The sequence below is a fragment of the Sphaerodactylus townsendi genome, linkage group LG03, assembly GCF_021028975.2.
Source record: "Sphaerodactylus townsendi isolate TG3544 linkage group LG03, MPM_Stown_v2.3, whole genome shotgun sequence".
Taxonomy (NCBI): Eukaryota; Metazoa; Chordata; class Lepidosauria; order Squamata; family Sphaerodactylidae; genus Sphaerodactylus; species Sphaerodactylus townsendi.
Genome location: NC_059427.1, coordinates 42,149,475 through 42,437,832, shown reverse-complemented (window position 1 = coordinate 42,437,832; position 288,358 = coordinate 42,149,475). Strand labels below are relative to the sequence as shown.

Here is a 288,358-nt window from a genome sequence, read left to right as displayed (position 1 = left end):
GTTTCCTTACCATAAACATAGATGATTTTTTGTTGTTTAGAGCCCTCATTGGTGCAGAAGCAATAAACTCCAGTATGTTCAGTTGCTAGTATTTGGATATCACAGCAAACTGGAATTTGATTCAAGATTTCTGAAATTATGTAGTCCCTGGTCTATGGTTGCACACACCATCTGGGAATAGTACAGTAGGTAGCTTCTCAAACAGGTGATGAAAAGCTAAAATTATAAGTGCTTCTCAATTACATTTAAATTGCACTGGATAAGAATACACCTCCTTTCTGGGAAAGAGCTTAGGTTGTGGGCATGGAGTACAAAATGTCAAACTAAAATTTAATAAAATATCAGTTACCTACTCTGCCTCTTTTTAACCCCATCCCCCACATCCACCAAAAATATTCTATATTTGTATTGATCCAACTGTATTATATATAAACACAAGCCAAGGCAAAATTTGGCTTAATGAGTTTCTTTGCAGCTGTTCTAGTGCAGCTTCCAAGCTGCTGAAGAAATAGGAACAGATAAAGAATTTAAAGAAGCCATTGTGAGTGTGCGCATACACGCAATAAAATATTTTTCTTTCTCCTTATTTCCTCAGTCTGTCACATACAGGCACTGAGAATGAAAGGAGAACAGTGTGGCATGGATAGCAATAGCACTGGGAGTCATTTGGTATCTGAGGCCAGGCTTCGAAAGAGACAGAGAAAGAAGCAGAAATTTCACAGGGGCGGGGGGTGGGGGGAGGAGAGGTAACTTGGCCGAACAGCAGTGGCGTAGTGGCTAAGAGCAGTGGCTAAGAGCAGGTGCACTCTGATCTGGAGGAACTGGGTTTGATTCCCAGCTCTGCCACTTGAGTTGTGGAGGCTTATCTGAGGAATTCAGATTAGCCTGTACACTCCCACACACGCCAGCTGGGTGACCTTGGGCTAGTCACAGTTCTTCTGAGCTCGCTCAGCCCCACCTACCTCACAGGGTGTTTGTTGTGAGGGGGGAAGGGCAAGGAGATTGTAAGCCCCTTTGAGACTCCTACAGGAGAGAAAGGGGGGATATAAATCCAAACTCCTCCTCCTCCTCCTCCTCCTCCTCCTCCTCCTCTTCTTCTTCTTCTTCTTCTTCTTCTTTTTCTTCTTCTTCTTCTTCTTCTGTGTGGGACAGATATGAAGGAGGGAGAAACAAGTCCCAAGAAACTGAGAGGCAACCCTAAAATTATTGCTGACTGCTAATGTTTAAGTTTAAGTTGTGAGTAAGGCTAGTGGCTTAGATCTCCAATTAAACAATGACCACAGCTTGGATGAGCCTCTCATTTACAGTTGCCAACTTCAGGTTGGGAAATTCCTGAAGATATGGAGGTGGAGCATGAAGAGAGTGGCAATTGGGGAAGAGTTTGGGGAAGATGGAATTCAGCAAGGATGTGATATCATAGGGTCTACACTCCAAAGCTGCCATTTTCTCCTGGGAAGCCAATGTCTATAGTCTACCAATCAGTCATAATTCCAGGAGAACTTCAGTTTTCATCTGGAGGTTGGCAACCCCACTTTTCACCTTACTCCCCCCCCAAGGCTGTTATAAGGATGTTACTATAATGAACAAGGGAGGGGGGGAGGAAGCAAGTGGGGGGGTGATAAAGTTTATTGGGGAATAAAGGTTTGCAGGGTGGAAGAGAAGAAGAAGAGTTGGTGCTTGGACCCCACAGTCTTTAAGCAGTCTCAAAATGGCTTACAATCACCTTCCCTTCCCTCCCCACAACAGACACTGAGTGAGGTAGTGAGGCTGAGAGAGCTGTGAGAGAACGATGACTAGCCCAAAATCACCCAGCAGGCTTCATTTGTACCTGTGGGGGATCAAATCCAGTTCTCCAGATTAGAGTCCACCACTCTTAACCACTACACCATGCAATCCCTCATTTGTAGCATTTGGCATCGAAAATTTAGCTGCCTCCTTCCATCATGGCACACTGTAATATACCCTGTAGCTTCTTCAGCAGTGGGTGGGTCGTTGGGTGGTTTCTCAGTGATTCCAGACACGTGCAAGTTGGCCATCTCAAATAGCAACAGCCAAGGTAAGAATATAATCAACACCCATCTCCACTACCCAGCAAATATCCGCCCCATGGATTATTGCATTCAAGGCTATATTATGTAATCTTGCTCCCACATTTGCTTTCTGTACAGCTTTATTTGTCTCTTAAAAGAAAGTCTCCATTTATTTTCTACAATTCCAGGAGTTTGCTTGGGGAGCCCTATTTATGGGCTGAAATGCCACTGAAAGAGTTATTGCCATGTTATTCAGCTTTCTGTGCCAAGCCTGCATGGGGTTTGGGTTTCTACTGAAAGGGTGCCAGGCCACGTCTGCTTCCAGGAACCAGCAGCCGTATTTAGCCTCAGGCTGCACATGAAAGACTGCAGTCGGAAACGTGACATTATGTCAACATTTAAGGCAGGTCAGAGCTGGGTGAGACCATGAAAACAAGCCAGGGGAGGGGAACTCAACACACCCTGTCTGAACAGTCCAAGTGCGGAGGCAGTGTGCAAAGTACCCCCTCCGTCACAAGCTGATAACTCCAGCTGCACAGAGGCTCTTTGATGATTCCCCTCCCCCTCCTTCTAACGTGATAGTTTGCTTTTCAGCCAGGACAGAGTCTGCTCACATGCCTAAGAGCGTTTTGGGTGAACACCGCTTCAAAGCTAAGGAAGAAGAACATACAGGAATGGGGAGGCAATCTAGCATACACATTTGCATAGCAAGTTATATAACAGAGTATGCTTATGTACGACTTCCCATGGGAAGAAAACAGATCACCCTGCAAATAACATTCATGCCTAATATCCTCAGACTCTGGTGTGGAAAGATGGTTTCTCCTACAGATTAAAAAAATGTAAAGGGTCCTTTGTCAGTCTGTTTTTCATTCTGAATTAGCACCTTCCCATATCTCACCAACGCTGACTGCACCTATGCATGCCAGAGCATTTTCAGCTTCTTTGAATGTGGATTAGTTAGCACCCAGCTCATTTCAACTTCCCTTTTGTTCATATAATCTGGGTAGCAACAGTGGATTTTTTCCATGCTTTTAATTCATGTTTATGAGATTGCTGTCATGTGCCTGTTAATCTGTATTTTTTATTGTGGAGTGAATGTCCTTAGATTGTTCTCACAATCGCTAATGCATAATAGAATTGCCTACTTCACCCTTTCAAAAATCTGGGAAACAATGAAAACCATCTGTCCTTTTATCACTGTTTTACCTCCCTGATTGCAGGAGCAAATGACATATTGTGTTAAGGCACCACAACTAGCAAGCTATGCTCAGCTTGTGCAGGCCTGCTTTAGTTTATTGAATAAGATGGAGATCACCATCACCACAACTACAAGTTCTGTTGCTTCTGGGATGCAGTTGCTTGGGACAGAACAGCATTTCCATTTGTGGAAAGGAAGTATCTGTCTATACTTCCCCCTACTCACCCACACAGACTCTTACTTTACCATTCGTGCTGTTCCTGAAGGTCTAAAACCCAGGAAATCAGTGATCTGGCACAGGAGGAGGAAACAGAAAAGTCCCATTCTGTAAAGGGAGCTGTTGATGCACCTAAGGAAAATGGTGTATACATTTTCAATTCCATATAATGCTACATCAAAGCTAGGAGTATGCAGAGGCAGAAAAACCTGGCTGTGAAGGGTTAATTCCTCATAGAACCTGTGTATGAGTGACATGCTGGAAGTGGGTGGAATTTAGAACTTAGTCAGAGCTGTTGACAGGATTATTGGTTGGTTGGAATTCTTAGAACCAGAGGGTTCAGGCACATTTAGTCTCTGTATAGACCTGTGGTGTTGGCTAAGAAAAGGTTTTTTGGGGGGAAAGACCCTACGATAGCGAAAGAGGGAAATAAACTTCTAGGGAAAGAATTCCTAGGCCAGGTTCTAAAAACAGAGCTAGTTCCTCTGAACTGTGTGTGTAGAACAGAGGGAGCTGGCTGTGCAGGAAAGATGGTGTTAGGCAGGGACCAGTCTCTAGCCAGGGCGGGAATTTAAATTTTGTGTGGGAGAAGAATTCTCACCCCTAGTTCTGAGTTGGATTTGCTTCAAGAGCTCTGAAGTGACTGTACAGTTTTGGGGGAAGTCTCAAGGGGAAAAGAGAATTGGGTGAATACTCCATTCCTTCTAGATTTTGGACATCAGAGTTTACACATGAACTTCTGAGTGCAAGTGTGAGTCAAAGCTGTATAACAAAGCTGTCTATCTTGTTTCAAAGACTTTGCAATTCTATAGCAAACTGAAATCTTGTCAAACAGCCAAATGCCATCGGAGCTTTACTACTACGAACATCTTATTTTTCCTTCTCACCACATTTCCCCCTGTCCTTATCCCATTTCCCTGACATTCTAATGTTTTATGGCTGAGCTTTTAAAAGCTTCTAGTGTGATAATCTCTGATATCAAACACAGTAGAGAGAAGGGGGGGATCACCTCAGTTCCTCAAGCTCCTTCAGTTATATATTTACGTTAGTGAGGTATATGGTAGGACAACTGATTAACCTCCCCCCCCGCCAAGAAGGTTATATATAGTAAAGCTGACCCGACAAATGATCAGTTGACGTGAATTACAGAAGAATTCGGGAACACTTCTCCCTATGGTCACAGGGGAAGTGGGTGCTACCCCAGAGTAACATCAGTGTATGGTTAGACCTTTATCTTGGAGTGTCATAAACTCCTGCTGTTTATATCCCTTGTCAGATTGCCAGGCCACAGCTGGCAACGCCAGGGAGAAATGGGGGTGGCGGTATGGGGCCTGGTACCCCAACATCACATCTGGTTAAGAATGGAAGCAGTGTCTTTAGCTGCTCTAGTACTTACAAAATGCTCAAATGTCTACCATGTCACTTCCACTTTTTACTTTACGGTTTTACTTTACAGCCGCTTTGCAGGCTGACCATGTGTAGCTGTCTATTCCATTTTTATCTCATTCTTATTCCAATGAGCTCAGAGCCAAGAACACAGGCTCCCCCATCCTCTGTGGGTTAGGTCAGGCTAAGAGGTATTGACTGGCCCAAGGTCAACTGGTGAACACCATGGCAAATGGAAGATCCAAATCTGAGTGTCTGAGTTCCTAAAGCCAATACATGACATTAATATCTATTAAGTGAACTAGTTACAAGCTTCTACTTGCTTGCAAAATTTATAAAAATGTCAAAATATGTTCCCAGTTCTGCAAGTTGCTGCTTGATTTCATTTTAGTAGCTTTTAAACAGCAGAGTTTCTGGGCAGAACAAGAGCTGGTGAAAGGCAAGATTAATTGTACAAAATAGTTAATTTGAAGCTAAACATTTTTAAACATTGTGCAGCTTTTTCGTTTTTAATTCATTGGAAGGTTTTATTTGTCATAAGCTCTATCAGGCAGACCAAGAATGCCTACATGGTCATCTGGATGACTGATTGGTTACGTCACCTTGTACACATGCATACACACATAACCTCCAACCACCATATTTGTCTTATCACAAACTTGTATGCCTTTGCAGTTTCAGCAGCAACTGCTCATGAAGTTTTCTGAACAGTGGCCAACAGACTCAGCACTTTCAAGGGGGAATTAAACAATATGGGAACTTCAAGCCAAGAGGTATCTGGAGCAACTAGCCAGAATCCCTTCATTCAGAGAGGTGTACACCAGCTACACCCAGACAGCACGTTGGAGCACGCACCAAAGCCTGAGGGAGAAAGCAAAAGTGACCTGGAAAATATGCCTGGTTATCCCCTCAACCGGTGCCATCTTGATCAGACCAACCCCAACCCTGCCGCTATTTAAATCAGAAACTGTTTTCTTTTGTTGACTTCCAGGAAAGTGCTATGTAAATTAAAAAAAATAGCAGCAAGCGCAAGGCTTAACATACTGAAATGTGTACAAAGTTTTTTATAAGGAGGCCATGAGGAGTTTCTCTTTCTCAAACCATGCTATAGAATCTTAGAATATTGTCAGAAAGACTCAGTGGTCCACTCCAGTGATCTTTCCTGTCTCTCTGGGTGTCTAGGGGAAAAGGAATTTGCTTGCTTTGCTAAGAAGCTGGGAATAGGAACTGGCATGGAATTAGACATGTGACAGGAGTAATAGCAGAGGTGGGACCCAGCAGGTTCTCACAGGTTCCAGAGAGTAGGTTACTAATTATTTGTGTGTGCCGAGAGGGGGTTACTAATTGGTGATTTTGCCACGTGATTTTTGCCTTAGTTACGCCCCTCCTCTCAGCAGTAGCGCACAGAACTTGAAGCAGTCTAGCAGGAGGTGCACCGGCTTGCGTGGCAGCCTGCGCCTGCATGCATTCGTTCCCCGCCCAAGGACTGGCGCAGCGGCTGCGTCCTTGCCACAGCCCCGCCCAGGAATGCCCCGCCCCCAGAATGCCCACCCTCACCCCTGTCGTGCCCCGCCCAGCCCCATTGGCGCTACACCACAGTTTGAATCCCATCACCATGGGTACCGGTTACTAAAATTTTTGGTTTCCACCACTGGCCTGTAAGCTGAAGCTGTTCTACCAGGCCTATGGTTGAGGCAGCAACAATGAACTGTCTGGGCCTCCCCCACCATCCTTCAACCATCAATTATTTTAACACTGTTATTGTCATCTTTGACCATGGGAACCTGTTACTAAAATTTTTGGATCCCACCACTGAGTAATAGTGTGGGAGGGGGGAGGTAATTGGCAATGGAAAATAGTGTGGACTTAGTATAAATCTTTGGAGAAGTATAGGGAACTGTGGAGAAGCATAGGGAACTGTATACTTTGGAGAAGTATAGGGAACTGTGACCAATGGGCCTTTCCCCGCTTACCTTCTGATGCGTGCTACTCGGGCCAAGTAGCGCTGAGCCCCACTACAGGGGCAGCGACAATGCAGCCGCCCTGATGCTGCTGCTGTCGCGCCCCCTCAGCGCGCGCCATTCCTGGTGCTGGAGAAATGACGCGCGCAGTGAGTAGCGCGCAGCGACGGTGGTAGAGGGAAAAGTGGGGAAAGCCCCAATGTCTTATTAATTGACAACACTAGCATGGATTATTTATATAGGGTACTTCAAGAGTTTGAAAACATTCAGTAATGTTACAACAGCCCTCAAAGGCAGACTAGAATAATTTCCAAATCAATAGGCTGAAGGAATACTGAGTACAGAGGTGAGGCTGAGGTGAGACTTGACTGAGATATTTCACAACTCACATTCTTGAGTACTCTGCTACCTCAATCTTTAACAGATCTAACATTTCTCTCCATAACTTTCTTCATAGGATTCTTGAACATAAAAAAATAGTGGGGATGTCTCTTCTCTGTGAAGGTTTTAACTAAAATACTTTGACTGAGATAGCCTCCTGGGGAAAACCCCACAGGGGTAGGTGCACAGGAAGGAGCATTCCGTGAGGAAACCCCTTTCACAAAGATTCCCACAATATTTTATTGCTGTAACAGTAATGATGGAAAAGGTTGGCCCAAGGCCGAGCTTTTGTGACACATGGCAGTTTTTTCCTACTCATGTGGCCTCAGTCTTTCATTACTGAGGGCCTTATTAAGAATACTGTAAGTTTTAGTTGCATGAAGTCAATGTGTCTAATTCTCAGTGTGCCCCATCTGTGGAGACTGGGCCCATGTGAAGACTACATCCATGAAGGATCTGCTGCAAACCTGAGAAAAACCCTAGATTTGCAGAAAAATCTGAAACTTTTTTTAAAAAAAGCTTTGACGGCTTAATTCCCTCCAAAACAGAAATAGTGTCTGTAACTTTAAGAAGGCTACTGTTAGGCAACCACCACAATATCACCTGCTTTTGAGTTGTAGTTTCTCTTGACAAAAGGTGGAGGGAGAGCACAGGGCCTTTTCCAGTGCTATTTTGAATTTTGAGGAAGGACTCATCACACAGCTTTCATGATTGTCAAGACTGATTGTCTGGTCTTGTCATGAGTCTTCAGGTGGGAGTAGAAGGTCTGGTATCTGGGGAGCAGTCACTGTTTAGTATGCTTACTTTTGTTTTCTTTTACCTGTAATGCTTCGGCTATGCCTACTTGTTATGGAATGACATTCATAAGAACATCAGTGTGTGTTATCTGTGAGGATGTACAGCTGTACCAGCTAGAGAGTAAAAAAAAGATGGATGGAGGAAGTAGCTATGGGGCCGGCCAGGCCACGCCTGGGAAAAGGCCCTCCCTGGATAAAGTCAAGAAAAAAGGAGCTCTGGTCTGTGGCCAGCCTGACATGATGGCCAGGACCTTAAAGCAGCAGAGACCAGGGTGTCCACTAAGGAGGCTACCAATGAGGAGGATTTGGGTTCCCACAATGCAAATGGGTCAGACTAGCAGCAGGAACCATTCTGTTTTTTCCCAGGGAAAGGGTTCCAATGAAAGAAAGGGAAGGAAGCTGAAGACAGGAGGGCAGATAAAGGTACACTGGTTATCCTTGTGCCTACAGCAGGGGCGGGGATGAGGCCTCCCACAGAGCCCCACTTAATTGTGGGGTTCCTCAGGGGGCCTTGCTTTCCCCGCTCTTATTTAACATCTACATGCGGCCCCTCGCTCAGCTGGTGCGGAGTTTTGGGCTGGTCTGTATCTGTGCGGATGACACAGCTCATTCTATTGTGGAGAGGAGGCGACCTGCCTGCAGCTCTACGCTGTCTGGAGTGATTTGCTGGTTGGTTGGACAGAGTAGATTGAAAAGCAACGAGAGCGGAGGTCCTTTGGCTGGGCAGGAGAGACAGAGGAATTTCAGCCTTAAATCTGGAGAGTCATGTTGGCCCCAACATCTCTGGCTTGCAGCCTGGGGATCCCGCCCTGGACTCTTCATTATCTATGGAGAACCAGGTGGCCCATATTACCAAGTTAGCGTTCTTCCACTCGCCAGGCAGGCTGGCTCCCTATCTCTCTCCCAGTCCGGCCACTGTGATCCATCACGGCGGTCACCTCAGGCTTGATTATTGTAGCTTCGCTCTGGCAGACGCTTCCCTTCTGCATTTGGAGATCCGGGCTGAGGCTGGTCAGGAGAAATGCAGTGAGCCGCGGCTTCTACCCAGGTGGTAGTTGTTAGATCATATCACCTGTGCTGTGCGTCTGCACTGGCTTCGGTGGAGTTCGGATGCGTTTTCAAGGTGCTGGTTTTAACCTTTAAAGGCCTTCACCGCAGCGACGCCTGGGGCCCACATACCTGCGGGACGCATCACCCCTTATGTCCCACGCCGTGCATGCTTTCGGCAGCAGCTTGAATCTACTGAAGTGACCCCTGGTCACTGCAATGATCACGGTGACCTCAGCGGGCCAGAACGCTGCGACTCTGGCCCGCTTAATGGAATGCCTTACCTCGGTATCGCGGGCCCTCTTGGGGACCTTAATGAGTTCAGGGCTGCAAGGCAGACTTTTCACGGGCTTTTCGGGGAGGCCGACCGTGGATCTCTTACCCTATAGAGCACTGGAATTAAAATCAAAACTGAGACTGCGTTCCCGTCTATTAAAGCTGGGCCTGTCTTACTTATAAATTCCATCCAGGCCTACTTACTCCCTCCTTTTCTTCTTTTAATGGCCTTGTTGGGGAGGCGTACATAATATTGAGTAATTTATGAACTGGGTTGCTTAACCTATAGTTCTGTAGTAAACTGCTGCTTAGTTCTTAGGTTTTAATGATTTTAGTATTTTATGTTGTTGATTGCTGTCTATGTAACAGCCATGTTGGAAGCCGCCTTGAGCCCTTCGGGGATAGGCGGCCTATAAGTTTAATAAAATAAAAATAAAAAAATAAAATATCTGCCAGAGGGACATGGGGTAACCGTGCCATTTATCCTGTCACGTGGGGGGTACAAAATGTCCCCCACCAACCGAAGCCTTCCGCAGGCCGGCCAAGCACCTCTAGGCTCAGTCCCACACGACAAGCCGAAGACGAGGCAGCAGGACCACTGCCAGTGGAGGTTGAGGGTGGCAACAGCAGCCAGTGGGGTGCGGCAAGCTGAGGACCTGTCGGCTGCTGCCAATCCCCCACCGCCCCCGCTCAAGTGGGCTGCTGGGTGGAACACGGGGGCACGGGGGCAGGAGTGGGGGGGCGCCCAGAGCAGGTGTTGCCCCCAGGCATCATTTCCCCTGATACGCCTCTGGCCTACAGATCACTGGATCCAACCCTTTTGTGGTGCTTTGTTTTGATCTGCTGTAAAATAATGATAAGGTGTTAGGGATAGGGAATAGAGAATTTATCTAAACTTCTTTTATATGGTTTGCCTTGATACTGTCAATGAGTTGCATCCTGCCAACAAAATAAAAAGAAATAAGACTAAGCACGTCAAGTGTTGTATGGAGATCATGCTTTCCAGGCAAAAATATCTTGCTCAGAGTCCCTCAGTTACATGTGAGGTGAGCTTTTGATCCATCACAAGCACAGTACAATGTTAATCAGCTTTACATCTGCACATGTATCTCTCTGTAGAAAAAAAAATTGTAATCAGGAAGAATAAACATGTCTTTTAAAGGGTTCCCTGTTGCAGCCCTTTTTAAAACACATGGGGTATTTTTTTTTACCCCAATATGTTACATTAGCTGCAGTTAAAAAATGACCCCAGTGGCAAAAAAAACTACTTTTCAGCTACTGTTTTCTTCCTTCAGTTGCTTTTTTGTTTACAGAAAATAAAGGGTAAGTGGCTGTATTATGGGGGCATTCATTACTACTATACAGGTGACTGAGTCTGAAGAGGAAAAGGTTATTGAGTACTTTTTCCCTATATTTTACCACCTCCTCCTGGTATATCCGGGGCAGCTAATTCAGCCCGAGGTTATTTCCAAGGTTAGTTAAATATGTGACCTTTTAAACTTGGAGATAGTGGCAGCAATAGCAAATAAGTGACAGGGGTGATAGCAATGAATGGGTCTACTTGTAAAACAAAGTGTGAGTATGCAAACAGGCACACCCAAATTCATTTGGATGTATCCAAATGGCTCTCCCAAAAAACCAGATCCTTGCTGGTAAACTGGATGTTTGAACAGAGCTAATCAAGGATGTACTTTTAGGCCAAGTGAATGTTTTGACCACAACAGGAAAGTCCATTGAAATTGCTCCACCTGGCAAATTTGGCCTTTTCTCTGCAGCATCTCATATTATGAACTGAGAGTTTTAATCTGTGCCACTTGAGCAGTGATGTTGTCAGGGCCAGGTTTCAGGGTGGATCCAGGGCCCCAGGATTCAACTGAAAGGCCTCAATCAAGCGGCACTTTTGCATTTTGTATACACTACCATCTAAAGCAGTGGTTCTCAAGAAAAGGTGACCCCTTTCACAGGGGTCACCTAAGACCATCGGTAACCACATATAATTACAGTTATGAAGTAGCAACAAAAATAATGTTATGGTTGGGGGTCACCACAACATGAAGAACTGTATTAAAGGCAGTGGTGGGATCCAAAATTTTTAGTAACAGGTTCCCATGGTGGTGGGATTCAAACTGGCGTAGCGCCAATGGGGCTGGGTGGGGCATGATGGGGGCATGGCTGGGGATTCTGGGGGGGCATTCCTGGGAGGGGCTGTGGCAAGGACGCAACCGCTGTGCCAGTCCTTCGGCGGGAAACGAATGCACGCAGGCGCAGGCTGCCACGCACGCCGGTGCACCTCCTGCTAGACTGCTTCAAGTTCTGCGCGCTACTGCTGAGAGGAGGGGCATAACTAAGGCAAAAATCACGTGGCAAAATCACCAATTAGTAACCCCCTCTCGGCACACACAAATAATTAGTAACCTACTCTCGGGAACCTATGAGAACCTGCTGGATCCCACCTCTGATTAAAGGGTTGGAGCATTAGGAAGGTTGAGAACCGCTGATCTAAAGAGAGCCAGCGTGATATAGTGGTTAAGAGAGGTGGACTCTAATCTGGAGAACTGGACTTGATTCCCCATTCCTCCATGTGAGCAGCAGACTTATCTGGTGAACTGGATTTGTTTCCCCATTCTTGCACGTGAAGCCAGCTGGGTGACCTTGCACTAGTCACAATTCCTTAGAACTCTCTCAGCTCATCTACCTCACAAGGTGCCTGTTGTGGCAAGATGAAAGGAAGGAGTCTGTAAGGCACCTTGAAAGCCAACTATCAGTAAGACCGTTGAGGGCAGGGTCTGAAATTACTTAATGCACTGCAATGGAAACCCCCAATCCTTCCTGTGATTTTCAGTCATCTGATCTGCACAGTCAGTCATTGTTCATCAAACACTGACAGCTACCATGTAGAACAATTTAAAACCAATCAACAAATTAAAACACAATCAACAATTGATCATAGTGCATACTGCATCAGATCCTCTGAAGATGCCAGCCACAGATGCAGGCGAAACGTCAGGAGAGAATGCTGCTAGAACACGGCCATACAGCCCGGAAACCAGACAGCACCCCAGTGATTCCGGCCGTGAAAGCCTTCGACAATAAATGTAAAACCAGCTTTTGCATGGTAGCCAAAACTTGTACTCCTGCCGTCAAAATAACCATTTGAAGAAAACACATCGACATTGGCTCAGTTTTAAGAAGTGTTTTTAGACACTAATAATTGAGGAACTGTGACTATTGGTATCATGGCCTACGCAGAGTAATGCGCACGTCAAGCAAGCCTATAACATAAAACCATACAAATGCTGCATTTTAATTTGATCCACCGGCATGGCACTCAATTCTGTGCAACCCTTGAAGGACTTCAAAAGAAGTCAGTGGGAAACATGATCCTATAAAATGGATTTGAGGACTGTTTTGTGGCTGGCTAGACTCGCTGAAGCTAAGTAGTATCCTTGATTGGCAACAAGGCGGGGGAATTCCACTCTACCAGACTGAAGAGTTTTCTCCCTTATGAATTTTAACAGCAACAAAAGAGCTTTTATCGCTCCTGTGCCAACACAGATTCATAAGATGAAGTTCGAGTGGCTCTCTGCCTTGTCCTACATATACCCCATAAAAGGGAACAGTGCCAGCTCAAGATAGTGCTGGGAACAAGTACCTTTTGCTAATGCAAGGGCCCCACATCCCATGTTATTGACCGCTGATTAGTAGGACCTTTAATGGCAATAAAGCAGCTTCAGTTCAAGAATATCACCCTTAGTTTGAATTCTGAATCAGGTTAGCTTTCGTTTCTGGATGCGGGCAGGGATATATTATTGTGATCAGGCAATCCCTCAGACACAGAGAAGCAATACTCAGGTTCCACAGGAAAAGAATTTATTAAGTATTTTTAAAACAACTACTTAACATTTACTCTGATAAAAATATTTACAATATCCCCATCTTCAGGAAGGTTCCAAAAATATAAACGCTCTACCTCTCCCCAGAGAAAAACAAAACAGCATCTTTAGAAAGAAAGAAAAAACAAATACATTCATATTTTCTACTTTCTTTGTACTGAAGCAGTTTTACAAATAATAGACTTCTGAAACATTGTATTTTACATATCCATATATTTTTCTATGTACACATATTCATAACAGATTTTACAAATAAAGGCAACGACTGTGTACAAAAATGTTTTGAAACAAACAATAAAATAAATGGTCAGACACAATCAACAATTGAGCATAGTGCATTTTAGCAATTGGTGCAATAGTGTAAAAAAAAGTTCATAGGACAGACACTCTATGAATTTCTCAAAACTAGCAAGATGTCACCACCATTCGTTGTTGATTATTACTATATTTTAAATAGCCAAATCAAATGGAATACTCATCAGTGCAGAATGTATGCAGTGCTGGGGGAGATGTTTGGACTCAGCCAGATGACAGCTCTGTCATCTGGTGCTGCACTCCACAATCCTGAGCACAGGAAATGTCTTGTGGAAAGGTGGGCATCTCTCCCACAGTGAAATCCCCACAGCAAATAGGGCAGTCCAGATGTGACAACTGCATAGCACACGCTGACCTCGGTCAATTTGTGTGGATCTGCGGGGGGACACAGCTGTGGGTAGCAGCAGTTGCCGGCAGGGATGGGAAACAAAAAAAAACCCACCTGCCCTCTCCAATGAAAGCCCCTGGCCAGCTCTGACATTGCCACCTGGGTAAGAAACAGGCTTTTGCTTCGCCAATAACGTCTTGCTTATTCACTTCCGTGATCTTTAACCCTTTGGGCGGCAGCTTCCACGGCAGAATCCCTCCACCATCCTGCTTCCAAATTCCATCTATTCGTGTTTGTTCTAAAGTGCTTAATTGCAAACCAAGAATGAGGTTTGGAGTGAGAAATTTTTGTTCTCCTCTCGTACCTGCTAGCTTTCTGAGCAACAGCAAAGAAGCAGGGACAGAGGGTTAGGGATTGCTCAGGAAGGGCTGGGTTGGCCTTTCAAACACTCATGGGCCCCCCACAAGCTGCCTGGGCTTGCCAAGGTGCTGGCACCAACTATGCCAGAAACATCTGGGTAAGCCCTTAATCTCGACAATGGTAACATTTCTGATCGGCTTCTCTTAGAGTCGTTTGGGCAGGTATCTGGGAGAAAGTCAACTGCCCTGTTATAGACACAAAACTCTGTTATGTAACCGCCAGACTTGGCTTTCTTTAAATACAATAATACAGGGAACAAAATCAGAGTTGACTGATAACATTATTCTAATATTTTTGCAAACAGGATTGGATCTGTGGAATGAGCAGCGGGTGGTAGGCATTCCCATTTTTAAAATATCAATTGTATGCCAGTATATGTTAAGCAGACCTAGATCGTGCCCAAACCTGCACCTTTAATCATTCTCTGTGCCTACTACAGACTAGTTCCTGTCCAGCAGCTGCAAGAGCCCACATCTACTGTGAGAAGCAAAGATCCATGAAACATCCCCACCCCAGACCAGCACAACCAAACAACTCAAGTAAAATTGATCTGAACTTTTACTTTAAGAAATCCATTCATTCATTTTGCAATCTATGAAAAATTCCAGGCAGCACTGGGGGTATATTTAGCAGAAACGGAGTGAGGCGCCCATCTCAAAATCTCCCTGAAATCACTTGCTGTGCTCTATCAGCCACTGACTGCTACTAGCAGGATTAATACCAATGCTTCAGTTGCCATATATACACGTGTGTGTTTATATGCATGTGTTCATGTTAGAGACTGTCAATATTGGCAGAAGCAGAATAGGGAGGCCAGCTCTTGGCTTTCGGCCAAGGGTCCTCACAAGCAGTACCATGCTATTTTTAAAAAAATTAACAGACCCTAAATCTGCCTAATGTTTTACTTCTCTTTCACAGCTTTGAAATTTAATCTCAGCTAGTTAAAAGTCAGCTGTTGATCTGCAGATGGCAAAAAATAAAAAGCATTTCAAAACATTTAATTGCAACCCCACCCCTGTTTTTTTTGTATATTAATTTGAGAATATCTCGGAGGTCTTTCCTAAACTTCCTGAGCAGTCAAAGCAAGGGAGGATTTGGTTTCCTACATGAACACAATCAATGACCTCCCTGTCTCCTCTGTCTCAATTCAGCCAGTTTAGAAAAAAACTGGAAATAAGCTCAAACTCAGCAATGACAACAAAAATCTCAACAGAGAGCCCATGCCCATATCTACTCTTTGGTTTCCAAATTCAAAGGAGACATCTGACTCAGGGCATGAAGCAGAGCAGTAGAGTCCATGGGGGAATGAGATGGTACTGGAGAAGGGAGCCGCTGAGACATCAGTAAAGGAGAAGAAATTTTATCAGGGTTTATTAACCCCGAAAGAGCTGCAGTGGACGCTGGGAGGCTTGGATACAAGACAGGCACAGAGGCCGGATACCAACACTTCTCCAACATAGGCAGGTATGCTGTTGCTGAGGGTGGGATCAAATAGAAAGGCAGGCACAGAGGAGGCTGATGAGGGTGCGGGCCCAAAAAACTGCTTGGGGAGCCGAGGACATCACTACTAAAATGGCCATCATCATCTGACGTTTCCATTCTGGTCCTTTTGGCAGGGGGGTCCTCATTTTCTTTCTTGATAGAACTGAGTCTTTCTTGCACAGAGTATTTGAGCTCAGTGTCCTTCTTAAAATATTGCGGGTCAGCTTTGGAGTCGTTTTTTTCCAGCTCTCCCCCGTACCCACTGTCCGTGTCTGTGTCACTGCCACTCTGTTCTCCGCTGGAATGAGCAAAAGTCCTCTGAATCACAGGCACACAGTTTCTCCCATGTGCCTCAGCTGCTTTGGTCAAGGGGCCAGAATTTTCCTTCAAGTCCATCAGTTTAGGAACTGCTTCTCCAGATTTTCTGCTTGCTCTGCTCTGAAGAACTTCAGAGGCTACTCTTTGTAGGTGGCTAATAAGATGGGAAGATTTCAAATCCTTGCTAGTCTCGTGTTTTGCCACATATTGCAGCACTTCTTTGGCACACATCTGGAAACCAGATCGAAACAACTCCTGGCTAGATTCAAGGCTCCTTGGTGGCAGCTCATCTGAGGGGGGGGGGGAAGCAGAAACAAAGTTCAAAGCTTTGTATTAGAACACTGATAAACAACAACAACCACTACTACACCATTCTATAAAATGTTATAACGCCACATGTTTCTGTTCCAACATTTGAACAGATGATTAACAGGCTAACAAGCTAGAATTCCAGCTGCAGCAAAGTCAACAGGGAACCTACTGCAGTGAAATTTCATCTTCAGACTAATAAGAGCATTTATAAATCCCACAAATAAAAGTCAGAGAACTAAAATTGGGTTTTATGATGGAAGTCTTTAGCGAAATGTGTGGCTGTAGGGTGAAAACAAATGTTACATGGAAGAGGCATTGGTTTTTATATCGCACTTCCCCCTACTTTAAGGAGTCTCAAAGTGGCTTATTAACTCCTTTCCCTTCCTCTCCTCTCCCTGCAATTGATATCTTGTGAAGTAGGTAGTGCTGAGAGAGTGCTGAGAGAACTGTGACTAACCTAAGGTCAACCAGCAAGCTACATGTATGGGAGTAGTGAATCAAACCAGTTTTCCAGCTTAAGAATCTGCCACCCGTAACCACTACACTACATTATACAACATTATTTGGTTCTTTCTAGAACTGCATTCCACTGAGAAAGTGTCTGAACAAAGTTGACTTAGTCACTGGCAATGGAGTTTTCTTCCAGAAAGTCTGTGAAATAACTAAACATGTTTTATTATCTACTGCTATCCTGTTTCCTTTCTTTTAGCAGTGAGATTTAGAGGCTGTGGTATGTTTTAATCTTTTTAAACTTTAAAAATATCCCATATTCCTCTTATTGTTATGCATTGTGAGCCATCCTGAATGCTGCTTTTGGAAGCCCAAATATAAATACTGAAAATAAACAAATCCTAGGATTTGTAAGCTTTGGCTTCAGTGGAAATCATGGTCACTGAGTTACAGTTTAAACCCACAATCTTCAGTCCACTAAATTCAACGAAACTGAATCAACTTAATTGCAAAGAGGCTAATCTAAGGACTACGTTACACCCGCCTGGCCCAGTCCTCCGCACCAAAGCTATGACGTCTACAGGAGTTCATTATTAAAAGGATCCACCCAACCATATGGAAATACTTCAAGCCTTTACTAGATTTCCTGGTGTTGGCTGGCAACAATATGGAGATTCACGATAGTTCTGATTCATACAATGAACTATTCTAGATCTTACAGTCAAGTGTTACGTGCCGTCGCTTTGCAGAAAACAGATTACTCTTTCTAAGTTAGAGGCACTGGGCAAAAGTGTAAGGAGGGGACATGGCTTAGCAAAGGTTGGAAATACTAGTCGAACGGTATGCTGAAGAAGCAGATTCTAAGTAGGACTTTGAAGGAGGAGAGAAAAGTGTCTTGCTGGTTAGAGCGGAGGGAGGCTATTCCAGGCTTCAACGCTGCCGAACACCATGTTGGGAAAAGTTGTCCCTGCCAAAAAGTCCTCCTCCTAACCCGAAAGTGATACTGGCGATTTGGCAGTCTAAACTTTTAAAACCTAATTCAATTTCAAATGAAGTTTTAGTTTTGAACAAAAGAGAGAAGACTTGCATGAAAACTGAGTTTTCTGTGCCTTCCTTCTACAAAACCAGAGGGGAGGAAGATTCAGAGGTCCCCCATCCTGAGGTAGTTCTACTATAACAAACAGGACTTCTCCAGTGTAGGTGGTCCTCCAAAGAGAGGTCCGTCATTCAAAGGATTCATTCCAGAAACAAGATTCACTGCAGCTGCCAAGACCCTTTCAGGCTCACAGAATGATTTCAGGACTCACCAGCATCTAAACCTTTCTGCAGAGCAATGATTTGCTGTTGCTGTTGTTCAATGCGACTGGTTAGTGTTTTCACATGCTTCAAGGTAAGTTCAAGAACAACGGCCTTTTCCAAGTGACCTAAAGTCTGGGGGAGGAAAAAAGACCATAGGTAAATGGTTGAGTCAGTCTCGGTGTGTGAAAACAGGATTAATAACAATGGCTTTGAATACTGGGAGGAGGAATGCAGATAGGAACAGTGTTAAAAATGGCAAAACTGGTTTTTAACTCGTGAGAATTATACATTTTAGAAAAGCTTCACTGAAATTAATATAAAAGGCTATCATTTCATCCTTTTGGATAATTAAAATGGAGTTAAGGTGGACAAGTTTTCATTTCTCTCTTCAGCTGCTCTGCTACTATTCTAACTTTAAAATAAAATCCAAACACAAGTGTATGTGTGGGGAGGGGAGGGGAAAGTTACAAGAAGTCCAGAAAGGTGAAGCAAGCAAAATGAATTTCCCAAATAAAAATTTGGATGGTTCAGGCTCTGTGCTTAAAACAGTTCATCTCATGCATGCAGATGTTATTGTTTTTAAGACCAGGTTGCACAAAACCATAGAGAGGAGTATTTGCATGAGCCAGAAGTCTAAAAGGGATATGAAGCTACAACAGCCAATTAAAAATATGTCTTTGCCCCTGGTGGTCGCAGGGTATCATCTGCTCCAGTTCATGCATGTAAGTTGTTGAGAAATTTGTCACCTTGGAAACGAAGCTAAGTACTAGCAGGAGGCTAAGTGGCAAACCTATCCTCAGCCACAACCCCTTCCACGTTGATGTGCAGTGCTCTTAAGAAGCCTCTAGGTGGCACTTTTACATGCACAAAAACCCATTAAACCTAACAGGCTCCCCAAAAGGAAGAAGAGTTTGGACTGTGGCCAGCTTTTCACTTACTGTAAGTTTGAGATGTTCTGGTAAAAGATCTTTCAGCTGGGCAATGCACTCATTAATCCTATCACGTCTTTTCTTTTCTATGAGCCTGTGGGGCAACTTGTAGGTCTCCTGCAAGTCAAAAGGGGGGAAAAACACAAATTATATTATTCTGGACGGTAAGTGACTTATTTGCATTACCTAGATGAACTTACACCAAAAAAAACTGTACTTGTAAAAGGAGGAATTAAAAAAAATCACTACAGACCTAAAGTTTTCTATAAGCAGATTTAATCACCCCAAAAAGCATTTTGTGCAAAGTATAAAGGAATATTTTAAGGTATGTGTGTAACAATATCTTAAGGAATATAGGGAACAAAAATAAATCTATCATGGTTATACTTCTAAAAACTCGTGGAACATTGTCTTTTCATCTTCAAAAGATATTCCTCCTCCCAAAGTACATTAACAGAAAGGAGACCCTTTAAAATAAATAAATAAATCCCAGTCTAATTTCGCAGATATATTTTGCAGGATAACTTGGGTCTATGAACAAAATCCCCAGTGTGCATTTAGACTCCCTTAACGTTAAAGGAAAAAATTATTAGCCAAGGATGCAAAGAATTAAATGTGCACATATTCATTTACCTTACTGTCGTCGCTTCTCTTCAACCCTCTTCTGGGCTTATAAACTTGATACATGTGGGCAAAATCCAACCTGTAGATGAATGTTAAAAACCACTGATTATTAATCAGGAACGTGTAAGATGACAACCGGCCTTTTCTTTCAAACTTCCTAAAACAGTAACGCCCTGTTACCCCAACCTACTTTGATAAATTTGAAGAAAAAAAATAATAATGCCCTGTGCACGCTCGGATCGCCTTACCCGGGCATTTCGTTGCTCTCCAGGGTGGGCAGCTTGCCCAGGCAAGGTGGAGGCGGCTGGGCACTGGTGATCCTTTCCATCAAATCTGCCCTTTCCCGGCTTCCTTTTTTGAACCCAAGCGCTCTCCTGGGGTTAAGGCTGGCTGGCTGGCCGCAGCCCCTTGCTCTCAGCGCCGAAGCCAGCTAGAGACACGATGCCCTTTTCCAGCTGGTGGGCACCAGGAACGCCCCTGGCTCAAGCAGAGTCGCCGGGAAGCGTGCCTGTCTCCCGAGGGGGGACAAAGGAGACTTAGATCGTCCTGCTGCTGCTGCTGCTATGGCTCATGTCCTTCCACGTTGCAGCGCTGGGGAGAACGGAGAAGCAATGGCAAGGGCTGCAGGCTGGGTTAAATGCGAGCGAGTGGGTGGACTGGAGCGACGTGTTCTACCCTGTGACTCCGGGCACGTCTGACTGCTACCGGAGGGAGGGACAAGACCTGCCCTCCCCCACCCCCCCACATCACATGAGTCTCACGTGTCGGACAACGCTGCAGCCTCTCCCCACCTCCCGCCGCTCCTGGCCGCCCAAGCAGGCGAGGCAACGCCAAGCTAAGCCGGGGCGGGCACGGAGGGGTGTCCCTCTCCTTGCGGCCGTGCGTAAAAGCCTTGCAGGGCACATGGCAGAGAGGAAGCAGGTGGGCACAGGAGAGGAGGCGAGCGCTCAGGCCCGCTGCTAACGTGAGAAAGGGAGGGAGGGAGGGCAGGCTGCAGCCTTGACCCCAGGCGCTCCAGACAGGCGGGTTAGTCATCGCCGGAATCAAGGCGCTCCTAGCCCTGCCTGGATGGAGTGAGGGAGACGCAGCAGGAAGTCCCCGGGTCGAATCCCGGCCCGGGGCTGACCTCGTCTGGAGGCACCGCTGCTGCCCATCCCTCGCAGTGCGGGGGCGACCGCGTCGGCTGATTTCCTTGCGGGTGGGCACTGGGCAGGCTGGCGAAATAACCGACGTGAAGAGCTTGGCACATTTTTAAAGATCCGGTGCGTGGTCAGGAACGTGTTTCTTCGTTGTCAGGGCATTAAAAGACGTGTTTGTCGAGTGCGTGTTTATCCCGCCCTTCAGCCCAGGAGGTCAGGAGGACTCCCGTCATTATCCCCCTCCCAGGAGGACCCCTGACACATCCCTCCTCCTTGTTTACCATTCACAACAACCTTGCGAGGTAGAGTAGGCTGAGAAAGAACAGCTGTTCCAAAGTTGTCCAATATGTTTGATGACGTGGAAATACAAACCAAGTCGTCTCTGATAGGGTTGCCAACTCTAGTTTGGGAAATTCCTGGAGGGTTTTGGGGGTGGGGGGAGTGTCTTCAGAAGATGGTGTTTGGGGCAAGGAGGAAGCCCAGTGGGGACATGATGTTGCTCTAAGGCTTCAGTTTCTCACAGACCCTGAGGTATGCCACAGTATCTTTCTGTCAAATTGACTTTTCCTTCAGGGGAACCGATCTGTGTAGTGTGGGAAGAAGGTATAATGCCAGGAGAATTTCAGGTTGTACCTGAAGTATTGTTGAAGGCTTTCTTGGCCGGAATCAACTGGCTGTTGTGAATTTCTCGGGCTGTGAGGTCCAGACTATGGCCACATGGCCCAGACAACCCACAACAGCCAGTTGTACCTGAAAGTTGGCAACCCTTGTCTGGTCCTACTCCACCATAGGCTCTTCCTCCAAGATGCAGCTTCCAAAAATCAGGGTAGCCTGAAGCTCTGCATACATACATGAAGCTGTCTTCTGCTGAGTCCATCAAGATCACTCCTACCATTTACTCTGACCACCAGGAAGTCTCCAGCATACAGAGGTCTTTCGCATCACCTCCTATCTGATCCTTGCAACTGAAAATCTTGGGAACTGGACTGGGAGCTTCCACATACAAAGTAGATGTTTTGCCACCCAACCATGGATCCACCCCTGGTCCTCAATCACAATTGTATTTGTGGGCCAGGCTGCATTCTGCACATGTTCTATACACCCTAGTGCTGAGTCTTACCATTGTAAATGCACAGCCCTGACTTAAACTTTAAGAAGTTGCTCCCCACTGTGTTTTTCAAGGGTGTGTGTTCTTTAGGAATGCAAAATTCCCCAGCCCCACTATGGCCTTTTAATTGCATCTGTAATGGTGGCTGCTAACTTTGGGAGCTGGGGTTGACACCTATGTATCATATTTGAACATGGCTAGACACAATCCTTTGTTTCTTCCTAATATAGATACAAAAGGAAGGCAGCATGGTATAGCCTGATCTTATCAGATTTTCAAAGCTAAGCAGAGTCAGTACTTGGAAGGGAGACCTCCAAGGAAGACTGCAGAGGAAGGCAATGGCAAACTATCTCTGCTTGATCATTTTCCTTGAAAACCCTACTAGGGGTACGACTTGATTGGCACTTTATACTCACAAAATATATAGAGATACATAGCCCATTCTTGGACTATGTATCTGTATATATTTTGTAGAATAGATGTGTTTCTCTGGTGGACTATTGGGAAAAAAAGCAAGATATTAATGTTGAGAGTCCCTGCAGAGAAGTTCTGGCTAGATTTAAGAGACTTGTTAGTCCATTCCTGGTAAAAATTTCAAAATATGCATGCTTACATCTCTAACCAACCACTTTTCCTTTTATCACTACTTTACTGATAGACCTACTTCAGAGAGTCCCTTGCCCCTATAGGATTCATACATCTTTAATGGTAGCCACTTTGAACAGGAAACTGCGTGGGGGAATGTTCTCAATATTGAAATAAATACATGGGTGTTAAATTCCGCCTAGGAAAATCTAGTAATGTTTTTGAGCATCCCAAGGGAGCATATATTTAACTGAAGATGGTTTCCAAAATGGTAATTGCTTTAGCCTTGGACAAAAACTTGGCGACAATATCTTTTTTTTGTCAAAGGCAACATGCTTGGGTTTCTTATGAGTAGGTATAGGCTACTGTCACTGAGAAATGAGAAAAAGATCCTTGTAAAGAAAAAGCAATTGCAAAATTCAGGCAAAAGAGAAATTGTTACTATGCAAAATTCAGGCAAAAGAGAAATTATTACTATGTTACTAAGCAGAATCAAAAATAAATAAGTACAAACGTACTTATTCCATGTTCAACTGGACCAGTCAGAGGTGTTCATTTTGAATTTAATACCACTGACACTGTGCCTTTTTATCGGTCATATCCTGAGATGCAGAATTCAGTCTGGGAAGAAGATGGGTTGAAAATGTTATTGGTAACCATTTGTGGGACTTAGAATACAAATGTGTTAGTCGCCAGAGGACACTGGCTTATTTTTTGCTGCACATTAGTCTACTGGCTTTATCTCTCAGTTTCACTCTCCCACTTAAATAGTGATCTACCTTTCAGGCTACTCTGAAGGAGATTAAGTGTGTGTATCCACAGTACAGTAATTGATTGATAGAAACATAAAATGATAAGTGATAGCAATGATTGTAACTTCCAGAAGTGGTTCTAGCGGCGAGAGATGACCATGGAAGGGCCTCTGAAGTCCTTTATCTGAGAATCAGCGATAATGTTAATGTCCCTCTAATTTACCTTTCTCAAGAAAGCGTTTTTTATATTAATTGGTGCTAGTCTTCCTGAAGTTGTAAACATGAGCAGGTGACCCAGGCTGAGGAACAGTAGAGGCAGATCTTGCTGCCTGTGTGTCCCTGACTGTATCTGGTTAATTTAGTCATAATGAATGGAGCAGTTCTGGGTGGAGACAAAGCCATTAATAAAATGCACTGCAGAAAATCTGTTCGTCTTTGGCATGCTTTCTCTTGAAACTTCCTACAAGCAATGGGCCAAGAAAATTTCTGGGACAGGTGGACCCTAAGTAGGTAAACTTTGTACCCCCCACCCAAAGAGGCTTCCTCCCAGCTGTGGTGTTGGTTGAACTCCAGCAAGCAAGATGTGCTGCATCTGTTCTCCATGTGTTTGGCCCTCATGCAAAATTTGTGCATTGAGCCTCAGTCTAATAGCACGGAGCTTCATAACATCCTGCCTGGGGCTTCGTCCAGTATACTGGGCATAGTCTTTTTATTGCACACAGTGGGGATGCGGAACTTTGAGTTTGCAAGCCAAGCCAGGCCATGTCTTTCTTTCCATCTGGCTCCTAGCAACTCCGCAAGATGAGATTTGTGTTTGAAATCTGCATGGTTCTCTGTAGTCTTGCTGGGCATCAGGATGTGTGGCAAAGTGAGGAAGGTTCACTGCATTCCAAACAAATGGGAGTTCATCAAGCCCAGCCTTTGTATGATCTCTGTGAAAGAGCTTTACCATAAGGCTTAAGCACGAGATACTGGCAACAGCAAAAGCTGGGGATCAAAAGTCTGCATAGTGTGTATCCGTGGCACAACAGGCTGCCCTTTTCAGTGACCTGAATATATATATGGCATTTGGGAAAGAAGAAAAGAAACCAAGGGTGCACAGGCTGTGTTATTTACATGGTGGGGCGGGGGGGGGGGGGTGAGAAGATCCTACTAGAGGGAAAAGACCCAGGCACAGAAATGAAGAAGTTGGCATAAAGTGCTGGTAGTTTTTAGAACTTTGTAAGTTCCCTGTGTATTTTTACCCTGTGAATGTGTATAAGAATTTCAATTAGCAAACTATTTTGTCTTCCAGGAACCTATGGCAAATTTTGCCCCATGTTAAACAAGGTGAGGCCTGATCAGTATGTTTACCAGATAAGATAACAGAACTTTAGCACAGAATTTGACCAAAATTTTTCCTGTCTCCTGAACAGGGTCAATCTGATTGGCAGCAAGTCAGCAAATACAGTGTTGTAGATGGAACGGCTGATAGAGGAGATGGTGGGGAACTAATATCCAAGATCAGAGAACTATCGTGAAACAAAAAAACCAAAAATAATATTTTGTTTGGGCCAACCAAAATACTCCAAAATAGCATGCAGGCAAAAGCTCCATTTTTATGATATCTGGGTCGGCTGCAATAAAACGTGTTTTGTGACCTTTCTTTTTGGATTTTTCTGTGGACCAATGCACTGCACCATATTAAAGCTGCTTGAAATCCTGAGTTCCTAGCTAAAGCCACATTTGTCTCCATCACCTTCGTGGAGGAATCCTCCTTAAATGAATACAAACTGCACGGCTGGTAGAGCCACTCTAAGATGACGTATAGTAGAACATAGTTTCTAATGTGACATATAGTATAACATTTACTATAAGCGTGGCTGCACCGGCAGATTATAATTGGCTTACTTTACTCCTACTGCTATAGGGTTCACACCTGGCCAGTGTTCGTTGTGTGCTGAATTAATACTTGATGCCACAATTAGGCCAACATTACATATGCATTTTAAAGCTTATTGCTTGGGAATCTTCCCACAGTTCACGAGGTTTGCTGTTGTGGTTTAAATGTCGTCATACCTTGCTCCAGCCAGTACAGCAGGAGGCATTCCTACACCTTCCTATCGCAACTGATGAACCATCGTGCTCTGCAATTATACTGGGATGAAATCCCATTGTATAGTGCTCTAGACTGTTTTTCGGCATTACCTGCTAACCCAGCTCTAACAGTGCAAGGTAAACTGCCTTGTATACAAGGAAAATAGTCTTGTCAGTTTCTTTCTACAGGGCCATGTAAGTTGCTTGTTTTTAATTAAAATGTTGTTACATGCTCCAGTGCTCATATATGACCTTTTAAAGAAGCAATTTCTCTGTTTGGATAGGCAGATCTGTTCCTGGGAAGCAAAGGGGGGACCCAAAGCCTGGAGTTGAAAGGGGAAATGAAACCCCCAAATTGGGAGGACAGACTGGCACGGAACTCCCTCCCTTTGCAAGGAATGAATGAAAAATGGGAAAGAGCACTCCAAGCCAGGAGAGACTGAGGGCTGCAAGGGGTCTCGACGCTGGAGCTGGCAAAACCTGCCTTGGAGGGAAGTTTTGGTGCTTTGGGGGGGCAGGGACTGAGAAAGCGCCTCATTTCTCACTTGCCGTCGAGCAAAGTTTAGCTGGAGAGTTCGCTGACGTTTATTCTAATGGTCTTTTGTTGTCCTCCCTCTCCCAGTGCACCGCACACCTGCCTTTATTGGTACATCTGCCACCAAACAAACCAGCATGCCTTCCTTGCAAAAGCCCTCTCTGATGTTAGTATATCAAGAGATCAATCTCTCGATATTAGCACTTAGAGAAACAGGAAGGAGCCAGCAGCATGGCATGGGGGCGGGTGAGAAGGCATGCAAACTGGCTGCCTGTGGGCAAAGAGAAGATTTCTGGGGCAAAGCTGTACTCACTGGCAGATCTCCCCATTCTGGCAGGCCTTTTCCACACAGCAAATGTACAGAAGGTTGCAGCCGGGATAAATGAATCCAGTTTAGCACCAAGCTGTTCGCATAGCTGGCCGTCCTGCTATCAGCGAGCTAATTGGCCAGGGCACGCATCTTTGCACAGAGGCCCATATTATTATTTTTATTTGCCTCCCATTGATGCGTGGCTGCATAGGCATGCATGAGTGAACCCCCACAGCCATGCTGCCTGACATCACGACCCTTTGCGCCTGCGTGGCTATGCAGATGGGTACCAGGAAATGTTTTTTTTTTAAAAAAAAAAGGAACATGCAGTGGAGAAAAAACCTTCCTACTTGGCTGTTCGCTCAGAAGTGGTTGCAACCCGGGATTTTAAAAAAGAATCACAGATTCTTGAATACCCAATTTTGAGGGAAACAACATGGGGCAGATGCATGTTAGGGGTGGGAACCGTGCGAAGTTCCCGCCCACAACGGGTTTTTTACCATTGTTATTCCAGGTTTATTGACCAGTGCGGAAAGGGCCACAGCGAAGCAAAATTAAATTTATGCTAGAAGTGGTGTCGCTGTGGGGAGAATGAAAACTGAAAGCAGGGCTAGAAGAAATATGTCCATATAAGAAATCTTGCGGCAACAGACATTCATCCCCACCTTGCAGCAGACACGTTGTGCATAATCAGTATTTCTGACGTTTCATTAGAGATGGTAATCTACATGGGTGCCTGCTCTTCTCAAGAAGGCCAAGCAGCACTACAGGGCATAGTGGTGAAGTTGCAGGACTTTAGTCCCCTTTTGCCCCTCCTTAGTTTTATACATGCAGGGAAATTAGGTGGAGCAATCAATTAGGTGGAGCAATCGACATTTCAGACAGGGTGAAGTATCATGGGGCGGATCACATTTTGGGATGCTCCTGTGTTAAAAGCTTCCTGCAAACAGGAAACCAAGATAGCAAACAACTTTTAATGCAAGAAGCATTCAGTCTGCGTGCAGTCTGAATAGGTACAGCCCATTCTGATACCTTAGAGCTTAAATGTGTCTGAGCTATGAAGGGAAGAGCATGTTTGGTTTCAGAATTAGAGCTCTCTATTCCATAGTATCTTTTCTTGATCCCCTTGTCTTTTTCATTTTATTACCAAACCAGAAACTATTACTAAACTGACTAGAACTATTCTGTAGTGCCAGAAAGGTCTGGTCTCGTTTTCATTTTTGTATCCACTGAATTTTGTATGTGGTTCCTGGATGTGGTTATCTTGACTAATGAAACTCAGAATTCTCAAAACTCGGCATATAGCAAAGTTGCTGGAGTGAAATCCACTGGTAAGTGACAGTGTGGCAGCACAATTTTTTTTACAAAAAATTCTAATTAATAGTGAATTAGTGTAGCAAAACTAAAAAAATTGTGCTGTGATAGGGCTGAACTAATATCTAACCATGTTCTAAAATCATCTGAGGACACATGGTTACAGGAATCCACTGTGTCTCAAGTATGCTCGTTGGGGACCTCTCGTGAGTTTTTGTGAGAAAGGCAGATTCAGTAGCCACCTCGAGACGTTAGAATTCCAGCTCTCAGGAGTTATATCATAGGCCTGGCTTCCTGTCAACCAAAGACTTAAAAAATTGGTCTAAGGATCTTATTCTTGGATATATCTTTCTTGCTTTCAAGATCTCATGTTTTAGAAGTGACTATAATTATATTTGTTGTTCTGATCCAATTTGAACATGTTTTTATGGAATATTTTAAAATGTTCTAAATAATGAAGAAAACCAAATCAGGTGGCGTGTATGCCACACATTTCAGCCAGACTGAAATGGGACTGATCGAAATGGTCTGGTTTCCAGTCAGGAAACGGGACGCTATAGTTATGGCTTTTGAATTGCTTTCCCCATTCACAGAAGAGTAGCCTAAAAGAGCACAGTATATTTTTATAATCAGGTTACAATTGACTTAGGGCGACCCTGAAGGGTTTTCAAGGTAAGAGACGTCCAAAGGTGGCTTGCCATTGTCTGCTTCCATGCCACACCCCTAGTATTCTTGGAGGTCTGTCATCCAAATACTTGCCAGGGTCGAGGCTGAGTATGTATGACTGGCCCAAAGTCACCCAGCAAGTTTCCATGGCAGAGTGGGGATTCGAACCTGGGTTTCCTAGATCCTACTTTAACCATTACACCCCGCTGGCTCTCCAGCACAGTAATAGTACCAGACAATTATGAGCCTTGTGGTATGACTGAGACCCAAACCAGAGGTACAGTGGGAGTTCCATGTTAAAAGTTTCCAGCAATTTTAAAACATAATTTTCAGGTACAAGAGGGCATAGTTTGGGGTTGGGAGGGTCAATTTACACTTCTCTCCTTGCTGTTTTCCTAATCTGGAAAGCCCAGCGGGGAACTCTCAGAGCATATCAGGTATAGCATTGGTATAGCATTGTTGAGGGGTGGGCCTACCATTAGCAACAAACAGCCCTAATATATATGTCTGTAATGTTCTGCTTCAAAGATGCTACAGATTCCTGAAAGATCAAGTGGAAATATGTTTTAAAGTATAAGAACAGCTTAAAAAAAAAACTTCAAACTTGTCATTTTAATTTAAATCTGTTGGAATATCCAAGCTGTTATTAGAAATACCAAAGAAAACAATACAATTCTGGAATTGTTTGGTCATAAATATTTCTGTTTCAAGTCTTTGATTCTGCCTTTGAGTAAGAGGCTTCAGAATTATTAATGGGCTGCCAGAGTCACATAACATGGCTTGTTTTAATGAACTCCCAAGTATATTACTGTTTAGAATTCCATTTAATTCCACCATGATCTGCCCCTGATATGAGGTGCACACAAACATATCCCTCTAAATCAAGCAAACAAGCTGTTCATATGCATTTATTTATTTAGCAATTCTCAGTTGGTCTACTCAGAAATAAAATTCACTTTATTCAATGAGTTTACTTTCAGAAAAGCATTATTATGGTTGCAGCCTGTATCAACATACGTGGTGAAGTCTTCCAGCTACTGCTTATTAGAGAAGTCGGAGTTGGTTTTTAAATACTGCTTTTCTCAATCTTTAAGGAATCTCAAAATGGCTCATAACTGCCTTCTTTTCCCCATCTCACAATGTGAGGTGGGTAAAACCAAGAGAGTTCTGAGAGGACTGCGACTAGCCTAAGATCATCCAGCAGACTTCATGTGGAGGAGTGAGGAAACAAATCCACTTCACCAGATTAGAGTCTGCTGCTTTTAATCACTATGATGGCTCTGCCTCTGTCAGTTTTTAAATTTACAAAGTTTATAACAGCCCAATCCAAAGGAGGGGGAAATGGATTTATGTAGCCAGTGCAGTGTTGGGCCAGCGTGTTTGCCCACCCCGGTGGCATAGTGGCACTTACACTGGTGAGAGGGCAAATTAGGAAGTGGGTGGGCTCCACACAGTTTGTTTTTTTATTTAAATTTGGTGGCACTCAACTTGGAAATGCCTCCTAAAGAGCTGCAGTGGCCTAAACCTGGCTGCCAGTGCAGCTGGGGGTGGACTAGGGGCATTCCTGGTGGTGAAGCCTACTTTAGTTAGCTTCCACTGTTCTTTCAGGCCGGGAGCACACTTGGCATAACTCTCAGAGTTGCGCCACCCAAAAGCGTGGCATAACTCTGTGTTGTCCTATGGAGGCTGCCAGGATTGTGTTTGTTTGTTTTTGCTGCCGCACCATGCTATCTGGAAGCCCTCAGGAGGTGGTGCAGCAGTGATGTAACCCCCAGCCACATCTGGATTGGACCATTAGAAATATTGTAACCATCCATCGCAACAGACTTATGAATCAGATTATTATTTCCATATTCAATGTGATTGTGAAAGTAAGATTGTGAAAATGATTTCGTGTGAGTTCATGGTAGAGGTCTGAGCTGAAGTGAGGTTTCCTAGAGCCAAAGTCAGCTTTTCAGCCACAGGTTCACAATATCCAAACCTCAGAGCAGTAGTTCTGGGAGTAAGGTTAACATAATGCAAATATATTAGCCATCACAGATGTTCAAGATTTATGAGCCTTGGTCCAGTTCTGTTTCCGTGCAGCAGCTATTGAGTCTGGATGACAGTGTTCATCCATATTCATCAAAAGATGTATGAAGCCATTTCACTGTGTTCCTCAAGGCAACACCCTCTCTTTCATAAGTATTTACTATAGATGTAAATTTACTATAGATTTCTGCATTTACTATAGATTTCTGAGTGCGGATCTGCCTTTCTTGTAAGATGAAGGCATCTAAATAACACTTATGCGCACATATTATTATCATTAATATGTCCTGTGACACCTAAAATAGGTTTTACAATGTTACTTGTGGAACGGATTGATTCAGGAAGTTGTATCCAGAAACCAGTGGGGAAATATTTCCGTCTCTCATGACGCTCTGTTGTTGACTTGAAAGTCCCAGTTCTTTAGCATAAGCAACTCAATGGGAGGGTCCAGAAGGAAATTGCTGAATGAGAATTTATTGAGAAATCTCACTCCATTACAAAGGATATATATATATATATATATTTAAACATTTCTCATTCACTACAGGCATTCATTAGGTTAGTTAAAAGAAAGGAGACTGCGTTATCACCTAACTGAAAAAATCACAGCTTTAATAATTTTGATTTGTACAAAGAAATGTCACAGCCTGTACCTCTTGTATTCCATGGCCTTCGTATCTGTGCCTACCAGCTAAGGATACACTACATACATCTAATGAAATGGCCTCTAGTCCATGAAACCTTAAGCCACAATAAACTTGCTAGTCTTGAAGGAGCTACAATACTTCTTGTCATTTCTGCAGTGGTCTAACATGGCTACTACTCAATAATTAGTTTTAGAAGTGAAAGTAGTTTTCCATGTATAGCACAGTAGTTTTCCTTGTTAGATAAATACAAGTTCGAAGCCTTGCTACGCACTAGGTCTAGCTGTACAGTTCTCTGGATTATAGCCAAGACCTTTATTTCCAGATAGTTTGGCTGTGGGTTAATTCACACTACTCACTCACATGAAGGAGTGTTCCTTATCATTCCCAGACATTTCCTAATATTAATCTAATATGTTTAGACTGACTCCTCACCTGATTGACAACTGAATTCTCAGTTAGAGAAAAACAAATCTATTTCCTGGAGCTGTTTGCATCTTAGAGACAATCAGCTTATTCCTTAAGTGGGCAGAAAGCTGGAAAACTGTCAGAAATAATTTCTTACAATTTCAACAAATTTCTTAATGTGCCTACCATGGGACTGGATCCAGTGAAACTCTATCCCCACTCCCCATCCCCCATCCCCCACCCCCCACGCACTCCAAGCCTATCAGATGACACTGAGATGCTGCCCCTGTGAGTTGTGGTCTATAGTGGGTCTATAGTTGGAAGTGGAGGGATATTGTCAGATCTTGAAAGTTAAGCAAGGTTGGTACTTGGAAGAGAGATCATCAAGGAAGACTTTGCAGTTGAAAACCATGGCAAACTGCGTCAGCTGCAACTTGATAGCACTTAACGCACACACATAGTGGGAAGTAATTTTTGAAAATTGCCCCTTTCCATCACCAGAAGTAGAATATGAGATTAGGGTCTAGACACTGTTAGGATTTACAGTTGACCTTAAGTGAGTATTTCAATGTGTTTGAAGAGAATTAAAGCCCATGATAGTATGTACTTCATTAAGTACCATCAACCCTTTTAAAGGATGGCCTTAAAGCCACCATGGGAATTGCAATGTTCAGTCATGTGGGTAGCCTGCAGCTTGGAGGGAGGGGTGCCATGAAAGGAAAGGGGAGCGAGGGAGGGGAGGGGAGGGAATGAGGGGTGGCATGCAAGGGAGGGGAGGGAGGGAGCCTGGCATGAGGACATGGCCCACCCACCCTAATGGAGGGAGGGAGGGATGGAACGCAAGGGAAGGGGAGGGAGGGGAGGGAGTGAAGGGTGGCATGCACGGGAGGGGGAGGGGGTTGGCCATCATCCCCCAAGCATATTGAGGTTGGCCATCATCCCCCATGCAAGTGACCCTTTGGACCTACTATGCAGGAAAGGCACAAACTGCAAAAGTCATTCATGCATCCATTCATCATTGCATTCATAATGGAACAGTACACCTGAATTAGTTTCCACATATACTATGTTCAGAGGGGAGCCACACCTCCATGATGAACATACTATATTTAAGACAAGTTTGGGAACATGTTGGTTGCATTCACACAATACTTTTTGGATGCACACTTAAAGCAACATAAAAGTATGAAGGGGTCCTTCCTGTGTTGCTCCACACATCATGCACTGCTATAATACTCTTCTTTCTTTAGAAAAAAAGAGTTCATTTTAAAATCTGTGATGGGTTTTAACCTTCCAGATTTTATCCACTTTTTTCTGCATATTTCGATACCATACAGATTTTGCAAGTCTCACCATCATTTTTTAATTGAGAAAATTTAATGCCCTTGTGCAATAACACATCCCTAGGCTCTGGAGCTTTGAGAAAAGTCCAAGCTATTATATGTCACACAACTCATGATAAAAATGGTGAGAATTGGCAACACTCCGTTCTGGCCATTCAAAAGACTCTTTTAGAGTGTTTATGAGTAATACGATAGGGACGTCGTGTTCAACACCATCTTGGTTTCAGACTCCATTAGTAGGTAAAGATTTTATATTCAGTGGCTGAAGCAAAAGTGACTGTATTCTTCTAAGGTTGTGTGTGATGATGGTAAGGGTGGGTGATGCCTCCTAAACATTTCTTCTCATATATTGGGATGTGAGTTCCCTACATTCACAAAGAGGGCATTAATTTAAAAATTATGAGTGGTGTAGGTAGTGTGGAAGCTTGACAACTATGGCAGTGATAACAGCAAAATCTATTTTAAAACACACACACACACACACACAATATAGGAGCTTTGTTATAAAGCTAATTCTCCATCTTGGTCCCATTTTCAATAGTTTCATTTCAGAAGGCTGGCATCAGAGGCTTTAGAGCGACCATGCCAAATAGCAGTTCAGGTTATCCAGGGTAGAAGGAGTGATACCTAAGTAGGCAGCTCTTTTAGCACATGTTAGATCTATTCTAGGGACCTAATTGAAGTGCAGGAGTAAGAGTTTTAAGATGAGGATCTAGTTCATTCTGATGTAACATGTATTTTTGTCTTTATAATGTAGCACTGAAAATGTGGCCAGCTCAGTTGCTGGCCTTTGTCCAGTTGGTGCAACATTCTGTTCTCAGGACAGGCAGGTCTGAGACATTTGTGAGTGCAGAAACAGGAACACTAAGGAGTCCAGAGAGGCAAAATGTATTGTTGTTATTATTTTGTTTAATATCACAGCTGTCAGTTCTTCAGCTGGTTGTTGGCCTTCCATAACAATTCAAGCCTCTCTCAGAGGCCTAGGATGTTGTAGTGTATCAGCAAAGTATTTGTGCGGATTCCAGCAGGACTGCCTTCTGAATCTGACATGTTGATTTTGTTGATTTGAAGTTGTTTCAAGTGCCATTCTAGCATTTTCAGAATGGTGCCCACTGCCCAGGGTGCTGAGTATCTCTGGGACGACCTCAGCTGGTTTCTGCCATAGTCACTGAATCTCAATCCTCAAATCATTATATTTAGTCACACACACACACACACACACACACACACACACACGCACGTGTTATTTTATCAACCCTGCTGTCATCAGGGATTGCTATGTCAATAGTGGTCTCTTTCTTGTCCTCGATCACTGTGATGTCCCACAAGATCTTGACCTTCTCGTTTTCTGTGACTTTCTGTGGAAAATGTTCCCACCAGTTTTTAGCTGTCCTAACGTTATAATTCCTGCACCACCACCACCACCATCATCATCATCATCATCATCATCATCATCATCATCATCATCATCATCATCATCATCATCATCATCATCATCATCATCATCATCTCAATAAGACCGTACTAGTCTAATCACCAAGAACAGAGAGCTCTGCTGAAAATTAAAGCTTATAACAGCTCATTGTTTCCTTGGTGCCAGCGGTATATAGAACAGCAGTGGATATCAGTGGCATTCTTTGCAGAAACAAGCCTCTGTGTGGATCACCTTTTCAGTTGCCACAAAAGGTGGAAAAGCCAGCGTTCTCTACCTGGGAAGTGTCACATGGTTTCTGTCTGCTGTGGCCTGGCTTGACTATTACCAGTCTAACAAGGTTGCTGATACACTCATGGTTTCATCCCGAGACACTTTGGTCTTGCCCAGGGGTAGGGAACCTGCGGCTCTCCAGATGTTCAGAAACTACAATTCCCATCAGCCCCTACCAGCATGGCCAATTGGCCATGCTGACAGAGGCTGATGGGAATTGTAGTTCCTGAACATCTGGAGAGCCGCAGGTTCCCTACCCCTGGTCTTGCCTGTATCCAGCAGTTGTATGGGGAAAACAGATTGTTTGGGATGTAAACACCATCAGTCCATCAACTGTTGTCTCCATCAGTTATCTCCAGCAAGTATCAGTGAACAGACAATGGAGGGAGTGAATTGGTAACATCACAGGGGAGACCTCTGGTCCCCTGGACTGCCTACCTGATACACAGACTATGTGACGTGATGCTGGATTACATGTGGGTTTTTCCACATTGAGTCCTTATTAGCTTTAGGTAGTGAGTTAGGGTACTATTATTATATATGTGTTACTGAGCTGTATTAGGTTCAGCCGGAGTAGACTGTTAGGCTTAACTAGTGATAGCGTATTGTATTCTTTGTGTTTTTAGATTATTCATTAGATTAAGCTTCTATGCTAGCGCAGCTTTAGATCGTTTATGTATATTGTATATTGTGAACTAGCTTGTGCTGATGTTATTATATTTTTGCTATGCAATGTTATGTTGATGATGGTTTGATTATTGATATTTGTTACTTGAAATACTGTTTGATATTGCTGTTATATGTTATGTTATTGATATATATTTTGCTGTGCACCACCCTGAGCCTTTCGGGGGAGGGCGGTATACAAATTAAAGTTCCATTACATTCCATGACACCAGTGATACTATTTTGGCTTCTGATGCAATTTGTGCCTATAGACCTCAATCGAGCAGCACAGGAAGAACTCACAGGAAATCCACTGCCTTGTTGCTCCCAAACTTCCAAAGATACTGCTTCTTCTTTGAGAGAGAACGGATGCAGGGGGTCCCTGTCTCCTCACAACAGCTGGCTGGTGCTGCCAGAACAGACAGTGACATTCATCTATTTGGTGGGAGAGATCCTGTTCTGCTTTTTCAACCATGGGTAAGTGCACTTACTATGTCAGAAAAGTGGAATGACAAGTATCTCACCACACAGGTGACGTTGCGCTGGTTTAGGAAATGCTGATCAACAGTGAGCTGAGAGCACTGTGAAGACAGAGTCTTACCAGCTCCTCAGTATGTGCAGGATCATGGTCTTAACTCTGCCTATTCTTATAAATGTAGGCATGTCTATATAGGAAGAAAATTAACTGTCGTTTATAACCTTTGCTGACTTGCTTCACAGGTTTTGGCTGCTGTAACTTATGCTTCCAGCAGAGCCAGAAGAACTCCTTATACCAAGTTTCAGGGGGTCATGTTATTCTTGTCTCTACCCCTGCAGTACTTTAAAGGTCCAGGGACAGAAAAGCATGTGGCATCCAGGTGAAGTGCAGAAAGCACTTCAGGGGAGGGAGGTTATTGATACAGGGCACTCACCTCAAATGGACAGATGTGGGTGAAATCTAAGAGGAGCAGCAATGGGAGCTACTGTGATACAGTGAAGCAAATGGGGCTGGCTGTCAAGAGACCTGAACTAGGACAAATGGCAGAGTATCCTATGACCAGCTTATACTACAAGAAAGAAATATTAAGTAAGGTGGATTTTCTCCCCTGCAATAATAATTCTTCTAGACTGTGATTAAAGAGTGGGATATGAAAAACAACAACTCTTCTTCTTCTTCTTCTACTACTACTACTACTACTACTAGATAGTTTAATTACTCAGGTTTTATTTTTATCTACCATTCTTTATTTGTTTGAATCGGGGTGGCTATTCCTCTCCAGCATGGTGTAGCGGTTAAGAGCGACGGATTCTCATCTGGAAAACCAGGTTGGATCCCCCACTCCTTTACAAGAGTAACAGACTCTAATCTGGAGAACTAGGTTTGATTCCCCCATCTTCCACATGAAGCCTGTTGGATGATTTTGGGCCAGCCGCAGTCCTCAAGCAGAAATTAGTAATGGGCTCCCCACAGCTGATCTTAGGGAAAATGACCTGCTGGTTCATGACAGCAGAATAGGCCAGTTAGGTAAGCGTAGCCAGACACAGTAATCCTGAGATGGGGCTGAAAAACCTGTAGCTCATGGGAGGAATCACAGGTGCTCAGGGGGCAGGCCTGCAGGGAGAAAAGGAATTGCCCTAAGAAAAGATGGGAAGTTATGCTGAGGAAAGTACTGAAGAGAGGAGGTCTCTACAGCCTGAGGCCAGAGCAGCCACATATTTCCTGCCTCCCTAAAGTAAACTGGAAAGAAAAATGGCAGAGGAGGAACACACAGGCTCATTTGGATTTAAACCAGGCTCGTGCTCAAAAAAGATTGCCAGCAGGATTCTGCAATCTTGTATCCTTGCCTCATCCTTTTCCATGGACCCATTAACCTGCAAGGTAAGCCTTCCACTGGGGATGCCCGTAATTAAACCACAACAAAACTATACCGGCAAAGGGAGTTAAAGCCTGCTGCCTCTTGCACCTTACCTCATTGTACTCCACAGCATTTTTCTACCACTGAAGCTCCAGTATCAGAAGTTAGCCAGTCTTCAAGCCCTGGGTATGAGGCTCAGGGAAGGACAGGGTGCTTTATTTTTCCCTACCTGTCACAGCCTGCTTGCTAGTTAGTACAAGCAAATTGGTTGCCTCTTGTAATGTATTGTATTGATTGTGAGGTACTGTATTGTTTTAAGAGTCTGCAGCTGTTGCACTGGAATTGGTAATCAGTAGGTGTGTTATATTGAGCACAGCTGCAGAGTGATTTTAGGCTATGTGTGAGTAGCAGCTTTGAAATAAAGCACCATGTTTTGTTCCTCCGACTCCTGATTCTTTGAGACATAACATATTGGCGACGAGGATAAACTTATGACGAGTCTAGCAAGTTTTTGTGAAGCAAGGACTGTGAGTAAATTATGGCTTTTCAAGGGCAGCTGGAACAGTTTAATTTGGAGTTTCCTTTGAAGTGGCAGAGTTATGAGGCCCGATTGGAATTTTATCTTCTGGCAAATGGCATAACAGACCCAGAAAGGAAAAGAGCCGTGTTTTTGAGCCTCTGTGGTGAAGGGGTGTTTGACCTCGCCTCAGCATTGATACCGCCAAGAGACTTATCAGCAACACCGCTTGTAGAGATACTGACTGCATTAAGGAACCATTTCATTCCCCAACCGTCAGAAATAGCTAGACGGAGTGTTTTTTATAAACGTGATCAGGAGGGGACTGAAAGCATTGCAGATTATGTTGCAGTCTTACGGTGGTTGGCACAACAATGTAATTTCTCCAATTTGGAAGAAATGTTAAGGGATCGTCTGGTCTGTGGCCTGAGAGAGGCACCATTGCAAAAGTTGCTGCTGGCAAAGACAGACTTGACTTTTCAAACGGCATACCAAGAAGCCTTGAATTTTGAACTTGCTGCAGCCTCTACTCGGGAGGTGCGACAAGCCAGGAGCCCACAGAGATTGCAAACAGCTGGCAGTGGGACTGTAGACCCGGGTAATGGTGAAATTCAGAGACTGCAGCATGGTGCAATGAAGATGGGCAGACCACCACAACAGAGGGGAGGATGTTAACAGAGAAATGTATGAGTTGTGGTGGGCCCCAAGGAGAAAGAAAGATTAATAAATTTAAAGAGGCACAATGTTTCTGTTGTAAACGTTGGGGGCATATTGGGAGAGAGTGAAGAGAAAAAAGGCATCAGGAACCAGGAAGACATGTTACCGGCACATCTACGACACACTCTGTGGATGCACCGTGCTGTCCCCATGTAGCTGGCTTGGCTGGCCAACCACCACATGAGCAGTGTGATGGTGTTTACGCAGCTGATGTAATTAACCATGTGCAACCCGAGATCCAGCGTAAGTTGACGGTGACTGTGAAGATCCAGGATGTCCCTTGTGATGGAAGTGGATTCTGGGTCAGCATTCTCCATCGTTTCATGGGACACTTATAAAACATTTTGCCCACAGGATGATTTGGACATTCAATCTTGTGACTTACCACTTACGGATTATCAAGGACATAGAGTACCTGTGGTTGGCATGTGTAATGTCCATGTGAAATATCATATGTTTGATGGATGTTTAGAAATTGTTAATAGTGGAAGGAAGGCGGACGAGCCTATTGGGGTTGGACTGGTTTGGGAGGTTGGGAATTGTAATTACTGGAATTCATGAGGTTAGCAAGTTGACATGGGAGGTGCTAGTGGGAGAATTTAAGAGTGTGTTTGTTGAGGGACTGGGGCAGTATAAGGGTCCACCTATATCATTGCATCTTGATCCTTTAGTACCCCAACACGCCTAAAATCACGGCGTATTCCATTTGCTTTAAGCTCTAAAGAGTGGATGCAGAACTAGATCGGTTATTGGAACAGGGAATATTGGAGCCAGTGGTAAATGCAAAATGGGAAACTCCAATTGTGACCCCCCTGAAGGCCAATGGGGATGTGCGCATTTGTGCTGATTATAAGTGCACAATTAACAAGGCATTGCAGAAACATCCATACCCAGTGCCAGTTGTCAGTCAGTTGTTAGCAACATTGGCAGGGGGAAAGGTTTTTGCAAAATTAGATCTAGCGCAGGCATACCAACAGCTGGAAGTGGATGATGCCACTGCAGAAGCCCAGACGATAGTGACTCACAGGGGGGCATTCAGGAGTAAAGCTGCTGCAATTTGGAGTGAGCGTAGCTCCTAGGATATTCCAGAGCTTGATGGAAGAAATATTAAGAAACTTGCCGAGTCATACCATATTTTGACGATGTCTTGATAGTGGGCGCAGCTGAGGAGGAACTGATGACATGGGTACGGAAAGTACTGCAGTGCTTCTCAGATGTAGGGTTGCTGCGTTAAAGCGCGAAAAAAGCGTGTTTGGAGTAGCGCAAGTAGAGTTTTTTGGGATACATGGTAGATGCAAGGGGAATCCACCCGACATCAGCAAAGGTGAGGGCCATCCAGGATGCCCCAGCACCACAGTCAAAGCAAGAGTTACAGGCATTTTTGGGATTGCTAAATTTTTACCATTCATTCTTAAAGCATAAGGCCACAATGAGGGACCACTGCACCGTTTATTAGATAAACGGGCAGTGTGGCAGTGGACAAGTCAGCATGAGAAGGCATTCCGAGATGTCAAACGATTGTTGTCATCAGAAAGTGTATTGGTTCATTTTGATGAGAGGAAGCCATTAATTTTGACGTGCGATGCCTCCCAGTATGGAGTTGGAGCAGTGTTGAGCCAGCAATTGGAGGATATCTTGCGGGAAGCTCCAATTCGTATTATTCTAGGACGTTGTCTACAACAGAGCGTAATTACGCGCAAATTGATAAGGAGGCATTGGCAATAGTGGCTGGGGTTAAGAAGTTTCATGATTACGTGTATGGGCGACCATTTATGATTGTTACAGACCATAAGCCGCTGTTGGGATTATTTTCCTCAGAGCGCCAGACACCACAGATATTGTCCCCTAGAATGCTGCGGTGGGCAATGTTCCTGAATGCATATGATTATGTCTTGCAGCACCAGTCGGGAAAGAAAATTGGTCATGTAGATGCGTTGAGTCGCTTGCCAGTACAAAGGGAGGAGGAAGATCATTCCCCACTTTTGGAGGTTTTGATGTTGGAATCGTTATCAGAGCCTCCAGTGCAAGCGGCAGAAATAGCAGAAAGGTCAGCTAAGGACCCAGTGCTTGCCCGAGTTTTGAATTGGGCATGGAAGGGTTGGCCATTGGGTAAGTTAGAGGAAAAATTCAGACCATTTGGAATGAGGCAGCACGAGATATCTGTCCACAAGGGGTGCTTACTGTGGGGAAATAGAGTAGTGATCCCAGCAGCTTTAAGGATTAGGGTGCTGGAGGCCTTACATGTAGGGCACACTGGGATAGTGAGAATGAAGGCATTGGCCCGTAGTTATGTGTGGTGGCCAAAGATGGATAGTGAAATAGAAGGATGGGTGGCCAGGTGGAGGGAGTGGCAGATAGCGCGACGTGCCCCACCGGAGGCCGCTAGCTATCAATGGGCGTCCGCAAGAAGACCGTGGGCAAGGGTACATATTGATTTTGCAGGGCCTTTCCAAGGCCAGGTGTTTCTCATCGTAGTGGACTCATATTCCAAATGGCTAGAAGTAGTGCCAGTAATGTCAATGACATCACAAACAGTTATTAGGGCACTGGCGTGAAGTTATTTGCAACCCATGGCCTCCCGGATACGGTGGTATCGGATAATGGGACAGCGTTTGTATCCAAGGAGTTTAGAGTATTCCTGGCCAATGGTGTTATTCGCCAGGTTACCTCGGCCCCTTTTCATCCGGCTCACGAATGGGCAGGCAGAAAGGATGGCGCTGCGCATAAACGGCGATGCATTGCAGTGAATAGTAGAGGGGATTGGCACAATCGTCAGGTTGGCTGCTAATTTTTTGCATTAACACAGCACATAACTTACCGTGGCACAGCCAATACGGGAGGAGTCCCGCTTGGAGTTGCTAATGAATCGAAACTTACAACGTTAGTTGGACCCGAAGATGCATCCCGATTCCAGCGTTGATGAAGATCAGGTGTTGAGAAGCACCTCGGACATTTGATAAATGGGATGTGATACCAGGGTGTATGTCCGAGAATTATGGAGCAGGGTCCATGTTGGGTCCCAGCAGTTTGTGAGTGCAGCCACGACAGGGCCCTTGGCTATCTTCATAGGGTGGGAAACTGAAGAGGGGCGGGTGATCCGCATGACATGTTACGCTGGACTCAAGTAAGGGAAGAGAGTGCCAGGTCCAAACAGTAGATCAGGAACCCCCAGGTCCCTCGAATCCTAGGGCGTTAAGGGGGGGGGGGCAGATGGAGCTGCAGGATGAGGGAAGCAGTAAATCAGTCCAATTGTCCCAGAGGAACCTGGGGCGCAGTAGGAGCACAGAATGGAGATGCAGGATAAGGAAACAGCAAAGGGTCCAATTGTTTTGCAGAACCAGGAACAAACACAGACTTGTAGTGGGAGCCAGGAGCCGGGAGGGGGCTGAGACTATCTCAAAGGAAAGAGAATCCCACCAGATTATTACAGGAGTTAGGGGAAGGGGTGTAAATGTATTGTATTGATTAGCGAGGGTACTTGTATTGTTTTAAGAGTCTGCAGCTGTTGCACTGAAATTGGTAATCAGTAGGTGTGTTATATTGAGCACAGCTGCAGAGTGATTTTAGGCTATGTGTGAGTAGCAGCTTTGAAATAAAGCACCATGTTTTGTTCCTCCGACTCCTGATTCTTTGAGACATAACATTCTTTGAGACTGTTTTCCTGTTGTCCTCTACTGGGCAGGTATGCTGCTTTTTCCTGGTGAAGGTGTAAATGCCTGGATGTCTCCATCTATTCCAATCTTTCATCTGGGTTGCTTGCTTGCCAGTGGATATAAGCAAAGCTTTGGCCTCTCTTAGCAAGTGAGGCCCCAGGTAACAATGTGGCTGGTGTAAAAATCCTATGATCTCTTTCTTTTTGTGGTAATGTATTTTATTAAAATGTTTATCAGTCCCTGGTTTGTATTAGGATGAGAGACCTCCAAGGAATACCAAGGTTGCTATGCAAAGAAAGGCAATGGCAAGCCTCTACTAATAGTCTCTTGCCTTGAAAACCCTTCAAGCTCACCATAAGTTTGCTGTGACTTGATAGCCCTTTACACAAACACACATACACACAACAAACCTTAAGTGGGACACCTAGTAGAAGGCAGGGAAGAAAGAGCAATCTTCACATATTTGGTTCAAAAAAGAACTTAGAGGCAGGCTCCAACATGGCTCCCTCACAATGGTATTAGACCTCTTGCACTAAAGCACCGCTTCACTGAAGCATCTGATAGATTTCACTTCATACCAGAAGTCACAGCTTGAATTTCTACCAAGCGTCAAAATGATGTGTTCCTTTTATAAGGAATCAATGTGGCATATCGTCATTTTTATAAATTATCATTTGACTCTGGAAATGAATGGAATGTGTTCCATTGCTGAAGCCATATGGTGTCTGGGTTTTTGTTTTTTCATCTGAGTCAGCACTTTGTGGTCCCCACCCAGACGTGGTTTTGAGAAACAAGCATTATACTCTTCCCACTGATCCCCAAAGGGTGGACGGATGTGTGCCCTTTTGACTTTGGCTGTAGTCCAGCCTAAATTTATTCCAGTAGAGTCCAAGAATGATGGGAAAATGGTACTGAAAATAATTTTGTCTTTCATTTTTGTCCTTTAGATATCTGAACCTTATAGAGCAGAATTCCTCTTTGGACCAACTTTGCCTTTGTTCTGTACACCCCACTGGTAAATCAGCAGGGCAGCTGTTCCTGCTGCTTATCCTGTTCCTGCTGCAGCTGTTCCTGCTGCTTATCAGTGGCAAAAAGTAAGCAGAGCACATGTCAGTTCATGAAGATGATAACTGCTTAAAAGAAGAGCCTCAGAAAATGGTAAGAACTTACATTATATTCTTTTCAACATAAAGATGTCAGGAGATTTGAGAATTCATCCACCATTTCCTTGATCATCTTTGTTCTAGAATGCTCCATTTGGGTCCCAGTGCCTTGGGAACAGAACTAGGCAGGCACCAGGACCCAAACGGAGCATTCGGGGGATGAATTATCAAATCTCCTGACATCTTTGTGTAGAAGAAGCAGCAGCAGCAGCAGCAGCAGCAGCAGCATAGGAGTTTGGATTTCTACCCTACTTTTCTCAACCGTAAGGCGTCTCAAAGCACCTTATAAAGCACCCTCCCTCTCGCCACAACAGAGGAGGTAGGGCTGAGAGAGTTCAAAGAGAACTGTGGCTAGTTCAAGGTCACCCAGCAAGCTGAATGCATAGGAGCAGGAAACAAATCCAGTTCACCAGGTAAGAGTTTGCCGCTCACGTGGAGGAGAGGGGAATCAAACCCAGATCTCCAGATTAGAGTCTGCCACTCTTAACCACTACATTTTGCTGGCTCACCACACTGTCATCAGAATCTTTTGAATACAACTTTTTAAAAAAAGTTTCATAGCTATGAAACTGCCAATATTAAGCCAGTATGCATGTCGGGATCTAGTTTCCTGCCTCATTAAAACAACTTTTTAACTGTTCTGATATGGCTATGCCCAAGTTATTATCTGTAGGCAGATGATGTTGCTAAAGATATGCAAGGATTGGGTCATATCACTCCAAAGGGGATGCTGCTTGGGAACCGTATCTGTGCTGCTTTGTGTTACATGAAAGATGGAGAAAATAACATTTGAGTACTGACATAATGGGACTTGGTAAATACCGGATGCCAGGCTGCCATGGTGTCTAGAATTTCTATCATGTAATGTTTTGACATCCTGACACCTGTTGTCCACTCTGCCACCACACTCTGCAGATGTGATCAGAGAGTACTGGCTAAGTTATATTCTGCCCCTAAAATGAGAATGAGGTGGAGCTTTCCGAAATTATGTAAGAATAAGACAGGCACAGTGAACAGCTGACATCATTACAGTTTTCATATCTAGTCTGGCCATGCTGGCAGGGACTGATGGGAATTGTAGTCCATAACATCTGGAGTGCCAAAGATTCGCCACCATGGTCTTATGATATGACATTAAGTGGGCAGCAAGCACTAATGTGGCTGAAATTAAGGCAGCAGTGGTCGATAAGACCACCATAGCACTAATGATACTTAGCATTCACAAAGTATTTTAGAGTGGTAAAAGGGTGTAAAACATATTATCTGCAATCCTTGGGTTGGATCTTTTTTTCACTCAGTCTGACTGAATTGTTTCCTACTATATTTTCTAACCTGCATGGCTTTTGTTCATGCAGATCCCACAAGCCCCACATAGTTTTTTAACGGTCAAATGAGATCTAACCCTTTATAATGATTGTGCTATGTAGATGAATATTGTCATCCCCAAATTTCAGGTGGAAGTTAAAGTAGCAGACTCCTGACAAAAATTGAATAAAGAAGAACTCTATGACTTGTAGCTCTCAGTATTATGCTACACCAGATTAGAAGTGCCTTAATATGAATCTATTCTCTACATCAGGGTTCCTCAACATGGCACCCTCCAGTACTTTCCCTAGTGCTTGCTGAACTTTTCAGAGAGTGGACGGGTCCTTTGTTATTGGCTGCCCTCATTCAAATGAAAGGGCTTTCCACAGATGCAATCACAGTAATGCCTACTATAGAATCAGGAGGGCCTGCCAGCATCTAAGTTTGTAGTTCCATTTCCACTTCATGTTTTCCTTCTTTTTATTCCCCCTTCTCTTTCCCCCTTCCTTTCCCCAGGCTTTCCTTCATTTCTTTTTATTGCCCTTTTATGATTCATTGGCATTGTGAGGAAGGATGTGTTTTCTTTAGCCCTACCTTCTGTTCGGCCATTTTGGATCTGGGTCAACCACTTATGGCGTCCATTTTGGGGAGGCATTCACCATCCCCTTCTAAAAATTCAAAAAGTGCCTGCAGGCCCAAAAAGGTTTTGGGCTCCTGTTTCAGATCCAAAGCCTTCTTTCTCCGTCCCCTAACATCTTTGGTATTAAGTGCTAAACTTCACCCATTTTTAAGGCTTACATTTTCTGTTTTTTTCTTTCCAAATCCCAAGCTTCATTGATAGTTTATAGCATACGTCTTTGCCAATTTGCAGTTATGTAACACTGTCATCATTTGGATGATATAATCCTTTTTATAAGATTCAGGAGGGCAAAAATTAACAGTAGTCATACTGTGCTATCAGACTGTAGATTTGGCAGACAAGGTTGTTTTTCAGCCTTGCAGTGCCAATTTCTGCAGAATCCAAACAATTAGCTACTATGATCATTCAAATCTAATCATGGGGTTTGGGGACTTTTTTCCTTCTTTCAAAAAAAAAACAGGTATATGACTCACTATCACGTGTTGAGTTATCCAGGCAACAAAAGTCTGTTTTTTCCCCTCTTTTCTTTTTCTTCTTCTTTGCCCACTTTTGGTAAAATTAAGAATGAAAGCTGCAAGAAATGAAAGACTATCAGGACCATTGAAAGCAGAGTTATGCAGTGCCCACCAAAATCATTGAGTCTAGAAGGGTATAACTGTACATAGGATGGTATCATCAATATTCTAAAATATTATAAGGGTGTGCACCTCTTTGAACCCTGTTAAATTCTTTTTGTATCAAAGTGTGGTCATTGAAATGCTTTACAAGAGCCCAAGCAGTGAACAAAATCGGGCAAATGACAATTCAGTTTATTTCAATATAAAACCAGATACATTGGTTAAAACTCAGAAAAATGCAACGCAGCATTAGGATCAAAGAATGAGTTTGATGTTACAATCCAGCCTTATTAACCATCTGGTTGTGTATGATACTTGCTGTCAAGCAAAATTTGGGCAAATGACAACTGTAATTGCAGATTGCAGAATTTCTTCTGACAGCCGAAAAGAGGACTTGGTTGTGCTAGCCAAACATTCTTGGTTTGTAATCTTAATCTGATCAGTGCAAAGTTATTTAAGAGGTCATATGGAACCTTTCAAAGGGCATGAGTTCCTAACAGTATTGTTTATGTGGGCTGGCTCTACATTTGTTGGATTCTAAATGTGTGTTTATTGTTTTTAAAAATTCTAAATATCTTCCTTGAATCCCAACGATGACATATAAATATTTTTAAATTAATAAAGAGTGCATATGTAGAAGAACATTCTTCATGTGACCTGCACTGAGCTTTACAAAGATTAGAGACAAGTTTTACAAATGCAGTAAATAACTCAGAAAAAGGTAGTCTATAAAGAACATCTGCCTGCATTCAGTTTTTTACTTTGCTGGTGCAAGAGTGCAAAAAAGGAAAAGAAAATGGAATGGGAATTTTGGCAGGAACAGTCAGTGAATTAATTTGTTCAGGTGATATAGTCAAGTCTAAGATGGTGTTCACATCATTGTACATTTCCTTCAGTGAACCCAGCAAGGCGTGCAGTCCATCCCACTAGCTGTCTGTCAGGGGGATGCATATCTGAATAAACAAAATGCATTCTTGAAACTATGTAATCACTAGATATAACTAATCAATGCCTCTTTGATATATGTGACCAGCCTGCTGAATGTTACCACTTCCATCTGTGCATTCTTTCCTTGACCTATGCTTTATGGCTTTGCATGCTTTGTAGTAAACTAGGCATCCCCTGCATCTCCTGTCCTATGAGAAAAGAGTTACAACTGTTATCTTCTTTGCTATCTGTTGCTGACCTTGGGGTGGTCTCAGTTCCAGAGGCTGCCTCTGGGAAGTTGGGAGGGGGGATTTCTTAGGGGATATATGGGTCTGTAAATGCCAGTTTCTTTAGAATTGACTTTGCCAAGTATGGTGCTTTGATACTTCATCAGTAAACACTGCTGACTGATACTTCAGAGTCCATTTATTGGCTTAAGGTTCTGAGATCTACACTGCCCGCATCTCTTTAGTTGCTATCCCACTATCAAATGGTCCCTTGACCATTTGTTTGCACTGTATTCTTCTCATTAGCTTTTATGTGGCCTTACAAAGACTTCACAGAGATGAACAACTGCTCATAGATGCTTGAAAAAATCACATACAATATCACAGAAGATCTTCATCATTCACATAGATACATGTGCCTCAGCTGTATTTCACATTGCTATATCTAATAACAAAATGGCTGATCTTCATGTCAACCATGAAAGCAGTAAAACAAAACTGCCCACAGACCAGGTATGAGCTTTTACTTGGGGAACATCCCAGGTATGCAGAAAAACATATCTTTATACATTAAAGAAAAAATGAATATCCTAATGAGATATGCTCCTGGAGAGCAGACTGTTGCGAGCTGTTGAGCCATTTAAAGAGGGGAAAGAAGTAAAATTAGCCTGCTCAATGTTTTAGAGCTTAAAGAATCCTAAAGGAGAATTGGGGCTGGGGGGGGGAGGGGTTTTTGAAGGATTACCAAATTGTCCCAATTCCCGTTATTTCATACTAAACTTAATTTTCAGTCTGAGGTGATAGCTATAGAAAAACACAAGAATAATGTTTTCTGACAATTTGGCCAGTTGCGAGGTCATTCCGGATGTCTGAGGGATTACAGTTTCTTCAACAGTGATCTCTCTGAAAAGCCTTTGGACTGTTTCAGCCCAGAAGAAATTTTGAGTTTGCTTTATTGCTATTTATTTTCTCTTTCAAAACAAAACAACCATGTAGTCTCTTCACATAAAGCACAAAAACAGCATTTCCTGTTCCATGTGAGTTCTGCTACCATAGTTTTCTTTTATTATTTAACCTGTGACCTGCTTCTCCAACCCATGAGAAGTTCAGGTGATACCTAGTGGTAGCCAAGTTTCATTTCCTTTGGATAAGATAGCACTGAAGATTTAGGGCATTTTGGGGTCAAATGGAAACAAAGAGGAACTCCTACAGGCAGCTGATCTATTAAGCCACACGAGAGAGAGGAAGAGGGGCTTCATCTTTGATCTGTCACTTCATACCCTGTTTGCTCTACTTCTCTGTCACTTGTAAACTCCAGACTGCCCTTTTTCCAGGCCCACAGATATACACATGTGCACTAAACTCTGCCCCGTCTTCTCAGTTGGAGGTGTGTCTGATTTTCTCGACTCTTAATAGGTAAACCTGTCAAAACACATAAGCTCTCCACATATTATGAAACAATCTCTTAACATGGGCTCTCCTTCATTATATCTCACAGGCTCTAAATAATATTTCACACAGTTCATGTTCAATTAGCAATGTCTTCCATGGTTCCTTCGTTTGTAGGAGCACAATCAAGTCTATATTGGCTATCTACTGTACTGTGAGCAGTGTGTGGATTATTTCTTCAGACTGACATAATGAAAAACTCATGGTTGTATTACTTATGATGATATACATAGCAATATGCAGCAGTATTACCATGTTCAAGTATTTTAAAATGCTTTTTCCTATCCCATTTTTTGTCAGATTTTTGATTTTGTCATAATTTTTAAAGAAAAGAACTGAAAAGGAAGATGGAGGAAAACTGCAGCACAGTAGAGTTGATTAGAAAACACTACAGGTTCTCTCTCATTAGAGTGCAGAATATATAATCATGACTTGAGGAAGCAATATGGATTTCCCTCAGGGTCCCACAGTGCCTACAAACCTATTCATCTATGTGTTTGCAACAGGCCTTGAATACTGTACTGTTGAAAAGGTCCTAAACTCCAGTTCTCCCTGCTCAGAGCTGCTTTGAGAAAGACTATTGGGTTGAGATGGGCTGCTTCAGCTGTTCACCCTTCTCAAACATAATGGACAGAACACAAGGGGACTGAATTGAAGAAAGCAGAAAGATGTTTTGTGAAAACTGGCAAGTCCCAGACTCATCAGCCTTCCTTCATAGAAAAGGTACTCCAATCCCTTAATCGCATAGGTTGACCTTTTCTGTGCCTTTTCCAGCTTGGCAATGTCTTTTTTGAGATGTGGTGACTAGAACTAGACTAGAATACACAAAATATTCTAAACTAGCAGGCCCGGCCACTTCGCTGTGGCTTGGGGGCGGGGGTTGGGATGGAGGAGGAAGGGGAGAGCCATACCAGGTTTTTCCCGCGGCTTGGCTGGGGACGCTGCTCCCTGGTCTCCCAGGGTCCAGCAGCAGGGGGTTTGTCGGCGTGAATGCGCATGCTATGGCAAAGGAGGGCAAGCCACGCCCCCCAGAATGGTGGCCCCTCATTGGCCCAGCAGAGGTCTGGGGAAATGGGCAGTTTACGGGGCTCAGGTGTGACCTGGGACCCCGGCGAAGGGCGCATTACCTGCTCGCCACGGGAAGGGATGTCGCGTGAAAATTTGGGGGCGATCCATCCAGCCGTTTCCGCGTTAGACCGTCACCAACAAATGGACGGTTAGCTTTTTATATATATAGATGAGGCCACACCACAGATCTACACAGGGTCATTATAACACTGGCTGTTTTATTTTCAGTCCTTTTCATAACAATCCCTAGCACAGAGTTTGGCTTTTTGCTGTTGCAGCACCCTGGGTCAACACTTCCACTAAGCAATCCACTAAGAATCAAAGGTCCTTTTTCCCCTCAGTTCAGACCCCCGTTAGAACTGGATCTCTGTTGCACAGTGAGCTAGTCCTATGTACTGCCCAAACTGTGTCTGCTCTGGGTAGCAAGATCTGCCCTCCTTACTACAATACTACACAGCAAGAAAAGTAACGCACATATGTGCAGAATGTTCATCCAGTCAGGAAGCTATTTGGAGGGAAATGAACATTTTTTGTCAACTGAGCTCAGGTAAGAAGCAAGACGTCACAATTCTGGTACAGGAGGGGTATTAGTCAAGTGTGGGTTGTAGGTTTGTTTTGTAAGGACAGATTCATCTTTCTCTGAATACAGAACAACAAAATCTTATTTCTTAACCTCTACAAAATACATGGAACACCAAGAAAAGAGTTCCTCCTTCTGGCCTCTGTGGCATTTCTAGAAAGCTGCTGAATCACGTCCCTATGGCTCACACAGAAACCAATGTATGGAAATAGCTGGGTATCCCATTTAGATTCAGTAATATTTTTAAAGATTTAGTGATACACCCCAGAAAGGTAGAATTCAATGACATCTGAACCCACTGGAAAAGGGGGCAGATGTGAAGATGATGCAATTCAACAAGGACAAGTGCCAAGTTCTACAGCTGGGTAACAAAAATGAGAGGCATGCTTACTGTTGGGGGATACATTTCTGGGTAATACTGTGTGTGAATAGATCCAAGGGTATGGGTGGACTGTAACTGGTACATGAGCAGTCAGTGTGGTGCAGCGACAAAAAAGACTAATGCAATCTTGGGGTGTTTCAACAGGGGCATAACATCCAAATCACAAGATGTCATAGTCCCACTGTAGAATGCATTGGTTGGACTGCAGCTGGAGTATTGAGTGCAGTTCTGGAGGCCTCACTTCAAAAAGTATTTGGGCAGAAGCAGAGGTATGAAGAGGAAAGTGACAAGGATGATCACAGGCCTGGAGGCGAAGCCCTGTGAAGAAAAGCTGAGAACTTGGGAAAGTTTAATGGGGAGAAGAGGAGGTTAAGGGACATAATTGCTCTCTTTAAGGATTTGAGGGCTGTCACTTAGAGGAGGACCTGTTCCTGTTGGCAGCAGAAAATGGGATTCACAATAATGGGTTTAAATTATGGGTGGAAAGGTTTTGGCTGGACATCAGGATTTTTTTTCCAGTAGAAATAGTTCAATAGTAGAATTGGTTGCCTAGGGAGGAGGTGAGCTCATAAGAACATAAGAACATAAGAACAAGCCAGCTGGATCAGACCAAAGTCCATCTAGTCCAGCTCTCTGCTACTCGCAGTGGCCCACCAGGTGCCTTTGGGAGCTCACATGCAGGATGTGAAAGCAATGGCCTTCTGCGGCTGTTGCTCCCGATCACCTGGTCTGTTAAGGCATTTGCAATCTCAGATCAAGGAGGATCAAGATTGGTAGCCATAAATCGACTTCTCCTCCATAAAATCTGTCCAAGCCCTTTTAAAGCTATCCAGGTTAGGTGGCCCTCACCACCTCCCCTGTGGCAGCATATTCCAAACACCAATCACATCCGTTATGCATTGAAGAAGTGTTTCTTTTATTAGTCCCTAATAATTCTTCCCCAGGCATTTTGGTAACAATGAATGCCCCCCCTGGTTCTAGTATTGTGAGGAAAGAGAGAAAAATTTCTCTCTGTCAGCATTTTCTAACCCCATGTGCATGAATTTTGCTTAGACTTCAATCCATATCCCCCCCTCAGCCAGTACCTCCCTCCTCCAAACTAAAGAGTCCCAAACGCTGCAGCCTCTCCCTCATAGAGGAAGGTGCTCCAGTCCCTCAATGAGAAATCATCCTTGTTGCCCTTCTCTGCACCTCTTTTTTCTATCCTCCTCAAGTATCCCTTTTTTTTGAGATCGCTGCGACCAGGAACTGGACACAGTACTCCAAGTGCGGTCGCACCACTTCTTTATATAAGGGCATGACAATCTTTGCAGATTTTATTCTCAATTCCCTTTCCTAATGATCCCCAGCATAGAAGTTTGCCTTTTTTTACAGCTGCCATGCATTGAGGTTGAAGCATTCCCCTGGAACTATATCAACTAAGGCAGCCCTAAATCCCTTTCCTGGTCTGTGACTGATAGCACTGGACCCCTGCTTAGCTGATGTTAATGTGAAGTTTGGATTTTTTTGCCCCCTATAGTGCATCACTTTACATTTTGCTACATTGAACTGCATTTGCCATTTCTGAGCCCACTCACCTAATTTATCAAGGTCCGCTTTGGAGGCTCTTTCATGAGAAATCCTTTGTGGTTCCTCACCCACCCTACCATAATTTAGTAGGCCTCCATCTGCCAGAAAATCTTGGCCACCACGCTACCCACCCCTACTTCCAGGTCATTTATGAATAGGTTAAAGAGCACTGGTCCCAAAACGGATCCTTGGGGGACACCAGCTCCCTCCTCTCTGGCAGTTTTCAAGAAGTGGCTGGATGAAAACCTGTCAGAGATGCTCTAGGCTGATCCTGCATTGAACAGGGGGTTGGACTAGAGGGCCTGTGTGGTCCCTTCCATCTCTAATTCTCTGATCTATGATATTTGACACTACTATACTACTATAACTTCTGTTAAATATCAATCCCCCAACACACACACACTTTAAACCTTTTCTTATAGCGTTGATTCTGTCTCAGTACAATAGTGGACTGGTTACAGGTACTGCAATAGTACAACTACCTACAGCAGCTGATTGGTCATTTCAACCTGGGCTACAAGATGATGTTACACAGGGGACCATAATAAGCTCTCTGTCCAGATCCCTCTTCCCAGTATATTACCCAGTATATTACCCAGTATATATATTGTAACCCAAATAGACCAGAACTGAGCACAGCTAACCTGCTGAAACACTGGGGCTGATATACACAGAAACACTGTGCTGCTCTCACTCAGACATAAACAGAGTGTAGTATTTTGAAAACTGAAACAACATATTTGAAATATCTTTCTGAAAATACATTTTATAGATACATCTCATGAAACTGGGACATGGATTTCCTAAACAGATTTGTGTTTGGTGAAATCTTAATGTAATAAAGGGGGGAAGAGGGATCTGTACCATCAAGTATCATCCATCTCTGGTGAATGATACTTGGTGACAAAGGTCAGCATTGCAAAATGGGTACAGCGGCCTCAGAAAAAGACAAATGTAAACAACTCAGGGAAGGGCTTTATCTTGACATTTCCCATGTCTGGGTGATGGCTGTTGGACTGGCTTCTAAGGGTAGAAAAGGTCATAAGGGAGAAGCAGGCACATCTAGGGATAAATTTCCAGGACTATCAAGAGGTAGGGAGTATGGGTTACCTTCTTGGGTAATAGAGGCAAGCAAACCATGTGATATTTTCCGATGTTGTTTGGATTGGGTCTGAATAATATAAGGGAGTTCAGAGGAAATCTTTGGCTGAGGGGCCACAGGGAATCAGCAGCTTTGCTAATTTTGCAGTGGGCCACAAAATCCTTTTGATGGCCCGCAGTCAGTGCATAAGACAGACTGTAACTGAAGGTCTAAGGGTGAGATCTGATCTCCTGGGGAGTTTCCCACTTGGCAGCACAGAGGATCAAATAGTGCATGGAGTTAGCAGGATAAAAGTAGTAGGAAAGTAGTTACTGACCAGGTGGATAGGGTCCTCTTGGCAATCTATGTTGTGCTGGGGAACTGTTTTGCAGACCTACTGTCATATGTTTGTGTTAAAAGTTTGTTTCAGCTAAAATGAATCAATCATTTTCATTTTTACATTCCACCATGCAAAATATCAGTGGGGGCAGAAGGTTTGGGAGTTTTTATTATTGTGAGAGGATATGTCATGTTTGCAATAGATACCATGTTGAAATGTGTCTGCCGGAACTATGGAGGAGGTTTGTTTTTATTTAGCTTGATCTTGTACCACAGAACCTCCTCCAGATTTCCAGTGCATCCCATGTTACAGCAGATGTCCTGCTGCTGAGTCAAGGGAGCCCTTTCACTTCTTGCTTCTCACTTAGTTATGCAGGCACATCTGCTGCTGTGACGTACTCCTTGCAGAATGCATCTCCAATCGTTTTGATGGTTTGAAGAAGCTCATACATTGGTGAGGATGCTGAAAAAGGCCTGGTGGAGATCCCAGCTCTTTGCCCTCACTCCTTAGAGCATCCCCCCAGAGCTATGATCTGAACTGGAGAAGTTAAACAGCATTATCATGCCAATTCACACAACCAGTGGTTCTGCCAAATTTTCAACAAGTGAACATCCTTAGGCTTGTGACTGCCCACAATAGGAGCCAGTATGGGGTAGTGGGTAGAGTGTCAGACCAGGTTTTTAAAGACGTAGGTTTGAATTCCCTCTTGTGCCATGGTAGTTTGATGGGCAACATTGGTACTGTCACATATTCTCAGCCTAACCTACTTGACAGAGAAGTTGAGGAGGATAAAATGCAGGAGAAGAGAAAGCTGCTTTGGATCCCCACTGGGGAGCAAGACAGGAGATACAGTTTTCTGTTCCACATCGCTGGGATGTGGCACCCTCCCCCCACAATCTGGAAATCCACATAAAAAGTTTGGCCCCTCCCTTTGTACCAGAGAATAAGTCTGAATTTTTTTATTTTAAAAAAGAAATTGCATATATTGATATTATACAATACTATAGATACATTTTAGGCATTTCTGAGTTTCGACGCTTTTTCTGTGTTGTCTGATGGTCTTTTTGTGTCAGTTGCGGCTTCCGCAAAACTCCAACAAATTCCCATTTAATTTCTGATGCCAACCCACGATATATCAAAACCACAACGGGGAAAGTCACAATGTGGAAGGGATAACTGTAAATGAAAATAAATAAATAAATTTGGGTGAAGAAGAGAAGCAGAGATTTTCAACAGGAGGTGTTTCACACATATTTAACAGGTTCACAATACTATCCAAAATTATAATTTCAAAGACCAAACATGCAACTTGAAGTTAGGTGTAAAAGTAAATTGGGGCATCGTTCTGGACTTGGATATTTTTACTTCATCAAAATTGCATACTTTTATTCCCCTTCCATTGTCTAAATTGAGCAAATGGGCATGTTAAGATGAGTTAGGACAGTTACTTGGGTTGAGATTTATAAGATCACAGTGCAAGAATTTGGATGGCAATGACCAATAGTCATCTAGAGAGCTGCCACAATTGCTAGAATCACAATTGCTAGCGATTGTTCCAGGTGTGCATCAATCTCAGTGACCCAACACTGAATTTAAATGACAGGGCAAGAGTGAGCTTGAGGACGATACTCAAGTGCAGGAAATTTCATAACAACACTACATGTGTTAAAAAAAGTCTGAGACCCTAGAAAATTGTTAATAGTCAAAGACAACAGTACTATATCAGATAGAATGATGAAACATTTGGCTGAGTAGTACAAGACAGCCTAACATATTATATTCACGGTGCACATTCCTGACAAATAAATGTGTGTATTTATTGGCCCCAAGCCCTGCCACTTAAATCATGTATTTACCTTATGTTTATTAATACCATAGTTGTAAAAGTCAGCAGTTGCAATAACAAATAGTTCAGGGCAGAATAGTTTTAATGTAGCTTATAGCATATAGGGCTTTTTCAGCCCTGGCCCGGGTCTGGTGGAACAGACTTTCTGAGGAGACGAGGGCCCTGCATGACTTAATGCAGTTCCGCAGGGCCTGTAAGCTGAAGCTGTTCTACCAGGCCTATGGTTGAGGCAGCAACAATGAATCGTCTGGGCCTCCCCCACCATCCTTCAACCATCAATCATTTTAACACTATTATTGTCATCTTTGACTTACTATTACCAATAAGTCATTTAGGTCGCCTTGGAGAGGTGGTTTTAAAGTTGTGCTGGTTTGGAATTAGTCGCCACTGGGTAATATTGTATTATATTTATTATTGGATGTTTATATGCTTTTATTGTATTTATTGGATGCTTATATGTTTTTCCTGTTTATATGATGTATGCTGCCCCAAGCCCAGAAGCCACACATTTCTGTCCCTCATGTCAGAATGGCCAGGAGTGTTAAGGCATGATGGGTTAATTACTTTGGTTCAGATTCATAAGACTAGGGAGACATCACGGCTCAGTAGTAGAGTGTCTGCTCGGCATGCAGAAGGTCTCAGGTTCAATTTCTGGCATCTCCAGTTGAAACAACATGGTGGCAGGTGATGTGAAAGAGAGTTGCTGCCAGTGTTATAAGTCAATATGACCTTGATGCACTTATGATTCAGCACAAGGCAGCTTCATCAGTTCAATGATTGCAGCACAAATGCTTCCAAGTTACTTAACGCAAAGTGAGTAAACTTACACTAGTGAATACCCACGTAGTGGGTATACTCACTTACACTAGTGAATACCCACGTAGGCCAGTTTATTTGCACAAGTGGTCTCTGAATCATTACCCCTAGACTGCCATTTCATTTGTCAATGTAGACAATAGGTCTTCTATTTCAGCATCATACAAGCGGTAGGAATGAAGCCATACACAAGATAGGTCAGGTACATATGAGAGCATTATGCTTTATATTGCTAATGTCCTGCCACCAGGATACTCCCTTTGAACATTTGCATTCACACAACTGAGAAAAGTTTCGAGGTACATCTAATGAAAGGAAGTGACTCAGAGGCTTGTGTGGAGGGAGAGACTACCAGACAGGGCAGCAGGAGCTAAAGGCCAAACCCTTTGCCTTGCTGTGGCGACTCATGACAGGATGAGAAAGGAAGGAGGTGAAAATTAGGGTAATGGAGTAAGCAAGAGGAGTGGATGATTTGATGCACCTAATTTACTTGCCCCATTTATACCTCATGACATCTTATCGCCATAGCATCAGCAAATGGAGCAATACAATCACACTAATGCTCTTGCCAAATTTATTGGTTATGTCATGGCTATCTTCCCATCCTCTTAGGGATCTTCAGGCAGTCCCAGAGTTTCACAACAGTGCTAACAAGTAGGTAAGATTATGGCATGATGATTTCACTCAGTCATCTTTATATGTGATTGGGAATTTAAACCTGAACTTCTCTCATTCATACCCAGTTGTAAAACTGAAAGAGAGTGCTTCCTAAGTCAGGTTATATCCTTCTATTGAAGCAACTGCTGTCCTGTGATTGCATTTAGGATGACACTGAAAGACAAGTATCCCTGAGGAACAGTTTTAGTACTCCTGCAAAACAGCAAGGAAAATACAAAATAAAAACAAAACAACCCTCCCAACTATATTTATCAAAATAATAACTGTCCAATCAGTTTACACACAAGGACACAGCACTTTGAAACAGCAAGTGCTATAACCCCATTTTGGAGGGCTCCAGATGTGAACCCATGTTGGAAACATTTTCCTCTTGCCTGGAAAAACACTTGATTGAACACCAAATTACCACAAGCCTTAGGTCCTCAAGTAAGCATAACTGCTTCGTTCACACAACTCAGCAAATGTATGTTCATGCACATAAAAAATACACATGTATACACACATGGAAAAGTGTTAGTTCCAACACTACTCATCTGGAGCCCATGAGTCTCTGCTGGCTGCTTCATGGCCACGCAGCCAAGTGCCCCTTGCAAGAGACCCCAGACCTCTATTGGGCGGCTTCTTTATTTCTCTACCAGCCACGACCCCCACCCAGCCTGCCCTGAAAGGTAGTGAATCACCATAGCATCAGCAAATGGAGCAATACCCATTCACACAACTGAGCAATACACATTCACCCCTCCCCATATTCCACCCTTCTCAGGCTCCACCCCCAAATCTCCCTTCCTGCACACAGCAGTGGCACTCCATTCAAGCAAATGGACTGGTGGGTGGCCAAAGAAGACATGCCCCACCTGGCAGGCCCGGGAGGGAGACGGGCAGGCCCAAGAGTCAGAGATCACCACTGCGGCATCACAAGACACTTCTGCCAGCGCCTGGCATGCCAGACCCCAGGGATGCAGCAGAGGGTTGCAGCAAGAGAGTGCCACTGCCAAGGGAACACAATGAATGGAAGCTCCACTTCGGCCTTACCCCAACGCCCCAGCATCCTGCTGTGAACTGCAGGCATCTCCTTTTCCTCCCTGCAGAGCCCAGGGCCTTCCTCTGCCTTCCCCCGTCCACTCCCTCTCAAACAGGAAAATGGCGCAAAGATCTGGACCAACTTAGCTCCCGTTGCATCACATTTGCATCTTGTTCCCCCCCCCTCGCAGGCACCTCCATTGTTGCTAAGATACCAAAACTGACCTTTTCTCAGTTTTAGATTGTTTTGCTTGTTTGTTTTTACTAAATTGTTTCGAGAAACAATATACCAAGGAGGAGGGGCATGAAGGCAATTTTTCACGCCCCCCCCCCCCCATGACTAAATGGCCTCCGTCCGGGGACATTTAACCCCATATGTCCCCCTGGGTGGTACACTCCTGCAGTCTAGCCTCTAAATTACCCTAGCTATTCACAGCATTTTGAGGAATTACAGTGTTTCCCAAGCATTAAAAAAAGAAACACAAAACATATTCAAGGTTCAAAGCAAAACCAAGAAATTAATCTTTAAATTCTGAAAGAGATAAAACCATCATTATGTCTGCATATTTCATTTTAATTCTGTTTTGCATGCCATTAAGTTATACCAGGCAAATTATTGCTATGTGAATTGCTAATGAGTTGAACCTATCTCCTCATACTGGATACTTCAAAAATGTTCATTCTTGGATGTTCTGATTTGCAGAGTTATGGTTAGAAAATCAAACTGCACATTATGGGCAAAAAAGGATGTTTAATATATTAGAGCCAGATGCTCCTTTCATGCAAAGCAGAATTGAGAGGGAGTGATTTGTAATGAAGAAGTGGGGGGAAGGGAGTGTTTAACTCCTCCCTTGCTTGCCTCTTCCTCATTCCACAGCGTGCGCGCGCACACACACACACACACACACACACACAGCAAAGCAATAGCTACCTGTGTTTTGTTACATTCATCTGCATATAATTTTTAATATGGTACTCTCTCATTTGGGTAATGAACGTGATAGAGTTAAAGCCCTTAGAGCCAAGGTAGTTTATTTACAAACACTATGAGAAAATATCTAACTTCGTGTAAGGCAGGTCGTCTCTGCTGAATCCCAGTTTGTTGCCATTCCTATAACAAGAAAGCAAGAGAAATTTGCTTCCAAATAAAGCTTATTTTACACATGCAGTTGAGGTTATGGTTATTTTGTTTGTTCTCTCGTTTCTGAGATTTTAGGACAGGTACTGTAAAGACATTTGTAAACATTTTCAGTGCAATCACGAGAATAAGGAATTGGTAGAAATCTCCAGTCTTTGTCTTTCAAAGGTCAATGACAGCTCTGAAGGACCCCAGTTCAGACCAAGGTTAAACTTTTCCACTCATGTACCATTCTGCTAATTGAAAATGCCTCTTCTTTGCGCTCCTGCTAGTGTAGTAATGCACTGCTGACCCAGCAGCACCGTGGTAGAACGTTGGGACTGTAGTAGACTCTCTACGACCTTGCACAGATGCACCGCGCCCCACTCCTCATCCCCATGAGTCACGGGTCCTTGAACTGCACAAAGCTCAGTACATGAGGGACAGTGGTCTTGCCCCAGGTGAGGGATTAGGCTCAGGCAGCTACGCTCCCTCTCCCATACGTATGCCAGATGAGATCATACATCACGCGGTAGTCTCCCGACCCTCCCGCTCTCCGGAACTCCCAGATTCCCTCCCTCCCACCGCCCCAATGGGATGATGGCACCGCAATAAAGGTGCAGGGGAACCCGTCAGGCCAGAAGACTTCGCTGGGAATACGGACCTCCGGTCTCCCGCTGCTTTAAGCTGATCTCCACCAGATGTTTATCTCAGGCGTCTAAAATCCTACCGTTCTAACTACAGCTGACCTGGAGTGGAGTGCGAGCTACAAGCTGGTGCAGGAAACCAGGGAGTCCTCGAGACCTCCACCCTGCTCACCGTGCGCCTGGGAGGGCCACGCGATACTGAGGGATCCGGCTGGATGCGAGAGCATCCAGGGACCACCATTTTAGAGGTATACATGTCCCTCCTGGATCAGGCAGCATCCAGAGACTCACAGCGTCCCTAGGACACCTCTCGTCCAGTGGAACACAGGGTGGAGTATAGGGAGCTTACAAAGCAGCAAGGGCTTATGAGCAAAACGCGTTGTGAACTAGAAGCGTTAAGAAATGCAGCCAGGAGTCCAGTAAAGAGAAGGAGCTCGCATAGGTGGATTCCGAGAGATTGAAGCTCGAGTGTCCAGCGGGTACCCAGAGGGGACAGTAGATCTTAAGGACTGGGAAGAAACATGGGCGCCTCTTAGCGCTGCAGAGCCTGCGTAGCGCCCGATATACAGCTACTACTGTGATGGAGACAATGTTTGTATCAGCCCATCTGGATCCTACAGACCTATGGCTCCTTGCTGTAGGCAGCCATCCTCCTTCGATCTTTCACCTTCGATTTCAACCCAGATTTTCTCTATCCACTAAATTGGGCGCCTGTCCTCCTTCTACGCCCCTGGCTCCTTCACCCCAGATTCAGAGCTCTCAGGCGGCTCGGCCGCCTGCCTCCCCTCCATGCCTTCATTTCCAGAAGCCACTGCACCTCCGTCAGTAGCCCGTAGTAAAGCGTGAGGTTTCAAACTCTACATAGAGCGTTAGCCAGCCCGATCACAGAAGAACCAATGAGAGCGATGCCGAGATTCTTGCATTTGTACCCACGTCCACTTCCTGCAGATACTATAGGGGAAGATTGCGTCATTAGTGGATTCGAGTCGCCCATCCCTTTAAGCTATAACATCCTCACTGAGCTCGCATGAAACAGTCACGGGACGTAGAGTCCACTAGCCCCTCATCGGTAGAGGCATGCCAGGAGAACCATTGCAAGGAACACCCTAATGAAATGGTTTCAGGCGACTGGAAGACCACCTTCATTATGCTCCTGGGCCCTGCACAATTTGCTGGTCTGGGAGAGTAAGTTCCCGCCAGCGGTGCCCCGGCAAGGGCAACCACCTCCGTGGCCTAGGCGCTGCCTTGACATCACGGCTAAAACCGATGCTTTTTTGCCAACCCCAGTTGATCAGATTATCGCAGGGGCCACCCTTGCGATTGTATCTGGAATGCATATAAAGACGTTGTGGAAGGTCCCCAGCGCTGGCCAGCCAACCAGAGTTTCTCACTCCATCCGGCCGAAACCCAGGGACCCTATGCCCACGGTTTGTGGTGGGAGGGAGGCTCCAGGAGGCGCTCAAGAGGCAGAGTATAGATAAGCGAGGCCCAAAAGCTTGAAGGCTCCTCGGCGCATCGCCATAGAAACGCAGCCTCCCGCGGAGTACTGCGCCAGGCGATCACAGGCCTGGGCAAAAATCCCGAACTGGCCGACATGCTTAAGGGCTTTGCCAGGACATGGTCCTCCATACCACCAAGCTAGCCTCCCTGCGCGCGGCACTCTCCCGGGAGGCGGCACTCAGAGTTTATAACACTGCTTTAACTGCTTCACGGCAGACCGGACGCTGGCAGAGGGGTGTAGGCAGCCCGGTGGGGGGGCCTGGCCCGATGGAGGAGGTCCCTCCCCAGGAAGGAGAGGCACCCTGAGACCCGGTGCCGCGTTGCCAGAAGGCTGCACTGGAGAAGCGGCTGCCCGCCGGAGGCTCCCGCCCAGGCGTCTCTCCCAGCCAGGACTGGAGGGAGAGTACTGGAAACCAGACCCAAGCGCCGAGGCCTGCCAAACCCTGCCCCTTCTCGTGGCATCTGGCACCATGCACCCGGCCCATCTCGCTAGAAGTTCCCCCGAGGAGTTCTTGTGGCAGCTAGCCTGCAGTATGGCCAGGCCCCATCCCCTACGGGACAGGGTGGGCTGGATGCTGCCAAAGGCCTCTGCCGCTAGACAGGGACTGTTCCCTTCGTCCCAGAGTGGTGCGACTCCACTTTAAGGACCATCCATCACCAGAGTCTGGACAGAGCATCCACAGAGGTTGCCTGCGGGAGCCAGCTGCATCAGCTGATTCTCTTACTTATCGCTGCCATGCCCGACCCAATAAAGGCCAGGCTACAGAGCCCCAGCAGCCAACATGCGGCGCAGCCACCACCGATGCTTGGTGGGGCATGCTCGGGAGCTCCGCCCATACCTGGGCTTCGCCATGGGGATGTAAGTTCAAGGGGCCTGAGTGGACTTTGAGCTGATGTTACCGTCATCAAGAGCAGCCGAGTGGCCCGACCGATCAGCCGACCGAGGCTTCGCCAGCATCCCTGGGGGTGGGAGACAAACCGGCGAGGCCGGGCATCCGCCCAGCTCACAGTCCAACAGCCCAGGGACTCGGCGGCTGGCTCACAGTCCGCCCTTCGTCTTAGACATCCCGCGTCAATCTCTGGGAAGGGACCTCCTTGGAGTCAAGGTCAAAGCGGCTTTGGTCTGGGATGCGGTGAGCCATCACAGATCGGTAATCTAACTGTGACTTCAGGAAGTTCACTCTCTATCTCCATTAAAGAGCTGTTTCCCTCCCCTCCTTTTCTCTTTCTGGCTGCGGTGGTAGTAAGTGGGAGGAGACCCGGGTGGCTGACTGGCCCTCCCTGGGTCAAAATCTGGGCCCGTCCATCCAGATACCGCCTTTATCAGGACAGGCCCCAGTTTAAAGGGGCGCTGCCGCCATTATACCCCTAATGCACCCAAACCCGTTTGGGTTGTAGCTGCCAGTATGGCAACTTTATCAATTACCATGTTAAAAAAAGGCCAGGCAATGGCTTTCCTTATAGGAAGAGAGAGAAGCCGGTCACCGGTGACAATTCCCAAAGATAATTCGGTCAAAATTTTTAGCACCATCCAGCTTCCTGCATTAGCCACCAAGGTCCGCGGTAAAGTACAACTCCCTTGCAAAGAGAACCCCCCCCTCCTTTTCCTTTGTAATGTCGAGGAATTTTTACTCTAATTGCCCTGATTGCTTCATTCCCCGGATCATACATCCCCAAAGGCGCCTCCAAAAGCCTCCCCTTTGTGTTGCTGGTCAAAGGCGTACATGCCCACAATCCCCCAGGTTCCCGCCTACTCCACTCCCCCCCCTCCAAGGCTCGGTTCGCCTTGGCCAGCACCCTGATAGCTGGCTCACAAAATGAGGAATTCCCACCAGGGTGCAGCCTACCTCCTGCCCTCCCTGTCAAACAACTAAAGAGAGAGTGTAGGAAATTTGGCCCCAGGATTACATTAAAAGCAACCTTCTGCTTGGGCTGCAAAGAGCAAAGCCTTCTTCCTTCTTATACTAAAATTCTAAACACTAAACTTCGATCCCAATCTCCCGCCATCCGGCTCTAAAACCCCAGGCCACAAGTGGGATGACCATTACGTAACCTGGGAAAGGGGTGTGGCTGTCCCTCTTCCCACCACCACAGGCCCCTGTGGACTCCGACTCACCATGGCAGGCCACAGCCCATGGAATGGCCTTGGAGCTCCAACCCCATCCCGAGGATGGAGCGCGCATCTCTCTAGGAGGATCCCATGGCCAGCGATCTCCAGCAGGAGCTAGCCCGTCGTAGCTTAAAGAACCAGAGGCCGGCCACAGGGGAGGCGTCAAGGCTGACCACCAGCCAAGCCCTAAGAGCTGCTGCATGGCAAAGACCACCCGAGATTGCAGAGAACCTCTGTGCCGCTCTCGCCTTGCAGTCATTGCCGCCAACTCAGCGGCCACCATCCCTTTTGCCCTGCTCTACTGCGCTCCTTGCCGATGGCGATAAAGCCTGCCTCAGCAGGCTTTCACCAGACCAGCATCACAGGAGCAGTTTGCTGCGCTGCCAGCGATCATCCCAGCCTCACCACGCTGGGCGAGGTACCTACAGGAGTGGGGACGCCTGCTAGGCTCCTGCCTGCTCCCGTCTGCAAAGCCGGAGACTTCCTGGCGAGGTCTAGGCTAAAGCCCCTTCATAAGATACCACCTCATCCATCAGGTACTCTGTGGCCGCCGACTGGGGACCTGCTCGTCCAAACCCTCCCGGCTCTCTCCTTGTCCGCCCAAAACTGAACCGCTAGCCCGCGAATCAACACCTGCGCCCGCGCATCACCCGGTAGCGGACCAAAGCGAGGAACCGACCAGGGCCCATTCCTTCGGCTCGGACCAGTTGGAACTGCACACGGAGGACATTTCCCCATGTTGAAGCATCCTGCTCCCCAGGGGCTGGTTCTGGACCTGTATGGGGAGAGAGCGTTAATTACATTTCCAGCCGACTCTCTGCGAGGAACTCTTTTATTTGCCTCCAATTAAGCCTCCGCATCGTTCTACCCCAGGCTCCACCCGGGAGCCCGACGGCCTTCGCCATGCCGCTCCAGCTCTCTGCCTTCCGACCCTCACCTGCTCCGAGATGACCGTTGCGCCCTCTCCAAAAGCCGGAGTTGATCTCCCTCGCCCAGCTTCCCTGGTTAAGGAGTCCCTACGGACTCGCTGCCCTGATGATCACTAAGACTATTGGCCAGCGGCCTGGCCTGTGCCCTATGCAGAAGTCCATCAGCTCCCACACCTCCACGCTCTGGGCGCCCTGGCCTCCAGGAGCAGCAGGAACTTCGTCAAAGCGACCCTAGACAATCGTGCAGCTATTGATTACTTGTTGTTGTTACACCCATCAAGGTTGCCCAGGAATGTACGCATAATGTGTATTTATTTTAATCTTTCCTGCAATGGGTCCCAGTTGGATTCACATGAAAGTCTCGTGAGCTGCAAGAAGTTGTATCCTAATCTGAAATTATATGATGTGTTTGCCCCATTGGTGATTGGCCCTCTGGAGCTGGCTGCGGAGGAGGATGGTTGAGTGCTATTGTACAGCTCTGCATTGGATTTTAATTAGTATGCCTCATTACTTCGGATCTTGTTTACGTTTCAATATGCGTATCTAATGTTGCCTATAAGCGTGTAAGAAGCCCTCGAATTTCCCATACCCCGCAGCCAAGTTCTAATGTTACACAAGCAGCAGCTTCGAGTCAACCCGACTAGTGGCCGGAGGAGACAAAGCGTCCCACTAAATCGCCCCTTAGGCGTTTATTTGGCCCCCTTTTCCTAAGGAAATGTAAAAAAGGAGGAGATGTGGTAATGCACTGCTGACCCAGCAGCACCGTGGTAGAAACGTTGGGGCCAATGGACCTCACCGGCCTTGCTGGTCGCGCTGCTTTCCCCACTCCTCATCCCCATGAGAGTCCGCGGGGTCATGAACTGCCTTACAAGCTCAATCACCGGGCGCAGGGACAATGGTCTTGCCCCAGGTGAGGAGATTCAGAGCTCCAGGCGCTTACGGCTCCTCTCCGCCGCGTAGCCAGATAGAGATCATGCATCACATGATGATCCTCCCGACCTCCCACAGCTCTCCACGGAACTCCCCGGTCCTCCCTCCCACGCCCCAATAGGATAACAATAAAGGTGCAGGGGAAGCACGGCCAGAGCCGGAAGACTTCGCTAGGAACCTGGACCTCCGGTCTCCGGCTGCTGGCCGATCTCCACCAGGATATGTTATCTCAGCGGCGTCTACCGTCTACGTTCTTACAGCTGACCTGCGTGTTTAGAGTCCCGACTACAAGCTGGTGCGGAAACCCAGGGAATCCTCGAGACCTCCACCCTGCTCACGATACCACCACCAGCCTGGGAAGGGCAGCGATACCCAAAGTCCGGCTGGATCCCGGCGCATCCAGGGACCACCATTTCGATATCGCCTGTCATCTGGGTCCCGGCGCATCCAGGGGATTTCGCAGCGTCCTAGGACACTCTCTCGTCAGGCCGGAACACCCGGTGGCGAGTATGGGGAGCTTGCAAAAGCGGGGCTTGCCAGCAAACGCGTTGGCGAACTGAAAGCGTTAGCGAAATCACGGCAGGAGTCCCGTAAAGAAGGGAGCTCTGCGCCAGAATTGGTTGAGAGATTGAAGCTCGAGTGTCCATGGTACCCAGAGGGGGACATTGAATCTTAAGGACTGGGAGAAACATCAGGCACCTCTTAGCACAGAGCCTCGTAGCGCCCGATGTGGCTGCTACTGGCGATGGAGACAATGTTTTTTTTATGCGCCCATCAGCCTGCAGACCTATGGCTCCCTTGCTGTGGAAGCCCTTCCTCCTTCGATCTTTCACCTTCAATTTTTTTGACCCACAGGAATTTTCACCATCCACTAAATTGGGCCTTCTGTCCTCCCTTCTGCCGCCCCTCGGCTCCTTCACCCCAGATTCAAACTCTCCGGCACTCGACGCCCTCCCCTGCTCCGCCTTCATTTTTCGAAGCTTCACTGCACCTCCGTCAGCGCGTAATGCGTGAGGTTTCAAAACTCTCGCCAGAGCATTATTAGCCACGATCTGCAGAAGAAGAAACCCTGGCCGGAGGCGATGCCGAATTCTTGCATTGTGCCCGTCCACTTCACAGATACTGAGGGGAAGGTGAAATCCTTGGTGGGTTATTCGAGGAATTCACAGCCCTTTAAGCTATAACATCCTCACTGAGCTCCGCCAAAGCAATCTTGGGGACGGTAATTAGAGTCCACTAGCCCCTACATTGGTAGAGGCATGCCTGGAGGCCATTGCAAGGAACCACCTAATGAAATGGTTCCCGGGCGGCTGGAAGACCACCTTTAGGTATGCTCCTGAGCCCTGCACAATTTGTGGTCTGGGGAAAGTGAGTTCCGTAGCAGTGCTTCAACCGACCTTCACCTCCGGCCGGCGCCTACACCCGCCCAGCGCGGCTTCACGGCCCGATGCTTTTTGCCAGCCCCCAACGATCAGATTGTCCTGCCTGGGGGCCACCCTTGCGATTGGCCTCTGGATAAGCGCTATAAGGCATTTGTTAAAGATCTAGCGCCCGGCCAGCCAGCCCAGAGTTTCTCACTCCCATCCAGCCAAGGAAACCCCAGAGGCCTATGCAGGAGTTTGTGAACCAGGCTCAGGAGGCGCTCAAGAGGCAGGTAGATGGCCGAGGAGGCCCAAAGCTTGAGGCTCCTCATGGCCTCGCCAAAGAGAGCTGCAGCCTCCGCACCTGCAGTGCCGCAGAGGCGATCCACGGGCCTGGGCAAAAATCCCGAACTGGCCGACATGCTTAAGGCTTGCCAGGACATCGAGGTCCTCCAGCCCACCAAGCTAGCCTCCTCGCCCAGCCTCTCCACCGGCCGGAGGCAGCCTCAAGTTTATAACACTGCTTTAACTTTCGCGGCAGACCCGGACACTTCCGAAGGGAGTGTAGGCAGCCAGTGCTGGGGGGCCTAGCGATGGAGGAGGTCCCTCCCCAGGAAGGAGAGGCCACCTAAGACCGGTGCCGCGTTGCCAGAAAGGCTTCCACTGGAGAAGCGACTGCCCGTCAGGAAACTCCGCCAGGCGTCTCCCCAGCCCGAGACCAAGGGAGGGAGAGTACTAGAGCAGACCCCAGCGTAAAGGCCCTGCCAAAACCACCCCCCTTCACCGTGGCATCTCGCTGGCATGCACCCAGCCCATCTCCTTTAGAGTTTCCCCACGAGGGTTCTTGTGGCCCCAACCCTGCGGCAGTGGCCAGGCCCATCCCCTACGGGACAATTGGGCTGGAGTGCTGCCAAAGGCCTCTGCAGCTGAACGAGGACTGTTCATGCCGTCCCGGAGTGGTGCGACTCCCGCGCCTTTCAGGACCCATCCATCTCCAGAGTCTGGACAAAGCATCCCACAGGAGTTGCCTGCGGGAGCCAGCTGCATCAGCTGATTCTCTTGCCCCATCGCTGCCGGCTGCGACCCAATAAAGGCCTCTGAGCCCCAGCAGCCAGCATGGCGCAGCCTACACCACCGTCGCAGCGGTGGAGGCGCCTATCGGGAGCTCCGTATACCTGGAGCGCTCGCCATGGGGATGTAAGTTCAAAGGCCTGAGTGGACACGGCTGATGTTACCGTCATCAGAGCAGCCGAGTGGCCCGACCAGTAGCTTGACCGAGCTTCGCCAGCACATCTGGGGGGGTGGGGAGACAAACCCTTGAGGCCAGAACATCCATGCCAGCTCCGCGGTCAACAACCCAGAGACTCGGCGGCAGCTCACAGTCCGCCCATCGTCTTAGACATCCCGCATGTCAATCTCTGGGAAGGGACCTCATTGGAGTCAAGGTCAAAGCGACTTTGGTCTGGGATGGGTAAAGGCCATCACAGATCGTGATCCCAACTGTGACTTCAGGAAGTTCACTCTCTATCTCCGTGTGTTAAAGAAACTGTTTCCCTCCCCTCCCTTTTCTCTTTCTGTTTTACCGACCAGTAAGTGAAGGGAGGGCCAATTAACGACTGGCCCTCCCTGGATTAAAAATCTAGGCCGAATCCTGATACGCAGCACTGTCCAGGACGGGGCCCAGTTTAAAGGGCTGCCGCCATTATGCCCCTAATGCACCCAAACCCGTTTAAGGTTGTGGCTTATAGCGCTTAGCAACTATCAGTTACCATGTTAAAAAAAGGCCAAGGCTTAGCGGCTTCGCCCTTATAGGAAGGCGGAGACAAGTGACGGTAACAATTCCCAAAGATAGTCGGTCAAAATTTTTTACTTACCATCCAGCTTCCTGCATTATGCACCAAGGTCCGCAGTAGAGTGCAACTCCCTTACAAAGAACCCCCCCCCTCCTTTTCCTTTGTGTGTGCAGGAATTTGCCTCTAATTACCTGATTGCTTCATTCCCCGGATCGCCCATCCCCAAAAGAAGCCTCCAAAGCCTCCCCTTTGTGTTTGCTGATTAAAGCATGCATACCCACAATCCCCCAGGACCGCCTGCTCCTCCCCCTCAAAGGCTCGGACCCACCGTAAGCCTTGGCACCCTGATGTCAGCTCTGGAAGCCCGAATTCCCACCAGGGTGCAGCCTACCTCCCTGCCCTCCCTGTCAAACAACTAAAGAAAGAGAGGAGTGTAAGAAGTGACCCAGGAGGATTGCATTAAAGCAACCTTCACAGGCTTTGCCAAGAACAAAGCCTTCTTCCTTCTTATACTAGAATTCTAAACACTAAGCCTTCGATCCCAATAATCTCCGCCATCCGCTCTAAAAGAGCCTTCGAGCCTGGCGGGACCCAGTACGTAACCCTGGGAAAGGGGGTGTGTTTCAGTCCCTCTTCCACCACAGGCCCCTGTGAGGACTCCGACTCACCATGACAGGCCAACCCATGGAATGGCATGCCGGAGAAACCAACCCCATCCCGGAGATGGAGCAGCATCTCTCCTAGAGGATCAGCCAGCGATCTCAACAGGCCTAGCCCGTCGTAGCCCAAAGACCCGAATGACCCGGGGAGGCGTCCAGGCTGACCACCAACCAAGCCCTAAGAGCTGCTGCGCCATGGAGCCACCCGAGACGTCCCGAGAACCTCTGTGCCGCTCTCCCTTGCAATCATTACCGCCAACTCGGCGACCCACCATCCCCTTTGCCACCTGCTCTACTGCGCTCCTTGCCGATGGCGATCGGCCACCCTGGCTTGAGCTTTCACCAGACCAGCATCTGGGAGCAGTTTGCTGCGGCTGCCTAGCGTCTCATCCTTCTGCCTGGGCCAGATACCTGCAAGGAGTGCGGACGCCTGCCTTTAAGCTCCTGCCTGCCTGCTCCCGTCTGCAGCCGGAGGCTTCCCTAGCGGAGTCTGGGCTAAGCCCTCATGAATGCCCTCAATCCATCCAGGTACTCTATGGCGTGACTGGGGACCTGTCGTCCAAACCACCCGGCCCGGCGCTCTACTCCCTGTCCGCCAAAACTATGCAGCTAACCACGAATCTAACGCACCTAAGCCCGCATCACCCGGTAGCGGACCAATGCCAGGAACCGACCAGGGCCCATTCATCGGCTCGGACCAATTTAGACTGCACACACACCCGGAGGACATTTCCCCATGTTGGGAAACATCCTGCTCCCCAGGGCTGGTTCTGGACCTGTGGGGAGAAGAGCGTTTAATTACATTCCCGCCGACTGACTCTGCGAGGAACTCTTTGTTGCCTCGGATCGCCTCACCATCGTTCTACCCCAGGCTCCACCCGGGAGCCGGACGCCCGCCCGCCCGCGCTCGGCTCTGCCGCGCTTCGACCCTCTCCTGTCGGGCCGGCGGTACAGCCCTCTCCTCAAGCCGGAGTTCGTCTCCCAGCTTCCCTAATTAAGGAGTCCCCGGTTCCGCTTCTTTTACAATGCACTAAGACTATTGGCCCGGCTGGCCTGTGCCCTATGCGAAGTCCATCAACTCCACCTCCACGCTCTGGGCCTGGCCTCGAGGAGCAACAGGAACCACCGTCCAGCGACCCTAGACAATCGTGCAGCTATTATTGATTACTTGTTGTTGTTACACCACCAAGGTTGTGAGAATGTACGCATGGCGTATGTGTTGTTTTAATCTTTCCTGATAATTCCCAGTTGATTCACATGAGAGAGAGAGAATTAAGTGAGCTGCAAAGGATTATACATCTAATCTATGAAGTATGATGTTTTGCCCATTGGTGGTCCGGCCCTCTGGAGCTACAGCTGCGGGAGGAGGATGGATTGAGTGCTATTGTACAGCTCTGCATTGGTTTAGTTAGTATGCCTCATTACTCCGGATCTTGTTTACGTTCAATGCATGTCTAATGTTGCCTGTAGCGTGTGTAAGAAGCCCTCGAATTTCCCTTACCCCGCAGTAAGTTCTAATGTTACACAAACAGCAGCTTGGTCCAGCTTAGGCCAGGAAGCGGAGACAAAGCGTCCTTTAAATCGCAGCCCTTAAGCGTTTATTTGCCTTTACTAAAATCGCCAAAAAAAGGAGGAGATGTAGTATTAATGCACTGCTGACCCAGCAGCAGCACCGTGTCCAGTAGAAGCGTTGGAGCAGCCAATGGACCCCTCGGCCTTGCTGGTCGCTTCCGCCACCCCCTCCTCATCATGAGTCCGCAGGTCATGAACTGTCTGGCTCAATCCACCGGTGCAGGGACAATGGTCTTGCCCCAGGTGAGGAGATTAGAGCTCCAGGCGGCCTACGCTCCTCTCCATGCCGTAGCCAGATGAGATCATGCATCACGCGGTAGTCTCCCGACCTCCAGCTCTCCACGGAACTCCCCGGTCCTCCCTCCCACCGCCCCAATACAGGATAACAATAAAGGTGCAGGGGAACACCGGCAGGCCAGGGAGACTTCGCTAGGAACCACCGGACCTCCAGGTCTCCAGCTGCTGGCCGATCTCCACCAGATGTTTATCTCACGGCGTCTAAATCTCTGCGTTCTTCACAGCTGACCTGCGGTGTAAGAGTGTCGACTACATGCTAGAAGTAAAAATAGGGAGGGAGTTTGGGGTCCTTTGCAGTGTCCTTACTCTGGCACACTGGTGAAGGAAGGGGCCAGGGGGATATGCTTACTTGATAGGATTGCCAGTGTCCATGTGAGGCCTGGAGATCTCCCAGAGTTTATCTCCACTTTGCAGAGATCAGTTCCACTTGGCTGCTTTGGGAAGTGGTGGACATTATGGCATTATCCTTTACTGGGGTCCCTCCCCTCCCTATATCCCAGCCTTTCCAGGCTCCACCCCCAAATCTCCCAGATCCAAACTCTTCCAATCCAAAATTGGTAAATTCTCCCAATCCAAAGTTGGTAAACCACTTTGCAGGGGTGCCTATTTGCTGCAGTTTTGTTGCTGGCACTCAATCCATCATAAAACACACAGCCAATAGCTGCCACCACCTAAAAATGTAAGACTCTTATATGCAGAGGTATACTGGCAGAAAATGGCACCCAGGGGCAAGACCTGATTTTTCTGCCCCCGCCCCACCCCACTCAGAGAGGTTGCTGCTGCCCCCCCCTCCCCCGTGGTTGCTGTCACCTCCTCCCACACACACACGGTTGTTGCTGCTGCCAGCACCCAGCAGTTCTCTCCATGAAGGCAGCAGCAACTGCAGCCACTGGCAGGCCCACAGCAGGCCTGAAGCCGGCAAGCATGGCCTCAGCATGGAGGAAGCCATCAGGTGCTGTGCCACAGGAGAGGCTGGATGCAAGGACTGGGGCTGTGCTCCCCGGCTTCGGGCCCGCCGTGGGCCTGCCGGCAGCTGCAGTTGCTGCTACCGTTTGCCCCCACGTGACTGGAAGGCCTGCGCCCGGGGACATGTGACCACACATGGCCCTCTAGCAGTTACACTTCTTCTTATATATCTTTTAGAATAGAATAGAATAGAATAGAATAGAATAGAATCTTTATTGGCCAAGTGTGATTGGACACACAAGGAATTTGTCTCCGGTGCATATGCTCTCAGTGTACATAAAAGAAAATACATTTGTCAAGAATCATAAGGTACAGCACTTAATGATTGTCATATAGGTCTAGTAAGCAATCAGGAAACAATCAATAGTAATAAAAACATAAAATGTAAAATCATAAGAAAAATAAAATGAAATGTATCAGCACAGGCTATAGTCATACAGTCTATAATTGGGAGGGAGATGGGTAATAGGAATGATGACAGAAAAAGTAGTGCAGTAATTATATAATAAATATATAATAAAATAGTTTGACGGCATTATCAAAGGGAATTATTTGTTTAACAGAGTTGATGGCATTAGGGAGAAAAAACTGTTCTTATGTCCTAGTTGTCTTGGTGTGCAGTGCTCTGTAGCGACGTTTAGAGGGTAAGAGTTGAAACAGTTTATGTCCAGGATGCGAGGGGTCAGTAAATATTTTTCACAGCCCTTTTTTTGACCCACCGTGCAGTATACAGGTCCTCAATGGAAGGTAGGGATTAGCAGCAATTGTTTTTTTCTGCAGTTCTGATTATTCTCTGAAGTCTGTGTGCGATCTTGTTGGGTTGCAGAACCAAACCACACAGTTATAGAGGTGCAGATGACAGACTCAATGATTCCTCTGTAGAACTGTATCAGCAGCTCCTTGGGAAGTTTTGGAAGGCTTCCTAAGAGTTGGCGCAGAAAGAACATTCTTTGTTGTGCTTTTTTTTTAATGACATTTTTGATATTAGGTGACCATTTTTAGGTCATGAGCTATGATGGAGCCTAGAAATTTAAAGGTCTCTACTGTTGATACTGTGTTGTCTAGTATTGTGAGAGGAGGTAGGATGGGAGGGTTTCTCCTGAAATCTACCACCAGTTCTACGGGTTTAAGTATGTTCAGTTCTAGATTGTTCCAGTGGCACCACGAGGCTAGTTGTTCAACCTCCCGTCTGTATGCGTTTTCATCGTTGTCTCTCGAATGGGACCAATCACTGTTGTATCATCTGCAAAATTTCAGTATTTTAACAGATGGATCATTTGAGATCACAGTCATTGGTATACAGAGAGAAGAGAAGTAATTGAAAGTACACAGCAGCCAGGGGCCCCTGTGCTCATTTACAGGTGTCTGAGTGTAATTTTCCTAGCTTCACCTGCTGTTTCCTATCTATTTAGGAAGCTTGCTGATCCACGCGATACTGAAATATGCTCAGTGTACTGCTAGCTGATTTAGTTTGGTTAGAAGAAGAATGTCGGTCTGATAGTGATTGAATGCTGAACTAAAAGTCCAACAAAAGAAGGACCCTTGCATAAGGTCTTTGGCGATTCAAGATGCTGTAGGATATAGTGCAAAGCCATATTAACAGCATCATCTGTCGATCTATTTGCTTTCGGTATGCACAATTGCAAGGGAGGTCCAACGAGTGGATCATTGATGGTTTCAAATGGTACATCACTAGCCTTTCAAAAGTTTTCATAACTACAGATGTTAGAGCAACGCTGGTCTGTAGTCGTTCCAGTTCCTTGATGGAAGGCTTCTTCGAGCACCTGGAAGGACGATAGTGGAGTGTTTGAAGCAGGAAGGAACATAGCACATCTCTAGTGATTTGTTAAAGATTTGGGTGAAGATGGGGGCCAATTGGACAGCACAGACTTTTAGGCAAGAAGGTGTTATCTTGTCTGGGCCCTGTGAATTGCTTTTCCAGGCTTCTGTCTGTGAAATAGATCTTGCACTTCCTTTTCTGAGATCACCAGGGGTTGTAAACCCAATGAAATGGGTTCAGTTATAGGAAGTTTGGCTATTGTTGGTGCATCTGAGATAGAGGTTGTGGAGAAAGGTGACTGTAGATTGTTTTCAAACCTACAGTAGAACACGTTCAGGTCGTCTGCCAATTGCTGATTTCCTTCAGCTTGGGAAGGTGGTTTACTGTAACCGGTGATATTTTTGAGAGTTTTCCACATGTTTGCTGTTTCGTTTGGTGAAAACTTTAAGTGGGCTACTGCATTACAATTTAGCCAGTTTCCAATCAATAATTATCTAAACCGGGGATGTTGAATTCATTTGTTACAAGGGCCAGTTATGACCAAAATGTGACTTGAACAGGCCAGGCCAGGCTTGGACCGGGGAGCAGTGACTGCCTTAGCTGGCCCCAGAACGGCACTGGGTTGGGGGTTGCCTGGACTGGTGACTGCTATGAGACAGCTTAACAGGCTCAGGAGGCAATCCCCCTTGTTCCTGATCTAGCCTGGCAAGCTCAGCTCACCAGGCCAGATCAGGAGTAAGGGAGGGGTTGCCTCAGCAGGCTTGTATGCCCGATAAGTCCCTTCAAGGGGCCAGGGCCAGCCCCCAGGCCTCATATTTCACACCCCTGATCTAAACTGTTAGGTTACATAACCTCTAGATACTTGGCCAAAAAACCAAACCAATAATGTGGGGTAAAAAAAGAATACATGAAATAATCTCAGAACAGACCACACTTTCTTACAGACCACACTTTAATTAGTTTATTAAGAAAACACAACAATAAAATGTTTCCAGTCAAGAAAACTGAATGATCAAAATTGTTCTAGCTTCTAATACTTGTCCTAGCTAATACAATAAGCAGAAAGATCATATCTTACAAAGCTGCAACAAGTAACATAGCAAAAGGTATTAGAAGTTAGATATCAGAATCTGTCTGTGACATTTCAATAAATATAGTGTGGAATCCAGGGAGGTCATTCCAGGAAGGTCATTTCATAACGGGGGCCACAGTGGAGAAGGCATGTGTATGGGAAGCCGTTGATTTTATTTGTAAATAGGCATCTGCAGAAGACCTTCCTCAGATGAGTAAAGCTGCTGGGGGAGAGGTGGTCTCACAAATATGAGTATCCAAGGTCATGAAGGGCTTTATATGTAATTGCCAGTACTTTAAATTGAGCCTTGTAACTGATGGGCAGCTTGGGGAGTGACTGTAGAATATAAACAATATTCATACTCCATCTACTTCCCAATCTACTTCCCAAGCTGCAAGGTTCTGCACCAACTGGAGTTTCTGAATTGATTCTGAGGAAGATCAACGTACAGTGCATTACAGTCATCTAGTCTAGGTGTCACTGTGGCATGGATCCAGGTGGCCAGATCTGCTGTATCAAGATAAAAGACCATTTTAAGGGCTTGGTTGAGTTGGGAGAATGCCTTTTCTTGCACCTGCGCTAACTTGTCCCTCCAGCAATAACCCTGGGTCAAGTATAATCCATGGCTCTTAACTGGGTCAGTTGACCCCATCAAAAATGGGGAGAACAATGTCTGTCAAGATCTCCCCCTTCCCAACCAACACTATTTTGTCTTTTCAGGGTTTAGTTTCAATGTGTTTGTTACCGCGCTGGCTGGGTAACTTTTATCTCCCCAGGTCCGCCAGCTCTCAGCAGCACAGAGGAACAGAAACAGGACCCAACACAGCAAGAATATTGAAAATAAAAATGAGTTTATTGAGATGCTGACCTACGTGTCAGCACCTCCACACCACGGGAACTGCAGCTGCCTAGCAGCTTTACAACAACTTTTATACACAGTCTCCTGCCCGGGAATCTGGGAGGGTACAGGACAACCTACAATCATTCATTTACATAGGAACCAATTAGAGTCCAGAATTTTGTGGCAGAGACGGGGCGAGGTGATGACGTAGGCACAGGCGGGAAAAAACACAAAAGAATCCTATGGGTGCTTAGGGCCAGGAAACGAAACCTAATGACAACAGCACCCTTATCTGCCTGCTGGTGGGATTAAGGCAGATGGAGGCGCTCCTTCTGGGGTCTCTTTTGTCAAACGTCCATTCATGGTTTTTTGCAAATGAAAGGGACATGCCCAGGTGCACAGGGGTGGATTCCTGCCTTGAGCAAAGGAGGTTCCATGCAGATACAAATACAAAATACAACAGTAATTCCTACATTCTACCTAATGCAACTTGTTCCTATCTAACTTATAAAGAAATAAAACATAATTTCACCTTTATTAACAGCAAGATCAGAAATGGAATAATTCATTTGCCATAACAGCCAGTGAATGATTTAGAACCTCTACCACATCACCAAAAGACTTTGAGAGCCCCATCCAAAGGGGGAGGCAAAAGGCCTTGTGGAACTGGCACTTACCCTGGCGGAGGGGCACAACTGCCAGTATGCAGCCACCTCTGGCCTTCCCTAGCCCTAGAACATGGCATGGGATGCTGTATTAGCATCCCAGTGCCCCAGGAGGGGTTAACATTCACTGGTTTATGCAGGTGGCATGGAATTTGGACTTATGTGACCTTTCGGGTCTGAAGATCAACTGAAATTCCAAGATATATCCAGACTTCACCTGGAGGTTGGCAACACGTTCCAGCCTAACCCGCCTCACAGAGTTGTTGTCAGTATAAAATATCGTAGAGGAACATGATGTAAATTGCTTTGAGTCTTCATTGGAAGAAAAAGTGGAGTGGAACTGAATTTTTTTTAAAAAAGCAGAGAGGGATTTAATTTCTAAGCCTAGGAACAATTACTGTTGTTACTCCAGTAACTAAAGCTGCTTCCACACAGAAACAGTTCCCCATTGTGCACTTGTTGCCGTGAATGCAACAGGCATTCACAGCTGCAGTGGAATGCAGGGGGTGGGGAGGGAGAGATTCTCCCTGTTTTGTTTGGTACTCCCTCATGCCTACCAGTCACCCCTCTCCATGTCACCAGCTGATTTTTCCCAGGGTTTTGTGGTGGTTTTAACCTGCATTAGCTGGATCAGTACTGTGATATGGCAAATACCAGGCTTTGAAAAAGTATGGGAGAAAGACCTCATAGGTGGGAGTGGGACATGGCAAGCATGAGGAGAAGCTGAGATAAAAAGGTGCCAGTGTGGGTGGGGAGGCCCGAAAATCCACATGTTCCTGTTCACAGAGTGACTGAACCTGCTTTAATTAGAAACAGCCAAAGCGAGCTATAAACAAATGCCTGTTTCACCTATGGAGAGCACCTATGGAGAAACAACATTCTGTTTTGTACTTCAACTGTTTGGACTTCAACTTTATATTTCTTGTATGTGATAAGTAATAATCTAACTGTTTGATTATATAATCTATTATGTTCTAATCTGGGTGGATTATACAAGACATGTCTCACCCCATGTTAATACTGACATTCTTTAGTCACGTTTCTGAGGAAGAAGGAATAATCCTTTCCTAGAAACTGGGAAAGGATGAAGATGGCATAGTTACATCTGGAAACCCGGACCAATCTCTAAGTTAAAGTGACTATTCTTCTGACTTACTGAATCCCTATTATTTAATAAACCAGTAAGTAGTAAAGGACTACCTAGAGGTGGTATTCAGTCGGTTCGGACCGGTTCACTAGAACTGGTAGCAAAAAATTTTGCTAGTTCGCCGAACTGGTAATCCCACTACTGCTTTCAAAGGGCACAGCAAAGAGTCCCTGCAGCGTCTGTCCTTAGAAGGGCAGAGGCAGGTGGAAGCCAGGCCCATTATGGGCACTAATGTCATAACGCTGTCGCAGCATTATGATGTCAGGAGGAAGGGTGGTCAGAAACCTTTAAGGCTTCAACCCGATCCTTGGCTTGGCCCCTCCTTTGAAGCAGACTGACCAGGAGTTCTTCTGGTAAGTAAGTTTTCTGTTGCCACCTGTGGGGAGGAAGCCCCAGCCTGCCTCCAGCCAAGGGCCTTCCTTGGCCTTTGGGCTGGCGGGTGGCCAGGCATGAGCCAACAGGGGGCTGGTTGGGGTTTCCTCCCCACGACGCAGAGGCCGCCCAGCTGGCTGGGGCCAAGACAAGGACTCCTGTGCAGCACAGGAGTCCTCACCTTGTTCCTCAGCCACTTGGCCGGCCTCAATGGGAAGGAAGCCCCAACCACGCCCCCCATGGAGGCTGGCACCCAGCCACCCACCGGCCCAAAAGGCCAAGACCCTTGGCTGGGGGCTGGCTGTGGCTTCCTCCCTGTGGTGCAGAGGCCACCCAACTGGCTGGGGGATGAGGCGAGGACTCCTGTGCTGCAGCCAGCTGGGCAGCCTCCAAGCGGGGAAGAAGCCCCAGCCAGTCCCCACCCAAGGGCCTTGGCCTTTGGGCCTGCAGGCAGCCAGGTGCAAGTCTCCAGGGGATGGATGGGGCTTCCTCCCTCCCCATGGAGGTTGCTCAGGCCTCCCAGCCACTGCCCTAGCCTCAGAAGACCACTGCAGCACGACCGGGAGGCCTGGGCAACCTCAAGCAGGGCTGTACGCCTGGGTTGGAGGCTGGAGCCCTACTGCAGGTTGCCCAGGCCTCCCAGCCATGCCATGGTGGCTTTCTCGGGCTAAGGCAGGGGTTGGGAGGACTGGGCAACCTCCAGCAGGGCTCCAGCCTCCAGCTTAGGCGCGGTTCCTTTGGACCAAGCTGCAGCCTCCGCTTTCCCTCGCCTCCCCCTGGCCCAACATGGAAAGGAGGGCACAGCAGCCAGATAAGTGGGCAGCAGAGGGGGGCATGCGGCGGGGGGGGGGGAGGAGTGAACTGGGTGTTTAAAAATTAGAATCCCAACACTGAGACTACAGACTCTAATCTGAAGAAGAAAGTTCACTTCCCCATCCTCCACCTGAAGCTTGCTGGGTGACCTTGGCCCAACCACAGTTCTCTCAGAACTCTCTCAGCTGAGCCAGAGGCAGGCAATGGCAAACACCTCTTTTTGTCTCTTGCCTTGAAACCCTATGGGGTCACCATAAGTCATCTGTGATTTGATGGTGCTTTCCACTATCACCACCATTTAACCTAGTTCACTAGATGATTTCAGGTATGCTGGATAAAAGGGAGGGGATTTCAAAAAAAACCAAGGAGGTCAAACTGACCAAAAAACATTATTCTATAACATATGCTTATTTGATATTCAAATTGTTTTCAGGGTTGATACAAAAAGACTTGATGTGATTCAACCAAAATGAAGAACATTTTCATTGCCTTCAATGGGAGAGAGTGAAACATGAAAAACCAGTGGATTGTATCCCACTGCTAGTGGTGTAGTCGACCCACGCGGTCAGCGTAAGAACGAGACGAGACGCGGAGATAACATCTGGTGGAGATCGCCAGCAGCGGGAGACCGGAGGTCCGTGTTCCTAGCGAATCTCCCGTCTGCCGGTTCCTGGCACCTTTTATTGTTATCCCTATTGCATGAAGTGTAGGAGGGAGGGAGGACCCGGGAGTTCGGGGAGGCGGGAGGAGAGTCGGGGAAGATCATCATGTGATGCATGATCTCGTATCTGGCTTCACGATCGCGGAGAGGAAGCGTCGCAGCGTCTGAGCCTAATCCTCACCTGGGGGCAAGACCATTGTCCCTGCGCCCGGTGATTGAGCCAGACAGTTCATGACCCGTGACTCCTTAGAGTATGAGAAGTGGGGAATTAACGTCACGACCGGCAAGGCCGCAGGGAGTCGTTAAGCGTCCCAGCGTTTCTACTACGGCTTTTCTGCTGGAGTGCATTGCAGATGCACTACTACATCTCCTCCTTTTTTTACATTTTAGAAAGCGGGGGGCAGCAGCAGCGTAAGAGGCGATTTAAAGGGGCCAGCTTGTCTCCTCCGCCCGTTTAGTCAAGAGATTGACCAAGCTGCTTGTGTAACGATGGGAGAACTTGGATTTAGCGGGGTAAAGAAGGAAATTCGAGGGGCTTCTTACACACCGTTACAGGCAATATTAGACATTGAGCAGAGAAACAAGATCCGATAATAAGGCACACAATTAAACCAAGTGCAGAGCTGTACAGCAGCACTCAACCATCCTCCCGGCAGCCAGCTCCAGAGGGCCGACCACCAATGGGGCAAAACATCATACTTCAGATTGGATACAACTTCTTGCAGCTCACGCACTTTCATGTGAATCAACTGGGAATTATCAGAAAGATTAAAACAACACATATTATGTACATTCTCACGAAAACCTTGGTGGTGTAACAACAACAAGTAATCAATAAGCTGACACGATTGTCTAGGAATTAAACGGCTTGGCGAGTTCCTGCTGCTTTCGGGAGGCCAGGGCATCCAGGAGGCCCGGTGAAATTAGAAGTTGATGGACCCATGAGGGGCACAGGCCCAGCGGCCAATAGTCTTAGCATTGTAGGAAGGCGAGTCGGGGGACTCTCTCCCACTTTACTTAGGAAGTTCGCAGGGAGAGCGAACTCCAGCTTGGAGAGAGGCGACAGCGTCAGCTCCCGACAGGAGGGTCGAGAGAGCAGAAGCTGGCGGGCTGTGGCCAGCGTCGGAGCTCCGGGGTGGGAGCCTGGGGTAGGACAATAGTGAGGCGACTGAGAGCAGCAAAAGAGTTCGGCAGAGTGCGGGCCGGGGAATGTAGTTAAGCGTCCTCTCCCGCGGAGTCCAGGAGAACCAGCCCTGGGGAGCAGGATGTTTCGAATTTCAGGGGGAATGTCCTCCATGTGTGTGCAGTTCCAACTGGCAGAGGCAGCAGATAGGCCGACTGAGTTGGTTCCCGTTCGGCTCTTGCCCGGTGATCGCAGGCGCCAGGTGTTGGGCTTCGTGGTGCGCGAGCAGTCTTGAGTGACAAGGAAGCCAGCGGGAGGTTTTGGACCAGGTCCCCAGATTCCGAGTGATGGCGCTCATGCCGTATCTGATGGATGAGGCATTCCAGGAAGGGGCTCCAGCCCAGACTCCCGCTATGGGGAAGTCTCGGGTGCTTGCAGGCGGAGCGGGGAGCAGAGCAGGAGCCCAGCAGGCTCCGACTCCCACAAATCAGGCTGGCCCAGAGCAGAAAGATGGGGCAGTTGGCAGCGGCAGCAAACTGCTCCCAGATGTTGGTCTGAGTGAAAGCTTCGCCCAGAGGGTAGCCCGATGCATGTCATCGGCAGGAGGCAACAAGAGCAGGCAAAGGATGAGGTGAGTACGCTGAGTTGGTGCGTGATGATGCATAAAGGCGGCACAGAGGTTCTCAGGGTGTCACCGGGGTGGTCTTGCTGGCGCCCAGCAGCGCTGGGAGCCTGGCTGGTGGTAAGCCTTGGCGTCTCCCAAGGTCATTCCCGGGTCTTTGGCGTTGGCGGCTGGCAAGCGTTCCTGTTTGGGATAAGCTGGGGCGGGGATCCTCTAGAGATCACGTTCCCATCTCGGGATGGGGTTGGTTTTCCTCACTGAAGCGCCATTCCATGGGTTCAGGCCCTGTCATGGCCGAATGTCGAGGAGTCCGCACGGGAACCTGTAGGAAGAGGGACTGAAACACACACCCCTTTCCCAGGATTCTGGCGGGGGGGGCGGGTCCCGCTCCAGGCTCAGTTCGTAGGGCGGATGGCGGGGAGATTGGGATAGAAGTTAGTGTTTAGATTTAAATATGGAAGGGAAGAAACTTGTTTTTGCAGCCTGTGAAGGTTGCTTTTAATGCAACCCTCACTGGGGGGGCCGCCTACACTCCTCTTTGCTTTAGATTGTTTGACAGGGAGGGCAGGAGGTAGAAGCGACCCTGGGTGGAAATGGCTAATGAAGGCGTCATCAAGTCTTGATCAAGGTGCGTCAAAGGCGAGGGAGTCCTTGCCCGAGGGAGAGGAGCAGGCGAGGTCCTGGGGGGGGGATTGTGGGTATGCATGCTTAATCAGCAACACAAAGGGGGCTTTGGAAAAGCACCTTTTGGGGGGATGGAGTGCATCCGAGGGGATGAAGCAATCCGGCGAGTTAGGGGCAAAATTCCTACGCTTTACACAAAGGAAAAAGGAAGGGGGGGGTTCTTTGCAAGGGGAGTTGCACTTGCTTACGTGACCTTGGTGGCTAATGCAGGAAGCTGGATGGTGCTAAATTTTGTGATCCGAGATTATCCGGGGAGGGTTGCAGCCGCCCGAGACCGCTCCTTAAGAGGGGCGGCCCGGTGGCGTGGCAAACACCACCCACCCAAATCTTGAGGAAGGATCTGTGTTTTGCAGCAACCCCTTGTAGGTATTAGAGGGGCATAATGGGCGTGCAGCCTTTTTTTTAAACTAGGGCCTGTCCTGACAGATGCCACGCCCGGTATCCAGAGACGAGCCCAGATTTTTAATCCAGGGAGGGGCCAGTCAATGATTGGCCCTCCACCTTGCTACTGGTCAGCGAAAAACAGAAGAGGAAGAAGAGGGAGGAGAGGAAACAGATTTAAACTTGCGTCCGCGCCAATGTGGCAGTGTAAGAAGGCTCCAGATGAATGGACCGAGAAGGAAAAAGGTTCTCAAGGAGAGAGTTTGAAGAAAAGTTTGAAGAGTTTAAACTAAGATGGAAGCTGACTTGAAGCAGGTCCCATCCGGTATCCTGAGAACCTTGCAACACGAGAGCTGTGTCCCCCGTTTGAAAAGGCGGATGCTGTAATTGAAGAAACCTTTCAAGGCATTTAGCACACATAATCAGAAGGAGAGAAAGAACTTTTAATTGAGAAGCACAAGAGCATGAAAACTGCGAAGCAATGGAAGAAATCCCCTATAGGGAAGAAACTTTAGAAGGGGGTCCTCTTAGAAAGGGGCAAGACATACAGAACATACACTTAGGCATACCAGAGCACATATATAAAGTAGCTTGAGGAGGATTACAACTCTGAGTTACAACTCTGATTTGAGATCTTGCTCTCTCCTGAGAGGAGTGCCCAGCTGTGGGGTTTTGCCACTGCACAAGAGACTTGTGAGGAGGCTTAGGGGCCTTGCACAGGCGCCAGAGGCTATGAGATTTGGTTTTGAACCTTACAAGCTGGAGAGGGGCAAGGGGGCTTCGCTCTTCCACCTTGAAGGACTTTTGGCTTAAAGGCCATTGTGTGGAGCATCTTTAAAACCTTTCCATGGCCTCCATTTGTCCTGTGGATTGGCTATGGGGGGCATTCTGAGAAGAGTTCAAAAGCAGCAGATCCTCTTGCCCCGTCAAGCATTTCTTTCTATTTGCAATTCAGTGACTGTAGTGGACTCTGCAGAGATTTTTGAAGGAAATGCGTGCCATTCTGGGAGGCACTGGGGCGGAGGCATGGTGACTTTGGAAGTAGAAGGGAGGGCTAGCAGAGCAGGAAGTATAGGCGTTAGGAGGGGAGGCGAGCAGCAGATTTAAGATTGCAGTAGCTGGGAACTTCCCAGATTAGACTCAAGTGAGGAGCATGCCTTGCAAGAGGCAGGGGTGTTCAGAGTGAACTTGGCAGTTTCTGCTGGATGTTTGTGTCCACTTACTTGGATGTGGATGGCCTTCCACGAAGTGGTGCATAATTACGATGACCCCTGGGATGAATGAAACAACCCCTGTAAAAGCAGTGGGCCCAGGCTTTGGCAACTGAGGGCTCCAGCCTAGCCATGGTCTCTGTGGGGGATGGGATCACTATACTGAGCTGGAGGCAGCAGAAGATCTCCATAGGGGAGCTCAGGGGGGGAAGAAAGGAAGAGGAGTTTGAGGAGTCACTTTGGGATGCTTGGTTCCCCGGAGGCACACAGGGGATGAATACCAGGTAGCTGAGGCCTCCCCCAAGCGCAGAGCGTTAGGGAAGCGCCCGGCCCCTAGAGCTGGAACTCCTGGGGTGGTCTTAGCCCTCTGGGAGAAGACCCTCCTCCCGTCAGGAGTTAGTAAGGCCCCCCGCCCGGGCAGCCTACACAATTCCCTCCGAGGAGAATGTCCTGGCTTGCATAATGGTAGAAACACTGCGTCTACGGGGAGGCTGCCATGCCCCATGGCTGGAGAAGCAGCGACTAGTCTGAAAGGCTGGCTTGATGGGCGAAAGACCCGAATATCCTGTGCAAGCTTTGAGCATGTCGAGCCAGCTCAGGGGTTCCTTCCCTAGAAGCCTGTTGATAAGCACTGCAGCTGCACTCATGAGGAAGGCGTTCTCACTTGGCAAGGCGCAGCAGGAGTTCGCCCTGGAGCCTCCCTAAGATTTATCTCAACCTGCCTCTTGAGGGAGCCTCCCTGGAGCCTGTTACACTGGCTTCGGCACTGGGGCTCTTGGGAGTTTTGCTGGATGGTGGAGAAAGCTCTGGGTTGGCTGGCGGCATTGTTAGGGGACTTTGATAAATGCCTTATAGAGGCGCACTCAGAGGCGACCCGTGAGGGTGGCCTCAGGCAGGAACAATCTGATCGTTTAGGGTTGGCGAAAACGTGAGAGCAAATAAAAGCTGTAAAAGCTGGCTGTGAAGAGCGCCGCCTGAAGCTGGCTGCCCTGCTAAAAGGCATTGCTGGCGGAACTTCGCCTTCCCAGATCCTACCAAACTGTGCAGGGCTCAGGGAGCATCACGGAAGGTGGTCCTCAGTCGAGTCGGGAACCATTAGAGTGGCTCCTCGCGACCGCCTGAGCAGCATGCTTCTCACATAGAGGTGGTGGTGACTCCCGCGTCCCGCGCCGCTTCTGGCGGGCTCGGTGAGGATATTATAGCTCAGGGGAAGCGATTGCACCGACAACCCGCCCTTGAACTATGCCATCACTCCCCACGGTATCTGTAGAGTGGGCCAGGGGCACAATCTGCAAGAATCACCGGCATGCGTCTTCCGTCCAAGGAGTTTCTGCTTTCTGCACAGGATGTCCGTGGCTAATGCGTTCTGCTGCGAGAGTTTGCTGGGAAACCAGCGCCACCATTATTCTGATAAGCGTATTGGAGGGATGCTGTGTAGCCGGAAAATGAAGCCCGGCGGGAGCAGGGGAGGCGGCCGAGCAGCGGAGGATTTGAACTAAATGAAAGAGCGAGGGGCAGAAGGAGGAACAGAAGCGTCAATTTAGTGGATAGAGAAAATTCGGGGGTTAAGTGAAGAAGGTGAAGGTGAAGACGTCGAAGGAGGCGGCCTACAGCAAAGGGAGCCATAGGTCTGCGGAAGGCTGATGGCGACAAAACATTGTCTCCGCGTCAGTAGCGAAGTGACATGTCGGTAGCGCCGAGGAAATACTGTCGCGAAGAAGTTAAGCTTCCGATGTTTTCCCAGTCCTTAAGATTCCAATGTCCCCCCCCCTCTACCAGGTACCCACGGACACTGAGCTTCCAGTCCTCCTCAACCCAATTTGCGCGCAGCTCCCTTCTCTTCACGAGGGTTCCTGCATTTCGTTAGAGCTTGGCTTTTCGAAGTTAAAGTCAGCGTGCTTGTCATAGCCATAAGCCCTGCTTTACAAGCTCCCATACTCACCCGGTGTTCCGTCCGGACGAGAGAGAAGTGTCCTAGGGCCAGCGTGTCTCACAAAATCGCCCGATAAGATCCAGAGGACAAGCGATACGGCAAGCTTGGTGGTCCCTGGATCTTTGCCCGATCCAGCGGACTTCGGTTATCAGCGGTGACCCTTCCCCGAAGCGGCGGTGAGCAGGGTGGAGGTTCGAGGAAGTTCCGGGTTTCGGCACCAGCTTGTAGGTCGACCCGCAGCGGTCGAAGCGGCAGTAAAGAAGCGGAGGCAGACTGGCGGAGATAACATCTAGTGGAGATGCGCCATGCAGCCGGGAGACCCGGAGGTCCGTGTTCCTAGCCCGAATCTCCGTCCTGCAGAGTTCCTGGCACCTTTTATTGTTATTATCCCTATTCCGGTGAAGGAGGGAGGACGGAAGTTCGGGGAGGCGGGAGGAGTCGGGGAGATCATCATGTGATGCATGATCTCGTATCTGGCTTCACGATCTCGCGGAGCGGAGAGGGCGTCACAGCGTCCTGAGCCTAATCCTCACCTGGGGGGCAGACCATTGTCCCTGCGCCCGGTGATTAGCTGAGCCAGTTTCACAGTTCATGACCCGTGACTCATGGGGAGGGGGGATGGCAAGGAGTGGGGAGTCGCGATCGACCGACCCGGCAAGGCCGCAGAGTCGTTGGCACGTCCCACAGCGTTCTACTACGGCACTGCTGGGTCGGCAGTGCACTACTACAAGTGGAAAAGGAAAAAAAGTCCCCTCTCTGACCGCACTGGTCTGATTCTGGGGATAGCTTAATAGAGCCATGTAAGCGAAAGTCATAATATGGAACAGGGGCTATGAAGTAAAAATGAGAACTGAAGGCAAGATTGGGCGGAATTCGGGGAGGGTGGGGTCTGGCTAGATCCCTACTCTCAATAGACCTAAGTGCTTTGGCTAGCTTGTGCCCATTGCTTTATTGTTGTCATTTAGAATTTCTGTAGTACTTTTTCAATGTTCAAAGTGTTTATAATTCTCATCTCATTTGTCCTTTGAATTCACTAAAACTAAAACAAAAGACTCAAAATATTTATGCTCAAAGCTATGACTACCACATCCCGACACAAACTGTTGGGCAACATGCAGTTGCACCCCCCAGATTTTCCCATGGCGAGAGGTAAAGGTTTGTGTCCCGTTAGTTTCCTGATAACCCCAGATCAGGAAAACATGTTTCCTTCTGGTCAGCTATTCCACTGAATAAGGTTGAATGGCATTGCCTTCCTCTTCAGATCCTAACTTGACCAATTTGCTTGAGGCAGCTGGAAATGGTTGCTCTGCAGAAATACTCTCTGTGGCAGCCTGTTCTTTATTGCAGAATCCTATGATTTAAACATCTGCCTACTGAGGACTATGCATCTAAGTGGGTACCCCATGAAAGCTTATGCTTGATAACATCTTGTTAGGTTGGAAGGTGGCACTTAATTTTTGTTGTAACAGACTAGTACAGTTACTCCTTTGGAATTACAGTCTTGTTGCATGGGGGGATGGGGGGGAGCAGAGCTAATGGCTGAATTATGGTGTCTAATGGTATGGTCCCTGCTAGATTCAATTTTATTTCAAACTATGAAAAACATGGTAATAATTTGAATTTGTTTCTCTTCTCAGAGAAGTAGCATAGAGCTACCAGTTTTGCACTGTTACCAGGTCTACATGCATAATATGGTGAATGTTAGTTGATTCTTGAAGAAGTCTGTTATTGAGATGCCATTGTTAATTTCTGCTGAGGTAATAATGATTGCTGTTGAATATGTGATGCTCAGTGCTTGGATGAGGTGAATGTGTGAAATAAACATGTACTTTTATTCTTTTTAACTGCATTTCTTTGGAACATGTGTATTACAAGTGCAGACTTTTCACAGTATTTTACCAGTACTCCTTCTGTCCTCCAAATCCCACAGCAGCGCAACTAGCTTGGCAGTGCTTTAAAACCTGAGCACCATGCTAAAAGAAAGTACTAGAAAAAGTACTGACAAACAAAAAGAAAGGAATCACAAGACCGGAGTCAAACATATCATGGGACCAGTAGCTTAATAAGCATGCAAACCCAAGTTGGATGTAGCGGTGAATGTGCCTACAGCAACATTGTGGTATAAATACATGACTCCAATACCAGCAAAGCAAAAACTGTAGTTTAATGAGAGTATTTAAAAGACTACCTGGTTCGTTCAACACCCTATAAAATTATGGACATCTTAATTCTAAAGCACTAGTTCGAAAGTTCAATCCTACCTCTGCCGAGCCAAGTCAAGCTTCCCGGAATGTGACCAGTGCCTTGATTTCAACACTGATTGTGTGTGGGCCCTGTAGATCATATGATAAGGCTTAAAGTCCTAGCCCCAGGGAAATAAGGGCTGAATGGCTGTTTCTTCCTACCAAACCATAGCTCTTAGAAAGTCATTGACACAGCTCATTGCGGTAGAGGTTAACAAGGACTGCAATTTGCAGAATTTCATACTAGCGCTGTAAACCAGGGCCATTTGTTTTCTCCACAGCATAGTGAGTTTCAGTGATGGATAGGGAGAGCACTGCGATGATATGAGGAAAAGAAATATATTGTGTTTAAAATGAGGGCAAAACTTTTTAGAATTTACATACACCAGACTTGGTGCAAGAAAGCTGACTTTATTGTATGGTTGGATTCCCCCAACAGGCTGACTTCTTGTTTTAAATGGAATTTAACCATTCCATCCAATGGTAAACTTAGTGGACCAGTGGCTGACTAGAATTCAGGACCAATCACAGATAATGATAGAATTTACACAAACTTATGTATCGGGGTGCTGTGTGGCTTCCCGGCTGTATGGCCATGTTCTAGCAGCATTTTCTCCTGACGTTTCACCTGCATCTGTGGCTGGCATCTTCAGAGGATCTGATAGTAGGACAGGAAAGCAAGTGGAGTATATATATCTGTGAGTAAAGGTCAATAGGTAAGGGCATCTGAATAGAAGTGGCCTGGCAAATGAGTAACAATGAAGTGTAACATGTGAGTAACAATGGAGATAGCAAGGTCAATAGGTGAGGGCATCTGAATAGAAGTAGTCTGGCCTTTGTTCCCTTTGATTGTTTTTTGTCTATAGTCATCCTGTGTCTGTGTGGAGCTGATTAGTCACTGTTGTGACTCTAGTGTTTTTCAAAACGCAGCCAAGTTCTGTTCATTTTCATGGTTTCTTCCTTTCTGTTGAAATTGTCCATGTGCTTGTGGATTTCAATGGCTTCTCTGTGTTGAGTGATGTAGTGGTTGTCAGAGTGGTCCAGAATTTCTGTTTTCAAATAATATTCTGTGTCCAGGTTGGTTTATCATGTGTTCTGCTATTGCTGATTTTTCTGGCTGAATAGTCTGCAGTGCCTTTCTTGTTCTTTGATTCATGTCTGAGCACTGCATTTGGTGGTTCCGATGTAGACTTGTCCACAGCTACATGATACACATGATAAACCAACCTGGACACAGAATATTATTTGAAAACACAGAAATTCTGGACCACTCCGATGGAAGGGGCATTAGTATGACAAGATACAGAGCCCAGAACAGCCAATGCAGATATGAATAGGTGTGGATGTCAATGGTTGAGCACTAGGGAAAGGAATCAGCATTAATCTCTACCTATGTATGCCACCCCTCCCTCCCTCCCCTCCCTTGCATGTCACCCCTCCCTCCCCACCCCCGCCCTCCGTTAGAGTGGGTGGGCCAGGTCCAGATGCCGGCCCCTCCTCCCTTGCATGCCACCCCTCCTACGCCTTAGAACTCAATGTAACCCTAACCCGAATCTGAGCCCCTGCCCCAGCCTTTTTGGTTCATTACAATTCAAGGGCATATGTAAACGTGGCATTTTGGGCTACTGTTATGCTGGGGGAGGGGGGAAGCTATGCCCCACACACACTGACAAGAATACCTCAGGGTGGTACAATGCACCACTCAAAAGGATCTTTGCACACCACTCGCACATTCCACTCATCATTAAAATGTTCGTAGAAATACAGCACTATTTAAAAATAATCTTAAAGGATCTCAGAGCATTCTACGAACAGTGGGAACTCAATCCTCTCAGGATCCCACGTCATCTAACTCTGTCACAAAAGTATTGCTTCTCTTCTGGATGGCTCTGAAACTATTCAGAACAGAGGAAACATCTCTTCTCCCACACCTGCACATGTGTTGCCTGAAAGTGAGCCTTAAATTCCCTCCCTCTGGCTTTCTGAAGAAGTTATTAAGGAATACGTCTAACAATGGAACAGGAAATTCATTTTTTATGCCACATAAATGGACATGGAAAAATAATTGCCTGGTAATGTTGAGATGACAAATAAAGTTTTTGGATCATCAGAAAGAAATGCATTTTTAGATAACGGAATTGTGATAGGTTTTCCGCCACCATGATGAAAAGATATAAACTCTGGATTTGCCACAAATTGGGACAACAGAAAGGTACACATTCAATCCATAAACGTCCATCTTTTTGTCTTTAGTATCTCTTTTAGCTAGAGTCTGACAAAGAATATGGAGCTGGGTAGTCTGACCCATTTGCTGTGAATTAACAGTAAAACACTGCTGATAGAACTTATCTCTTTAGCACTAATTGCCTGTTCACTGAATTAATTAGTGTTAATTTTATAACTAATACACACATAGAACCAATTCCAGTGAGGAGATTATCAAAATGCCCCATTAGGAAACTATCTTGCCTGCTGAGACAGCAATGATGATTTATCAGAAAGTTTTCAGGATAAAAAGATAATTCTCCAAAATCATATTATACTTTGCCAAAAACAAAGGTTGCAACAGTGATGAGTTTTATCATTGGAAAGGGTCTGAAATGCTGTATGAAGCCAGCTAAATGACTGTACAAGAACCGTCAGATTTGGAAGCTAGAAGAAACTATTCAGTGTTGGTAAATCAACCTTTAGATTGATATCTTCATATTTATATCTTACCTTTCCACTTTATTTACTTATTTACTTACTTCATTTATACCTTCCTTTCTCCGCAGTGGGGACCCAAAGTGTCATACAATGTTCTCCCAACCTCCGTCATATATTGACAACAATCTTGCGAGGTAAACTAGGCTGAGGCCGCTTGTTGTGGGTTTTCCGGGCTGTGTGGCCATGGTCTGGTAGATCTTGTTCGTAACGTTTCACCTGTATCTGGCAACTTCAGAGGTGTATCACACAGAGAAGTCTATTACACACTGTGTCCTAGCAGGTTTGCTTTCTTGATCAGGAGTGTCTCAATTTTCTGGGTCTGTTGGAACATTTCCTCCCCATAGAGGTATTCAGTGTATTGTTGAAGGCTTTCACGGCCTGATTCAACTGGTTGTTGTGGGAGGGCGGGCTAGAAGTTTAATTATAAATAAATAAATAAATGTATGCATGTGCCACTTACCCCGTGGCTGTTTGGTTTTGTTAGGTCTCGAACCTTAAGCCAATAAACTGACTCTGTATGGTTGATCAGTAGCGTTTATTGAGGAGCATCAGAGCACCCAAGCTTGGCAAAGCCAGTTCTGCCCAACGTGGCTTTTGCCACCTTTGTTATCCCCTGCAAGTCCCCCTCCCAGATTCCTAAGAATTTGTGAAAAACAGTCCCCAGAGCTGAGGCACCCCAAGGTCGCCACGAGATAGTAAGAGAAAGTCACCTGGCTTCCTGCCCCCACAAGATAATGAATATGACTCATTTTCATGGGATCAGGGTGTCAGGGGAAAGCCTAATTATCTACAAAGCGTGTGAAGCCAAAGAACACCCCAGATGGCAGTGGTAATATATAGCACATTAGTTATATATCTCTTTCTTTTAGCAGCATTTGATTTGTAGCATTAGGCAATTACAATGAGGTAGGAATGCATCTCAATCACCTAGATTCAATTCCCCTGACAGATTTGCAGTTGGACTTTTGTTTGTTTACACAGGGATTGGCCACTAGTGAAGTGTCCCCAGCCAAGGCAAACTGCCATTTTGCCCAGGCTCGACTCCCCTCCCCACGTCCTTGTTTCTAGGCAACCTCAATTTCTTGTCATTTTCTTGTCACTTCAGTAATAGACATTCAGCAGGGGGGGGGGGGGTCCTTCTGATCCTTCTGAAATGGTGACCTGAGCAGTGAAAGGACCTGCTGTGGTTTGGGTGGGGGGAGGTAGGGAGGAGCAAGAAAACCTAGAGAAAGAGAAATGCATGCTGATCTCCTTCACTTTCCCTGCAACAGGAGAGAAAAGTTGCAATTTCAGAGCTTTCAAAAACTACAGGGGTTCTCTGATCTGGAGGTGGGGTGACTACCAAAGAGAGGAAAATGTGTGTATAATCAAGAATCAAACTTGAAGGAAGCATATATCAATGCAAAGGAGACCACAAATGCATAGAAAATTCAGTTCTACTCATTTCAAACTTAATGCCTCTTTTCCATTACAGAAACTAACTGTAGTTGTAATTGTAGCCTATCATACTCAAAAAAAATCCTCTGGGCCAAGTTTGTACATGTGCGGTGGACTAGAGTCTTCCAAAACAAATAATCAGCTTCTTTAGGGGTAAAAAAATGCAATACATCCAATCAATTGTGACTAAATTTGGTCAGGGATATTTCTGGCCCAGACTCTTCTCCTAAAATGGCATCCAAGTCAGAGTAAGTACCAACGACTTTGTCTACCAAGCACTCAACAAATACATCAGGGCAAGCTGTAGTTCTTTCATTTCACTTGATGGGAATTGTGAGGGAGAAGCAGGTTGCTAAAGCCCTCACTGGAAAAGATCCACCGGACAGCACTACGCAGATGTGATGATAGTGGAGAAGAATGAATACTTATTCTAGGAAAGGAACCCTTTTAGGGCCTGTTAACTTTTTTGGTAAGATCTGTAAAACCTTGGTTATGAAAATAAATCAGACACTCAATCAGGTCAAGCGGTAATTCCCCCAAGAAAACAAATTACGTAAACAATTTATCACTTCAAAGCACTTGCAAAGAAGGTTCCAAGAGCGCAAAGCTGTGCTGAAGGACCCTGAAGTGATTTGGTCGGATGTGCTCTTCAGGGCAACCGAGGATGTTTTAAGCATACCCATCTGCATTCATTTCTGATGGCCCCTTTCACAAAGAAGCTTAATTGGAATTAAAATTCCTTTAGGTGATTTCTCTTTCCTCCTTTGCTCCTCACATTTTCCTGCCTGCATCAGCTCTCCTTTTGAAGCTAAAAATCTGCTCTCTTGGAGAGCAAGGTTAAAAAAAATGTAATGAATGTTTCCCGGATACCCTGAAGCTACCACCATGCATTTGCTTATTAGTCAAGTGACTTTTCCTTTCATTAGTTACAATCGTTCTATGAGCAAGCTCATGTGGGGGGAGGCGTTCTTGACAGGGTTTTTATATTTCCAGACAGATGCATCTTTCATGAGGGATGCACATATTCGCGGAGGTTTTCTTTACCTACTCTTCTTTGTCCCTGGCTTTGACCTGTTCTTGGCTTCATTTCTCTCTCTCTTTCTCTCTCTTCCCGCCCCCCGCCCCCCATGTTACCTCTTGCTAACTGAATAAAATCCTGCCACTAACCTTTAAGGGCTTCAGTCTCGATTTTGTTCCGGTTAACCTTCTGTTTCTCCAGCTAATTCTGAAGCCAGGAGGAGGTGTGACTCCCACGTTACAAGTCTAGTTGTGCTGCTGACTCATGCTCTGCGCTCCAGCAACCATATGCCTTTTAATGGGGAGGTTTATACAACACAGCAGCATGAGGTCTCCAGAGCACAGACTCTTACAGGAGCTGTGAGGTTTCTGCTTGTTCTCCCCGTTAATTGAGTCTGGTGATGATGCAGTTCAGCGCAGCCGATGCAGGTGGTTATGTAAGCCTGCACGACAGTCCAAAAATATACATTCAGGCAATTCACCTGCGTGCTTTAGTAGGCCAGGAAGAGGAGCTATCAAGCTGATAGCAGCATTATGGATGCCTTTCTCCTCACAGCCAGCTGGAATTACAGATTCCAGGGCAGTATGGAGATCTTTCCAGAAGATGGTTAGAGAAAGTAAGGGGAAGATTCCTTAGCAATGTCTTGGGAGCTAGTCATCATGAGTCATCCTATCAGAAGGACAGCTCGGAATCTCTAATGAGCTGATCCATAGACAAAGCCTCGTAACAATACATAGCGACAAGTTTGAATGATCTCAAATGAGACTAGCCATGATAATTAAATGTAACTACACATAAAGAAGCAGTATATCTTAAAAAGTGGTAGTAAATAATTTTTAAAAAATCATTACTTGGTTCCCTGCTGGAGAGCAATGAGAGACTCTGACTGGCAGAAACTCCAGCAATGACCTCTAATGGGACCAACTCAAGCTCAAGAGATAACCAGTGGAGAGATTTAAAAAAAAAACTTTTGCTCCAGCATATTTGAATTTTTAAAAAGAGTTCTTGGAGATGGGAGAACTGAAGATGGGAGAACTGAAAATCTGATTTGAAATGTATTTATTTGCTTCATTTATACCCTGGTTTTCTTCTTACAACATTTTCTCTTTCTTTATTTTACCCTCACAACAATCCTGCGAGGTAGTTTAGGCCCAAAATCACCCAGCAGAGCCTTCTAGGTGAGTGTGGATTTGAACCTGGGTCTCCGATATCCTGGTCTAATCACTACACCACACTGGGTCACACCCTTACACTATGCCAGCAGTGAGACTGAGTCAGTATCGTCCAAACCAGAGATAAATCCTTCTTGAGACCACTGAAGTTCAGAAGGGTGTAACTTTGCTAAGGATAACAGTGTAAAATATTTCCCCTTTGCATATAGGAATAGTGTGGTCCTGTGAAAATACAGGCCAAAATACACACAAGGACACTTAACCGTAACCCAATGGCTCTTGCAGAATCTGGAAAAAAAATCAGAAAGGAGACAACTGAGTGGAGAAATGACTGGAGTGGAATGAGCAAGGGGAAAGGAGCAATTAACCCATTCCCTGCCTGCCATTCCCCCCTCCAAATTGTCTCTCAAACAAATTTGTCACTCTACACCCCACATCCAGCAGGGTTTCAAATGTCAGTTTGCTTACCCTAAGTTCACAAGAGGCTATGTTGAACAGTGTTCCATGTGAACTAGCTATGAATCCCAGAATGTCTCAGAGGGTTCTGCAATGTATAGAGTGTACACAAGAGTCACACAGGACTTTCTTGAGAAACAAGTCATTGCAGAATATTCCTTGAAGCTAGAGAATAAGAAAGCTGCTTCCCTCGAAAACTGGCCATGAGCGCCCAGTTCTGGTCTGATCTCATCTCACAGGCAACTGTGAAATGAATAAATATAGCTTGAAAATCAATTTTTATTTCAGTAAACAGGATGGTTATTCACATGTTACAAAAGGGACATTATTTAAATTCAAATGTCTTGAATTTCCAGATAAGATGATATAACCAGTAAACAAAAGTAAGACTTCTGCTATATTATCTTTTACCAATTTCAAATTGGCCCTGTGCATTTTGCAGGTAAATGTCTATATGCTTTAAGATGTTTGCAATCTGTCAGGGAAGCATTAAGTAAGAATTACAGACTTAAAAAAAATGACTCTCCAGTGATACTGAGTCACCAAAGGTGAGAATTCTCAGGAAAGCAAACCGAAATATTAACCTGAGGCCCACTGAAATGTTCCTCATGGCACCTTTCCCGAAAGGAGACGAAGCCAAACAGCTGCTGATATGGAAACCAACTGTTTGAACTGCAATGCACTTACATATGTTAATCGCGTCAAGTGACTGACTCCTTGCAAACGTGATGCAGGAAATGACTAAACGTTTAGTGCTTGTTATTTAGCAGTATTCCTGGAGACACGTAGGTGGTGTGGACAACATGGTATGTGCATTAAAGTGCAATTTAGGTCAATGATTCTTGAAAGGTCCAGTCTATCTTTCTTGTAAGCAGCAGACAAAGTACAAAGATCATCTTGGAGAAGGCATATTTTCCACAGCCTAGACTAGTTCATGTCAGAACAAACCAAAAACACGGGGACTAACACATGATAAGAAATCTTCCTTCATTTTGTAAAACACTGAGCTTAAAACATACTGCGTTCTATCACAGAAACTGTGTCTACAGAGCACACAGAAATGCAAGGCAAATGTTTTCACCAGGCTGTATTTGTAAAAAAAAAAAGTTAGAATGTGGAAATAAAGGTACAATAAATCTGGAAATAAGGGAACAACTGAAGTGTTATCTAGTCTGACCCTTTTAAATGTCTGGCATACCTAAAAGAGCATCTTATACATAGAGTCATGCAGCTCAAGGGTTATCATGTGCTGTTCTTGGATGCCCTGGATCAGATGGCATTTGTACTCACAGAAGCTTTTCAGCTGTAGCCAGTATAGGAGAGAAGTTCCCTTTGAGTCTGCCTTTCTATGGGCTTTAGTGCTTGATATTATGTATGCAAAATCTCTCCCCTCAGTGCCTCTTCTCTTCAAGAGACTGCTGCTATTCCACATGCATTTTTGAAAAATGGAGGAGGAAGAATATCCAATTGGGATTCTGATGGGGAGCCAACATTCTGCCACAGAGCAAGTGTGCAAGCTGAAATAAGCATGCAAGCTGAAATAAGGGGGAAGGGGGGAGAGAGATTTGTCCCTCCCTGCCCTACCCAAGTGTCACTCCTATAAAGAAAACAAAGCTCACCAAATTTTTAACCTGCACTTATGTTTGGACAGCCCGCTTGCTATAAACATAGTTCTATACAGGCTGAAATTGAACAGTCAGCTGTGTATTTGTATAAACCAGCCCTTTCTGTCAACACTGGATACAGCATTTCAATGGCAATATCCCTTTCGCAAGTCTTTACCTCTGAACGTTATCTCGCCTCTCAGTGGTAACGTACTGACATTTCCCCGATTCATGTTTTTATTAACAAAAATTAAAATAATACATGGTAAGCTTTTTAAAATAAGTATTTATGGTGGAGAAACCAAGGAAAGCAGTTGTATCGTGTCAATTTCCTTGCCAAGAGTTTGAGCTGGGAAACTGGCATGGTACTAGTCACCAGTGGGCAGGAGCTACTTGTCCTTCATCAAGTGTCATGCTAAAGCGGAAGAACCCAGAGAGAAGAAATTATTTTGTTCAACTGCAAGCCTGCTTTTCCCTGATCTGGACAGCCCCATGGCTAGCCTGATCTTGTCAGATCTCAGAATCCACGCAGGGTCAACCCTGGCAAGTATTTGGATGGGAGACCAGGTCGTGATGCAGAGACAAGCAATGGCAAACCCCACCAACACCCCCAAAATCAGATGTGACTTGATGGCAAAACAAACAAACCTGCTTTAAAAACAACCCATAGAGTCCATGGATGGCAGTATTTGTGCTGCTTAGCCAAGAAAAAGGACATATTCCTTTTGGGGAATACAGACTGGTTTAGCTGCCCTACAAACATGCCTTTAAGTTTGACTCCTTGGCTGTCAACAGGGCTTTCCAATATTCTTATGGTCTGACCACATATCTGCCTTTCTTATAACCTTATTGTGTCTTGAGGCCGTGACTATGATTCCCAGCTTGCCCTCGCTCAACTGTGACCTAGCAGTTATGACTGCTCTTCTTTCGAAATCACTAGTTCCAAGTCAGAGGCTAACCATTTCCAGAGTGTTTAAAGAAATACTCTGAGGCCTTTTATGCATGCACGACTTATCCCGCAAGTGTTTGCTTCACAGTTGGGCTTCTTGCTTTTTTTCCCCCTTTTGTACAGGGATTCTCCTGAGAAGTGTTCCTAGCCAAGTTAGTCTACCATTTTGCCTGTGTGCTGCTTTCTTGTTGCTGTACAACCTCTATTTAGGGAAGTCACCTGTCCCCCCCTTTTTTGCAGACTTTGGTCTAGCATTAGTTCGCGAGAGTGTGTAAATTTCTGCATGATTTTTTTTAAAAAAAATTGAAGGCCCTTCTGATCCTTCTGAAATGGTGGTCTGAAGAGAGGGAGGAACTGCTGCAGTATGGGCAGAGGAAGGCAGAGAGAAGTGAGAAAACCCAAAGAAAGCTAGATGCAGGCTGATCTCTTTTGCTGTCACCAGAGGTGGAGGGGAAACTGCTCCTGGGGCGCCATGCACCCCTGCCACGGCATCGCCTGCCCCTGCCCCGGAACATCCCAGCCATGCCCCCTCAACAGCCTGGCCACACCTCCGCTGCTGCTCCGCCCAGGGCATTGCCTCCCCACCCCGTGGCCGCTACACTACTGGCTGTCACTACAAAAGGAGAGGAAAAGTCCCTCTTTCAGAGCCATCAGAAACCACAGGGATTCTCGGATCTGAACGGGAGTGACTTCTGCAGAGGGGAAAACACTATGTAATTGAGAATGAAACCTAAAGGGAATGTCCACTCAACGCGAAGGAGACCACAAGTGCGTAAATGGCCTGTGGCTATCAAGACCGTTTCACAATTTGTTTTCGCAAAAGCACATTTTTCCAGACCACTGCACCAGCATTTTCTACTTTACGTCAGAAAGACAAAATCAGTCACTTAATTCAAAGTCTGACTATGGGAATCATTACCCTCAAATATACACTGTAAAAAAATCCCATCAGTTATTGATTTTGACCCCTATTAACTTTGGGGTGCAATTTTTTTTAAAGCAAACATGAAAGTAAAATGCTTTCCCTCTGTTTCCTAAGGTCTGTTGTTAATTTCAGTCTCACAGCAGCATCCCAAATGTAATTATTGACAACATGATACGAAACTTGAGACTTGCTTTCATTGTCTTTCTTCTTCATCTTGTGGTGTTAGCTACAGAGACACATTATGACTGGACTGAAGGAACACGCCTTTCCCACAATGCAAAGTTCTAGCCCTTTACTGTATTTCCAGCCAAGTCCTATTCTGCATAAATGCCAGACATGCTGACTTTTTTTTGCCTAACTCTGATGCACAAAGGAATTAACTAGCAGTTCTAGAATGTCTCAGTTTAATCCCACTGATTGCCACTCACATCCAAACTACACAAGATGGTGTAGATCTAATTCACCCTGTTCTTTAAATGTCTTTGAAAGTAGCAGCCATGGGAGGTGGGGATTTGGATCAAGACCATGATGTGGGTGGGTGGGGAGATTTAGCCCCTCCACAGCACCCTTTTCCCAGCGGAAATCAGTCCCCCTGGAGGTACCATTTGCTTTAGTGGGAAAACCATGTGCAACCCATAAGAATTTATACATTTATGCTAATCCATCCTATTGGCTCAGAGTGTTTTGACTTATCTGAATTAATAGGCCAGGGTGTCAGAAAGGTGTTCTGCAACATATTCCAACTAGTGGGAGAGGAAGGAAGAAGCAGATCTCATTTGACGTAATTACATTTATGAGCAACTTCTTTTCAGTAGGAGAGTGCATGACTTACTTCCTAAAGCAGGAGGAGTGAGCCCTTTCATCACAGATGACCCAAGAAAATGAAGGAAGGCTCATTCTTGATCACTTACATTTTCTGCTCCTCACAGTGTCTTGACCCAGTTTCTTGCAGTTAAATAAATACTCTTTCACTTGTTCCAGAGCCACTGTAGCACTTTCTGACTCATAGTGCACTCTCTTGATTTTCACATTCTTTACACTACATTCATGTATTTAAGAGTATCATTATCACAAACATTAAGTATAAACTCTACCAATAACCCAAGGCCATCACATCAGTTACATGGCCTTGAAGGCTGTTTTGGTGTTCTTCTCAGCTGCTTTTCCCCTAGATGATGAAGAAATCATCAGTACTTGAAGACGTTACACATGTGTTCTGCCTTGCAGTGAGTTTACCTTTCCTTCGCTGTAGACTTTCCTTTAGACATTGTTTTTGCTCTTTCCAAAGCCACCATGAGGCAGAGCAGAGAAGGTTTCCAAATGCTGGCAAAACATAACTTTCCTTGTTGCTTCACTTTTCCCTGTATAGCAAAACAGATAAACAGGAAGCATAATTCTTTATCCAGGTTTTGTTGATCCTTCCTGCCTTCCACAGCTCAATTTTTTCCTACTGTTCTGGCCACCATTTCTGAATGATTAGAAGGACTCTGTGTGTGTGTGTGTGCGCGCGCGCGCTTATTGCTGCAGATCTAAACTGAAACTAGGCTATTGAGCTATTGTATGCCAATAAAAAGGTCTAGTTATGGTAAGTAAAACATGCATTACATCTTTGCTGAAACACAAAAAACATCTTTCAGAAAAGGCTGATCCAGTGTTCATACTTCATATTGATTCATATTTTGCCTGTGTAACCAAAACATTACAAAAGTAATTGGTCATAAACTTATTTCATTGTAATATTCTAGAAATCTAATAATCTAAGTGGAATCACACTCCCGCAATAGGGAAAAGTCATCACAGTAGTGTAGGTGCAGAATAATGAAAGATTGCATAAGATAATAGCAATCATTTATTGGAGTCATATTTTAGCAAGAGGCAAAAAGATCAAACCTTATTGGCTGCTTTTTGTCCCATGATGGCTTGACCTAGAATCCCATTTTAGTGTCTCCATCCCTCAAACTTTTTTGCTAGGACTTTCCATGAATTCATCAGTCACCTGCAGTGGATTACACTTTTGAATATAATCAGCATCTTAAGGGGTCTTACTGGCATACTTGCTTTAGAGCAGTATTTGTTTTAATTTATCCTGAAACAATAACTTCAAGAGAATACTCTGTGTCTGCATGTGTGATATTGTGAAAAAACTGTTCCAGCTTGGATCAAAAAAAGCATGTTCTCTAAAGATTATATCCAGTGATGGGATTCAAATAATTAACAACCGTTTCTGGTGGTGGGATTCAAATAATTTAACAACTGATTGTTTACAAGCACCATTTTAACAGTTGGTTCTGTCGAAGTGGCGCAAACCTGCTGAATCCCACCACTTACAGACAGATCTCTAATAAACTTTGATGGATCAATTCTCAATTAGTTATGACTCTAACATGTTTTCTCACTTGCACAATCTGTCTTTCTCCATCTCCCTCCCCATCTCACACTAACACACAATAAGACATCTATTCACATCTAAGTTCAGCAAATCCATTTATCCAGCCACAAACTGACCTCTGATCATGCTGTTTGAACAGCAGTTGCGCTCAACAAAACATCAGCTGATGATCCCCAGAACGTTCCAATACATAAAGTTGAAAACAGATTGGGATGAAGTCAGGCTTCCTCCCAGTCTTTTAAACTAAATGTACCATCAGTGGCCTAAGACATTTCTCTCCCCCAAAGTGGCTGCTCTGCTTTATCTGGTAGATAGTGACAAGGATACTCTGCAATGTTGTCCTTTAATTCTTGTGCTGTGTGAAACTGCATAGAATCCTAGAGTCAAATCTGGATGCACCTTTCTAATTTTGTAATACTTCCTTAACCTCAGCAAAAATATCACTGAGGCTACTTATATAATCAAGCTACTCTGCCCCTTTGTTGCCCAGTGGAACACTGAGGGGAGAGAATTTTGACTCTGAAGAAGTATGTCCTGTGTGGTATGTGTGTTTCATCAACATACAACCCCCTTCCCAACTATTTTCAGTGCAGCTATCTAGAACCAGTTTGGAGCCCTCCCTTAACCAATTATTTCTATTAGTAAATAATATTTTGGAAATTAACACAGATATGTTGTGATTCCTTAAAAACTAACATTTACACCAGAATAAAATTTAACCTGTAAGGTGCCATTAGACTTCTGTTTTCTCTTAGTGTAACTACCGGTAATTAAAACATAAGCCCTGTGAAGCAGAGAGGTAAGCTGCAGTAGTGCAGTCAAAGCTCTGCTCACAACCTGAGTTTGATCCTAACAGAAGTTGGTTTCAGTAAGCTGGCTTGAGGATGACTTGTCTGTAAAATAAGTACGCAGCTTGCTGGGTAAGGTGCAGACAAACAGGGAAAGCAATGGAAAACCACCCCATAAAAATGGTCTGCCTAGTAAACATGTGATGTCATCCCATTGGTCAGTAATGACCTAATACTTGCACAGGGGACTACCTTTACCTTAATTAACACATAGAATTGCCAACCTCCAGGTGGGCCTGGAGATCTTCCAGAATTATACCTGATCTTAAGGTAGAGGCGTATGATGGGAAAATGACCTTTGCTTTTATAAGCACGGGAGCGGGGCTCCATCCCTCAAGGTGAAGTCATGCTCCCAAAGCCTGGCCCCTATGGTTATAAAAGCAAAGGAGCCGAGGACGGAGCCTCAGTTGCTCCTGCTCTTTCCAGAGGGGAGGGCAGAAGGGACTGCCAGAGAGGGCGAGGCTTGGAGGGCGGTGTCCTCTGGTTTCCTTGTCCCCAGCCACATCAATAATGTCATGGGCGGGGCCAAGGGCACCCAAAGACAATGAGGCAGTAAGACTTCCTGCTGCCTTGCCGTCTTCCTGGTCAAATGGGGGGGGGGCGATTTTGCACCCTCACGTGACCAAATTAGTGGCGCCCGGGGACAGAGGGTACCCCTGTCTCTAGGGCCATACGCCACTATCTTAAGGTAACAGAGATCAGTTCCCCTTTAGAAAAATGGCAGCTTTGGAGAGTGGACTCTGTAGCATTATACCCCACCAAGGTCCCGCCCTTCCCCAAACCTCACTTTCAAGGGTCCATCCCCAATCTCCAACAATTTCCCAACCCAGAGCTGACAAACCTACCCTTCTAGAACACTTTTTTTGGAAAGACGGACCTATCCCAAACTCTGGTTCAATCAGATAGGCACCAAAATAATGGCGACATCCGAATGCTTCCAAATATTGCAGTTTATTATTACATTTCATTTTAGATTGTTTTAGGGAATTAAAGAATGGGGTCTATTTGGTTTGGGTGTTGATTAGTTATGGTTTATAATTGCAATAGAGTTCCCTCCCTTTCTATGAAATCTGGATTTTTAAAAAGCAAATACTGCTAACAGTAAATAATGTATATGTTAGTAGAGAGTGTGGTGTATTGGTTAAGGTGTCAGAATAGGACCTGGGAAACCCAGGTTCAAATCCACACTCACACCATGGAAGCTTGCTGGTTGACCTTGGGCCTGTCACACAATCTCAGCTCTGATCCTGGGTAGTATTTGAATGGAGAAATTGAAGGGATGCTATGGTGGCAGGCAATGGCTAACCACCCCTGAAGGTCTGTTGTCTTGAAATCCCTATGGCTGGGGTATCAAACTCATTTGTTATGATGACTGGATATGTAAATGTGACTCGGCTAGGCCAGGCCCTTGGGGTGGGGGGCGGCTGCTTCAGATGGCCCCAGACCAACAGTGGAAAGGTGCCTGGACTGGTAAGTCTGCAGCGGGGTGGAGTGGCTGCCTTGACCGGGCTTATCAGGCCCACAATCCAGCAGGCTCCCCGTGCCAGATCGGGAGGAAGGGGAATTGCCTTAGCTTGCTCAAGGGTCTGATAAGTCCCCTAAAGGGGCCAGAGGCACCCCTCAGTCCATACATTTGACATTCCTGCCCTTGGGGTCACCATGAGTCAGCTGGGCCTTCAGCAAAAAAATAAATTGGATAGAATTGCACATTATCGCAACCAACATACTCCCCAGCCTATGTTTTCTGATCTAACACAAATGCAAGGTATTTGTAGTATAAAAGGATCCCAAACAGGACTAAAATTTTCCTCATGAATCCCATCTCCTTGGAGATTTAACAAAGTGGTTGAGTTGGCAGAGGGAAAGAGCAGGGATGCAGAGGAGTAGAGGTTAATGATACCCCTCCCTTAAGCTTTTTTTTTTATCTTGAAGCCCAAATGGAACCCAAGAGTGAAACTCCTGAAAGGGAACATGGGTGGGATTAATCACACCTACCTAAACATCTTAAATCTCTCCTGCAAAACTCTTACTCTTCTAATTTGAGAGGCAGGCAAACATGGGATTGGACCTAATGTTTGCTAACTCCATCTTTGGTGTCTCCCGACCCCAATTACATTCCCAGTGTCATGTCTAAAAAGTTGTTGGTATGTTACTCCTCTGCAAGTACCTTTGTTTAGAGAAGATCAATACTTTTGGGAGTCTAGAGATCATTACAAATAATAGAAACAAAAGAACTGCAAAATCCAATCAGATTATAGTGGCTAAAGGATAAAAGAATCCAATTTGCTTTATTTACATCCCATTGAGTGGAAGTAGAGAAGTGTTGATTCTTAAGAGTGGAAACCTAATTTTAGTCAGGTCTACTCTGAGGTAAGTGTGTGTGAGTCAGAAATGATTCTGTGATGTTACATAAGCCACTGCATGTGCTGCATTTCCCAAGCCCACAATACTAGAGGGGAAGGTGGTGTTCTAGCTTCCTCCTTTTATTCCTGTATCCTGGTACTTCCATTTCAAGAAAGACCCCTCATGCCTTTCAAATGCACTTTACAAACGTAATTAAAAATAGCAGTAGGCTGGTTATATAATGTGATTAATTGCAGCATTAGAGTGCAGAAAAAAGCCATAGGCTGCAAAGTCATACGTGGGAGTGAGTGAGGAAAGGGTGAAATGCACGACTTATCTGTTTCATTATATACATTTCACGGGCATTGATTTATTTCTTGCATAATTTAATTAGCATAAGGAGACATTAGATCAGTCTGTCTATCACCAAACAAGCACCAGAAACATGATCAAGAGATAGGAAAATAAACCAGCAGAATCCAAATGTTATGCAGGTCCTTTATGAACGTCAGTAACAACATAACCAGCCTCTTATCACGTGAATTGCCAGCCTGCCTGATTTAAAAGGGGATCTGTATTTCTTGCCTAATAGACTGAATTCATAGTTCTAGTGAACAGGAAGACTTGCTATTGACTTTTACCTTCTGGGATTTTTTTCAGTTCTACTATCTGAAATTCTGGGATTTTTTTATTTCTGCAAGGTATTATTACAGAACTGAAAAGCCAGTCATTCATCCCCCCCTTTCCTAACTGTCACAAAACTGTCTGAGGATTAAAAACTACAGTGGGGTATATCATTCTGATGTCTCAGATGTAAAAATGTCTGTGGGCATTGTAACCATTTCTTTTCTCCGTAGCACATTCATGTTTGTAAGATGTTGGCATGCTTTTCTAAGGTAGCTTCTTCCAATGCAGTACCAGTGCTAACTGGGACTGTTGGGTCCCTGCAAAATCCTTGAATGATGCACAGTATTAGTGCAGTGCTATGTTATGGCTTTCATTGGAAGAAATTGATGTGCCCAAATTATAAACAATTATTTGCCAAGCAGCAGCCCATGGCATTAGACAATGAAAGACTAAAGCTGATCATAACAAACTCAAGGACAAATGTGCAGAGATCATTAAAGACTCCTTGCTTCAGCAGCTGCTGTTCATATGTTTTGCAGTTTCATATAGTGTTTATTCAGTTTGTAGAGTTTATTGAGATATATACACTGTACTATTTTTCTCTTCTATATGCAGCAAGGGTTATAGTTTAATTACAAGATGTCAGAAGAAAAGGAAGATGTCCTTGGGATAAACACTGCCTGTTATTAGATAAATACAGAGGTGGGGACAAGCAAAAAAAGGCTATCATGAAAGTGATGAATTACAGAGAACAAGGAACAGATAACAGTTCAAAAGGATGCAACTTTTTAAATTTATTGGGTTGTAATTACTCTTCCTGAGTTACTTTTTGCAGGTATGTCATTTCAGCTCTCAGCTGCATGTTGTTAGTTGTTAGTTAATTTTCAGGCATGAACATTTCTAACAACTTTCTCAATATTTTCACACAGGCATATATATTATTCTGGATAATATATTTATTCACTCACTCCCTCTCTCTCTTATGCGCATACATGATGCCTAGGGTGCGTTTTACTGTATTGATTTCTTATCAGCTACCCTGAGGTATTGAAATTAGGGCCGTTTACGAAGCAGAATTGCAACCTTCTAAATTCATTGAAATGTATAACTCTTTTTAGAATTACTCTTTTTAGAATTACACTATTAGAAATCTACGCAAATAAATTATAACATCTTAATGACTAAGAGGCCTGTCAAGGATATGTAGTATTTTTTCCTAGGGTCACGTGGGTTGGATGTGAAATTCAGAAACCAATACTTTGGTAAGTGTTGCTTATTTACAATTATTTTAAAGGCTTGCTGCTGTTCTTCTAAATCCCTCTCACCCAAACTCACCAACTGCTTTCCTCAGTTAGCTGCCAGTCTGTTAAGAGAATTTCAGGGGGAAGAAGGTATGTTACATAAACTGGTATATGATCGAAAATGCTAGGGCAGATACCAGTTCTCCTGCAAAATATGGATTTTTCAGTTGCATCATCAAACCAGATCAGTTGTAATCATTAAGTATATAAACTGCTTTCAATTTCGACTATTTTCATGTTCTTAGAGAAAAAGCAAACACTATAGATGTATATTTTGAATATTTAACTGAATAAAATATATATTTCAAAATGTGTGATTATCAAAAGGATCAAAACACATCTTTATCTCTAGTATATTTTATGCCTGCCTTCCTCCAAGGACGTCAGTATGACATATGTGGTTCTTTCTACATTTTATCCTGACAAAAACCAAGTGAGATAGGTTAGGCTCAGATTATAGCCCTTGGCAGATGCTGTGTTCCCACAAACTGGGAACCTGACTACTGCTGCACATAGGAGGAGTGTCCATTTTTTAATACATGAGGAGAATCCCTGTGTTGATTAATTATCACATGGATTCACTCCAGAGGTACCTGGACACTGGCGTAATGCCCATTGGGCAAGGTGGGCAGCTGCCCAGGGCATCACCTTGTGGGGGGCATCAAAATGCTGGGTTCATTTTTGGGTATTTTAGTGGTTTTCCATTTTGGCCTGCAGGGGGCGCAGTTTTTAGGCTAGCAGCACCCAAATTTCAGCGTATCATCAGGAGACTGTCCTTATGCTACCCCCCAAGTTTGGTGAGGTTTGGTTCAGGAAGTCCAAAGTTATGGACTCCCAAAGGGGGTGCCCCTATCCCCCATTGTTTCCAATGGGAGCTAATAGGAGATGAGGGCTACAGTTTTGAGGGTCCATAACTTTGGCCCCCTGAACCAAACTGCACCAAACCTGGGGGGTATCATTAGGGAAGTCTCCTGATGAGACCCTGAAAGCTTTGAGACTGTGCCTTCAAAAATGTGCCCCCCCAGCCTGCAACCCCCATGGACAGCAATGCAGAAAACTCAATGCAGAACAAAGATTCTTGGGCAAATTTCGGGATGTTCTTGCAGGGAGGGCATTCTTGGACGTATCAGCACCAAAATTTCAGGGTATCATCTGGAGACTGTCATGATGGCAACCCCAAGGTTTGGTGCAGTTTAGTTCAGAGGGTCCAAAGTTATGGACCCTCAAAAGGGTAGCCCCCATCTCCTTAGCAAAGAATGTGGGAATTCTGCACTGGCCCTGGGACCCAAACGGTACTGGTCTCTATGGTGGACGAACTCCAGCTCCACTTGGATAGAGGAGGTTCGGCACTGCTGGTTTTGTTAGATCCACAATGTTCAATGTAGTGGATCCACCGCCTCACCGATATCAGGGTTTGGGGGTCAGCCTTAGGTTGGCTGACCTTGTTTCTCCAAGACTGGGGACAGCAGGTAGCATTGGGGGGAGAGAACTCCCAGCGTCGCTCCATAGTATGTGGGGTGAAACAGGGGGCAATCCTTTCCCCTATGCTATTTAACATCTACATGCAACCCCTTGCAAGTTTGGGCTGGAGGTTTGGGCTGCGGTGTCACCAATATGCGGATGATACCCAGCTCTGTTCATGATGGAGGGTAGCCCATCTGTGGTCCCTGGAGCTCTCCAGCAGTGTTTGGAGGCTGTGGCTGGTTGGTTGAGAGCGAGCCGGTTGAAGTTAAATCCTACAAAGACAGAGGTGCTCTGGATGGGTTGCGAGGAGCGACTGGTGAATTTTTGCCTGTCTACTCTAGACAGTGAGGCATTGCTTTTGGCCTTGTCGGTCAAAAGCCTGGGAGTCATCCTGGACCTGGCATTGTCGCTCGAGGCTCAGGTTGCCCAAACGGCCCTGGTAGCATTCCATTATCTGCGGCAGGCACAGTAACTGGCCCCATACCTCTCCCATACAGACTTACCCAGTTATCCATGCAACAGTCACCTCCAGATTTGACTATTGTAACTCGCTGTACTCTGGGCTGCCTTTGACCATGGTCCAGAAGCTAAAACTCATTCAACATTCAGCAGAGAGATTCCTTACGGGGATGTCTAGTCGGGACTGGATTACTCCAGTCCTGTATCATCTCCATTGGCTGCCCATCGAGTTCTGGGTAATGTTCAAGGTTCTGGTTTTAACCTTTAAGGCTATAAGTGGTCTTGGGCCTGCATATTTGAGGGACCATGTCTCCTCATATTGCCCCACAAGGACCCTTTGTTCTTCAGAGGAGAACCTATTAGAGGTCCCTGGCCCAAAACACATCAGGCTGGCCTCTACTAGGGCCAGGGCCTTTATGGTCCTGGCCCCCCTCTGGTGGAACAGGCTTCCTAGAGCAGGGGTCTTCAAACTATGGCCCTCCAGATGTTCATAGACTACAATTCCCATGAGCCCTACCACTTGGCCATGCTGGCAGGGGCTGATGGGAATTGTAGTCCATGAACATCTGGAGGGCCATAGTTTGAAGACCCCTGTCCTAGAGAGATCAGGGCCCTGAGGGACTTGTAGAGTTTCTGCAGAACCTCGACCTGTTCTGCCAGGCATTTGGCCAGCTGGGCTGAGTGTGATTCCATCATCCCGGCCTCCGGTGAGCTCGGGGGTGGTGGGGGGGGTGGTGGTGGTGGTGGTGGTGGTGGTGATGTTTGCTATCTGAATCTTATTCTGGTTTTATTTAATATATTGTATTGTTATAGGTTTTAATACTGTTATTATTATATAATTATATTACTTTGAATGCCACCCTGAGCCCTTTGGGAAAGGGCAGCTAATAAATCCAATGAATGAATGAATGAATGAATGAATGAATGAATGAATGAATGAATGAATGAATGAATGAATGAATGAATGAATGAATACCACAACTGTGCACATTATCTGAAAGTAATGCCTGTGTAGGTCTTCTACAACTTGCCAAGGACACCCAGCAAGCTGGGGATCTGACTCTCGCACTCTCAAATCTGAATCCAATATTCTGACAGTTATATCACATCAGCTCATCTACTGTTTCTGTCTGTTTCATTTGTAATCCCAGAATGCAGTCTTCGAATACAAATGTTAAAATAGAAAGTATTGTTGTAGGTCCCCCCCCCTTTAGCTTTTCCTTACTCAAACCAAGTGTTTTATCACAAGGGAGACACACAAATGCTGAGAAAAGTGCAAGCTAACTATAAATAACACACATTTTGCAGTTAATGCCAGCCACTATGTGGCTATTAATCTTACTGTCAAGTGGTCATTATACAACCTGAAATTCAGACCATGTCTCCAATTACCTCCTTCAGCAGGGGTAATGTCCCTTAGAAAACCTTCCATAAATATCTGCTGGAGAGAAAACACACACATGCATTCACCCGTATTGATATTTGTTTTTGTCCCCATTCTTTCCCTAAAAATTTATTCTTTCCCTAAAAATTATTCTTTTCCTAAAAATTTAACACATGTCAGGAGTACTTTGATTGTGTATTCCTGCATGGCAAGGGATTGGACTTGATGGTCCTTGTGGATTCTTCCAACTCTATGATTCTATGCATTTTACAATAAATTAAAGCCAATTGCTTGTTTTTTACAGAAAGTCTCGTGAGTGTTCCTTGGGTGGCACCTACAGATTTAGGTACAGATAGCCTATATCTATGCTACAGAAGCAGGTCTCATCACTCCAAGATCTTTCCCACAACTCTCAGATATGACCCAAGATTCTGAGGACTGTAGTCTCCAGGTGACTATAGATGCCAGAAATGTAGCAATTGCCAGTTTTTAAAAGAATCCCTTCCTGAGAAATGAAGAGGTCTTGCTTAGTAGTTGCCCTAAAGTTCACAAGCAGAACATAAAAGTTAAGACCAAGACCTATTGTTTTGTTCCCAGCATTAATTACTCAGTAATACTAACCATGGCAATAATAATTCCATTTATACTGTTAGACCCATCCTCTATAAATCCATGGAAGCTGTTTTCAAAGCCATGTAAACCAGTAGCCATATTCAAGCTTCTGATGATTTCTCACAAAAGAGGGGACAGCTGGCTTTGAGCACATCACCCGCTATCTTTCTGCTCAGTTTACCTAACAGGAAATCCTCATAAGACTACTTTGTAAGCTAAATGCTGCTAAGGAAATTAATACCATGAAGCCCTGTGTTCTGGATGTGAGTGAAATGTGGACGTGCGCAGCAATATACTAGAGGATTTTACATACGTGATTAAGGCAGAATTAAAGTAGTACACAGGATACCAGGTACATGTAAAGCATTTTCATGTAGAAAAATTTACAGGAAGTCTTGTTGCCACATTTTGGGACAATTCAAAACAACTGAAAAAATTTATTTGTACCGACTAAAATGATGTGTATGAGTAAACTGTTAAATAAATGTTGCATATGAGTAAACAGTTAAAATAAAATTGTCACCACCACAATCTGACTACAACGCACAGCTTCCTCTTGTATTTTTAAAAAACTTTTTAGCTTTTAACATCAGCACACAATCCAATCAACACAGGATACTGTCTTTTGTAACAGTATCTATCCCCTTATATCCCATGCTGCCTTCTTTATAAATAAAAAAATTCTCATTTAAATTTGATTGATATAACTTTTTGATAAATTTTTTTAACTTTTTAATATATTAGTGTACTGGGGTGTTTTGTCTTGTTTATGTATTAGGGTACTATTTTAAACATTAAGTCGCCATCTGATTATTTTGGTCTTATTTCTAGTTGTTAATGCATTATTATTGTTATTATTGGTTATTCTATTATATTGTACTGTTTTATCATGTTGTTAGCCGCCCTGAGCCCTTCGGGCATATGGCGGGGTATAAATTAAAATTGAAATGTTGCACGCCACCTTGAGCCCGGCATTGTCGGGGCAGGATGGGATATCGAATAAATACATAAAGGAATTGTGTTAGCTGGATTCAAAATATCAAGCCCTGGAGGACTTTTTAGACTGACTCTGGCGAAGGTTCTGGATGACACCCAAAGGTTGTTTTTTAAAAGTTTTTAAAGTGTTCCAAGACTCTTCTGTAATAACGCCAAAGGGTTGCTTCGTTTGCTGCACCACCAGAGCCTAGCACCTAAAGACTCTCAAAATCGTATCCCTCCATCATTGTATTCCTGCACTTTGTGATAGCTGAAAGCGTGGCTTCTAATCAGGAACAAAAATGCATTTCTCTTTAGCGTGTCTCAAAACTTCCTTTCTTTTAACTGGGCTCCCTGCTCTTTCGCCTGTTTTGAGGGTTTGAGCGCAGGTTCTGATTCTCCTCGTGCAGAGAAACCTTGCACTTGTTCTCTGCCAGGGAGACAGACGGGGCGGGAAAACGCGCGCGAGAGCGCGTGAGAAGAGCTAATAATCCACCTTCCCTCCCGCCCAACTTCCTCCTGCCAGCCTGCCCGTCCCTTTCTCGCCGCTCTGCCTCTGGCCAGCCAGCATGAGGAGCCACGTGGAGGGGCACGTGCTCGGGGCGCGGCCTCGGCTCTTCTCCCCCTCGGCTCTTCTCCCCCTCCCACTTGGCCTGACCCGAGGCGGAGAACGCCTGGCTGCCTCGTGTTCTTCCTCGTTCTGTCCCCGTCCGGGGCTTCCGAAAAGGGCGGGGAAGGGAGAGGCTTTAGGCTTGCTGAGGGCCAAACAGCTCGGTACGCGGAAAACCCGCCAATGAACTCCTTTCCGCTGGCTTTAAATAACAATGAAATCCAGCCCGGTGTTTGTGTGTGGAGCAGGCAACCAAAATCTTTCCAAGCAACTTGTGTGTGTTAACCATTGCATTTCGCTATACTGGAACCAAATCCAAGCAACGTGCGTGTGTTAACCATTTTATTTCACTATGCTTCCTCGTTCGAAAGCATTACGTGTTGCAAATGCTACAGTGTTGCGATGCCCGTAGGGCGCCGGTGCATTTTTGGTGCCACCGATTTAACACAGGCTACCCCCTGGAAACGCTGCATTGCCTTCCTGCCTCTCCACGTTTTCCACACCCGTGAACCAGAAAGGCGGCTACGATGATAGCATCGAAGCGGGGTTGAGGAGAAAATGTGCAGGAGACGCTCGTGCGGAGTGTGCCACCTGCCGCTGCGGACCCGCAGTAACGCGGAGGGGGGTTAATCAGCCTGCGAAAGTTTCCCGTGTGACGCGTGTGCTGGTTCAGGCGCCGCGGGGCGCTTCAACAAACGCGGGGCTCAGTCGTGTCGCGAACGGCTTTACTCCTATTTCTGGCCGCCTGCCACGCGAGCAAAGACATTCGCGACACGACTGAGACCCGCGTTTGTTGCAGGGCCTGAGCAAATACGCGCGTCGTCAAAGGCTCCCGCCCGGAAGCTTTCCATGCCTGCCTCGCTCTCGGCTTTCCCTCCTTCCCTCCCCCACGGGTCTGTCTGTCCGCCCTCTCGGCTCCGTGCCTCAGTTCTGACGCAGGTTGTGGCGTCTCTTTCTCCGCCTCTCTCTAGAGCGCATCCTGGCTCTTCTTCCAGTGTCTCCTTTGCGCCTCCCTTCCCGCCCACGGTCGGCTTGGCTCTTTCTCGCCTTGTCATCCGTTCCAGGGGAATTTTCCGAGCCAGAAAGCAAACAACAACAATAATAAAAAGCCCACACAAGGAAGAGAATGCAGGTTTTTTTTCCCCACTCCCATTCCCAGCCGCAGGGAAGGCAACGTCAGCCCTGGCACAGGAAGTAGAGATCTCAGATTTTCAGTCGGCTTAGGCCAGATCTGGAGTGGGAAGATTGGAAGCGAAGAGCCCTTCCTTGGAAAGCTGCGGAAAACATATTCAGAACCAGCCGGCGTTATATGACAAAAGGATGTAATAGGCTATGCAGGACCCGGGTTCATTTCCTTGCTTTGCCATGGGTGGGTGATCTCGGGCTGGTCAGCCTCACAGGGGCGAGAGCCATGTGCACTTCCCTCAGTATTGTTGTAGGGAGGATAGAACAATAATACGCTAGATAAAAGTACGATCAGAGCCAAGTACCTAGCCCCCTTGTTGACAGACCACGTTGAGGCAAGCGATGCACAAAAAACTGTATTTCTCCTTAATAATGAGAACACTGCATGTTGGAGGCCGTAGCAAAATTTCTGTGTATTGTTATTTCAATACGATCTTAACCACTCCTTCTTACCAGTATTATTGTTCTGTTGCTTCTTATGCCAATAAAGGTTATGAAATGAAAGATAAAAGGACAAGATAAAAAGACACTAGTCGAAGCATTGAAGGCCGGGAAGAGGAATTGCTTACATTTTGTTCAAGAGCCTTGCAGGTTCCCTGAATCTTTCAAAGCTGGTCATATGCAATCATTTGTGTAACAAAGTACTTCTAGTGCCTTTTCTATAAGCTGTCTAGATCACGTCTTTTTTAAAAAGAGCTATTCACAAGTACAATGAAGTAGCTCAGTAGAGATAGCCTAGAAGACAGCTGAGATTAATCTGCCTGTAGTGGGGCTTGTCCTATTAGCAGCCCCCATTGTTTTGTGTTCAGATATTACACAGATTTAAATTTAAAAAAAAAAGGCTGGGACAAGGGGATGGAACAGTGGCAAGTGTTTGCCGGAAACTAGCCTTGCTGTTTGTCGTGTAGGCTTTTTAATGGCTAGAATTGTATGGTAGAGAGCACTCGCTCACTAAAGAAGACTTAAGATACACCTAAAAACTATATTTATAAAGAAGTGTTCTGCTCATAATTACCAGAGAAGTTCAACTTGGAGGCAGTTGCTAGCTTATCTCCCAATATTACATAGGAAGGCATGGGCATTTTGTATTTTCAGATGCAGTTTGACCCTAACAGTTCTTAGCCCTTGGCATTACAATTTTGCATGATTGGTGTGTCAAAATCATGTGATGGATATACAGAGAAGTAGCCTTGAAGGGCGGGGCACATTCCCTGAGGAAAGGAATTTCCAGAGTTAAAGCACAAGGTTGTTGTTTTTCCCTTTGAAGTGCGATAGGGGTTGGCATTTAGCACTCACTGCGAAAGGCATGCAGGAGATCCTTGTTTCCCCCCACTTCTGTCAGTTCCCTTTTGTTCTTTTGCTCTGGTTTCATTATCTCCCCATTTTCAGGCTCCATTCCTTTGCTTCTGCCCCATTTACCACTGCTTATATCCTTGTTAGTCTTACACAAAATTAATATTTAAGGCATGAGGGCTTTTATGGTACATAGTGTTTCCTGGATATTTGTAAAATAGCTTCTAATATTTCACACAAGACAGTATGTAGAAATCTTGGCCTCCATTTGGGGATTGGCATTCCCTACCATATCCCTGAAAACTCTACTTTGGATAGATTATTCTATTCTATTCTTTCTATTCTTACTATTTCTCTTTTAGGAATATTATTATTCCTGAAAGACTGAATATTTTTGGTATTTGTGAAAACCTGTTGAACCAGTGGTTTCCAGGATATCCTGCTGTGTGAAATTTTTTTGTGATGCAGGATAACTGTTCCCAGTGGCTGCCATGTGGAGCCATTGCCCGGCCTTGCTCTCCCGCCTACTACGCCTCTGGCCTGCCGCAGCCAGGAGGACATTTTGCCTGGTAATCCTGGACATGTGTAATTTTTTCTTTTTTGTTTGTTTATTTGTTTGGAGGGATGTGTCTGCATGGCTACATTGTCACGATATGAGAATTGCAGTTGCTTGGAGGGCTGGTCTGTCTCCCATTACAAAGCAATGGGTAGACCTGTCCTCTGTTGCTGTGATTCTACTCTTACTTTCAACCATGGGTAGACCAGCCCTCGGAGCGGCTGCGATTCTTGTATTGTGACATCGTAGGTACACAGTGACCTCCCTCAAATCAAAACAAGACAAGAAAGAAAGAAAAAATGACACTTGCCTGGGATCACTAGGCAAAGCAAACTTTATATAGAACATATATAGATCATTAATAAATATCTATTGATTTTGGTGAGTTAAATATAACATTTTTATTCACAAATCAACTCTGAAGAAGTCTTTGTGTCAGGAGGAAAGGTTTAGATTTGTTTGGCATAAGGAAACAAGCTGATAATGTGTACTTAAACTGAAAAGGAACCAGTGCTAGTATTTAATATCAAAACTGCCACAGGGCAGCCTTAAACTGAGTTCTGGGGAAACTCATGAGTTGGAAAGCATCCGGTTCAGAATGACTCATCTCTTAGCAATGGTGGTGTAAATATTTCAGGTCTTCAAAGGAGACAGGGTTCAGCTTGGCAATGAGCAAACAGAAACAAACAACAGCTGTTTAAAGAGATGAAATAATAGTGGTAAGAACTGAGCACACAGAAAGGGGCATTTAGACAGGAATATAGTGTGTTTCTGCTAATACTAGAATCCTGAGGACTAGAATGAGAAAATTGGAATATGAAAGACATGAATCATAGTAGTGTAGACACCTGAGAACTCTGGTTATCCTATATTTTTGGAGAATGACTTGGAAGCCACATTGCGTCATCACTGGGGAGAAATGTGGGGTAAAAATAAACAAATATACAAAGTTCATGGAAGAGCAGACTGGAGAACGTGTTGTTCTCTTTGTTAAAGAGGATATAGAATTTAACAGACTGAACCAGCTGAAAAGAACAAACTCTATAGAACCATTATGGTTGGAAATACCAGATACAAAGTAACCTGAAACTATTATGCACTGTTCCTCGACAAAACTCTGAGAAGACATGAGGGGGAATACAAAAATCAGGAGAAAGGAGAAAATGTTATCATAGTGAGGAAAGGTGGCACAGGGTTTGCAGAGGAAGTCAATGGAAAACCACGTATTCTTCTCACTTACCTTGACAGCCCCATGTTGGGGTTGCTATAAATTGGTTGCAACTCAATGGCACATATATACATGTGCACCCTCATCTTCATCGTACGTTCAGATATAACATTTCTAGCTAACATAACTGTAGGAATAGAATTCCTGGCTTAATGCTGAATGGTATGCAGAAACTGATCTAAGTACTCAGGACTACGGACTACCAAAATCAACATGTATGTAACTGAGGACAGACAGTCTGTACCAGGGGTCTGCAACCTGCGGCTCTGGAGCCGCATGCGGCTCTTTCATCCTTGCACTGTGGCTCTGTGTGGCTTGGGTTCTCTCAACCTCCTTCGGAGAGTCACCCTAAGGGTTAATGGGAAAGAGTCCCCATTCCTAGAGAGGCACAGCCTGCTACAGCTATCCCAAGCCACTTCTGGCTTCCCTATCCCAGCTGCCTGGTTGGCTGATGACAGTGATGGCAGGGCAGGTGCGGAGCACCGCTGGTGGATCCTCTTGAACAGGTGAGCGGCAAAGGGCGGGAAATGGGAGGGAGTTGCAGGAGCGCAGATTTTCAGTGCAATCCTAACCTTAGTCTGCCGCCCCCCCCCCCTTGAATGTGGGGTCAGGGGTTGACCCTGCTTTGGATGGCCTCATTTCCCTCTCCCACAGGTCCTTCTTGGGGGCGGGATCACATGGGGGACTCCCACAGTGCCACCTTGGGTTGCAGACTGCCCAACAGCCCCACTGAGCTCCAAGGGCTTTCCTGGCGGATGGCAGCCTGGCTGAGTCCAGGTGAGAAATACGATGTCAGGTTTTAAAGGAGTTATTACCTGCAGCACTGCAAGGTTGCACTCGTCAGGGCTGTTTGATGGGGAGGCAGGGTGGGTGGGAATTGTTTGCTTCTGCATTGCCAAGGAGGGCAGGAGCGCATGGGGAAAGCCTTGCACATGGATCTTGGAAGGTTTACTTCAGAGTAAGCCAGTGGAGGGTAAGCTTGTACAAGGGAGGAAGGCCAGGATCATCCTCAGCCATGGTTGCCAACTCCTGGCGGGCAAATCCCAGGACATTTGGGGGTAGATTCTCAGAAGCTGTGGCTTTTGGGACCAGGGCGGGGGCCATGCTCAGTGAGGAATATGGCTGTCGAGTCCACCATCCATGGCAGACATTTTCTCGGGGGGGGGGGAGTTCATCCCCCTCTGGAAGTTGACATGCCCATTAAAGGCACCAATTTTGATCCACCATCCAAGTGGAATTGAGGGGGTTCTTGGGGGGGGGGCATAATCAGTGTCTTTCAACACAAGAAAAGAGAAATGTGTGAAACGGGGTTTCTATTGTTGGTCATTTGAATCATGTACAAAACAACAGGCTTTTTACCCCCCCCCCCCTTTGGCTTTGATGGGTAAAAATGGGCCCCAAAGAAGGGAACTTCTCCCTGCATGAGAATATATACAGTGTTATCTTCATTTTAGATGTCAAAAAGTATTTGCGGCTCCAAGTGTTTTCTTTTCCATGGAAAATGGGTGCAAATGGCTCTTTGGGTGTTAAAGGTTGCCGACCCCTGGTCTATACAAAGGCACTCAGAATCAGAACAAGAAACATCTGAAAAACTAGGACATTTAAGAGGCAGTTGATAGAATCATGAGAGTTGTCTCTCTTGAGATGCTTGGTATCTATTTTAAAGCATAATTTCACAGATGAAATATATTACACAGATTAGGAAGGTCAGAAATGTGTTTGAGAAGATGCTAACATAATTAGGGGGCTCAATTAGGGCAGCTATAAAAGCAAGAAGGTTTGCTTTGAAGAAGCAGGTCTTGCCAAAATGACTATTAAAGTGACCACAAACGCTGACAGAACTAAGTTCATTAGACAGGGCCATAAAAAAAAACTGAGCATGCCTTTAAATACTAGGGTAAACATTTTCATTTTTTAAAATCTTTAAATAGATCTGAAATAGGAAACCGGAGTGGAGGAGGCTTAATCATTAGATAACAAAAGGTGTGAAACAATTACTGACAGAAGAAACAAGGCTGCAAAAGTAAAATGAGTTCTTTGCATCAGTCTTCACCATAAGAGAAGTTTTACTTTCTGCATGTCTTGCCACCAAGACAGTTTACCATTATTGCAACCTACCTGTACAGTAAAAGATGTTATGAGCAGATCTGTAGATGCGCTAAAATGTATCTTCTTCAAGTTTTCCTGTGACCAGTCAAGTATTGTTAAAGGAATGTTACCGCCAAGTTCTGCAAAATAATTTCTCTTACTGTGAAGTATCCCACTCTCGGCAGCACCCGTGGAAATCTGGGCAAGACCCGACACGGCTCGGATAAATAAAGGTGGTTTATTGTGATGCTGACCTAAGTGTCAGCACCTCCGTTCTGCACAACAACTGCGCTGCCTAGCAGCCTTACAACCCCTTAAGTACACTTTCTCCCGTCGGGAGCCCGGGAGAATCAAAGACAGCCCACCACCATTCATTAACAGAATTCACAACAACCAATCGTTCATTTGCTACATGCAGGAACCAATCAGAGTCCGATGTAAGTATCCCCTTCTTGAGTGCCGCTACCAGAGTATTAGGTGATGACGCATATCCGCTGGCGTAGAAAATAATAAGGGTTTCCCTAGGTGTCCGGGGTCAGGAAGCAGAGGGTGATGACGAGAGCTTCCTTATCTGCCTGCTGACGGTATTAGGCAGGGCGAGGCGCTTCGACTGAGGTCTTCTTTTTGTCCAAGTGTATCAGGAACCTTTACACGTGAATAGGATGTGCCCAGGTGGAGCGGAGATGGCTCTCTGCCTTGGGCTAAGGAGGTTCCATACAGTCACAAATACAAAGAAACTTACAAATCTTATTTTACTATCTAATACAGGTAATTTCTATCTAGCTAGCACAGAGAACAGGACAGTCTTTAAAACTTAATTCGAACACAGTCCAGAAGTGGAGGAATTTCACTTCTGGCTCCGCTATCAGGAATATGGGGGACAGAGCATTCACAGGGGTATTTCCTTGGCTTTGGAACTCTGGTGAGGGAAGATAGCCTTATTCCTACTGGTGTTTAGATGCACAGTTAAAGCTGGCTTTTATGCAGGTATTTGGCAATATCTGTTTTTTTTTAATGTCCCTTTGTTTTTGTTTTGTTCTTTTTTTGAACTCCCTGTGACCTTTTTGAGATGGTTATATTAATGTTGAAGGCAGCAGGAAAACAGGAAGACCCAACATGAGATGGACTGACTGTGTAAAGGAAGTCGCAGTCCCCAATTTGCATGACCTGTGCAAGGCTGTTAATGAAAGGACATTTTGGAGAACATTGATTCATAGGGTCGCCATGAGTCGGAAGCAACTTGATGGCACTTAGCCCACACACGTTAATATTGATTTAGTTTTGAGTAAGACATCTTTGACCAAAAATCAAGGGAGAATTTTTTTAAGAAGAAGAGTTTGGATGTATTGCCCGCTTTTCTCTCCTGTGAGGAGTCTCAAGGTGGCTTACAAACTCCTTTCCCTCCCTCTTCCCGCTACAGGCATCTTGTGAGGTATGGGGGGGGGGAGAGATTTCTGAGAGAACTGTGACTAGCCCAAGGTCACCCAGCAGGCTTCATGTGTAGGAGCAGGGAAACAAATTCAGTTCACCAGATAAGAGTTCGCTGCTCATGTGGAGGAGTGGGGAATCACACCTGGTTCTCCAGATTAGAGTCCACTGCTCTTAACTGCTATGCCACACATAAGTGAGATCAAACAGATTCATAGATTAAAGGATATCATGGCTATTAGTCATGTTAGCTGAATGAAACCTCCATCTTCTGAGGCAGTCTGCCTCTGAAGCTCAGGGACCGGCTATGACCTGGTCCATTCAGGTACTGTCTGTCATGGGCTTCCTGGAAGCATCTCGCTTGTCAACATTCTAATAAAGGGCTGAGCTAACTGGGCTCAGTTGGCTTGCCTGAAGTTTGTGTGAGCCCAGGGCTCTGGTGCTAAAAAGCTTCTAGTTGAGATTTTTATATTTGCCAAAATTTGTCAAAAATAAATACGTGAAGATCCCAACTTGCTATGAGTTCCCAATCTTGCTTGAATGAAATTATTGTTCCCATTTCTCATTATCTCTTCCTCTCTTTCCAGTGTGGTTATAACTGGTCAAATGGTAACACCGTTATGCATCAATCAAATGAATTTAAAAGTTGTATCATTGTGCAATAACCTAGTGCTGCTGCACCCTCCCAGCAATGTCACAGAGTTAGACCAACAAAAGAAGTGGTTTAGCCATAGGCACCTATGTAGTCTGGCACAAATAACCCCTTTATCAGTCACCATGCCCCTATTGCCCTTAGGCCCATAGGAAGCTGACAAGCACTGTAGCCAGCACCTATTGGCCCCCAGTCCTTCACCATGGCCAATATAAACTCCAGTCTGTGCAGCAGGGACTAAGTTAGTTGGCCCCATGACTTAGCAGCTTGTAACGCAGTGGCAGCAAACACACAAGAAATGGGTGCACAATACGGGAGCACAATTCACAGACAGGGCAGACGAGGGGAGGCAGCTGCAGAGAGCCAACAAACCTCTGCAGACCTGATTTTTCCAAAAGTGTGTGCCACTTAAAAAATTATTATCATTATTTATTCCATTTCTATGCCACCCTTCCCCTCACATAGCCTCTGAACCAAACCTTTTACCCGGAAATGCCACGGATTGAACTTGAGGCTTTTTGCATACCTAGCAGATGCTTTACCACTGACCTACAGCCTCTACCCAGTGTAGGACGAAACACTCCATAAGGGTTACAAACATCAGAAGCAGAGCAATTTCAAAGGTGGTATGGTAATATTTTATTCTGTGCATTTCTAAAATCATATACACCACAGAAGAGTAACTAGTAGTTACACTGAGAAAACAGAATCAAAACGTTCGTTAAAATGTTGAATTACAAGGTTAGTAGAATTTGTTCTTTTTTCCCTCAGGGCTTTTTTTTTGGCATAAAATCTGTTTATAAAGCTGTCTAGCAGTTACAAAATGAGGACTATTTCGCACACTCAGAAATCAAGGACATTATTTCACTATGATGAAGTCAGTTATAAGTGGTCCTCACTGAGAAACCAAGCAATCCCACTCAGCACAATAGTTTGGACCTGTAGTGTTGCCCCAGTGGATGCACAGCCTCCTGAACTGTCTAACCTCACAACCCCACACAGCTCCAGTTTTGTAATGACTGTCTGAAGTGTCTTGAGTAAACTTTGTCTTTTAATTGGGCACATTTACCCTTTGTACAATCATGTTAATGGCTCACAATGGTTCTGGTTTTGAAACTACTCATTTTTCACAGGGAAAATTCCAAAGATGATCTAACATGTAACCCTAGTAGAATGGAAAAAGGCTGTACAAAACATGGTTAAAAGCACACTAAGGATGATGATCATAGGGTACCCATCAAGGCAGCTGTGCATAGTATAGCCAGTTCAACAGGTAGAGCTTGATTACCAGACAACTGGCAAGACATGGGAGGGGGAGGGGGTACTTACTGAGGTGGGATGACAGTTAGACCAGATGAGCATCTGCAGATATTGAAAAGAATTATCAGGAGTTTGCCTGCCATTAGCGGGCGCCTAATAAGGGATTGTATCACTCCAGGCTTGTGAAGTCTACACTGATTTTCACTTTCCTTCTGAGCTCAATTCAAGGTGCTGGTATTGACCTTCAATGTCCTATACAGCTTGGGGCCAAAATACCTGAAGGATTGCCTTCTACCATATGTATCTACTCACCCTCTCTGTTCATCTTCAGATGCCCTGCTCTGGGTGCCCCCACCTTTTGAGGCTGGACAGGTGGCAACCCAAAAAGCACCTTCTTGGTCAAGGTGCCAACACTTTGGAACTCCCTCCCCAGAGCCCAGATCTTTCTCCCTCTTATCAAAATCTTCTGCTAGTGGGTGAAGATTTGTTTGGGGTGCCCCCAGAGATTGTTACTGGCCCTACTCTTCAGATGTGTTGTTTAAATATTCTAACAGTAAAGCCCGTTGTACAAACAAATACAACGGACTCTAGAAAAATGTTGGTGGGTTAATGGTACCCACTGAGGGGATCAACCCCTCCTGCTTTTCCTCTCCCCTTGGCCACATGTCACCAGCTTCCTCCTCCTCCTGTTCCCAGATGCCTGCTCCTCTTCCAAGAAAACTGTATCACCACTCAACCGTTAATGGTGCCGTTGAGGCTGCCAGCAATCATGATGACCCTCCCAAGCGGAACAGCCAACCCCTGCGCCTGCCATGCGGAACAGCCAACCCCTGCCTCTTCAGGCAACTTCAGATGGTACAGTGACTGTAATTATTAAGCAGTGGGTGAGAAGGACGAGCATGAGAGACAGCTAGTAACCACCACATTCCACTGTTTTGTTTGTGCTGTTTTTAACCTGGTCTGTGTAAGCCCTCCCCCTAAGCTCTCTCTGTGTGATGATTGGCTGGGAGTGAGTCAAAGCCCCAATGGCTAGCCTTTTGTATAATAGGATACCTTTGTTTAATGCTGTTTTAAATGTTTCATGTTCACCTCCAAAAAACCCTGTTTGGCTAATGGCAAACTCAGTCCTCAATTACTGTATACAGAAAGATCCAGTAGACATAGATGGAATGTTGGATTGTTAAGCTTGAAGAAGTTCTCTAGCTAACAGACCATTTATGTGAGGCATCTGCTGATCTGACCAGCCAGTAGAAATTCATACATTTAACAAATCCTTATTTAATGCACATAATTGCCAAGTAAATTGTGTGCAGTTGGGACTGGCATACACAACTTGCTGTAGTATACTCCATCCTGAACCCTTTGGGGGTAGGGCGGTATATAAAACTCAATAATAAATAAATTAAATAAAGAAATAAATAGCAGGTGGTTACAGAAAAACTTACAGAGCTAGAAAAGGCTCTACAGATTTGCCTGCAGTGCAGGTCCTCAGCCTGGTGCTGCAATCTTAACTGCAGTTCTTTAAAACTAGATTAATGTTAAATTAAGGGGATTTATTTCCAAATGGAGGCATCCATTATTGGGATGGAAAATCATGAAGTCTTTTTCTAGTTATATAATTAAGGCTTAATTCCAACTCCTGCCAGCTTTGATCACCAGCAACAACTACCAGGATTCATGGTTGCTTTTACTCTAATATATCATTTTTAGTTTAATTTTATTTCACATTTTAGTTCTTCACCAGCCCCCAGCCCCCCCCCCCCCCAAATATTTGCAGGTGTGCTGTACAGGATATTATACTGCCCCTGAAGGGAAAATCAGCTACTCGGATAAGCCAAAAGGAGTTCTGCTCCAGTATCCAGTCACCTTCGAGAAGGGGAATGAGATGTTGGATGAACTCAGGAGAAGAGAGGAAGTAAAGTTCAGACTCAAGGAGAGAGAAAAGATAGCTCTGGTCTGGCTCAGGAAAAAGAGCAGACAGAATCTGCCTGGTTGTGTGGTAGAAAGATTTAGCTCTGTCTCTGGAAGAGATGAGAGTGCTTGATTGTTAGGCCTCTATCTGGTGATGAGCAGACCTTGTGCATTTTAGTGTGACTCTGGAGGAAGGGAAGGCTGGTGTGGGTGGAATCCTCAGCATAAGAAAGGATCCAACCTAGTGGCTAGTCAATAAAAGTCTTGTGGTGCCTGAAAGCACTATAGAAACCTCTAATTATTCTCTGAAGTCATAATCGGTTAAATTTTTTGTGCCTCAGCTAGGTTTCTACTTTCTCCACCTGGAGACCTGTGCTGCTGGTTTGCTCCTTTGAAACCAACCTGTAAAATAAATATTTTTTCTTGCTGATGTATTAATCCAGCCTCAGTGATTATTAATTCAACCTCCTTGTGCACCACAAAACTCACCCAAACTCACTCAGTACCTATAGAATACCTGGAAACTCAGGGCAAGGTTTATAGTTCAAAATGAACCTACATTCCAATAATAATCCTAGGAGGCTGTTTACATCCCTTCAGTAGGAAAGAAAAGGCTTGCCATAACAGGTTTTCAGTAAACTTGCATTTCTTTTCCATTTTTTTTAAAAAAAGAATAAGCTGGCTGATTTGTGAGTTGTTCTGCCCACCTGTAACATTATCCAACAAGTTCTTGAGGTGGATGCTGCAAAGAAATAGTGGTGGAGGGAAGTTTAGAATATCTTTGTGTAAGGAATACAGACACAAAAGGAACAGCATTTAGTAAAAGATCAGTGAGGCAGCAGTACAGGAAGACAAACCACTGGAAACTGTCTGTATCAATTATATAAGATGCTTATACTTCTTTAATTTGGTGCATGGTTTTTGTGTGACAAAACTAGAACATGAACCAAAAAACAGGATGTTGGATTTATTGAACCTCGTCTGAGATGCAAGGAATAATTAGACTGCTTCTGCGTACCCACTGGCACTTCCCCCCTTCCTATTCCTTGCTGGAAATCTCCTCCTGAAAGCTGGATAGCCTTTCAGTGCAGCAACAGCTCAGGCAGCTGCAGTACAAAGCAAAAACTGGAGCGATCTCACATCTGAATAACAAGACAACAGCTATCCTAGACCATTTATGCCTGCACTACTTACCCCGTGGCTGAGAAGCAGTCTATTCTCTAACGTTGATTCGCAGCAGGTTTTCCCTGTTTGTACCACCCTTTCACCCCTGTGTTTTGTTTGTTTCTCTGTTGAGCCAATCTGCCATTTTGCCTGCCCACCTCTTTGCTGTTGCCATGCAACCTCCATTTTGGGAGATTGCCTGCCACCTTTTTTAGGGGAGGGGGCATCTGTTGTCTATCAACGGTTTGCAGAAACGGCTTGATTCACCAGCCAGGGCAAGGATGCAGTTCCTCTGCTGCCTGCCATGCCAAGCAATACAAAAGCATAAAGTATTGCAGGATACCTAAGTTCCTCAACTGTAAAATTAGTGTGCAAGGGAGGGAGCCTGTTACCAAAACAGCCTCTGAAACAGCCTTCACAACCATTTTCAAGGCACTCCCCAATAGGGATCATTCTGCTTTCCTTCACATGGCACCGTAGGGGAGGGCGGGCGGGAGGAAAGAGGTGGTGGCAGCTGGGGAGGGGGATAGAGACAAGAAGGCTGGCAAGAGCTTTCTTAGTGAACCCAACCTTGTCAATTTCAGCAGGTTAATCGCTCCCTCAATACACTTTAAATAAAAAAAAGACAAAAGAAAAAGAATCTTCCCAAACTTTCTGATCATGCTGACATGGTCCTGAAATGGTGAGCAGTGGAGTGAGAGGAACCACTGTGGTGTGGGCGGGGGAAGGCCGGACTGAAAAACTCCAGGAAAATTTTATGCATACAGATCTCCTTCAATATCCCTGTGAAGGGAAAAAATGAAGTCGTGTTTACAGAGCATTCAGAAAACATGGGGACTCACAGTTCTGAAAGCGGGGTCAGTGTCCAAGAGGGGGAAATGTGCGTGTGAACGAAAATCCCAAAGGGAATGTGTGCTGAAAGTGAAGGACGCTGCACATGCATAAATGGCCCTACTGTTCCACTCAATAAAGCTTTCCTCTAGGCTAAGCAGCATTTCTCAGCTAAACTGTTCTTCCCCTGATGGAAGAGGCACTGAGTTGAAGCTCTGCTTTTTAGGCGGAAGGAAGGATTTAGACTTTGCTGAGTAGAGTTGCATGATACAAGCCAACTGGCCTCATATGAACATCTGAAACTGGCTTGCGCCGAATCAAGAGTATAGTGTTTAGACAGAGGGAAGTAATTGTACCACTCTACTCTGCATTGGTCAGACCTCACCTAAAGTACTGTGTTCAGTTCTGGGCACCACAATTTAAGGATACTGACAAGCTGGAACATGTCCAGAGGAGGGCAACCAAAATGGTAAAAGGTCTGGAATCCATGCCCTACAAAGAGAGACTTAGGGAGCTGGGGATGTTTAGTGTGGAGAAGCGAAGGTTAAGGGGGGACATTATAGCTATGTTTAAATATCTGAAGGGATGTCATGTCGAAGAGGGAGTAAGCTTTTTTTCTGCTGCCTCAGAGACTAGGACATGTAATGTAATTTAATGTAATGTAATGGATTCAAGGTTCAGGAAAAGAGATTCCCCCTAAACATTAGGAAGAACTGTCTGACTGTCAGGGCTGTTTGACAGTGGAATTCACTGTCTCAGAGAGTGGTGGAGTCTCCTTCTTTGGAGGTTTTTAAACAGAGGCTGGATGTCAGGAGTACTTTGTGTGTTCCTGCATGGCAAGGGGTTAGACTTGATGGCCCTTGTGGTCTCTTCCAACTCTATGATTCTATGAAACCTTGGGTCCATCCATTCCAGTACCATCTACTGTAATTTGCAAGGATTCTCCAAAGTCTCAAGTCTTCTCTAGCCCTGATATCTGAGATATTTCAGCTGGAGATACCAGGGATAGAATTTGGCCCAACATACACTTAAAACCTGTTGAGTGGAGTGAGAAATGCACGTCTTTCATCTGTCTTGTTTACATCTGAATTATAGCACTTCGCAAATCTTCTCATCCTGAAGATGAACACACAAAGCTACCGTAATACAGATTCAGGCTACTGATCTACCAAGGTCATCATTGTCCGGAATTTTTTGTGCTTCACCGAGTATCTGATCCTTTTAACTGAAGATTCCAGGTATTGAAGCTGGAACCTCTTGCATGCAAAGCAGATATATTGCCGCCAAAGTATTCTATCCCCATCTCCAAAGATCATATTTAGCAAAACCATGTGGGAATATGACAGCGTTTGGGCTGAACATTTTATTATGATACAGGTTGCCATACACTCTGTGGTGAACAAAGACATCGTGGAGCAAGGGAAGAAGCCCTAAGACTAAGCCAACATTCAGAAGAACAAGTGAAGGGAAACCCACTCACTTTTAGCACTCCCTCACCTTGTTCTCTTAGTGAAGGTTAATACAGATCTGTACAACAAAAGCAGTGGTTTATGGGAACATGGACTGAGAGGAATTAAAATGAAGAAACAGCATCACTTTAAATGAGAGTTTAATATCTGCATTATTCAGCCTAATTTAATCATAATAATTCATCTTTTTGCATTTTTGCCTGCTATGTGCCGGAGATCTATTCATGTCAGAGGCTTGAAATATTATGGTAATTTGAACTGTAAGCTCAGTCCCTGTACACAGCCAAGCCCTTTGAAAGCCATTACATTTGCATTAAACTCTTCTCTTTGCAGCCGGTTGATTGAACTTTGGGCCACTTATGCTTAGTGTGCAAAGTTTGTCGCTTGGGAGGTTGGGGTATGCGGTTCAAAGTGTTAACTGATGGGAAGATATTTCTTAGCATAGATTTTCCTTGCCTCATTCAGACATGACATGCAGATTTCCCTTTTGATACATGATAAGTCATTTTGAAAAGCATCCACCCACAAAAGCCACAGACATGATGTTTTACTCAAACCTTTACCCACTGTTTTGCGATGCAAAACTGGTGGAGTTTTTGGTACTTTCTGTATAAAGCAAAAGTATTTTATGGGGGTTTTCCAGCATCTGAGATACATGCTTTAAAAAAAAAAACCAAATCAGCTGGGATTAGTGGAGGTGGAGAGAGACATTATGTTGCTCTGGGTATGCTTGATAATCTACTTAAAACGCTCAACCTGAAAGAAAGGGCATGAACTGGATTTGAACCGGGATTCCATGCTGGCTTCTGGAGCCATTAGAGCTCTGGCTGATTAAGGGCCGAAGTTTAATTTATTCAGAAGATGCCCCACAAGAAAGATACCCCCAGCTGTGTTTGTATGGACTGTCAAATCATATCTGATGTATGGTGATTCCATAGGGTTTTCAAGGCAAGAGACGTTCAGAGATGGTTCGCCATTGCCTGCCTCCTACATAGACTGAGAGAGTTCTGAGATAACTGTGATTGGCCCAAGGCCCCCCTGCAGGCTTCATGTCAGGAGTGGGGAATCGAACCTGGTTCTCCAAATCAGAGTCCGCTGCTCTTAACCATTATGCCAGGCTGGCTCCTACCACAAGCTTTGGGGAGGGGGGCGCTTTTTAAAGTCAGTGGCTACTTTAGAGGGGCTTGGGCACTGATGCTGCATTTGCTAGTGGATGGTATGTCATTTTGACCAGTAGAGACCCTTGATTCAGAATCATCAATAGGTTGCTGGGAGGAATGTTTAATTAGTATGTTGAATTCTCAAGCTTCCCTTTCTTTGCTTCATGCATTTGAGCGCAAGCACAAATAGCTCCACTTTCTGTGGTGATCGGAGGAAATGCCCTGGAAAGAGGAAATCGGACTGTTTTGAGAAGGGCAGGGCCCCTTTACTGATGGAGTCAAATGATAGCAAGCCAGTAAGGTGTTTCACAAAAGCACACTAATGTTTTCAATCACAGATGTATAGTGAAGATGATTAATGAATGTTTTTATATTGAGAAGTGTGCCATTCTCCCTTTTAGGGAGGGGGCTGTCTTTATTGCTTCTTGTGTAAGGCTCGGTAGCTTAAAAAAGAAGTGAAGAGGTACTGGTAACAGTATATTACATTGATGAAAATACTTGAAAATATTACCTGTCGTATTGTCCACTTCATGCAGTTGTCAAATCGTGGAAGCCTTGTTCAGTGTAGAATCTGGCAGTTTTAGGCAGTCGTAAGTCGTGAACCTGATCATAACATTTTTAAAACTCACCCTGTATTCTCTGTACTTTCAGTCAAAACATCCGAAAGCAACAGCATTTCAATGCTGGGTAGGTGAACTGGTGCTGGAAGCATTTTTTTTTTTTATTAATCATTCCTCAGTACAGATTTTTGTTTAAGAAATATTTTGGGAGATATTTTCAATCTTCAATCCTATTGGTTTACAAATTCTCCTGTCATCTTTGCAAAAAACAAATGAGAGCCACCTTTCCCTTCACATACTTTGGCACAGTGCACTTTTCTCACGTCTGCTTTCTGCTTTGGACACAGCTTCACACTCTCCCTTATTATTTAGTCTGTTAAAGATAGAATATCCAAAGGACCTGTTGTGCAGGGGAGGGAATGAAGTAATGTTTAATAATGCCTAATTTATTCATAATCCCTCCTACATTCATCAGTGAAGTAGCAACCCAAGAGAAAGCCTTTTTGAGTGTGGCACTAAAACTATGGAACTCTGTTCCCAGAGACACTGTCCCTCTGTTGCCATTGTCCACCAACGGGTGAAGCCTTTGTGATCCTTCAGTGATGCTTCTTCCTGCCCTAGGTTTTGCTAGTTTTATGTTTTTGTATGTGTGTTTTTGCTGAGTTTTATTTTTTTTCATTATGTGCTTATTCTTTTAATGGTTTTGAAGGCATGTGTTTTTAATCTGTTAACAGCCTTGGTGGCACCGATGAGGACAGATAGGCAGGGTATACATTTTGTAAGTAAATGAATAACTGTTATAACATTATCATGATATATTGCCATTTTAAAAGCTATCTGGTGGTGACTGATGCGGCTGCTGTGGAGGAGTGGTCCGTAAATGCAAGGAAATCTGGCCTGAAGAAGTCCTGTACTGTCAGCCCCAGCAGTAATGGGGAAACCACACAGTTGTATCGCTATGTGGAAAACACCTTAATCTATACTTCCTGCCTTAAAAGGCATCCTGTGCCCAAGTTTTAATGTGATGAGCACAGTTCTGCACTCTTAGCTTTTTTGCTGACTATTGGGACTTTTCCAGAGGTGTCATGCTGCTTGAAAGATCATTTGCCATTTCCTCTTACCAGGTTCCAAATATGACAACGGCACCGGAGAGATGATCTAAACCACTGTGTTCAGAAGATTGAGATCTCTAAATAAGTTTCCTCTGTTCAGAAACCCAAATGAAAGCTCAAACATTCTACAGAGAAACTGTCAGAAAAGTCATAATATAGCTCCACGTAACAATTCACCTTGTCAATCAGAATTAATTGTCCTACGCACACGAACAGAACTGTCAATCAAGGCTCCATTATGCAATTAGAAATCCATCAAAACTGCTATACTGAGAATACAGACTTTAAATCCATACCCTCTTGTCCTTTTCTAATCCTTCTTGGCGAGAGAAAAAAATGTGAGCCTCTAATAGCAGGAGTTTTCATGGAATGGCAAACTATCCTTTCTAATGCTCTTTTTTGGGTTCCCAATCAGTACGCCATTTACTAATCTCAGCAAGTGGGCAGATTTAATTCTTTATTTGTTTCACACTTCAGAAGCACCAAGCACGGTCCATTGGGCAAGCGTGGGCAGCTGCTGCTCCAGGGCATCACCTTGTGGGGGGCATCAAAATGCTGGGTTCGTTTTTGGGTATTTTAGTGGTTTTCCATTTTTGGCCTGCAGGGGGCGCAGTTTTTAGGCTAGCGGCACCAAAATTTCAGCGTATCATCAAGAGACTGTTCTTATGCTACCCCCCAAGTTTGGTGAGGTTTGGTTCAGGGAGTCCAAAGTTATGGACTCCCAAAGGGGGTGCCCCTATCCCCCATTGTTTCCAATGGGAGCTAATAGGAGATGGGGGCTACAGTTTCTTGAGGGTAACCAGCGAATTTTGGCCCCCTTGAACCAAACTGCACCAAACTTGGGGGGTATCATTAGGGCAGTCTCCTGATGGTATGCTGAAGTTCTGGTGCTGATATGTCTAAAAATGCACCCCCTGCAGGTACCAATGTCCTGGTGCAAAAAAAAAATTGGTCGTGGTGGAGTGGCCGCCCATGTGGCATCCAACTCAGGTTTTGCCCAGGGCTACAGTTTGCCCGGGGCTGCCTCGTTACGCCCCTGTTTACCCATGCTTCACTGTATGTGTTCGAAAAGACAATATTTAGAATTGAACAACCACTTGCTGAAGTACCAGAATTCATGCACAACTGTCCATTATTCAAAACTGCGAGCAATGTACAAAAAATGGCTAGCAGTCGGTAGGGCTGAATAATTGTAATACTTTACTCAGTCACTAATATGAAAAGAGTCTACAAGTGGGCCTATTAGACAACTAATGCCTGTGGAGTTTTGATTACCAGTGCACAACCCCCCACCTTTGTAGTCTCTACAACAACTGTCCATTTGCATCAGAAAATGGAAAAGGATGTGTTTTGTTGTTGTTGGGGCGACAACATAGAATCAATCATGTTAGTCATATAAAAACTTTTTTATCTGTTTAAAATCTATTATTCCGATTACAGATATTAATACGGTGTTTAATTCAAGAATTTACAATGGCAGTATTTACAATTACCATTTTAGAAGAATAATTCTTGATCTTCCCAGAGAGGAGAAAACACCTTTTCTAAAATGGTGGCTACTGCTACTAGTGAGTCTTTAAAGAACTGTCTGAAATAAATGCCCAATTTATTAATGTCAAGACCTTTACCCTGTTCAGGATAAAGATAACAGGAGATTTGTGAATTCGTCTGTTATTTCCTGGACTGTCTTTGTTCTAAAATGCTCTGCTTGGGTCCTAGTGCCTTGGGGACAGAACCAGGTAGGTGCTAGGACCAGGTAGAAAGATGTGCATTCTAGAACAAAGATGGTCCAGGAAATGGCAGCCGAACTCACAAATCTCCTGTTATCTTTATCCTAAATGGTATAGTCAGTAGATCAGGATATATGGTACTGATCCATCTGGGTTCTGTGGATCCGATTAACAAAGGAAATTCATAACCACACGGAGTTTATCTAATTTCAATACAAAGGCAAATTTTTCATTTTATTTTCTACTTAGTAAATGAAAGTAATGTCAGGGCCTTTCCCCACTTACCTTAAGCCCCGCGCTACTTGAGGAGAGTAGCGCGGAGTCCCCCGGCACTCCCCACGAGAGGGGCGGCGACAGCGCAACCGCCCTGACGCTGCCGCTGTCACGCCCCCTCCGCGCGCAGCATCCTTGGTGCTCTTGCAAAGGGCGCCTTTTGATGACCCCGTGCAGAGCGCGGGGTCGTGGGGACGCTCGGGAGCGTGCCTGGGATGCCACGTGCTGAAAGCAGCGCACGGCATAGGGGAGATCAGGGTGAGTGGGGAAATGCCCTCAGTCACCTAAATCTTGATTCTAAACAGAAGTGTCTGCTTTCAAGGCTAACTAATTTCAGACTTGTTTCTTTTTGAAACTGAAAAATACCCCATAATTTTGTATTCTTTGCTAATGCAGTATATGACAGAAAGACTGGGAAGGTGGGATGCCATATTAGACTATTTATTCCACTTGCCATTTATGGAAAATGAGTTGAACTGTACAATCGAAACAAAAGACTTTGCCGATTTGTAGTGGAAAAGAGGGTGAGCTGGAATGCTGTAATATTTGGTACACATTGAAAACATCCATGCATACCAAAAGGCACTTCATCTTGTCCTCCTCCCAGTTAGCTTGGCTAGGGCTGGATGGGCCCATTCCACTGGTCCAGCAGCAAGATGACCTTGAGCAGCCCCAGCACAGGCTGCTCAGCAACATGAACTCAGTCAAGCAGCCAGAAGCAACGTCAATAGGAACAGGCCCTCCACCACTGCTTTCATACTGCCCGGGCCAGGCTAAATGGTCCTGCAGAGTAGCCAGTGCTGTTGGAACCTGGTGCAGTTTGCTCCTGAAAGCTAGTTAACGGTCTTCCTGGGTATTGGCCTATCAGGAACTTTTCTGGGGAGTCCAAGAACCAGTCATCCCTGGCAATGTTCAGCACGATACAGAATTTTCAGTAGCATTTATCTTCTCATTTGTTATCCAGGGCATCAGTAATATTTCAGGGGGAAAAAAACGTACTAATTGAAAAGCAAAACATACCATGGAATGAACAATGTCATATGGAATGTTTTGTTTGTTAGCTGTCCAGGAAAGACTGGTTGTGATGTACAGTCTATTGAATATGAAGCTGGAAGTTCAGAGTTAATATCCTCAAATGATGGGGTGACATGAATGGATGCAAAAGGCAAGTCCAAAGCTGCTCAATGCTTATATTAGGAACATGGAACACGAGAAGAATGAATCAAGGTAAGCTTGAAGTTGTAAAACAAGAGATGGAACACTTAAACATTTCAATCCTGGGAATGAGAGAACTGAATTAGGACATTTTCTGTCAGAAAGTTACAAAGTGTTTTACTCAGGGAGGGACAAAACAGAAGAAACAGAGTTGCTTTAATAGTGAGACAAGAATTTAGCACAGGCAGCCAGGAGTTCTAATGCAAAGTCTGATCAGATAATATCAGTCAGACTTCAGGGAAAGCCTATCAACATCACCATCATTCAAGTTTACGCCTCAACTACAGATGCTGATGAGGAAGAAATTGAAAGCTTTTATGCAAATGTTCAGGAAGAAATTGATCATACACCTAAGCAAGATGTGCTGATTATCATAGGAACTGGGATTCAAAAATAGGAAACAAAGCACAATAAATATTGTTGACAGGTTTGTGCCAGGAGCACAAAATGAAGCAGGAGAGTGACTCATAGAATTTTGTGAGGGCAACAATTTGTTCATTGCAAACACATTTCAGGCAGCCAATAGACGACTGCATACATGGACATCACCACACAGCCAGTATAGAAATTAAATAGATTACATAATTGGAACCAGAAAATGGAAAAGCTGCATTCACTCTGGTAACACAAGCCCAGGAACCGACTGTAGTGCAGACCATGAATTGTCAGTATCTAAAATTAGACTAAAGCTGAAGAAAAACAGCAGAACATTCATAGCACCAAAGTACAATCTAAGGAACATTTCTGAAGGGTTTAAAGATGTGAATGCACAAAGAAGATTCCTGTAGTCAAAAGGAATGAAAAACCTTGATGGATGACTGAGCAAACTTTTAAAATTGCTAAAGACAGATGAGAAGCAAAAGTAAAAGGCATTACAGAAAACAAAATAAAGTTCAAATGCATACTTTAAAGCAATTTCACATTAATAATAATAAGTAAAAGAGAAGTATTATAATAACCAGTGTAAAGAAATTAAAGTGAACAAAAGAGATCTGTTCTACAAGAGATCTGTTCTATAAGACCTAAGAAATCAAAAGGAAAGAACAATGTGGAAACATTAACTGAACAGGGTAAAATAAAGAAAAGGTGGGACTAATTAACTGAAGAACTCTACAGAAGAAACTAAAGGATGAGAGAGTCCTTCCAAGAAGAATCTTCTGAAGAAGAATCTACAGTTTTAGAAAGTGAAGTGAAAGCTGCACTGAAATCAATTGCGAGAAACAAATCACCAGGAGCAGATATCTTATCAATAGAGCTTCTCTAAGCCACAGAAATAGAATCCATCAAAATCTTGACAAGAATATGCCAACAAATATGGAAAACAAAACAATGGTTCACAGATTGGAAATGGTCAATTTACATTCCCAAAAAAGTAGATGTCAAAGACTGTAGCAATCCATTAGACCATTGCACTCACCTTCGCTTAGCAAAGATGCCTAAGGTTACCATATGTGGTAAAAACTGTTACCATATGTAGAACAAGAAACGCCAGATATTTAAGCTGGATTCAGAAAAGGAAGAGGCAATAGACACTGCAAATTCTCCTGGGTTACTGGAGCATATGAAATAATTTCAGAAAAAAATAGCATGTGTTTCATAGATTACAGCAAAAATTTTGACTGTGCGAATCAAGAAAGGCTATGGCTGATTTTAAAGGAGGGTGTGCCACATCATCTGATTGTTTTGATGAGCAATCTGGACAAGAAGCTGCTGTTAGGACAGAATATGGAGAAACAGAATGGTTTCCAATTGGAAAAGATGTTAGACAAGGAAATATTGTATTTCCCCATCGCTTTAATCTGTATGCAGAACATATCATGAGGAAAGCTGGTTTCGATTTAGATGGAGGTGGAATTAAAATGGGAGGGGGGGGCAGTTTGAGATATGTCAATAAACTGGCAGAAAATAGCAAAGACTTGAAATGACTACTGTTACACGTTAAAGGAGAAAGTGCTAAAAAAGGACTACAGCTGTGCATCAAGAACACAAAAGTAATGACTACTGGAGAATGTTGAAAGCTGACAGAAAGAAGATTCCTTTAAAATGTGGTATTGGGAGAGAGTGTCACAGATACTGTAGAACCCCCAAAACCACATAAGAGGGTTCTAGATCAAATCAAATCTGAACTGTTCCTAGAAGCCTAAAAAAACTAAACTGAGGCTGTTGTACTTTGATCACATAATGAAAAGCCAAAAATTACTGGAAACGACGGTAAGGTTGAAAGCAGCAAGAAAAGAGGAAGAGATGGATTGACTCAATAAAAGAAGCCGTGGCCCTCAGTTTGCAAGACTTGTGCAAGGCTGTTAATGAGAGGACGTTTTGGAGGACATTGATTCATTGGGTCACCATGAGTCAGAAGTGACTTAATGGCACTAGACATTCACACACAATCCATGCTTGTTTTCTTCTGTTCCTTTTCACAGTGAAAGAACTCTAAATTTGGCTTGTGTTATCTTTAATACATAAACTTAATAATAAGAAACTCAAATAAGGAAGGAAATCAGTGTAAGTTTAACTTGATTCTTTAACCTTTCAATTAAATTAAAGCGAGTTGCAGAAGAGGAACGTAGCTGTTTTTGTTGAGTAAAACGGCAACTAACGTAAGAAACTGAAAGCATGAAACATCTGCCTTTTCAAATCGGTAACACTTAGTGGCTTAAAAGAAAGTGCATTCCCCCTATCCGTACGGAAGATGCTGCGCTGAGCATTTAAGCAACATTTCTGCAACTGGCACATACAGCTCATGTTTTTACTGCTTTATGGGAAGATACACCTTCTCCTTCCTCTTTGGCTACCAACCTTGCAATGGCAGCAGAAGCTGAATGGATAAAGGATTGGCACTGTATGCCTCTTTCATGATTTCCTGTTACTCAGTATTGTTGTGATTTACATGATTATGTTAAATGTGGGGGAAGGGTCTGTATGTTTGTTTCTCCATCAAACTGCAGCCAACTCATGGTGACCCCATAGGATTTTAAAGGCAGGAGACATTCAGAGGCAGTTTTCTATTGCCTGCTTTGGTGCAGCCACCCTGGTATTCCTAAATCCGCCCTGCTTAGCTTCCACAACTGGGCTAGCCTGGGCTATTCACATGAGGGCCTGTATGAGGTAGAGGGACACCAATAGTGATCCCATGGAGGTGCAGTGGGATGTCTTAGGGCAGTGGTGGCGAACCTTTGGCACTCCAGATGTTAGGGACTACAATTCCCATCAGCCCCTTCCAGCATGGCCAATTGCCCATGCTGGCAGGGGCTGATGGGAATTGTAGTCCCTAACATCTGGAGTGCCAAAGGTTTGCCACCAGGTCTTAGGGTCACTATCATTTATATCAATGCATCATTGCTAAAGGTAGAGCTTTAAACCTGTCTTATGATCCTGGTGACCCCAGTATTAGAAGTCACTCTAAAATGTATGCCAGATGATAGCCCATTCACTTTGAATTGTGCCTTTAGGTCTCTGGCTATCCCAGCTGCACAGTATGGTTTACAGCATGACGGGAGTGCAAAACCTCAAAAAAAAAAAAAACTCATTTCCCTTCCTCCCCTATTTCATCTTTCCCTTTCCTGACAGTCCCCACAGCCTCTTCCCTTTGTTCCTTTTCTCTCCCAACGGTCAGCCTTCCTTTATCTGCTCCACTGTCTTCAATCCTCCCCCCTCCCCGCAGCAGCCTCTACCTAGGAAAACTGTGGTTCAGTTGCGTGGTGCCAACCAATGAGCCAGACCTATTTTGTATACTGGAGAACCCTCAGGGGCTAGTGGGGGGGGGGGGCACCTCACTTTCCCCATATCCCCCTCAGCACTATTTCCTCTTTTCCTCCCTCTGGCAATCCCCATATCCTCTCCCCTTACCCTGCCTCATCCTGTTCTTCTGAACCATTCACCAACCTACCTTTCAACTGCCTCCCATCTTTGGCTATATTTTTATTTACTTCGTTTTTATCCTACCTTTCTCCACAGAGGGAACCAAAGCAACTTGCATTGTTTTCCTCTCCTCCTTTTTATTTGCACCATATCTCTGTGAGGTAGATTAGGCTGAAAGTATGACTGGTCCAAAGTCACCCAGTGAGCTTACTCAACAAGAAGGGAGTTTGAACCTGGGTCTCCTAGAATCTTCTAGGAAGTTCTAACTGCTGTGCTTCTCTGGCTTTCATAGGGTGGTTGCTGTTGAACAGTGGCAAGCAGCCAGGCTTAGATGAGTCATGCCAATGGGGTGATATCAAGTTATTTACAAGCATAAGATTGCCAACCTCTAGGAGGATCTCTCAGAATCTCAGCTGATCTTCAGATGACAGAGATCTGTTCCCCTGAATAAAATGGTTGATCTGGAGGATGGCATTATATTTATCCGAGGTTGATCTGGAGGATGGCATTATATTTATCCGAGGTCTTTCCCCTCCCTCCCCAAACCCTGTTCTCCTCAAGACTCTACCATAAAATCTTCAGGAATTTCACAAACTAACAACCCGAGCCAAGCCTGGCCACAATGAGTTCTCCCTCAAAGCTAAAATAGGTTTAAAAAGGGCCCTGCCCTCTGCCCCTTTTAATTTAAAGAATTCAAGAAATTTTGAAATTTTGCTTAGTATTAGGCCATTGAATCTGTTGCTTAAAGCAATAGATGATCAATTAATCATTTTGGGTTTTTTAAACATCCCAATAATAATAATAAAAAGATTTCACATTTCTCTACAAACCCAAGGCTCTTTTCAGGTTTGTAGAAAGAAATGACTTTCCTGTTCACTGCTCTAATCCTCAGAGCTGATTGAGACATAGGGATTCTGCAAGAAAATGATGCAAGTGGTCAAGGTATTCCCTCTGCTTTTGCTTCCTTGCTTCTCCCCCACCCCTTTTCACATTTTTGTATCACTCTGTTCTGTTCTCCCTCCTCCAATATCTGTGTTTTTCTTCTTATCTGCCCCCAAACCCTTGATGTCACTTTTTCTTTTTGTATCCCCAATACCTCCTGAAGCATACACACACACACTCTCTCTCTCTTCTAATGCTCTGTATCACACACACACTTGCAGAGATATGTCATCTGTGTCATCCAACCCTCCCTCCCTCCCTCTCAACAATGTGCCACACCTCACGCATTCACACACACTTGCTCTGAACACTGCAACCCCCGCCCCCCCCGCTCTGTCTTTGAACTACATGCTCACTCTTGGTGCACCTCACTCAAGCTCTCTCTCTCTGATGAATCTTCCCTCTCCCCACTTTTAAAATAGATCTTTCTGCAGACTTAGGGGGTCTCCCAGGTCTACAAAGCATCTGTTGTGAGCCCTATCTACACATTTAAGCATCTGCAGGCGGGGGCATATGTGGGAATTATCTATATAGATAAAAATTAACTTGCCATAAATAAAAATTAAGTGCTGTTTTGATGCCCTAATGCTGGGGAAGGCATTTGATGACAATGTTGTGTACTTGGTCGGCTGCACTGCATTAAACGTTAAGGACTGCTGGAGTAGACAGTAGATTACTACAAAGAAAAATCAGATTACCAGCACTGAAGCACTATATATTATTACATTATCATTTATTTAAATATCTATGTATTTATGCATTTACAAACTTTAATAAGCACTTTCTCTTAATTCTGCTTTTTTTAAAAAAGCAGAGAATTAGCTTCTGTAAAATGAGGATCATGTACAAAACTAGGTGCCAGATATATATATAATATATATTTATACATATATGTATATAAAAACATTTCATTTCATATTTTTAGCTGTCTGGAACAACAGAAACTAAGGTGATCAAGATGGAAGAAAAATTAAACATGATCCAAATCCAGTGGCTCTTTTGCAAGTATTACAAAATTAGTGCTGAACTAGAAGTCCTAAAAGGGACGGTTCATACTTCAATAAGTGTGGTGAATGGCTATGGGGAATACTCTTCTGTACAAAAAACACACACCATCCCCCTAAACGCACAAGAGTAAAGTGTACACAGATACAGTCTGAGGTGGTAGAACCTGCAAGCTCTTCTGAGTTTTTATAAACTGATATGGCACAAAACCCCTGTGGAAGATCTGCTAGCAATGCAGAACTGTTCTTCTGCACAAAGAGAAAAAGTCCCCTTTGAGAATTCTGATTTCTTCCTGAAAAAGAATGCGTAAGCTTCTTCCACAGCCTACCTGGGACTTAAATGGAACAGTTGACTAAGCCAACTCAAAACAGATCATAACCAGAACATTTAGGAACTTTTTTTTATTGTTTAAGAAATATAATTTGGAGGACCGGGGGGTGAGGGGTGGAGGCAGAAAGAAGAGGCACAACTGCTACTATCTACAAGATATGTCAACCTCTTAGACTCTGCAGGTTACAAAAATGCCCTGGAAAACAAACCCTTCCTCGGAACACAGTTTGGCAGCAGCCTTGCTCGGCTGTCATTTGATGCCGTTTAAAAGACGACACCCGATTCAAAGATTTGCACTCCCTTTAGGACACGCAGGAGTACATTACACATATATGTGACTGCATATTTCATATTGCACAACTGTATAAAAACCCATAAATACTAGTTATCTGAAGCTTTTAAATACAAAATACAGATCACATACTATTTTAGTCAATAATTCTCTTCAAGTGCAAGTCAGATCCGCCCAATACTTCTTCCTACAAAAAGGCATTTTTTTGGCACAAATGTAGCCCCACTCCCAGAATGTGCCAATATACATAAACCCATTCTTTCCCATGGTAATCCTATACATACAGTATAAAACCCATGGTTATTTACACAATGAGCTACACATACACAGAAGCAGCTTTAAGGGTTGAATCTCAACTCTTGTTGTGAAGGGATGGGGGGAACTAACTACCCATCCGATTTATGCTGGTTGCTGTGGGTTCACATTGATGGAAGGAGGATGTCCTAGGAGGCCAATTCGTTGCTTTTGCTTCCTCTGTTCTGTCATCTGGAAAATTGAAAGGTTTACTTAGCAGTATAAGCATTTCCTGTACATCAGACCACAGAATAAGCCATTGCTGTTATATTGTGGTCACTGTTCATTCTGAGTGCAATTTTCAATAGAGCAAACTCTTGTTGGCTATCCCAAACACAGATAAAAATGTACTTAGCTCTGAATCTGGAAAATCCAAAGGGAATGGGAAGGAACCGAGTCCCCCAGTGTCAAGTTTAGCCTTTAGCTCTCCACAAAATAAACAAGCTGTGTGGTAAACTGGAGGTGGCCCTAAGCAAATAACTAACCACCAAACCAAATGAGATCCATACATGGATCTCCCAAACATCTTTTTATTAGTAAACTAAGTTGTGTCTTTGGGCATTCATATCAGGTTCACAAAATGGGGGAGGGGGGGAGTTATTGGCACTGTTTTCCAGACCAGAAATGGTCTGCTAGAACTGCTTTTTTATTGGTTGAGGAAAATACAAGGGAAAACTTTCCCTCTACCTTACAAAACAGTAGCTTTGGACCAGGTCAGAGAGAAGGAACCTAAAGCCAGTCTCCTTAACCTCCCCAATGGTGTCGACAGATACCATAATGTATTTAAATACACGCAATATAAACTGTATAAATGTATCAGAGTGCAGTAGTGATTGATGATAAACTCATTACCAACACCAAATGCTGATTTATTAGATACATTTCCTATTTGATTGTCAAAGGTCAGACAGCATGCTACTAATGTCAGGCAATGTGAGCCTGTTTTTTTGGGTGGGGGAGGGGGGGGGCTCAGTGCTGTAGGGTCCTGAAGCTGTTTGTCCCTTTGCTCCCCCTGCCCTTGCTCCAGGAAACTATTTTTGATCAGGGAAATTGTACAGGGTCCCACCCCAATAGCCCAGTAAACATTTTGGGAGGTCCATTCACAGTTCTCCCAGCATCTTGTCAAGACCAACAAAAGGCACAGTTGGGGTCTAAAGTCTAGCTAAGTGCGAGATCACTTTTCACGGTGTTCTCCGTGTTAAAGATTCCGTGACACAACAGTAAAAAGCAACGGCAACCCTCTTGCCACAAGTGCCTCTCATAGCAAAGTCCTTCAGTTTCCTACAAGGTCGAAAATTCCGTTAGTCCTTTCTCTGATTAGACAACTTCCTCTGGGGCTTCTAATGACAGTAAAGTTCTGTGCCCAGTATTTTGGAACAGCCCCTTATATGTTTAAAATGAATAAACCGGAATAAATCATAACATAGAATTCAACATGTTCAACGTTTTGTGAACTCGGCACACTCTGGAGGTCAAAAGGTTCGCTCCTTTCCCTCTTGCCGGGAACAGTGTACATCGTGAGCTGTTCTGGCAGTAACTTTTGCACCAAGTTTAAGAATATTATTTATAAATGCGCCATGGTTTCCCAAGTGTTTTAAAGTAAGGAAATAAACTGAGTTAGCTTCACATATTCTAACACTAAACATGGAAAAGTCGTAGGCCTCCATCAAAGCTTGCCATGGTGAAATGGTGTTCTCCTTTACCATCACATTTAGATCTCTTTCCATGTGTGTGAGTTCAGTTGTTGATACCCGAACCCCCTAACAAAACAACTACTTTTGGTTAAATGAATTCCAAGTAGTCACGTTTTAAATAATTCCCTGGGAATGTTTGCATTACTTGTCTCAGTCCAATGCTGCTTTCAAGTGAATGTGCTGAATTTCAGCATTAAGGGCCACTTTAATCCCTGAAAACCTATTTCAACAAACAATTCTGAAAGCAAAATTTGACCCTCGCTTGATTCAGACCCATCTCTCAGTCAAGTGCTCTGATGAGCAATTGGCATGTTGGTTCGCTCACATAAGTGGTGCATATTGCCACTTGACAGTACTTAGGGGAAATTCCAAAGAATTTTCTCACATTAATTAATCTTGTTTCCTTCTCCTTCTTTTGCAGCAAAGAAGACCTGTCAATCTTCTTTCTCATATTCAGAAGGGCAGCACAATATTGGAAGGCTTGGTCAGTAAAAAAATGGAATGATTTCAGCTGAAATGCTTTTTTAGGTAAAGACTCCTGAAGCAGAGAAGGGGGGGGGCAGTGATCTCTCACTGAGTGTTTAACAGATTCCATTCTGGATGGTTTAAGTCACGTGTCTACCAATACTGGCTACTAATCAAAAGGAGGGCAGAGAGGTGTTTTGTAGTTAACAAAAGAGAAGAAAAGGAGCAATTTGCGTCTTAAGAGATCTGAGAAGGGCAGTATTTTTGTTCTTTTACAGTATTGTTTTAAGGAAATAATTTTTAAAAACTCCTTAATGGTATTAATGGGTCTACAAGGGAGGCCCCATTGCAAGACTTGTAACACTAGAAGAACAGAACAAATCAAGAGGAAGCATCTGAACTCTGCATGGGTGCAGTTTGGTAAGTGCTACAAATAATATTTACCAAAAAAAGGAGGAGTTAGGCCTTCTCAGAAAAAAAAGAAACAGACATTGATTATTTGCATTTGTCCACTGACTGAGGTGAAGCAAAAGAAAGAAAGAAAGAAAGAAAGAAAGAAAGAAAGAAAGAAAGAAAGAAAGAAAGAAAGAAAGAAAGAAAGAAAGAAAGAAAGAAAGAAAGAAAGAAAGAAAGAAAGAAAGAAAGAAAGAAAGAAAGAAAGAACGAACCAACGAACCAACGAACCAACCATTTGGAAGCAGACCACAATACAAATAATTCTTGGTGGGCCAGTTTACACAAGCCTAGTGTATGGTAACCTCAAGCATGCTTACACAGGTGTTTGGTCTCCTACCTAGACAACTAATGGCATCAACACCAAGAATATTATCAGTGCTGAAGACCCTTGCGGTACCATATCAGATGAGGGGACAGAGCCTATTCTGAGCTGACATATGGACAAACCTGACATGGGAAATCTGAAGCCTCTGCAGAAGAAGTGATGGTAGACCACCACTGCAACCTTAACAATAGACCCTGTCTAGATCAGATGCTTTGAACAGACACAGATCCAATCACCTGCCCATTATGTCTCACAGGAAGTTATACTTCTGCACATTTAGAAAGGCAGCAAGGGAATCCATGATTTTCCAAAATTTGTGAACATTCCCAGCTATTCATAAACACATGTGCACAGTAGCTTGGATCCACTGAAAAGCTTCCATGGAGGGAAGAATTTCTGCCTGACATGTGCAACTTTTTCACCCTTCCTTGTTATAGCTCCAATTGCTTCCCCCCAGTGCTATTTCTAGTAGGGGATGTACAACATTTTAGGAGGGCATTTTGGGCTGCAGTGGGATGTGAGAAAGCCATTCTCTGCAGAAAGAAACCTTTCCATCCCCAGAAATGCTCTAGTGGATCCAAGCCACATTCTGCAATAACAATATTATGAATGTTCCTTACCTGATCTTTGAGCTCAGACAGCTGACTAGAAAGATTGGTTACCAGCTTCATAGTAGATTCAAGCTTTTCTTGCAAATTTCTAAGTTCATTCTGTTCTCCTTCAGCATCACTACTCACAAGTGACATGGCACGCATCCGGGGGAACCAATCCAGATTTCTTTCCTGAAATTCAGATATGAGATCAAGGCCAGACAGGGTCAGACTGATGCTGTGATGACCATATGCACCTCTGACTTTTGAATGTAGGTCCCAAACGCAGTTCTGCTCAAACATTTGAGTTTCACATTATTGTTGGGACTGCTGAGCTAACTATAACTTGTAAGTCATAAAACAAAGCTACTGTAACATTCCTTTACAGGAGGTAATTGCAATCCTGCCTCATGCTCAACAGCATCCTCTGCTTTTGACTTCCTGGCAGTAGGGCCCAATGTTAATTCTGCCACACACCCCTGCCCCCTGCACAAATCCACAAATATATTCAGATTTCTTTTTAAATCTACCATCCTGGAACAATAGAAGAAGAAGAGTTTGGATTTATATCCCCCCTTTCTCTCCTGTAGGAGACTCAAAGGGGCTTACAATCTCCTTGCCCTTTCCCCCTCACAACAAACACCCTGTGAGGTAGGTGGGGCTGAGAGAGCTCCGAAAAGCTGTGACTTGCCCAAGGTCACCCAGCTGGTGTGTGTGGGAGTGCACAGGCTAATCTGAATTCCCCAGATAAACCTCCACAGCTCAGGTGGCAGAGTGGGGAATCAAACCCGGTTCCTCCAGATTAGAATACACCTACTCTTAACCACTACATCACTGCTGCTGGTTGTCATAGTCAATGTCAACGTATTTACTGTGGACAAAAATGTAGATTATTATAGTATATTGTAACCTCAGTTTGCATTAGAGATTTGCATTCCAAGAGCTTAATCAAGTTTACCTCCCAATTTAAGTAAGAAGGCTGAACCTAAAACATGGTAAGATTACTGTTGCAACAGCCACGTATTCTAATGCCCCTTCAAAGCATTCAACGAAAATAATTACACTTTCAAGATAAACTTTGGATTGTTTACTCATTTGGTAGCTTCAGCGATTCCATCCCAAGTGAGATGGAAGAGTGGATATAAGAGTCACATGTCCCCTCCCACACCATTTGTCTCTCCACAGGGTAATCTCTGAACTGTAAGATGACACCTATAACCAAGTGCGTAATTTCTCCGGCCAAGTACGACAGAATCCACTAGAAAGGCAGGTTCTGTTTTGCAAGGTTAGAGGGAACCAGGCTCAGATAATTGTGGGGTTTCCAACTGGACTATTAATTTTGCTCCATAGGAAGATATCTCAGCCCAAGGCCCATTCTCAGGGTTGGCATTTATACAATTTAGCGGGCCCAGTAATGAGTCTGACTAGAAAATCCAGCCCTAGATGTTATTCTGGCCCCATATTTTGAAACAAAGCTATCTGCTGACATGTAAAACTGTCTGTAAACATAACTTTAAATGTTGATGCATATAGTTAAGAGTTGCAGAGGGAAAGTACAGTGACTGAAAGAAAACCCATAGAAAAGTGTGGGAGAAGAAAGAAGAGAGGGGAAGGGAGAACAGATTTCAGTTTCTTAATTCACTGAAGGCTAAAGCTAGTACCATGAGCAATTCAATGCTGCTATTCAGTTTCTCTCTTCTCCTGCATTGGGACATATTCTTTCAAGTTCAAAGAACAGTTTGAGGAAGTGGAATTAAGAAAATCTGGGTGTGACCAGAGACTGCACGCTTAATGCCACCTGCACTGGAACAACATAAATCATGAGATCTATTTCAACATAATCTGACAATAGGAAAAGCTCTATCCACTTCTACTCGGCTAGTGATCCACAGAATTGTAACCATTTTGAAACTGTTTTTACTGAAACTGTTTTTACTGGTTTTTACGCTTGAGAAACTAGGGGTTTATTACTGTGTGATATCCAAAGTCCATCTGGAGCCCTGCTTAAGGGCCCAACTACAGTTTAAACCAACCAACCAACCGCCACAGTGCCATGTCTCTGCGGTAACATCTGGGGAAAGAAATGCCTAATAATGACATCAGTATTTGATCAACATTTCCCCAGCTTCTTAAAGCTAAACTGACTAGAAGTTAAGAACCACTGAACATGATATCACATCACTGTGGAGGGTTGTGTCAGTACGCCTCTTATCTAGGCCCTTTGGGTTGTGAGAATAAGTTCCGATTCTCACTTCTTTAGGTAACCGATTCTGAGATGGTATTGGCAATTCTGGCTTCAAGTCCCATATTTCCTAAGGCTCCTTTGGACTTTGTCAACAGCCAAGCAAACTTGGGTATGCAGTATGTTTCTAGAATGTACTGAATGTTTATGTAACACTATTAGCATTCACTATGGGCTTTTTTAGCTTATGGAATCATAAGCTAAAAAAGCACATGTTCTCTGACCAACGGGAACCTTCAATGTGAACTACCCTCTTTTCAGTAGCTGCATATTTTAATACAAATGAGCTCCATCAAAGGAGACAGCACTGTAAGCTTTCTGTAACCATAGTTTCCATATTCAGTTTGAAAATCTAACTTTTGCTCTAGAGCTGGCACTCTATTATAAGGAGAAGAGGAAACTGGAATTTCACTAACCAGTGCCTGAACTAATAAATAGTAATACAACCAATAAATGTTAACACAGATGGTGTAGTGCAACTATTCTGCATTCTAAAGAAAAGTGCTAGCAATACTATCCACTCAAAGTCACTGGGCTTCCTTTCTATGAATGGTGTTTGCTTTCAAACTAGATTTTTTAAAGCAGTAGAACACTTTTATCAGCTGTATTCTGCGCAACAAGGCTCTTTCAAAAGAGTACCAAAGCACACAACAAAAGTGAAGCTTGTTTGGCTACAAACCACTTTGGCTCGCCCCAGAGATTGTGCAAATGTTCTACCTATGGATTGAATGCCCCTATAACTGCTGTACTTGCACACTCTTTGAACAGAAGATGGTTAAGTGGTAGCCACTCTTAACCCTTTCTATAACTTAGAACTGTATTTATACATTTAATTTTATCGCAATTTCACCTTTCATCCCTCTGCCCTGGGACTACTGGCTGGAGGTAAGCAGTGGAGACAAGGAGCATGGATAGGAGCTTGTAACCAGCTCCCCCCCCCCCCCGACTCTTAGAATAGAGTTCAGTGATGATCTCTGGCTGCTGATTGCAACTGGTTACAAACCCAAGACAAAGAGGCATTTCTCTGATCAGGATGCATCAGATTGGGCCTCCACAAACAAGTTATAATGCTTGATGAAGATGGAGGGTTGCAATCACATACGCTCAGCACAGTTCTAGAACAGGTATGCCCTGCTGAAGGTTGTGGACACCGGCACTGCATGAGTTGTGTGGGTTGTAGTAGGAAGTAATTTGTGTGCAAGCTCACAGCAGAGGGTAATCATGCCTGTGACCCAGTGGCTGAGGAGACGCGCTGTGGCTCCTATTTGCATCTCTGTAGCACACAAATGAACCCAAGTGTATTGAACACAGCAGTTTGGGTTCTGTGGAATCCAAGAGCTTTGTGGACATCTAGGAAGCGTAGCTGTACTTTCATCATCTATTGAAGAACCAGAACAGAAATTCTTAGATGAAGTGGAATTTAGAGATGACCTTAAGTAGAAGGGATTATTTCTTGAAGGGTGGCTTCAGAAAGGAGATAAGGAGGACTCATTAAAGGGTGTAGGCCTATCTTGCCAAAGATATGGCTACTAGAATAGTATCTATATCCACTAAAGAACATTATCATTTTTTTTGGCCAAAGTAATATACATGTCAAGTAATGTTCCACTTCACATAAACCCAGAGAGATAGACATACAGAATAATCTCACAACAATATCATACCTTGTTCCTCCGGTTATAAGAAACTTTCAATATTTTCCAAGTAGTATTACAACCAGGTATGTATTTAGCCCTGCTCACAAGTTATAGCCAACACATGCACAATTCGTGAACAGTGTACACTTGATTGTTCTTTATATACATGTCAAGTAATTCTCATGGTATATTCAGTGCATGTACAGCTAAACATTTATCCCAGTACTGGCTCTGCAATTTCATCTTCAAAATGAACATACCTTGGCTCTTTCTTACTAATGCATAACAAGCCTGCACATGGACACAGGTTTTACATGCGTCCACTGTAACTTGTGAACAGGGCGCCTATGAACTTAGAAATAATAAAAATTGAAAGCTATGCTTTGTGAGGAAAAAAAAATTGTTCAGAGGAATGGAACTCATCTGTATTGTTGCAGGAAATATGGAGGAAAAAAATCTATACTTTGGCCATATAATTTGATATGTAGTAAGAACGCCCTTGTACCTTGGGTGTAGCTGTTCTGGGTCATAACCAAGTAAGCAACAAAACCCCTAGATTAGTAATAGCAATCCACTGACGCACCAAGAGAACATTAATGGGGAAAAAATCATGACAGAGCTGCTTCTCAGGTGCCTCAACCTGCTTCTTACCTTCATCCCACAACATATCCAATTTGGAAGCATTCTATTCCAGACTAAATGAAGAAACGAGTGGCAGATAAATATAAACTTGGCCCTTCAGGTATCTGGCCTTGCAAGCAACAGACATTCAGTTGCTGCAGCTTTTCTACACCCCTTCAGTGAGCTACAACCGTAAGCCTTTATTTTTGGTTCGTTTCCCTGACTCCACGGTCACACCTCTTTCTTCCTGGTGTCCCACATACCAATCTCCTTATGCACTGTCTGCTACAGCCCTCCTACAAGCCGGGTTATGCCGTCAGCTCCCTCTTCCCGTCACGGCAGCAACTTCCTCTCTTTAAACAGACCAACTGAATTCAAGCCACTGACGGATGCTGGCTAACCACAAGGGTTGTGTTTCTGGCTAGCTTGCTTCTAGGTAAAGTTGGAAAAGTCCCTTTCAAGTAACTATCATCAGAATCTCAGACATGGGGGTGGAGCTGGCCAGAGGCTTAAAAGTGTCCAGGATTGGTAATTATTTTTTAAAAAGGAAGTTGTTCTGTGTGGGGGAAACTGTAATTCATTCTGAGAACCACTTACAGTTCCCTTCGTCCATAGAGTTTTTGTTCTGGGGGCCTTTCCAGATGATTAAAAGGCCTGGGATGTTCTCTTTAATTTTTCACCCACGCAAGCAGCGATGCAGAACAACATCACAATATTCCACCCCAATTTGTGATTGAGAGAAAAGAAAGCAAGGATGGTTGCTCTTCTGCTCTCATTATTTTTTAAAACAAAGAAGAGGAACCCTGTACCACTGTAGAGGCAGCATACATATTCTTCAAGGAACTAAAAGAAAAAGGGTGGGGTTTTTTGGAATTTTCCTAAGATAGTTGAGAATTGCTATGGAGGGAGAAACTGTCACTTTGCTCACATGCTGGATGTTTAAAAAAACCCTCTACAAACACTGCAAAAAACTAAAATGAAAAGGAACTGTAGAGTTTCCTAACCTGTGCCAGAATGCTGAGGGCTACTGATGTTGCTAAGGATGTCATGAGTCATATGTAATAGGTGCCAAAGCCAGCTGACCCACATCTTACACAGCATAATAACGTCAGTGGGCATACTAGTAGAGGAAGGGAAATTCAGGTTTTTTGCCACTAAAAAAAGTTGGGGTGCTGGGAAAGGACAATACTCCTATTTGGAAGAAAGTTATCTGATTCCTCAATAGCAAATGAATAACTGGTCTTAAGCATTTAAAACTTGGTCAGTTGGAAGAAGCTCTTCTTGGATGAATATCCAGATCCAGAGGCACCTCACTTCAATTTTTGTTCTTCAGACATCATGCACGAGGCACTCCCCATAAAGAAAACTGATGCGGTAAAGAAGGCCACTCATAACTTAGACAGCAAGTAAGCTGAAGTAGCCTGAGGTACCACCTACTGTTGTGACTATGATAGAGCACGGGAAGTGATTTGAGGGTGCAGTTATGAGAATAAACATTGGTGTTATATATTATATATATATATATATATATATATAATATATAACATGGGGGGGGGGGGGGGGGGGGGGGGGGGTGGGGGGGGGGGGGGGTGGGGGGGGGGAGGGTTGGGGGGGGGGGGAGGCGGGGGGGGGGGGGGGGGGGGGGGGGGGGGGGGGGGGGGGGGGGGGGGGGGGGGGGGGGGGGGGTGGGGGGGGGGGGGGGTGGGGGGGGGGGGGGGTGGGGGGGGGGGGGGGTGGGGGGGGGGGGGGGTGGGGGGGGGGGGGGGTGGGGGGGGGGGGGGGTGGGGGGGGGGGGGGGTGGGGGGGGGGGGGGGTGGGGGGGGGGGGGGGTGGGGGGGGGGGGGGGTGGGGGGGGGGGGGGGTGGGGGGGGGGGGGGGTGGGGGGGGGGGGGGGTGGGGGGGGGGGGGGGTGGGGGGGGGGGGGGGTGGGGGGGGGGGGGGGTGGGGGGGGGGGGGGGTGGGGGGGGGGGGGGGTGGGGGGGGGGGGGGGTGGGGGGGGGGGGGGGTGGGGGGGGGGGGGGGTGGGGGGGGGGGGGGGTGGGGGGGGGGGGGGGTGGGGGGGGGGGGGGGTGGGGGGGGGGGGGGGTGGGGGGGGGGGGGGGTGGGGGGGGGGGGGGGTGGGGGGGGGGGGGGGTGGGGGGGGGGGGGGGTGGGGGGGGGGGGGGGTGGGGGGGGGGGGGGGTGGGGGGGGGGGGGGGTGGGGGGGGGGGGGGGTGGGGGGGGGGGGGGGTGGGGGGGGGGGGGGGTGGGGGGGGGGGGGGGTGGGGGGGGGGGGGGGTGGGGGGGGGGGGGGGTGGGGGGGGGGGGGGGTGGGGGGGGGGGGGGGTGGGGGGGGGGGGGGGTGGGGGGGGGGGGGGGTGGGGGGGGGGGGGGGTGGGGGGGGGGGGGGGTGGGGGGGGGGGGGGGTGGGGGGGGGGGGGGGTGGGGGGGGGGGGGGGTGGGGGGGGGGGGGGGTGGGGGGGGGGGGGGGTGGGGGGGGGGGGGGGTGGGGGGGGGGGGGGGTGGGGGGGGGGGGGGGTGGGGGGGGGGGGGGGTGGGGGGGGGGGGGGGTGGGGGGGGGGGGGGGTGGGGGGGGGGGGGGGTGGGGGGGGGGGGGGGTGGGGGGGGGGGGGGGTGGGGGGGGGGGGGGGTGGGGGGGGGGGGGGGTGGGGGGGGGGGGGGGTGGGGGGGGGGGGGGGTGGGGGGGGGGGGGGGTGGGGGGGGGGGGGGGTGGGGGGGGGGGGGGGTGGGGGGGGGGGGGGGTGGGGGGGGGGGGGGGTGGGGGGGGGGGGGGGTGGGGGGGGGGGGGGGTGGGGGGGGGGGGGGGTGGGGGGGGGGGGGGGTGGGGGGGGGGGGGGGTGGGGGGGGGGGGGGGTGGGGGGGGGGGGGGGTGGGGGGGGGGGGGGGTGGGGGGGGGGGGGGGTGGGGGGGGGGGGGGGTGGGGGGGGGGGGGGGTGGGGGGGGGGGGGGGTGGGGGGGGGGGGGGGTGGGGGGGGGGGGGGGTGGGGGGGGGGGGGGGTGGGGGGGGGGGGGGGTGGGGGGGGGGGGGGGTGGGGGGGGGGGGGGGTGGGGGGGGGGGGGGGTGGGGGGGGGGGGGGGTGGGGGGGGGGGGGGGTGGGGGGGGGGGGGGGTGGGGGGGGGGGGGGGTGGGGGGGGGGGGGGGTGGGGGGGGGGGGGGGTGGGGGGGGGGGGGGGTGGGGGGGGGGGGGGGTGGGGGGGGGGGGGGGTGGGGGGGGGGGGGGGTGGGGGGGGGGGGGGGTGGGGGGGGGGGGGGGTGGGGGGGGGGGGGGGTGGGGGGGGGGGGGGGTGGGGGGGGGGGGGGGTGGGGGGGGGGGGGGGTGGGGGGGGGGGGGGGTGGGGGGGGGGGGGGGTGGGGGGGGGGGGGGGTGGGGGGGGGGGGGGGTGGGGGGGGGGGGGGGTGGGGGGGGGGGGGGGTGGGGGGGGGGGGGGGTGGGGGGGGGGGGGGGTGGGGGGGGGGGGGGGTGGGGGGGGGGGGGGGTGGGGGGGGGGGGGGGTGGGGGGGGGGGGGGGTGGGGGGGGGGGGGGGTGGGGGGGGGGGGGGGTGGGGGGGGGGGGGGGTGGGGGGGGGGGGGGGTGGGGGGGGGGGGGGGTGGGGGGGGGGGGGGGTGGGGGGGGGGGGGGGTGGGGGGGGGGGGGGGTGGGGGGGGGGGGGGGTGGGGGGGGGGGGGGGTGGGGGGGGGGGGGGGTGGGGGGGGGGGGGGGTGGGGGGGGGGGGGGGTGGGGGGGGGGGGGGGTGGGGGGGGGGGGGGGTGGGGGGGGGGGGGGGTGGGGGGGGGGGGGGGTGGGGGGGGGGGGGGGTGGGGGGGGGGGGGGGTGGGGGGGGGGGGGGGTGGGGGGGGGGGGGGGTGGGGGGGGGGGGGGGTGGGGGGGGGGGGGGGTGGGGGGGGGGGGGGGTGGGGGGGGGGGGGGGTGGGGGGGGGGGGGGGTGGGGGGGGGGGGGGGTGGGGGGGGGGGGGGGTGGGGGGGGGGGGGGGTGGGGGGGGGGGGGGGTGGGGGGGGGGGGGGGTGGGGGGGGGGGGGGGTGGGGGGGGGGGGGGGTGGGGGGGGGGGGGGGTGGGGGGGGGGGGGGGTGGGGGGGGGGGGGGGTGGGGGGGGGGGGGGGTGGGGGGGGGGGGGGGTGGGGGGGGGGGGGGGTGGGGGGGGGGGGGGGTGGGGGGGGGGGGGGGTGGGGGGGGGGGGGGGTGGGGGGGGGGGGGGGTGGGGGGGGGGGGGGGTGGGGGGGGGGGGGGGTGGGGGGGGGGGGGGGTGGGGGGGGGGGGGGGTGGGGGGGGGGGGGGGTGGGGGGGGGGGGGGGTGGGGGGGGGGGGGGGTGGGGGGGGGGGGGGGTGGGGGGGGGGGGGGGTGGGGGGGGGGGGGGGTGGGGGGGGGGGGGGGTGGGGGGGGGGGGGGGTGGGGGGGGGGGGGGGTGGGGGGGGGGGGGGGTGGGGGGGGGGGGGGGTGGGGGGGGGGGGGGGTGGGGGGGGGGGGGGGTGGGGGGGGGGGGGGGTGGGGGGGGGGGGGGGTGGGGGGGGGGGGGGGTGGGGGGGGGGGGGGGTGGGGGGGGGGGGGGGTGGGGGGGGGGGGGGGTGGGGGGGGGGGGGGGTGGGGGGGGGGGGGGGTGGGGGGGGGGGGGGGTGGGGGGGGGGGGGGGTGGGGGGGGGGGGGGGTGGGGGGGGGGGGGGGTGGGGGGGGGGGGGGGTGGGGGGGGGGGGGGGTGGGGGGGGGGGGGGGTGGGGGGGGGGGGGGGTGGGGGGGGGGGGGGGTGGGGGGGGGGGGGGGTGGGGGGGGGGGGGGGTGGGGGGGGGGGGGGGTGGGGGGGGGGGGGGGTGGGGGGGGGGGGGGGTGGGGGGGGGGGGGGGTGGGGGGGGGGGGGGGTGGGGGGGGGGGGGGGTGGGGGGGGGGGGGGGTGGGGGGGGGGGGGGGTGGGGGGGGGGGGGGGTGGGGGGGGGGGGGGGTGGGGGGGGGGGGGGGTGGGGGGGGGGGGGGGTGGGGGGGGGGGGGGGTGGGGGGGGGGGGGGGTGGGGGGGGGGGGGGGTGGGGGGGGGGGGGGGTGGGGGGGGGGGGGGGTGGGGGGGGGGGGGGGTGGGGGGGGGGGGGGGTGGGGGGGGGGGGGGGTGGGGGGGGGGGGGGGTGGGGGGGGGGGGGGGTGGGGGGGGGGGGGGGTGGGGGGGGGGGGGGGTGGGGGGGGGGGGGGGTGGGGGGGGGGGGGGGTGGGGGGGGGGGGGGGTGGGGGGGGGGGGGGGTGGGGGGGGGGGGGGGTGGGGGGGGGGGGGGGTGGGGGGGGGGGGGGGTGGGGGGGGGGGGGGGTGGGGGGGGGGGGGGGTGGGGGGGGGGGGGGGTGGGGGGGGGGGGGGGTGGGGGGGGGGGGGGGTGGGGGGGGGGGGGGGTGGGGGGGGGGGGGGGTGGGGGGGGGGGGGGGTGGGGGGGGGGGGGGGTGGGGGGGGGGGGGGGTGGGGGGGGGGGGGGGTGGGGGGGGGGGGGGGTGGGGGGGGGGGGGGGTGGGGGGGGGGGGGGGTGGGGGGGGGGGGGGGTGGGGGGGGGGGGGGGTGGGGGGGGGGGGGGGTGGGGGGGGGGGGGGGTGGGGGGGGGGGGGGGTGGGGGGGGGGGGGGGTGGGGGGGGGGGGGGGTGGGGGGGGGGGGGGGTGGGGGGGGGGGGGGGTGGGGGGGGGGGGGGGTGGGGGGGGGGGGGGGTGGGGGGGGGGGGGGGTGGGGGGGGGGGGGGGTGGGGGGGGGGGGGGGTGGGGGGGGGGGGGGGTGGGGGGGGGGGGGGGTGGGGGGGGGGGGGGGTGGGGGGGGGGGGGGGTGGGGGGGGGGGGGGGTGGGGGGGGGGGGGGGTGGGGGGGGGGGGGGGTGGGGGGGGGGGGGGGTGGGGGGGGGGGGGGGTGGGGGGGGGGGGGGGTGGGGGGGGGGGGGGGTGGGGGGGGGGGGGGGTGGGGGGGGGGGGGGGTGGGGGGGGGGGGGGGTGGGGGGGGGGGGGGGTGGGGGGGGGGGGGGGTGGGGGGGGGGGGGGGTGGGGGGGGGGGGGGGTGGGGGGGGGGGGGGGTGGGGGGGGGGGGGGGTGGGGGGGGGGGGGGGTGGGGGGGGGGGGGGGTGGGGGGGGGGGGGGGTGGGGGGGGGGGGGGGTGGGGGGGGGGGGGGGTGGGGGGGGGGGGGGGTGGGGGGGGGGGGGGGTGGGGGGGGGGGGGGGTGGGGGGGGGGGGGGGTGGGGGGGGGGGGGGGTGGGGGGGGGGGGGGGTGGGGGGGGGGGGGGGTGGGGGGGGGGGGGGGTGGGGGGGGGGGGGGGTGGGGGGGGGGGGGGGTGGGGGGGGGGGGGGGTGGGGGGGGGGGGGGGTGGGGGGGGGGGGGGGTGGGGGGGGGGGGGGGTGGGGGGGGGGGGGGGTGGGGGGGGGGGGGGGTGGGGGGGGGGGGGGGTGGGGGGGGGGGGGGGTGGGGGGTGGATGGGAGGTGGAGAGGTGGGGGGGGGGGGGGGGGGGGGGGGTGGGGGGGTGGAGGGGAGGGGGGGGGGGGGGGGGGGGGGGGGGGGGGGGGGGGGGGGGGGGGGGGGGGGGGGGGGGGGGGGGGGGGGGGGGGACAGGGCGGGAAACGGCAAGTCTCAGAAGGTCGCGGCGCTTCCTCATGGGTTGGCGCACGGGTGGCTGCCTCCCCCGTCCCGGATCACAAAGGTGACCATCTGGTCACCTTACACTAGACACAATCTTGCCATTCATTCTGGGGGAACTTGCCCAGGAGAAAAACTCTGCAGATTGCACTTCAATCGACAAAATGGCCACTACTTCTTTTAGCTCCTATGCAGCAATAATTTTGCAGCTATTCTGGGCAGAGGCGTAGCTGGGCCAGAGTGCACCCAGTGCGCACACTGTGTTTTCTGCCTCCCCCTCCGTGCGGTACCCTGCCCCTCCACCCCCCCCCCACCTTAGTTCAGCCTGGAAAAACGGCCTGTTCCCTTCAGGCTGAAAATGGCCTGGTGGGAACTACACTTCCCATTAGACCCTGGGACTCGCAAGGTCTCTTGGGAAGTGTAGTTCCCATCAGGTTGTTTTCAGCCTGAAGAGAACAGGCCGCTTCTCCAGCCTGCACTGTTTCACTAAGGTAAATGTGGGGAGAGGGGGCGCTGCAGGGGGGATTTTCTGCCTCCCCAGTTGCGCACCCAGTGCAACCCCCCCCCATCCCCCCATATCTCCGCCTCTGATTCTGGGTAGTGTGCAAATTCAATACATCATGTAGACATCGTGACATTGACATCCTTGCTTTCAACATTTATTTTTTAAAGTTAGCCCTCATTAATTCTTGCTAAGTCCAAGTTTTTATAATTGTCAAGGCAATTTACACCAAACCTACATGCTCTAGCTCTTTTCAGTGCCCATCAGCTACTGTGGCACATGGCTGCTAAAGGGCACTGTTATAAAGAGAGTTTTTCATCCACTCGGATCCAAAATAAGGAGAACAGGCAGTTCACAAAATGATTGTGGGAACTTCCTAGTGCACACAATAGCAAAGTCCAGGTATTTGATCATCCCTATAGTGCAACCAATCACCTTTTCCCCTAAGACTATCCCTGGGGCAATCTTTCTGTTTTCGGTCCAGCTGTTGCTAAAAATGTTATTTATTTTTAAAACATTTTATGCTGTTTTCTCAGATGAAAGCTCACGAGGCAGATACGAGGGTAGGCTCCACGAGGCCATGAAGACAACAATGTTCTTCTCACACAAATCTGCCAATCACAAGGGAAATTACCCAACTCACAATGAACCTCCTGAAGCCCAGTGATTAAGGCTCCTTCCGCACATGCAGAATAATGCACTTTCAATCCACTTTCAATGCAATTTGCAGCTGGATTTTACTGTGCAAAATAGCAAAATCCACTTGCAAACAATTGTGAAAGTGGATTGAAAGTGCATTATTCCGCATGTGCAGACAGGGCCTAAAAAGCTTTTAAGCATTCTCTTGGCTTCTTGAAAGCTATGACCATGAGGCTGCAATTCTCACTTGAAACATTGCTGTAGAATATTGGAAATCTATCCCCTGAATGACTGTGGACTTTCAGAGATTGGAACATAACAGAAAATGACTTCATGCTTCCTGTTTCATCATTTCTCCATATCATCTGAAAAGGAGCTTTCACATTTCATCGGAAGGTCAGATTTAAAAGCTCCCTCTACATTTTGAGCATTTGTATCTCACTGCAAAGTTTACATGTTCTGGAGGAGCAAGGAGAACAGGAAGTGCTAGCCCAAGCTTCCTGTTATGTCTACACCTCTAATCATCTGAGGTAACTCTCATCACCTGACAAAGTAGGCTGAGGATCACAAAAACCTGTGACACAATAAAAATGGTAGCATTTAAAGTGCTCCAAGATTTGATCATTATGGCTGCAGCATAGCTATCCCTCTGGAATTATTCTTCAAAAAGATCATCTACTAGACATCTTAAGGCACAGGTGTCAAACTTGCGGCCCTCCAGATGTTCATGAACTACAATTCCCATCAGCCCTTGCCAGTATAGCCAATGCTCATGTTGGGAGGGACTGATGGGAATTGTAGTTCATGAACATCTGGAGGGCTGCAAGTTTGACACCCCTGCCTTAAGGGAATGTGCCTCTTAGGAAAGCATAACTTCTTTCACATAGTTTCCATGCAATATTTTACAGATGTTGTAGGCGTGAGCCATGTTAACATCTGCAAAATCAGCCTTCCATCTGTCTGGGGAAGAAGCCAGGTTTTTACAACTTCAACTTGAATTACACCCGAGACTGGCCTGAATTTGTACAGAGCCCACAATGAAACAGGAGAAGCCTACAGATGGGAAGTAATGATCATACTAGAGAGCCAGCGTAGCATAGCGTAGTGCTTAAGACCAGGTGGACTCTAATCTGGAGAACCAGGCTTGATTCCCCATGCCTCTACATGAGTGGCAGACTCTTATCTGGTGAACCAGATATGTTTTCCCACTCCAACACATGAAGTCTGCTGGGTGACCTTGGGCTAGTCACAGTTTTTCAGAACTCTCTCAGCCCCACAAGGTGTTGTGGGGACAGGGAGGGAAAGGAGTTTGTAAGTCCCGTTGAGTCTCCTTATAGGAGAGAAAATCCAAACTCTTCTTCTCCTTCTAAACCATCCTCACCACTTTTTGATATGGTTCATACTCCATGAATCTGTTCTAAATTGTAGAACTTCTGTAATTTTAATTCACACTGTAGAACAATGAGGTGGCAATAAGGGGTAGAGGTACGAGGTGAATTCCTTCCAAGTCTGAGCTGATGTAAGTGCTATATAGAATGTGGTTGCATGAAAGTCAGTGGCATCTAATGGCTGCCACCTGGGATATGAGTGCTCACAGCACATGTTTTGATAGTTTTATTATTATAATTGCTTTTATAAAGTTTCTAGAGATTAAGTGGTTCCCTACCACACCATTCAAGCGGAAACTGTTCCTGTAACCCTTTATACAAACCAGCCAAGCTACTCTGCCAATCAAAGTACAATCTTACAACTGTTTCTGTTCCACTTCTCTAAAATTGGATAAGACACCTAGTTCGCTTGTTTTTAAATAGTAGACAACACAGCCTGCCCACAATAAATCCATACCATTTTTATTTTGTCTCTTCCTGCTCAGCAGAGAGCAATGAGTTATGACACTGGCCTTTTTCAGACTGGCCTGTTTGTTCATCTGGAATGTTTCCAGAACATTTTCGCTCACCCCTTTACCATAATGTTTGTCCACATGCACCTCCTCCAAACATTTCATTGCCACTGAGGGTTTGTAAAAATGTTTTTGCTTATTTGTTGAAAAGATTCTTCATGAATTCATTGTTCTGTAGCTCTGTTTAATTGATACTTCATTGATTCCACCAAACAACAAGACCACATAAAATGACAAAAATAAAGAAGCAAGAGGGAAAGGAGTGAGGTCAAGGATGCGAACAAATGGTATCAAGGGGAAAGTTGGGCAATGGCACAGAGCCATGGAAAGCAGCAGCGTGAAAAATAAAACATTTTAATTATGATCACACTGTGAGGGAAGCCAGCTTGGAAAGGTTTCATCTAAATATATCGTTGTAAAGGTGTTTTCAGAAACCACAGAGAAAAAGCTGCTTGGAAACGTTTTCAGAACCAAACAGGGACAAGCTTGTGCAGAACTCCCTAAAGGAAACATTTTATGAACATCTGAAAATGTTGTAAGTATCTCGTGTGGAAAAGGCCATTGTCTTTGAATCTGAGAAATATTCATGCAAAGAATAACAGTGGTTTTGTGTGTGTGTGTGTGTGTGTGTGCATTCATTAATCAGTTGGCTAAATCACATAATTTATCCCATTTTTTTCCTTTGAAAGCTTGTGGGATGCTCCCAGTAATTTCCCCATGGAGCCCTGATCCACACATCTGTTTAGTTTTTACAAATGCTACAGCATAGCCAGATCACTCAGCTAGGGAAGCCCTGCAAGGGGCATCATCTGATTCAGTCCAAGGCAAAAATGTTTCAAAGTCCTATTTCTGCCTCAAGATTCATGTTTTTGACAGATACCACAAAAGATTACAGCAGGCAAAATCTCAGACCCAGTTGTTTTGGCTAGAAAGACACTGCTGCATCTCAAAAAAGGGTCTGATGCATGCTACAGACACAGAATATCAACATTCCACTGCCAACACAGAAGGAATTAAATCCCAATCCCAACACAGTGAATTTCTCAAGCATTAGTCATTCAAGTGCGCTGTGGAAGCATGTATTAAAGTGCCAGAGGGTGCCTGCAGAGAGCAGCAGCAATGTGTCCACTAGCTCACTTCATTAATCCTCTGTCAGGTGACTGCTCACAAGATTTCTTTAAGCTCTCCTTACTTAGGAAGCGGGCCAAAACTAGGACATGGAGCTTCAATGACCCCAAACTAACACTATGCTACTAACAAGCTACCTCAGTGGGATTTATATTCCCTAAAAGTTAATCCATATTGTACCTTAAAAGGCACCTTGCCTTTTTACACAAAGTGGAGGCCAATACACAAAGTGTTCAGATGAACTTGCCTCCAAGGAAAAGAAAAAAGATTGCTGTTCTCTCAATCCCACAGTCCACCAATTGGGGTTTAAAAACAATCAAATGGATGTTCACCTCACTTGACAACACCCAGTGGCTTTTAAACAGAACTACAAAAGAGGAATTTTTAAAAATTGACCATAAATTGCTGAATAAAATTCATATAAAGATACTGACAGCTCTACTGAGCTGAATAGTATGAAGAAGAAGAAGAAGAAGAAGAAGAAGAGGAGGAGGAGGAGGAGGAGGAGGAGTAGTTTGGATTTATATCCCCCCTTTCTCTCCTTTAGGAGACTCAAAGGGGCTTACAATCTCCTTGCCCTTCCCCCCTCACAACAAACACCCTGTGAGGTGGGTGGGGCTGAGAGAGCTCCAAAAAGCTGTGACTAACCCAAGGTCACCCAGCTGGCATGTGTAGGAGTGCACAGGCTAATCTGAATTCCCCAGATAAGCCTCCACAGCTCAAGCAGCAGAGCTGGGATGCTTGTTTATCTCATTAAACACTGTTTCAGAATCTCCCTTCTATGAGGAAGTTAGCCTCAGAACAAAAGGTAGCAGCTTTCCCATTTACCCTGTGCATTTAACATTATTCAAATTTATTAGAGCCTTAATAACCATAAATGAAAAGATCTAGACAGCACTCAACCTTGATCACTGCAACAAATCCCAGAACCAACGGAAGAATTCTGTTAGCCAAATAATTTATCTTCAGATCAGCTAATTATCCAAAATGGATTCAATGCTAGCAAACACACTAATCAGATATCAGCCAGGATTATCTTTTCTAATCATAATCCAATCTGCACCACACCCCATTCAGAAAGGTAGCAGTTATAATTATACAGCCCATGAAATATTTCAGCCCGTGAGAGGAGGGGCTGCACAGAAGTCAAATAAATAAATAATCAGCATCAGCATCATCTAGGTAGTAGGATGATGAAGGAGAAAATGACTCAGTAGATAATCTAAATGACAGCCATTTTGCCCACCCAGGACAGTTATATTTCCAACTAATATGGTGGTTCTGACTGGTGTTTCAATGCACAGAATTTCAGCTTCTTGCCAATCATCACATTCTTTCATCACCTCTAAGAAGATATATTGTTGAAGGCTTTCACGGCTGGATTCAACTGGTTTTCTGATGGTTTTATATACCCCACTAAACTTTCCCTTCTTACTAGACACAGTGTGAAATAGACTTTTCTTTGTGATACACTTCTGAAGACGCCAGCCACAGATGCAGGCGAAATGTTAGGAACAAGATCTACCAGACTATGGCCAGAAAATCCACCACAACCAGTCTAAGAAGATAGTCTGACTCTATATAAACACAGGTCTTCTTTCCATGAGCTATTCCACAAGCCACAGGATATGTAAGTGCTATTTAGGCAGGGGATGGGCTTCGATGCTGGAAACAAGGAAACTGGCCTCTCCTTCCCCCAGGACAGGTAGCTGGCCTCCTTTGCTTCTTAAATGGTAGAGTCTACGGCTCACCCCTTCCCAATGCATTATAGGTAAATAGTGTGTGCTTTACACCCGCTGGCAAACACACAGGATGGTTGGGGGGAATGACAGATACACAGATGCTTTGCTGTGTTTGCACTATGAAAAGTAGAGAGCACAGTGGAAACCGTCTACATACATTGGCTGGCAGGCTGAAGGGAAATAAAGTAGGTGGGGGGAAATTAAAAGCAGCAGTCTGGGCTTTACCACATGCCACCCATCAAGAGGTAGCCCACTTGACAGACTCTCTCTCTCTGTGTGTGTGTGTGTGTGTGTGTGTGTGTGGTGTGGTGTGGTGTGGTGTGGTGTGGTGTGGTGTGGTGTGGTGTGGTGTGGTGTGGTGTGGGGGAGAATACAGGCAGCAGCTTTGTCTTTCTCCCAACAGGAAGCACATGAACTAGACATATCAAACTTCTGGGATCAGAAAGAAGGTCAGGAAAAAGTACTGAAAGTACCAGAAAAGCAGTAGGTTTAGCTGCTTTCTCTCTCTTATTAAATAGTCATCTACAGGCCAGCTTGAAGATTTTGAGAAAGTAGGAAGAAGCTCTGCTCATCCTTCCTTTGACCCTGCTGTGGAAGTCAACATTTTAAAACTGTGCATAGAAGAGAATGTTTGCCTTATCTCTTTGAAATTTGGCAGGGAAGATTTCTTCAGTAAATGTACAGCTTTTGAGAATTTTATCCCCGTTTGGGGTTGGAAGGTTGTTGTTGTTGTTATTTAGTTATTTAGGCTGAGAGCAGCTCCACAAGCAATTTCAGACAATAAAAACGCATCGTATTACAGTATTAGTTCCTTGGCACCCAAACCAATAGTAGCAGTAAGAGAAGGGTATAGGAAGGGTGCAAAAGCAATAACAAAAAGTGGGGAAAGGGAAGGAAGGGGAAGGGAGGAGGGGAGAGAAGGGGAAAGCTGAGAGAGGCCAGCTAAGGTGAAAGAGATGCAGAAAGATGAGAGGACCAGCTAAGATGGATACTGGTGCTGCCCTCAGCCATAGGCCTGGAGGAACACCTCTTTTTTACAAGGCCTGTGGAAGTGAAGGAAGTGTGCCTGGGCTTGGATCTCACTTGAGATAGTCTTCCACCAGGCCAGAGTCAGAGACATAAAAGGCTTTGGCTCTGGTTGAGAACAGCAGGACATTTTTCGGGCCAGGGACCCCCAATAAGTCATCGTTCTCTGAGCATAACGTTCTTTGAGGGGGTATATTAAGAAAGGTGATTCCTGAGGAAATGACTATCAGGCTGATTTCTTAATAGCTTCTAATTCAGTTATAACTACTCGGATTCAGGTTGTCAGTGACATAAGGCTCTGTTCCACAGAAAGATTGAAGTGAAAGCAGTTTGCTTGGTGAGCGGACAGTTATAGCTCCTGCACACACATTGGTGCCATTTTTCTGCTGCAGCTGTGATTGCTCCCCATCATCAGGGCTTTGTCAACCTTTAAAAAAAATAGATGGCAATTGATGGGTCGCTATAGTGTTGGCTACAATGATAGTTCAATTACCAATCTTAAAACTGTTGCAAGGTATCAATTACAGATTGGAAACAACAACAACAACCTGAACGTCCTCCTGGCGGTAAGGAGGGAGGACAGGCTGATGGGGTGTGTGTGTGTGTGTGTGCAAGAGAGAGAGAGAGAGAGAGAGAGAGAGAGAGAGAGAGAGAGAAGGTGGAACGTTGGTGCAAGGAAATAGGGAAAATACTGCTGGACCAACACTGCTGTGCAGATGCTCCACTGCCGTAATTACAGCTCCAAAGAGAGTCAGCACGATCTGTAAACAAGCCAGCTCCCCTCTCCCATTTTCTCACTTTTAAATAGTGTTAAAAAAAGTTCCTTGGGAGAGACAATGCATTATCTCCTTTAAAATGGGGGTGGTGGTGGGGGGGGGGGCGGGGGGAGACAGACTACCCATCTCTTTTCTAGAATGCACACAGTTCTCTTTGTAGAATATTTACTACTCTCCCAAGCTTGGAGTGCAAAATGCTGGTTTTCATCAGGGTAGGATTAAAAAGGCAGACAACAGCCATTACACTGGGATAGGTTATCTCAAAATGATAATTGGTTGGGAAGCTTGAGAGGGTACCATGGGAAGGGAAAATATTATCATCTGGATATGCCTTGGAAGATATTTTCCAGCTGTTTTCTACCATTTGATGCCTTATTCATGTTTAATGAAGGATGAAAGGAAACCATGTAGACATGTCTAATGTACTGGAATTGCATTTCTTATTTAGGGAGTGCAGGAGTGTGCGTTCTTATGCAACTGTGCAAAATTGAGCTTGCAATTGATTAATCAAAATCAAAGCCATCTGCAATAACAACATTTCAGAAAGAGTATTCCAGACTTACCTTTATCATTTCTGCCACATAACTTTCAGGGCCTGTATATTCAGTGGAGTCTTTTACTTTCACTAAGACAATAAAGAACAAATAGTGCCACATGTTGTGCTCTTCTTTAATGTGCTCTTCGAAAGTGACTGTCTTGTTATCAAATTTGTCTCTTTCCAGACCTAACAGGAAAACACAAACAAATTGTCACTATTAGATTTAAAAAAAACAGAAATCTGCTACTTCATGAGGTAAAATACAATTAAAGCACTGTGGTGGTGAAAGTACTGTCAAGTTGCAAATGACCTATGGCCGTGGTGGCAAACCTATGGCACTCCAGATGGACTACAATTCCCATCAGCCCCTGCCAGCATGGCCAATTGGCCCTCCCCTTCCCTTGCATGCCACCCTCCCCCTCCCTCCCTCCCTTGCATGCCACCCCTCCCCCTTCATCTCCTCCCTCCCTTGCATGCCACCCCTCCCCCTCTCTCCCTTCCCTTCCATGCCACCAATTGGCCATGCTGTCAGGGGCTGATGGGAATTGTAGTCCATGAACATCTGGAGTGCCACAGGTTCGCCACTCATAGGGTTTTCAAGGCAAGAGATGTACAGATATGGTTTGCTATTGACTGCCTCTGCATTGCAACCCTAGATTTCCTTGGTGACCTTCCATCTAAGTCGTCCACCCTGTTCAGCTTCTGAGATTTGACAAGATCATCCGAACTTGGGCCATCCAGATCAAGCACTATTAAAACACAGAAGTGCATGGGGTTCTGAATGCACGTGTTACAACTCATCTCTGGTCCCTTGGGTCCAAGTCTTCCAGGGGCTACAACTTGCACTGACCCACCATTCATCCACTAGAAGCCAAGTATTTAAGGAATACAGTTGCCCTTCCTGTACTTCAAAGTATCATTTCTTTTTAAGGCAACCCTTTTCAGAGACTGGCTCATTAGTTTTTCTGGACCCTCTCCATATGCTTCCACTTGGCTGTTGATCTAAGTTTCTAAAGCATCGTGTTTCTGATCATTCATTTTGAAAAAGTTGCATTTTTTAAAATGCTGTCAACTGCATGGGGGTGGGATACGTAGATCAGGCAACAGAACTTGTTTTCAGCCAAGTAGCACTGGGTACTGCAGAAAGAAAAGATCTCACCTGAGACTGACTAAGACATGAACATACATATGACCACAAAACATAGAGAATGCAGGTCCGCAGTAGGTGCACTGCTAAAGGTAAGGCTGTCTTGAATATATCTCAGCTTTCAGACATTTTTGTTATACGTCATCAAGACGCTGAAACCAAGAACCAAAATAATCATCCAGTCGGAGGTATCAGTCCTGACTTTGCTGTATTCCAGTGCCATCTTTCATTTCTGAATATGAATTTTGAGCACTGAATCAGAAGAGGAGCAAGTTTTACAGCATTTGCTCTTGTGCTTACCACAAATAAAGCAAGTTGTTTTTAATATTTCTTCTTTCTTCTGTTTCTCACTTCTGAGGTCAGCAAAGGTGTCAATGATAACACCAAAAATCAGGTTGAGGACAATAATGATCACCATGAAGAAGAAGAGAAGGTCGTAGATCACTCTTGCAGCAAAAAGGGGTTCCTGAAATAAAAATAATTTTCAAACACTAATTTACTGAACTAATTTACTGAACACTGAACTAATTTACAGTCAAGCAGGATGTGATGGAAGGAAAAAAGTAATGATAAGTGATGGTATGTTAAGTAAAGAAGGAAAGAAGCAGTGATATAAAGAAATGCAATCAGCTATACATGTGCATGTATCCTGGAAGGTGGACAACAAGGCAAGTCTCTCTTTTTAAGAAGACTTTATTTCCCACCCATGGCTTCACAAACATTGTCAATTACTACTGCAAAAGTGTTATATAAAAAACAACACCACTGTAGTCCTCTTAGTGCTGGTATTAATCTGCTATGGGCATAATAGAGCTTTTGTATGATCAATAGGTATTCACCAGTCAGAGAAATTAAACCAATGGGAAACTGCTGGTATTCATGGGTCATAGAAAAGTAACCTAATAGGAAGGTAAAACAATAGTAAGAGCTTGCACAGGCTTAATTACCTCTTCACTGTCAACTTCTGTATCTCAAGAAAACTATTTTTAAGAATAGTTTTATTTTCTGCCTTTCCAAGTGGTTTTGCTAAACCTAAATTTGACATGTCCATACTGTCTACAGAACTAGGATCTAATCAATTAGCAGAAGCAATGATATATACAAAGTTGGTTCTACATAATGTCAGAACCTGGTTTGGATTACATGAAGCTCAAATTGCTGCTTCCTCTCCTCTCCTCTCCTCCCCTTCTCACCTCACTTATTCACATCCTCTTTAGCACACATCATCACTTACTGTCACAGTCAAGCTAGTAAAAGGTAGCTTGTACTGCCCTCCCAAACAGGATTGTTTCAGAGTGTGGTTCACAACCCTGGTTTGAAGGGCGAGTCCAAATCACAGTTTGCTGATTCAGATGTAACTACAGACTATAATTTGTGCTAAAGTGAAAGCTACTAATTGATTTGCATTGTGCAACATGAGGAAGAAAGGGAGGATAAAATGGATCAAAGGCCTCTTCCGCACACGCAAAATAATGCATTTTCAAACCACTTTCACAACTGTTTGCAAGTGGATTTTGCTATTCCGCACAGCTTCCAACAGCACTGAAAGCAGTTTGAAAGTGCATTATTCTGCATGTGCGGAATGAGCCAAAGTTAATTCATGTAGTACCATGGAACCAGATTTGGCCACAAACTACACCCATTTGGATCAAACCGCATTGGTTTCCTTTTTCTTTTTTGTTTTGAGTCACAGCCAGATGGTTTGGTGAATGATACTTCAAGATAAGGCATTTTTAATGGAGGCAGCAACAATGTGGAATTCTCTCCCTTGGGAAGCTACTAGCTCCCACTTTCATTGCTCTCAGGAATATTTCAAAGACACATTTGTTTCATTGACCTACACTTATGGCTGACTTTTTTTAAATGTTTTTTTAAATGTTGCTTCCTCCAGATGTTACGCATGATTTCATTCTATGTATTATATTACATTGAAATGTATGATTTCTTACAGTGTTGTAAGCTACCTTGGGGATACGTTGCCTTGAAAAGAAGGAGATGCACTATACAAACTACTTGTCTAAATGAGCCACAGACACATTAACACTTCTACTACTTTAAATAAATTCAACCTCAGAAAACTCTTTGTGCTCGACACAGTACAGTGATGCAGAAGCCTCTTCCCATTGGAAAAAATGTTGGCTCCTTCTTAGAGATTTAACCGTACTTGGTTCTCTTCCCAAATAATGATTTACCTCCTTGGATGGTTTCCTGAGCACGTCTCCTACTCCGCCCCCACTCCGCAGGCCATGACTAAGCACAGTAACAATGCACATCAGCAATGTCTCACATGTGTGCTCTTTATCCTCTTCCTCGGCTTCTGCAGAAATCAGCTCTATTAAATACAGCAAATTAGGACACTGTGGTGAGCCCTGAAAATCGGTCTCATTTAGCTACATTCCGATATTCCCTCTGTGCTTGAACTTGCATAGCTACCCCAAGTGAGCACTCCAGACACTATACCAGGCTTCTTTCCCCTTCTAACTCTACTCTTTTGATACAGAGTCATGCTGTTATGTCATATTGTGAAAGAAAACAAATTTCCCTATACCCTGGGAATATGAAAAGAGCTCTTCTGTCACATGTCATAACAGTAAAACCACCATATTTTGTGCTGTGAAGAGACCAGAACAAGGAGAATTACAGGTATGTATTTCACATGGAAGAACTATTTGTTCATATGCCAATTTCTTCGGTTCTACAGCAAGTGTAATAGTTAAAATGCACCCTTTCAAATCTTAGAATCATTTAAAGTATTACAAAATGCAAACACATATCATTATTATTGCATATTATAGTTTATTTAAAACATTTCAATGCTATTTTCATCAAAATACCATCCGGTACACACATTTGTATCTAGTTCTTCATAGTAACGTAGAATGTAGATAACAAAAATGTAATTAAGGAGGCAGGGACAGACAGGAGGGATTTTTCTACAATCCTGAGAGAAGAATCACATGTTGTCAGAACAACATCAAATGTAAAAACAAACTAACAAAGAACAAACAAACAAGGGACTAGCAAAAAAAATCTAAACATTATAAAAGGAACGTTTTGTTTGAGGAAAGTATGCCAGTGAGAGACTCCATTGTGATTTCTTGATGACTCTCGGGGAGAAGGATGCTAGACAAGCCATAATCATCACTGCTGAGGATCCCAGATTCAGAGAACATGGGGGAAAGGGTGGAGGGACAGAATGGAGAGCATGACAGACTAAAAAAGGGAGGAAGAAGAGAAGGGAAGTTTGGAAGGGGGGGAAGCAAAAAAGGTAAAAAGGGAGTGCTGAATATGGGGGGTGGGGAGGAATATAAAAAATGAATGGGTGAGGTAGGGAGTGTTGGAAGAAAGGGACTTTACTCTGTTTCCTGCCTCAACCTATAGAGGGTTTTTTTACTAGATAGCCAGTGACAAGAAAGGGACCTAGGAATTTGTCACCTTTACTCTATCATGCTGATCCTGTCCTTTGAAGTAGACTGATACTCTTAGGGACTTCCTGCCTTGCTTCCGCCTTCTTCTCAGAACTCTCGATCTTACTTTCACCATGCCTAGGGAGAGGATGTGTCTCCTGCGCATCCGTCTCCATCCAGCTAGAATAGAATAGTTAGTGAACCTATCTCTCCACCTTTCTATCCAGAATGGAGTTCACTAATAAATACTCTTTTTAATAGATTAGAAACTACAAATGACTCCGACTTTCTTTTGTGCCTAAGCTCTCTCTCTCTCCATGTGTTATTCAGGTAAGCTCCGCTGTGTGCAGCCTCTACTGGGTAAGCTCTGCTGTGTTTCAGCCTCCATGCACCCTGCTCTATGTGCAAAGGGAAAACACATACACCAGGTGCTGTTTCTCCCAACAGGGAGGATCAGAGGCTTCTGGGAGAAGAAACATAAAAAGAAGACAGGTAAATAGGTCCGAGAGATGGGGAGAGGCTGCAGAGCCTGCCTGTAAGGTTGCCTGTCTGTAGACATTAACCAGACTCTGATATTGATAGTAGTAGTCTTTACTGGAAGTCTACACAAGGCAAAAGGTACTATACTTCTCATAGCCAGATCTGAGGAAGGTAACAAAGGCAAAGGGTTCAGCTCCAGGCAACCCCCCCCCCCCCAGCTGGTGAGAAAAGCAGGAAGTTAAAGATGTTTAAGTTTAGCAAGGTGAGAGCTAGTATCTGGTTGCCCTGAAATATGGAGAAAAGGAATGCAGGGGATAGAAGAGTGAAACTAAGCCATTCTGCGAAGTGAGGCTGGCAGCCAATAGAGCAGAGTCACATGGCTGCAGCTATGTGAGGTCATGGCTTGATATAAGCGAGCTACTGGTTACCAGCTTCCCACCAGGAGACAACAATAGACTGACACCAAACTATGTGTGTAGCAGCTGAAGCTGTGAAAGGGATTAAAGGGTTGATAGCAGCAGTTATAAAACACTTAGCAATAAAGCGCTTGGGCAAGAAGTGATCAATCAGGATTCTGACACTGCCAAGAAAAACACATGGGAATGGGAAAAGAAGATTCCTCTCTGTGAATCCTCAGGATTCCCCACTTGTATACATATAAACCAAACCCCCAAATTTATCGCCAGATGAATAAAAATTGTTGAAAAGGAGCATCTCTGAAGCCAGGTTGCAGGATTATATGAGTGACCATAGAATAGGCCTGTACAACGGAAGGCTTATAATTCCACCAATCTCCAGCTCTCTGGGAGAACAGACATAAGTGCACAGAGACCTGCAATATTGCAATATGCAGACAAAAAATAAATACTAACAAAGGGAGATCCACGGGCAGAAAAGGACATACACTATTGGTCAAAGAGACAGAAAGGTTTAAAAATAAACAGAAGAAGAAGAAGAAGAAGAAGAAGAAGAAGAAGAAGAAGAAGAAGAAGAAGAAGAAGAAGAAGAAGAAGAAGAAGAAGAAGAAGAAGAAGAAGAAGAAGAAGAAGAAGAAGAACAACAACAACAACAACAACAACAACAACAACAAGAAGAGGAGGAGGAGGAGGAGGAGGAGGAGGAGTTTGGATTTATATCCCCCCTTTCTCTCCTGTAGGAGACTCAAAGGGGCTAACAATCTCCTTGCCCTTCCCCCCTCACAACAAACACCCTGTGGGGTGGGTGGGGCTGAGAGAGCTCCGAAAAGCTGTGACTACCCAAGGTCACCCAGCTGGCATGTGTGGGAGTGCACAGGCTAATCTGAATTCCCCAGATAAGCCTCCACAACACAAGTGGCAGAGTGGGGAATCAAACCCGGTTCCTCCAGATTAGAATGAAGAAGAACTACTCCACTCATGCTCCTATTGTTGTCTCCTGGTGGGAAGCTAGTAACCAGTAGCTCATTTATATCAAGCCGTGACCTCACACAGCTACAGCCATGTGACTCTGCTCTAATGGCTGCCAGCCTCGCTTCCTAGAATGGCTTAGTTTCTTCTTGGCAGTGTGCAGCACAGTGAGATAAATGGTCAATAAAATCACTTTTCTGAACAATATAGACTTCTTGGGTTAATTTATATAACAATGTTACCCAGGAGGCATTCAGAGTGAACTGAATTGTGAATCCCGCCTACAGAAAAGGAGTTCTAGCTTATAAAGGGGTCGGAGTCAGCAAGTGAGGTGTGGGGATAGGGTCTCCCAGCGGTGCCAGCTTCAATGTGGAGTGCTGCAGGAGGCTCTCCTGTCCCCTCTGCTATTTAACATCTATATGCGACCCCTTGCTCATCTGGCATGGAGTTTGGGGCTGATTTGTCATCAGTATAAGGATGATGCTTAGCTCATTCTGTTGATGGAGGGCGGGTTGGCTGGCCACTGCCCCTGCAGCTCTTCAGCATTGTTTGAGAGCGATCGCTGGTTGGTTGACGCTAAACAGATTAAAACTAAATCCATCGAAGGCGGAGGTCCTGTGGGTGGGTCATGAAGGGAGAGATTCCGATTTTCAGGCGTCGTTGCTAGAGGGGGTCCCTCTGTCCGAAGCCTGGGAGTCATCTCTTTCTATGGAGACCTGGGTGACCCGCACAACCCAGGTGGCGATTTTTCATCTACGCCAAGCTACGCCAGGCTCTCTATCTTTCCCAGACTGACCTAGCCACAGTGATCCATGCTACGGTCACCTCCAGTTTAGACTATTGTAACTTGCTCTACGCGGACCTTCCCTTGCAGTTGATCTGGAAACTGGAACTGGTCCACCATGCTATGGCATGGCTTCTCGCGGGGGCCTCTATATGGGACCATATCTCCAATGTGCTGTGCCGTCTGCACTGGTTGAATACTGGATCACCTTCAAGGTGTTGGTACTTACCTTTAAGGCAATCCGCAGCCCTCATATCTGCAGGACCTGCAGGAATATGGGTCCCTCATATCTGCAGGACCATCTCCCCCCCCCCCCCTTGTCCCCACTTGGCCTTTGCATTCTACAGAAGTCACAATTCACAATTCACAATAGACCTTTATTGGCATAGTCTACAGAAGTCAATTCACTGGTGGTCCCTGGCCCCTCTATGACGTGGCTGGCCTCCACCTGGGACATGGAGCAGTTCCGCAGGGCCTGCAAAACAGAGTTGTTCTACCGGGCTTTTCAGGGAGACAGCCGCTGATAGGTGCCATCCCCTACACTTAGGGATTACGATCTTCTACTGCTTCCGGGACAGAGCTGCTCGCCATCTGATAGTTATGTTAGGTTATCTGGCGGAATGGTCTTAAATTTTTTTATGATGTTTTAACTGAAATGTTTTATTGTACAGAGCCCTTCAGGGGTGGGCGGTTTAATAAATCTAAATTACAAATAAATAATACATAAATATCGACCACATTTCCCTTTCAAGGATGGAAGCTATCTACCAAGCTTGGCTCCTATGCAACAGTATTCACAATGTGTCTCCAGACTCTGGTATATGAAGCAACACTGCCTCTGGACTTGGAGGTTTCATTTAGCTACTATAGGACAAGTTTCCATGGACCAAAACTGGGAGAACCAGAAGGTGGGTGATGCTGAGGAAACACTGTAGCTGAGTGGCTTGGAAGGATGGCTGGAATTGTTAATCATCCTACTGGTGGGAGGCTGATTTCCCTTGTGAAACAAAAAACAGAACCAAATAGCATAACGTACCATAATTACTAGCAGCCATTGTAATCCCTTCCAAATCATTTTAGCTAGTGCTTAGCAAAGCCCCTAGACTGTTGATCAAAAAAGCCCACACAATGGGGCCATGTTCAGATAAAGGGCATTTTTCTACAAATCTGGAACAGTCCCCAGATTGAGAGTAGGATCTGAAAGGAGGAAAAGTAGCAGAAAGGGGACTTTTAAAAATCTCCAAAATGGAAATTGGGGCAGGGGGGAGGGATGAGATCTCACAACTTTACGTGACAAGAGCCCTTCGGGGAAGAGGCGGCCTAGAAATCTAAAATATAAATAAATAAATAAATAAATAAAGATCATGTTGAGGGCTGCTTAGCAACTCAGAAAGCAGCTCACAGCAGTAGAAGAAGCAGGAAGTCGTGCCAGGAAGTCGTGCCAGGAAGTCGTGCCAGTCAAACAGTGGGCAGGAGAGTGGGAAGGGAAGTGGCGAAGGTGAGCAAGTAAGTCAGACAGGCAGGAGTTTGTGGTTGTGCAGGTGAATGAGTGAAATAGTGAATGAGTGAAATAGTGGAGAAGGATGTGATGGTGGGATAGGTGAGTGAAGCAGAAGGGATGGCAAAGGAAATGCATACAAATAGGAGGTGGCAGTTGCAGGAGGCTGAGGAATAGAAAAAGAGGAGTGCAGGAGTGGGGGAGGAGCAGGAGGCATAGAAGGCATAGAAGACACACTTTCTGTTTCAACCCTGATTTCCCTCTGATGGCTAGCTGCTTGAAGGACAGGGCAGCAAGAGGATTGGGGAGAAAGAAGGAGGTGATTGGGGAGTGGAGGAAAGATACACATCTATGAGTCTCACAGGTTCTCTGTTTTTACATACAAACATATATATGTATGTATTGGCAGCATGTGGTTTAAGTGGAACATAAAGATTCTACACTGGCTAACTTCAAGATCATAAATCATACAATTAAAAGAGTAACTTTAAATTGTAATATGAATACCAAATGGTGCACGATACTTACCTGCTGAAGGAATAACAGAAGAACAGTTTTCCCCGTTCTGTATTCTACATACATCAGAATACAGGAACTCCCTGGTCATTTTTTCACCTGTTTCAGTGTGCTGATCTGTAACATATGCAAACTTAAGTCTGAAAAATGTGGCTTTAAAAGATGCTAGAGTACCTGACCTATATCTTATGACAGCATTTAGTTTTAAAAACAGATTACCCAGTTCTCCCACACAAGACCTAAAAATGGCTGCCATCACAGAGGAATGTGCAAAATATGTTAGAACAATGCATGCATATCTTGCCAACATCCTTTAAAAGTTTAATAGGGTATAACACTGCGAACACTTAGGGTTTACAGTATGTGAAAACTCCTGCACTATTTCTCTTTGGTTGAAAATGGTGTGCTTAAAGATTGTGAACCTGGCATTGTTCAAACATGGTACCCAAAAAGACACAGTTTTGTGCTGCTTGCCTTTTTCATACACCAAATACCACAAAACAAAAAAGTAATGTTGTTGTAGGGGGGGGGGGGACCTTTCATAGCTGTGTGGGGGTGAGATGTGGAATTTATTTGTCACATTATCGGGAGATCTTTACTTTCCAGTATGTGTGCCAGATAAACAGATCTTACCAAGTGAACTCTCATTCAGATGAAAAGTTCAGTGTGCCAAAGTGGCATGGGGGCAGTTTTACAAATTATTAGGTCTGGGTTTGAATCTATGTCCAAAAAGGAGTAGGACTGTTGCACCCTGCATTTAAGAACCACATGAAAATTAGGTCTTGCATGAAAACAGTTTTCAGTCAAGTCTGTGTCTAGTTTACATTTTCTCAGGGCAGCTGTACGACTGCTGAAATTTCTACTTAAGTCTTTACATAAGTTTCTACAAAATGCATACACGGGTGTTTCTAGAAGATGCTGATCCTTCACTAAGGCCAGAATTACTGATGGTTTCATTGTACGTACCACCTTCAAACTTTCAATCATTTTCTTTTTTAAATCTTATAACCTGGAAGCAAAAAAACCCTATGTGAAATCAATTCATGGATCCAATGACAGCCTTACGAGACAGCTGAAAGAGAAGGTCTTTTACTACAAAAGAAAGATCTAGTGAAAGGAAACCATCAGATCAACTTAGTGAAAAGGAGTCAGTTGATTCAACTCATGATTTTTTTAGTCACAAATTTATCCTACTTACACAATCTGAAGTAATGTGGGGAAGAACTACCTTACAATGGACTTTAGGGTACGGTGTTTTTTTTAACCATTCCCATATCTTTAATACTATTGTACCAAACATGCACACACATCTCCAAAAGTATGCTTTTGAAGTCATGGTTATTTCGAAGCCTCGGCTTTGAAAACATCAAGACCTCATCAGAGGGTATCTGATTTTACAAAGCAGCCATTACCAGCTGAAGAAATTCAACTTTCCAGATAACAGCTCTCGATGCTTTTTAAGTGGTAGCCAGTCAAGAAGGAAATATGTCCAGAACCAACCTGGCAATAATGTTTCATTAGGTAATTTGTCTACTTCCAAGATGAAGTCATCCTTGAAAAACAAGTAGCCCACTATTGAGAACAGGTAGACCAAGATGAGAGCAAGGACAGCAGTCAAGATAATGGAACGTCCATTTCGAGTCACACTTTTAATGACATTCAGCAAGGTCTCCTCTCTGTACACCAAGTCAAAAAGCTGTAAAAAAAAAAGGGGAGTTCAAGAAATTTCACAAGGTCCTTCCAATCAAAAACAGTTAGGAAACTATTATATATTAGAATACCTGTGTAAAGTGAGACACCTCTTCATTGTATGGCTGTGGGCACAGCATTTAAAAGGGAACCCTAACATTTGTGGAGCACAATTAAAAAAAATGGTGTCTGAAGTGACTGTGAAAACTTGAAACCCAAAACTATCCCCAAACAAAAACAACAATATTATCAAACCATTTGAACAGAAAACTCTATGGAGTTTTGGATGGGCTAGAATGATTTTTTTCAAAATGAACGTACAAATTACGAAACACGGTTGTACTGCATACAACATTTCATGATTTAGTTCAGAAACTAGAGCAAAACCACCAAGAAACGCAAACAGAGTCTGAGCATTGTGATCACAGGTTCCCCCAACTGAGTAAACGGCATATTCCTTTGGATTCCCCCCTCCTGCTTGCTCCACACCCATCATGCGGTATAGAGCTAACATGCAATGCAATTGCAGTTTGGGGATTGACATGGAAATCCCCAGATGAATAATTAGTACACCAATGAAAAATGTCAGAGTGGCCTAATGGAAGATCTGCCTCCTCTGTGACTGACTTAATCTCTAGAGGAACTAGCCCCAAATCAAAGAAAGTTGGTCACACTTAAGTCAAAATGAAATTCAAACAGAACTGCCTGCTGCCTTGACATGCATTTCCAAACCTGTATATGCCACAAAAACATGAATGACGCAGGCATTTGTATGGGAGAATGATTTAAGGTCTTCTTCAAGCCCACAACGTCACCAGGCTTATAGGTTACCATTAGAACAAGCAAGGAAAGTTTAGCAACCCCCCAGCTCACCTACTGTTCCCTGCAAGTATCCTTCCCTCAATATACCTTTCAAGGTCAGCACAAATTTGGAAACACAACATGCAGTTCTGTCCTTCAGTTACTGGCAATCTATCTCTTCTACTGATTTTAACTTTATCTAGATCGGGCCAACTTTCTCCTCTTTCAGGCAGAAACATGCTGCGCTTGATCTCCCGAACAGCAGCCATTCCAAGCGAAGACCAGGATGCAAAGAGAGCTTAGATAAAAAGCAGAGGGCACATCCAGAGGATGTTCTGACTTTTTCCTGTCAATGCCAAAGCACTAACCATGACATATGGAAACCTGCTTTTGAAAGTTCCTTTCATTTTAAAAGCGGTTTGCAATCTCGTGATTGGTAGCTTGCTTGGTAGCACAGAATAAGTCGCATGATTATTTACATCTTAGACAGAGTGAGCTAGATGTTTCAGGTGGGCTAAGGCATGTGACTTACATCATAAGTGCAACGGGCAGCAATCCTACAGGCAGCTGTTCATCTACAAGTTCTTTTTCAGTCATGTTAAAGACTTTCCATGATTCAAAGTTAAAGGATATTGATTTATTTAGAAATACTAAAACTGTTGCCTTTCCTGCAAGCTCAAGGGAACTTACAAACTATATGTTGTGAAATATACAACAATTACAGTTTTGAAAAAATCACACCATCTACAATAACCACTTCAGCCATCCAAACAAGCAACTTTAGTCTCAAGAAGCAGCATACCACTCCACAACTCCAGAAAGAACTAAGAAAAGGCCTTCCTAAAAAGAACTGGTTTATATAGCCATGAAGCACAGTCAAGATGCCACTAAATACATACCAGCAAACTGTAGAAAAATTCATGAACGAACAGCCCCATTGCACAAATAAGAAGATATAGTAGATGATAAAGGAATTCAACATCCATGATCATGGCTTTGTACCCTCTAGTGAAAGTTCCACAGTTTCCAACAAAACTCATCAGAAATATTACTTTGTTACAAACCTGTGAAGAGGATTAAGCATAGTTAAAACATTATCATCGCAATACTTCAGGCAGCATAACGGCTCTTCTGTTGGTGAAAGAGGGAGGTGAATTTGCCACTTCTACCCCTCACTGCAAACCCCACCCCCGTTTCTTTTCTTGAGAACTTTACTCCTCTTTCTGCCAGAAGAAGTAATCCAGAGGGACCTGCGGGCTCCAAAGGGGAATTCTGTTGTGCTAACAGAACTGTGGGTTCATCCCCATTGGTATAACGCAACCGTTTCAAGAACCTATTAGGGAATTTCCTTACCCAGTGCGTGGTTGAACCGGGTTTGATTCCACACTCCTCCACATGAGTGGCGGACTTTTATCTGGAGACCGGATTTGTTTCCCCACTTCTACATACCTTGGGGCACCTTGGGCTAGTCACAGTTAATTCAGAACACACTTAGCCCCACCTACCTTACAAGGATTTATGCCCTGCCTTTCTCCCCTGTAAGGAAGTAGAAGAAGAGTTGGATTTATATCCCCCCTTTCTCTCCTGTAAGGAGACTCAAAGGGGCTTACAAATTCCTTTCCCTTCCACCCTCATAACAAAACATGCTGTGAGGTAGGTGGGGCTGAGAATGCTCAGAAGAACAAGGTCATCCAGCTGGCATGTGTTGGAGTGTACAAGTTTATGTAGTTCATCAGATAAGCTTCCACAGCTCAAGTGGCAGAGTAGGGAATCAAACCTGGCTCCTTAGATTAGAGGGCACCTGCTCTTAACCACTATACCACACTGGCTTCTCCCCTGTAAGGAGACTCAAGGCGACTTACAAGCACCTTTCCCTTTGGGTTTGTAAGCCGCCTTGAGTCTCCTTGCAGGGGAGAAAGGCAGAGTATAAATCCAAATACTTCTTCTTTCTCCTCGGCTAATAACTTGGGACTCCATACCATTTTTTTTAACAAATAGGTAGAGAATCTTCAATGCAACAGCACACCAAGAAGTCAGAGAAACCTAATACTTACATTGAAAGCTCCCAGGAGAAATAACGTTGGCTGTAAACCTACAGAAAATATTAGCCGCAATATTGTGGAAGCAATCAAAGCTCTAATGCCATGGGGTTTAGGCAAGGCGATAACAATGGCCAACGATATCAGCATGGCTGTCCACAGTAAGCCCGACAAGTGTGGCTCAAGAGTACCTAAGAAGGAAGAAAGCCCAAATGCATTAATTCACATTTAATCACATGGTTTCACTCATTTTATTTTATTCATTAATTTAAAAACATTTTTATGCCGCCTTTCCACTATCTCAGGGTTCACAACATAATAACAGAGTCATTCCTCAGGGAAGATAACAACATATCAATCTAAAATATCAGTTTAAAATGCATCAATAAAATTTACTGTATAAAGAACAAAAGAGAAGCAGAGAGCAAGGTTCTATGGAAGATGCCAGCTCATTGATCAAGAACCTCCGCCCATTCCTGCCTTAAGGTTCCTTTTTAACAACCTTTTAAAGAGAGGCTTGGATCCTCTGGATGAATCCCACTCACATTGGGTAGCCCCTGCCATGAAGTGCACCTCTTCCTCTGCAAGCACATCTGTTTGAACAAGGCCTTTTAGATGTTTTAGTAGAAGAGATTGTGAACTCCACAACAGAGGTTTTCTAGTGCTCATGGAGCTCATCCATACGAGCCAAGCTTAGCTCGCTCACATTCTTACTTAGTAGATACAACTATATTAAAATTTCCCCACATAAACTCTGTTTTTTTTGTTATCATTGTGCAATAGGGCTTACTCACCTGCCTGTCTAGACATTAAATTTTCAACTTGACAAATGGCTGAGGATAATCCATTAAATACATGTTAATTAATGCAAGTTTTATTGGCACACACAAGTATTATGTGTTCCGATAAATGTTATTGCTTGAGTACTTCTGTTGTACTTTGCTCTGTTTTTAGAGACAGGTTAGGTATCATTAACAAGCATTAGTAAAAATACATAGTCTTTAAAATAACATTAAAACTTAGCTAGGAATATTGTATTATTTGGGTCTAATTCAAAATAACAGGTGTCTTGAAACTGGACATAGCTTCTTCCCTGGCCTCGCTCCGGCCTTCCAAAAGTTGATTTCAAAGACAAATTTTATTGTAGTGTGCGCACATTTATTCTACTGTCTACATCTGGAAAACCTCTTTGCAGGCTATTGTAACATTTCAAAAAGATCTGATTTTGAAAAACCTTAATTCCTGACTGGCCTTTGGATTATCTTTGGAGCATCACAAGTTTCAAGTAAGAGCCAAAGTAGATATGAGGATGGGAGATATATATTAAATGATTCCCTACTTTTATTTTATTTTTACTTTAAATAGCAGCCAGTCTGAACTCTGATTTGGATCAGGGTAGTAAGATAGCCCAATTTGCCTCTGGCCTCCAACTCAAAGATTTATAAAATTATCAGCTTCTCCACCTTTTTAAAAAATATATGCCTTCTGTTGGCAGTTTGCCGATTTGCAGTAAAAATGAAAACTGGAAACTTGTATTAAAATGGGAAAGTTAGAATTTATAGAATTCTAACAATTCAATTGCAATCTGAGAGAGGAAGGCACCGATTCCTTTTCCAATTCCTCCCCTACCCCCAGTCCTTTTGAACTCCAGGAAAGTTATATATCTGTCACTATTAAAAAAAAACATATTTAGCCACATGGGGACCCAATTCAGACTGGGGCAAAGGAATGTGAGCACGGCCTATGAGGTGAAGAAAGACATGACCCCTTACCACCCTGATCCAAATCAGAGATGAGACTGGTAGCAATTCAAAGTAAAAACAAAATAAAATAGAAGTAGGGGATCATATCTCTTATCATCATATTTATGTGGCTCTTACTTGAACCCTTGCGGTACTCTGAAGAGACTCCAAAGGCCAGAGTGTAACATTTCTGGCAGGTCATAAGCTGTGCTTAGTATGTCACTAAGGAAGGTCAATAGCATCTATGCCAATCACATTTATTTGTTTATATTTTTAGGTTCACTCAACAATGAAAGTTAACTAGAAATAAATTAATCTGAATTTGGAGCATGATGGCTGAGAACATAATGGACTGATTAACTGTGGTGAATGGGTGGGCTCTGGAGACAGAGGCAAGCTTCCACTATTCCTTGTTTACATATTTGTTAAAACAGACACTACAAAAACAGAAGTCCTAAGTGTTCTTCCAACCAAAGGAAATAAAGTTCTACTGGGTTCAGGAAGTGTGGAGAACCAAACAGTATGATCTGTACAGGTCTCCAAAGCTAAACATCTGTCTAATTTAGCCCCCCTCATTCTTTGATATACATTTCCTGTAACTTTAAAATACGAGTACCTCCTTTGATTCCTTTGAACGGATAAAAAAATGCTACGAGTAGATTCATAAGAACTGCAAGGTTAAATGAAATACTGCTCCAGAAGGACATGTTGCGTGAGCACCAGTACAAAATTGGCTGAGCTACAAGAAAAAAAAAGATTGTTTACAAGAGATGCAATGATATTGAATACCTTTAACAAGGAAACAAATTCCAAAAAGCCAGTGTATTGCCAACTTTTCCTAGAAACATACTATCAGCTGCAGTAAAAACTTTATTACCTGTTCTACAGTGAGTTTTTCCCCAGTATAATTGCTTTTTAAGAGTCTATAAGTTGAAGCCATTTATGACTCTCCTTTAGGCCAAAGGCCACAAATAAAGAGAAACTAGTTTTCTATGTACCTCTTTTGTTTACAAGCACCACAAAAGCAAAAGTTAGTCACAAGGCCAGCATAGGTTGGCTGGATGGATCCCATGGGATTTTACACATTTTGACCATGTGGGACTAGCTTGCCAGATTTACCAGCGCAAACACCAAGGCCCTTGCAATGGACATGGGGTGGTCTGCTATGCTGCAGCCATACTGTGAGAAGACAGCTGCCTATCTGTGCAGCTTTTTACCCACCTCCCCACCCCCATTTTCATATTTAATCTAGCACTAGAAAAGGTCAAGGGAGGAAAAAAAGTTAAGAGATACTATAGGAAGAGGGAGTAGTCTTGCTTGGAGTGCACACGCACACACACACACTCACTTTAGGGGAAAAAAACACTAGATGAGCAGGAAGGATTAATAATTGTTGGGGCTGCCAAATCTGGGTTGGGAAATTCCTGGAGATTTTGGTGGTAGAACCTGAGGAGGGAAGCATTTGGGGAAGAGAGGAACCTCAGAGGGGTATAACCCCACAGAGGTCAATCTCCAAAGCGGCCATTTTCTGCAGAGGAACTGATCTCTGTAGCCTGAAGCTGTAAATCCAGGAGATCACCTGGAAGTTGGCAACCCAACTAGAGATACAGACAAGCCAACAAGAGTCTGCAACATATACACAATTACAGTCTTCATAATCTTATCTATGAATTCCAGTGGCAATGGTTGGATGCATTTTTCTGGCAACAATCTCTGGTTTGGGTACTGGGAAAATGCATTCAAAACTTTTGAGTCTCCCCACGTCATCCTAGCAATGACAAGGTTTTGCCAGTATTAACAAAGCAATCATCTGGAAAAGTTCTCAACTGCTCTGCTTTCAAAGTTTAAAATGGGTTCTGAATTTAATGTCAAACTGTTCTCAGTGGACCTCTTTTGTCTGGTCATTTTTTTTACTCCTCTTCTGGGCTGCATTGTGCAACCTGCTTTATACTTAAGATTAAACATGCACAGGTCTCTTTTACTTTTCACAAAAGAATTCCTCTTCAGGCATGCTTATTCCTAGAGGTCTCCCATCCCACACTCCAGATTCTAATCAGTGTGTGTCATGTGGCCTTGCAAAAGTACATGAGAAGTACAACAACAACAGTCCTCTGCTATTTGTCAGACACCACTCAAGTGAGGAGACAAAGCTGCCCCAAATCCTAACATTCCATAGATTCCCCCCCCCACACCTTAATCATCCCGGGGGGGGGGGATATATGGCCCCCATTAAGAATTACTGCTTTAAGAATTCTTAAAATGTTATGAGAAAACCAGTGGCATGATATCCATCTGAACAAAATATTAACAGCCCAATGCAAATTGCTCTGGTGGCTGGGGACAACACTACTGCTGCGCCAAATCCAGAGGACTTCCAGGAAGCGCAAGGAGGCATCAAAAAGAAAAAAAAAACCCGGAAAGCCCTCCATAAGGCTGAACCTGGGCGGGAGTCAACTTTAGCCTGGGAATACCTCAGTCCTCCCACCCAACTCTGCTGGCATCTGCTCAGTTGCCACCATAGCTCAGGGGTGGTGCCCACTTCCAGGTTTCACCACCTCTGTAGGGCACTTGGACACTGACATCCCTCCACCAATGGGTGCCCCTTATGCCAGCAGAGGAGGCAAACATGTTGGCATACCCCAGTGCCACTCCCATAGTCTCTATCGCCGCCATCCCAAAAAAAATCTGGATTGGGCTGTTAGAACAAACATTGTTCTGTAAATTGTTCATGCCACATTCATGGACATTTACAGCAGAGGGTTTGATCCTGTGTTTCATTTTGTTAAAAAAAAAGGCTGTCTTCAGATTTTTAAGAAATGAAGGTCTAGCCTTATTAAGTTGAACTCCCACTGATTTTACATATGCTTAATTCTTTCAAAACCTTAACTCTGCTTTTATTATGCCCAGTGCACTTTTTATATCTGTCATGATGATGGCTACATAATTAAATGTTAAAACCTAGCACATCATTAAACTTTAAATAGGTAACAGCTGATTGTAAGTCTGAACCTTTGTTGGTCTAGCCAATAAGTATTTTCCTTGACATTTGTGAAAAAAAAGTTTAGCTTGATGATACTGAAATGCCAGCTACTTAGCATTCATGATTGCGCTACAGTGGAACATACTGATCTTCATACCATCCATGCCCAACAGCACATGCCTTCCATTAACAAGACTGAAGCTTATCGAGTTGGTCAGGTGGTTTGCTTTTAAACACAAATACTCAGAACAGTCAAGCGAAGAACTGCTATACACTGTTTGTGGGGGAATTCTCTATAAAACTCTACCCATTTGTCAATGGGAAAGGTATAATTTTGTATTTTCAAAGGATTCTCTCAACTTTTGGAGGTGCGTATATTCTCAGAAAAGTGCTCCTTTGAGCATTGTATATGCCTTCAAAATGCCTCACCAACAGTTTTTTAGGCCACAGATGGAGACTCCTACATTAGGAAAATGTAATATCAACAGTGTCATCTGATTTTGCACTTTATATTAACTGAGTGCACATTACCATGACGGCATCAGTATTCTAAAGCAGGCAACAGTACCTTATCCATTCATACAGAACTCGTGCATCAAATTGTATTGCACTTTTCTATACTGCATTGAAGGGGGCTCATACATTGGATATTGTGCTGTTATAATCACCCACCTCTTGAATTTTCCTATCCACAGAGCACAATATTATAAATACATAAACGCGGCTGATCCATGGAGGCCAGTACTGTTAACTCAGGATAGTAGCGGCTCTCCATGGTTTCACGTACGGATCTTGCACATCAGCTACTATCCGACTTCTTAACCGAATGAACAATTACAATCAAAGACCAATACACTCCTTTATGACTGGATGTGCAACAAAGCGAACTTGGGATTTTCTGCAAGCAAAACGAATGCTCTGCTATTTAGTCATGGCTTAGCCATGCTACCTTCTCCAATTCTTTGTATTTATTTGTGATGTTCTGTTGTGCACAATGTATGTAATGTAATATAATTCTGTAAAATATATATGATCTTTTTCTATTATATCAATAAAGCTCTCTAGAGGCTCATTCCACACATGCAGAATAATGCACTTTCAAACTGCTTCCAGTGCTCTTTGAAGCTGTGCGGAATAGCAAAATCCACTTGCAAACAGTTGTGAAAGTGGTTTGAAAACGCATTATTTTGCGTGTGCGGAAAGGGCCTAGGAGTGGAATGCTGGTTTTTTTTTAAATGAATTTGGTGTTTAGGTTGTCTTGTTCTTTTGTTTTTGTTTTGAGGTGGACCAGTTGCAGCCAGAAAAATTATTTATGTATATTTATTCACCAAAAAAAGTATACCCCGCCTTTCTGCCTTCATCAGGGTCACCAAGGTAGTCAATAAATCCTATGTTCCTGATTAGATCCACTGATTCTGAGTTTGGGGACCACAACTGTGTCGCCACCCATGTAATCTCAGAACACGGGGGGCCCAAAAGCAGGACTTTGGAAGATGATAGTGGTTGGGTAGGTTTTTGAGGGAGTAAATGGTCCTTAAAGGCCAATACCAACACCTTGAATTGTGCCCAGAAACAGATTGGGACTCAGTATAAATGGGGAAAGATTGGAGAGAATCCTTACAATCCTCCCCAGTCAACAGCATGCCACTCCAGGCTCCAGCATTCTGCATCAGCTGAAGTCTTCCTGACGTGCAAAACAGTGCCTCTGAGTCCCATCCCAGAAGGATACCATGACTGATGATGTATTATTTGCAGCCAATAATAAAATAAAACCCCATGAGATGTTAAAGTTACCTGCATTCCACCCTGAGGAGAATTTTCCATGCTTTCTAGAAAACCATCTTACCTCTTAGCTTCTTCTGCCAGTTCATCTCATTGAATAGGTCTTCTGATCTCAGGAAAAAGTCATTTATTTTACTGCCTTGCTCATCTCTTTCTGTGGTGTAGTAGATCCGCAGTTTTGATTCCTTGGTGAGGAACTCACATATACTGGGCACAGGAAAGACTATTTGCTCCATAGTGCGATCTGATCGAACAATCTGGAGAAAGAGAACTTAGTACAGCTTGCATTGGTTGCAGTTAAAAGCAAAAATAACCCCCCCCCAAAAAAAGATGTAACTTCCTCACAGATTGGAAGCTCATTTTGATACCCGGTAGCAACAGAACCCCTTCATGATTTTTGTTACTGTAATAACTTTGTCCTCACCTGTGTTTCAGTAACATTTCAGATGCGCCAATTCTTTGTCAGCATTTTTACATATTGTTATGACTGCTGGCTGATAATTCCTTTAAGTGGATTACCAGATAACAGGGTGGACTAGTCATCTGATGATTCATTCGCAGGAGCTAATGATTAGGAGATGATCTGATGTTTGAGAATCTCTCTGGCACACCCACCCAAACTCAGAAAAGTTTCAACCTTTGCAATTGAAGAGGGGACACAGAGGAACTATGCAAACAAATCCAGTTTGTAACTCTGAATAGGGTGACAGGGTCCCTTCTGCACATGCAGAATAATGCACTTTCAATCCACTTTCAATGCACTTTGCAGCTGTGCGGAAAAGCAAAATTCACTTGAAAACAATTGAGAAAGTGGATTGAAAGTGAATTATTCTGCATGTGCGGAAGGGGCCAGAGAGTGGGATAAAAAACAAGGTGTGAGTGGCTAAAAGCAAAGCATCTTGGGTATGCTACCTATCTTTAAGGACAGGCAGCGAATGCCTTTTACAGTGTCTCAATAACTAACAGCCACTCTGAGCAGAGTTTCACCTTTCTATGCATATTGAAATCAACCAGCTTAGATGGGCATAACTCTGCCCAGGATGGTGTGATAAACCGAGTAGCACAGTCTTTGAACCTAAATTACTCAAGGAAGACAATGAAATTCTCTCAACCATGTTAGTCGCGGCTACCAATTAGGATTTTGCAATTTTGGGGGACTCTCCAATTTCACAGAAATGTACAAAATTGTTTAAAAAAAGAAGTTTGGGAGGGAATCCTCCACAAAGCCTTGGCCATGACAAGTACACATTCACAGCTGTTGAACAAAAACCTTGCTCAACTTTGTTCAGCATTAGGGAAGCCTCCCCTTGAAAGAATTAGGGAAGCTTCCACTTCGGAGTCTTATTCTTGCATACACGATCAAAAGACATCTATTCATAATCATCATTTTAAACATTCAAAGCGAAAATCAAAATGTATTTGAAAAATCACATTAACGAAGATAATAAAAATATTAAAAATCTGATCCCCATATAGGCCTTACATTGTAAAACTAATAAAATGGGGAAGAAGGGCTGCATTTTTATGAAATCTGAAATTATAAGATAGTCCGGGAGTAGTCAATCAATGTATCTAATACTGTCGGGTTGCCTTGAGTAGTGGGGGATAGGAACTCTAATCTGTGTGAATCTGCTGTGTGAAACTATTCTTCTGCTGCTTCCTGATTGCTTATCTCTCCTCCGCTAAGCTAGTGAAGGCCAAATACTTTGGTCTGTGGTACAGCTGTGGAATTGTATGGTAGGCGGGGGGATGGGCATGCTGGTTGCTTTAAAATAGATACGTCTCCACTGGGGCCAGCAGAGATGTCTTGGCACTGTCCTGGACTTATCTTACCTGCGATAAAGAAATCGTTGTTCATCAACAACTGTTTCAATTGTCTGGTTTAAGGAGGTTCTGACAAATACTCAACATGGCCTTACCTGGGGATACTTAATCTGGTGCTTGGGGCCTAGAACAGAAAAGCCTGAGGTTTGCAGACAAACCTGAAATCTAACCCCTCCCCCCCCCCCCACATAGGCAAATACAGCAGGAATGCTAGCCTTCAATCAAGCCTAGGTTTCATCTTTAAGGGGGAGGGAGAGGGCCCCTTTCAGGACAATGTTGGCCTTTGAGGGAGGACTCATAGAGGCAGCAGTTGCCAAGCAGTTTGCTATCACAAAATTTATATGACTCATCCAGGACTGACTGCTTACTAGTGTTCAATAGATGCCACCCCACAAAGCAAGTGTGGTATAGTGGTTATGGTTTTAAATTAGGGAGGTTCAAATCCTCACTCTGCCAATAAATTTGATCTATGATAATATATTGCGGTCTTCTACTATGATTAAGCAAGAAGTAGTTTGATGAAGACAACTTCGAAACAGGGAGAGAGCTGGCAGCTTTCTGAAGAAGGATTACACATTCAATTGGTCATGGCAAAGAATTTATCTTTGAGCAATGCTATAGAACAAAGAAGAACTTTTGACATTTTGCCAAGGGTTTATCTGTGAAAAGGATGTTCATCTCAAAGGATTACAGAATGGAGGAGAACTTTTGCCTCCTGTGAGACTAGTAACATACATCTTTGGTGATTTACCAACTTGCAGATTGTTCGAAAAAATTATTAAAATATTGTATTTAGTTTTTATCTTACAGCTACATACTTTGTACTTGGTTTAGGAACTGGATATGCAGTATCACAGAGTTTGGGTTGTTTTATTAGAATATCTTAAACTTCAGAAAGACGTGGTTTAATTTTAACAGAGAAACATTTCACCACAACTTTTACCTCAATCTGAGCTGTGTGCTTGGCATAGAACTCCAAAGCTTCATCTCCTTCTACCTGACCTCCAGGCTTCAACATGTTCTGCAATTCTTTGTTATGACGAGCCAGCTGAAATAAATGGACAGTTTAGAGGGGAGAAACAATCATGTGGCTCCTTTTTTAAAAAAAACAACCAAAACAACCAACTACCAAAAGAGTTTAAAAATAATAGGCTTGATTCTTCTCAGAACAGACTGTTCAGTCAAGATAAAGGTGGAATGGAGAGGCAAAAATGGGGTCTATGCCTTTAAAAGGGTTTTACCCATTTTTTTCTCATATATACCTTATTACAGATCGATTCAAGTTGCATATTGCTTTGTGCAAGTTTCTTTGATTGTCCAGGCTGAACAAATCAGACCATATTTCTTTATTGTTACCTCAATACTGTGCAAACATGAACCCTAGACATGAATTATATAAAGGTATAATATTCACTAAAAACCACTGCTGTCTGTTAACTTCCTTCCACATCTCTCTTCCTATTTGGACACTGATATTCAAGAAGTGCATAGGACTAACAGAAGAGGAACCATGATATGTATTGAATTTCCTGTGAATACAGGGGTAGCACTGAAAGGCTGTATAAAATTGACTCTCCCCATTCATACTAAGAGTATGAAGCTTCCTCATGAACTTTGGAAAGTCCAGAGTATAACATGCAAACAAAATTCAAAACAAAACTTTCTGAACAGCAAACCACACTAGCCACAAAACAAAAAACGACGTCACCATCATCAACCAAAAAACCCCCCCTTTTATGACCAAGGAGAGACCATGAACCCCAGGCTCCAACATGGACAAATCCCTGATTTGGGATTTGTTGCATGAACTGTATTAATTTGAACACTGAACCCTAAATTTGTAACACAGAGACTATTTGCTTAAGAAGAGCACAACTGAAAACTTTGTGAGAATATAACAGCAATTAACGGTGCATATGTAGCATAGTGAAAACATCTGCACAATTAAGCACTGGTTTTGAAGATACTAATGTGGCTCCCTGGAACACCATGGACGTTTCCCCACTTGCCACACACCCCCTATGCCTGAGAGCAGCGTGCCACACACCCCCTATGCCTGAGAGCAGCGCGCGTCATTTCTGGTGCGCGCCCGGGCTTCCCCACAACCCCGCGCTCTGCGAGGGGGTCATCAAAAGGCACCGTTTGGAAGAGCGTCAGGAATGACGCGCGCTGAGGGGGCGTGACAGCGGCAGCATCGGGGCGGCTGCGTTGTCGCCGCCCCTGTAGTGGGGAGTGCCGGGGGACCCCGCACTACTTGCCTACAGTAGCGCGCAGCTACTGGTAAGTGGGAAAACACCCCATGACGCCCATCATTGTTTTCTCTGGTGCTCACTAGTTATTTCTTAAGTCTTGGAGATAAAATCCAAAGAATTTTGAGTGGGATTATGGAGAGCTTCATCCTTTTTAAAGTCAGCTGTCCAGGGCAGTAGAATGAGAGTGCAGAATTAACTTATTGTGCATGCAAAATGGATCAGATTTAGGCTCCACAAAAACTTCAAGTGGTCATGCTTGAATTGAAGCCCTTGGGTTAAGCATTTCTACTGCTCTGGAATAACCACTTTATGAATTGCAGACCGGCTGCTCAACTGTAGCCTAGCAATCATACCTGATGGGCTAATATGTAAATATTATGGCCCACATTTCTGGGGGATGCTGCAAGATCTTCCCCATTCTCTCCATCCTCAAACTCAACTTCTCCTTGCAGATAAGCCTTCTTTATCACTTCCACCTGGGAGAAAAGATATACACAGATCAAAACCAGAAAATACCAGGAGTGAGACGGGTAAGTCAAAACAAAAGCATTCAGCCATCAGAAGACTGCTCGGTGTTTTCATTCCACCACACTGGGAATGGAACTTGTCTAGAGGAATTTCACACTGCTGCCCCTTTCCCTTTGAAACAGTGGTCACAATTTCAAGCTTGGTGGGTTTTTTTTTAAGCAGCTGCTATTTGCTGCCAAACACAGCCTAATGAGAAATCACTTGACTCAGTAGAATAAAAGGCAAAACAAAACTTTGTCCTCAGCTTACCCCTTTGTTGCTGGATATACATTGCATCATACGCTTGTCTCGGACTGCGGCCATAAACAAGTGCAATGTGTTGAGTTTATAGACTTTTAGCCTGCACTCTGGAATTTCAGGCTTCTGTTCTGTCATCCACCAGCACTGACTGCAAAAAAGCTCTCGGAGACTATTACATTTATTTTTGATTTTTATCCTACACTTCCTCTAAGGAGACCAGGGTGGTGTGCCTCCACCCTTCCCCCCAAATAATCCTCATAGCAATGCCAAAAAGTCAATATGAATCCACAGAACTGCCTATACCAAATCAGACCACTGGGCCATCAAGGTCAGCATTGCCTTCCTGCCGATTGGGGAGTCAGGAAGAGGTTATTCGCATTACTTATTACCGGATCCTTTTAATTGGAAGTTGGATAGAACTTGGAATCTTCTCCATGCAAAAAGGATATCCTACCAGATGAACCAGGCCCCCAACCCAAAGATTAGGCTGAGATAAAAAGCAACCTGAAGTTACCCAGTGAACTCCATCACAGAGAACGGATCTTATATCAGGTGTTCCTGGGCCTAAGCTGACACTCTAATCACTATACCACACTTGGCCCCTGTTTTAAATGAATCAGATTACATCTTAATGCCTGATCAACTGGTATATAGTATTGAATGACCTGAAATAATCCACTTGCACCTCTTGTTAATATATTATCAGCACAATCCTCAGCAGGTCTACTCAGTGAGGTTTAGATCCAGGAACATGTTCTTAGCAGAGTTCTGTATGAAGCCAAAGAAGCAACCAGGGAGAACGTTCATGGAGTAACAGAAAGTCCCCTTCCCCTCAGCTCTCTGCAGGCTGAGAGGGTAAACAGACTGGCCAACCACAGTTTCCCAAATCCTGGTCTGGTCTTCTGAAGCCATTGAGGGAGCAGCAGTGGCGTAGGAGGTTAAGAGCTCGTGTATCTAATCTGGAGGAACCGGGTTTGATTCCCTGCTCTGCCGCCTGAGCTGTGGAGGCTTATCTGGGGAATTCAGATTAGCCTGTGCACTCCCACACACGCCAGCTGGGTGACCTTGGGCTAGTCACAGCTTCTCGGAGGTCTCTCAGCCCCACCTACCTCACAGGGTGTTTGTTGTGAGGCGGGAAGGGCAAGGAGGTTGTAAGCCCCTTTGAGTCTCTTGCAGGAGAGAAAGGGGGGATATAAATCCAAACTCTTCTTCTTCTTCTTCTTCTTCTTACTTTCCCTGAGACTTCTAAAGAGGGGAGAACAGCCCACTCTTTAACCTATGAGTTTCCTACCTTTCTGAATTCCTCATAAATGCTGAAACCTATTACACAGTAAGTCTGGTTTCAAGATGTTCCATTATCTTTTAATTATAACCATATTTTCCCATCCCACACTTCTCTGCACCCCTGAACATCCTCCTCAGCTCCATTTTTTCAGCTCACCTAGTTGTCCCTTGTTTGTTTATTTGCAGCATTTCTGTGTTTGTTCTTTTATTTTTGGGGGGACAATCTTTGAAGCATCGAGTACATGAGGAGTATAGAATGCAGCACGAGGTTGCGAAGCATTGAAGCATCAATTCAACACAGAACTCAAAAGGGGGGGGGGTGTCATGTAATGGCAGCCAGGAATCATTTTGAGGCAGTGAGTGTGAAAACGTTGTGCAAATTTTTAAACAGATTTGTGTGGAAAGAGCCAATAACTGCAACATAATGCAACCCATCTTCTCCTTGAAGTTCCCCCACAAGTTCAGTGCCATTCTTTGCAACTGACTAAATTATCAAAAGTGCTTCCAATTTACAGCTGGCACAGAATAGCTCAATTAACGAAAGGTTACAAGATCTTCAGCAATATGATCTTAGTCACAATTAGCAGTACAACAATTCTTTGCTGCCATGTTAATTCTTGCTTTACTAACTTTGGAATATGTACATGCAAACTTACCAGTTCTTTGGGTCTCATGTTATAGAGGATTCTTTCTGCATTCTCACTGTCATGTCGACTTTCCATTATCGCCAAAAGTAACTTGGAGGCATTATTCTGATGGAAGTGAAGGAAAGATAGTTCATGAACAGTCCCATGCATTACAAAGCAGGAAGAAAAAACATTCCTATAAAAGTGAGCTTTACTACTGTGGAGTAATTGTTGGATATGTGTACTACACTGTTCAAAGTGCATTGCTTTTAGATATAATCTGCTCTGAGGCTTCATGAAAAAAGGCAGACTATACATTAAAAATAACAGACAAAATAACAGTCTCTAGTTCAAATGCTGCCTCTGCTACGGACTCACTATTTGGCCTGCAGCTCTCTCCCAGCCTTATAACGATACAAGGATGATAATACTGGCCTCCTTTACAGGACCGTAGTAAGGATTTCAACATGATATCATATGCAAAGTGCTTTGAAGGCTCAAGGTGATACAAATGCAAAATACTATTTTAAGTTTCCTGATTCATAGCTGAGTAGCCTCTTGAGTTGTGTCCTAATAGTTCCCAGTCCTATCACTTTTTAACCAATCTGTCCTCTAAGGACATCAACATGACTCTCCTGTATTTTGCCCTTGCAACAGGTCCATAAGAACATAGGAAGAGCTCTGCTGGATCAGACCAGTGGGCCATCTAGTACAGAATCCTGTTTCACACAACTAGGTGCCCTAAAGAGCCAAGAAACTAGGCACAGAGACCAAGGCCTTTCCTCTGAGGTTGTCTCCTAGAACTGATACTCAAAGATATATTGCCTTTGCTCACCGTGGCTAGAAAGCCATTGACAGACCTCCACAAAGCAGTCTAACCTCATTTCAAAGCCAACTATGCTCATGGCCATCTGTACATCCACTTGGAATTAATTACTCTCTGAGTTAATAAATATTTTATTTCGTCTCTCCTGAACCCACTGCCCACCAATGCCATTGCACTTCCATGAGGTCTTGTATTAAGTAAGGGAAAGGTAGGAAAAGCTCTCTCTACCTACTATCTCTCCCCATCTCCCATCCCAAGGATAATTTTATAAACCTCTGTCAGGTCCCACATTTTTTTCTACAATGAAAGGTCCCAGACTCTTCAGCGTTTCCTCAGAGAAAACAACACCTGAATTATCCTGGCTGCTTTCATTAGTACTTTTGCCAGCTTTATAAATAGGTTGAGAATGTGTAGCTGGTTGAGGATCACTTAGTGTGCTTTTATGGCTAAAGGTAATCCAAACCTGGGTCTCCTCAGTCTTAGTCCGACATTCTAACCAATGGATCATACATGTCCTCCCAAATTTATCATTTCTGAAACAGCTGGGGGTGCTGGACTAGTTCCTTTTACCCTTGGGCCATCTTCCTCATGGTGAACAATGGAGGACTTGTACTGTTCTGACACCCTGACAAATGTGGTTCTCTGACTCAATCCTCAAGCCACAGCCCTGTTTCACTGTTACCATCGAAACGATAGAGTTGTACTTAACTTCATTAAAATCATGTTTTTGATTTCTGTCAGGTGAAGTTTCAAATTATACCTCACAAAATAAGAACAGGAGAAAGTATGCACAATTATTTCAATGCTTCATACGATGAAAAAATGAAATAACCCTCTTCCGCACTAGTGATTCAACAGCCAGAGGACCTGCTGTTGTTTTCCAAATCTTTCGTGGCCAGTTGACTCTCTCCCATCTCCACTGAGTCTCTGGAAGAAACTGTTATGCTGCCACCATGGCTGTGCCTCCCCGCCCACCCACAAAGTAGCCACTTACCTTCAGTTCCAGTACAAGATCCATCCTTTTCTTTCCCAGAGGATTGATATCATTGAGAATTAAAGCCGTGATTATATCAATCCCATTGGACTCATGAGTAGCAATGCAGTTCTGTATGTAGAAAGAACAAAATCATGCCAAGTCTCAGCTGAAGGTAAAATGCTACGGTGCTATAGTTTGGTATCCAAAATGGCCTCTCTCATACCCCTAAGAAAGTATAATTTCCTCTCCTGTCATGTGCTGGGAGTTACATTTTCTGCTGCATACATAAACTTTTTGATCAATCTCTGAGATAAATCATTATTCCGACCCCTGGAGTCGACAGCACTTTTCAATTATTACATTTTATCATGCATATGAGCAAAATGTGCTACACATGATGCTCTTACTATGATGCTGGAAAGAAGTTACATACATATTTTCAACCTTGGTATATGTGTACCGAAACCCAAGTTATCAAGTGCAGCACATGCTTCTGATATGCATGGCTGTCAGTCCCCCAGTACATACAGCTGTAATAATGGTATCACCAAGCAACCTGATTAAGGGGAAGGAAATTCCATCCTCATCCCAAATATAATAGTTACTCTGACCAGGGCTATGAACAAAACAAGCCTAGAGACTCCATTGAAAGAAAAACATGAGCACATATCCATTCAACCCAACACTTATTTTTACACTTACGGGATATCCCTTCAGGCTGCAGAAGTAGGGGGAAAAATGTTTTCTATCAAGGCCAATACATAAATAAATAAAATAAATAATGACTGGGAAAAGAAGTTTATTTTTTCTCTTTCCCCTGCTTTGAATTGTTGGACTTCCAACACATTGAATACAATTTCAGCTACAGTGGACGGAACCAGTTGTAACTGACAGAGCAATAGCCAATTAGGGATATGTGTATTATCTTCATGTTTATTATCTTCATGAGGGAAATTTGTTGTTTTCCATTCCAGGGATTTCCACAACCACCATAGTTTCAAACACACATTTATTTTTACAAACTAGCTAGAATAGGGTGTGAAGTGGGGTTGGAACCTTTGGATCGGAAAACTCCTGGGAACTTGGCGGTGGCGCCTGCATATGGAACTCAGCAGGCTTTTAATACTTTCCCAAACGGTCATTTTGTCCCAGCAAATTGATGTCTGTAATCTGGAGATCATGTGTAACAGAGAACTCCAGGGCCCATCTGGAGCCTGGTAACCCCAGTGCTGGATCTATCCTGATCACGTGTATCCAGCGTAACAGGGTTGCATGGAAATAGGAGATTAAACCCATCTATCTCTTACTGTTTTTCTGCTTGATGGAAGCAGGAGGGGGAAAAGCCCAAGGAAGTTCCTTTATGCCCTATCATTCATTGTCTTGAGGACATCTGGGGAAGGATTCTGCAGTTTGAGAGGGTGCCTGCATTTGCAATAGAGAGCATTTCCACCCACTCCCATCACTTCCTGTTCAGATTATAACTACAGAATATCCTAGTCTGTAGTTTTACCCTATATCTATGCTGTATTCTGTAGTTATACCCTGTAACTACAGAATTAAGCATCCTATTAAAACAGACACACTCGAATTCTAAGTACCTTTCAACTCACACTAGACACTTCAACTCATACTAGGTGTTTTCAACTTACGCTAGGAACACAAGGCAATGCTTGCTGATTCCTACCCCTTACTTTGATGCCCATAATGTTCCCGAGGGCCTGCTCACACAAGGGGGAACAATCTCAGGGAAACAAAAAGACTGGGGCAGGGGGATTATGCAGCGCAACTGTTACTGTGCCCACAGGATCCAAACCAGTGTGCTGCAGCCTTCCCCACTGCTGGTACAGTAGCCCAAGGCAAGGTCCCACATAATTCTGATAATCTTCTTTCCAGTCTGAACTCGCCAAAACTGCTGAAACCAGTAGGCATCAGAAGCGATTTCAGAAGGCAGTGAATACCAGATGTAGAGAAATATTTGTCTTCCCTTTGTAAGAGGTGGTGAGACAGTAACCTCTGTTGTGGGATTCATGCTGTAGATGTACATGAGAACGTCTATTTTCAGAGGTGAAATGTGCCAGAACCCAATTATATCTCATTTGGATAAACTATGAAGATGGGGTGCTTTCACCTGACCACTTTTCCATTTGCTAGAAGATTGTTCTAATATGTTCCATTAACTTCTAGCTTTTGCCTGGCCACACACAGACCTGTAATGTCCACCTACTAGAACGATGTCTCAGGGCACAGAAATCAGATAAAGCTTGGTAATTTTTCCACTCAGACTTTGTGCAACTCTTTAAATGTCCCTATCATCTCTTAGTCATTTTTGAACTTTCAATAAAACAAGCCCAATTCTCTTTGTAATCCTATGGGCTAGAACCAAAATTAAACTTCTCTTACTTCTGTGCTGAATGTTTCCCACTATATCCATTGCATTACCTGGTTTTCATGGCACGGTCCCTGGCAGTATTCTGTTAAACTTTCCAGCGTCTGGTTGATCAGTGCTACATTTTTCTCATTAATGTACAGACCAAGAAGTCCAAGCCCTCCAGTCGTGCTTCCACAAATACAGTCCAGAAACTGCAGAGTCTCGCATACTAAGTTGTAATTAGTTTTGTTGTTTTGACAACGCAGAAAGTTCTATAGAAGGGAATGGAAAAATGGAGGAGAAAAAGGCGCAAATCAATGTTTGAACAACAGTAACTAGTTTACTGAATTATTGTCCCGATCTTCCTCCAAAGGCAACACTGTTCTCTTGGCCTCCATTTTATTCTCACAACAATTTAGGGAGGTCAATTAGGCTGAGAGGAATGACTATCCCAGGACCACCCTGTGAGATTCAAGGCAAGCAGATATTTGAAGCTGAATTTTCCTGGCCCAGCTAGCACTCTAACCAACAGCCATGTTAGAACTATGGCAAAAAATAGGAGACTGATATTGTTCAAAAACACACAGTCCATTCACACATTTAATTTTCTAAGAATACCATGGTATAATCCCACATGAAGCCTCTCTTCGTATTTGTAGGGAAACTTTTATGAAAATATTCAGGGCCTGCAATTTCGTTATTGCCAAAGATGGTTTACAATTCCAAAATTTAAAAACAATGCACAAGAAAAGTCCAGCTAACACCCTTCTACAAAAATCTCCTATAGTTTATACCACAAGCTCTAGCTCTTGAAGTGCATCCTAAAAAATTTTAACAGCGGTGCCCCCACAGTTCCTCAAGTATCCAGTTCCATATGATGGGGACTATTATTATACCGCCCACCCCCAAAGGCCGTATACAGATAAAACACTTAAAAGTCATTAAAAAGTCATTAAACACTTATACAGATAAATCACTTGAAAGTCATAAAAACAATTAAAACAGAAATAATTTAAAAATAAAGGCAACACAACTAACAAGATCTAACGTTGGATGGCAGCCGGCAAAAGCCACTAACCCCTGGTAGGGGACCAGGCACAATAAATAGCAGCCTGCAAGGATGGCATATAGAGGGGTAGTGTGGGCGGCAATCAGTGGCTGCCCCCCCAAATCAGTGGCTGCCCCCCCAAAAACCTGTGGAAAAACTCTGTTTTACAGGCCCTGTGGAACTGTCCAATGTCCTGCAGGGCCCTAAAAGCTGGAGGAAGAGTGTTCTGCCAGGCAGGGGCCAGGGCTGTAAAGGCCCTGGCCTGAGTAGAGGCCAGCCACATCATTGAGGGGCAAGGGACCACCAACAAATTTGCCTCTGCAGATTGCAGAGGCCGAACCGGGACATATGGGGAGAGATAGTCACTAAGGTATGAGGGCCCCGGGCCATGAAGGACCTTAAAGGTCATCACCAACACCTTGAAGGTGAACCGGTGTTCCACTGGGAGCCAGTGCAGCTGGTGCAACACAGGGGAGATATGATCCCTAATTGAACCGCCTGCGAGCAGACACACCGCCACATGCGGGACCAGTTTTTATTTCCGGATCAACCACAAGGGAAGGACCACATAGAGCAACTTGCAATAGTCTAAACTGGAGGTGACCGGGCATGGATCACTGTGGCCAGGTCAGCCTGGGAGAGGCAGGGGGCCAGCTGTTGAGCTTGGCAAAGATGGAAAAAGGATACCTGGGTTGCCTGGGTTGCTTGCATACCCATAGAGAGAGCCAAATCCAGGTGGACCCCCAGGTTCCGGACCGAGAAGGTCACTGGTAGAGAAAACCCCTCCAGCATCGGTGGCTGAAAACCCTCCATCCTCCCCAGCCCACCCAAATATCTCTGTCTTGGATGGATTCAGCTTTAATCTGCTCTGCTTCAAATAACCAGCAACCAACTCCAAACAATGCTGTAGAGCTGCAGGGGCAGCAGCCCCCCACTCCTCCAGGGTCCATCAACAGAATGAGCTGAGTGTCATCAGCATACTGGTGACAGGTCAGCCCAAAACTCCAGAAAAGGCATGGACTCCAACTGAACCCAGGTGGGATACCTGAAGGGGGAGGCAACTGCTAGTACTGTCTGCTGTAGTGCATAAAAACAAACCCCAAGACTACCAAAGGCCCACATGATTCCTTACGTGTTTATTTAACAGCCAACACGCTTTCCTGGCAACAAATGACACTGTAAACACAACTGGGATCATCTGACTATTGCAGACTTCAAGGGAAACAAATATACAGATTCTGGGAAGAACACGTACATTAGGTTTTGGTAACTTGGCAAGCCCAAGTCCAGAACAAGCAGTCTCCCTATGGTTGTACTTTATTGTTTGCTTCATGTACTTTCTCCCCAAACAGGATCCAAAATGGCTTACACTGTTCTCCTCTCCTCCAATGATCCTCAAAACAGGTAGCTAAAGCTGAAAGTGTAGCACTGGCCCAAGGCCACATGGCAAGAGTGGGGATCCGAAGCTGGGTCTCTGAGACCCTAGCCTGGCACTCTGTAATTTTTTTCTATATGGGCCAAAACTGACTGTATCCAAATCATCCAAATATAACCAGAACAACCTTTGAGGAGAAGTAAAACTCATACACTGGTTCTCAAGCAAATTTCCACCGAGGAAAGAAGAAACTGAACAGAGATCTGATATTGCATTGCTACAGTTTCAGGCTACAAAAAAGTCCATCCCTGGAGCATTTTGTTTGTTCATGAACTGCCATTTTCCATATTGTCACATACTATTCATCGAGGAAATGTGCTCCGCTGAAAGAAGCTGATTCTTCTGCCCTGGACAAAGCAGAGACAAGCGTGCAGTTTCTGTCTTGCATACCTGCAGGTCCCGATTGTGGTTTTCGCACAGCAGCTGCAAGAACCGTAGAATGGGTTGCATGATCGTGATGACAGGACTCATCTCCAGCTCGTCTTTGTTCTTTTCTGCTGCGGACTGAGCACCATCCCCAGCCGAGTAGTGTTCGTCAGGATCAGCTTCCCTCCTGTAAGTGTTATATGCCTTCCTTGTAACAGCAGAGGCTTCGACCAACTGATCTCGAGCTTCCTCCGTAATTTGGGTCAGGGGTTCCCTCAACACTAGAATATCAAATTCCATGAACAAGTAACAACCAAGTCACTGACCAAAATCCAACTACCAATTCTAACAGGGCTTACTAAGCAGTCTGCCTTTTAATGTGAGTAACTGTAAGCCGCCTTAAGAAGGACTCTGAAGAGGCAGCATAGAAATCTCTTAAATATATGATACATTTAGACCAGGTATGAGATGTGGGATTTCCGTAAAACTTTCCTTTTCATACATTTCCTCAATATGGCACAACAAAATCTTTTTTATTTTAAAGGTTAATCTGTTATGGATTCAATAATAAGCATCCCATTGTTGGATGTTTCACTAGATGACCTCATACTGCTACAAAATGCATTTGCTGGCAAAGTTCTAGAAAACCTCACAGAAAAAGAATTAGTTATGTGGCACACACTACCAGCTATTTGTCAAATGTTCACCTGCTGTATCATTAGAAAAAATGGGTCCATACATGCAAACTGTTTTCATGGATGGATCAGAAACTACAGGTTCTGGGCAACTGTTCAAGTTGTCAAAAAGAGAAGTTCTCTCATGATTCATTGCTCATTCTCAAACTGATATTTTAAGACACCTATTGACCCAACGTTTTAGGGATCTGTATAAATGACTCCTGTCTTTATTTCTTTCAAGTTAAGAATGCTAGGATAAGGCCAATGTAACCATTTAGGAACTATTTTACCAAACTTGCACAACTTAAAATAGATTCAACTATTTGTTGCTACACCTAACCTGTATTTTCTAGTATGCTTACATAGAATCATAGAATTGTAGAATTGTAAAGTTGGAAGAGACCCCAAGGGCCATCAAGTCCAAACTGCTACAATGCAGGAACACACAATCAAATCACTCTTGACAAGATGTCCATTGAGCCTCTCTTTAAAAACCTCCAAAGGAGACTCCACTGCACTCCGAGGTAGAGCTTCATATAGATCAGTACACAGGGCTGATTACTGATAACTGGGAAGCAATCATCTTTAACCTTGCTTTTGATACAAATTGATGCATCAGATATATATATCAATGTGTTAAAAGTGTGTGTGTGGTGGGGGGGGGGGAGCAGCTTGAGATTAAAAGTGCACATTTTAAGTAACCTCTATTCCAAATTTAGAACATGGGAGGTTCTGTTTTCACGACTAAGTGACAGCAGAATTCTACTACCTGTAGAGCAGGATCATTTAACCAACACGAACACTGAGCAGCGTGTCTGACTGGTAGACTCATCTTAAGAATGACTATCTGTCATCATTTTTGCAACAGCAATGTCTCAAACGGATGAAATGGGAATAGTTTTGCATGGACCAGAATATCAATGGAAAAACAATCACGTCATCATCCCTTTACTTCTCCGTGACCTTACAAACTGCAGGGCTGAAGAGTTACCTTTTCTTCGGGCAGGTACATCCCTGTCTGAGTCATCGTCTTTCTTTTTATTTCCCAGGTCGCTAGTGTTAACCGTGACTGTTGCCTTGATCTCTTGCTGGGCAACTTTCATGCGATCATAAAACACTTTGAAGAATTTTTCCGATTTTTTATCTTCTGTTAACCGGCAAAAAAAAGAATGCTGTAAGAGAAGAAAGGCAGACCTGTTGGCAAATAGAATAAAAATACTGCTTACCAATGCCAGGCATATACTAACAGTCCAATCCAGATGGGGGTGGGTGGGGGTGGAATGTTCATAGGGAGCAGTGGAGGGTCACGCGTTTGCCCCCTCTGCTAGCGCAAGGGGCACCCCCACCAGCAGAGGGGACAAAGGCATTGGTGCCCAGCTCCCCCTCAGCTCCATGGTGGCAAAACCTGGAAGTTGGAGCCACTCTGGAGCAGTGCCAGGATCCACTTGGATGCCGACATGCTGGGGAGGGGGGGGGGCGTTCCCAGGAGTGGCCCGGGAATGTCAGCCCACAGACCTACAGACTTTTGCTGCACAAAAGTGTGGTGTAAGCCAATTTGGCCTATTGGACAGTTCAGGCAGTGAGAAAGTTTTTTGTTTTCCCTTCTTTTCATGCTGCCTGAAGCCCTTTGGAGGTGGAGAAGCACGGCCTTCACTACCCACCCACCCCACAACTGGATAGAACTGTAAGTCTCTTCAAAAACACCTGTGTTATCTAAGAGTCTCATAGCCCCTAGTTCAGTGGTGGCGAACCTTTGGCACTCCAGATGTTATGGACTACAATTCCCATCAGCCCCTGCCAGCATGGCCAATTGGAGTGCCAAAGGTTTGCCACCACAGTCCTAGTTGAGCTGCGATATCTTAGAAGAAAAACCAGTAACTGGAATTCCCAGGGGTAAATTTAGCCACTTGAAGAATACTGCTCCTTGCAATTGCCAGTCCAGGGGCAACAGACTTATGAGGAGGGTATGTGGAAATGGATTGTGATGGCAGCAAACTCTACGGAATGAGGAGACTAGCTGGCCCACCACCTTCTACTCAGAGTGGCCTTCCTGTAACATCAACTGTTAGAGCAGAGGATGGAGAAAGTATTTTCCAAACAAAAAGTGGGTAACTTCTGTGAAGGATGTGAAGTATCAGTCTGCATACATAAACACCTCAGAAATGCTTGAGATAAGATGAACTACACTGCCACTGAGAAAAAGGAGACCAGAAAATTGGACCATTGGACCAAACGGTCCAGATAGTAGAGGGATGATGGGGTAAAATTTAACGCAGCATAGGGACAGAAGAGGTACTTTGCTACAAATGAAGATAGTTGAGGGGAAGAAGAAATGATTAGTCAGAGCTTGAAAGCAATGATCAAAGAGAGCAATAGGAGGGCAAAGTAGATGGCTCAAACTGTCCAGGGACTCTTTTTTTAAAATACACTTCAGTCACATAACCAAGGCAGCATTATATAACTTACATGGAACATTCAATACAATCACAAGTCCAGCACTGTTTCAAGTTTATCTATACCTATTAGAACTACTAAGTCAGTAGTACTCGCACCCAAATTACTTCTGCAATCTGATTTCTTGATGACTGCTTTGATCATCTGCAGCTACAATGTCATACAGGCAGGGTTCAATTAAAAACGGGGCTCCCCTACAAGACCTATTTTCAAAGCAGGATTTACTTGGTTATATATATATTTGTGTGTGTGTGTGTGTGTGTGTGTGTGTGTGTACATAAACAAGTAAATCATACACACACACACACATCATCATCATCATCATCATCATCATAAACAAGTCCGCCTTAGAGACTAAGGTCCCTTCTGTACATGCAGAATAATGCACTTTCAATCCACTTTTACAATTGTTTGCAAGTGGATTTTGCTATTCCGCCCAGTAAAATCCAGCTGCCATTGAAAATGGATTGAAAGTGCATTACTCTGTACGTATGGAAGGGACCTAAAATAACGAAAAAATACAACCTCAATCAACTAGACTTCTTTGTTAGAAGTCCTTTCACAAATCACATTATGAACACCTACACCAGCGCGGTGCAGTGGTTATGAGTAGTGAACTGTAATCTGGGTTTGATTCCCCACTCCTCCACCTGAGCGGCAGATTCTTATAATTTGTTTCCTCACTCCTACACACAAAGCCTGCTGCCTGACCTTGGGCTAGTCCAGGCGTCTGCAACCTGTGGCTCTCCAGATGTTCATGGACTACAAATCCCATCAGCCCCTGCCAGCCTGGCCAATTGGCTGATGGGAATTGTAGTCCATGAACATCTGGAGAGCCGCAGGTTGCAGACCCCTGGGCTAGTCACAGTTCATTCAGAACTCTCTCAACCCCACTTACCCCACAAAGGGAGAGGAAGGGCAAGGAGTTTGTAAGCCCCTTTGAGTCTCCTTCAAGGAGGAACGGAGGAGTATAAATCCAAACTCTTCTTCTTTTAGCTTGGAACAAAGAATTGTGAGTGCTACTGATACATGGAAGAGTGTGCAGAAGAGTCACTAAAGTAATCAGATGTATATGCTGGAGTTCCATGTATGCTATGTATACTTCCTCCGCTGCAAAGAGCACTTCCTCTTCCATCAGTACTTCTGTTTACACACACACTCATTGAACAGCATTGATGTTGTACAAAAAGAAGTGCTAGTGGAAGAAGCAGCGCATTCTGCTGCAGAAGTTGTCTAGTGTGCACAGATCCTATTTTTAGATGATTGTTTTGAGTTACAAGTATGAGACAAGGAAAACCAGAAACTGTCTCTCGAACAAATGAAGAATTGAAGACTAGAAAGCAATTATGACCAGCAGGTGTGTAACTAGGGTGGGGCAAGCCCGGGTGTGCTGGTGGTACCCTGGTCGCCCCTTTCCAAGTCAGTTGCTGTGACTCCTTCTCCTGTTCCACCTGGCTCCATCTCCTGCCACTGGTCAGGCTGCAGCGCTGCCAGCCACCTACCTCTCCCCTCGCACCTGCATGTGTGCCTGCCTGCTGCTGGGCCAGACTCGCCTCCCACATTCCCTCCCACCTCCCCATAAAGGACCCCCTCTTCCCTCACCCTGCTCTTCCTTGCCACAGCTAGATGCTTTTCCCTGAGACTCTGAGCAGGGTTCACTCACTGAAAGTACTGGGGCATACTTCCAAGTAAAGATAAGGTCTCCAGGAACAAAGTTGCCCTGTTCAGAAGGGGCTACAGGTTGGATCCTGGCCCCGCCTGCCCTAAGAACTTTCCAGGGCCTGGGACCAAGTTTTGGGCTGATGTTATAAGCCCCCACCCCCCACCCCAGTCCAACTCTTGTCTAGCCACATAGCAGGTGAAGGATAAGGTGAGAGCCACAGATTCCCCCTGGAGGAGGGAACCAGACAGAGAAGCACCACACAACAGTGTGTGGGATCTCGAAAGGGAAATGTCTGCTCTGGCCTTGCTTTCCTGGCCAGGGATTAGGGGTGGCCAGTCAGCAACTCACAGCTTCCTTCCAGATGGGGCTATTCCCCTATGAGTGACTGCAACCTGCCCCAGCATCCTCAGGTTGCCTGTTGGCATTTAATGGGGGGTGGGGGTACTTATCCAGCAGGTACCTAAACTGTGTGTGTGAGTTTGAAGAGAAGTCAGATGAAACCTTTGAAGTGGCTGGCAGAGTCACCATCTCACTGAAGGTGCCATCTCCCTCCTGGCAGATTAAGCTTAAACAGCATTACTTCTTAGTGCCAGATTCCCATTCCTGTTGAGGAAATAACTGTAGAAGAGATTCCCCCCCCCCCCACACACACACACACATAAAATGATTCTGTTCCATTGGAGAGGCAGTGGTGGGATAGCAGTTAGAGCACCAGGCTGGGATCTGGGTTTGAATCCTGCCATCCCTCAGAAGCCTGCTGGGTGACCTTGGGCCAGTTACACATTCTCTGGCACCTGGCCACCCTCTTTTGCCCAGTCTCTTTCCCCCTTTCATCTCACTTTCATTACCCCTCTCTTTAGAAGAGGAAGAAGAAGAGTTTGGATTTATATTCCCCCTTTCTCTCCTGGAGGAGACTCAAAGGGGCTTACAATCTCTTTACCCTTCCCCCCTCACAACAAAACCCTGTGAGGTAGGTGGGGCTGAGAGAGCTCAGAAGAACTGTGACTAGCCCAAGGTCACCCAGCTGGCGTGTGCGGGAGTGCACAGGCTAATCTGAATTCCCCAGATCAGCCTCCACAGCTCAAGCGGCAGAGTGGGGAAGCAAACCCGGTTCCTCCAGATTAGAATGCACCTGCTCTTAACCACTACACCACTGCTGCTCCTGTTCTCACTGTTTAGTGATTAAGTCCTTCTGACCTGAAATATGTTGGGAATAAATTGATCTCTTTAATTAGAATTGCCAATGTTGGCAAAGCATCTAATATGGGCTAGCAAACTAAAACTTACCTTCTTCTTAAAACAGAGCACAGCACTAACCAGAAAGATAACTTGCAGAAAAGCAACAAATAGCTGGGGGACAGTTCCGATGGTTATCAGATGAAACCAATATGCTGTTACATAAATCAGAAATGGAGCTTAAAGCATGACTGCAGGACAGACTTGCAAGTGGGTTACCTTATGCAGAGTATTATGAAATTGGTTAGCATTATGCAGCGGTTCATGTTGCAACAGTTTCTCCTATAGGTTAGACATGAAGTCTGATTTACTGAAAAAGCAAATCGAAAAACAAAGGAGAGAGGGGTACATCCTTGTTTGCGTAGATAAGACAATGTTGTCCCCAGGATGGTGGCCTTTAACCACTGTCATTTTGGTGGCAAAGTGACTTTGAAATATGAGCAATAACATTACTTTTTCATTTGGAATCACAAAATCATATGGTTGGACGGGCATTTCAAGGGGTCATCTGGGCCAACCCGCTGCACAATGCAGGAAATTCACAATTACGGTCTACCCACAGAGCCTGTTGTATGACCAGAAGATGGCAAAAAATCTTCCATGGTTCCTGGCCAATCTGGCCTAAAAGAAAATGGCTTCCGGTCCCCAATGTGGTTTGACGCATTCCTCTCCCTTGTGTATCTACTCATTGCCCCACCTGCGCATGTAAGCAGAAGTGAGAACAATTGTTCAACCCACTTCACTTGGCCTGTAACTGCTGTTCATCGAGTGGTCTAGAGCACCCCTGACTGCTCCCCTCCCCCAGCTCCAAGGTGGGAAGATTTCTTATGTAGAAGTCATGTGGCATAGAGGAGGGGCGAGTGTTCCCCTCAGTTCTACATTTGCCACCACAAGACCACCAGGTGCCCTGTGCTGAGTTAGAGGGAGCAACTGTAGCCACCCATAGAGGGGAAGAAGGAAGGGATGTGTGCCTGCACAGGTGATCACTCGATTAAAAATAGTTACAGGTAAGTGTAACGTTGTTCTCCATCGTAGCCTTCTGAGCAGACCCACATGGGAGAGTAAAAGCTGAAATAGAATAGAAAAGCTGACGGAGGTGGGGTGCGGCTGCAAAGGGAGCTCACGCTGACTAATTAAAGCCAGAGAAGAGACTGATTCTGTTCACACTTTATTTAAACAGGCTTTGCAGAACAGCTTTCCCCACTGCTGAGTCCCACCTGGAGTCAATGTCTACAGCATAAGGCTGCACAAATGTTGCAGATGAAGCTCATGTCACTACCTTGCAGATGTCCACCATGTCAATTCTCAAGAGGAAAAAAGCAGAAGCAGCCTGGGCTCTAGTGGAATGGGCATGAACTGCAATCGGGCCGGCTATCTTGACTAAGGAGTATGCTTTCAATATAGCCTTCGTAAACCCAGTGTGAAATGGTCTTGTACCCCTTGTGGGACCCCCAAAATGCAATGAACAAATTATTCTCCTTTCTAAGTGGTCTGGTTCTGTCCAAATTAAACAACAAAACCCTTCTGAGGTCTAGGGAATGTAATGCACGCTCTGCATCTATTGAGGGAATAGGATGGATGACAGGTGGTACAATATCCTGGGACATGTGGAAGGGGAAAAGGACTTTGGGCAGGTGTATGGTGCTGGGAAGGAGAACCACCTTATCATGATGAAACCGGGGTTAGAAAGGATGTATTTAATGCCCATTCATGCTGAAGGTTGAATTCCCTGCTCAGGGTGTGTGCTATCACATTGGATTCGCCCAATATGTGTACTGCTGTTAAAGACACACTGTGTTCCACTGCCCATAACCTCAGATGACGTGACTCTGCACAGAGGCGAAGAGAGTCTGTGCCCCCTTGCTTGTTCACATAAAATTTGGAGGCTCAGTTTTCTGTCAGGATGAGCACATTGCGTCTGCTGACCATAGCTGAAAAAGAGACCAGAGCGTGTCTCACTGCACACATCTCCAGTACATTAATATGAAGAATTGCTTTATGAGCAGACCACAAAACTTGGGCATACTGTTCCTCACAATGTGCCCCCCAACCCATCAGTGAGGCATCAGTGAAAACATCAATATTAGTGGTGGTGATACCAAAGGGGACCTCTTCCAGCAAGTTAGAAAGAGAAATCCACCAGCACAAGGTTCCATTGATAGACCTGGGGATTGGTAGCCTAAGGTGTTGAGAGTCATGCATGGCATCAAAATTAGTTGGAGTCTGGCCAAGGGAGCCACAACCTGTGTTGGAGGCCATTGTAAGTGTGTGTTGAAGTGCGCCTTTGGAAATGGTCTGTGGAAATGGGTGGCAAGTGCCACGATTATGTGTGCATGTGGGGTGGGAAGGAATGCACAAGCACTCTCAGAATCTAGGACTGCTCTTATAAATTCCACAGATGGTGTGGGTTGCAGGATGGATTTCTCCAGGTTCACCACGAGACCCAAGAACAACAGGGTAGTAAGCACCCTGGTATGCTGAGCCTGCAGGTCCTCCAGGGAGTCTCCCACCAGCACCAAATCATCGAGGTAAAGATACACTTGACAGTCCAAGGAGATAAAATGGACAACAACTGCACATACATTTGGAAAAAACCCTGGAGTAGTGGAAAGACCAAAGGGCAGAACAACATACTCCTAGGAATCCGGACTGCACCGGAAGCAGAGGAATTTCCTAGAAGTGGGATGGATAGAACTTTTTCTCTGTCTTTGAGGAGTCTCAAAGTGGCTTACAATTGCCTTGTATCAAGGCAGACTACATATGATTAGAGGTAGTTTTCACACATTCCTGGCCAAGTCCTAATTCAGATTGTGCTCTTACCAACTGCAAGCCTCCAATGATATAGGCAAAGGCAAACAACAAAAAGAGCTGCTTTTTACAGTCTCCAGATCCCGTTCTAATCAGAGAGGTAACAGACTAATCAAATTGTATCACATCAAAAAATTATCTGACAGGAATACATTTAAAAACTGGCACTCTCTTTTTAATATCCAGAACTCACAAAAACCTAAAACAAACATTCAGGTCATATAGTAACATCTGTGGGGAAAGACATAGCTTGTGTAAAAAAACCCAAACCAGGATACACAATCAAGCAAAAAAAAAAAAAAAACCCCACAGGATACACAGTCAAGCACAATGAACATTTTAAAAACTTCCTAGATCTTTCTTTTTTAAAAAAGGTTCCTCAAATATATTTTATTTTTGGGACATATACTTAGCATGGGTGACCCAAACTCAACCACAGTGTGGCCTTATTTTCCTCAGAAAAGATTGTTCCTCTTTTCCCCTATTGGGTAAACATTTTCTTCCTCTGAGCTGAGTTCAAAAAGTGGGCAAACGTTAACAGATGAAAATAGTGACTGGTGTACTTTTACCTTCTTTAATCTCATACCACAGACCAATATTCAAGTGTTCCCTGCAGTACTACTAACTGGTTATACCAGTGCTCTCCACAGGTGATCTAAAAATCTCTGAGCGCATTCAGAGCTTTGGAGGGGTGGGAATACTGTAGACCCCCTTCCTCATTTCTAATTGCTTTAGAAAATCAGCAGAGAGCATTATACCGTTCACCTTGCCCTTGGGGCACAATTCCTGATTCTAAGTTGCTAACACAAGCCTTAAGCAAGGTGCTTAAGCAAAGTCCCCTGATACAAAGCCTCCTCCGTTCACAAAACTGAACACAAGCATAAGCTTTTAGAAAGAAAACAGAGAGAGATCATTGTAAAAACGACCAGAGATTCTCAAAAAAAATGCCAACTAGGCTCAAACAAATATGTGTAATTTCGGGGAACCTGTTTCTTCATTCTCTACACATATCATAAATGTACCAATACAACTAAAGTGTCTTTGTTTGGAATGTTGTTCTTTTATTCTTTTTTTTTAACTTGTGACTTGGGAGGTGTTTGATGTTTACTTGGAAGGTCACACATTATTTCTCCAAATGCTGGGTGAATTGTATTCATTTACTCAACAAAGCTTCTCCCATTTGAAGCTGCAACAGAACGCATTAGTATACTGGTGGTAACAGTATCTTCAGGAATAAAGAGAATTAAGATGTTTAATAACACATTTGATCTCACACTGGATCTAGGTGAACTTTTTATAGAACAACAACATTTGCTTTCTGGAGAGGCAGTTGTGTATATCGGTGGGAGGTTGGTACAATGGAAGAAGTGATCTGACATTTTGTATTTTGGAAAATCAAGAACAAAATCAGCTTAGCCATGGACTGGTGACATGATTTTTTTTAAAAGGAGCTTTTGTGTTGGTCATACTGGGCAGGGCAGGGGATCCCTATTTGTACTCATATGCTCTGAATCTACTTACAAAGTTGTTGTGAAGACAAAATGGGGCAGAGGGGAGAATTCTGTTTCACTTTGGGTCGCCAATGGAGAGAAAAGTAGGGTAGAAGTGAAGTAAGAAAATGTATTATCAACTATTTTACCAGGCTGATTTACCTCTAATAATGGAACTGACTTTGAGTGGACACTCTTCAGGGAAGGGTGAGAGTACATACAAAGTGACTTACATATATGCATCAGTGTAGAAAAGAAGCAAAAAGAGCATTAATAAGGGTCACTTGTCCTGCAATCTTGTAACTTTTGAACCGTGAAAAGATCCTACAAATCATTGCGTGAGAGACCTAATCCAAGCGGAACACAAGAACAATTTAGTCACACTGCCAATACCATTATTAAAACTAAGGATCTGGAGCTGATGTTTTGGATGCATTTCAGACAAGGGGCTGAATAATCTTCCATGCTGTGGACTGGTTATCACATGCCATAGAAAGAGGTGTGTACCTTGAAACAATACTGACATTGGATTCTAGCACACCGGGAAAGCAAGGGTTCCCCCCTCATTTCAGCATTAAATAATGATGTTGGACCACAGGATACCTGACATGCAGAGGCGCTTCATGACTTTTCCCCTTAACAATGACAGGGCTAGCTAGTCTTTGGCATAAAGAGCCATTCTCATGGGCAATGTTTCAAAATCACAGTTGTATGTACCCTCAAAAGTTCAACGTTAGTTGCAGGAAGATCTGTCTGTGTGCGCGCAGGCGCATGCATGTGCGTGCCACCAAGTCACAGCTGGCTTACGGCGACCCAGTAGCGTTTTCAAGGCAAGAGACGTTCGGAGGTGGCTTGCTGTTGCCTGCTTTGGCGTGGGCAGTTCTGAGAGAATTGTGACTGGCTCAAGGTCAATCAACAGGTTTCATGCGAAGGAGTGGGGAATTGAATCTGGTTCACCAGATTAGAGTCCACCTGCTCTTAATCACTATACTATGCTGGCTGTGCTCTACCTGGATGCTTTACTCAGATGTTCTATTTTTAGATGATCTATCCTGAGCAACAGGTTGATAATATCTACCTGGAAACAGAACTGTGCCATCAAGAAGTAGTTCATACTGGCATGTAACCCAATAATCTATTTCTGTTGGGATTTGTGCTCTTATTGACCTTATTATATATTTAGGCCATGTATGGTGAAAAAAAATCACAAGTAAAAGATGTAAATGACAATTTTAAGCTAAAATATGTTTTAAACCACAATGGCTCAGTTCTGGAAGCTGATAACTTATGGGTGGCAAGATCACAGTGTCATTCTAGCATTTCTTATCAGCTTCTATTAATCAAAAAAAAATTCTAGATTCTTTTTGTTAGTAAAGTTCCACTCCAATTCGTATACCGTTATCTGCATGCAAACAAGTTTTTGCTGCGAACAGATTTACAGTTATTTTTTCTGAAAACCGAAATGATCTTTCCTTGATTCCGGCTTCAGCTGGGAAAGGATGGGATAGTAAGCCCAATAAAATAAAATAATAATAAGACTCTTGCAAAGCATTTTAAAAACAGCAAAAATGGGTATGCTGATAGGGAGGGCATTTGTGTGAACTTTGCCCCAAAGCATTTATTCTCATCACTGGCAACATCTTCACTCTGGCCCATTATGCACCAATGTGTTCCCCGCTTCATGCAGTCTTTTGCTTTGGATCAGATCATTAATTTTGCAACAGCTTAAATATATGATTTGGGTTACACTTATCCCTTATCCAACTGCTCTGAAGTGTCTATGCTTTTTTAAGGGGAAGCCCTGCGTTCCCCAAGTGTGGGAAAGGTGGAGCAAACGCATGTGCAATGCCTTCTTCGGATTTTTTTCCTCCCCCCTCCTCCTTTTTCCCAGCCATAACAGAGTCTCCTTCTACACTTGTGTCACTCCCACTTTTCTGGCAAGTCCTCTCTTCATCCCCTCCAACCTCCATTTTTGTTCTGCTCTTTGGTCGAGTGGCTGCCAGTGGATTCTATTTTATTATTTTAATTTTGTAATGCATCAGTTGTTAATAGTGTGGAAAATGTGCCAAATATCTGTGAACGGCAACTCTGTTTGTCTGGGGTTCTGGGGATCCATGCTGGCTTTTGCCAGCCCTGGAGAGCTCATTGCCAACCATGCCTGTGTCAACTTGGGATTTGGGGTGGATAGGGAGGAATCCCACCAATCCCAACTTGAAACCCTTTGTTCAACTAGTGATCATCAGTGGATCACCACATAAATACTACATGAAAACAGAGGGAAATAATCTGCTACAATATGAATTATGAGAGGAATATGAACATTTCCCATTGATAACAAAAACCTCAGTACTCACAACTGAATTATGTTTTCTAGTAGTCAGACAAAATACCTCAGGTATTTTTAGTACAGTATTTGAGATTTCACTTTTAGCCACTATTGAATATATCACAGAAAACTGTGTAACCTTTCAGGTTCTCCAGATCTCTTAATCAGGTGGATGTTACAGTCAAGAACACAGGAGGAATGTCTTCAGCCAAGATCCAGCCTTGGGAATTGTCGACATCCAGCCTGATGAATAGTTCTGTAGTACCAGAGGTTTGCCCTGCTTTGCTCCATCTTCTTTGATCCTAGCAAAAGTTACTACTTGGGTTTTGTTTCCGGATTTTTCTTTAGACCAATATGGCTACTTGGACTCTCTAACTAATTTGGTTTTTGAGGAGCCAAGCCCTGTCTAGGAACACTATGAAAATTTTCCTGAAGCTTTATCAAGAACAGCAACCATCCACCACCCTTTTTCAGTTTCAACACCATACAGTCAGCCCACCAGCTCTCCTTTGTCACCTCACAAACACTTAGATTGGCCCTCTTCTCAGTCATCCTCTCTATCCCCTGATTAACAAGCTCTTGACAGGACTTCACTGTTGGGTAATGACAAAAATTTCCTTCCATCTTATTTCCCCCCCTCTTTCTACGAAGCCATTCATTTGCACCACATTTACTTCCTCTTATGCTTTGCCTGTACTGTCACATCACTCTGAGCCTTCTACCTCTTTCTGAAAATCCCCTCCTCCAGGAGTTTCCTGGCTTGGAGAAAAAAAAAGCAATCTGTGTTTTTTTTAAACAAACCATTGTACAGCTCTGCAAGCCTCTTGAGAATGAGGCAGAACTTCACAAAAAGAGTTAATGTCACACATGTGGCCAAGCTGACTGCCCTTGAATCCACAGCGTGATTTTGGAGGGATCTGTGAGAGTCTGACAGGATTTTGTTTCGCAACCAAAGTCAATGGCCATAAAACAAAGAGTATCACATGATGGCTCGCAGGGGTCATGAGGCACATTTCACATATGCCAGACACCAGTAAGCAGGGAATTCAAAGTGCACTCACGTTCCCAACTCAGCAACCTCCCGCTAGCCCATAAACTGAATTTGAAATTTTTCTGTGACGTTGCAGCATATGAGTTAATGCCGATGATTAATTGCTGCAGCCGCAGAGTTTCGGATCAGGCCTCAGAAAGTCACGTATTTGATTAAAAAGAGTATCTACCGATGTGCTCACCTTCTATGCTCTCCACTTTTGTTTAATCAAACTTGCATCCTAGTGCATGCACGCCTTTTCTAATTTGTCTGAAATCTTCTAGAATTGACCTTCTAAGCAGCTCTCTTCCAGCTCCTCAACCGCCTTTGTAGTTCAATGTGCATGGCTTTTTTACACCGAGATGATGATAGGCTCCTGGCCTATGGAATTTACAATCTTACGATGAAGAGGGGGGCCATCATAGGAAGGAAAGGAAGAGTCAACAGGACAGGGACACACACATAATTTTAGTTGAGTTCCACGTGCTCAGGCTTTGGTTCAATAGAGGGTGAAGATTAACAAATAAACTCTGTTGAATTTTCTGGGGACACGTTTTGTTCAGATATGATTGTGTTAGAGCTGGGGCTAGCATTTTGGAAAGGACATTTATGCTCAGCACACAGTTGCTGAACACTGCTTAGGTGCAGTCCTTGTATGTATAGCTTTAGACATAGTGCTTTTGCTAACCCTCCTTTATTCCTTTTCTATTCCTTTGCATTGCATAATCGCTGCCTACTCGCTTGATTGTTTTTTTCCAACTCCAGTCATAAAAAAGTACACAGTTGGTACTTCTGCCTTGAATTTCCCAAGTAACCAACAACCTCCCACTCCGCCTTTAAATTCTTCCTCAGATCACTAGCTTTGCACTATCTGCATGTAGCAATTTTCATATACTTCCATTCATTTCCTCACTATTTATAGTAAAATAAATTTACAGCAAAATAAATCTACTATTTAATAGGAAATAAGTTTACTATTTATCTTGCAAGATCAATGCGGCAAAACTCTTCTACTTCGATTACAATGCTCATACACTGTTGCTGCTAAGTAACGCTTCAATGAGAGCAGTGGGAATTACCCTGTAACGAGATGTCACACCGGGGTTTCATAAGATTTACAAAATGCTCCCCTAATTGCATTCTGTAGGCAATAACTGCTAAAGTGGAAGCCACATGCCCCTTCCAAACCCAGGAGGGCATTGAATATCAGATCATAGCCTGTGCTGACCGGCTGCAAAAGGGTAGCCATGGTAGTCTACCATAGCAAAATAAAAAGTCCAGTGGCATCTTAAAGAATGAACCATTTCGCTATGAGCTTTTGTGAGTCGCTGCCCACTTCTTCAGGTACATAGGTGAAGGGAAAATCATGCCAGAAAATCTTATGAGAAAGGTTACATTCAAGGGGCAAGGCTTGGTGTGAATTACCCAATTAGTTTTTCAACTTGAGGGGTAAAGGGAGTTTATATTGAAAGGTTAGGCACAAGTCCTGTCTGACTAGAATTGCCAATTTCAAGGGGTTGGCTGGAAACCTCCTGGGATTACAACTGATCTCTAGGTTACAGAGATCAGTTCACCTGAAAAAACAACAACGGCTGCTTTCGACTCCATTATATCCCATTGAAGCCCCTCCCCCTGCCCTTCCTAAACTCCACCTTCCCAAATCTCTAGGTATTTCCCAACCAGGAGTAGCTAACCCTATGCCTGACTGATGGCTTCACAGAGGGAACTCTAAAGCACTGTTACGTACATAGTGAAAAGTAAACAGTGGTCATTTTTATATGGTAGAAACCGATTTTGCCAAGCCTGGGTTAAAAAATGACCCTGTACACAGAAATTCCATTTTTAAAAGCTACGATTCTAATTCGCCGGTTTACAAAAGCCTGCAGGTGCCAAATCGTAGGTGACCGTGGTTTGTGGATGCCTCTTACCTAACTGCAGTGCAGCAAAACTTTCTTCAAATCTGTGCATGCACATGCTTGTCACTCACATTGGAAACTCATTAATCTCAGTTAGCTGTTAACTGGGTCTGCCCTGCAGTCACAGTTATTTATACTGCTAGCCAAGGAAGGGGACAGGAATCAGGAACATTTGTATCAGGTGATTTGGCTTTGGGACTCTGTTGCCAAAGCAGCGACTCCTTCACTGCTTGGGCTCTGATACTACAAACCCGTGTTGTAAGTTCTATATGGCGGTATGGCAGCCTTTATTCATATGTTTTCATAAAAGGAATAGAACAGTATACTAATTAAAAGATTGCACCTGCTTCACCAACATTGGCAATTCTAATTAAAGAGATCAATTTGTTCCCAACATATTTCAGGTCAGAAGGACTTAATCACTAAACAGTGAGAACAGGAGCAGCAGTGGTGTAGTGGTTAAGAGCAGGTGCATTCTAATCTGGAGGAATTGGGTTTGATTCCCTGCTCTGCCGTTTGAGCTGTGGAGGTTTATCTGGGGAATTCAGATTAGCCTGTGTACTCCCACACATGCCAGCTGGGTGACCTTGGGCTAGTCACAGCTTCTTGGAGCTCTCTCAGCCCCACCCACCTCACAGGGTTTTGTGAGGGGGAAAGGGAAAAGAAATTGTAAGCCCCTTTGAGTCTCCTACAGGAGAGAAAGGGGGGATATAAATCCAAACTGTTCTTCTTCTTCTATCCCTAGCCAGGTTTTTGTGTGAAATGTCGTTTCAGGGCGACACCAGCGAGAGAATACCGAGAGGCAAGTGAGAAACCGAGGTGGTTTGCCATTGCTTTCCTATGTAGAGTCTTTCTTAGGGGTTTTCCTTCCAGTACTGACCCTGCTCAGCTGCTGAGATCTGATGAGATCAGGCTATACCAGGCTGCCTCTCTTCCCCTTAACCAGATATCATGGTTATTTTCTTCAAAATAAATGAATGCAGGATCCTGCTCCTAAGATTGCTTTGAACAATCTGCATAGATAGTACACGTGTTCTGAACCACCACCCCCAAAAGATACAAAAAGGCAAAAAGCCAGTTCATTTGGCTGCACATTGTAGTTTATGGTGGCTAAACTCAGCTGCTCTTCTGTAACCTTTCAGAAAAGCTAAAAAATGGCTCGCTGTTGGGTATCCTTCAAGCTTAGAGGAATCTCATTAGAGGAAGCATGTGCTGTGAGCCCATAAGACTTAACTTAACCTTATAATTTGCCTTTTCAATAATCAGAAAGAGCCATGGAGACATCACGTAGTTTGAGGCTGTAGCCCTAATATGATTTTAACACACAGCTCAGTTGCATTACTGATGTTACCCAAAAGGCCAACCCTCAGGACTGGATGCATGGAGTTTTGACAAGAAACCTGATTAAGCCGGCTCTTTCAAAGAGGCAGCAGTGCTGACGGAAAGGACTGCAGTTCTGGGCTTTCTTTCTTCGCAAGCAATAAAGGGATGTCATATGGGCCATGTGAGACCTTCCGTCCCCGAAAAGGGCTTGTTATCAGATAGGTTTGTTCAATTGGCACATCAGACGTCCCGATGGATTCCAATTTAAAGCAGGCATCTGGTCATACGCGAGAAGAGTAAAGGGCGAGAGATTAAAGGAAGGACCAGAGTGCCCCGGGTTGCAGGGCAACAAATGGGGTGTAAGGCCTGCAAATCACAAAAAGGACCACAGACCTGTTCACTGCAGGTGGTTTGGAAGATGTGTTTCTGCACTTTCAACGTGCTAATTTAAGCCCATCACAGTGTATCATATCAGCCCCCCCCTCCATATACATACACACATGCATGTGTGCATGGCCCTTTCATTATGGCCACAGCTATCAGTATAGATGAGAGCCCTACTTCCTGAATGAAGGAGTTGTAAGTAGGTGTGAGAAACAGGGATGTTTTACAGGACCCTGGAAGCAAGGAATCCTCAGAGGAGGAAAGGGGGGGGGGGTTAGAAAAAAGGGAAATTAGAGAAAACCATAGCAACAAGTCAGTCCGTCTGCCCACACCACCCACCAGCCACCAGCTTCATTTGCTGACGCACTTAAAAAGAGAGAGAGAGAGAGAAATCAAGCTGTCTCTACCAGCTTGGGAAGGTGAGCAAGCCTTGAGAGCTCATTAAATTGCCTCCTCAGCTTCTCTTGTATGCCCGCAGCTAGTGAGCAAGTAAGATATAAATAGAAGTTATATAACATCTTTGTTGATTCCTCTGCTTACAAAAAAAAAATGTAGCATGACCTTGTTTTGAATGGTTTTGCCTCTGCCTGCTTGTCAAGGACTTTAATCCTGCAAGGGATCATCTGAAAAGTCTAAATAAGTAGCATATAGATGTCTTAGATAAAACAGGAATATGTGGGCAAAGTGTTTGGGAAAAACATTATCGATGTTATATGCTCGTGGGCAGAGCCGTCTCATTTGCAAGGGAAGCAGGGCGCTGCAGTCTCCATCTCTCTCAGATGTTTACCAAGGAGGCAGCATTAAACCTGTGATATATCCTATCTCAAGTATACTGTTGTCTGAAGAGGAGATACGATTTAAGGGGGATGATGGATGACACGCATCATGATATTTTTCTTCGGAAAGAGGGGGCTGAAGGATAGTACACACGCCAAATCAAATGAGAACAGGTTCAGTAGAATAGAGGGGAGGTTTATATATAAAATGGCCACCACGAGGCGATGCCACCACAGGCACCTAAGAATCAGTAATAGTAGGGAAAAGAGGCTCGTGCTTGTAAGAAAAGCTGCTTTATGTATCCTATAAGTTTTGCCCTGAAATTTGAAGGTTAAGGACAATGTGACCTTTATACTTGTATGATGTTCATCCCTGCACACTTGATTCTCCCTCACCTCTCATGAAATTCAAAGTGATATCATTGTAGCAAAGCACTGTACTAGCGCTCTTTGTAGGAAGTTGTGAATAAAGTAGAAATTAATAATGACAGTGTTTGGGGATACCTGTTGCATACTGTCCCTGCAAAACCAAGAAAGCCTGGGCACTGGTCAGAATGAAAGATTATGCCTTAGATACGTGCTTTAATGTTGCCATATTGGTATCCAAAATCTTTTACTCTGTGTACTACAAGTTGTGCAATAATGACCTTCTTATTGTATTTGGAATTCTTGACACACACCGGTTTTATGCCTAATAAAAGTTCTGGAATGGAATGAAATGGTATCCAAAATCTAAGGCCCTTTCCGCACGGGCCTATTACAGCATCCCAGGGACACTAAAAACAGCGTCCCTGGGAGACCACATGGCCAACGCTGCTACATCACCCTTCCCCCCTCACAACAAACACCCTGAGTGAGGTTTTTCGGAAACAGCGGCTTCCTACTGCTGCCATGCGAACGGCAGCAGCTGGAAGGCGCCATTTCCCCCCTCCCCTTTCCTTACCATCCCTCCGGCCTTCCGGCGTGTCGCACAGGCCAGGGAACACGTCCACCCTGCCCTGCGACTCCAAAGCTGTCACGCAGGGCAGGGGGGCATGTCCCCTGGCCTGTGTGATGCGCCGGAAGGCGAAAACGATGCCAAAATGATAGAGGCACGGCACTGTGTCCCATTTATTATGCTTACCCACGGTATGGAGATGCGGAAATGGCCTAAGTGAACATTGTCCACATGATGAGTCAGTTGCCACACAGTAAACATCATGGTTAAAGTTTGCACATCATCTGGATCATTTCAAATCACAATAATTCCAACTAAGTTCTGAATCTCCAAAGTCATCCTATGATGACAATACATGCTTTATCTGATAACATGCTTAAAATTCATGTGGGAACAAGGTAAGGAAAGGCTCACAGAATGTTCCTGGCATCTGGCTGACACAGAATCAAAAGTCTTCATATAATTCTACTTTAACACAAGCAGTTCCTCTTAAGGATTTACATGTTAATTTCTAAACAAGAACTGCCATGTGCTTTTAAATGTCCTTGTCCGTTCTTATTTTAGGAATGAACCCCAATTATATCTGTATTTTCATTGCTTTCAGGGGTTGGTGTAGAGTAATAGCTAAGATAAATCAATAACAGCCCAATCCAGATATTGAGGGGGGGAGCATGGAATGGGCTCTAGGAGTGGGGCAGGCCTGTGCCAACATATTTGTCCACCCTGCCAGCATAAGGGGCATCTACATTGGCAGGCACAGCAAATATGGTGACAGGCAGGCACTGCACAGCTTCACAGTGTCCAAACCTGGAAAGGCCCACTGCTCAGAAGCTGCACCGGCGTAGCAGGGCACATTGGTGCAGCTGGGGGGTGGGCTAAGGTCAGGCTTAGTCAGCTTCTACTGAGCTTTTGACCAACAAATGATGGGCGAGTAGGTAGTGCTTTACACCATGATGTATGGGTATTACAGGCATAAGCGTTATTTCCTATGGAGCATTCTGGGCAGCAATCCCCCCCCCCCCCCCCGCTTGATACACTGTCCAGAGCTCCATTAGAGGTGGCCGCCACAGAACACACATCCCCCGCCCCCCCAATGTGGACTGCATTGTTAGTACCCAGTTTGAATCTCACTTGTAAACTCCCTAGGGCTGGTTTCATACTAAGTAGGAATTGCCACAATTTGCTCATTCATTTTTTTTAAATCCAGATGATGATGTGGACATGTTGCAGTTTCAGATCTGATTTGTGGGAATTATTTTCACATAGTCTCAGCGCCAGGTTGTCCCATGGGGATGACAAAGGCACTATTGATACTCTGGGCTACTGCCCCGGTATGGTCCCTAGGACCCACCTGTGAGGGGCATTACTTGAAACAATCACAGGAAGATCAAAGCCTCTTGGGTTTAATTAAAGCAGCACATTAGCCACTAAATCTCAGAGCTGCTTGTTGACTAAATGGTCCCTTACAATATTTGTTTGTTCCATATTCAAACTGAAACCTTGCATTTCCCAGCCAAAGACCAGTCGACATTGTAATTGAAGGGGGTAGAGGCCAAGGACACAGGATCCCCTCCCCTGACAAGGGCCCTGGCAGCCCTAGAACTGATCTCTGCAATATGAAGATAAACTGTAATCCCAAGAGATCTCCAGGCCCCATCTGAAGCATTCTTGATGGCCTTAGGCAAGCAGATCTCTCTCAGCCTCAGCCCTCCATCTGCAATATGGGGACAATAATACTGGCCTCCTGTGCAGGTTTAAGATATACAGCAAGGCACTGAAGTGCAATTGAAGTGCAATTGAAGCAAGGCATTGAAGTGCAATTATATTGAAGTGCAATATAAACAATGTTTAATTCACTACTAGTAGGATAAACTCCAAATGTATCCTCCTTCCCCTTGGCTCTATAATTACATTTCCTTTATCTAAGCTATGTTTTGTGAACATAAAGTATTTTCAAAATGGTACACAAAAATCAATGATTTTTTTTTAAAAAAATTCAGAATGGCAGAATAGTCCAGCTACGGAGAAGCTCCCTAATTCAATGCATTGACTTAAATTTCCGGAGAGAGGAAGTTATGTAAGCCAGTTTACTCATCATTAATTTTCATGGATCCGGGATGTCAGAGACCCTGACACCTTATGAAAAGGTGCATATTTTTAACAAGTAAAACTGGAAAATGCTGTTTTACATTTTAATAAGCGCAAAGAGAGAATAACCTGCTGTTTAATAAATCAAAAATCTAAAACCCATGTTCTAATAACTACCTCATTTTGAGTCAGTGCAGTAGCACCCTGGCACTTTACAGAAAATGAGGATTTTTTTTAAAAGGAAAAATAGAAGGAAACTAGATAATAGTGACACAATTAAAAGCAGAAAATGGATCGATCAATTATTTCCAGAAAGTATTTAGTCAGCCGGGCTCTAGAGGGTGACCATTCTTACTTAAAGGGTCTAGGAGAACAAACATATAGGCTGGTGAGGAATAAATACCTTTTGAATAGGTAGAAAGAGAGATGATTAAAGGAGCAGCAATGGCGTAGTGGTTAAGAGCAGGTGCATTCTAATCTGGAGGAACCGGGTTTGATTCCCCGCTCTGCCACTTGAGCTGTGGAGACTTATCTGGGGAATTCAGATTAGCCTGTGCACTCCCACACATGCCAGCTGGTGACCTTGGGCTAGTCACAGCTTCTCGGAGCTCTCTCAGCCCCACCTACCTCACAGGGTGTTTGTTGTGAGGGGGAAAGGGAAAAGAGATTGTAAGCCCCTTTGAGTCTCCTATAGGAGAGAAAGGGGGGAAAAATAAATCCAAACTCTTCTTCTTCTTCTAAAAGGGGAAAATGCTGCCTCTGTTGCAGGGAACTTTATTTTGGAACTGGAAAATGTTAGAGAAAAGAGATTTGCCTCGGAAATTCCAGGAATGGCTGGGAAACAGAAGGTTCAAGCTACGGCTTCATTGAAGAGGAACAAATTATTCTGTTTACCTCTTAATTCAGTATTACAGGGGGATACATTTTAGACCTAGGAAGAGATTATTGCATTTATAGCTCGTTTTCCCTTTGAAATGCAATTGTGGTATATTTTTCTTCACCTATATGCTTTCCCTCTTACCAACCAACACCTTGCGTTACAAGCAAATTAAAACATTCTTTTTATGTATTTGGAGTTATAACAGTTCTTCTCTACTCAGCTAAAAGCCTAACTTAGTCCATTCTTTTGGAGAAGTAACTTTAAAAAGATAAGAGAAAATTTAGTTTCTAGAGGAACTGAACTAGTATATCTCTAAAAGCTGCATGTTGGCGAAAATAGTTTGAAAAAAGTTACCTCCTCCTCACTGTCTGAGAAGCCTGCAACCAGAACCAAAAGAGTGACAGAATGGGGTATCTGCAGGGCCTGTTTTTAACTTCCAAGCAGAAGTTTGGAACTCAGGAGGTTGCATTTGCATAAATATTGAAACAGAAGTTTGGCTAGAAACTGAGTGGTATAGCAAGAACCCCTAACAATCTATAGAAAACTAAAACAAATTATAAACCTAGAAGTACAGATTGGTGAAACGAATGCATGCACTCTTTCAGATGGACATTTATATTGTCTTTCAACTTGCAAAGTGTAACTTACACAGTCAACCGCCACCAAAGGATAAATAGCTACCGTTCAGCAACCAAAGATAAATCCTTTTTCTGAAAGCTGGAGACAAGATTGTACAGACAGGTAGGGGAAGATACAGGATATGGGCATGGTGAACATCAGGAAGGATGTTTAGCAGTGTCTTTAAACTAATCCAGAAAGTCTATGGCAACAGTAAAGCAGATGTTAGAGCACAGTAAAATATTCATCCATTTCAGATTAGTCTTGTGAGGATACTTTGCCAGCACAAAATACCTGGGTAAATACATCAACGTTCCTTCTCCTCAGCCAGGGTATTTAGAATGTTATGCTAGTTCAGGGGTCTGCAACCCACAGCTCCGGAGCCGCATGCGGTTCTTTTGCCTTGTACTGTGGCTCTGTGTGGCTTGAGACCTGAGCAACCTGAGGACCACGCTTTGCCATAATAAGCAAGCGCACAACTATCCTGGGCCATCTACGGAGGACGCCCCCAGCCAGGCAGGTGACAGCAGGCACCAGATGAGAGAAGGAGGGGAAAGGATGCCGGAGGAAGGAGGGAAGGAAGGAAGGAAGGAAGGAAGGAAGGAAGGAAGGAAGGAAGGAAGGAAGGAAGGAAGGAAGGAAGGAAGGAAGGAAGGAAGGAAGGAGGAAGGAGGGAGGGAGGGAGGGAGGGAGGGAGGGAGGAGGGAGGGAGGGAGGGAGGAAGGAAGGAAGGAAGGAAGGAAGGAAGGAAGGAAGGAAGGAAGGAAGGAAGGAAGGAAGGAAGGAAGGAAGGAAGGAAGGAAGGAAGGAAGGAGGGGGTGGGTGGGTGGGTGGGAAGGGAGGCGCGCTCACCGTGTCCCAAGTGCAACTTGCTGTCGTTTGCATCACCACCGCTGTCTATCCAGCCCACTTGGATGACGGCTCACAGCATTTTTTGTTTACTACATGGATAATTTAAGTTCAGCTTTTTAATTCATTTGAAAGAGACCTTCAACTTGGCGTGTTTTTTGGTTATTTTTTAAGAGTTCAAAATGTGTTATTTACATAAATAAAATATAATTTTCTCTGTAGCACTTCATGGATTTCATAAGCAACACACTATAATTGTTTATACAAAGCGTAACAGTCTAAAATATATATACAGTGTTATATTCATTTTAAATGTCAAAAAGTATTTGCAGCTCCAAGTGTTTACTTTTCTGTGGAAAACAGGTCCAAATGGCTCTTTGGATGTTAAAGGTTGCTGACCCCTGTGCTAGTTAGACAACATCAATATTATCTCTTGACTGAGATCCCAAGAAACTTATCATTTCTCCCTAGTCAGTCTGAGTAGGGTCTGAAAGAGAAAACCAGGGTAGCATAGCACTTAGTATCAGACCAGGACTAGAATTATCAGGGGGAACCACTGGCATGAATTCTGTAGAGATAGAAAGGGGGTGATTTACACCAAATATTTCCCATTACAGATATCCACCACCCCTTTCCTTGGGTTTTCCCTAGAGTTGCTAATCTCCAAGTGGGACTGGAGATCTTCTAGAACTACAACTGATCTCTGGACTACATAAATGACTTATTTATTTGAAAATATTTATTCCACTTCTCCTGGAGAAAATAGCTGCTTGGGAAGATGGACTGCATAGCACTATACCCTACCAAGGTCCCTCACTCCTTGAACCCCACTCTCTCAGTGCTCCCCTCAAATCTCCTGGTATTTCCAAGTCCAGAATTTGCAACCCTAGTCCCCCACTTTCACAAAAAGCAAAACAAAAAACCCCAGCATTTTAGGGGATATTTTGAAAATCCCATTCATAAAAACTCTGGTGGAACTAAGCCATAATCAGGATGAGTCAAAATCTCTAAGGACAAATGGAATTAAGGAGACCATGGCTTCTTCTCATTTGACTTCCTACTCCCTTCCTCACCAGTCCCACATCTTTATTATCCTGGGAGTTTTCATTTAGGTCAGGGTAGCTCTTTCCCTCTTCACAACAGTGGCCCTCATTTGCGTCCAGGGCAAACCTCCTTCTTGAGTTTTCTCTGTTCTCTTGACAGCTTGTTAAAGTCAGCAGTAAATCCAAAGATGTTTATTAGGCAAATTACAGGCCAAGAAATATCAATCTGTTTCCTCTGCAAAGATACACAGATAATGGCAGTGGATGAGGCTGCTGCTGTAGACGCTTGCTTGGATGTAACTTGCTGGGCCAGGCTCTTACCAGAAATCCCATAGGGTATATACTTTCCATGTGACAAATGAGGGAGAAGTGTTGGAAGAGTAATCGCCTCCATTGTCGCTCACTTGCCAAGCTTGCTTTACATGAGAGGAATTTATGGTACTGAATTTTATACGAGGAAGAGTTTTTAGATGTTATTTATGGGGGGAAGTGTAAATAGCAAAGTTTTATTTGGGCAAGTACCTTCTTGTATCCTGTAAAGGAAGGAAAAGAAGCATACCAGCAGCTGGTGCCACATACAGACACAGAACAGTGCAATGGGAAAACTACTATAACGTTAGTCTGTCTTGAACTAACGAACAGCATCCTTCAGATGGCTTTTGGAAGAGCACTGCACTTGACAAGACGGTGTTTTATTGATTACATTTGTGTCAGATTCTTTTTTCAAAAGATGTCAGAGCCATAGGGGCCTGTTAGGCCTTAACAAATCACTATATATCACTATATAACAAATCACTATATATATTGCCATCACCTGGCAACTGGTGGGAGATGGAGAGCTGTTTTAAGGGAGAGTTTTGAGTAATTCCAGTATTTCCTAGAAGTGACATCATCACTTAGGGGAATGCCAGTGAGTTTTTTTAATCAGTTTTTTAAAAAAATTTCCTCCTCACCACCATTTTATGAGGCTGCAGGAAATGGGAATTTGGGATGAGGATCCCACACCCTGACTGTGGGCTTGACAGCCCTATGTTAGGTATATTGACAGTGTAAATCCGAACTCGGATCTCCCAAATGCTACGATTCAACCGGACTAGCTTTTAAGTTATACTATGGGAAGGCTAAAGACTTCTGAAAAGTCAAATGGTCTCTCTTAGGCTTCTTGCCTAAGAATGAGGATGCTTCTTGCCGTTTAAGAGGACCTTTAAACCTGCTGCTTCAACATGCTAATGTTTGGCTAAGTGTGACAGAAAGCTGCACAACACATTTGAATTACAGAATAAAATATGGTTTCTCTAAAATTTGCAGTAAATTCTGGGAATGTTCCCTCTTTGAACTGTCACAAAACACACACACACACACACACACACACACACACACACACACACACACGGGACAAGGCAAGAGAGGGAACCCACAGCTTGCTTCCAATTACAAATTTGAAATATTAGTCTTTGCTATTGTAAAAGGGCAGAGAGACAGCACACTGCCCATGACACCCGCTAATAAATATGGTTGGTTTGAATAAAATGCTAGTGAAACCTCTCTACTTCTGCAGAACAAAAATAGTTTCTCCTTAACATGTAGCTCACCACATTTTTCACCAGCATCAAACTAAACAGAAACAACAATAGTCTACAACATAAATAACAGTGGAACTTCCCTTCCGAGATCTATCTGAAGTAACTTAGGTTAGGCTCTGGTGTGTCAGTGGAAACCTTTTGAGGTTAAGGTTGACTGTACTAATTTCTCAAGTGAAAGGCAGAGGGGAACAGACAATGCAAAGGAAAAGTCATTTTAAGCTGAACACTTTTGTTTATCTCAAAAGACAAAAACCACAAGCCTTCTTTCCAATAATCTAATCAGTTTCAAAAACATAACCAAATATAAGAGCCAATCAAACACAGGAGAAATAGCCTACATCCAATAACCTACACCAAGTGTCCTATCACAGATGTGAACAATACCCTAGTTCAATTACTGCTGTCGATGAAGACTATTACAGTATACATTCTGAATAACCTGCAAGGTGATATTTCAAAGATGCAATAGAATTTCTGAAAGAAACCATGTGATCATATCAGATATGATCAAATGACCATATAGATCTGTGACAGACAGCAGACTGTCCTGACCCTGAAGGAAAAATAAGCCACTCAGATGAGCCAATAGGAGTGTTGTTCCAGCATCCAATCACCTTTGAGAAAGGGGGTGAGAAGCTAGAGGGGACACAGAAGAAAGGAGAGTTGATTTCTGCTTTAGGGAGAGATCAGTGACAACTCAGGTCTGAGGAAAAAGAAAAGATGGGCTGACATGTAGCTCTGCCTGGTTGTATGGCAGAAAAATTAGCTCTATCTTTAGAAGAGAAGAGAGTGCTTGGTTGTTAGGCCTCTATCTGATGATGAGCAGACCTTGTACATTTCAGTCTGACTGGGGAAAGGGCAGGCGGGTGTGGGTGGAAATCTATGCGTGAGAAAGAATCCAATTTAGTGGCTAGTCAATAAAAGTCTGATTGTGCCTGAAAGCATTGTAGAAAAGTCTAACTACTCTCTAAAGTCATAACCAGGTGCCTCAGTCAGGTTTCTAGTGGAGACTTGTGCTGCTGGCTTATTTTTTTAAAACCGACCTGTAAATAAATAAATCTTCTCCGTTGTGTATCAATTGTGTACCAGTCTCAATTATCTCAATAATCTCCTTGTGCACCACAAAACTTACCTCAGAGCAGCAAACCCACTACCTATAGAGCACCCAGAAACTGAGGGGAAAGTTTCATGCTCGGAGCTGCTTTAGAAAATCTGATTAAGATAACCTCTTAGATCTTCTAAGATCAAATTACATTTGGCGTATTTCTTTACTGCAACTTGTGACTTGTGAAACCCCACTGTGGGGTTATTTCATACAGTGGTAATTTGACTTAATGTGTGCCTAAAGTATTCCATTCTCTAAAAAACAAATAATACTTTGCCCCTGGAAACTAAATAAGATATTTTCATCTAATTTGAGCAACTGAGTATAATGGATCCTATCTCCATACAGTGCAGTAGACTCAATTACCTTTATACTTAATTCTTTTTCACACATACACATAGGTTTGTAATAGAGGTATACTAATACTTCTCTTACCTGTATAATAGTGTTACCACCTTCTAGGAGGGCAATGGCTAGAAGAATGCTCTCATGAAAAACTCTATCACTGGTGGCATTCATGATGAGATCTATGACCAAATTGGATGCCCCTTCTTTATCCAAATGACACTGAACCTCTGCCAAGCTCATCTCTGCACGGCTTGCTGAACTGGAACCAGACCCTCCTCCTAGAAAAATTGTTAAATCATGAAAAAAATATGAACCTCGAGGTCTTCACTTAATTATTTTTATCAGGAAATGTAATTCACTCTGCTGTTATAAAGGAATAACGTTTATTTGTGAACATATTCCCATTTATTCACAGTTTTATTCCCTAATAAAGTGCCAGCACATGTCTGGGATGCCATAAAAAAGTATTACGTATCAGCAAAGCTTCACAATTTTCCATATAGTCAATGTACTCAGAAATTGGGGGGGAAAAAGCCAGGCTCACTTGCAAGTTTATATAGGTTTGTGGAAAGGCCATAGGAGTAGTTACTAGTCTACAATTTCCCAGCAGTGGAAACTATAACATTTGGGGGAACAACTTCCATAAAGAGATGGGGATATGAATTGATTCCAAAGACAGACAAAAAAACACCTCTGGGTGTCCAATAATGGAAGTCACAGTGGCTTATGAAAAAACTCAGCAAAGTGGACTGAATGACCACTATTTCATTTTATATATTTTCTACCTTTTCCCCCAATGGAGACCCAAAACGGCTTATATCATTCTCTTCTTGCCCATTTTATCCTGTGAGGTAGGTAAGGCTGGGACGGACCTTGGGGAACGTGATCATGGCTCACATCGCAAAACACATAATGAAAATCAGAGGTTTTCTTCAGGTAAAAGGTAAGTTGCAAGCCCCGGGGCAGGGGGGTCCTCAATTTAGAATGAGGGCATCAGGAAGGAAAATGGGGATTTAACTCATCATTGGGTGTGGTTTTCATCAAATCCACCTCCGCCCCATTCCTTTAAGGAAGAATTTCAAAAGGGTTAATAATAGCCAAGGGTGGTGACGGTTTCAATCAGCCTAATAGCTCATCTTTTATAGAATTAGACTTAGTAGTTTTTTATTGCAATAAAAATCCAACCTAAAGGAAGTGAGGAGTAACCCAGGGCAAGGTATGGTAAACAAGGGACAGAAGAGAAAAACAGGAAAAAGCTTCAACTAATTGACATATCCATTCACAATATTTTGGGAATGAATTGCTTCTATGAGTGACAAAGAAGTTGGAGGAACAAAAAATGCCTACTGAGAAAGCTGCTGAACCTGTGGAACATGCAGTCTGTTCTAGAGCAACAGAGCATTCAACAGGCTGTCATCATACAAATTATTAACTAGCACAGTGTATATCTTACCTCCTCCTCCAGCTTTACTAGGGCCTCCAGAAGATAGTGGGCCATTGCCAAAACTAGTGAGGCTCTCCCTTCTTCCTGTTGTGCGGATGTTGCCATAGTAACGGTTGACCAATACCTGCCTGAGTGCCTCACCCTTAATTCAAAGACATTAAAAAGGGTTAAATTCCATATATAATGAGCCAGCTAACTACACACCCAGAAACAGATAAAATTATTTTCAGTTTAGTGGAAAAAGCTCACCAGGAAAGAAGAACACTGGAGGTTCAAGTAACAAAACTCCAAAATGTTGCTAAAATGTTTTTGCCAGGTATAAGCTCCCACCACAAGCTTTGGGGAATATTGTGACTGAATGTATACAAGCCATACCAAACTAAGAGTAGTTCCTAGATCCAAGCTCTCTCCCTCCCATATGGAGAGGAAATAGAAGACAGAGGAAAAGATGCACAGTATAAAGTGGCTACTATAAATATTAATACTGTCCTCCCCTGAGGGGGATCAATGAGCTGCTCATCCTAAAAGGATCTGAACATTTATCATTCTGGAGAATATATGTTCATCCTCACCAGCCAGCCAATTTGAATATTGACCACCAACACTCAAACCAAGGAAATGCTTCAAGTACTCCCTAACTTTAACCATTTAAAGCTCTATATTCTCCAGATGCCCAAAATGTTTTTTACAGACCGTTTCAGCATCATCCCTTGTACTGAAGTCAAACTTTAAAACAAACTTTTAAAAAATAGAGATATCATGATCTAAAAGGACCATCTCTCTTAAGATTCCCCTTCCTAATGTATTTGGAATCGGTTTAATTAATGGTGCTGAGCTTGTTTCGCTGGGTTTGAAACTCCCAGTTCTAACACTTCTATCTTCTACAAGTCTAGGATGGATTCAAATGAAAAAAGCACAGCATTAAACTTGTGTTTCCTTTCTCAGACCAACTAGCTATGGGGAAGGGTAGCATATAAATTAAATAATAAATAAATAATCCCCACCGCCTTCCCCCTTCTGGTTCCATCACCCTTAGCTTCCTTAAGTTCTCCTTCTGCAAAGCTTTCAACCCAACCTTTTAGCATCCACCCTCCATAAGCTGAGCCTAAGCACGTGCTGTTCGCCTTGCTTCTTTTTGCTTCTGCATCCCCCCACCTGTGTCATTTCCCTTGTATCAAGTTTTAGATTGTACAATCCTCTAGCACAAGGATCTCTCTTCTGGTACTCTGTAAAAAGAGAAACTGAAAGCACAACTACAGCAGTACTCTTTTTCATTGAATGGAGGCTAAATTACTACCTCCCCATTCAGTTACAGGTGTGAGACAGTAGGCTTTTTATGGATGCCACAGGGTTTTCAGTCACCTGAATCTATCCACCTTCCGTCCCAGTGACAAAGGTGGACTAAGAAAAGGACTAAATAGAATAAGATAGAAAACGTATAAGATTTTGCTACGATCATCTGCAGGAGGGAAGGCAGCATGATGTCAACTGATCTTTTCAGATCTCAGAAGCGAAGCAAGGTTGGTACTTTGAAGGGAAACCACCAAGGAAGACTTTGCAGAGGAAGCAATGGCAAACCACCCCTGCTTCTCACTTGCCTGGAAAGCCCCTTGCCAGGATTGCCGTAAATTGGCTGCAACTTCAGCACTTTGTGCACATTCAGGATAATCTACACTTCGCAACAAAGAGCACCCTTTGAAAAGGAGGCTGAAGAGATGAACCATGGGGAACCATGGGCGGCATTCTCACTGTGAACTGTTAGGATGCTTGCACTGAAGTTACAAGGTGAGCAGCTGGTGCGTCGTAAATTGTTGGAAACACTTATGTGCGTCTCATCTCCAAAGGTATCATCAAATAAATGTCACAGAAATCTCTGTACCAACTAAATTCATTGGGAGTTCGTCAAGCAGACCCTTTTGATATTAAAAAGAAAGTCATCTGGATCCTACCTACTATCTTCTTGGAGAAAAAGATTATGTAGTCCTACACCAGCCAAAACCTGCAGCATATGGCTCTTATCAAAGATTGTTCATGTAAACATAAATTAGCTATGTTTTTGCTACTGTACAAAAATTTGAATGATAATCTTGGTCTTGAATGATCATCTATGGCCCTATGTGTGAGAGACAAACATAGTAACTCTGTTCCAGAATTCTGCTCCTAACGATCAAGAGGTCCTCAGGAGCTGCGTGGTAACTAAAAATGGAGGGTTGTAATGTGAGGGAAGAAGTGACAGAAATCCCACTTTCCTGTCCTCCTTTCACTGGTAAACAGGTACGTGGTGGCGAACCTTTGGCACTCCAGATGTTATGGACTACAATTCCCATCAGCCCCTGCCAGCATGACCAATTGGCCATGCTGGCAGGGTCTGATGGGAATTGTAGTCCATGACAACTGGAGTGCCAAAGGTTCGCCACCACTGCATGGCACCACAGGATCCACCCTGTGCAGCAGAAAACTTCCAAATAGTTCTGTTAACTAGATTGTGCTTCTAAAGATGTGATAACACAAAAGGGGCTTTTAGGGGACAAGTCCCGCCCTGCTCAAAGGATGCTAGAAAAAAGAACAGCAAAACATGAATGAGATACCAAACTAAGATAGGATAATGGCAGTACAAGCCAGACAAAGAGCACGGGTCTTTCCAGATGCAAGTCATTTGGAAGGAAATGAACACCACCCGTCAGCTACCATAGTTGACATCAATCCTGATGCTTATAGGACTGACATTAAAATATCTGCCTGACGAGTTAGACATATTTCAAATGAGACTGCCTTCCCATCTTTTAGAAGAAAAAAACCTTGTTACTTGCTGACAGTAAAGGAAAGTCACAGTTGTACATTTTTGATTTCTACAACATTTACTCTTGGTTGCTGCCGCTACCAATTATTGAGTTATCAACGAAACAGCCACCTTGATGCTCATTCCATATAAAATGAAGGTATGCCTGTTTATAATAATTAAGACTGGGCACCTGTGCTAGTTCCCAGTTATAAATCTAGAATAATGATATCATTAAACACCAAGCATTATAGCAACACTGGACATTATTGCCAGAGCACAATTCATTACACGTATTCTCCTGCACACTGCTGAATTGGTTGGGAAACAGTTTCCCAGTCTGACAATATTAAAATAAATTTGGAGCAGGGGGCTAAGGGTGCTGGTCTGGTGAAGAGACTGCTGCAAGAAAGATGATATAATCAAAGATCCATACACTGTACCATCAAATACTTCATTCCACAGCTTTTGAAAATGTAATTTATTGCCCTAATGGATGTCCATAGGATATTAGTTCACAGTGGCATATATGAAATCAATTAGGGTCTTCCAGCTGACAGATAACAAGCTGTTTAAACACCACATATACAGATCCTAACAATAAGCACACCCAAATGCCTCCCACGTAATCTTCACTCCATGGTATTTTTCTTTGAAAAGTTAAAAGTGATAAATCTAGCATTTCCACAAGCTACCTTGTTTATTTTCAGCAAGCTGGTAAAAAAAACCAAAGAAAAGGAAGAGAGGATGCACCAGTGTACTTAAAGAATCCAGCATGTTAAACCACAAGACCACCACTGAATATACATACCCTTTTACGATCTTCAAGCTTCCTCTGTATTTGACTTGGATCAAGTTCCTGGTGAGTATGCAGAAATTCTGTTTTAAAGTCTGATACTAATGAAGCACTAAATAGATGTTGCATCTGTTGACTAGCTAGTTGTCATAATGAATCTAATACTTGAGAGCAACAACGGTGAAATTGTACTAATAAGCCATCTCATTAATCAATGCTTAAAATTCTTCCAGTTTGGCTAAAACATGTCAAAGTGAACGGTAATGTCAAACCATACAAAGCATCTCTTTTTGCCTTTTTTTTTACACAGAGAATACAAAAAGTCACCATCTATTGTTACACTGACAATAATAAAGGAAACAGAAGTGCTACCAGCGACACCCATGCATATACACATACACATGTACACACACATATGTACATATGGTTGAAAGTGCCATTACTGCAGACACAATTCACTCTTTTCCAAATCTAATTTTCAAAATATGGGAATGTTTGAGAAGGAAAACAGATACACTTCACTTTTCCTTGAAATGAAATCAAGATTTTCAGTGTTTTTTCTAAGCAAGAGCAAACATTAAAAAGTTGAACTATAACCCTTTTAATGCCTCAAGAGCTTTCTGAGGGAGGGAGAAACATTTGGGGGGGAAATGGTTTCTTTTGATTTTTGAGGGCTTTTTTCAATTTTTTTCTATGGAAGATTTTGCAAGTACAGAAAAATTATTGTATGAAAAAAATTCTCCTTTAGAATGAGAAAAATGCTTTTAAAGACAGGGGGGGCAAACTGTACACCCACACAGCTCTTAAATCCATAATGCATTTCTGCACCTAGAAGGAAACTGGATCTTCATGAGGAGAGCATGCTGCTGGATACCTTCTTGACAGGACTTGTGGTTGACCTTTTAATCTTTCCCCACACCACTGGGACACATTTGGCCACAGATGGGGCAAAAAAAGTAGATTATTGGCCTACCTTGCAGGAGAGAGAAAAAGATCAGAAAGTGAGAATCTGCACCAAAGACACAGACCAAAAGCTTCACTGAAAACTTAGCTGTCTCTAACCAGACAACAAAAATTAAGATACATGCGCCAAGGCATCATAGGATGCATCAGCTTGCAGTTTTCACTCAAGTACTGGATATATTTACATTCTTGTTTGAGCAAAACTGAGGCATTTATAACTGTTAAATTACATAAATATGTCAAATATTGTAATTTTATATGTTGTTACAATGCATTCTATGCTACTAAGGCAGTGAAATCAATTTATGTTTGATAGGGCAGTATGTATTATATATATATATACTCCAAGGGGAGATAAAAATATATATATTTTTATCCACGAAACAAAAAAACCAGTTTTATTTAATTTAAATTAGATTTTGTATTTAAATCAGATTTTTTAAATTAAATTCTTTTTGAGAAAAATCTACCTAAAGATAGTTTTCTGTTTAAAATAAATTATAGTGCACAGATTATTAAGGATTCGTTTTCAATTATGCAGCATGGTGTTATATATTCTTGTAATATTTACATTATTTTGGTAAATGAATTCCATTAATCCATGCACAATGACATGATCTTCTAGAGGTTTCTGTCAGATTATTTTGGGCAGTTTTTCTGTCTAAAAAATATTATTACAGATGCTTGGCTTTGCATTTCTCAAAACTGTGAATTTGTGTCTGCAGATATAACACGCCTCTTCTTCACAGCAAAAATATTATAAAAACCCATACAGAGTTTTTAAAAAATACTGTAATCTCATTGTTCCTTTGCAAATTTATGTACATGGAATCAACCCTTTATTTCTTAAGCTTCGAGAAGTTCAGTGAATAGAAGACTGGAGTGGAATAGATCTGCATAAGGAGCTAAATATGAAGGGGGAGGGGCAAGAAGTCAAAAAAAGAAAGTGAAACCTTTTGAGCAGATTACTCCAAAAGTCTTGGGATCTTTTGTGTGTACAGCATGAGGTTTATCATATTATTCTCTGCCTAGAGAAAATGTATAATAGCAGCAGGCAGTAAAAAAAAAACCCAGTTTGGAGTCTTTATGTAGAAAACCATGATTTAAATCCTGTCTTACTGACTAGTGATTTAAATTACATAGCTGAAGAGCTTCTTTGGCTCTCTGGCCGCTTTGATTTAATTTGCAGCTAGTTGTGGGGGCACTAGAGCTGCCAGCTTCCTGGTGAGGCCTGGAGATCTCCTGCTAGTACAACTATCTCCAGGCAAAGGCAATCATTTGCCCTCAAGAAAACCGCAGTTTCAGAGGGTGGACTCTATGGGCTTACACCTGTTGAGGTCCCTCCTTTCCCCAAACCCTGCCCACCCCGGGGTTCATTCTGAAATCTCTAGGTATTTCTCAACCCAGAGCTGGCAACCATAGGAGCCACCACCATGTATTCTGGAGACCAGTATATCATGGAATTTGATGTGGCCAAGATACACAAGATTTTGGAACCTATGACATTGCCCACATAACTGGACTAATGCAGCCTCCCTCCCAAAACAAAAATTGCAGATTGATGTGGCTCTATAGTAAAAATCCCCTCCTCTCTCTCTCTCTCTCTCTCTCTCACGCGCACACACACACATCACTCCACAAAGTTTTGCAATATCTGAACTGCAAAACATTGAAATGCACTATTCTGCTACATGGAAGACGAAGGCATGTCCCAAAATAAATACACAATAAGAGGATAACAATGACAAATGTGTTCCCTTCAAGGGGTTTATCACAAGTGGTATAAAATTAAATAATTTAAAAATCAGACACATAGCTGAAGGGCCACCCGGTCCAGAAAAAGATTAATTTGCAGGATACTGTTAGTTTAACTGGGGCAATACTGTATGTAGGCTTTGGAAATATTAGACAGGATACATTTTTTTTAAAGCTGCATAATTTCCCCCCAATCCTTTGTTGGCTGAGCCAGGTTAAATTTGCTCCCTTTGAGCCACCATCTGAGCACTGGAACAAACAAGAAGACTACGGCTAAACTATAAAGACCCAAGTGGACTTTCAGCCACCCAAACGTAGACACACACACTTGATATTCAACCACTGCTACTTCAAAAATCACCAATATTTGTCTTTGCCAAATATAGGTGAGTGACACACCTGCACCGAGCAATCCGTTTCTGTTGGCTGTGCCAGCTATTTAAAGCAAAATTTAAAAAGAAAATGTATTAGTCATGAATCTTTCTTCTGAAATCATGATCAACATCTTAAGGAATGTCAAAAAGGTAAAAAAACAAAAACACAGAGTTGGCCTGACTTTAGTATATGGTTTTCCATATATTAAGAAAAGCCTTTTCCAAAACTAAACCCTTGCTAAAATATACATATTCTACTACCGCCTTCTGCATACTTTGCTTTGGTTTTCGCAGTCCCAGTTGTGTGTACACTGGCATTTCAAAGACGGTTAGTTAAATATGTGGTTTACTTTTGATACTTGAATTCCACGGATGTATTAACATTTCTAATCCAAAACAACAGAAGAAAAAACATTCCAAGACTTACATGCATAGCAATTTTAGCTTTATATTTACTTTTCTAACCTTGCTTTCCACTTTCACAATATACAGATTTCCACAATGCTTGTCATTAGAAGCAAGACAGAATATTCACCGCACTGAATATACAATTCCAGACCACAACTTAAGAACATATTCAAACAGATTACACAAAATCAATTGTAGACAAAAATATCCAACATAAACCAAGTCTTCATACACAGCAGAAGACTGAGAAAAACAGAATGGTTAACGTGGAACTAGTTGTCTCAGACTTACCAAGAATCAAGCTAACATATGTAATATAATAATGGTGACTAGACTGGAGAATCTATCAAAATGCAAAGACTATTGTCTGTGGCTGAGGAACCACTACCTTGCAACAACCCCATTTCTTAAAATAAAGGAGACAGTGGGGTTTACTCGGCTGCCAATCAGCATCCATTTGCCTAACTACTAATTCCATGGTGTTTACTTACATTTTCAGATATCAGAACAGAAACAACTGTGGGTGTTTTTCTGACTTCTAAGGCATCCTTTAAAGTTCATTTTGAAAAGTCTCTGCTTATGCAGTAAATGTAAACAACGTAAAAAAAATTCAGAGTTTCCTGAAGTCCAGGACTTATTAAACTTAAAAATATGCGGCCCACATTCCAAAAGATCTCCACTACACTCAGATCCCAGCAAGGAGGGCATGAGTAGTCACACTGCCTCCAATATTGGGAAATCTTCCACATTCACAACAGACTGCACCGCAATGAAGGGATACACTTTATGACACAAAATTACATGTACTTGTTCATATTTCAGCCCCATAATATTCTCATCATCAGATATATACTTGAGGGGTCACAAACATTTTCACCACTTTTAATGAAAAATATCTCAAGCAACTCCTTCTGCCTTGGCAGATTTCCAAGTTTACCAGAAAGGGGACTGGGAAGAGCTCTGGAAATGAAGCTGTAAGCAAAGTAACATAAAGAAACTAACCAATGAAATAAAAGCTTTCTTAAAAGAAAGAAGCAACCTGTTGGAGAGCTTTTCAAAATCTTTTCCTGGATCCAGTTTAGAGGCAGAAGGATCAGTAGCAGGTATATCCTGAATAGGTGGAGATGCAGCCAAAAAACAAAGTCATACTTCTGAAGGAAGGCTGATTACTAAAGAATGCATGAAGCAACTGAACAGTTTTGGGATTATAAAGGGGAAGAGTTTGATAATTTTTCATCTTTTGCTAAAAAAAGTCCTATTGCTAATTTGTTATACTGTTCTTAAATCAAGAGGATTTCTGTTAAATACTTCCCAGATTTATCAGAGCTGCTGAAATACTTTTGGAACATAAAATTGTATTGATAAATCAAGCGGCTTCTTTTTTGAAGAATGGTTTTAAAGAATAACAATGTAGATTTAACATTTCAACTTACATAATTGAAGATTAATATGAAAGAATAGGAGTAGCAGGAAAGGGTTTAATTACATTTTCACTGGCATAAGCATCAGGACAACTGACGCATTTCTCAACAAGTACATAATTCCAGCAATCGCTCTAGTTATTAGTCTAGTCAGACTATACATCAGCTTAACCCATTTGCCTTGACAACATTACAGCATGCTCGACAAAGCAGGAGAGTCCTCTGTTGCTATGAAGTAACATAATTCTCTTGTACAATGTTGCAGTGCTGCCCTTCCTGATGTTCTTCTAAACATTTGGAAGCAACTGAGCAACTAACAGCTCTCACAAGATTTGAAGGATGCTTGACAGTCACATGCTAATTAAGAAGTAGTTTCTTTTTCAACCACAAGGAAAAGACAGGGAAATTAGGGGACTAAGAAAAAGAGTTTAGAATTTGTCACTTCTGGATATTCTGCTAAAACCTAACACAACTAAACTGCACTGGCCACATTTTGGAACCAGCATACAACCATAACACTCATTTTACAATTGCCTTTTCCACTCAGATCACTTAGAACATTTCCAGGATGATAATAAAATGTTTCCTCCATGGAGTTCTACACAGTTTTAGATCTGAAAACATCTTCTGCTTCATTGTTTTTGAAAACACTATCACTATGTTGTTTTTCAACATTTACCAGCCAGCTTCCCACGCAGTGCAGTCATATTATCCACTGAAAAGTCTGTCCATTTTCACTACTATGTGCTGTTGCCCAATTTTCCCGCAGCACCTGGTGCCCCATTTTTTCACATTCCTCACCTCACTCCTTTCCCTCTTGTTTCTTTATTTTTGTCATTTTGTGTTGGGGTTTTTTGTTTGTTTGTTTTGTGTGAATCAATGAAGAATTAATTACATTGATCTTCAGAGCATTGAAGCAATGAATTAAGGAAGCATTGGTTCTGGTGGGTTTTCCGGGCTGTGTGGCCGTGGTCTGGTGGAAAACCGGCCACACAGCCTGGAAAACCCACCAGAACCAGTTGAATCCGGCTGTGAAAGCCTTCGACAATACATTAAGGAAGCATTGTTTCAATGAATAAGCAACCCCCCCCCCCCTCCAAACAATGACCATGAAATGTTTGGAGGAGGTGAGTGCGGACAGGCATTATGGTAAAAGGGGAAATCAAAAACATTCTGGAAATGTTCTAAGTGACCTCAGTGACCTCTGCGGAAAAGGTCACAGAAATTAACAAGGCAATGTAAACCACCTCCAAAGACCCAACGTTTAAACAGCAGATTGCATGAAAAAGCAAAAAGGCTCAGGATTATCTCACAACACCATCTCCTTGTGCTGCATCAGAAATGCTAATTCAAACCCCCTTTTTGATCATAAACATGTGCCGGAATATTGTTTTTACAGAACAAAACAATGCTTGTTCATTGTTCTTAACAGCGTAATCCTAAATAGAACTATACACTTCTATGATCACTGAAGTCAATGGGTTTGGAAGAGTCAAATTCTGTTTAGGGTGGCACTGTAAAATGTTCTGAGAGAAGGCACAAAACCATGTAATATATTCCTGTGAACATACCCTAAATAAAACGACAGAAGCTAAGATTAAACGGCACCTATTAAATGGATTCTTGGAAACATTCAGAATGCCAAATAGGACTGATGAAAGCCATTAAGCCAGTCTTTAAAGAAAAATGTAACAGCTAGGATTCTCATAGAGAAAAGACCATATGTGATGAAATAAGAAGAAGAAGAGGAGGAGGAGGAGGAGGAGGAGGAGGAGGAGGAGTTTGGATTTATATCCCCCCTTTCTCTCCTGCAGGAGACTCAAAGGGGCTGACAATCTCCTTGCCCTTCCCCCCTCACAACAAACACCCTGTGAGGTAGGTGGGGCTGAGAGAGCTCCAAGAAGCTGTGACTAGCCCAAGGTCACCCAGCTGGCGTGTGTGGGAGTGTACAGGCTAATCTGAATTCCCCAGATAAGCCTCCACAACTCAGACGGCAGAGCTGGGAATCAAACCCGGTTCCTCCAGATTAGATACACGAGCTCTTAACCTCCTACGCCACTGCTGCTCCTGGTTAATAACTGGTTAATGCTGGTTAAGACTTCATTGCACATCCCTAAAAAAAGACTAAACTTTCATCATGGTCATCTAATTATAAATGTGCTGTGGTCTACCTAGAAGTTATATCTTCTGGTTTCGTAGCTTTTCCTATAAAAGGAAAGAGTTAACCTAATCTTAGCCGTAGAAGTCATCATCTTGAAAGAATAGTTTTGTTTGATGGTTAATGAGATCCACACTAATGCCAGACATGCGGACAGCAACAATTCTCACTAAGGGAAAGACACTGAACACACTTGATGGCTCTTTCCTATCCTAACTCCAACATACTCTGAATTAAAAAAAAAACCCTATAAGACTTATATGAAAACCAGTAATTAAGTATGTTCAAAATTTCCTGTGTCAATATAAAAATTAATAAGATTGCATAGCTAAGACCTATTTAGCTCACAAAATAGCAACACTGGATAACACTACTTGCAGAAGAAAGAGCTTTTACGCATTCCCAGTTTCTTGGCATCTAACCTTGTTTCTTCTGTGCAAGGGGTTCAGTTCTGCACATGCTTTCCTCCCTCTAGTGACCAACTAGATATAACGCCAATTTATATCAAACATTAAAAGCTGCTGATTTAAACTACAGGAAGAAATACTTCATTTAAAGCTGTGTAATACGGAACTGACCTCCAGAGGGAGCAAAATGTGTGCTGACCTGAAAAACTCACCAAAGAAACAGGAAGTTAAACCTGAGGAAACTGAGAATTCATAAAAGCCCAAACTTACAATCACAGCTTGCACTGATTTTCAGATGACTACTACAGGTCTAAATGCATCTAAGTCTTTCTTTCATCCAGACACTGGGTTGAGTCAATGAATGAATGATCAATATGATTAGTTTCTGGAGCCACCAGCAGCCACAAGCCCAGACTTCCCCATTGCACTGGAGGCCACTGCTGCAGCTGCCCAACTCCCTGCCGATGCCATAGTCGCCAGTCCTCCTTCTGCACCCCCAAGACTCACGAGCGGCATCAGGGAGGATGTGGAGGAGGGCGGCAAGTCTGAGGAGACCTCAGCCACCAGGTCTCTCTATGGGGGCCCAGAGAAAAAGCCGACAGTGACAAAAGCCGGCGTGGGATGGGCAACTTTGCATCAAGGTCCTGAGCTGGGGAGGCCACTCCAGAACAACCAGGCATGAAGGATGCCAGCCCCACCCTTCCTGGGGCTCATAAGGGGGCAGAGCTTCAGGCTGGGCTACTGGGCACCTGGGATGGGCCAGATAGACAGCTTGCAGTCCAGGGAATGGGGGAGAATCTTCAGAGCCAGAACCAGAAGGTGGGAGGGAACAAAAACAGTACAGAAGCAAGAGGGGAGGATGCCGAAGCAAGAGTGGAGAGGAAAGACAGGGAGAGCACTGTGGAAGGATGGAAAGTGAGGTAGAGAAGCAAAGGAGGAGGAAAGGAAGGAGAAGGAAGGGAGCCGGAGAGAGGCCTCAAGGGCTGGGCCAGACCACTCAGGCTCCAGCTGACACAATTCACGCAGGTCAGCCACCAGTGGCCAGATGGCCCACCAGTCCAACCAACAGGGACCAGCCAGGGGGCCTGGGAGGAATAGCAAGGAGGAACCACCCACACCCAGTCCAATGGTAGTGTGCCTGGACCGTAAATCACCTGCGTAATGGGAAGGAGGGAAGCCACCCACAGCAGCACCGAGCCAGGTGAGGGGTGCACCCCACAATTAACAAATAAGCTAAGCAACAAATTCTGAATTTGGTCAGATTTTATCTAATCCCTGTTATGAAAAGGGATATATTCTACCAGCACAGTTGGGAGGGTCCTCTAATACAAGCAATGTGTTGAAGAAAATTTAGAAAAGTAAATTTAGTCCATGACAGCTTTAGCAACACTGCCCCTTTCCTTTACTCCTGCTGATGTACCAAAACAAGCTGGGTAGTAATTGGTGCCACCAGCAATTCAAAGAGTATCTCTCTCTGGACAAATCTGTACACCCAGCACTCTACACCAGGGTTGCCTTTTAGAGGCTCTGACTAATTGCTGAGCCTCTTGCTTTGCTCATGCACAGCAGCATGAGTGCAATATATTGCCTTGTTGCTATTTGGAACTATCATGGTCCAGGAATGGCAAGCTTATCCGCTGCCTCTGTGTTCCTGCATTTCAGATAGCAAGGTCAAATTACAGAGATTAGGTTTAGAGATTCATAATATTAAGGAAGTTTTTTTAAAAAAATGAATAAAAAGTGGGAAAAAAGAATTACAAGTACCAGGCTGAACAAAGACACAAAGAAATGGTGAACATACACTATTCCTTCATCATTTACTTGGTATTTACCCTAAACAACGTTTAATTAGGATTTTAAGTTGCAGTAGTTTAAAGCTCATCCCATCTAAGGGCTCAAACCATAAGGCAAAAAAAATTGTTTCCCTGTGTCCTGGGAATTCTTAATCTATCCATGGAGAACAAGTCTGTCCACCATCACCAAACCACAAGGGTCATTCTGGTCTTCCTGCTTCAAGATAACACTTTCTAGTCATTTGGCTGTCCCCATTTCTGGCTTGCGGCAATACTACAAGGTATAAATCGTTTTCCTAGCTGGCAGAGTTATTAGCATATGTTTGTTCGTGAGCCAAAGAGATCACCAGATCTAGACTCACACTGGTACATTTTTCTAGTATGCCAATATGGAAAGGTGAAACTACACCTGTGGAATTTCTGCATGTCACACAGTTCTTAAAGATGTTGGAAGCTGAGTTTAAAAGGCACTGGTACAGCAGCCACTTTGATGCTAATTTAGTTCAATGAAAAACTGTTGTAGAATAATTTATAAACCTCAAAATTCTCCTGCAATTCATGTGTTCAAAGTTCAGTCTTATTTTATTTACACATTCAAAATGATAGCTAATTTGCACAAACGATTAGGAGAGAACATGAAAGAATCAAATGTCAACCAATGAAGAATATAAGTACATAAAATGTATAGGTCTTAAAGCAACAGGCAACCATGGTATCTTTAATAAATAAATGAGCTTTAGAAAAAGGTTGGCTAAACTTGTTTTAAGCTGTTAGAACAATATTTTTTAAGTTTCAGTGAACACAGCAATGCAATTTTTTTTAAAGGCTGCAAATTGGCTCTCCAGGTTTAAATTAATTAAAAGTCTACCTCATTACTCATCAATTTAGTTGACCTTTAAAAGGAGAACATTATACTCCCAAAGTAACATAATCTGACTAGCACACCTGGAGCAATTCTCACGGCCATTCGCGGCATATGTCAACTTCCGGAAGGTTCTATAAGTCAGCAAGATTACAACTTTGTCCCCAAAGTTTCATCACGCCAATTTCCAAATTAAGACCAATAAATGCTTAAGGAGACGTAGAAAGGGGAAGCAGAAAAAATTACAACCCCACCATCAATAACTGCTCTACTCTGGATGACCCAGGCTAGCCTGATCTCGTCAGATCTCAGAAGCTAAGCAGGTCACTTGGATGGGAAACAACAAAGGAATACCAGGGTCGCTATGCAGAGGAAGGCAATGGTGAACCAACTCTGTTACTCTCTTGCCTTGAAAACACTACCGGGTTGCCATAAATCAGCCACAATGGGATGACACTTTACACACACGTGTCAATAATAAAATCTTATAAAGTGGACAAGCTCACAAAAATGGCATGGAACAGAAGCAGTTCAAGTTTTTAAAAGACAGCCTTTAAAAAAAGTCACATCACAAGAAGCACTGGTCCAACAGAAGGATCTTATGCACAAGTGAAAGTTGAATTAAATACAACTTGACATACTGATGAAAGAAACATAGAATAGAGGCCAAGGAAACATTTATGGAGACAGCTGAAGTTGGACAGTCCCTCAATCTTTTTGTTATACACACATACCCTTCTAGGCTATCTATTATTTTAGATGCTGGGTGGTGTCTCCTAGCAAGAAAGATCTCAATAATTTACTACAATATGGAAGTTACTTTGCTTTAGAACTCTAATTTGCTTTACTTTGCTTTAGAACTCTAATTTAGAACCCCAGTTTGTTAAATTACCCAGATTTGGGCACCACAACTAACTGTGGTTAGATGGAACGCTTTAATCTTGGGCCCCTTCCACACAGGCAAAGTACAGCAGGTTGCAGTCGGGGTAAAGCAACCCATGTTGCCAGCGGGGCATTTGCATGCCTCTGTACAGGCAGCGAATGGATCTTGCAGAGGCAATGCGAGTTGCTGTTGCGCCTTCGCACAGAGGCACAGGTTTTTTTCTACTCACCTCCTGCTGCTGTGTAGCTGTGGGGCCAGGCAGGCATGGACCTCCACAGCCACGCTGTCACCCCTGTGCTCCTGCGTAGCTTCGCAGCAGAGAGGCGGGGACTGGGGAAAAAAAGGGAAGTGCGGCCAAGTAACATGCTTCTCAGGGCAGTTGTTCGCTCGCAAGTGGCTGTAACCCGCATTAAAACCAAAGAATCGCAGATAGCATGTTTCTCAAATAACCCGTTTTTGGGGGAGGGCAAAGCGGGCGGACTCACATTAGGGGCAGGAACCGTGTGAAGTTCCCCCCAAAATGGGTTTTATCCCATTGTTACCCCAGGTTTATTGGCCCGTGCGGAAGGGGCCTTGGTGCAACACACTTTTCCAGCACACAGGATTGCTAAAACTACTTACAAAATACTACATGGGAACTGGAATGTATGGAACTTAGTATATATGTACTTCTTGTGACAGGTGTAAATTAGTCACGATTTTCAAAGCCCATACAAAAAGCACTGGTTCCTTGCTTCTCTAAAGTAGAGTTATCTAGATCACATTTCTCATGTTTTTTTTTTCCCAAGCAAGTTATTAGGAGTTAGAATTAATGAAAATCAACCTCCCGTATTTGAAATATCTTAGACACTAAGAGAAGCAGATCTGATGCACAGCACTGTGAGACTAACAGTGCCTTCCTAAGCAAAGTTACATCTTTCTAAATCCATCAAAGTCATTGAACTCTGAAGGCTGTAATTATGCCTAGGATTCACTGAGGTTCCTTTTATTTGGTTTGTTAGTTGTCCTCCTCTGAAAAAACCAAATAAATAAATCTTCAGTATGAATTTAAAACCAGCCCCAGCAAGCTGATTTGACAATGTTTCTCTTCAAAGAACATAAGATCTAAGTAAAACGTTAGATTAGTGCCATCACCTCATCTCAACAGAGATTGTATGCCTATAGTTGTGGTAAAGGGAAGAGTCCTGTCTTTATTCACTTCACAGCTCTGGCTATGTAATGAACTTCACTGAGTCATCTCCCTGATGCTGTACCAAATGGATGCAAAAGGTAAAAATTCTTTGAATTAACAATCTTACATCTTGTTCTGAATGCAGGTCTAAAGATAGGCTCAGAGCCTCAGGAGATATCGTATGTCAGAGGGGCGAAATCAGGATTTTAGAGGGGATTATCCCTTTCTTCACCAGTGTGGTAGAGTGGTTAAAAGTCATGAACTCTAATCTGGAGAACCGGGCTAGTGTCCCCATTCTTCCACTTGAAGCCTGTTGAGTAGCCTTGGGCTAGTCACAGTTCTCCCAGAACTCTCTCAGCCCCACCTACCTCACAAGGTGTCTGTTGCATGGCAGGGAAGAGAAGGTTGCAAGCCTCTTTGAGGCATGTTAAAAGTAGAGAAAAGTGGGGCATAAAAACCAACTCTTCTTTTCCTCATGGCCAAGTACTGATCAGGAGAGGGGAAGACAGGCGAACACACCCATTTTGCCATCAAAACAAATTACCTGACCCTCTTGCCTAAGCAGTTACCAAACAGCAAGTGTCCTGTGTGAAGAATGGGCAGAAAATACCAATACCATGAGGCTGATCCTTCTTCAACAAGAGCAGCCAACTAAGAGCTGGAGATGTGTGGTAATGCAACCATAATTATATCTGGGCTTGGGATGCTTCCCTCTTCCCCCTTCTTTCCCCACATTTTACCACCTTGTCTTCTGTGTTTTTAAACAGATACCAAATGGGTAGATGCAGGGATGGGCCAAGCTTCACACGTTCAGTCTGTGCTTTGACAGGCCCATCAACGGAGCCTGGCTAGAAAATCCTAGCTGCCCAGCCAAATGCCACATTACCCATGCATACGTTTTAATCTTCATGGCTGATCAATGGCTGCAAATAAACTAAACTAACTATATTTTAATTTTGACAATATTTCTCCCGAGGGTCTCTTCCCAACCCAAAATACCTTCATTTAACTCTCAACCCCTTTAGAGACGCAGATCCGCCTCTTTTCTGGAAATTTATAAAGTATACATAATTTTACAAAGACACACAGAGAGAAAGACAGAATTACTACAGCTTCTGGCAAAGTTTCCTGTCTATTGCTTTGGCAGTTGTATTTGCATTTTACAAAAAAAAGAGAAAAGCCTTTAGCAGCCATACAGATGCCAGCATAGTCTGGGATACTGACAGCCAGAGTCTGGACTGAACTAACAGTAAACAGCTCCACCACATTTTATTGGCAATTACTGCTGAAGGTCACACATCAGCAGTGAGCCTAAATTCCAGGAAAAAAAAAAACCCTTGCTCTTATGTAACTGCTGCTTGAACGTTGGCAGGTGCCCAACAGAGCAGTTCACTGCAATGTAGGAGGGGGTTGGGGGGGAGAGATGATAAGTAGGACATCTCTCAGTTCCATTCCACATCACCAGAACGCCCCCTTCAGGCGAGCTTTAGAGTTTAAGAATTATCTATTCAACTGTCTCTTCTGCTCTTTTAACGTTTTCATAGGATTTGAGGAGCTTAAGTCTACTGAAGCAATATGGCTACACTTGGAGTACATCCTATTGTTCTTGTTGCCTTATCTTAACAATGTTAATGAGGAGCTAAGAAAGGTTCAAAAAAGAGAAACCAAAAATGACCAAGGGGTTGATATTCGGTGATATTCGCAGAAGAAACTGGGAGTCTTAAGAGAATACGTACTTCATATTTTGGTGAATTTTTTATCTTTGTGTGCGTTTTTGACACTGGAAAGATTTTGAAGTACAATTTTTAAAAATCATTCAAAATGATCAAAGGGCTGGAGAACCTTCTCTACAAAGAAAGGCTACAGAGTTTGGGCATTCTCAGTTCAGAACAAAAAGACAACAAAGGGAACATGACAGAGGTTTATGAAATTAAGCATGGTGTAGAGAAAGGGGAGAAGAAAAACTTTTCCTCTTTCTCCTAAAATACCAGAACTTGGGGGCAGCCAATGATGGGACTACAGAAAGCTTTTAAAAACAGGATTAGATAGACAGGGAGGACTGATCCATTAAGGGCTATTACTGGTCATAGTAGCTAAATGGAACCACTATAAAGGAAATATTCCCCTGAATATCAGTTGTTCTGCCATTCACAGGAGCCAGGCAGCAGCAGTACCAGTTGAAAGAGAATATATACTCTATCCCCCATAGGCTCCACAACCTCCAGAAAACGGAGGGTCTTTTTGGGAGGTTGCTGGAGCCAGGCAGCAGGGACATCAATGCAGAACGAACTTGCAAGATTTACTGTCCTGCGCTCCAGTTTTCTGGAATAAAAGAGGGCTCTTGTTTAATGCAGATGGAATCTGCAGTCTGAGCTAGAATTTGGTATGGAGGATCTAAGCTAAGTCGGCCACCTTCTCTCAGGTGGTGCCTCCTGCCAGTCTGGCATCCCAAATGACTGCTTGGATCACTGGGGTGATGAACTAGCCCTGCTGGAGAAAGCAGCTATGGTGAAGAGCTTAGGCTGTGCTCCTTCTTGTGAGGGGCATATGTTTGGCCACTGTGGGAAACAGGATGATGGACAAGACAGACCAATGGTGTAATCTAGCCAAGGACGTAGGTAAGGGGGGGTTCTCAGGTTCAAACCCCTCCCACATTGCATGTCTGAAGCTCCGCCCCTCGTTTGTGGGGTTTTTTTGGTTTTTTAAGTGTTTTTTCAGTTTTTGGCCCAACATTCAGATTTTGCACAGGGCTCCATTTTCCCTAGCTATGCCTCTGCCTGGATGGGAGGGCAGAAGAGACTGCTGGCTGCGAACCCAGCCGGTGGGGGGAGTGGGGCAGGGGAGTCTGCTATCCCTGGCCTTGGAGAGGCATGGCCACACCCCCAGGGATGGGTGTGGTCCCGCCCCCCGAACCCTCCCCCATATAAAATCTATACCTATGTCACTGGATCTAGCAGGGTTTATCTTGTGTGAGGGCAGGGAACAAGTTAATGGAATCATGAGAAATGCAAAATTAGAACAGAAGTCCTTTTCAACACAAACTTGAGGCGGGGGCGGGGGGGAAGAGACCATATCAAGAAGATATTCCATAATCCTTCTCTGACTCAATTCTTATAGTCAGCATAGTTTAACAGTCCACTTGTGTCATGTCTGACTGATTAAGATAATTTTCTTCCATTTTGATCATTTTCCCCAACAGAACTACTTAAGTTGGAGAGTTTCTCATCTACTTCTGCTCTGTCTTCTCACAGAAATTTCATGAATTAAAAAGATCACAACAGGCCTGTAAAATAAGTTAAAATAGAGAAAAAGCAGAAACCAGCACAGCTTAATTATTCTGGGGTCAGCTTTACTGCACATAATCCATCATTATTCTCTCTTAAGCTTGCTCACATGCCCTGGTTCATGCCACAACTACAGCTATGGAAAGGGACGCTGAAAATTCAGACAGCCCACCCATCAGGGAGCTGGGGCAGAGATTTCATTTCTGTAAAATTCTTTGATTGCTGAAAGTGCATTGTTCTGCAAGTGCGAAACTGCCCTAAGGGAGGCTGTAAGAGGTGCTTGGAGTTTTGGAATGGGTGAGGCCTAACAAAAAGGTAGCACAAAATGTAGGTGCTACTGGAGGAGGGAACATCTGACCCAGGACTTGTGATATATCTGGTTCTAGATAGGGCAGCACTCCCCTAAAGGAATATATTTATAGCTGGGGCAACTGCTTGACTTAGGCCTCCTACTGGATAAACAGGGGATAAGCAGTAGATAGGGAGTGCCTTTCACCAACATCAGCTGTTCCTGGGTAGATCAAATCTTGCCACTGCGGTGCATGCCCCGGTAACATCTAGATTAATTACTGCACTATGTGGGTCTGCTGTTAAATATTACCTTGAAGCTACAGTTGGTTTGGAATACTGGAGTAGATTGCGGGGACCATATCGCTCCAAACTTGTTCCATCTACACAGGCTCCCAATTTTCTTCCAGGTTCAATTCAGAGTGTAAGTACTGACCTTTAAAGCCTCACATTGCTCGGGGCTAGGAAACCTGACAGAGCACCTTCTCCATATGAATTTACCTGTCCTCTCTAGTCACCCTGTTTCAGGTGCCCCTGCCATCTGAGACTAGAACAATCGCAACTCGAGAAAGGGCCTTCTTGGCTAGGCTGCCAAAACGTTGGAAAACCCTCCACACAGAGATTTGACGGTCGCCCTCTCTTGTTTTCTTCCACCAGTGTGTGAAGATGTTTTGGTTTGGTTTGATATATCCTCAGTAACTGCTATTGGTCCTCCCACAAGGTTGTGGTACCATGTGAGTGTATATGTTTTTATAGGATTACTTTATTTTTTATTTTAATTTTTTAAACATTAGAATGTTTAGATGTTCACCACCTTGGACAGACAGAAATACCATGACAGAAATACCAACCTATCCTTGCGTGCATGTAAAAAATAACTATTTGAATATATAGGAATAGGTGGAAACTCCCTTCAGCCCTCTGACATCTCAGAAGGGAAACCATAACTCAGTGGCGGAGCATCTGCTACTCATGCAGAAGATCCCAGGTTCAGCCCTCAACATCTCTACTTAAAAGGCTCAAGGTGAAGTGATAGAGAGCTGGCACTGCAACCACAGGAGACAATATTGATGCTGACAGGCCAATGAATTGACTCCGTATAAGGCAGCTGCACGTGCTTAAAGTCAGAAGATAGCTTAACGATAATAAACCACACACACACACACACACACACACACACACACACACACACACACACACACACACACACACACACACACACACACACACACACACACACACACACACACACACACACACACACACACACAGACTTGTGGTGTTGGCCCTGGAACTCACGTAAAAGGCACCACTGTGGCTCCTTTACAGAACTTTTCAGAGAATTCAACCCTCTGCCAGAAGACACTTTTAATAAACAGGCCAGGCTCATTTCCTATATTTATAAACACACCTGCTCGAAGAATGGAATCCTTCCACTGAAGGCAGCCAACAAAGTTCTTATTTGTAATTAAGATCTCAAGTTCTAAATTGAGCCAGATCACTTGGGCTGATTTACTGCAAAACACGGCAGGCTACAACGGTCAGAGGTTTGGCAGGGGTGAGATGGGGAAAGAAGAGTTTCATTTTGGCAGCAGAGAAGAAAACAAAGTCCCCACCTTGTTTCCTGTTTCATTGTGAACGGTTACCAACTACCAATGTGGGCTGACAGCAGTCCTAAGAAACAGACACCACTGCCTCTTTTCAAGCACTGCTTCCATCTGCTAGTCACGTACGACATTATACACATAGGTTACCATATGTTATGTGCAGTCCAATTCTACAACTGGCTACTAAATTTCCAAGGTAATAGGATATCCGTAAGTACACATAATCTGTCAATCAGTTTATTAGTCAAGGTGACTAATAAAAAGTAGGATACAAATGTTATAAGGAAATAGATGTAGTGATCGAGATTTGACTCTCTACTTCAAACTTTAGGATGTGCTGCCACCTGTTGTTTTATGGGGTAGGCGCAGCATTCAAATTATAAAGGGGAAAGTGTGTGTGAGAGAGAGTTTAAATCCATATACTGTAGCTAAGGAGGTCACAGGCATGCCTCCTTAGTAGCTATGAGGTCAGCATAAGCCTCTGGACTGTTCCTTCGATGATTAATATAGAACGTTAGTAAGATAGTAAAACTGGTGATATCTGCAGAGTGCTCAAGTACCATCTGATTCTGAAGACCCTTATTCTTACTCTTTAATAGAAAAAAACCCTCAACAGCCCCATTCAAGAGGCCACACCACCCTGCCATTCCCATAGGGGCTTCCTGATAGTGTGAGGAGGCTTATAAAGCAAAAAAACAAACAAACCCTACTACAGAGAAGCCCCCACTGGGCTTAACAGATTTACAGCCCCTTTTTAGGTGCTGTAAGTCTAAAGCAGAGGTGTCAAACTCTGGCCCTCCAGATGTTCATGGCCTACAATTCCCCTCAGCCCCTCCCAACATGAGCATTGGCCATACTGGCGAGGGCTGATGGGAATTGTAGTTCATGAACACCTGGACGGCCAGAGTTTGACACCTGTGGTCTAAAGTCTGGGCCTCTGAGGCAAAGCGGTGAATGGCTGGAAGGAAGCCAACTACTGTCAACTCCTCCCTGGCCACGCCTCCGGCCCACCCCCATTATGCCAGAAGCAGCAGAAGGGGTGCTAGGGCTGCATCTGGCACCATGTCCCAATGCCGGGGTGGTGGCAGCTGCACACTGGTGGAATCGTCTCTCTGCCAGGGCAAGTGACCTGGGGAGGACAAATCCACCAGGGTGGCCCTGCAGTGTTTCCACAGGCAGATTCGGGGCCATCAGTTAGCCATTCACTTATTGATAATAAACCAAACTTCTCACAGCTTCAGCGGTGTAATCTTATGCTCCAGTCTAATCTCACTGAAATCTACAGGCTTTGACTAGAGTAACTGCATAGGACTGCATTCTGAACTAGGAGGATTAATCCAAAGATGCAGCAAAACAGTTAATACTGGTTTACACTGCTTTGAGAGACAGTAACTTCAGAGAAAGGCACTGCCATGATCAAATGAACTGCATGGCTAATTTAACATGCTTAACAGATATTTGTGCTGGTTTTTATTCAAATGGAGACCTCCTCCCTCCCCACAAACCACTTCTGAAATTTTTACAAAGTTTGAGTCAGGAGAAGAGGGAGGGAAGGATCTGCAATTCAATATAAGCCAAAAATCATGACTAGCCCTTCTCATTTTGAAAACACGTTTCAAGTAATAAGTAATCGAGTAGGTCTGTGGTATTTCTGCCTGTCAGCTGTCTCCCTAGTTAGGACCCATCATGAGATGTAGACAAAAGATAATCATAATGGGGGGGGGGTGTATTAAATACATGCATCCAGAGATTTCAGAGCACCAGAACGTTCATGTAGACAAATAAAGGACTTGATCACACTTCTACACATCAGCTTATTTAGCATCATAATGTCCAAAATGGGACTAAGGAGTAGATTTCCTACATACCCAGAGTCTCACTGCATATTTCTAAGCCCATCTCTACATTAATCTGTGGGGCAGAGTCAGGCAAGTCATTTCTTCATACCCTTCAAGAGCACAAAATGCATCGAAAGAGGACATTTAGAAAAACATTAAAAACTTCCAACAAAGGTCCTTGGAAGTTGCACTCTACTGCTTTACTAGCACATGTACATCAACCACAAGTCTTAACATTGGCAAGGCAACAGGACAGACTATAGGACCACAAACACCACAAAGGTAACACCGTGGAAAGCATTCTGAATACACAAAGAAATGAAAAACCTCAGCATTATCCAATTGACCAAGTGCAACCAGCTGGAAAGAGAAAAACAGAAGAGAAGAGAAAATTGAAAACAAATATTAATAAGAGAAAGCAACAACTAACCCAACAAGCAAAGTACTGGTATACAAAATCCTAAGCCCTAGCCTATCTCTGATCATAGGATAATTGACTCCGAAAATCGTCAAATGGCTTTTATCACCAATGCAAAAGTACGTTCCATTTTATCACCATCTTAAACACACAAATGTCAACTTCAGATATTGCAGAATAAGCAAAAATGTGTCTCATATACACATTTGGCATACATGAGATTTCTATAAAATTATACCTATCTACCTGTCTACCTGTCTGTCTACCTGTCTGTCTACCTGTCTGTCTACCTGTCTGTCTGTCTGTCTGTCTGTCTGTCTGTCTGTCTGTCTGTCTGTCTGTCTGTCTATCTATCTATCGAGAGAGAGAGAGAGAGAGAGAGAGAGAGAGAGAGAGAGAGAGAGAGAGAATGCACATTCCCTTCTGCCTAGACAAAGTAAAACTTCCACAACCTTAATTGCACCAAACTTCTCTTTAATATACTTTTGTTTTAGTATCGCCATTACATTCACTGAGCTGGATGGGTCTAAAACTGCTGTGGGTAAAAACCAGTAGCACCTTAGAGACTTACAAGATTTCTAGGCTTTGAAAAGCAAAAAAGCCCTTTGTCAGATACCAGTCCCTGCGTAATAGGCTCTTCTCAACTCAATAGATCCCTCTAACTCAGTATGACACATTTAAAGATTAAGATTTCACTGAGAGACCAACATTTCTCTCTTTGCTGTCATTCTCTTGTTTGCTTTTCCTTCCTTCCTTTTAAGTTGCCATTCCGTGCTCAGAAAACAAATCACCTTTTTCCCATATAGGAGTACTTCAGAAGTATAGTTTATGATCACCCCCAGTTATAATTTAAAAGACAATCATCCTCTGACATCATTCATGGTTTTCAGTTTTTATTTATATTCTATATTTTAATAGGAACGTAATTAGCAGCCCCATTTTGTGTTTGATATGGAAGCAATATTCTTTGGCTTTACATACACCGACTGCAATCACTGTTTGCATCAGGGTACATAAGACTGGAACGGTTTAAGGTATCTAATCTCAGAACTAGTAAAAAGAAATAGACAGATAGCTTCAGAGGGAAGGAAGAGCTCCTCCTGAATATAAACTAACAGAACAGGGGAAAGAAGATGCAATAACACTGAATCAAAGTACCAAAATAGAGGAACCTCTTTTAAAATTATCATTGTTTTCTTATTAATGCTTCCCTTTCGAGCAGCAAAACAGAAACAGTGAATTAATTACACAGAATATTTGTGCTTCTGATCTCGGTTCATATGTAATGAGGAATTTCCACCTCTCCACTGCAGTGAAGAACTCTGAAATTATAACTCTAAAGTTATTTCCTCATAACTCTTCTAGTATTTCCTCATAATTTGGCGCAGGCACTCATTTTAGGTTTTGTTTACTTCCAGCAGAGCTTGTTTGCAAGCCTAAGGCTATACATTTTATACAAGCATTGGACTGCACTGTAAGTGTTCCTATCTGGAAACTGCCCTAGAAATCAAGGGCATAATTCATAGTTAAGCTCCGGATAGGACACATTTGGATAAAATCTTCTATGATTTTTAAATTATTTATTATCTTGTGATAACAAACCTGTAAATACATTGGTAATCTAAATGTTAAGTCCAAAATACTGGAAAAAGGATGACACTTTTAAAAAGAAAATGTACCAGTATAAGAAACATAAAGACCCAGGACTTCTACACTACAAATATAAAATACAGCATAGAATAAAGATAAAATATTAACTGGAAATTAAAGTACCTTCTCTCCATAGCCTCTATCTTTGGTCATCATTTCCCTGAGTGTCTGCAATACTTTAATACAAAGTTTTTCCTCGTTCTCTTCCAGAAGTTGTTTAGTGTGTTTTATTAACCTGAAAACAATGAATTGATCATAGTTTGTTTCAATACAAGAATTTTTAGTTAGGAAATACATTTGTAGCAATTTACTTCAAGGCTCAGACCAAAGAAAGAGTGTGATAGAGTTGCATATGCCAAATGCATCTGTTACTTTATATGTAACAGAACTGTCCTTGGTACTACTGTTTAGAAGGCACTAGCACTGAAGAAATAAATGGTGCATAAATGTGGAATAACAGAGGTAAAACTGTAAATGATAAAACCGCTCTGTTTGCAAGCACACCACACACAATACCAGATCTTGCACACAGCATGAGAACCAGAAATTATTGGAATCACAGTCAACTTTCAATCTGATTCAGGATATACAAATATGTATGTGTTAGAGTTACCAAATTCTGTCTTCATGAACTGCTCTGAAGTGAGGAACAAGCAAACTCACAAAACCATGTAGTTATGGCATGTCTAAAAGCATACACTCAGGACAGAAGTACTTGTTACAAGAGATACATGACTGCTACCAATTACAGCATTCCTTTCTCTCTCCCCTACTTCACCTGTAACATCTATTAACTAACAACACATAAGAACTAGCCTGCTGAATCAGACCAGAGTCCATCTAGTCCAGCATTCTGCTACTCGCAGTGGCCCACCAGGTGCCTTTGGGAGCTCACATGCAGGATGTGAAAGCAATGGCCTTCTGCAACATGATATGATGTTACTGGCCGTCATGTTTCCACACTCCTACAAACGCCAGCAGTCCATGAAATGGGACAGGAAAATGTAGAATGTAATGATATCTTTCATGAGAAGGAGAAGGTACAGGACTTCTGTTTTCAATACCTAGTTCTGCCTAATAAGGCAGCAGACAGAAATCTTAATGGGGGGATGGAATGGACACTGTCTTACTTGTCCCCAGATAACACTCACATGACTGGAAGCTGTTAAGGACTGCTAAAAGAAAGGTGAGCTAAACCTCTACTTCTAGGTTATCACAAAACAAGTCACTCCCTTGGGCCTTTGGGAGGTGCATCTAGATAAGGTCCTTGACGCTTACACTAAACATGTTTTAGACACAACTCTAATGTATTCCAATTTTCTCTAGGCATCAACTGTCATCTCTGAGTATTAGATTAAAGAACAACCTCATTTGTGTAGATAGTGGTTAATAGTTTTGCCAAAGATAAAGACCCTGCTGATAACCTGGATTTAACACAGCATACAATGTACTAAAACAATGGTCAAGGGAAAAAATGAGTCACGCATCACCACAAGACTCACAACGAATCAAACATAAGAAGAGTCAAGTGAATCAGGCATCATCAGTTGTATACACTCCTTGTAAAAATGCAAAGTAGTCCCCTGTGCAAGCACTGTGTCATTACTGACCAATGGGGTGACATCATAGCATAACGTTTGCTAGGCAGACTATGTTTACAACTCACTTGCAAATGAAACCTCCACTTTCACACTTCCTCCTTGCATCGGTATTCTCTGGGAACAGCAACTCTGGCCGATGAAGGACATCGACCAGTACAGATAATTCAGCCTGGACAAGGGGACGTAAACGATCTTCCAAAGCTGACACTATATCCTGAATTGCAAACACATGGATTTTTTAAAAATAACATTTGGGAAAAAATACTGTCTAGAACAAAGCCTTCAATCGCACCATCTCAAAAGGCAAATGTAAGACCTGATAAGTACCTTGTCAACTAAGAACCCAATCTGACAATTGGTGTGTTACATCTTACCTTATTGTAGGTTTGTAGAAATCAGCCCACAGCAACCCTGCAGAATTTACTCTTATCTTACCATTATCAGAAGCAATTAAAAGGAGTTATAAAATATGCAGGCTTGAGGACTAATATTGCAAGATGTTTTCTGGATACTACATCGTTTTACAAACGTCAACATCAAAATGTATATTGAAGCCTGTTTTATTCTTTGGGGTGGGGGGCAGGGAAGCGGTTTCAACACCATAGTACTGTGGATATAATCACAATTGCAGGTAACCACTGATCATGCCCATCGTTTTGATGTGCTGCCTTTTACATGTGTGGAGTAGGAGTTTCACTTCACAAACACTTTCCTTCACGGAGGTGCATTTGGGCAGCTCTAATGTTCAGAGAATACAGTGTCGTTAAAGTGAAGCTTCAATAGGGGTTTCTAGTACAAAATAAGGTACAGCTGCTACAGAATGAAAGTATACTCTTCTGAATAGGCTTCACCCACTTATCCTTGTTTGTATCAACACATCCAGAAAATACCAATTGGGCCAGACATTCACCTGCAATCTTTCAATAATATTTCGGTAATCCCTGGAAGCTGCCATCACGGAGTCCCTCCGTGCAGCATTCCTTGCTGTCATTCTCCAGTTCATGGCTGTTTTTTGGACTATGTTATGAGATTTCAGGAACAGGTTGTTGACTTGACTGTCCAAGTCGACGGGGATAGCAATCGCTCGGCTCTTTGCTGAAAGAAATAAAGCACAGTGTTTCCTTTACCCAACAGCATGTCTTGTATTGTTTTCAGAATGAGTTCTTCCAAGGCTCTGTTATTGACGAGAAGGTACAAATCTAGGTCATGGGGGCTTCGTTTTTCACCACTGCAAAAAGTGGTAGAGCGAGATTATATCATTGTCTCTATTTTTCATGTTCCTGAAGTCACCAGACTCACTCATAAATACTGATACACTTTCATGTCCTACTTTCATGCCCAAGTAATTTTTGTTAGGGTTCATGACTACAGGTGGCTATGACCTACTTGATTCAGTGACTGTACCACCTTCATCTGTGGCCAAAGGACAGATATGCAGAGAAACCAGCCATCCCAGCAAAGAGGTCATCTGGCTTCAATCAGTCAGAACAAGCCAGGTAGTGCTTACTTACTCAGTAGTATGAACAAATAAGGGCAATATTAAACAGAATTACACCCTTACTACTTCATCAACTTCAGTGGACTTAAAAGCTGCAATCTCTTGTTGAACACTTATGAGTCCTTGGTCCATCAAGGTCAGTACTGTCTGCTCAGACTAGCAGCAGTTCTCCATGGTCTTAGGCAGAAGCCTTTCATATCACCTCCTGCCTAATCCTTTTAACTGGAGATGCCAGGGACTGAACCTGGGGCGTTCTGCATGCAAAGCGGAACCTCTTCCACTAAGTCACAATGCACGCCCCCTGCCCCAACGCTTAGGAACGCAGTGTTACCCACCCTGCACTTGTGAGCTCTGCATCACCTTTCACTTTTCCCCCCGATATTCACCCTAAGCCAAGTCACAACAGACAATTTTATATATCTTCTAAATTGGTGACAAGCATGGGAAGATAAAATATGGATTGCATAAAAGTCCTTTGCTTTCAGTTGCCGGAACTGTCTGGCTCGGAAGACCTATATCATGTGGTATACTCCTTGTATTTTTGTATGAAATGACATTTAAGTAGGACTAGGAAATCTTTAAAAAAACAAAAACAGAATATCAGATATGCAGAGGGCTGTCTGGCCCTACAGCAAGAAGACTCCCACCAATTGTCACCATTGGCCACTACTGGTCAGAGTGGTGGTCAGATAATTTTAAAAAATGCCACTAGACTCTATGAGAGTTTGTCACTCACTGGAAAGTGACATTGCTGTCATCCCACACCCCTTCATGTCCACACTCCCCACAACCCTCCCCCACATGCCCCCCCATGTCCCTTTTTTGTGGGCTGCTCAGCCTGGCAATTCTAGTTATGCAACATTTCAAACCATTTTGGTGAAGGACAATTCAGACCCCACACGCCTTGGGCAAGCATGTTATATCAATGATTTAAATGAAACTAACGTTTGTAATGATCTGTAATATGCAAAAAAATCTTGCCCATCTGTTTAAAATCCATGCAGTTGGTTTTCTTACCTACATCTGAAAGTACTCTAATGCAGCTCTCCACCGATGCTTTTTGGCTGGGCATTAACCAGTTGCAGTGGTATACTCTGAACACTCCTTGCAAGAGTTGTACAAATACAGGTTGTCGAGTCTGAAAAGCCCAGACATACAGGCTCAGAGAGTGAGCAGAATTATCATAAAACTTCATCCCATAGTCAAAGATCTGTTGCTACTAGGTTATTCAAACATAGCAATTCATTTGCTAAAGAGCCTAAAGTTTTTAATGCACCATTGCTTTAAACTCCAGGATATGTGTACATCACAAATATTTTAAAAATGGAAATGAAATCACACAGTTGGATTTATCTTGAATGTCCTAAAGAAAAGTTTCTAAACAGGGGAAAACACAGATGACATTGGACTAAGTTCTTAGGAACAGCTGATAGGGTGAAAGCTAAAACACCAGCCAGCAGATGGCTCTCTCATGTTAGCAAAATGTAAAGGGGGGGGGGGGGCACAAAAACTCAGTGACAAGTTATCACACAATTGAAAACTGCTTTTGTGTGCACATTCTTAGTTTACACTGACTCAACGATGATCTGAAACTATATATATAACATGCCTCTATATTTTTATATCTATAGCATCCATCAAATGACCAATGTGAAAGAGTTTATCTTAACCCTGCTTTTTCCTATATTTTTCCCCACTATGGATAGATTAAATAACATGAGAATACAAGAGCTCTGCTGTGCTCTCTCAGAACCAGAACATATAGTTTATATGCTGCATTGCCATAATATGCATGTGCCATATTAAAATCAGGCTGTGACACCTATCAATAGCAGAAGATGTTTTATTTTATTTAACATCTTTTATTTATTTATTTTTATTTTTCATTACGCTTCTATGCCATTCTTTCCCGCATGGGCTCAGAACGGCTTCCAACATGTTTCAATACAATCTAAAATCAATTAAATGCATAGTAAAATCAACCATCGGATGGCATCTAGTCCTTATTTTACTGCACAATAAAACTAACAGCAGTAGAAAATATGGGGGGGGGAGCAGATGGGGGGGAGATGAGGGAAGACAACTTTATAATGGTAGCCCATTGCTGCCTTGACTGTACACCTGGTGGAACAGCTCCATCTTACAGGCATTGCAGAACTGCATCAGATCCCGCAGGGTCTCCTTGGACAGAATGTTTCATCAGGTTGGGACCAAGGCACACAATGCACTGGCTCTGGCTGAGACCAGCCGAATGTCTTTTGGGCCAGGGATCACTAGTAAGTTTGTATCCATAGTCTGGAGTGCTCTACGGGGATGTATTGGGAGAGGCAGATCAGTAGGCACGAAGGTCCAAGACTGTTAAGGAAATTTATTCGCTGCACAAAATCCATTGAGTTTGAAGAACTACTTGAAAATACCTCTTTGTGACTGGTAATGACACATATCTTTTAAGTTTCAGTGATTAATTATATTTACTTTTTATTTTATGTAAATTGTCAATAATTTTAGTGGTTTCTTTGGATGGTTATTTATTTTGTCATTATGGAATTTGTACTATTTTATTCCATGTTTTATCATTGGTCTATGACTGTGGCCCATTATACATGGAGTGTTTTCCTTGGTGTTCTTTGCATTATATTTCTGCACTTTTTGCACAGAAATGCCCGTGAAGGAGCAGGGGAGACCTAAAGGAGCAAAAACACCAAAGCAAGGGAAAGGAACATGGGTCGTTTTCCCACTCACCATTTGTTGCAGGTTACTGGTGAAAATAACCCGGGGTCTGGCTGCACTCCCCACTACACCAGCGGCAACAATGCAGCCACCCCGATTCTGCCGCTCTCCTACCCCCTCAGAGCGCATAATTTAAGATCCTGGACAGAAGAGCACCTTTTGGGGGAGTCCCAGGGGTGAATTTGGGGTTTGAGTTTCCTGCCCCTGTTAGTGATGTGTGGCCTTTTGCCCAATAAGGAAGCAGTGGGTTGTGCGCAATGGAAATTGCTAGTGGATGAGCTGCAAGCAGCTCCATGGGAATCTTCTGCAAATGGAGGGCAGCAATAAAATCTTGAAGGAACAAAAAATGACGGGTGCGAGCTGCAGTGCAAATGAAAGTAAAACCTCTAATGGAGGGAAGGCTGGTAAAAGAACCATTTTGGGGTGAAACACTTAATTTTCCTGTGCTGTGCAGGAGAAAAAAGTCAAAACAGTCAGTTATTTTTAAAATGTTTGCAAGACGTTTTATTTGTGTTGTGTGGAATGGGCCACCAACAGAATACGAACAGGTCTTGGATCATCCTGTATCATTCAATATACAAGAAATCCTCAGTAGGAGATATGGGGTAGCTGAACATCAGCATAAAACAATTCTGCACATTCACTCTATGAAAATTCAGCCTTATTGCCAGTTTTTTGCCTTGCATAGAATGTCAGCATGTGGACAAAATCTCAATAGCCATCTATAAGCATTTGTTTAGACTGCATTAGAATTCTACAGTCATTGCGTAATGTAGAGAATTCAAGGTTTGAAGAGGAGGAGGGAGGAGGAGGAAGTTGAAAAAATGCCCCCTCCTGCAGTTCTGAGAAGAACTATTTAGAGTACTAATGAGAGAGAAGCTTGGAAGACTACCTCTACTATTACAGCATCACTGAATTCAGCCATTAGCTGTTGTTGTGACAGGAACTGAGGTTTGCCTGATAAGGCTCCCTGCCAGAAGAAAAAGAGGAAATCAATCATGTGTGCATAATTACACAAGAGAGGAAAAGATGGAGGCTTCTTCCTCTCCTAAGGTGCTTTCCTTAGAGCTCATCTAGAGTGGTAAGATGCGCGTCAAATGCAGATTTCTCTCACACGCACACACTGCACACCCCATCGTTGTTTAACTTACGCAGGTTCTTTTTTCTTCAAAGTGGACTGTGGAAGTCATAGGACATACACACAGAATCTGCTTGAGCAGGGGAGAAATGTTCCATGGGGTGATTCTTCTTGCTTTAGCCTTGATGTGCCAAAGAGGGCAGAAAAATTCTACACAGACACACCAAGCTTGTTATCTCTTGTTACCTATGAACAACTCCATCGGTTTCACAGGAACACACTACAATGCATCACAGAAATGCTGTTCATTTTAGCCTCACCAAGAAACAAATGAGAGATGCTGCCACCTGGAAGCACTATGAAAAAGAACTGTCATCTGCAAACTCAATTTTACCATGCTGTGATATAGTTCTTGTTCACAGGTGGAGCAAACATTCAAGCAGGACGTGTTTGTGGAAGTATATTTCCTACCGCCCAGGTTCTTACCTGCAGCGTGGTGCTCTGGTCTGAGAATGGAGAACTGAAGAAAGTCGTAACTATACTCATCACTATTTCAGTTACATACTTCTCTAATATGAAGTCAGCATGCTTCCTGTCACTAGTATTGTTGCAAGCCTGGAAAACAATTTAACAGTTTTAAAAATTATACAAAAATCCTAATTCCCTAACAAATTCAATTTATTAGAACTATATTATCAATATAGCTAATTCTCAACATTGCCCTACCTGTGGATACTTAAATCCAGAGACTGGGGTCACAGACAGACAGATCTTTCCACAAACCTGAAAAAAGTCCCAGGTTTGCAGAAAAATCTGAACACTAACAAAAAAAACATCAGGGTAAACCCCTCAAATGAATGTCCTCAGTGGCTGTTGCTGGCAATAATAACAGTATCACTATCCTTGAAGCCTTGGTTTCTGTAAGGAAAAGGCAGTGGGAAGGGTTAGGGCCTTTTCCATGGCTGTTTTGGCCTTTGAGGGAGAACTCATTGGGACCAGGTCTGACAGCAACCACCACACAGCTTGCATAACTCACCCAGGCCTTACTGTTTGTTAGTGTTCAACAGCAGTAGTCACCCCACAAAAGTCTAATGTTTCATAGTTAAAGTTTCACATAGGATGTGGGAGACCCAGGTTCAAATTCCTACCTGACTGTGAAAACTCACTGGGCATCTTTGAGCCAGTCACATACTTTCAGCCTAATCTACCTCATAGAGTTGTTGTGATGATCAAATGGGGGAGAGGAGAATGAAGTGCAGTGCTTTATGTTCCCATTGTGTGGAAAGGCAAGATATAAATGAAGTAAATCAATAATACATATAGCTGAATGTGGGGGGCAGAGAACAGTAGGTCAGTGAGTGGGTAGAAAGGAGAAAAGGAAGCAGGAATAGGTAAGGATATGGAGAAGGGAAATAAGAAACAGTGTGAGGAGGGGATACTGGGGAAAGTGAGGTAACCACTGCAAGTCCTTGTGGGTCATTCACCATGCAATTGCGTCTTACTTAGGCAACTGTGCAACTTGGCCAGAGGAGAGAAGAGGCTGTAAGGGGAAGGAAGAAGGGAAAGCTGAAGATGCAGGAAAATAAAGACAGGTTGGTTCGTGGGTGAAGGGAGTAAAGAAAGCCAGAAAAGAAGAAAAGCTATGAGAACTTCCAGGGAGGGAAAGAGAAAATAGTGGGAGAGAGGAAATGAGATCCCCCCCCCCCCCAAGTCCTTGCAAGTTAATATATATCAGCATGGGCCCATGATTCTATCTGTGAATACTGAAATCCAGAGGCTAGAGCCACAAACAGACAGCACAGATCTTTCTGAGAACCTGGAAAAGCCCAAGGTTTGAAGAAAAATCTTTAAAAATACAGTGGGGGTTAAACCCCTCCAAAACTACATAAGACTTAAGAAACAAATGCACTCAGTGACTCCTGCTAGGGAACCACTGCTAGATAGCTATCATTACAAATTTTGATGTTCACAAATTAAGGTTGCCATGGCATCTAGGCCAGCATTACAGTTTAGGAGGAAAGCCTCAGATAGTTATGCCATTCAAAATCAAAGCCACAAGCCTTTCCCACCCTTATAAAAGGAAATTGGCAGATCAGTGTACAGAGCAGCAATGTCCTCCCAATTATGAGGTGCTGGCCTCAAGAAAAAAAGAGTATGACTGTAACCCTCAAATGCCTGAGATCCAAGGTAAATCTGCCCTCAGTTCTTCCCCCTAAATTCTTATCTCTCTTCCTTATTTATCTCTCTTCATTCCAATGAGCCCTCGCTCATCTCATTGTGCGAACTGTGCTGATATTAAGTAATAAAAATCAGAATATTTTTTTATTTAAAATATTTTATGCTACCTTCTACCCAAATTAGGGTTTCCAAGGTGGCAAACATTCCAAACATTAAAACATATGGGCTTTTTAAAAAAATGTATACATACATTTAAGAAGAACAAGCAACTACAAACAAGAATTAATGAAATACAAGTGAGAAAGAGGATCAGTAAGGGAATATCAAGTGTAGCCCCACATACAGTATATTGTAGTAGTCTAACCTAGATGCCAGCAGGGCATGTACCACAGTGGACAAGACTGCAACTGGCTCACCAGTGGAAGCTGGGGAAAGGCATTCTGGCCACTATCACTATCTGCTTATCCTGGTTTGGTTTCTTTGTAAGACAGTCTTCTATCCTATCAGGATGACAGCTCAAGCATCCTCCCCTGCAACCCAAGGATTGTTAGAAACTACAAGGAACACATTGCAATTTCACCTCTTGGAGAGTTCTTCATCCTACTTTCTTTAGCCTGGCAAAACCGTTTTCATTGGAAGACTTCATTTGACTACCCCTCTCTGTTTATTCCTGCTTTATCACTTGGACTGAGGCCTGATCCATCCATGTAGCAAAATAAGGTCATAGGATGGAGTATGTCATTTCAGGCTTCAGATGATGGATTTATATTATTGGTAATATGTCCCTACCATAATAACCCCCTGAAAACAACAAATTAGCTCAGAATGTGAAAGGCAATCCATCTTCTTCATATTCATTTTAAAAGCTACTACAGACACTCCTATTTTCCCTGGCCTTTGGCTGAACAGATGGTTTCTCTCTTCTGGTAATTTTAAAGTAAGATGGCCGTGAAAGCCTTCGACAATACAATTTTAAAGTAGGTTTTATGAATTTCCAAGTGGGTTTTTTGTAAATTTTAACCAGTTTTGTGAATTTTGATAGGTTTTAATAGGTTTTATGTATTTTAAATAAGTTTTATGGTAAGTTTTATTGTTATATATTTTAATTGTTTTTAGGTTTATCGGTATTTTATTACTTTTATCTCATGCTATCACCCGTCTGAGACCTTCAGGTATAGGGTGGGCTAAATATATATATAAATTAATTATATTATATTTTTTGTTGTGAGCCACCCTGAGAACCTTCATGCTGAGAGCAGGATATTTTTAAAAAATAATAAACGAACAGGGGCTAGCCTGGAACCTTTCTCCCTGCTGTGATCTTCTCGGGAGTTTATACATGAGGAAATAAAAAAAAAATACAACCCCCACTTTCATTCTGAAATGGTACAGCCCATTCTCTTGCCTCATTCCAGGCCCAATTATACTATATCGCCAAATAATAATGTGATATAAAGCTTAATAGTACTATAATGCCACCATTGCATGACATGGCACAGATGAAGGATTCCTAATTATGAAAAGTAGAGATACTTTGGATGCCAGACAAGTTATAACTCAGAAGCCAGACAGATTCTAAATCAATCACTAACCAATCAAGTTCCACAATGGAGAATAATTGGAATCTTAAGTAACCTGCCAAAAGGACAAAGATGTTAACCCAGTGAATGTGGGCTCAGTGAATGGCATGGAAACAGCTAGGACTGCTTAGTGCAGAGGTAAAAAGGTGGAGACTTGACCAATAACCTGGATGAGTGGCCTCTGGGAGCTCCATGTGATAAACTTTTTCTCTTTTAAAGAGGTTGTTTAAATCAGATAATCCAAAAACACAGGTTTGCTTAAGCCACTAAGTCACAAAATTCAAATGTATGAAACCCATAAAATTTACAGTGAAAGAAATAAAGAAGGAGGAGGAGGAGGAGGAGGAGGAGGAGGAGGAGTTTGGATTTATATCCCCTCTTTCTCTCCTGTAGGAGACTCAAAGGAGTTTACAATCTCCTCTCCCTTCCCTCCTCGCAACAAACACCCTGAGGTAGGAGGGGCTGAGAGAGCTCTGAAGAACTGTGACTAGCTCAAGGTCACCCACCTGGCATGTGTTGGAGTGCACAGGCTAATCCAGTTCCCCAGATAAGCCTCCACAGCTCAAGTGGCAGAGTGGGGAATCAAACCCGATTCTCTAGATTAGAGTGCACCTGCTCTTAACCACTACACCATGCTGGCTCATTGTTTCTCACCTTCATGCTTGCTAAGTGCTTTATAGATTACAAGAAACTCAGAGCAAGGAGCAGTGCAAAATCAGCAGCTCCTGTAACCCTATTCATGTCCAAGGAAAATGAGACAGCATCCAGCTCTGCCTGAAGTTTAAAAATTCCCAAGGTATAGTGTGATCTCTACCACTTCCCACTGTAACATCGGAGAACAAAGACCTACCCTTTTACATTTCATAATGACTCCCATACACATTTGGAATGTTAGGAAACCTCAGTTAGGAGCAAGCAGAATGGCAACTGAACCCTTAGCAAGTAATGTAGTTTGGCCCTTGTAGTCACTTACTTAACAGATAACTATATGTAACTATGTCAACCAGAGACAGAAAGGCTAGCCAGTTGATTCAGAAAGGAAAAACACAATGAAATTTTGGCCCTTACATTAAACAAAGTTAGGAGTGTATTTATGATTAAGCCACAATTGGTGCACCAATGATACATCTCTGTATTTGCAGTATAAGAACACTGATGAATCCTTAATGCAAGGTCACCACTATGGTTGCCTTCCTGCAACAATTAATATATAAAGATTCAGATCCAAAGGAAACCCTTCCCCCCATGTAATGAAAACCAACCAAAATGACACAAAATATTATGCAAGCTTTTAAATTCCACAGCCCAGCAAAATTAGTCATCGTAGCGATTTCGGTGCAGGGAAGATATTAGGTGTCAGGAATGGTGGTTCTGTAGCCATGTCAGGAACACAAACAAATGTTTATTCTGTGTATTGCTGGATCTGGCCATGCACATTACAACTGAATCAAACAATATTTATGGCAAATATGCCAAATGGCATACAATATTAATTGCAAGTGTAGGCAAACATTCATATGTAATGAGAGAAACTGTTTCTTGTCTTAATAATTAGATGAATACTAATTAATTTTCATGTGTTTCAGGCCATGCATACTGTAAAACAAACACTCTTACCCTGCAAATGTCAACAAGGAAGTTTTCAAAGAGCTTCCACATGTGATTGCTCGTGTAAATCTCTTTCATTTCAACTTCTGTGTCTACGTAGCAATGATTCAGGAAATTGATATAGGCAATTTTAACCTGTAGGTGAAAAAGACAAACATACCCCTCCACGTTTTATTAAAGTAGCTGAGATAAATTTGACATGAACCAGCTATTTCATTTCACTTTCAATAAACTTAATTGCTATCTTTTGGAGACATAAATTCACAGTGAATTGGATGAATGTCTGCATTTAGAATATATCTGATAGTGCAAATGGCAGAAATTTAAAGAACACTGCTATGATTCAGCACAATATTAAAATAATCAGCATTGATGCTTAACTATCTTTTAAGTTAGACAAACATTTTTGACAGGAAAAAAGCAAAATGTAACCGTGAGTCTGAAACGATTTCATGGCACTTAATGCAGGTGGGTTCCACATAGCACAAATATAGCAACTTTAGGACATTATAAAAGGTGTTTTGGGAAATAACTTCACACAGCATTCTTCCCCCAAACAAATTCAGCCTGTTATATTCCTCTCAACCTGGGTTTTTCAACAATAGTTTAACTAACGATCTTTCCCCCAAACCCAGGTTAAAGACATGTCCTGAGCGAACACAAGCAGACAGAAAACACTTTTTTTTCTCCTGCCCAAACCCCTTACTTTCATTTCCACCACTTGTGCCTGCCATTTTGTGTGCTCCAGCAGATTCTCCCATGAGACTTCCCATGGAGGTTCACTCTGCTTGCAGCTCATCCATTTGCTATTTCAATGTAAAAAGTAGATGAATAAAGTTTGTTTTGCCTGGTGATCTTGCGCACATGTTGTTCTCCTTTTTTTGTTTGTTTTGAGGGGGATGTCTGCGAAGCTACGATGACACGATAAGAGAAGCTGCACTGTGTGAATATTTGTGTTGCCATAGCTTCGCAGACATCCCCCTCAAAACAAAACAAAAAGGACAAACAACTTGTGCACGGGATGGTTAGCCAACACAAACTTTATTCACCTACTTTTTACAGTGAAATAGTAAATGGATGAGATTCAAGCAGTGGAAACCTCTACGGGAAATCGTCATGGAGAATCTGCTGCAGCACACAAAATGGTGTGCTCTGAGAAGAGCTCTGTGCAGGAGGTGGGGGGAAAGTTCCATTTTGGCTGGCAACACTTGTGTTCTCCTGCGCTGTGGGAACACAAAATGCAAAAATTGATCTTTTCATAATGTCCTAAAGATGTTACATTTATGCTGTGTGGAATCCACAAATCACTCACATACAGCAAAATGCCACCCTTTAGAGGAATAATACAAGATTGAAAAAAATGAAATGAAGATGTAGTGGAGCTGATAATCTAGATACAGATTACACGAAAATAAGCTAAACCATGCCTGTTGCCTTTTTCATGCTCTAGTCTAGTCAAAGTCAATCAACACACAAAGCCATCATTTGATCCTGCTTTATGTTCATATAGGACAGGAGTCACAACATTTTAAAGTTAGATGTCCACTGTAGGGGCAAGACCACAAGGGACTACAGAAACTGATCACCAGTTCTACACCCTGAAATTATCTTCTTGAGGTAGCACATTTCAACGTAGACATCATGTTAGCTTCCAGTCAGTCATGATTATGTATGAAGCCATTCTCAGAAACATGCCCTTTTTTTTTGCTGTGGTTCTCAAAAACCATCATCAAAGTTAACTGTGGTTAAGACAAACCAGCTTTTACCTTAATCCAGGATCTGGTAGCCACTTCAAGCCATGGTTTCAAACCCTGATTTAAGGGGATCTCTGATGAGCAAACTGTAGGGCCTACCATGATGCAAAGTGCTTAGCTATAATTATGGAAATGGAAGTACTGACTGCAGGGATGTGTTCTTGATTCATAACACCATTATGTCTGTACCAGCCCCAAGTCAAATTTGAATCCCAGCTGTGTATCATTTTAAGGAACCAGCTAAGTTTGAACTACCCTTTCATTTTAACACTAATATTTCAAGCAGATGATGCCGCCATCTTTTCATAAAAGTTACCACAGGATTGGTTTCTGCCATGATGCTCTGCTCCTTTCTTATATTCAACTGATGAACCTGTAATGTTCCAATGAACTAATCTTTGGTACCCCACGCATTATGGTTATCAGATAATCAATCAGAGTTATAAACATTCATCCATGTTGGCGCCCGTACGCACACAGGAGGGAATGACTACCTGTTCTGTAGCAAAGCTAAAGAAAAAATTTCCATCTTGTTTATTCATCTAGTTCTTATTATTGCACAACCTCCAGAAACATGCTTTTTCCCAAACAGCACTAACCAGTATGGCCTCTTACCTCAGGTATACAGTCTTCATGGGTTACAACTCTAACAATATCATCTAAAGGGAGGAGGGAATTGCACTTGATTTCCGTGTAGACATTTTTGCCCTCAGTGCAGACAGCCAACAGCTCCACTAAATGGATATGATACATCAGAGAGCTGTTCTCATCCATCCTGTCCCGCTCAGATCTCATCATCTGCACAAGTGTTTGGAAAGAGGCTCTGTCGTTGTAGAACACAAGGACATCTTCTCCCGCATTGACAAGCTGCCAAGAGAATAGTGCTTTGATTCCATCAAAATAGCAGCTTTGCAAAACCAGGCTGGTACTTTGGCATACATGCAGAATGCATCACCCCTTCTATGGACTGCTAGTCATAATTTCTAAAACACTTTCTGTGTACAATATGCTACATCATTCCCATCTCATGATTCAACCACCAAATATGGCAGGTGATCTGACCATGGCGTCCAGCGTTTTTTATGACCAAAGCATAGAAAGTAATGTGCTCTCCCCCCCCCACCCACACACACACTATATTGAACACTGACCTATAGAGATACTTGTGAAGCAATTCACCAATGATAGAAATCTTTGGCTTGAATGTATTTGAGCCAGCAGACCAGCAATTTAGAACCCTTTTTCTGAGCTGTTACTGAGTTGCTCACCCTTTATTTTTAAAATACTTGAAGCCATTTGCTACAAACCTACTCATAGCATATTCAATCTGAACAGCTGTGTAATGCTAACAGTTCGGCACTATATTTTATTTTTATTTTACTAGATCTAATTCCCTGCCCGCCCCTGCCAAGGCTGGGCTCAAAGCGGTTTAGCACACAATCAAGGTTCTCCACACCCTTAGCATTCTAGGAAAGCACAGCCTTCTCACCTCAGCCATGACCATATCCTGACACTTCTTAATGAACTTTCCCTCAGCCTTGACTATTGTCTGTAGGAACTTTATGTATTGGACATTCCTTCCATGGGTTTCAATACAGTGCACGAAGTGCTGAACCACCCGCTCGTTAATCTCACTGCAAAGCTGGAAATTATTCATGAAGATATGCTGCATTGTCACCGCCTCCAAGATCTATGGAAAGGGACAGAAATCATCATCCAAATAATCAGAGCTTCAGAGAATCCAGATATCTGCAGAACTACAACATTAAAAGCAACAAAAATCCTTGAAAACAATTTTGCTGATTCAGGATTTTGGTACTCAAAAATCGAGAATATGAGAATGTCAAAAACTCTGACAGTGGCCTTTGAGGATGTTTTCTTTCACAGACTTCAGCTTCTTGGACTTTCTCTTCCCTTAGAAAGATGGACAAGAAACATACACAACTTTCGATTCATGAAACCAAACACAAGTCATGGGCATATAGGTCAGTGGTGGCAAACCTTTGGCACTCCAGATGTTATGGACTACAATTCCCATCAGGGGATGATGGGAATTGTAGTCCATAACATCTGGAGTGCCAAAGGTTCACCACCATGGATATAGGTACTTGATGCTCCTTTCCCTTCCATATTTGAGATTCTAGACAATCAGGAAGTACAGGAGACTTAGCATGTGGATAATAATGCATGGTTATATGTGGCAGATCACAAGTTTTGTAGACCTCATGTATATGCCTCCATCTTTCTAACTTTTAAGGGTTTCCCAACAGTAAAAGAATGAAAAAAAGCCTTGCATCAAAAAAGAGGCAAACAATAAAAAAGAAGGGAGTACTTTTCTCTACTCTCTAAAAATACAATTAATAAATAATTTCTTACCCCAGGGTTAAGAAACAGATTTATATGTTTGTGCAGCAAGGCCTGATTCTGTTGATTGCCAGCACAGAAGTTTTGCAGAAACTCGTGAGCAAGTTTCATGATCTCCTGCATCCTTGTATCCTCAGCCTGTAATTACAACACAGACATTTCCCAAGGGTTAAGAATACAGAAGCCTCAGACTGAGCTAAAACCAACTGGCTTGGTAGCAGGTTTAGGTGAAAGGAGTCACATGGCACAAATAGGCCAACGAAGGGCTAAATATCAGTTTTTCTATCTACAAGCCTGCAGTAGTCAAAGGACAAACTATTTTTCAAGGCACTGGGATGTTCATAATTGTTCAAGCAGACAGCTACAATATGTGTCATTACAATTTCCTCCTGAATTCCTGGCTACCATTTTCATCACTTTGGATCCAACAATTGTGGAAACGGGTGGAAAGGTGGTCCAGTGCGATAACTCTGATCCCAGAGAAACTGATGACCCTCCAGTGAGAGTTCTTTGACCCTTTTGGGATCCCATGTGGCATTTTGGTTCTCCTACTGCTTCTCCTGGGGATTCTTAAACAGATTGGCTTGACAGTCCATAAGACTTCAATGAAAAAGAATGCTTCCAAATAAACCATTTTGTTCTGTATTATTTGTTCTGTACTATTTCAACAGTTCCATGTTTACTTCCAAAGTAATAAAATTTGGGGATCTATGCTCTAAAAATGTGCACAAGAATTTGATAGGTAATTGATGAATTAAGTTATTACAGCAAGCATCTAACAAATAATAGTTTGGTTAAGTGGTTGTGAGGCTCCTCCTCCAACAGCACTTGATCTCCATCCCTCAGTCATTGTGTCCTCAAACCATGGGCCTCCCCAGTCTTCAGAGTAAGGAGCTGGAGGCAAGGGTTGCTGTGCCTAGAACCACCCTCTTTCCCCTCCCAGGCTCACTTTTTTCAAGCTCAGTATCTCAATCACATTTCTCCCTGGCCTGGCCATGGAGCCCCATTTACATGCTGGTGAGTATCCTTACCCCCACATCTTGATTCTGGTTGGACCAATACTTGGTCTCATGGGTGAGGTCCCAGCTTCCACCAGCAACTAAACCACCTGGTCTATCCTTTCCCTCCCCTTTTATAGGGTTAGGGTCTCCCTGGAATCCTTACTAGGCATAGCCCCTTCTTGTTTCCTCCCACATTGCACTGGCTTAGTGGTCAGGGGCTTTGGACAATGAGTTTGCTAGGTAGCCTGGCAATGTCTGCAGGGGCCTTTCCTTCCTTGTTGCGGTTCCAGTGCCAGATGATGACATCACTGACTGGCACCAAGAGTCCTGTGACATGATCAACCAATGCTGAGAGGCCTGTAGTGGAGATGAGAAGCATTGGGGCTGATTTCCCTCATGGAGTTGGCCTGCTTTTGAGACCCCTTCTCAGAGCTTCTGTTGACAGTAAGGCCAGTTGGGGGCAAGAAAAAATGTAGGAAGTTGCCTCAGCAGTTGCATCTCTGTGCTCAGTGAGGCTGACCCAGACGTCAGCAGTGGCAACTCCTGGCACAGTGAGAAAGATAGAGTTGTAAAGGAGGGCGGGTAAACCACTGAATCTTGATGTACAATATAACTTGTAAGAAGGAAGACCTAAAGATACTTTACAAATTCATTAAAGGAACAGCTGCATACAAATCTTACTTTCTCATACGGGATCTGTAAGAGCTCTAGAACCACAGTGTGAGCTCCCATGTTTCGAAGTAACCTCTGCTGCTGCTTCCGGCTTTTCCTGACCACGATGCTCTCTTGGACGCAAAGCTTGCTAAGCCGAAGCAAAATCTGCAAAGACATATTTGTTTGAGAACATTACGACATTTGGATGCTTTTATTCAAATGTTGGAGAAAACCTCTTTTTCCTCAAGGGATGACAGAATGACATTGAATAGACTTTACTACTACTTCATATGCTACTAAGTATGCAACTGACATAGCAATGGTATCAGGGCTGTGCGCATTTCATCAACGAACCACGAAAACACAGAAACTGGAAGTGAGTAATGAATCTCAACTTCCATTTTCAGGAAAGCAAGTTCTCTTTTAAGGATGCCATGACAAGCATATCAACAATGCCTGGTTGCTTCACTCACTTACATACGTCACAGAACTCAATTTTCCTGGGTGCAAAATGTGGATTTTCTAGTGGGAACGGAAGAAGCAAAACACACACAACTCTGCAATGAACCTACGAGCACAGCTAACGTGAATACTCTTAGTCTGTGAAAATGTTCATGTGGCGTATTAATTTTTTTCCATCTTTATAAAAACGAAAGGAAAACTTTGCACTGATGATTTTGTTATCCAGTTTCTTTCTGAGTCTTAAAATCTACTTAATCAAGCGATGGCCTTTATTACTATTTATCACATTTAGATTGCATTTAAATTATGACCTTCCTATAATTATAATTAATGATCCCACTCCAACCTCTAGTTAGATGCTGTGATCCAGCAAATTTTTCAGACGCTCCAGTAAACACATGTTTCAGAGGATAGCCACGTTGGGTCTGCTGTAGAACAGCTAGATTCGAGCCCAGTAGCATCTTACAGACCAACAAGTTTATCAGGTTATAAGCTTTCAAGAGTCAAAGCTCCCTTGGTTGGCTCACACTCTGAAAATCTTGTTGGTCTCTAAATTGCTGCTGAACTAAAAACTAGCTAGTGCACATAGGTCCACAAGGGGCTGTGCTGTCATCTTCTATCAGACAGGGAATGTTCCTCTGTCCTTGTGGACAATCTCACAGGACATTCCTCAAGCCATAGAAGAAAAAAAGAGCATAGGAAATCAGGCAGGGGGAAAGAGACGAATCTTACCTCTTTTACAACCCTGTAATTATAGCTACTAGTGCTTTCAGGTTTCCGGGATTTGCTGTGGCCTTCCTAGGGGGCAAGCAAGATGGATTAATTGATTACATTTATTTCCTAAATTTTGGAGGTAATTCATAACGCCAAAAAAACTTGAACAACCAAACAGCTATTTCTCACAAGCACCAGAATTGTAAAAGCTCTACCAAGGCTTAGTTTAAAAAAAAAATCAACGTTCAGTTTTATAAAAGGTAAATTAACATTGATATTTTCATAATGAACTCGCTCAGATTTTCGTCATTCATATATTGCATTATCAAAAAATTTTGGCATGTTAGCTAACGGCTAGTGCTGCACAAGAGCAACAACTTACATAAAAGTCTGGGGGCCTTACTACTGTTGCTTACACTTTTTTGATGTGTGGTAGTCATGCTATTCACACACACATATTTGTTCTTTCTGCATTACCAGACTTATTCTAGACGGAAGTCTAGTGGGGATAATGGAGGAGGTGGTGGCTGAGTCAAACAGAGTGGGTGAATATCATGATGAATAGAACAAAGAGGACTGAATCAGGTTTTAGAGCAAGAAGAGTTGGATAACGTAGCAGAAAACTTCTTACAGAAAGGCTTCAGGAGTTCTACCTTCTTTTTAAATAAATGTTTTAGTTCCTCCCCTTAAATTATTGAACAAAGGAGCACATACTCCTGCAAAGGGAGAAAAGAAGAATCTTTCAAATATGGAATATGAGGGTATATTTTAAAAAGAGAGAAAGGGGAAAAGGGATGAAGAAGGAATATCTAAAGTGATTATCACTCTAAGGAAGCTGTGCACAATCTTTTAGTATTAACACGTAAACATTTTCTTCAGAGGCTGTGAATGAAATATTTTTAAAATAATGGTTATGGAAAAATTGCTTCACAGTTAGCCCAGATGGAAAAATAAACTCTTCACTGTACATCTGTATATATGACATTTTTTCATGAATGGCCAATGCAGAGATCTCCTCAATCCAATGGCTGCATTTTCGAATATCCTACAAGTTTGAATTAATATTTGCCTGGTAATTAACGAAATAAGTCTGAGAGGCAATAATGCCAACCTGTTCCACATTCATGAATGACACATCAAAGGTTGTACAGTGGGAAAGTTATGCCCAAGTTCTAAAAACAATGCGTCATTCAAATGTAGAGATGATGTGCCAGCAAACAAGGAGGAGGGTGAAAGATCCCGAGGATTGAATTCAGTCAGACACACTGGAGAAAGCAAAACCCAACTTCAGTCCCACTGCCTCAGGGGGTGGCTCTGTCAAGACACTAGCCTTCTGTGACTTCACTGGCCCTGTCAATGCCTCCAGCATCTCCAGTGCTCCACTCGATTGCTTGGATGGAGAAACAGTCCTGCTTGTATAGCAAAATGGTCTGGGCATACCACACGCATGTCAGGAGTCGCCTACCACTTTTGTTAGGTGAGCAAGTTGTAGAACAACCTGTTCACCATCTACAAACTGACCAGCCACAACAGCTGACTAGGATGCCCACATTTTCAAGTTTGAGAAGATGAGGCGGGACAGAAATGTTTTAAACATATTAATAATGAACAAGAAACAGAGAGGATATAGGAGAGGCAGTGAGGAAAATTAGTAAGAGGTGACAATTGGGAAGAAGAGAATGAAGCAAAGAATGCTACGGATTATCATCACCAAGCTCCAGTGAAAATTTTGGTTGATGGATAGATGCTCACCAGAGATAGGGGGATCCTATCAAATGGGAAGAAACAATATGGGAGAGATCAACTCCCAGTTCCTCTGTATATGTCAAATCCTGCCTAGCCCCTTAAGCAGTATTGGAAAGATTCCACCAAGGTCATAATTTGGACACACAGACAACTGAAGACTAATAACTGTACACAAATCAGAAGGCTTCAAAAGTCAGTCTCTATTTCTGGAGTAACCCTTTATATCCTGGTGCCATTTGGAGTCAGAAAAAATGGCACGTGGGAAGGCAAAGCCCCTTCTCTGCCATGCCATAGTGAAGTGGAGGCCACCACAGAACTCTTAAAGTGCTTTCCTCAGTATTACAAAATGGAGGCCTATCCTCAGAGTTAGCCCAAGGGAAGCTATAATAAGTTTTCAGCATTAGCAAGTGGAACAAAAGCAACTGAAGAGACAAGAGAGAAAAAAACCAAAATGAAAGGGAAGGAGGGAGGGAGGGAGAGAGGGAGGGAGGGTGGGTGTGGAGGAGGTGGGCAGAATGATTTCACAGAAAACGTTTCCAAGACACAAGGTTTGACCACTGGGGAAAACTGTGGTAAGCTGTGCTTGCAAAACAGGTCTAAGTGTGGAAAGAGCTGCAAGAACAAAGAGGAACTTGACAAAACTTCATGTTTCATAAACAAATTGGTAGAACACCAGCCAGTGGTGTTCAAGACCATGTTTTTCCCCCCAAGTTGTTAAAGCACACTATATTAATTATCTCAGCCATCCTTACAAGAGTCCTGAAAACTACCAGAATATTTAGTATTCTGGTATTGCAGACAGTGACAGGGCAGGCAATGAGAAAGCAATGTTGAAAGGCCTGGTTTGTCTAAAGCCATCACCTCATCAGTTGAGGTGAGTTTTTAACTGGAGACCTCCCAGATCTTAGTTCACGCTCACATCCACTATGATATATCAGTTCTAGTAATCAAGACAAAAAGCACTTCTTACCTCCTTCTTCTTATGTTCATTTTCTCCCACTGCCACATCCATTGCCTCATCCGGTCCCTGGCCTTTGTATACCCACAGCTCTGATTTTTCCACAATAGATCTTAGCTGATCCAAATCTTGTTTTATCTGCTTGTAGTTGTCAACATCTTGGCTGGTAACAAGTAGTTGAACCTTATATGAATTTCAACCCATTAGTTGCATAACACACTTGCAGTTAGAATGAAAGCACAGGGAAAATGGGGGTGGATTTAAGGAAAAGACATTTACCTGCTTAAAGGCTTGAAGGACTTCTTGTCTCTGACTAAAATGCCTGAAGAGTAGCTGAAGTGCTCCAGATACCAGCGGAGGATAATCATGCATTGTTAAATGGAGCAATACTCTAAGGAACGTTCTGCCGCCATGATCATCCAAATCTAGTGGTGTATTCTCTTCACTAAGGAAAAGAAAGTAGGACAAGAGAGTTAACAGAGATTTTCAAAGTTAAAGAACGTTCCCTAACTGGTTTGTCTGGCGTTAGGAGAAAAACTAGAGACGGTTACAAATATGGCTAAGGCTGATTCCGCATGGGCCAAAAACAGCGGTGTGAAAACAGTGTGAAAACAGTATAAACACTTTTACACCGTTTTAAACCTTTGAACACCTTCACACCATTTTTACACCGCTGTTTTTGGCCCATGCGGAATCAGCCTTAGTATTATGTTAATCGAAAAGGGGAATGAGAGAATGGCTTTTTTAAAAAAACAGTAATAAACTCTGAATATAATGGAAATCATAAATTCATTTATTAACTGAAAAGCAACACCAATTACTCATTACCATTCCACCTCCTATTTTTTAACTTAACAATTATTACCACAAGAAAGTTTATAAAGCCTGTTTTAAAAATACCAATTTATTTTTTTCCTGTTTCAGACCACTCCTAGGTTCTCCATCAAAAAGATTACAAAATCTTTGTAATCACTAGAAAGGTCCTTCTCTCATCCACCATTTATGGCATGTACAAATCTACTCTGCTTAAGTTGTTTTAAGGCGTGAAAAGCAAGATAGGAATAGTTCTCAAAACATGTGAATCAGGCCAGTGTACTACAGAACCTTATCTGGGATAGCACTATCCTTGTGCTAACAATAAAATTCCTTCCCCTCCTCACCCTGCCCACTCTTGGAAGAAGGGGTCTCAACAAACATAATTTTTTAACCACTTCCAAGTCTTGATTTGCAAATGTCTTCATGATCAGTACAGGGGGTTTGATCCCCTGAAGAACTATGTGGATTGCAGCTCTCCAGAAGTTTTACACATTTGGCTCAGACTGAATCAAAATGCTGCAGCTTAAGAAATACTTTCCTGCCTCCAAATATGCCCTCCGCTTGTTCTTCAATATGTTCAAAGTCAAGAGCTCCTGTAAAGGAAAAACAAATGGGCTGTAGGTGTGGCTGTAAAACAGTTAAATCAATGAATAATAAACTGGCTATGGCAAAATCTATCACTGTTTTCTACTTGATAAGTGGATTAGGTGAATCTTCAGCTGAAAGTCAAAGCAAATCTCCAGGAAAGACGTAAGATTCAAAAAAAGTTCTTTTCCTACTCTAAATGCATAATATGAATTCTGCAAGTGGAGCCAATTCAATCCAGTTTGCTCAATTTCTATAGCAAGGGCAGCTGTCTAATAGAATAGTTTTGACCAATGATGCTAATTTCCCTAAATTATAATATAATATTTAAAAAGTCTAGATCTCATAACTGCAGAGATGTGAAAACCGGAAAAAAAAATTTAGACAAAGATTGCAGGTCGTCCGGCTGAAATAGTATCATTGTCATAAAATAGTCAGTCTGAAAAAATATACAGCAATAAGCAAAACATTGCACGTATTATTTTAATAAGATAATTATCTACATGCAGAATTTGAATGCAAGTTCAATATTCTTATGCAAAACATTCAATAAAGTGATTTCAAACTAATAGCAATGGGATATATAATTTTAAAATACATATGGCAGACTCTGAAACCACCATGGTTTCAATAATGGAACGATGTTTGGTTGTAAAGAACAGGGAGCAGTTTGGAGAGGAGGCAACAAATTTAACACCTAACTTGTAGCACTTTTCTATGAGGATTTGAGGAAGATGAAACAGCATATTACCACAACTGACAAAAGATATCAAGGTTGGCTTTAGACATGTTACAGCACCAGAGAATGAAGAAGCTACCAAAGTAATTCCTATGTGTGCTTTTTATGTAGTGTCCAAAAAGAACTTGTGTGTCTTTTCCACACTGAGACTACATGAGTTCCAGATGTTTTCAAGAAGCCCCAGCTTGTTCTCTCTCTCTCTCTCTCTCTCTCTCTCTCTCTCTCTCTCTCTCTCTATCGGATTTATATCCCACCCAATCCCCTTTGTGAGGGACCTGAGTGTTTCCCCTTTGGACATTACTACGGAAACAAACAGAAGTTATATTAATCATTAAGGTGCCTCTGTTGTCCTTAAAATAGCAAAGCCATAGATATATTTTTGGCATGCATATATGCCCAAAATATATCTATGAAATGTACAACTGTGACCAGTTCCTTTTGTGTCCTGCCTAGAACCAAATAAGAGATCATAAGGGTCCTATTCCAGCCTTAATACTACCATGCCAAGCACTGCAGGATCACTGGTCTCCTATTGCAAACTGATTATATTATAACATACACACACACACACACACACCAATGTTGGCTAGAGAAATATGTCATAACAAACCTGGTACATTTGGCAATTCTTGGTTATTGCTTCCTGTAGGAGAGTCGGGTGTCTGGGCATTGCTTTCATCAAACTCACACTTGAATATACACAGAAGGCAGGAGATTCTGTAATCCAATCTCACATTCAAAATAAACTGATTCCACAATTTGAGGAGGGGAAATGAAAGAAAACAAATGAGTCTAAAAGAACATCTGCATCACATTCTCAAGTTTGTATTCTGAGATGAACTTTAGAAGCAGCCAGCTTTATATTCATTGAATTTACAGTATTAATTTAAAATGTATCCAGCAAAAAAGATCAAGTGATTTAAATTTCATTTCTGTTTCTCATGCGCACCCATGCACAAGAGAGCGTGCAACCCCCATACATACTCTCAGATACTTAAAAGAACACAGAAGCTTATGCTGTTGTAAAAATAATAATCGCATTTAATTTGGTTGCATAAAGAAAAAAATGGCTATATTAGGTAACTAGCTTGAATCTTGGATAATTTCTTACCCTAATTCATTTAGCAGTGACTCCAAATACTGCAGTACACTTGCTTCGACGTTAATAAAATCAAGCTTCAAAACTGTCAACTTCTGCCTAAAATTCCAGCTAATTATCACTTAGCCTATACAAAAATGCCTAATTTATCTATAGTAGGTGATAATACTGAATGACGAGTTTCAGGTTTCTTTTAATTTCTTTGGTATGTGCAATGGTTAATTTTGTGCAAAGGGAAAAGCCAGAACTACAACTGTAATCTAAAAGCCTTGTTTCCAGCCTGCGATGTGTAAGAGTATCTTGGATCACCAGTGATGGAAATGCACTCTGCACATGTTCACTGGTAATCAGTGTTAAACCCAGTGTTAAACCCAAAATTGCTAAAAGGAAGCCAGGAAACTATATTCATAGTAAAACCCATAGTTATCAACACCTTCAGCAAACTGCTTTGCTCTAGATCTTTTAATTTAATCCTAATAATACAGCATTCTATAGCTCTATGAGCCACTGACAACAATCCTGATTCCAAATAAAACCGACATTTCCTGTAAGTCACGCAGACATCGTATTGGTGCCGTGCAGATCAGGGGGCTGCCAGAAGGGGGAGGTGTTGCAGAAATCTCGTGGGTAGCTCTGTGCTGATTAGACGTAGGGAACTTCCACACAGTTCCCTGCCATGGTTAGAGGGACTATTGACTAAAACTGTATTCACTTCTAATTCAGCCAGAATGAGAATATCTTCTCACCAGCTTCCTAAGAGGTACAAAAAAATCAGTGTACATAATACAAGAGCAACAATAACAATTTATAGGAAGTATACCTGAAGTATTTCAATGATTTTCAGCTTGGTGTCCATTACCAAGATGTCCTCTTTCTCAGGTTCAGCCTGTTTCACATTACCTTCTGGGGCAGCAGCAAGCGGTGTTATGGGCAAGAACCCACCACCCCTGAGTACAACTTGGGTCATCAGTTCTCCCACTCCATGAATTGATCTCATCACATTGCTCCCTTCCAGAAGAGAACAAAACAGACAGATGAAGTACAAGTAAGATCAAGAGCTCTGAAGTACTTCAGTTTACAGACGGCTGGCTTCAGCCTCTGATCGAAGGACCATTTTGGTCACTATGGCAGAAGCAGATTTAATGTTAACTAGTTCCCCATCTAAACTAGTTCCCCATCTAAACTACAGAAACACCGAAAGCTTTTGTCCTTTACGCCTACGTATGGTTCACATACTGCGAAAAAAGAGACAAGTATAACTGCCTCAACATATTGCAAGGACAAAGCAGGTACATGTTCAGGGGAACTCACCTCTATGCTAATTGCATTGTGACCTTCTCAAATTACTTAAAATAATGAAGGCAAACCACGCATATTATTCTTCAGTATCTGTTCACAGCATTTTCAGTGCTTATCTGAACTTTGTCATCAATCTTGTCTGTCATGCCCCCAGAGACACCCTCACTATTTTCCTTCTTTAAACCTCAGTTGCACCCTTAGTTAGAACAGGTTTCGTTCCCTTTTGTACAGTATTCTGTGGGAGGGAACCTTAGTTAGACCCTGTCCCTTTAAGAAACCCTCTATAGGCAAGAGCTCTACAGTATTCTTATTAGCAGCAGGGATGGAGCAAGGGGGAACTGCGCCCAAGGGATGTGTGTGCCCTGCGCCTCTGCCGCAGCGCTGCCCGCCCCGTCCCAGAACACCCCATCCACATCCCCACTGGGCCATCGCACCCCTCCCCATTGGCGCTACGCCACTGGTTAGCAGTTCCTGTTTGACCGTCTGTTTAGTTCAGATGTCTGGGGAAGGCTGGAGACAGCAACATCTCAGATGTTTATGGTGTTAAAGATTCATGGTATTTGAGCAATCAAGTTTCGACAGAATTGCAAGGAAACAGAATCCAAATAGAAGACACTGGGAGATCTCAGAAGCGCCAAAGCACAGACTTCCCTAGAAGCAGCTAAGGAAAAGTTGGTATTTGCAAGTTCTTCCAACCATCTCTAATTGTTTCCAGAATCGCAGGTATTCTTTATTAGATAGACTTCATGGGAGGAGTCAGAGTCCTAAACTTTCAGTATTATTAAACCATTTTTGAACTGTTGCTTATTTGTTTGTGGGTCTTACACTCTGGCCAAGTGTAAGGCGCCTGATTTTAGTTTGCTTGAGGAACAGAACATTGTCAAAAGGCATACACGTGGTATGGTACAGATTTTGGGAAAGTAGTATACAGACTCTGAGTTCACTCAGTTATTCACATATAAATTCATGAGCATGTATATATATGTACATGTTGTGCAGATAGTATCTGGCAAAAATCGAAGTATAAGTCATTTGGATGGGAAACTCCTGATAAGTATGTTTTAGTCTCCACCAGAAGCTAGAGGAACAAGCCCAATGTGAGGCCAAAATAATACTGTCTTTAAAAATATTTACGTTTTTGTCAAAGGCTTTCATTGCCAGAATCAATTGGCAGTTGTGGGTTTTCCAGAGAGAAAACCACAGATGCCAACCACAGATGCAGGCAAAACTTTAGGAGCAAAACTACCAGAGCACGGCCACACAGCCTGGAAAATCCATTAACAGCCAACTATCTAATTTTTCATTGTCATCCAGGGCAAACATTACAATAGTTCTATACAAGTTCTGTACAACAGGGCATCCAATCTATACAAGTTCTGTACAACAGGGCATCCAATCTTGTGGCATGTGTCTCACATGCTGCTGGCAAGATTTGCTGTCGGAATGTTAATAATGCTGGGTCTCCTTGGAAGAAAAGTGGTCAAGGAACTCTTTACTAGAGTAACATTTACATTTATATTTAAAAGAAACTCTTGATTTCTGGACATCGTGGAGTTAACCAAACCAAGTTGTTCACTTAAGAACTAGAATTGGAAGAATTTAAATATTCAGTTTTCCCCACTAGACTCTGGATTGGAGCTACATTTGAAAGTGTACACAGACGTTTTCATGCTGAAGGGTAATCTAATTATACAAAGGTCTTAAAGGGATCACGAAACCAGAATCAAGCAAAACCCAGATCCAGGTGGATTCCGCTCTTCCTCACAAAGCTTTCTCTCCCAAGTCCTGCAGAGTTTTCACATGCACTTTCATTCATTTGATAGCCCCCACTCTGTGACTACAGGTAGAGAAATGAATGGCATTAAGGACAATTATCCCCAAGAGTATTTTTATCTGCACACTGGGTTTCTTTGTTTTCCTTTGCCACTCTTACCTTTACTTTCTTCTCCTTTTGCCACTTTGGCTACAGGAAAAATAGTAGCAACATGTACGCAGTCCAAAATAGCCAGGAGGATTTTTGTTAGTCTTAGGAGGTCACAAAAATTGTAGAAGCCAAAATAAATTAGGTTTCTGGCCAAATTTACCACCTATGTTTTAAATCAAAAGAAGAAAAATGTAGAACAATAAATATGGTTCCTGCAACCTCCCTTTTCCCACTCAACTGACAAAAATTCACTAAAGAATATTTAATATTAATCTTTTATTATCACCTAACTTAGGTTTTAAAACTACTTTTGCATAATAATATTGATCTTCGTGCAACAAAGTACAAAGAACCAAAACACTGGATACTGTGTTGGAATGCAGCAATTAATCCCTACTTAGCCATGAAGTTAAGAGGGAAGACCAGCTGCTCACTCTTCTACCTAAAATAACTCACAAAAATATTGAGAGGTTAAAAACCTGATAGCCCCACATTTGAGAAGACTTGGCCCAAAATGAAGTATCAAGATTCCCTTGAAAATCTTGCTGGTCTCTAAGATGTTACTGGATTCAAAACTAACTCTTGTACTGCAGACCAACCCCTGAAATGATCTTTAATCTGTGACTCATCTTGGCAGGCTTGATAGGGCAGAAAGTTGGGTATATTTTTAAATAAACAAACAAATGAATAATAAACCTATCAGGGCATCATAAAACCCCTTATGGATTATACTGCATTCTCATATGTAAAAACTGCTTTGACTTCTTGGAATTATGCTGGATATAAATCTAATGAAGGAAAAAACTGTAATACTTGGACAGCACAACAAGGAATGTCATGACATTAGGCATCATGTGGATTAAATGCAGCAATATAAAGCGTGCACTGTCAGGACCACAAGATCATAAATCAAACTGTTCGTAGAGCTTCCTTACAACACATGACACTGACAAGGTCCCAACTCTATTGTTATAAATTTAAATCCATGGCACTTTCAGTTAAAACAGACAACTGGAGGCAAATGATTATATGCCTGGAGAATTTTTCAACCGTACATGCTGTAATGTGTTGTTTAGGCTTGTTTATGTCCATATTGTTATATTAGGGCCTTATGGAACTCCTGAAGGACACTGTGATACCCACTTTCGAGGGGGTTAAGCTGACCCTTGCCAACTCAGTTAAGAGCCTCTGGGTTGTACCAGACCCAACACTGATGCAGAATAAACAATTGGTGAAGAATGCCGCAGCTCGATTATTTTGGGGGGCTAGAAGGAGCATGAATATTACTCCCCTGGCAGTCCATCAGTTACTCTGCTCGATTTAAAGTACTGGCTATCTCGTACAAAGCTCTTCATGGCCTTGAACTCTCGTATCTGTGAGACCATCTCTCTTCCTATGACAAGCTTTCCTCATCTGAGCAGAACTGTCTGCTGGTGCCAACCAGCAAATGGGCAAAATTAACAACTGCCAGTACACAGGCCTTCCCGACTGTGGCTCCCACCTTATGCAATGGCTTGCCACTCTCCTGGCTTTCCACAAACTGCAAAACTGGATGATAAAAGAGGCATTTTCTGTGCAGGCAACTGGCCAGCACTGCACAAAAGACCTCTCAAAGTTACTTGGATAAATTATTGGGGACTGCAGCCTGTACTTCTGTGTACAGTTTGCTGTGGGTTCCATCCTATTATGGAATTCTGCATCCTTTAATGCAGGGGTGTCCAACTCTAGCATTTCAAATGTTCATGGACTACAATTCCCATCAACCCCTGCTGGCATGGCCAATTGGCTGATAGGAATTGTAGTCCATGAACATCTGAAGCGCCAGAGTTGGGCATCTCTGCTTTAATGTGTTGCTTATATTTTGCTTTAGTTCTGTTTTTAGACTTCTGGCTGGTGATACAACCCATATATGCCATTAAAGGTTAAAATGAATGAAAAGTGATACAACCCAAACTCTATTTCACTGAATGTCCCATCTTGTTGATCATACTGACTCACTCTGTAATCCAGAGTCCCAGTGAGAAAGATTATAAAAATGTAAATACAAATAACATTAAATAGTAAAAAAAAATACTTTTTTTCTGAAGCTGTGAAGAAATGCTGCCAGTTGTAGATACTACTGAGATTGAGGAACTTTTAATCTACCAATAATTTATATCTTTAAGCTACAATCACATACATGACTTATGTAATTAATTCCAATGAGGGTTTTCTTCCAACACAGTCTCTCATATAAAAAAGGCATTTACCTCAAAAGTGAGTTTGTTTTTTTCTTTATCAGAGAATGGGAATCTCTGGCAGACAACATCTCTTAAATATTCTTCCACAAAGTCCATGGTCTGTGCAAACCTCTCTTTAATTTCATCTTTGGAAGTTCCACTGCTATCATAGCTGGAACAAAGAAAAGAAAAAGCTTCCAGTAAATGAACTGTTCAGAAATGGAACTCCCCCCCCCACACACACACCAATCATACCAACTTCTTTTCTCCACACTGTCTCTGAACAAAAACACTAGAGCACATCCAAGAAATATTATCAGATTAGCAGGTTTCTCTGACTTTTTCATTATGCACAATACACAAACACAAAACTCCTATTGCAAGTTTGCATCCACACATTTTGTAGCTGAAATATCTACTTTGGCCCCCAAGAGCCACAAAATATGCAGCTGCATACCTTCCCTACTATTCTTTGTCCATATCACATGTAGTTCCCTGCTCTTGTTCCACATTATTGGCTGCCACTGGTAGGAAACTGAGCATCACACTGGTTCAAAACTAGACAGGGTAAAATTAAATATATAATTGCCATTTTCAGCTCCAGTGTACAGTTTATTATAATATCTTCCCATTTTGTTCTGCTGCTTTTTGTATGACATGGGCAGAAGACACGAGTCCCACAATCACTTTTTATTTAATCTTTCATACTGCAGATTTTCTGCTATTATTATTTGGGTGAAACACAAGAAAAACTGCTCTCTCTTCCCAGCAGACAGGAATCTCGCATTAGAGAGATGCAATAGAAAATGGTTTCAAGTCAGGATGTGTTAGCTAGTCTTAAAAAGTGTGTTTTTGCAAGTGCAATGAAAAAACTGGCTTATCTCTCTTTTGTAAGGACTGTCTTAATTCTCAAATATCATTTAATTCCTATGTGGATTGCAAAAACATGATGATTTAATGGTCAGGGGAGCTGGTAGACAGAACAGAGTAGATGCTACACTGAAAAAGAACAACAGAGGCTGCCTACATTTACTCAGCAACATACTCATTTTAAAATGGCACAGGTGGGGCTAGGGAAAAATGATTGGGAGATAGGAAACAGCTTCTCTCAGAAAACATGTTATATATTGAACACGCAGGATGGTGGGAGAAAATGAATGATTATTATTTGTCCAGCAAGTTGCTGCCCCCAATGAAACCAGAGCAATTGGGAAAGAAGCCTTTTTCAGAAGGAGTGCTGGAACATCTATGAATCCCTCCCAAATGCATGAACAAAACCAACAACACTTTTAGTGTTCAAAAGTGCTTACCATGCATTATTCTGTATTTACCAGCCTTGTAAATTAGGCCAATATCATTATTCCCACATTGCTGATGAGGAACTGAAGTTGAGAGAGTAACTTGGCAAAAGCCACATAAAGCATTTGTGGCAGAGGCAAGCTTTGAACCAGGGGGTTGCACTGATCATATTCTTACAGCCACTGCTGTACAACCACACAATTATATTAAGCTGAACGAGTGCACTATGGCAGCCTTGATGATGGGATGGTCATTGCATCAGATTAGGAAGACTTGTGTTAAAATCCTGAAGCTGACATGAAGCTTAATGAAGTCACTCAAATCAGTTATCTCTCCTACCCTAAAGTATCTTACAGAGTTGTTGCAAGAATGAAACAACAGAGAAGAAATCCATATATGTCATCCCAAATTCTTTGAGGAAAGGGTGAGGTAAAAATCTAACAGGGGTCTATTTCAAATGTATAATTTCATTTACTTTATTTATATCGCACCTTCTCCCCAATGCGATCCAAAGAAGCTTAAACTGTTTTCGTCTCCTGAATGTTATCCTCCCAATAAGTCGGTTAGGCTCAGAGAGTGTGACTGGTCTAAGGTCACCCATCTAAGGTCACCCATCAAGCTCCCAGAATCTCCCAGACCCTAGTCTGACACTTCAAGCACTACACCATGCTGGCTCTCTACAAATCATTATGGAGAATTAAAAATATATAAATAAATGGGCTTACCCTGCTGTACTCTGTTACCCCCATAAGTAGTCACCAGTGCTCCCCAAAAAGTAAAGCATCAAAAATTTTACATAAGGTCCATTTATTCAGGCACCTACTACCCCGAGGATTGTTACATGGCTTGTATAATGTGAGTCAGGAGTGACTTGGGCCCTGTAGAAAATTCTTTAAAAGACCTTTCAGCCAGACATCCTTTTAGATCATGAAATACTCACTCATCAATAGCAATTTCAGAAGGTATTTCTGACCACAACCGGGCATATTTCACGGGCGTCACTTGTTCTTGGGGATCACGGTCAACGTGCATGTGCAGCATCAGCCGGCAAAAGGAAGCCCTCAAGTCATATGGTAGATTTTCATCAGACATGCATCGAAGGATGAGGTCTACATCAAGTTGGCCAGATATTTCATTTATAGCCAAATACTGCCGATCAAGACACATCCTGGCAAAAAGATTCAGCTGGTACCTTTAGTGAAACGAGCGATAGGAAAACGCATGAGTGACGGGAAACACAGCATGGGAGAAAACTGTTTTACAATTAATTTTGGGCAAACTTATAACAAAGTTCTGTAATCCAATGTTGTCTGTGTATCTTCTGATCAGCTTTAGAAAATGTGAAATGTATGTATTTCACAATTTCATTCAAGAAGTCCCTTCAGTCATAATGCTCAAGCTCCAAAACAGTTCTCCTAAACTTACAAATATTGTTGATGAATACTTGAGAAGACATGGTCACCATGCAATAACTGCAAAATATAGCTTGGTTGTACAGACACTTCTTCCTTTTCATAGAGTATGTACACTGCTTGATAGACATCTTGTAAACAGATGGTATCAATTAAATCTCAAGTTATCCCCAGGAAGTGAATTCATCTAATTGCAAGTAGCTTGAGGGAGTTAGTCTACTAAACACTTCAGGTTACACTGCCATAGCCAAATATTGCTTGCGGTGTTAACCTGTAGTAGCTGAGTATATCCCGGTCTTCCTTCTGCCCTTCTTTAGCATCCTGAGCCAGCTCTCTGATACTTTTACTGCGGACCTCTTTGTTGCTGTCATTCCAGAATAACCAGACTTCTTCCTCATCCTCACCAACCTCCAATGAGTTTTCTCCGGATGATAATTCTTCAAATTCAAACCGAGACAGGACCAGCCTAAAGAAACGTCCAAGGAAGACCATTAAAAGCAGGAAAATATTTCTAGTCTGTAAATCTGGACAGCTCTTCTTTTTAGAAATCTGATTTTTCTAGCATCCATCATTACATTCTCTGGCAACAAAACAGATAAATTATATACAATGGAGGGGGAAGGGGAAATTTTTTGTTAGTTTTAAATCTGCTTCATCAGATATTCTCTAAGACTACAGCAAGACTCAGCCAGTAGCACATTTAAGAACAAGATGACCAGGGGCGTTTCCCCACTCTCCACGATCCCCCTCAGCGAGCGGCATCCCTGGCGTGCGCCCGGGCGTCCCCACAACCCCGCGCTCTGCACGGGGTCGTCAAAAGGCGCCATTTTCTCCAGCGCCAGGGATGCTGCGCGCTGAGGGGGCGCGACAGTGGCAGTGTCGGGATGGCTGCGCTGTCGCCGCCCCTGTTGTGGGGAGTGCCTGGGGACCCTGCGTTACTTGAGGAGAGTAGCGCGGGGCTTAAGGTAAGTGGGGAAAGGCCCCAGGATATAAGCTTTTGAGAGACAAATCTTCTTTTAGAGTTGGTCTTTAAAGTGCTAATGGACTGGAATCTTGATCTTCTGCTACAGACCAAAACAGCTACTCACCAGAATTTACGTCTATGTCTACTAAGTTAAACAGCAATTTCCTGTTACACGTTTGGGAGCCATCAATTGTATGTAGGTTGGAAAAATCAAAAAGCATCCACTCTTTTGTCACTAAGAATAACCTACAGTTATTCTACAGAATAACCTACAGAATAACCTATATTCCAGTGGCCCACACTGGAGGCTACTTTTCTGCCTCATCTTTGCAAACAGCCCATCCATCACAATCTCTTTTCTCTAGGCATCTCTACTTACTTTGTTTCAATTAGTATATCTGCATTTGCAGGGTTTAACACAGCTTTACAAATCAGCTCCTGTGTCACTGGAATAGATTTGTTCATGGAAACACAAAGATCTGAGAGGTAATCCAAAAACCTATTGAAGAAAAAGATACTTCCCATTAATATTTTGCATGATACTGAAAATATGACAAAAACGGCAAGCTGATATCCTCGCTTGCCTCTCCCAGTTAGTTATACAGCATACAGGCAACATGCAACCCTATGAGCCATTTCTCAAAGTCCCATTTTCAAAATACCCTTCGAATCTATAAAAGTGAAATTTATATCTGCTATGAAACCGAGGCTCGTTTACCTCCAAATCAACAGCAGACTTCCCCCATTAAACTGTACCATGTCATTGTAATTCATGCTGGGGACATAGCAACACATAAAAAGGGAATCTGATGGGAAGTGAATGCACTAATGATTGTACTGGGTGTGAAAACAGAAAATGCACCCTCACTAAACTCTTCTTGAAGCTCAAAAGCCTTGCACATTTCAAGCATTTATGGACTTCATTACAATGCCACAGTGCAGCAAACTTCTAAGTGCAGCTGGCCCACGTATAGGGCTAATATTTGAAGGAAGCCTCCTCTATTGGAAGATGGGCATTCTGCTATAGGAAGGCTTCACGGGTAGCAGAAGAGATTCACAAAATCCAACACATTGATAGGAATGGAAAGAGGTCAATTGTCCAATGTATCCAGTGATACCAAGTATGCAAAAAAAGTGGCTGTGTGTGCTTTTTGGGCTGTGGGACCTTGGTCTGGTCGTTTTAGATTCTAAAGCTTCACCCACATCTATGGCTGGATGCAACAGTAAGATCTGTTACTCTCCATGTCACAGTGTGGAGTGTTTTGTATAGCTGTGTATCTGTTTAGTCCAGGTGGGAGGGGGCGAGGTGCATCTGCACATATCCGGGGGGAGTTCATTTGTACGTGTCCTGGTGGCTTGAATGTGTGTGACTCATCTCAGAAACCAGAGTGAGGCAGCTAGGGGCAGGGGGAGTATTTGGTGGATTGTTGAAAGGTGTTTGAAAGGTACCCTGGTTTTTTATCTCGTAACCAGTAGTCAGGTTTGATTGATTTTCAGACTCTCTTCCTTTTGGTTGAAGCTGTCTTGGTGTTTGTGGCTTTCAAGGGCATCGCTGTGTAGACTTACATAGCAGTTGTCAGCTACTGCAAATGTACCTCAAACCACCAGGAACACATACAGATGCAACTGAAAATGAACTCCACCAAGACACGTGCAAATGCACCTCATTCCCCTCCCACCTGGGATGTGGAAAAAAACAGTTACCCAGCTACACAAAACACTCCCCATTGTGCCTCAGAGAAAAAAGAAATCTCACTGTGTCATGCCTCTTGAAGATAAAGGCAAAGCATTAGAAGCTAAAACTGCCAGATTGCAGCCACACAGCCCTAAAAACCCACAAGAGTCAATTAATTCCAACCTTGAAGGCCTTCGAGTGTACCAAGAAGCTTATATAAGGGTTAAAGCAGGAGTATAATTAGCACTGAACTTGCCAGGGCCAGCATCTTTAGATGTGCAAACTGTTGAGCAAGAAACATGGTACAAAAAAAATGCAACAGGCACATATGTAATCAACAAACTCCATGGATATCTGACACACACTATCCTCCATAGATACATGATGTCACAATTCTTTTTGACACCCTATATACTTGAATGAAGAAATCCCCATTCCAACCCCACAACCCCCTTGGCGTCAACTCTCACCTGGGCTCTCTGTTTTTTCTTACAAGACTAACAAAGGTGTCAATCTCAGCAGCTGTGATATGCTTCTCCAGCAGTTTGCGATTGTTATGAAGCAATGCTGTGATGGTGTCTTCTGCCAAGACATCGTAACCGATTTGTTTTTGCATAAAACCAAACTGCTTGGCTATATATTCCTTAGGAGTTAAAAAGGGGATAGAATAACTTCACTTTAAAAATCTAAGAATGACAGAGAATGGAAAATTGCTGATATTATTTGTTGTCCTTGAGAAAAGGCTACGTTGAAGAGCACAGTACAATTCACTTGCATTTGGCAACCCAACAGGCCTGAGGTTTTTCATTTACCCAGCAACGCCATTATATTAGCCAACAAAAGCTCTGCTATATACAGCCCATTGTTGTTCATTTGCAAATTACCCTTGAGTCTGAAACACATGATTCACCATGGTGCCTTTTCAGTAGTCCTTTATTTAAGAGAGGCCACTATATAAGAGCCGTCTGAGGTAAAGCTTAGCTTCTGGAGAGTCATGTGTTGAAAACAAAGGCCACAATTTAAACGAATGGGTCAAAAGCATTTCATGCTCTTGCAGGTTACCCGGATCAGTAATCTTTAGAATGAAAACCTGGACAAAACCAACTAGATTCTTCTTATCTTGCTTCACTAACCTGATTCTTCCTGTAGTCCTGCTGGGAGTGTCTAAGGACTCGGTAACAAAGTCGGCATATGTGTCTGAAAGGAGCATGACGTTGATCCCCAAGTTCTTCCAGTCTCAACATTGGTCCATCTCCACAGTCGGTAAATGGTGCTTGTAATAACTTGAAGATCTGAGGGATTATTTGATGAAACAAAAGATTTAAGGAACTTGTATTGCAACTAGGCTTGGTCATTTGGTAAACCTGAGACACAGAGAAATCCAAAAAAAGCCAGCTTTTTCTTTTACCATCAAAACCCCCCCAGGTGTATTAAAAAAGCTGAATACAACTGAGGCCGAAAAAGCCAAATAACATTCAGCTTGGAGGCCTTGGGAAATCATGAGGGAGAACTGAAAAAGTTTGGGGGTTTTTAACCCAAATATTTACTAATAAAAATGAGCACTGTTCATGCCTAATTGTAATATTCAACTATTTACAGCTACATGTTGTCAGACATTTAGGGCATTGTATCACTTGATCAACTAGACATGTATGTTTGGGCCCATTTGTTTCAAATGCACCCAAGCACCTGACTCGGGACTGTCCCCCTCTCCTATATATTTATTTAGGTTATTCACAGTCCATCTTTGTCACGGAGACTCAGATTACATAATGTATATGTTGGTACATTCAACAAGAAAAGGGAAAATATAGGAAGATTACCTAAATTATGGCAACCCACTCTACATGGTGGGGACCCCAGACAAAAATTATACCACACAAGAAGGCAGCTGCCACAAAGTGCAATTAAAGCAGCCTTCTTGAAGAAGCTGTTCATCCGCAGCTTCCTACTCACACATGCCATGGATTGCAGCATTATCTCAGACCATGGTCCAGTAATGGGAATTAAACTGGAGATGGCTTATGGGATCTTGGACACCTGACCCAACCTGAAATTCTACAAAGCAATTTTTTGTAACCTTTTTGTCCTCCCTGAGTTTTAGGAACCTTGCTGAGGTCAGAGGTTGTAGCCAAATCTATTATTTTAGGATGCTTACATAAATGTTAATTAATAAAGGGAGTACAAAATAGTCCATTGAGACTTCCCCCCCCCCCACCCTCAGAAATGGTCAATTAGACTTTCAAATATTAGTAAAGCATCTATATGTTACCTGAGTAGAGTAAATTTATAAACTAATTCTAAATTTAGAGTAAAATTCTAAACTAATAAACTAGTTGGAAACTAAACTAAAGTACAATTGGAAAATAGGTTTCAGTGACAGGATAGGGTAATTTTTCAGATATTATTTTCATATTGGCTATGTCAGTACAGATTATCACAGGAAGGAAAGCTTCTTATCTGCCTGAATGTAAATTAAGAGAGAGAATTTACAGCAATCTAGTTCCAACATGCCTGTGACAGTCTTTGGTGGCAGATATATTTGAATGGATAGAAGACCCAATCGGGAAAGGATAGAAGAGCCAATTCATGAATTTCCTGTTCGATTACAATTCTAAGAATAGTTTTTTATTTTAATATTTCAAGAGGTTGTGGGTGATAGATTTATTTTTACTACAACCAAGAAGCAGGCAATGCAAACCACAACTATTGCCTTTGAAACCTTACAGAGTCACTGTAAGTCAGCTGTGACTTGACAGCATTTTACAGCATTCCACTACCATGCAACCAAGGCTGTCCCTAAAGTGAAACTTTTCTCAGGGTGACCAGAACAATTAGCAGGATTTTGTTAAATGAAATACAGTGTTCTGATACAAAGACCAACTAATCTAAAATGCTTTGTTATGCATCATCCCTGTTGATCGCTGGCTTTTCCACAGTAAACCATTCTAGAGAATTATATGTAACACTGTATGTCAAGCTTATGCCTTGCTGTTACCAAAGACTGATGGATACTTATTCTGAAGCCAGCAAGAGATAATCAAATTCTAGCGTTATTACCAACAGCTCTCTGAACATTTCAAACACAAAAAGGATGATCACTTCCTTCCACTTCAATTATTTGAGAGACAGGGGACAGACTATGGCAGTGGTGGCGAACCTTTGGCACTCCAGATGTTACGGACTACAATTCCCATCAGCCCCTGCCAGCATGGCCAATTGGCCATGCTGGCAGGGGCTGATGGGGGGGGGTGGGGGGGGGGGGGGGTGGGGGGGGGGGGGGGTGGGGGGGGGGGGGGGTGGGGGGGGGGGGGGGTGGGGGGGGGGGGGGGTGGGGGGGGGGGGGGGTGGGGGGGGGGGGGGGTGGGGGGGGGGGGGGGTGGGGGGGGGGGGGGGTGGGGGGGGGGGGGGGTGGGGGGGGGGGGGGGTGGGGGGGGGGGGGGGTGGGGGGGGGGGGGGGTGGGGGGGGGGGGGGGTGGGGGGGGGGGGGGGTGGGGGGGGGGGGGGGTGGGGGGGGGGGGGGGTGGGGGGGGGGGGGGGTGGGGGGGGGGGGGGGTGGGGGGGGGGGGGGGTGGGGGGGGGGGGGGGTGGGGGGGGGGGGGGGTGGGGGGGGGGGGGGGTGGGGGGGGGGGGGGGTGGGGGGGGGGGGGGGTGGGGGGGGGGGGGGGTGGGGGGGGGGGGGGGTGGGGGGGGGGGGGGGTGGGGGGGGGGGGGGGTGGGGGGGGGGGGGGGTGGGGGGGGGGGGGGGTGGGGGGGGGGGGG

The 288,358-nt window shown here is 44.3% G+C and overlaps 2 protein-coding genes and 1 long non-coding RNA gene across 6 annotated transcripts; 1 reads left to right on the top strand and 2 right to left on the bottom strand.

Moving 5' to 3' along the window:
- Window positions 1–13,149: 13,149 nt before the first annotated feature.
- BHLHE40 (basic helix-loop-helix family member e40) lies at window positions 13,150–20,377 on the bottom strand. Its single transcript, XM_048490120.1, has 5 exons — window positions 19,915–20,377; window positions 19,676–19,745; window positions 19,052–19,159; window positions 18,122–18,245; window positions 13,150–16,342 (listed from the first exon to the last, which is right to left on the bottom strand). The coding sequence occupies exons 1-5, from the start codon at window positions 19,992–19,994 to the stop codon at window positions 15,483–15,485; spliced, it is 1,242 nt and encodes a 413-aa protein (XP_048346077.1). The 5' UTR covers window positions 19,995–20,377; the 3' UTR covers window positions 13,150–15,482.
- Window positions 20,378–20,476: 99 nt separating this feature from the next.
- LOC125429213 lies at window positions 20,477–24,878 on the top strand. Its single transcript, XR_007243966.1, has 3 exons — window positions 20,477–20,587; window positions 24,545–24,579; window positions 24,666–24,878. It is a non-coding gene; the product is annotated as an uncharacterized LOC125429213 (long non-coding RNA).
- A 111,842-nt stretch (window positions 24,879–136,720) lies between these two features.
- ITPR1 (inositol 1,4,5-trisphosphate receptor type 1) lies at window positions 136,721–285,885 on the bottom strand. 4 transcript variants are annotated; one of them, XM_048488193.1, is made up of 45 exons: window positions 285,067–285,245; window positions 283,301–283,420; window positions 282,229–282,423; window positions 281,486–281,737; window positions 279,277–279,418; window positions 277,037–277,190; window positions 274,625–274,812; window positions 273,316–273,451; window positions 271,920–271,974; window positions 270,845–271,010; window positions 270,578–270,748; window positions 267,880–267,945; window positions 266,713–266,850; window positions 265,043–265,168; window positions 264,156–264,356; window positions 263,282–263,533; window positions 260,922–261,047; window positions 256,033–256,161; window positions 252,756–252,876; window positions 251,151–251,335; window positions 250,306–250,454; window positions 248,763–248,874; window positions 246,899–246,931; window positions 230,477–230,512; window positions 227,375–227,422; window positions 223,794–223,926; window positions 222,428–222,618; window positions 196,475–196,655; window positions 194,831–195,087; window positions 192,029–192,229; window positions 189,608–189,718; window positions 187,818–187,913; window positions 185,463–185,585; window positions 183,801–183,905; window positions 181,098–181,290; window positions 176,888–177,010; window positions 174,545–174,720; window positions 173,390–173,554; window positions 171,501–171,696; window positions 170,013–170,117; window positions 164,123–164,262; window positions 162,231–162,396; window positions 160,809–160,969; window positions 141,486–141,647; window positions 136,721–138,117 (listed from the first exon to the last, which is right to left on the bottom strand). In XM_048488193.1, exons 1-45 carry the CDS (start codon window positions 285,210–285,212, stop codon window positions 138,031–138,033), a joined length of 6,519 nt encoding a protein of 2,172 aa, XP_048344150.1. In that variant the 5' UTR covers window positions 285,213–285,245; the 3' UTR covers window positions 136,721–138,030. The 4 variants fall into 4 exon arrangements, with proteins under 4 accessions (XP_048344150.1, XP_048344149.1, XP_048344153.1 ...); XM_048488192.1 differs by lacking the exons at window positions 230,477–230,512; window positions 246,899–246,931 and adding an exon at window positions 285,730–285,885 and having other exon boundaries at window positions 285,067–285,239; XM_048488196.1 differs by lacking the exon at window positions 285,067–285,245 and having other exon boundaries at window positions 282,366–282,423; window positions 283,301–283,363.
- Between the last annotated feature and the right edge of the window lie 2,473 nt (window positions 285,886–288,358).

Excerpts from the sequence above, each read along its gene's own strand:
- BHLHE40 (XM_048490120.1), bottom strand. The coding sequence starts at position 19,994 with ATGGAAAGGATCACCAGTGCCCAGCCGCCTCCACCTTGCCTGGGCAAG. Across the intron at positions 19,746-19,914 it reads GAGAGCAACGAAATGCCCGG|GTTGGATTTTGCCCACATGT; the intron begins GTAAGGCGATCC and ends ATTCATCTACAG. Across the intron at positions 16,343-18,121 it reads GCAGAAAGGTTTAGATGCTG|ATGAGCTGCCACCAAGGAGC; the intron begins GTGAGTCCTGAA and ends CCCCCCCCTCAG.
- ITPR1 (XM_048488192.1), bottom strand. The coding sequence starts at position 285,840 with ATGTTGAGACTGGAAGAACTTGGGGATCAACGTCATGCTCCTTTCAGA. Across the intron at positions 251,336-252,755 it reads TAGAGTACTTTCAGATGTAG|CAAAGAGCCGAGCGATTGCT; the intron begins GTAAGAAAACCA and ends TATTTCTTTCAG. Across the intron at positions 181,291-183,800 it reads AGCACACAGCTCAGATTGAG|ATTGTTCGATCAGATCGCAC; the intron begins GTAAAAGTTGTG and ends CTCTTTCTCCAG.